Source organism: Scomber japonicus, chromosome 12 (assembly GCF_027409825.1).
Source record: "Scomber japonicus isolate fScoJap1 chromosome 12, fScoJap1.pri, whole genome shotgun sequence".
Taxonomy (NCBI): domain Eukaryota; kingdom Metazoa; phylum Chordata; class Actinopteri; order Scombriformes; family Scombridae; genus Scomber; species Scomber japonicus.
This window is the reverse complement of record NC_070589.1, coordinates 10,666,578-10,954,935: the sequence shown is the minus strand read 5'-3', so window position 1 is coordinate 10,954,935 and position 288,358 is coordinate 10,666,578. Positions and strand designations below refer to the sequence as shown.

The window sequence follows — 288,358 nt, the reverse complement described above, 5'->3', positions numbered from 1 at the left end:
AATCCCCCGGACGATACTCCCGAACTGCAATAGAAGGGACTTTTGGCTAGGCATGGGATGATAACCGTGTTCAAGGTATACCGCGATATGAAAAAGCCACGATAACCGAAACCGCCAAATTTTCTGTCATACCGTTCCTAAGGTATGAGCTGTTTATTGTCAGGTCAAAGACAGGAAGTGCTGGTCAGAAATCCCTCAGGTGGTGCAGCTGTAGAGTATCACGACCCCTCACACTGTCATTACAGATTCAGATTAAATGAACACGTCTGTCTTTATTTTTCTTCCTTTTAGGAACATTTTAGAGCTGTAATCACAATACCGCCATACCGTGAAACCGTGATATTTTTGCTTATGGTTATCATACCGTCCGAATCTCATACCGGCCCATGCCTACTTTTGGCACAGTAAAACATTAATCAATTCTGTGTACTGCAGGCATTTTCCAACACTGCAGATGAAATCGTGATTTGTAAAAGTTCTCCAAAGGTGAACTGGGTACAGAGGATGATGAAAGTACAGCGTGTCCTAGTTTTTCTGGAAAGGTGAAAAGAGGCATTCAACAAGTACCTCAACATTTACTTATGACGTGTACCATTGTGGAAACATTGACACTATCTAGGCCTCAGTGATTCAGAAGCTGCAGGCTGGATGCAGATCAGTGGAGAGGAGGGTTAACCATCCTTTACTATTAACGTGGTGAAATATTCAAATGCTGTGATTCTAAAAGCAAATGATACTGATTGTACACATCAAAGTCTGTTTACAGGTCTTGGGGGTCCAGCCTACTACTGCATATGTTATTAAAACCAAAATGTATATAAAAGCTTCTATATGTCACCAGAAGGAGCTGCACATACTGATACATTATTGATAAATCACCTCGTGTGATGTCACTTGAGTCAGCATCAGTTTGAACATGAAAGAAAATCTGGAGATGAAGTTAACAGACCTTTGAGGAAACTCTTCATCTCTGTGAACACCTGAATGTCGCATAACTTTAATTGTGGCATTGTGGATCATTTAGATTTTGACAAGGAAGAGGAGTACTTAGAATAAAAAAGACCAACTGACTCTTTCAGAACAATTTCCAGGAGGCCAACAATTCACACATAACAACTTGGCTTGGTGGTCAGATAAAGTTAAATAAATGAGGCAGATAAAGTCTTAATTATCTTAGGTCATACCAATCTTAAAATTAATGGGTCCAGTCTGAGTCATAGATCACATAATGAATTAAATGGATTTTTAATTGTGTTTACTGCTATGCTGGTGATGAAGGTGGAACAGAAAGTGGAGACTGTAATGAGAGTGGCACACTGCAATCTCAGGTGTTCTCTGTGCTGTCTGATAATGCTCTATGAGGACGAATGAAGCAGCACTGATTGACGCATCAACTACAAGAAGTATTAGGTCTGGGCTCTGTTGTGTTATGAAGCGGAGGGTGAAATTTGAATACGCAATATGCAGTTTAGTAGAGTGTAAAAAACATTCATTGGTTCCAGATCTTAAAGGGGTCAATGCTGACCAGTGCAAAAGCATAGAAAGGTTTTCCTTTGTTGGATAAGCAGCCCCAGACTTTCCCCACAGCGGGGCAACAAAGTTTTACATCAGCAATATTCGGCTTTGCTCATGCTCATTCTTGCAATTCAATGCAATTGAGGAGATCAAACATGTGTGCCAACAGAAGACACAAACACATCTATCTACAAATTAAAGCTGGTCACCCTTAGTGCAACAAATCTACAGTGAAGCGTTAAGTTTGCTTGATGTGTTAAAAGAGGAACATGAACACTTCTGAGGTTTATTAGCGCATAAGCTTTTAAGTTTGAAGCCATTAATACATTTAAATGTAAACATGACTAGCTAATATCAAGTGTATGTGCGGTCTGCTGAATGCTTAATTCTCTAAAGGGCATCTTGAGAAGCTATACACAAGTGTTATCAAGCCATGCAGATAGTTTTATTTGAGATATCCTTCAGATATTTCTGTCAATACTCCAATATAGAAGAGGTGATTCAGATTTTATTTGTGGAAAAAATAACTCCAAATTCCAGAAATAATACTGACATTACTCTAGATAATCCACAGAATATGCTGTCAAGGAATAGGGAATATTTTTCAGTAGAAATTAGTTCCATTGAAAACTGTTCACAGTGAAGTCTGTGGGTTATTTTTATTACAGAAACAGCTAGGGACACTGTTTATTGATTAGATGAGGCTTTAACTTTTTTAAAGATCAACTGAAATAACATTTAATTGCAATTTAAGGAAAGCTAATGTGGGTTGTGTGTTGTGTAGCAGGACACTATCAGGCTCAGTGTGACGTTATCACTTTATGTAAGATTTAATTAGCTCTATTTAAGTATTTTGTTAACAGAAATAAGGTAAGAGGTAAGAGGACAATGGAACTGTATTGAATGAAGTGCCATCATGAAATCAAAGTACTTAAAATATAAATTGATCCTTTTTGGTTTCTTATTTAAGATAAAGTCATTTACAGCAGATATGTGTGTTGTTGTAAACAAAAAGGCAGTTTAAATTCAGTTGAATTGTACTGCTCTGAGTCCCTAATGAAATTCCTTTCACATCCAATTTATTGACCTAGTGGAAGATGAAGCTTTATCAAAACCCAGACAGGTAAAAACAAAAATAGATACCTTTTGGTGGTGGAGGTGAGTGAGAATTTTTTATTTTTTGAATGCAATTTGGTGAAACAAACCTTTAAGAAAATAATATTTGGCTTATACTGTATATTACTTCAATACATTCAACATACAGTATGTTTAGTTTATTTCTATTAGAGCTATGTTGATGACTGCTGTCTCAATAGTAGCTGGGTATTGCTTAAAGCATAATGTAACAGTGGATAAATATGAGTAATGTAAAATGGTGTCACCTAGAACATTCCATAATACCACGATTAAAAGACCATTATTAATAATGTTTCTGTCATGTGTTTATGTAAAGCAACTTATTACTGGCCAATATATTATCTGATTTTATTTTAACAATCAAATGTCAATATATGTATCAGCCACACAAATCCTGTATCTTTACTACCATTATTATTTAATTCAATTTCCTTTTTTAATCAAGTTTAATGAGTATACTGTCATGTAGCCACTGTTAAAAGTTGCAAGAGCTGCACCTGAGGAGAAAAAAAACATCACCATCTACATACAGTGAGTATTTTAGCTATTTTAAGGTATGACCCTTCTGAAAAACATTATGTGTTGAGTGTGTAAATGAGGCCAAAGCAGAAGAACCCACACGCTCACTGTGGAGCTGTGCAAGCAGAAAAGCTGCTGAGGTGTTCTAACTAAAAGGCCACGGTCAATGTCATCCTCCATACACAACATTTAAATAGTACTTTCCACTTTTTTTCCCCATCAGGCTCTTGTATCGTTAATTGGCAGCTCTGTATTATCATCATCCATCATCTGTGGAACTACACGTGTGTATTGCTTAAGAGTTGGCCAAGAACCCTAACGTAGGTCAACTCAATTCTGATTTTATCCACCTGTCCGTTTTTGTTTAGGCTACATTTTGTATGTGACATATACAGTAATAGGTTTTTAATCTGATAGGGCAGAGAGTAAAAGTGCACACATGAGCCGAGATAAATTTGCTTGCTGTCACCATCTTGTGGAGAAAGCAGGCGCTGTCCTCTAGATACACTTATAGATAGTCCACAAATGCTCCTTAAAATGACAAACATTCACATTCTGATGCTCATACTCAAAGCTGTCATCCACACCCTCCTATGGATGTATAATGATGTACTTTAATTTAGAAAATTTACACAATGCATAATTCATAAGGAGAGGCTTACAGCACACACACACACACACACACACACACTCCCTAAATCATAACTTTAATCAACATCAAACGCAGCTAAACTGTAAGTAGAAGTACAAGAGGTGTGGTATAATATTTTATTCTCATATTTTATGGAATACAAAGCCCCCCCCCCTCCCTCCCTCAATCCCACCTCCCACCCCTCCCCATAAGAAGTGTGCACATCAGATCCGGTGGAAACTATTCAAAAGGACAAGGAAAAGAAACAGCCGAGAGACAAAAGGAAGTCGCTTTGTGGGTGTAGAAGTGTATGACTGTAGTTTAATGTGATCTCTGTTGTTTATATAAAAAAGTATACCGTCCTGAATGAACCCTTTAAAAGAAGCCGCCAAAATCTGGCAAGAGTCAGTCAATGAAAGGGCTTCGGCCATGACGGATGGACAAAAGACGAAAATGAAACAAATGAGTTTCCTTTTTGAAAAAATGAAAGAAAAAACAAACAAACAAAACATCTGTTCCATTGATCTTTTCTGTTATGAGACTACAAGGACGTAATCAATCATGTGCAACATTCATTTACATCACTGTAAATTCAGTCACTTTGCTATACTTTTACACAATCTCTTTCTACGCTGCACACAGGAATGAAGAATTTCTCCAATTGGACTTGAAGAAAAAAAATTATACAAATTAAAAAAAGAAAAAAAAAATTACATAAGGGATAGAAAACGGCCAGCGGGACTACAAATGAATACAACCTCTTATGTACTAGCAGCCAACCTAGGTCCAATAATGTAGGCTTTTGCACAATGGCTTTGAAACATCTGGAGTGTGTTTGACATAACTTAGCCATAACTTTCCAGTGAATTTGCCACTACTGGAACCATAAAGCAGATTCCCGTCAATGGGGATAAACAACTGAAGCACATTTAAGCTTTTTTTTTTTTTTTTTTTTTCTCTTTAGAAAGGTCCGGCCGCTTAAATCTCATGTCATGACATGTAAAAACCAAATCAGCTCCAAGACACACCAGGATGGCGAAACCACTGACGAGTATAGTGAATAAAAAATAACATTAGTAACATCACTGCCATTGAATCCATAAATCTCAATGCATGACTAAGTGACAAAGTCCATTTCAGAAGTTCAATTATAAGATGTTTGTTTTAGTTTATTTTTTTCCAAGAATGAATTGTAATCTTTTCCTGACCACTACACATCAAAAAACACACCAGAAAAACAAGTTAACCCGATACAATAACACACAATCCAAGGTTCACAGTCCGAAAAGGTGCTGTTTGAAAAGATCCTCAGGTCCTCTGTGTCCTCTGTGTCCACTGGTTAAAGTGTCCGACATGGTGAACCATCAAGTTTCACCTTTCAACAAGAGCAATTCATGTGGTGGGACACTGGAAAAACTATTAAAAAGAAAAAGAAAAAAAAAAGAAAGAAAAAAAAAAAAAAAGAAGCGAGAAGTAAAAGAAGACATGTTGGAGGATGATGGAGCTTTATGTTGTCAGTCACCGTCTTCTAATAGCTTTTTCTCAGTCGCTCTTACAGGGAGAATAAACAGGCTGCAGCAGCTCACTGTCCGTGTCTGTTCCTCTTCTTTTTTTCCTCTTCAACATTTTCATCCATCCATCCATCCATCCTTGTCCTTCCTTCTCTGGTCAGGTCCTCACACCATGTACGAGTTCTGGTTCTTCAGCTTGTCCAGCTCTTTGCTCTGCTGCCTCAGAAACAGGATTCTGTAGTTGAGAGGGGGAACAAAAAAAAAGTGAATGAGTGTGTACGATTATCGGTGTGTGAACAACGTCTATGCAAATGTCGTCATTTGCCTCACCTCTGTTCCCTCAGTGTAGCCTGAATTTCACTCACTCTGACCAGAGAGCGAAGGTTTTTCATCTCTGTGCAGATCTCTGACATGTACAGGCTGCCCATGTTGTGAATGTCCTCGCGCAACCGAGCCGCCTGACAGACAGAGTTGAGGATTTATTGTCAAGTTTGGACAACAGTCTTATTTATTACAACATACGTGCAGCATGATGGAAAACTGAATTATTAGAGGATAAAAAGGGATTGGCTCTGTTGATACAAAACAAACAAATATCATAAACCAGTTAGCCAATCCCAGCATCTGTTGATATTAATACTACAGTCAGCAGTCTTCTTCCTGTGTTTGCTGTGTATCTGAAGGACTCTACCTGTTTCTCAGTGTTCTCTGAAGGCCATCCTTGGATATGTCTGATGAGACTCTCATCAAAATGAGCAGCCAGGGTGGGAGTGAAGGAGCTGGGGGCGTCAGCCTGGGTTTGACTGGTGCTGCCGGAGGGGACGTGGGGGGATGCGCCAGATATGCTCGATCCCGTGCACAGGATCTCCTGGCTGGTAGTAGAGCAGAGAGGGCTGATTAATGTTTACTCGTGCTGGAATACTCATGTTTTGGCAGATGAATGAGGAGTATTATGAATTATTGTGTATGGGGAGTTAATTTGTTGCCGTTAATTATTGTGTCGTAGCACTGCTCATTAGATTTTCATGAAACTTGAATAACAAACCTCTCGCCAGTATATTACAGCTCTTAACTACTGTGATAAGCCGAGGCAGGGTACTATAATTATGTGCCAAAAAAAAACTGCGAACAGCATCACCAGAGTGTGATAAAGTGTTGATGTTATATCTCAAATTTGTGCAGCAACACATTTCTTTCTCTGGTTTGCAGGCACCTCAACTGAGAAATGAAAATGAAAATGAAAAGTTCTACAGGTCTTTGCATGATCATTACTCTGAGTAATACACTCAACTGTTTTCATTTTTTATAGGCATGCCGCTGAACAGAAAAAAATGAATAAATATGATGTGAGAAAATGTGTTTTGTGTCATTTAGGCAAACTCATTTGTGGCTTTTTGTTTGCTTTAGCTCCAAAGAATCAAACACAAACGGAAGGTGCTGATGAATTAAGTCATTTTGGGATTTAAACTTCTACTGTGAAAACTACCTTCTCTGCTGGAGAGTCCTGGGGTCTTCTGGACGCTTCTCTGCAGTCTGAGCCAGGGCGGCTGAGCCTTGCTTACTTGAAGACATACTGCCCTGAAGAGTGAAGAGAAGATGGCAATGGAGAGAGAGAGAAAGAGAGAGAGAGGAAGTGGGGGGTGTGAGTGAAAACATAAAAGATAAGGTGGTGGAGAAGGGGGCAGCCATAACTAAGTAGAGGAGAGACAGCGAGTCACACGTGAACACCTCTATGCTTCATATGAGATTTTTTTCTGTGCTGCTTTAACATGGATGCTCACCCTGGTTTGTGAGGACGCGATGCTGCTGGGGTGTACGCCCAGAAGGGATTTCTGGTTGCTCTGTGGCGTGCCGTTCCGTGGTGAGACGTACGGTCTCGGTGATGATGCGTCTGATGTCAGAGACACAGGGGACTGACTGGAGTGCTGGGCTGCAGAGGTGGGATCAGTACAGAGTGATGGAGGATCAGTGCAATGCTTTCCTTTGATGCAATCATCTAATATATAAATATACTAATCCTCATGAAAAGCAAACACCTGCAGTAGCTTTCTTGCTTCGAGAACACATTGGCAAACATGATCAGTTAGACAACCTGAAAACTTGCCAAAATAAACAGCTGTAGTCATGGAACAGACCCTCAGGTTGAATTCTGGCAAACTAGTCTATTAAAGATGTGTCTGTTCGAGTGAAGTAGCATGACATTAATGTACAAATTAGCTTTTTATAAGCTGATGGGTGCAATGAGTACAAATAAACAAAAGTCTGACTTGTGTCAATTTTACTGGTACATGTTGTTATAGCTGGAGGAGGATAAGGTTCACTGGAGTACACAAAGTACTTTGTTTTTCTACTAAGCTACTGTCACATCTGAAAACACTTCACGCAATACACACAGATAAAAGGAAAACTTCTCTTCCTACTGGCCATTAAAGATCCCATCCAAATGTGCTTTTAATGTAAGTGATGGGGGACAAAGTCCACATGCTTCGCTTTGTGCAAAAATTGAAGCAATTATGTACTAAAAAGACTAATTTTGGAAGATACCCACTTCGTTTGCCTCATTTGGAAAGCTTGGACCACTTACACTGAAAACACATTATGAAGGGATATTTTAACTCCCAGAATGAACAGCAGGAACTATTGCAGCATCCAAAAACTCATTTGAAATGTTTATTTTTGGGCTGCTGTTTAGAGACAGATGTAAAAAAAATAAATAAAAAACCTATCCTTGCATGAAATGTAGAATTTCATTGCCTGAAGGTCAATAAAAACAACAACATATTGGATTTTAGACTGGAGTAAACAAACTGATTTATGGTGACATAAACAGCAGGATGCCTTACAAAAAAAAAAAAAAGGGGGGAATTTTAGTTTGTGATAGCAGATGGTGAGAAGGAGCGAGGAGGTCATACCTTGGTTGGAGTGCTGAGCAGCTGAGAGCAAAGCAGTGACGTTGAAAGCAGGTCCAGCAGTGAGGAGCTTATGAAGCACAGACCGCAAGGAAGCTTGGGTGACAGCAGCTGCCAAGACTGGAGGGAGGAAAGAGGAAATGCATACACACACGCATACACACACACACGCGCGCACACACACACACACACATACACACACAGGTGAGTGACCAAAGACACGCAACAGGTGAGTGCACGACCATGCACAGTTAAGGTAGAAAACACAGTGAAGATAAGGAATCAGTGTTTTTTTTTTGTTTTTTTAAATCTTTTCACCAGCTGTAGTAGCCATTTCTCTCTTCTATTTAACTTTGAAGAAACTCAAAGGTTAGACAAGCATGTGTGTCAGGTTAATACAGAACAGTGAGAAATGTATCATGAATGACAAGAAATGCACACCCTGCTCAGTCGCCTGTTAAACAGAATCAAAACACACACACGCACACACACACGCGCGCACACACACACACACACACACAGGAGGGAAAACACTGACATTTCTGTTGTTAACACAGGACTATATCCAAAGCTGTGTGATACATGCCATTAGGGGGAACAGTTATTGGCCCCACTGTGAAATAGAACCACCCGGCACCGACAAGTTACATTAAAGCCAATTCCTATTAACTCCCATCCTCACCCTCGTTGAGCTTAGCCATGTCCATGCTGCCGTTGTTCATCTGCAGAGTCGCCTGCAGCGCTGGCAGGAGCTGATGCAGGAGGGCTGGGTCCTGGAGCAGGGCAGGCGACTGGGACTGGACAGATTGAGGCAACTGCCCCGTAGAGGAGGAGGAAGCAGAGGAGGAGGAGGGCATGGTGGAGGGGGTGGAGCCTAACGCGCCAGGTGCGGAGTTCAGGCTCTGAGAGGAAGAGGAGGAATGGCCGGAGTTGGATGCTGTGGACTGGTCCCCTGAAGTGGTCTCTGTGGAGATGAGCAGAGCCAGACGACATCAGATTTTTAGCACCATAACAAACATATATATTTTAAAAAAAATCTTATTTGTATCTCAGATTTTACTCAGAAAGTGAACAATAGAGTCAGAGAGGAAGACTGAAAAGTTGAACCACATTGCTGACGTTAGCTTAAGGCATACTTGTGGCTTTGTCCTGCAAGGCCTCTTGTCTGTAGTCCATGTCCCTGGGGAAACTGTTCGCCGCCATCTTGACTGAGTCTTTCTGTCGTTGTTCTCTGGAGGAGATTAACAGAGTTTGAAAGCAACTGTTACAATGTGCAAGACACACACTGCAGTGTTCCCTGAACTAATGACCTTCTGTTAGGACTGGTGCACTGGCGCTCTTAAAATGTACAATTCTGCATCAGGTTAAAATTTCAATATTCTTCTGTTATCTAAGTTGTAATATCATTAAAGTGGGCTTGCCTTTCCAACAGGTCCTTGGGCTTCTCCCACTGGGAGACCTCAGTTCTACAGTTGTAGTAGTACTTTTTCCCAGACGAGCTGATGTGTTCGGTCCAGTCATCTGCTGGGTCCTGGTGCTGAGACAGACAGAGGCAGAGACAAAAACAAAGACCAACGCAGACTTTAAATTCACTGCTCAGGCAATTTTCAATATATCATTTTTGATTTGATATGTAAGTGAGTGGACATCAGTGGCTTTAGAAATAAAAAAAAATACTACAACACAGTTTATAAAAATAAAATAGTCATGTAATGATTTGCAGTTGAACAGTGACAGAACGCAACAGGTCATACTCTGAAAACCACACCCACCAGAGGAGAAAACAACCGGTGCCATGAAATGCAACTGAGGGCTGAAAGACTGATGTCTGTAGCTGGTTGAAAACATTTGATTTGAGCAAGTCAAAGGATTGTTTTGGCACCTAATGTCTACCTGAGAGGAAAAGCGAACGCTGAAACCTGTTATGTTGTAAATGCTGAGATGGAATACATGAATGCTGACATCACGTCTACAGTACAGAGAGCGCAACTGTGTATCAACATAACAGGCAGGCATGACACTTCATAACTGATATGGTGACTACAGTCTGTAAACAGGCAGAGAAATGACACAGACATACAATCACATTCAGGCTCTTTTTACAGTTTGCTATCCTGGGATTTAAACATCTATTGCAAACACTAAATATATGTTTCAATTAAACATTGTGTTTTTACTGTCATGTGTGTTTTCTGTGACTAGCGGAGTGTCCAGTTACATTTGTCATTTTTAATTGAAGTTTTTGAGCTGCAGGCTGTCAGGTCTGTCTCTTCCACTGCACGGCACACAGACCTGTAACCTTATCCACTTCTTACAGGGTCAGCAGCTTAGTTCTGGGTTCTTTACCCTGTAGGTAGTGCATCCCACCATACAGAGGCTCCTTGGCATTATTTACCAGACAGCAGTAACACGCAATATAAAGTTAATGGAGAGCAATGGATTGTTTTCTCTTCTGGGGTTGGCAGGACTTAACTGCACTCTGTCTCTATTAGATAAAACTTAAAAGATTATTGGTATGGTTCTTTAAAGGGGATACATGGTTTTTGGGATTTTCTGTTATTTATATGCTGTTATGATGCTAAACATGGCTTAAATTCCAAAACTTGAGATTAATGTATGTACAAATGCTGTCTGCAAATTAAAACCTCACACTTCAATGCGTTTTATAGCCTCTGTTGTGTTGTCTGTATTTGTCGAAATTCAGATCAATTTTCAGTTCGAACATGTGCGGATGTACTTGAGAAGTTGACATTTCGAGTCAAGAACATGAAAATAATATGGTGAAATCCTGCTACTATAGTTTATTTCATGGTTTGTTGACTGAGCTGCTCAAGCCAGCAGAAGTCAGCTGATCCTCTGCTTCTGGGAGCTAACCTTTCAGAGCAAAATGGGTTCATGAGAAGGAGCTAAAACAACTTGTTTCAGACAGAGGCTGAACTCAGACGGCTGTATATATGGTCAGTATGAGTTAAATAAGGAGTTTTCTCAACTGCAAATCATGGACAGACATTCAAGTAGAGCCCTAACCCTAACCCTGGAACTGTGCATAACACGTCCCTTTAGGGATTATTTTATGATTTCAAATATGCAGGTAGTAAACATCCCTCACTTTCTTTTTCCACCCTTAATAATGGATAAGGGCTTTGTGGTCTGGATGGGAGCTGGTATGTTTAATATTAATGATTTCTACTGACAATTCCCGTCATTCCAACAGTTCCAGGACAGCTAGAGTTTTCTGACCACGTTTTTCCTATTTACCACTGCACAGTATAAAATGGACGCGTTTTGCAAAAGACATCTGGGCCCCGATCACCAATACTTCATTATACCTTCATGATACTGCTATTTCTGGATTTCTCTCTTATGTTTTTAAGTAGAATAGATTATGGACAGTAGTAGGAGATTTTCCTGGCAGCAGGGTCTTAGTAATACCATCAACTGCATTGTTATTATGGTTGAATCTCATCTCTGTCTAATGTAATAAATTCAAGTTGTTTTGAATCCTCTTTTATTTATCCTGGGTTCTCAGTACTTCCAGCACACAGACGTACTATTGATAGTAAGGAGACACAAACAAAGAGTCACACAAGGCTCCTTAATTGAACTTTTTGACAACTGCAGGCCTCTAAAGGATGGATAATAATTTAGCTAAAAGCTAATCAGACTGATCTGGGCTTATGAACGTCAAAGCAGTGCAGAGAAGAATAGACAGGCATAATTAGGAGTAGGTCTTAATCAGCAAAACATAATATTCACTCTGTAATCCTCCTAAACCTGATCTGCAAAGTGTTTGTTCTTCTAGTCTCTTTCTCTTGTCATCACTGTCACGATGGTGCACAAAGGTGAATACATGTGGAAAACATGCCACCTTTGGCTACATACTTATAACTGCTTTGCACAGTAAAAATTAAATCAAACCATGCTGTGTATGCACGTGCAAGATTACATTAGTAAACCTTTTCATTTTGTTAACAGTTAGCTATACCATGTTAAACCAGATGGTCTGTGCTCATTATTTTAGCAAATCAGTGTCAGTGTCTAACCAGTTAAATATTGAGTATCCAGTCTTAGTGTTCAGGATGACTACTGAGAAATACAGCTCTTTTTATCTCATTCACTTGGACAAATCTTTTTAACAAGGAAGTTTAAATCCAATCAGATCATCTCCTCTATAAAGAGAGCCTGTTATATAAATATGAAGCTTCAATCATGCCTTGTTGTTGGTTTACAAAAATGTCTGTATTCAGAGAAATACCTCTCCATAATGCCCTGCATACCATGACCCTAAGTGGTGTGACAGGAAATGCTGAAGGTATATATCATCAGATAGTGCTGGACAATGTCTTACCCTGTCTGTAGGCTTGCTCTGAGACGCATGCGAGTCGGAGCCATGGTGGGAGCTGTTGTTGTGAGAGTTCTCCTGAGGAGAACCGCTGGTCCCTGCAACGAAGCCATTTATCAAGTAGCAGAAAATACACAGTGTTCCAGTCTGCAGAGGACTAAATTCACCCTGACAGCTGCAGCCACCAAATAAGAAACATTTTTTTCACTACATTTTATTGTTTTAGATCAGCGTTATATACATTTGAGCAGCAATAGCAATACTGTGAACTGACAGCCATGAAATGGCCAAATGATCCAAAGCTTCATCTTGTGACAGTTTCTAGGTTCATGTTTTGCTTTTCATCAAACTCTGCACCTACATATTCACGTATTAAAAATTAGAGTGCACACATGACAAAACAAGTCTGCATGGCATGTCAAAAACCAACAGAGAAAGAATGTCAAGGTCAGTTTTAAGAGTTAACACAAATAAAATGTTACAGTTTGAAGCTGAGGTTGAGAGCCGTTAGTTTACCAGCAGCCACAAGCATTTAATGTTTTCTATCTGTGTGAGGTTGCTGCAGCACAGAGATGTAGTCTTTTCCTCATAACAACCCTTAAAAGTGAAACTAAACATTGCATGCATTTACACGACCACCACTTACCATTTTTTCCTCTAACTGTGTGGGAGGTTTTTGCCTTGCCATGTCCTGCGCCGTCTCCATGTCTGCTGACAGGACTTTCGTCTGAGCGTCGCAGCATCTTGTAAGGGGGCGTGGGATCTGACGAGCCATCACGCACCTTGTCGTAACGGTGAAGGCTGCTGGACTGGCTCTTTGGCTGAGATTTATGGGTCTAGAAAGAATAAACATAAACTTACCAAACCTACACTGGTGTAGTTTTCCTCACACGACTTTTACCATAACTAACTTTCCTTGTGGATGTAATAGATTAAGGAGGTCTTGCTGGAGACATCCAATGCCACTTTAGACTGATAAAGTAATCCCAAAACTGCTACCCATAAAAATAAATGGCAGTCAAGAGTGGAGGAGTTGAATTTGACATCCTTAAAACTAGAGGAGCAAAAGATGTTATGATTACAACTAGATAATGAGATAACATTTGGCTGCCAAAAGAAACAACTATACTGTAGTCGTACTTTGGATTCAGTGTTTCTGTAATATATGAGAGAAATGTATGTGTTTGCAAAGTCTTCAAAGTTTCAACTCAAGAATTAAACTATATAGCTAAGGCATAAGGAATCTATTTTGTACCCAGTGATGTGTTGGTCAACTTGTGAACTACCAGAATACAGTAGAATATAATTTTGTAATATTTTGTTTATTTTGGTCAAAACAACTGTGTAACATGAGTTTTTGCATTAAATATACAATTTTGAGCATCGATCCTAGCTCCTTTAGCTTAAACTTTTGGTTCAATGTAGCTTTTGTGAACAATTACACTGGTGTATATATGTATCCCACTTTAACAACAAAGATGGCAAAAAAACTAATAAGTTAATGTATAGAATATCCTGAGTCGTTAATTTGACTTAACTGGAGCTGGGTTAGTGTCACTCACGCCATAGATAAGAAAAAAGCATGAGTGGAGTTGCCCTACCAGCAATATAACTATTTATCTGAGTATTAGAACGTCTTTGACACCTTTATTAGCTACATTAGTGTTGAGTGGTAGTCAGGAAGTCATACCTGATAGGATTGTGAATCCCTTCTGTCGGTGCACCTGTGAACACACAGAGAACAAACGTTATTGAAAGACACTTTGCGCTTGAGCTGCTCATTTCCTTGATTAAGCAACACATTTTTTTTTTTTTATCAAACTCATCTTTAGCCAGTTAGCTGCCGTTAGCTAAGTTAGCTTAATTTGCCAACTTAGCAACAGCTGCTTGCTCTTCTTGTCACTTTTAGTAAATAACTGTTGATATTTAGAGATAAAGAGTAAAATATGTTGAATATAATCGCGGCTTACTGTTATCCTGTCAGTAAGCTAACGCTACGTTAACATTAGTGGGTAAATATCCGGACTCCGTCGTTTATGGCAGGCAGACTGCGAGCTAACAGCGCCGCTAGCTAGCTGTTAGTAACAAACATCAATAACCGACATGACGGTTACAAATCTAAAAATGAGCTACACCAGAAGACTAATGTTTATAACGTGGAGGTTTGTGCTTAATTTACCCATCGCTGACTCTTGTTGGTTTCCTTGCATACATCACCATCAAGGCCGCGGTGATGTGTGTGTGTGTGTGAGGGGGAACCGTGGCCTCCTGTCGGTCTGTCTGCTCTCTCTCTATCACTTCTCACTTCTCTCCGGCCTTCCTGGATTCACTCTTTCTTTCCCAGAAGACACCTACACGCCGCGCAACAAGCACCAGCACTGCATAGTGGCTGGTCTGTCATCAAAACCACCTTCAGTGCATCATCTGGCATGTAGTCACGACGTATGCTTGGCTCGGGCCGATGTAGCTCAGCAGAAGGCAGCTCAGGCAGGAGGAAGCGGAGAGAAGACGGATTGAGAGTTAATGTTTAGCTAGAAGACAACTTCCGCTCTTCCCTTTCAAATTAACAGTGTCATTACAGAAAGTGAAACGCACTGACGCACTAAGATTACTTCAAACATCTCTTCTCAAAGGTATATTAGTTATGTACTTAATGTCATTTTTTAAAAAGTCGTTATTTTTGGAAAGTCACACTTAATTTGCATATTGCTCAAAAGGGAAATGTAGAGTTTCCTTTACTACAAATTTCAGCTTTTATACCAAAAACAATCTCTTTTTGTGACCAATTTATTTTCATTTTCCAAGTGGAGGGTACACATGCAACCAGACAGTACACTAATAATATAATCAATAAAGTAAAAATGTACAAATGATTGAATACATTTGCTGATATTGTCTGCAGCCACAAACCACCAAAAGCATTAAACAATCCCCACAACCATCCTATAGGTCCTCACCAATATACATCATCACTCCCCTCCAAAAACAAACAAACAATTTATGAACTTTGTCATAATAATATTGAATCAGAAATGTGCTAAATGTATTAATAAGTCCATTGGAAATTACTTAAAATGTGTTGAAATGATGATGAGTATTACCAAAAGAGTTAACAAGAACAATATTTTCACCTTCAAAATGACTGACAGACAATTAGGACACATGGCAGACATAAACTCAATAAATAGGTCCTTACATTAAAGGTTACATTTTGTGGAACAGATTTGACAGAAATGGAGAATAATCTTCATAAGTATGCTTTGATTTGTGTATAATTAGTGTATAATCACCTGGAAATAAACAATAATGTGTGTCTGAAATGTTTTGGGGTTTTGTTCAACCCCCGCAAAAAAAAGGAGAATTTACCTCCAGACACAAGAACACACTGCTGTCACACTAACACAGTGTGACGATTTCTGAACTATAACTTTCTGAGTGTGTGTTAGTTTCCTGAACTATAACTTCACCCACAGACATTTGCATTCAGTATCTTCCTCTCAGTTCCTGTTTTTCACACACACACACACACACACACACACACACACACACACACACACACACACACACACACACACACACACACACACACACACACACACACAAATACTTGAAGTCAGACCTTTATTTTGAAGACCGATTCCTTATTTCCGGTATTGGCTGTCTCTGAATCACGTGACGCAGTTAAAAACGAAGCGATCTGGTGCTGTGGACTCCTCCTCTGAGTTCACATCTCGTTGGCTGGACATTTTCTGGGACACACCCACGATCTTGTCTGGCCTGTTCTCTTCATATAAACATCAGTGGCACTGTGCACTGTGCCATCCACCTATACTGGATGTTGTGTTTCCTCCCCCTGGGGCTTCATTTGGTGTGTGCTGAATGAGACATAATAAGACATTCATATCATTTTATCAGCAAAACAGTTCTTCATTAACTTCTGCATACAGGCATCACCTAATATCTAACCTACTGTGATTGTTGAGCCTGATCCACTTCCCTAAGTAAATATCTTGATTTTATGCCTTTAAACCCCCAAAGAGTAGACCCATATAGCTTAAAAAGACAAAGTGTCAAATGGGTAATGAAAGAGGTAAAAATAAATAAATAAATAAAAAAGCAGACAGATGAACTGCTGAACTCTGATTCCATTAAATTAGTATGAATGTTTGTCTAAAGTGCAGTCATATGTGAGAGTGAGCTATAGGCCAACACCATATCTAGTGCCCTGTGATTGCTGTATTGATTGCCTGCTGGCTTGATTTAGGTCAGACCTGACACATATTGACTGACTAAGAGGCAGTCTCTTTACAGTCTGGCCAGTTGAACACCGGGCACGCTCTCTCTCTACGAGTGGATGTTCAAAATGCAGCTCATGCTCCACTGTGGTTATTGAAGGAATTTGGCCTGCCTCATCTGGGCCTGATGGCACGGACAGTCTCTGGTGAGTGTGATTTTGCGTTGTTTTGCTGAGCTGTTATTTCCACTACCTAAACATTACAACCCCGAATTCAGTTTAATAGCCAATACTTGTTCATTACCATCTATGAGGTTTTCATTTATTAGCAGGACTTGGAACATGAAAACAATTCAAACCAAAGTCTGGATATTGTCAGGTCTGGATACTGGGCTACACTGGTCTATAGCCCTACTGTGGATTCTGCCATCAAACCAGTGTATTAAAAAAAAAAAAAAAAAAAAAACCCCAACAGATTCTCATTGAAATGTATAAACTGTGAATCTTTGTTTAATAGAATTCTACATTTGTAAAAGCAAATCAAACTAATTATAAGCAGTGCACAGTATAGCCATTTATTATCACTAGCATGTGTTATGTATTGACTTTTTGTTAGTTTTCTCTAGCATCATTATTAGGAATGTAAATCAACAAAACCTGCATTAACCAAAAATAATCCATTCATTTGATAAGAAGGAAAAATCAGTAATAGTGAATATTATACAAAACACTTGCTGATTTAATCATTTACAGTATAGGGCATTATGGATAGTGGAACAGTGCAGTGCAATAATGTTGAAATGTTTCATACCAGCATTAGGGGGCAGTAATATCTAAGAAGAGTCCACTTTTACATACAGTAGGCTACAATGAGCAAAACAAACATATTACTCTCCTGTCTCTAATCATTTCTAATCCTCTGGCTCTCACTCTCACTTCTGGAAAATAAAGAGAATATCTCAAAGTAAATAATAAAGAAAATAATAAACTGTATTGGGGTGTCATAATTTGTTTTTCTTTTCTCAGAGTGAGAAGGATGCTGGGCCGAACAGAACACAGAGGTACGTCTAAAGGGTAGCAGGCTGTAGGTGTGCATCAGAAGAAATTTGTAGGCAATTTGAGAACATTTGGGATTTCCTATTCTTTTCACCTCCTTTTTCCTTGGCTGTCTTAATGTATAAAGTACATACTTAACTTGAACATAAAGCAATAAGCACAGTAACAGTGAATCTTTTATGGAGGTCCTATGGGATTTTTTTGTTATTTTATCACACCTTCCATTCAACGATTCGACCTTTCTCTTTTGGTTCTTGACCTCACCTCGTAACTTTCAAAACACACTCTGTAAATGAATAACAGGTGTAGGACTGCTCATTGATGTGTGTGTGTGCGTGTGTGTACGTATATTCATATGTGCATGGTCCTCCCCCTCCTCCTCTCTCAGGCGTGTGCAGGCTGTTGTCATCAGTGATGTCTGGAACAGAGTCTCATACAGACAGAGAGGAAGACTACAGGTTCCTCCACAGCATGTTGATGGAGAAGAAGCTTCACCTGCTCTTTAAGGTGAAGTTTATGCTGCAGTGATTCGTGCTTACCTACTACTAAGTATTCAAATCCTTTACTTAAATAAGTAATAGTACCATAGTATGAAAATACTACATTACAACTAAAATCCTTTAAAGTGTTAATTAAGTCAAAGTACAGCAGTACTGTCTGCAAAAATGTACTGAAAGATTCAAAGGTTAAAGTACAACACTGCTATATAGTATTATACAGGCAGTGTTATTATGTTATTATTATTATATTATAATTAGTATTATTACTAATTATACTGTATATTTCAATAGGCTGATGGTTGTTATGATGTGTGCAGCTGTTCAAGAAAACATTTTTACTATTTTACTGTGAGATTTATAATAAGTTTATATAAGCTTTATAAGATGATGATACATGATACTACTACTACTACTACTACTACTACTACTACCACTACTACTACTACCACTACTACTACTGCTACTTCCCACTGCCAACAACTGTAAAATAACTGTGGAATTCCTTCAGGAGTGAAGCAGAAGTTTAAAGCTGCAGAAAATGTAAATACTCCATGTAGAAGTACCTCAACATTTCACTGAAGTAGTACAATAGAAGAGTAAATGTACTTAGTTACTTTACACCTTTGTTAAAAACAAAGAAGCAGGTCACATACAGCACTGGTTTGCTACAACAAGTGTTACCTTTTGCTTATTTTCATCATTTTACAGGCTGGGTTCTACTTCACAGATCAGATAAATGGTAAATGGTTACAAACTAAACCTAATTATAAACTTGCTTTAAACCTGCTTCTCCTTGTAGTAATATTATTAGTAACTAAATATTCGAACAAAAAAGTACTAGTATGAAACTTCAACCAAACTTTATTTGTATAGAACCTTTTATACAGGTTGGTGCAATTCAAAGGGCTTTACTGATCACTGACAAGCTGATAATAAGACAGTACAAATATCAACAGTAAAACAATTTTAAGACTGATGCATACAGTAGATAAAACAATTAGCAGTAGCAATAGCAGTAATGGTAGTATTTTGATTAGTAGTAACAGTGGAAATTGCAGTACATGCTTTTTTACTGCAGAGAAAACCTTCAGTGTGACACTTTGACTGACCTGACAGATCCACGAGCGGCTGAAGCGGTTTGAGAAGCGAAGCCCATACCCTGTCCAAGAGCATGCGGCGAGTCTGGCCTCAGATGTAAGTGACTCTCTCCAAACATCTTTTGCAGATAGACACGCTGCCGAGAGGATGACAGTTTGACAGCATAGGGAACAGGGAAGATTTTTCATCGTTCAAATTGTTTCCTCCGTCATACGGAACGACTTTCCTGTCACCCAGAGGCATGAGAGGAACGCACTTTTTTTTTCTTATGTGTGCTGAATAATGAAATGTTATCTCAAAACTCTGTCATTTCTGATATTATCACTGGAAAAGTTGTGTTTTATAGCAGATATCATTTTGTGTCTGTGTGCCAGGAGTTAGGTCAGTGAGGACAGTGCAGAGCAAGAGGCTGCTAAAATCATTTTGTGTGTAGTCTAATGTTTCAGGTTGGAGAAGTACAATTAATTTTGGATTCAAGATGAAGTGACAGAAAGCACCCCCACTGCGACTGTGACCCAAAATGGCATGACCAGTCTCTATTCCCTTAAGATGTGCATCACATTTCATATACCAGTCCTCTTCATTCCTGTTACCAAGCAATCATTCCTTTATTTCTCACTACCTCCTTTGCAACATTTTGATCATCTCCCATCTTCATTTCCCAATTTCCCCCCTCTTGTTCCTGGATGGAGGAACAAAGTTAAACAAAGATGTTCTTTTTCCCCTTTTCTTTAGTGTATGCTTCCATGCCCAAACTACACTCCCCTTCCATTATCACCATTCTTCCTCTCTGTGTATCCTTTCCGTTTTCTCTTTTTTTGCTTTCCTTTATCTTCCTCCTATACCCTACGTATTGTAATCCCTGCCATGTTTCCATTCTGACTATCTACTCCTATCCTCTCCCCCACACTCCTCTTTTCACTCCCTTTGCCTCAGATTCGGTTCGACAGCCACTCTCCTCCTGGCTTAAATCATCAGGACCTACTGAATGGGCCAAACCATGGGTCTGTTTCCCCTCAGAGAGGCTTCTGTTTGCTCACAGTGGAAACTAATGACCTTCATGCATTGTGTCTCTGGAGTGTGCCTCGACATCTTGAAGCAGTAGAAGTCATTACAGTAATATGCTTGACAAGACAGCGACTGCACACAGTCAGTCGCCGCCCCTCCACTTGCTGCTGACGGTCAAGGCTGCTCTGTTTTAGCTGTCACCACAGCTGTCATGTAGCCTTGAACATTCAGGAGCATTTTTTTTCTGCCGGTGACTAAAGACACAAAATCTAAATAGAAACACGGATAAATAGTTAACGTCAAGCAGAGAGAAGCAATGTCTCAATGAGGTGAACAGGGCCATATGAAAGTGTAGGCCATAAGAAATAATGACAGTACTGATGATGTGTCACTGCATAAGACTGGATTGCACTAATTTTTTTTTGTCTCTACTTATTTCTCTGTCTCTCTGGGTTATGCGCAGTGTGGACCAAAACAAACCTCCCTCAAACCATGATATAAATGTATACCTCTAATTATAAAAATATATCCTGCCTTTCCTCTTTTTCTCTGCTTCCAGTTGGCTGAAGACCTGATATACCACGGCTGGAGAGATGAAGTCAAAGAACTGGTTACGCTCTTTTCCAAACCCCACTTTAAGGTGAGGAGTATTTTCTTCCATGGTCATGTGTTCCTCTAACCTCACACATGTGTGTTGACCTAAAACGTCCCCAGCCAATTGTTTCGTCCTATCAAAGCACATACAGTGTTATTAAAGGAATCCTTCAAAATTTTAGGAAAATTCAGTTTGTTGGCGTTCTTGCAGAGACTTAGATGAGAAGATTGATACTGCTCTTATTATTGTCTGTTAAATATGAAGCTGAAGCCAGGAGACAGTTAGCTTAGCATTAAGTTTGAAAATGGGGGAAGCAGCTAGCTAGCTTGCTCTTTCTAAAGGTTAAAAAGTCTGCCTACCAGCATCTAGAGGTCTCATTATCTAATTAGTTATATATGCTTAGTTACATCTTGCTAGCTGTTTCCTTCTATTTTAAGTTGTCATGCTACACTAACTAGCTGTTTTCTGGCTATACAGTAGCCTTCTAGTTAATGAAATATATCATGTTAATTAGTGAGCTTTACAGGTGCTGGACCATTAGAGAGAGCAAGGCTAGATGTCTCCTGGCTACATATTTAACAGACAAATATAAGAGTGATGTTAATATTCTTATTTAACTCTCAGCAAGAAAGTGAATAAGCCAATGTTCTAAAATATTGAACTATTCCTTTAAGTGGACTCGTCTATGCAGCATTACCACGCACACACACACGCACGTAAACAAGCCCAAAACTGTGCACGAGGGCAGTTTTCTATCACTGAAGCAAATCCTGTAATTGACATTCACATGGCCCATTTGTGAGGCAAGTATGTAATCCAGTCGGAAGATGTTGTTTTGCTTCCTTTTACTCCAGTGCCCCAGTCTAAAAGGACCATTAACAATAAAAGAAACCCATTTTTTGAGAGTAAATGTTATAACTGAACATGTAATTACATGTTCAGTTATTTTTCTTGACACTACGAACACTAAAAGTGAAATCTTAGAGCCTAGTTTCCATTCAGTCATGCTTCATCTGAGCTATTCAGATCCTGTTCAATGGACTGAACACAGGAGCTTACACACACACACATCAAAAGGCTTATAGCATTTTGTTTCCTACAATTGCCTCTTATATGGGTCACAGAACCTGACAAATTAATCCAACTGTAAATGTTATTTAAATTGTTTTCACCTCATCATTCTTCCCACTGAGAGGTGCTGACATCTATTAACCACACTGGCACTGAAGCTAATCAACTCCCTAGTTATGTTTATTAGTGTTCACTCATGTAGAGGCCCAGACTACTCACATGCATGTTTCCTTCTTTTAGATCTGCTGACAGACATATTTCAAATACACACACACACACACACACACACACACACACACACACACACACACACACACGTATGGTTTTCCAGTGAGCTGCAGAAATCGTGGCTTTACTTAATGAGGAGCTGAAGCCAGCCGAGAACTAACAGGTTTGTTTTAACAGTCTTAATGACCTGTTTGTTCTTGGCCCAAGAGCAGGAGCTCACACATACTTATGAGAGACACTGGGCTTAATATTCTGTAAATGAATGTTTGTTTTTTAAAACCTGTCTCTGAAACCAGCCAGAGACACATTGCTCACGCGTTGGCAGCTTCTAAGCAGAGCAACTGTTGATGGACGTGGGGATAACAAGTAGACTAACGGACTGATGGATTGGCTGATTGTTAAAATTAAGTTGATGAGCAGATGTTTCCCTGTCTTCCATTCTTTCTTGCTACAGTAAAGTCATTTCTATGGAACTGTATTCTGCACATGCTCACAGAGAGATTACAGTTTATCCAGAATGTTGTTTTTCTACAAACAAACCTGGGGTTTTTCACACTGCCAAAGTTAACAAAAAATGAACTTAAACGAACTGTCTGGGGATTGATAGTGAGTGAGTCATAGATCAATTTGCAGTCTTGCTTTGGAAAAGGAGGGGTTTTTTTGTCTGAGACATGTGATGTTTGAGCAGAGCCAGTGGCCTGCAGGCAGAGGCACTTCTAGTGATGTGGGGGGTTGCTTTTAGGTGGCCTACAGGCTGGCAGTTCATTCCGCACTAAATCAAATTTGGCATGTTGGCATGGGCAAAGGTGCAGGTCTGTAACCAAAAAGAAAGTGCTGTATTTGGCTTCTTTTGCTGTAGTGGGTGCAGGCAGACCAGCCAAACTTGTTGGAATTTTTGCAGAATCTCATTCAGGATCCAGTCACCTTTAATTAGTCAGCAAGAATGTGTTGCATTTTTGTATGAGTACCTACAGCCATTTTCTAACCTCATAATTACAAGTAACCTTCTCTAACCAGCTGGTCTAAACCTGTGTTGGTAAAACTTTGGTGGCTGGCTCAAAACGGACATCAATCTAGAATGGATGCCATGTATTAAATAAAACAGACTTTTGCAATGATTACACTGGCATTTGTGTTGAATTTGACAGCCAAGATGACAATCTTCATTTTATTTGGAGAATACTGCCTCAGCCAGTGCCATTTTTTTTCTTACGACGTGAGTTGAAATAGAGGATAATGGCCCTAGTGCTACAACTATTCACAGTATTCTTAAATTCAAAATGTTATACCTGAATAAAGATTAGAAACTTGACTGTGTTTCTGCTTCTCTTACAGAGTCTTTTGTTTGTCCATGATGCCGTGGCTCAGAGAGACTTTGAGCCTACTCTGCCACCAATACCTGATGGCATACTGGAGGAGGAGGAGGACTCGGTCAAGATTGTCAGTCTCGTCAAAACCAAAGAGCCCCTGGTAGGTAAATATGTCCTCATGTTTCCAAGGTCAGGTTAAAAATTAGATTAATCTCCTATTTGGCTAAAAGGAATGGTTCAACATTTTGGAAAATACATTTTGTTCTTGCCAAGAGTTAGATGAGAAGATCAAAACCACTCTCACATTTTTATGATAAATATGGAGCTTTAGCCAGCAAGTGGTCTAACTTAGCTTAGCTTAGCTTAGTGTAATGACTGCAAACAGGGAGAAACAGCTAGCGTGGCTCAGCCCAGGTGCTGTTAGGTGGATTCTATACCTTTGGACAGAGGCAGGCTAGTTTCCTTGTGTCCATCTTTAATGCTAAGCTAAGCTTACTTCCTGCTCGGTCTAGCTGCATTTTTAGTACACAAAGAGTGATATTAATCTTCTCATCTAACTCCTGGCAAGAAAGGAAGTTCATACATATCATAGCATGTTCTTACTTAAAAACACTGCAAGACTGCATTAAACGCACATTTTAATGTCTTGAATGCTTTCCATTGTCAGCAAATGTTTGTCACATACGATTTCCCAGGTATAGACTTGTTTGCCCTGAAAATAAACATGAAAAATGTATTTTTTACAACCCATCTAAAACTGAGTACAACTGTACTTTAGTAGCCTTCATGTCAGCCTGTTTCTAATTTGGTCTACCCGTAATGCACACAAAACAAACAAGTACAAGTATTTAAGTTAAGACAACCGTGTAACAGGGTAACTGTGCTTAGAAATGTGTAATTTGTCCAGCAATAATATCTGATACGCACAGGCACTTCAGCAATAGACATACCCAAGAGACTCAAAGCTGAATTTTTCTCTGGCGACTGAATTTATGTCATGTTGTCAAATGGTGAGACCGATGAAGCCATGCATGCCAAGGTGTAGCAGAGCGAAAGCCCTTGGAATGATAGGAAACATAAGAAAAGGCTCCTACAGCAGCCTGGATCATCTCTGCCTCTGGACTGCTGTTTGCTTTCTTTAACCAGGAATTTACACAGTCAATTCTTCCATATCTTTGTTGCCATATATCTACTGTGACACACAGCATAGTTGCAGCATTGTTGTGTGTGTGTGTGTGTGTGTGTGTATTTACACATGTGTATATTTATATGCGCTGCAAAGAAATGTCTTTAAAGCAATTTTGAGCTTACTTTGGATTGAGGTCATTTCTTTGCTGTTTCTGATGTAAATCAACTTGTTTCAAGGCTGGTCTTTAATCATAGCTAATTTACTTTGTTCCAAGCCATTGTCACTTGTTTCTGGAAATTTCCTGGATCAAGTGGAACTGGAATGAAAACTGATGAAACTTCAAAGAGCATATACCTCCGCCAAGGCTGCAAAATTCTCTAAATTTGTTATTTTAATAATGAATATAAATCTGAATTTTTTGATCTGCATTTGGATCAGGAACTCAGAGAAATACATATAGTGATGTGCAACTATGGATCTCAAGTGCCAGTATTTTTTCCAGTCACATAGTTCCTGTAGTTCATTAGAAAATATCAGAAATAATAAAAAGTGCCCTCACTTGCAAGGTTAAAAATTCCTTTAAAAGATTCCTGGATCCACATCAAAAGCTAAGCATTTGTTTTTTAGCCTATGGCCTTTCTTTCAACTAAATTTTATTGAAACCTGTTGACAGGTTGTTGATATTTTGATACTCTGCTAACTAAAAGACAAACAAACCCTAACCCAAAAACATAGCCCCTACAGCAGATACAATAATCACAACCAAATGAGTTTTTTTTTTTAAAGAAACCTATGATTTAAGGGCAAATATGAAAATACTTTATATAATGACAGACTTTTTTTTGCAGTGTGTATGCTCATGTGTTAGTGGTAGAGCTTCTAAAGAGAATGTGCTTAGAACCAATAATAGAGAACATACTTTTGTATTGATCCCAAAACTAGATTGGAAGGGGACTGACCTTTTTCTGACATGGTCTCTTTGATCGAACCAGCGTGTTCCAGTTTTCCAGACAACAGGGTTACACCCGAGCGTGAGCTGATTGTAGTCAACTACATAAGATGCTCTTTCCATTGCGATTTGCTCCACATCAATACCATCTGTTGAAAATATTGCAGATTTGGATAACCTTTCCCAGCACTTTGTGTGTTACATGAAGGCAGCCGTCGAAATGGTCTTGTCTCGATACAAATAACCTTCAATGGGATGAAGTGACTCTGAATAAGAAGCTTGTCTGGGCTGTAATAAAATCAACATGTTATTTTCACTCTCCACTGCTTGACCTCATCACCATTGCGGATCTGCTCATCTGTTTGTCCATCACTCATTCACTCTCTAATCACCGTCACTCTCTAATCACCGTCACTCAAGGGGGCAACAATTAAGAGGGATAAATCCACGGGGGCTATTGTGGTGGCAAGGATCATCAGAGGAGGTGCAGCTGACAAGAGTGGTGAGCTAACAAAGTCTCTGCTGTTACAGTTGTGTCAAATCTACATTTTCTTATTCTTTACTGTAGTATAATTATAAATGTACATAATAAACATACGTGATCAAGTAAAGCGCATGTGGTACGTATTTTCATGTGTGTAATACTTTCAAAGGTCTGATCCATGAAGGAGATGAGCTGAAAGAGGTGAATGGTGTGTCGCTAGAGAACAGGAAGCCTAAAGAAATCCTTCCTCTTCTGGTTAGTCTCACCTCTACTGTCACGTTATTTGCTTCAGTGTCTCCTCATTTATTGTTTCTATTTGCCTCTCACCTCTTTTTAAATTATTTTATTTTATTTAGTCAGTAACTGGCAGGAAACAGGGAGAGAAAAAAATGCCTGCAGTATAGGTCCCTTGTCAGATTCAAACCAGGGACACTGCCAATACATGGCATACGTTCTGACCACTCAACCACCAGGGCACTCCAGATGTATATATATATATACATATACTGCAGTGCTCATGTTCATGGTAGAGTCAAAAATGTTACCCAATGCATAGTGTGTAGTTTTTGGAAAACAATAGAGGTCTCATAGAGGCACAAAGAAATAAGCTTAATCAGACTTATGCCACTCTGATAATACTTAACATAAAGGCATAGGTCCCTGGCCAGATTTGAACCAGGCACACTGCAATTATGTGGCATGCGCTCTAACCACTCAACCACCAGGTGCACAGTTTAGTATTTTGTACATGTTAATTAGTTAGCTTTATAAGTGTTGTTAGGTGTATTTTTTAACCTTTGGACAATGTCAGGCTACCTGTTTCCCCCTGTTTGTAGTCTCAGTGCTAAGCTAGGCTAACATCTCCTGGCTATAACTTCATATTTAGCATGCATATGTGAGAATGTTAACACAAAAGCAAACAAATATTACTTCAAAATGTTAAACTATTCCTTTAATGTGACTGTTACTGTGCAGGCTCATTCTCAGGGTGAAATTACGTTCAAAATCATCCCTGCTGCCTCCAAGGAAGAAATGCCATCCAATAAGAAGAAGGTACACGAAATATTAATCACATATTTTCCCGTGCGGTGTGTCTTTTAAGCTAGCATGCAATCTGGCTGTATTGGAAAAGCTGCCCACCTGGTTTCAGTAAAAAGAAATGAAATCAGTGGTATCTTGTGTGTTTGGTTATATTTTGTGTTTTTGCCACAGCGCTGTCACTACAGCAGTGTGGTTGTCAAGAAGTAAATTCAAATCAGACAGTCAAGGATAAAACACTCAATAACCTCATTAGTTTTAAGCTTTTTTAACATCATATGAGCAGTTCATTTATCATTTCACACACATCACAGTAGTATAGAGAGTTTTATTAAACATAAACCATGAGACCTTATTGTTCCACAGTCCTCTGTGTTCATATCACCACCACCACGTATGAATGGAGTTGATGTCCAATCTGGAAACTTTTAGAGAAGGGAGCATTTGCAATGGATTAAGACTAATTATTTTCTGTGATCATGGTCATTCCTCAAAAATGACACCAACATATGTGAAAAAGCAACAGACAAAGATGTTGTGTCCATTTCCAGGATACAGAAGAAGCGTCACTAGGAAAAGAGAAGCATGAATGCTAACATTGGCAGGAAATTGATCTCACAATGTCTGTTTTTCTTTGTCAAAACCAGTTTGTCCTTTTGATGGCAAAAATGCAATAATTTCTTTTCCCAGCTGTTTGTACGGACTCTTTTTGACTATGACCCGAGTGAGGATCCCACTGTCCCTTGCAAGGATGCAGCAGTAGCCTTTAAAAGGGGTGACGTCCTCCAGATTGTCAGCAAAGAAGATGACACCTGGTGGCAGGCCCGTCACCTCGGGGATGGTAAAACCCGGGCAGGGCTTATCCCTTCTCAACAGCTCCATGAGAGGTGATCTTTTTATGCTTTTTAGTCACTCACATGAACAACAAAATCATATAATATATAATTCATTTAACTTCTTACAGGAGAGTTGCACTACAGCGTCCAAAAGCCCTGTTCAAGCCTCGGCGAGTCAAACCGCCAACAGGTGATCAGTCAACATTTCTCCATAAAATCACCACACCTGAAAAGAATAAAAAGCTTTTTAACACTTTCCAATAAACATATTAGAGGTCCTTCATTGTTAAGCATGGAGGTCAGAGGTCATGTCTAAATTTCATGGTTATGTTCAGGGGTTTGGGTGAATCCCTCTCTGTTGTCCTCCTGTTGTACTCACCATTGTCATTTTCTCCACATGCACCGCAGTTGAAGGGGAAGGTACTGTCAGTTTGAATTTACTTTTGAAAACTTACCCTCAGCATAATTGACCAGATATAATACATGTGTATATTATAGGTTTCGGTTTGAGGTTTTTAAAGATTTAAAGAGTTGTACTATCCAAAGATAACAGTCATATAATGCTCACCGCTCCGTTTTTCCAAAATGGAGAGAATTCTGTTAAATGAAGCCATGTTGTAACCGAGCAGGTTTAAGGTATCCAGTGACTGTACTGTGCTTTACTTTTTCACCAGCAACAATTTTTAAGGTAGTTATTAATATTTGTAAATGGCAGATATAATTTCTAATTAAAACTATTAGAATTTCCAAAGAAAAACATGAAGACATTAGGGTTTGAACATATGCTAGTACTTTGAGGCAGACATTTCAGAGTAACACACATGTCAGCTTCTTGTGGTTTTTGTCCATGATTTCCTCACTCTTTCCTCGTCTTTCTTCCTGTTTTTCCAGTCACGGAGGACGTAGACTATGGAGCTATAACAGGGATCCACATTGGTGAGATGTTTGACTTGTCTACTCAAATCGTGTTGATACTGGAAAAGGGACCAGTATGATACAAGACAATACAATTTGGCAAGGACCATTACAAGCAATGAAAATAGATGGAGAAAAAAAGCAAAAAAAATTTAGGGAACCTGGTTATATTTACCAACCAGTTCATATGATGAAGCAGTTTCGTGCTTTAGAGATTTAGGGGAAAGGACGGAAACAGCAAATGTGGTTTTAGCCTTCCCATTTACCCCATTTGTCTTGATCTCATGGATTGGATATGATGTGTGTGTGTGTGTGTGTGTGTGTGTGTGTGTGTGTGTGTGCGTGTGTGTGTGTTTTCATGTGTGCATATGAGCAGTGCAGGATGTTCATATGGGGGTGTGCACTTATGGCTGATTGTAAAAAGGCCCTCACGTCAGTACAAAGGCAAGGTAATTACAGATGTTGCATTATATCAGTTTTAAGAGTCATGTGCATTTAATAATGTGAATTTCATCTTATCTCAGGCCAAGTTGCACCTGAGGACATGGTTCAGACTCTGTGTTTCCTCTTTGTCTGGCATGTAAACCCTTACTGATGCTGCACAACTGATGCTGAATGACTAGATGCAGAATGACTAGATGCAGAATAATCAGAGAAGAGAGACAGTGAAGGAGAAGATTCATAGTGCAGTATTATAGATACACAAGTAAAGGCATGGTGAGGAAGGGAAAAAGCTTGAATTTAAATAGTTTGCTAGTAGTCATTTCGTGAAATGTGTTATTAGCTTTCTTTCCGAGAGTTAGACAAGAAAGTTGATACCACTCTTATAGTCTGGTAAATATGAAGCTACAGCCAGGAAATATTTACCTTAGTTCAGCATAAAGACTGGGATCAGGGAGGAACAGTTAATCTGTCTCTGTCAAGGATAAAAAATCTGCCTGAACAGCACCTCAAAAACAAATTAACACGCAAGTGTTATGCTAAGCTAAGCTAAGCATCTCCTGGTTGTGACTTCATATTTATCAGACAGATATAAGAGTGATATCAATTTGGTCATCTAATTCTATCTATAACTGAATTCTTCGGTACCTCTTAATGTAGTAGTTTGATTGATACCACTCTCATATCTATACAGTAACCAGCTGATACTGCTGCTAGTTATCCTAGCTTAGAATATAAGTACGTTCCAGCACTTCTAAAGCTAATTATCACATTATATCCTGTCTGTTAAATCTACCTAAAAATCAGAGTGTAAAAAAAGTGTAAAAAATGACAGTTTACTTGGTTATGTGTCAGGCTGTTTCTTGACAGATTTCCTTTAGTTTCAGCTGATTGCCTGGATCCTGGCCATGAAATTGTCTGGCACACACCCCCTCCTAAAAAGGCCACATTTTTACATTATGGTTGATGAAGGGATAAAACAAACACGACTGGATAGATAATTATTGAACTTGAGAGTCGCTGGTAGGCAGATATTGTTACCTTCAGACGGAGCCAGGCCAACTGTTTACCAATGCTTCCAGATCTTATGCTATGCTAAGAGGCTGCTGGCTCCATATTTAGCATCCAGACACAAGGGAGATATCAATCTTCTAATTCATGGCAAGAAAGCAGATAAGCCTATTTCCCCAAACTAGCTACCCTAAATATTCTAAGTGAATCTATAGAGGACTACAGTGCTTCATACTGAGTGTTTATGTCCACTATTTTATGCGACAATTGTGGCTCATATCATGTAATCTTGGTATGAAGGGTTCAGGCCGACCTCACAACATGTGTTGCATGTCTTCACTCTTCTCGCAGCTCTTATCTCCTGTCTCTTACTTCATATTTTCCAGTAAAGCAGAAATATCTTGTAGCATTTCCAAAAATGTTCTATGGTTTTACAACTAAGAGCATTTTCAGTAACAGATGAGGATTTTAGTATTACTGAAGAATGAAAATTATTAGATATATTTCCTTGAATGTTATTTCGCTGTAGGGAAATATGATTTCTCTTTTGCTGTATGGCTTTGGTTTTATTCGGTATTGTTCATTTTTTGAGTGAAATTATCAGTAAAAATTTCTTGTAAACAAAAAGTTTGAAATCTCTGCTCACAGTAACATGTCGCCTAGAGTGAAGCCCAGAGAGGAAACGGACAGATATACTTACAAAGTGAAATTACAGCTAACGTCAAAGAAAGCCTGGCATCATCACTTAGCAGCAGTTAACATCATGAAAGAGAGCAAGTATGCCAAGCCAGGCCAAACCACAGTCGCATGGCAGACGCTGGTTGTCAGACACTGGCTGTTAGACAGCCTACAAGCCACGCGTTACAGACTATTTTGGGGTGCTTGATCCGAGAGCTGTCATCCCCTACTGTGATTAGTGTGTTTCAAAGTGTTGAATCAGGATGATGCTTGACACCAGATTTTGGGTGGTTTCTTAAACTGCTACTGCTAGTTTCATATCCACTGTAGCTATCTTTCCTGTCATGGCCCTCATTGTTATCGGATCATGTCTGTAGCTTTTTAACAGTGTAACAGTGTAAATCATTTTAATCATTTTTTATATTAACAATGAATCAAATGACTTGGCTCTCAGTTCTGCTAAGCACTACCTAGCTTTTTAGCGTCTTTTGGCTCAATTTGTTTGTTTTATGGTCCACAGCTTTATAACAACCTCATTTGCAGACATGCAGACAACAATTTTGAGTGAAACACCACTTCACGCTACTTGTCCAGCAGCGAACATAATGCAGACAAACTTAGCAACTAGTTGATAAACATGCTGGAGCATTTAGTTGCTTGAGAGATATTTCACTTAGGAGTTGATGGAGGCCAGTAACAAAGCTGAAAGGGGATTGAATATTGGACTTATGTTTTCCAAGTTGCTAGAACCACAACTCCCAATGAATGCTAATGGTCCATGTTAGCTTGATGTGTAAATAGACATTTACTAACATGTTCACCGTATGAATTCAAGTGTAACTGTCATAACAAGGATATCCTCCTCCTACTAGATTTTCAGTTTTCATCTGACAAGTAGGTTGGTATACTTAGTAATAGAAAGCCACTTGCCGTTCACACACACACACACACACACTGATACACTCACAAAGCCTAATGCCCCGTGTACCTCTGTCCCAGCTGGTTTACGAAGGAGTTTTCGATTGGGCAGAAAGAGTAGTATGGCCAGAGAGGTGGCTCGGTCCAGGAGGTGGAGCTCAGGGTTTCATGGATCACTTTGTCCACCTACCTACATAGAGGTCATCCCGTACTGCAAAGACCCCAAGGAAAGACACCGTCTGGTCATCCTGGTTGGTATGTATGAACTAAACATGTAGCTGCATAAAGAGCATGTCTCTATCCGGTGTGGAAAGTTTTGTTTAAAGCACAATGTCAGTTACTCAATGAGCAACTAGTGTGATATACAGTATGCATTACATGAATGTAACATTTATATATATAAAACCTATACCAGGGTAGTTACTTTAGGGATTTGTACAGTATTGCATGTTGTGGTTAAATGTGTTCTGCTTTATATTATCTCACTGCCTTTTTTTGTCCTGTACAAAAAATCAAAATAACATGATCCCATTCACTAAAAGGACAATATTATTGAAGCTTTTGTTGATCAAAAGAAAAAGTAAGGCATTGATGAAGATTTATGTTCCCACTTATGAGTGCAAGAACGATCCTTTCCCAGACCCACATAAACACTGTCAGAAAACTCCAAGTTAGAATATATTGAGTTCTCCTAAGTTACGTATGGGCCCACCCCAGATTCAATTCCCTGCCAATCCTGCAGGCCTGCTCTATGTATTTTTGAGCTGTATCTCTCCTCAGGGAATTTTACATTGAGCCCTGCTGAAGGTCTTTTTAATGTCATAAAACGATACAACTATAGGTCATCTGTGACTGAGGGGAATAGAAGAAAGCAGAGAAGAGGAGAGATGGACGGTGAGGAAAAGAAAATTGAAAGTCGAAGAGAGGCACAATGCACTGAAGAGGTGCAAAAACAAAACCAGATAGAGACTGCATAAATGATAGATGAATGGAGAGAATGGGATGAGTGGATTGTGAATAAGATCCCTTATAATGTCAGCCAAGTGCTCCATCATCAAACTAGAACAGTTAAGACAGCTTGGATTTAGATTTAGACCTCTTTAATTGAGTTGGAGCTTACCCCGACTCTGGATTACGTTTTACTGTCTGCTGTGAAGGCTCTTCATTGACCGGAGGTCATCATTAAGAATATATAGCTTATTGGCAATGAGAGTTATAGACAGGAAAACCAAAACCTGGATAGCTAAAACAGGACCAGCTGGCTAATGTTCAACCAGGTTGGAAATGTATCTTTTTTTGTTTGCATTGCATATGCACTTTGAATGAGACAATAGACCATTCTGCCCCAGGAAAGTTGGTGAAAATGAGTGCCAGCCACTTTAAGCCCTACAGATCGTGTAACTCTTGAAAGAAAAAAAAAAGGGCAGAAGAAAGTATCCACTGTGCCTGATGATGCACTTCTTCAGCTCTGTGGAGCAGCTGCAAAAGACATTAGCATTGTAAGAGTGGAGAGTCTATAAACTTGATATTTTGTAATGTGTCGAGCTCATGCAACGCTGTGATGGAAAAGGCAGGTATGTCAGGAATCCTACTTTCAGACAGCGCTCCATTAGAGGCTGATGCAATCTGGGGCTGGAGAAACCTGCATTAGAAGAAAATCCCAGATGCTACAGTATGTGTGTGTGTGTGTTTCATCCTGTGCATCCTACACTATAGTGACACTGATACTGTGTGGCTTTGCAGATGTCACATTTAGATGTGATGCTATGTATTTTCCAGAGGGTATAGGAGCATTAAACATTCGATAGAGAGGTACAGACAGAGAAAAAGAGCAAGGTTGGTTGGAGAATAATTTTCAGACTGAAATCAGTATGAAATCAGAGCTCTGTCTGACTTACTCTCTTACTCCCCTATTCCTTTTCTGATGATAAAGACAGATGTGTCACCAGATCACTGAGCTTATTTGATGTTGGACTTGTCGTCAGGAAAACATTAGTACACAGTGATATTGGGAATGAATACCCGCATACAGAACACAGTGTTTTGATCTTTGTCTTGAGGGCCCAGCGGTGTTGGCGTTAATGAACTGAAGAGGAGGCTCCTGATCTCCGACCCTGACCACTATGGCGTCACTGTACCACGTAAGACAGACATCTACACGTTTCATAACTGTCACCTTCACCTCCTGCACATTAAATGGTTTCTCATCTTCATAAAGCTGTCGTCAACCTCCCATGCTGTTCTCTTTCAGACACCACACGTGAGAAGAGAAGGCAAGAGAAAGAAGGGGTGGATTATCATTTTGTATCAATTCTCATGTTTGAAGAGGCAATTCTCAATCACAGGTATAAATGCAAATGGAGCCTTTGGGGTTTCTTTTGCAATAGCCCTACATGTGTTTTATTCATTTATTTACTTTTTAATGAGTGATATCCGACATTTCTACCATTTTATTCTGTCTGTCGGGCTTTCCTGTCTTTGTCTGTCATGTTTATTTCTGTCTCTAGGTTTACAGAATATGGGATATTCAGAGGTCACTACTACGGGACAAGTCTGGACTCTATTTACAAAGTGATGGCAGAGGGCAAAGTGTGCCTTCTGGACGTGCACCCTAGTGTGAGTAATATGCTATTAGGAAAATATAGAGGTTCAAACGATGTTGGATGGCTTTTAAAGCAAAGGAGACAGTGACAATAAGAAAAATCACAATCAGACACCAAAATCACCAATATGTCAAGTCAAGTTTTATGCAGGCTTTAGAATAAATTATGTTTATTGTTAGTATACCGTAAAACATTAAAGCCCCATTTAGTTATTTTCACTTACTTCTTCTCTTTACCTCAAAGAGCTCTGATGGAATGGTGCTCTCAATTGGACAGACAAGTGGACTGCCAGATTTAGAGAAAACTTGGAATCGTTGGAGTGGATGGTTGCATATCATTCATTATTGAAGCACCCACCCACAGCAGCCTTCCTGGAGCATCTCAGGTGTTACCAGCTTGCTAAAAGAGACCCTACAGTAACTGTGATTGTTGTTCCTGATAATCTGAATGACTACACACCTCTTGTGTAGGTGGTGAAGGTTTGATTGGTGAAGGTTTAAGGATGGACTTGACGCCAAGGCATCTAGTCCAGAGAAAAGGGCATGAGTGAGGGAAAACAAGAACAACATAGATATACAAATATGATTGGAACAAAGAGTACATGATTTCTAAGCACATCAAAGCTCAACTAATAAAATAAAGGATTTCTATGCTGTACTGAGTTGGCAAAGGATTACCTGTCTCTCACTAAACAATGCAAACCATCTGTCCATGACTACAGAGATGAGTGGCTCATCACCAATGATCTCTTTTCTTCGCTTTAAGAATGTCCCAATCATTAATTCATCCAGGAGCTGTAAATCTGGATCTCTCTTCAGCACTTCTTGACTGGCTTGTTGTTTCCTTCGTCCCATTTTCTTTTATTTACAAGAACTTCAGGGCATCCAACTGCCATCATCCTCTGATGGTAATTGCCTATCTTGGAAAAGGATGTTTTGCAAAAAGATCTTTGGCACACTTTTAATACTGTTTTTTACTTGTTTAGGTTTTTGGATGTGACATCAACTAGTCTGTCCTGTATTTGACTCTTTACACCCTTTGAGAGGACCATCATTTGCTACCCTCTGCTCAAACAAAGGCATCAGGCATTTGTGCAATCACCACTGCTTGGGGAACCAAAGCTTACAGTATGTAATGTCGAGTCAGAACTTGGTTCAGAAAACAAAAAAGACCTTCAGTGTGGCTTGTTCCAGTAGATCCTTCATGTCACTTAAACTGTAGAGTCCATTCATAAGGTCTGGATCTTCAAACTGTAAAATGAAGCCCTCACGGAGGCCCAGAGTGTCGCACAGTACTATACATAGCTCATCAACTGATGGGGGGACATTCAGTAGGGTGACACACCTTATTTACTCAGGTAAGACAAATTCTTACCTGAGTAATTCGGAGAAGCATCATTGCAGAGGCACCAACAGCTGAAACACAGTGAACAAACAAGAAAACCCTTTATATTAACAGGAAAAAATCTAAAAGAAGTGGTAAGTGAAAAGTTTAAACAGCAGAAGCTAGATGCATGAAATAGTACAATAAAAGAGAGAAAGTGTATGTGATTGCATTTGTCAAGCAGTCACTATCCTGTTTATGTGGTCCAAAGATTCAGGTTATGTTTAAATGTATGACACTACCCTCCCTAATCGAACATTACGTTAATCCTGTAACATGAATGTCCCTGGAATGATGAGCAGCTTTCCTTCAACAAGTTACTCCAGTACTTCAGTCTGTCCAACTGAGAGCACCATTCCTTCAGAATATTTTGCCGTAGTTAAACTTATTCCATGTAGCCTCTCTAATAGCACCCACACAGACACAACTGATACTCACCCAGTATCAGTGTCAGTAGTGCCTGGTTTGAAAGTAGTTGGTATCTCCAAATAATATGCCAATATCAGTTGACACCTTGTGGCTGAGGTGTACAGATGTTGCCAGCATTAAGAACAACTTTTTTAAAGAAAGACTGCTTTGCTTAAAATCATCAGAACTCAATTAGTTGACCTGCTGTCTTGATCAGCACAGGATAACGTTCAAGATAATGATGTTTAGGGGTGTAATTAGGAAGGAATTATTTCTACTAAAGGCAACTGTCTGTGGTCAGAGATTTTGGCTTTTAGGTAGCACAAGGATTCGATTGCGAACGAGGGGCTGGATAACAGCTTCACAATGTCTTTCAATTCAAGGAACGCAGACCAAGTTTTTTCATTCTCTGGAATACTGTGGCCAATCAGCAATGGAAGAAATCTCAGATGTGCCCAGTTCTCATGTCCACTGCCACCAATTGTTCCATTTTTTGACAAGTTTGTCTGTACTGCCTGAGGTCTGTTGAAAAGGAAATGATGCTATTCTATCATTAAGGTCATTCAATGTGAAACACTTTTTAACAATCACATCTGAAAGACGTGCATAGTTCCACAGGTGGAAGTCCTTCCAAAACAGCATGCAATACATCAGGTGGAAACCCTTTTGCAGAATGAAAGTGGGCAAGCCTGCTTAAAAAACAGTATTTTTTCAAACTATCAACACATGAGAGATCAGTTGTCTTAAGCACATTAACAGCTTCGTCAAACTGGTGTTCCCAAAGTAAAAGTCTCACTTCTGACGTCATGCTGCTGAATATCTATACGGACAGCCAAACATTATCTGCAAAATTTCTTTAAAAGTCTTATGGGTAAGACACGATATATACCACTCACTTTTTGTCTCTTTTATGAAGTCCCCAACTGATTACAAAGTGATCACGAATATGCCAAGAGCTCTGCCTTCAGTGAGAAGTTTGTTTCCCTTATTCACCATCTTGAAATGAACTGTTATGACCATCCCATTTATTGGATCTTTGTAATGTTTGAACAATCTCACTTTTTTCCAAAAACATACTTAATAAAAATCTAAAATAAGGACTTAAATGAATAGTTTTGTTCTTGTGCATTTAGCACACACAATTGAAGTTCTTTCTATAAAATGACGATTTTACATTCAGTGCCCAAAGGCGTCTCCGTTGAAAGAAATCTGGCTTCAAAGACTGTACTTCATCAGACAATGATGTTACAATACAGGCGTACGCCTCACAGTTATTTTCCTTCAAAACTTTCGCTACAGTTTTCTTAATATTTTGATAAGAAAATTCTCCAAAGTCAAATAACTCATCAATTATTTCCTGCACTGCTGAATTTGAAAGATGTCATATGGTTCGCATGCAAAGAAATAACGACCCCAACTGATGTTAAATAGCCTCTCCATTTCAAGAGCAGGTCCAGGCTCAGGTACACAATCTTGTGTACAAAAAACTCTTGTCTTAAACTATTTAGGGTGGAAAACTTTAGTGACTTCTTTGAGCAGTGAATGTTGACAGTACATTCGTCTTGAAACAGCAACTTGCTAATTGACATTTAACTTTCCCTGTTCCTCTATGAGTCTTTAGATGAGTAAAATATTAAGGTTAATGTTGCTTAGTGACAACTTTGTCACCGTCTTTTACATGTCCTACTAAATGGTTTTTAAGTTCAGCTTGGATTTAAAATGTATTCAAACAGTCCTCATAAATACGGCCTGAACACCAATGATCTGATGATGTCCATGATGCTCTTTATAATTTTACAAATTTATCTCCAACATTTTAAAATGAATTCTTTCAAAATATGACAACACAAACAGTGTTTCAAAAATGCCAAATAATACTTAGTTCATCTTCCACATTCTGCTGCACATAATTGTATGATGTGATAGTAAAATTGTTTTTTTTCTTACTGTACACAAAGTTACAGATACTTATTATATTATTAAAGAAAATTTCTGTTTGCACAACATGCCAAATTTTCAGGCCTCTACCCACCAATACAAAACCTGTAACCATCTTAGTTAAAATGGTATAAACAACAGAACACTGACTTCCCAAGTGCTGGTGGGTGTTGTATGTGAACAAGAGATTTATTCTTCTCCAGCGGCCGTAAACATAACACATTGCCACACTCATAAATGTGGTATATTCATAGCCTAACAAGATATTTGGAGCTGACAAATAGTATTGTTGACACAATAATAACACAATAGGCAGCGTGGCTACAACTATGGCACTTCCCCACATACCAGAGGAGCCTTTCATAGGCAAGGCAAAGCAAGGCAGTTTTATTTATATAGTGCATTTCATACACAATGGCAACTCAACAGAAAAACATGTAATTTGAGAAACATTAAAACAAACAATTAAACCCCCACCCCCCACACTAATAATAAAAACAAAGTACAGAAAAATAGAAAGAGAGAAATAAAATACTATAATAGATCATTAAATATAAGATTGCAGGGAAGAGATATAAACCAAGCAACTACACCAACTCACACAGCAACTCCCTCAAAGGGGCGTAGTGTACTTCTAGTGACTGTAAATTCCCTAATGGACTCCCTGTCTTCCCAGAAAAGACACAGAGAGCCTGATAGTAGCTGCTCATGTCTGATAAGCCCTCATGTGTCCCCACAACACAGGGGGTCCCTCACATACTGTTCCATCAACTCCACTGTAGCATTTTTTTGCATATGCAAGGTTAAGGTTAGGGTTAGGGTTAGGGTTAGGGTGGGTTCCAGCAGAATGTGAAGGTGGACTCACTCATTAGAGATTAATTGGACCAGTAAGCCAACATTCCTAAATCTTTGTGGCCAGACTACAAGGGTCATGTTTAGACCAAACTTTGTACCATAAATAGCTCCTTCATCTTACATCTAATCTCTTCATTTTGATTCTTTTTCACTACAGAAAATAAAGCATGTCTACACATCTGAATTCAAACCATACGTGGTGTTTGTGAAGCCCCCACGTATCGAGGAGCTACGTCTGACCAGGCGAAGAGCTAAATTCATCTCTCAGGAGGACACAAACCCAGTCAGGATCTTTTCAGTAAGAGGGACTACAACTTAAAAAATTCAAAGCACATGTGTGAAGTCAGGTGCATGTGTGTCTTGTAACATACAGAGCAGTGTGAGGTCAAACACCCTGGCCTCAATACACCCACCCAATCCGACAGCTGTGCACATACACACACACATATCTAACCTCGCGTACTCATGCACACACCTTGCCTTGCTCGTGTTTGACCCTTTGGTTTGCATTTAAGAGACAGAGGGAGTTACAAGGCTGCTTGGTGGGTGGTTTCTTGTCTCATAACTAACGCAGGTAAATACACTTTCTCCTCAGGTTGATGAGCTACGTCTGTGTGTGTATAAGTCATGAATTAAAAGATGAGGGAAAGTAAACTCAAGCTCTAAAAACGAAAGTGCATGTTTGATTGTACATGTGTTTTAGTCTGGACAAAAAGATGCTAGGTCACTTTCATAATGTCCATCTGGCTTCTCATTCAGTGTTTGACCCTGGCTGCCTATGTGGCCCTTATTAAACCCATGAGGTCACACACCTGTGTCACAGCCTGGCTTGAGGTTGCCCACTGCCAAGCACCACAACCCACAGAGAGTTCAGGCATATCTTATAGGGCTGCGCTTTCGACTTGTACTACAGCTGGAATGAAAAGGCTTCTTATACTTTACTCTGGGCATGTAACGATGTTCTGTGCTTTGGTCAGTATAGTTGAACGGTCCTCTGGATCTGTTCCATATCCTGTTAATGTATGTGCAGAACTTTTAGGAGGATGTTTTTGTCACTTTTTGGCCAGGCTGTACAATCATAAATCAAACCATGTGTAGAGGTAAATAAAGTGGCTGACAACTAGATCTATCATCCTATTAATGCATTTGATTTACTTGAGGGTTTTCTTTTCCCAGGATGAGGATTTTGAAGAGATGCTTGACTCGGCTGAAACCATGGAGAGCCACTACGGTCACCTTTTTGACAAGGTGATTGTGAATGGAGATATTGCGATGGCGTTCAGAGAGCTCAAGGAAGACCTCAAGCGTATAGAAGAGGCAGATGTCCAGTGGATTCCTGCAGATTGGGTTTGCTCCTCACCAAAAAAAGTGCGGAGAAGTTGCAGTCATTTGAGCGGCTGGATTTGAACTTTGACCTCTTATTTAGACACTAAGGTGACTAGTGTAGTGAAGTTTCCCCTGGTCAAAGAACATGTTTGTGTTGTGGATGAGGATTACATGAGTGTGTTTATTATAAGGACACAAGTAAAAGAATAAGAAATGGATTAATTGTATGTAAGATGTAAAGTACCATGATCCTTCAATTTTTGTCATATTTTAATTTGATTTCCATTTGTAAACAAATCCTGGGATTACCAAACTTTTCCATAGTGTCCCTTAGTGTGTAGCTAATTAGGCAAACATAGTCCATCCCTCTCTCTTTCCCTCTGTCTGTCTCAGAGCCAGTTTTTCTGTTGGCATTTGGCTAAAACAATGTCGGCTCGCTGGACAAAGGAAAAGAAAAAAAAAGAAACTCTCCAGAGCTTGTGGCTGAGTATAATCCTTCCCTGCCAAATCACAAACATCAGCATGTAATTATTCTGACAGCTGCTGCACTTCAATTAAGTGTAATGTACACCAGAGAAATATTATTAGTAGCAGCCAGGGAGATGTTTTGCCAACAACATGCTGCACAAAATAGGGACACAAGATAACATTTAATTAAATCCTTCGGATGAGGCAATGTGAAAACCTGTCTTATGATTGTAAATTGCATAACTGTGTACATATTGTGTATTTATGCTTAACCCAGTGTGTATGTTTTAACAATTAATGGAGCAGATATGGTAGAATATAGGCTTTGTGTATTTTTAAGCATCATACACCAAAACCTAACTCTATTTTGGATCATTAATGTAGGACTCCTTTTTATTTATTTATATAAAAGCAATATGTTGCTTTTGTATTATTTTAAAATAATTGGCAGCAGCTCATCATTAGTGACACGCCATTAATAAATACTCTCATTTGCGCATCATTGCTGCCTGTCGGCTGTACATTGTACTGTTCTCCTTTACGCAAACTGCCTAATCTGATACTTTTGGATGGCTGCATTCCTCTAAATTTGTGGTGTTTCCTTCCTCTTTTTGGATGCTGAGCTCAATTGGGTGTGAAGGAGTGTTAATGTGTCTATCATGTTGTGTTTGGGAGGAAGAGGGAGCAGTATGATATGGCGAGACGGTAATGGCTTTCTAGGGACTCGGGCCTTCGCAGACGTACGGGGAGAAAGTTACGACCGCACATAAAAGCTTACAGTAAAAGCATGGTGGGGCTTGACATGGTGGATTAGGCTGCAGGGATAAAGAGCATCCATAAAGTCTCAGGTATTTATCTTACTTTGGCAATGTCAAACACAATTCAGTACACTAGGAAAATGGTCGCACAGATGGAGGCGTGGAGATGCACTCACTGGTGTGTCTACATGTCTGGTCACCAAAATGTACAAACCAGACTGTCAGGACAACAGTCACACTTGTGCCAGGACTGAAAGCCTGAGCCCAGCCAAGCATGGCAGTATAATTTCATCACACCACTGAGAATCTGCAGGCACCCTCTGAGATCATAACAATGCCATTAAAGACACCAGAGCGATCCAATGAAAACCCACCGTTTTATGTTCACTACAGCCCCCGCTTCAAACATTACACAGAAGTATGATGTCAATTGGTTTCGGATAATTTGGCTCAATCATGTAACTGTCTTTTTGAAGTATGTAAAAATAAATACGACCGATGTTACACTATATCTTTGTCTTTGCTTAAGATATCAATAACTTTTAAACAACCAGCACAGTAAAGCACACGCTAAAAGTATATGGGAGTAAATTAAACCAACTGAAATCATGAAGGGGAAAGGTTTTCATGCAGAGTACTGTAAATTCGAATATAGTCATCTACTAGCAACAATGTAGTGAGGGTGACACATTAAAATGGGTAACCTTTGAATGAAGAAATGAGACAATCGTCCTATAAATAAGAAACCTAAGCTAACTCCTTAGCAAAAAAAATACAGCTTTGCTCAGTTTGGTACACATTTTGTTGCTAGGGTTAGGGTTATGACCACCTGTGACTGCTTATGGTGCCTAATAGCAGCAAACTTTAGATAGATACTGCTGTGTAAATGACATTTTTGACACAAGTCTCTTATTTTATCACTCTCTAGGCTACTTGTTTGACTGTAAAATTACACGTTAGCTTGTTTCGCTGTATTCCTTACCAGAAAACATGTTTGTGGTTCCTGCTTGTTGTCCCGTTCCACTTTCTCTTAGTCAGGTCATCTAAAGGTGATGATTTTAAAGGAACAAAACAAGCTCTGAATATAAAATAACATTGACATATTATCACGTAATGGAGTTGTTATGGTGAACATGTTAGCAGAGATTAATTTTAGCATTCAGCTGAAGTCATGTGTTTGACCTGATAAATGTATGTCCAATTGCATTTGATCTTTAACTCTGTTTTCATCTTTAAACTTCCTGCTAAATGCTCCATTTTGTTCACCAGCTAGTTGCTAACTTTGTCTGTTTGCCGGCTAGGTATAGGATAAAATCTGTGTCATAGCAGTTAAACCAAATCTACCAAGAATCAAACAAAAGAAAATCTGGATGAAAGTGAATAAAAGTAAATTGAAAGGAAAAACAAAACTATGCAAGAGTACTTTTGATTACAATATTCTCCATTTTTCTTTTACTGATGGGGAATTCTCTCTCATGGTCACAGGTTCCATTTCACTGCTTTATTTTTCAGTTCTGACACAAAACTCTCTTGTGGGCAGGTGTCACAGGGCCTCCAATCAGCCAATTACTTTTGGAGAGCCAGGTCTCCGGTAAGTCATACTTCTTGTTGCACTTCCAGACCATTGACCTGTCCCTCCAAAAGTAATTGACTGATTGGGGTCGCAGTTCTGTAACACCTGAACACATGAGAGATTTGTGTCAGAACTAAACTAGAAAAGTTCAGCAGCAAAACTTAAAATTAAGCACTGAAACAGCAGTGAAAAACAATTTTGTTCAATTATTATGACACAAATTTAAATGTAATCCCTTAGATAGGTAGCATACATTAGGTTTACCCATGCTTCTTTTCATATTGCAGAAATCTGATCCAGTGTTTGATTCAAATTTGATCCATTGTTGATGAAGAAATATAAATTAGTGCAGCTTTAAAGCAACTGACTCAAGACAGTCCTGGTCATTTTCCTGTGATTTCCACTTGTGGCCACTGTTCAGCAAAAGTGTTGGCATTTAATAGCATGAAACACCCACTGATGAATACTAACAATAATTGTTTTTTTCTTTTGGATATTTAATATAAATATATTCTCTTAACACATTTTGCTTGATGTTTGGTCCTCTGCCTGATGCTTGGTGAAAACACACACGTGTGCCAAACTATCCAAACACAAAGAGATATATGTCCTTCCACGGTGGTTTTTACAGGTCTCCTGGCTGTTGAACGTAGGCGTGTTCCCAGCTAATATCAACAGTTGAGCCGGTGAACATATCACAGAGGGACAGAAGTAAATGGTGTGTGATAGCATGTAGCATTCTCCTACCGCTGCTGAGGAATGTGAGCGAGGAATTTACTGCACCTAACGGGGATGCTTCTGGTCCATGTGTTTTTCAGCTTTTAAACCATTGAAACTGAGCCTCCCACTGATACCGCTGAATTATGAACAGGGATGAGAGTTATAAAGTCCTTTAATATGTTCAACGGTTGAACAAGTGCTGCTCAGACTTTGGTCATAACCATCAAAAGTTTCAACTGTAGGCAGGAAGGGCAAAAGCATATTTTATCACACTTGTTTGCTCAGGGATTATCACATTATGGTTTGCATGGCAAAGTCATTACTATATATCCAAACAGTCTTACATAAGAATGTTTAGATGTGAAGAGGAAAAACATACGTGGTTGACAGTCAAAGTTGAACCATTGAGTTGATTACTGGTCCCAGTGCCCACATGTTATCATGTAGTTACCCTAATGGCCACCTTAAGCTTCTGTCAAAACCTGCCCCCCCCCCGTTTCTAAATGTGACAACAAAACAGACACACTGACACATATGTGCTTCTTTTATTAGATTATCACTGCTCACACTGCAGACAGTGTAAAAGATGCACAATTCTGACACCCATGCACATGGCCACACACTTACATACTCAAAAATCTGACCCACAGATGCAACACTGGCTGAAGATTATATAGGCAAAGATAGATTTCATTTTCCAGTGCTTGCAGTGTTGACTCCATTATGGCCCAATTTGTACTGAAATCCACGATCTGCTGCCTAACACGAGGCATAGCTTGGTGGTTTTGCTAGTTATTAGGAACCTTGTAATTACACCCATAAATTTCCAGAATCCCCTGGTAAAACATGTATTATTATTTGCTGACGCGATTTTTGGTAAAACCACAAGCTCCACGAGATTCGTGTGCCTCATGTAGAAAATATGAGAGCATGTCAAACTGCTTAACACAGGCTGCAGTCACACCAGACAAAATCTCACTAGTAAATCTAATGACCACATTTGCTGGTATTCTTACATGTGCAATAGTTTGCATATCGTGGGGTGGTACCACTGCTTCTGCTGCTGCTCAGCAAGCTTTTCCTCACACAGCTCTCCAAGGAAATGATTGGACGGCAGGAGAGCCAATAGGCAGCAGAGCAGCAGGTTATTTGAACTCTCCACAGTCAGCTCAACTAAACCAGACAACATCGTCTGACTTTTCAAACATTATTCTCTCATAAGTAACTGCGAGACTGTCATCATCTGTCTGCTCGGCCACTCCGGCTGCTTGTCTGGGCTCAGAGAAAAAACCAAGGGAAACTTTTTCAGCTCTTTTTCATTACTTTTACATCAAGCGTATCCAGGATGGGAACCTACTGCATCCACTTACATCTGGAAGTCTGCTGATGCACCTGTTGATTGTGGAAAAATCTGCACGTTTAAGAATGAACAAAGTTGCTGTGATGACGTCTGACACTCTGCTTCATTTGGAGGACAGCAGGAGAGCAGAGGAGAGGAGCAGATTGAACTGTGTTGACATAGCTCAAACTGGTTTAACAGACGGGAAGAACACAGACCTTCTCCGATGCCAGGAGACCACTGAAAGCAGCTCTTCCATAAAGTACAGAAGATATGGGTACGCCCCTTTTGTCTGTGTCAGAAATATACAGTTTAATCTCTTAATGATGTTGTTTTTTGTGTTACAATTATTAAATGCAGTTTTATTACTGTTACTATTGATATTACAAGACATCATGTCGTGGTAAAATGTTATTGATCTCTCTTTTAATAAAAAAAAGGTTATTTATAGTTCTTTAAGAATGGAAGATATGATTAAGAGTTACCATAATAGATCAGTTGCATGACGTTGTGCTATCACTAAAATGTATGATTGGAGAAAGCTCTGCAAGTAGAAAAGCTTCAAGATGTTTGGTTTATCAATATCATCAGACCAAACAAAGTTAATGAAGTGGCCTTGGTGAATCTATTAGGTGATTCTTGACTTCTCCAGGTCTCGTTTGGGTGGGGTCAAAGTTCGCCACAAGAGACAGGTGCTGCAGGACATGGCACGACCCCTGAAACATTGGCTTTACAAACACCGGGACAACCCGTACCCCACCAAGACTGAGAAGGTCTTGCTGGCTTTGGGCTCCCATATGACACTGGTACAGGTGAGGCGAGCACATGAAATTAATAGAGGGGTGCAATAAAAGTGCTTAGCATGTTCAGGGCTGTGTTGATATTATGTTTTGTCACTTAACATTAATTCAATGCTGTAATTATGCAATCTGTGCAGGTTTCAAACTGGTTTGCAAATGCCCGACGGAGGCTGAAGAACACAGTGAGACAGCCAGACCTGAGCTGGGCCCTGAGGATCAAACTCTACAATAAATACATCCAGGGAAATGCTGAGAGGCTGAGTGTGTGCAGTGATGACACTGACTCAGATGGTAAGGGCTTTATAAGTAAGTTATTAGTTTATTATTTAGGTGGAATCGTCTTTTAACAAAAGTCAGACGACTGAGTTTAGATGTTTAACTTTGATCACTGAAACAACAATCATGATTTGTAACATCTTATATTTCCATATGTTTCTAATTGAATTAGTGCAATTAGAAATAAGTCACACTGTTGTTTGCATATTTGTTACTTACATTTGTGTCTGTTTGCTGCAGATGAATGTCCTTTACAAACACCTATCAGCCAATCAGACTTTGGCAGGTCATCTTCCCACAAGGGTGTGCTTGAGAAACAGGGCATGGCTGACTCCGCCAACAGTGACGACAGTGTGTCGCCTCCGTCCAAGTACAAGAGCAGTTTACTGAATCGGTATCTGAACGACACCCTGCGGCACATGATGGCGACGAAGGCCGATGGTGTCACCGCAGCCCGCAAGAGGAGGAGCCACTCTGAGTCATTCAGCTCCAACGAATGTGATCGAGATGTTGTCTCCCCGGCATCATCCTATGAAACAGAGACCAACTTTGTCTACCATATGGGTGAGAGATGTCAGTTTTTGTCTATGTGTGGGTCATCAATAATCATACATTAGGACTAAAGATTTCCTACTTTAATGGGAAAATTGTCATTTAAGCTCAAAATCTGCACTTAATATAAGTGAATAGAATCATGGAAAACTTAATAATGCAAACATTGTGTGCGACATCATATCAACCCCAAATTTTGCATAAATCACGACCAATTAAGCAATCAAATACAATATAGAGGGTAGATTGGAAGGAAAAGAAAAAATAGCACCCCCTGTCCACAGAAATCATTAAAACATCCTCCTTGTTAATTGCAGATTTATGCTAAATGTGAGGTAAAATGTCAGTTTAACAACCCTGCTTCCCCTCAGTTCATTTTTAACACACCACTGTGTACAGTAAAATAGGAACAGAACGAACAGAAACTTCCACATGGCTCCTCAGAGCTCCCTGACATTAATAAATCTGTGGCATTCCACCGAAAGTCAGAAGCTCTGCAAGATTCAATTATAAAGTTTTAGCGAAACTGGGAGGGAGTTTGACACCTGGTTGCCCTTTCAGACCTATAGGGAGCGCAGCACACTGACAAGCCTCAAATCCGCTAAGGCACAGGAGCCAAAGCCTTTACAAACATTACTAATAAAGATTCATGCAGACGCTGAAATCCCTCATTTTAAAATTGGATGGAGTTCGTGCTGGCTGCTGCCGCACACCGCAAATATCATTTCCATATACTAGAATGTGCCATTTGTTCCGCTTCAGCTTCTTGCCATGGTGGAAATGTCCAGTCCAGTCTCAAGGACAATTACAGAATGTCTGAGACTTTATTCCTCCCAGGGTGAGAAGTGGAGACCTCAGCCAAAACATAGAAACGAAGCAGTCTGTCAGTAAAGTACCGAAGACATCTCGTAGAGTGGCTGTCACAGCCGCCACTCAGCTGTGAGACCACGCAGAGCGAGATCACTAACATGCGTTTGGCTTTTCTCATCATCAGTGTTTGAGGCTCTAGATTTGCTGCCTTGACTCATGTGTGCTTTGGCAGCATGTTCCCCACAAGTGTTACTTTCCTACTCAAAATCAATAGAAATTTACATTACAGGACTACAGTTGTGAAAAGATTTTTGAAACCAGTTCTTCTCTTTAGCACTTCTCAAACGTTTCACTCTAAAATTAAACATGGCACACTTTATGTTCCTTTTAAATTATTTTAGGTTTTCCTGGAAAACAATAAAGCCTAGTTCCATCCATCCATTTTCCTTATGGCTTATCATGGTCACAGGGGAGCTGGAGCCAGTCTCAGCTGACATTGGGCGAGTAGATCCTGGACAGGTTGCCAGTCAATCACAGGGCTAACACTTAGTACAGACACATTCACATTCACATCTATGGACAATTTAGAGTCACAGATTAATGTAATCTGTATGTTTTTGATCTGTGGAAGGAAGCTGGAGTACCTGGAGAGAACCCACACAGGCACAGGGAGAAAATGCAAAGTCCAATAAAGTCTAGTTCCAGTTTAAATAAGGTTATTTAATGGATTTTGTTCTAGTCTGTGAGTCTTAATCTGTATTCAGGAAACTGCAGTTGTAACTTCAAATATTGGAGGATAGTTCACGATCTTAACAGACTGGTACTTTGGAAATGGTACAAGATCTATTAAACAAATATGGTATAATTTTGAAAACATAATTAGTGGTTATATGAATTATATAAAAGTAATATAAGACCTCTCTTTACCTCATTCATTATTAATGTCTGTACTGCAAATGTAAGCTACTGACAGCTGCTTTGCTTAGCTTAGCTTAGCACGTAGATTTGAAACAGAGGAAACAGCTAGCATGGCTCTGACCAAAAGTAACAAAATTAGATTGCCAGCACTTAAAAAGTTCACTAATTAATCTGTATAAAAACTGAAGCATTTACCGAGTTTCATTTTTTACAGCGAGAATGCATATAAGCCAAGCTAGCTGTTTCCCCTCTATTTTTAGACTTTATGCCAAGCTAGGCTAACTGGCTGCTGGCAGTACCTTTCATATTCATTGCATTCTTACTTCAAATCGTATTTCTTTTGGAGTAATTTGGGGTTTCTTTCACACAATATGTGGGTATCGCTGTTGAAATGTTTGTAGAAACTTTTAATGCATCCTGCTGGTCATATTAAGGGTGTTTGCAACCCCTTACGGCTCCTCTGTGGAGGTGAAGTGGAAAGTCAGGCTGCCAGATTCATGACAGGCCCTAACACTATTAACAGGTTTATACTCCACCCATGAGACGACTAATACAGTTGCTAAAATCAAGTGATGGACTAATAAGCGATGCCACTACAGCATCTTACAAGGGCACTTAGAAAATACCAGTCTGAATCCCACCATCAATACACATAATGTGATGTTGCTAAATTTACTGTACAAAGATGTAAAATGTGAATGTTTACACCATAAGATGTGGTAGGTTATGTGACTCAAGTTCAAAATATCCCTTACCAGGACAGGAGAGTCATAAATGTGACTAGAAATGTGTTTTATTGGACACAGAGCACCAAAAAACAAATCTGGACAAACACCACACTGTGTTTTCCTCCCATTTTGCTTCAATGAAAACATGCATGCTGAGAGGGGAGTCTCTTTTTTGTAAATACATATCCTCATTGAGGAAATTAAAGTTTTACATTATTTTCTCAGTACATGGTTGTTTTCCAGAAATACACCTGTGAGACTGACTGAAAGTCATTGACGTTAGGACATGAGGGGATTCAAACCCATATTGTGGGAGACCACCAAAGACATAAATCAGCTCATGAAGACATTATTTCCTTGTGAGAGGGTTACATAGAGGATTTGTGGTGGTAATAGAGTATTAAATCCTATAATATACAGTTAGTCTAAGTTTCATATGGAAGGAATAGTCCTACATTTTGGGAAATTATTTGCTTCTAAGAGTGAGAAATATAAGAATTTGGCTCACATGGCTGTCTATTGAATAAAGCTAGAGCCAGGTTAGCTTAGCTTAGCCTAAAGAATAGAAACAGGGGGAAACAGCTAGCATGGCACCTCTAATAGCTCACTGATAAAAACATTAAATCCCACTTGTTTCATTTGTGAAAAAAAACAAAGTATAAAAACTCCATGATATGGCTATTTTTTTGACATTTTATTAAAGTCCCCCTCCACTGAACAAATATGTTTTTCTTCTTGTTCCTTAACTTGGATGTTTGAACTTCATGTGCAGAATGATGTATGTGTAGGGTTTGACACTAGACGTCTGTTTTCACATTCATCTGCAGATGGAGGACAGTTTATCTGCTCACCAAAAATCTGATTTTGAGCAAGATTTGCGACATCACAACAAGTTTGGAGCCAATCCTTGTCTGGTAGTATGTAACTGACAGAAGAGTGATGTGGAAACTTTAAAACTATTTGCATGTTCATAGTTTCTGGAATTGATAATAAGGGAGAAAGAATAGATGTCGTTTCAAGGATTTTAAAGTGCCAATTATACTTTTTTTTATGGGAAAACCATATCAGACACACATTATTATTCCAAGCAAAGTATTTTTGTATGTCTTAATACACGTCTGGAGGGGATCTTTAAGTTACTCTAACATGAAATTATAACTATACTGCAGCACTGTTACACAATGTAATATCACAAAAGCAGCAAGCTACTTCATTACTTGTAAAATTTTGTTGTAATTGAACCCTGCTGTAAAATTGAGACTCACCAGAGGTTAAACAATGTTTTTTTTCTTGGTAATAAATACAAAAGAGGCACAGAAGTACTTTCTTGGCAAAACATGTAATGGCTAAAGAGAGAAATGCTTGGGGACGTTCAGTAGCAAAAAAACATAAAATAGCAAAATGATTTACGATCAACAAGTAGTTGCTCTTGGCTCCGGCCTGGCTAAAGAAATCAGACACGGGGATGTTTCGGGCTGTTAGCGTTGAAAGACTGTGTTTCATAGTGGGCCTCTAATTTCCCTGTCTATTGCTCTCTGAAGAAAAATTGGTTTTGACCAGCCTTTATCTGCTCCAATGAAAAGAGGCAATATTCCAAAGCTGAAGTGGAAAATATGTTCTACACATATCGCATGCTTATGCACAGGACACAAACACAAATTGTGTAAGCAATATAAAATGACTCAAATTTGTTATGCTCCCGCTTTTGATTTAGTCAAAGATCGTTTTTATTCAGAGCATTGTGAAAGAATGACTAATCCTCCCTTCTTCACACCTATAACAGGGTTCTCAAGTGTTCATTCAGAAGAACAACTCCTGTCTGTCAGTATTTAAAATAAAGATTTTGATATGAAGGGGCAGTTTTGGAAAATGAATGACAAACAAAGTGGACTAGATTTACAGGTGCTAGAAGAACTTTGGAAACCAGCAAACACAGTGTCTGTCCTCATGACACAATGCAGATATCAGATTTTTTTTTCCATCTGAAAAGCTCAAGAGAAACACTGCTTTTCATTTGTTTTGGCCAGAGTAGCTGAGCACAGGCAGACTGGTGCGCTCCACACAGTGAAACCTTTCTGGCTCTGCTAAAAAACAACTAGAGAAATACAAGGGACGGATAAGAATGAACTGAATACAAAAACGTACTAACATTTGTGTACAAAAATACACAAATTGCATTTGGGAACATGTACTGTACACATGAAGAAACACACACTAAACCAATGCAAACACAGGCAAGCACTCACACACATGCTACGAATTAAAAGCATTCATTCGTTAATACCGTGTATCGCCAACATACAGTCATGTAGCGTAATCCACTGATTGTCATGTGGATATTCTGTTTGCTATTTCACCGCTATCAAGTAAAGTGATTCATGGCATATTAAGGTAAATTCTTTTTCCTCTCTTGCAGACACAGTGGAGTATACTTCAACTAAATTTGACAGGTAATTATTATTATTCATTGCTCATTCTGTAAGAACATCAGCTGTTTGCACTTTTCAACTTTCATCAGATTGAAAAGTAATACTTCTTATAGTCTCTCTTGGCAATTGTTGAAATTGAACCCCCGCCTCCTTGTCTTTCCTTGTCTATTCTGGCTTAATATCAAGGATATATCCAAGCAAATGAACAGTTTCTGCAGTGGATTTCAAAAACTGCTGATTCTTAGGTTAATTTAGGCAAGAGGTGTGATAATATTCAATCAGACTTTATATACAGGTTTTTTTTCTCTTTAATATATTCACAGTGGCCAGCAGAAGGACAGAGGCCAGCAGAGACGAGAAGATCAAGGCTGGAGGGAGATCCACGCTGCCGTGGCTCTAACTGACCTGGCCCAGGGGCAGAGCTGCACAGCAGACCAGAGCAGCGTGACAGTGTCCGGCACTGCCACAGGGCTGTGCTGCACCAGAGAGCCCTTCTCTGTTACGAGGACCAATATCATAGACAGGATGTGCATCACAGGGCCCAACTCTGCTCTGAGGCAGAGCTGCACCGCTGGGCCCACTCTCACCAGCCGCATCATCCAGAAGTCCTCTCATATCTCTGAGGTCCAGACTGTCAAAGTCGTCCTGGCAAACAGCGTGTAGGCATTTAAAGTGAGCATCTGGTCCAAGCACTTCATTCCATATAGGAATACCAGATGCTTCAGTAGCCAACGTCTTACAATATCTGTACAGCCTCTGAGACCATTATTTTGCAATGCTGATAAACTTTGACATTTTCAATTATTTTTACATTGTAAAATGGAAAAACTAACCTAATACAATTGAATGTTTTCTCTATGTTCCTAATGTCTTCCTATTTCCCTCTGTTGCAGTAAGTTATATTAACTTCAATGAGACTGGATTATCGTCCAATGCTTGAGTTTGACAGCAGCTATTTGAATAAACCCAATGTGAAATCTGTTGACCCGTCTTTTTGCTTTACAGTAAATCGTCGCTTTGCAGTGGCTGAAATGGCATAGTTGTGTTTTACTGAACTGTACTTAGTGGCAGTTTTCATGTGTGCAGTTGTAGGTCATTATATCTTTTCAAATTGTGTTTTAAAAGCTCGTAATGTTGGCAGGAGGGTGGCATACGGAACTCAGTAGGGAGATCAGGTTTCATGCGGAGCACTGAGGTTAAAGCTCCTGTGACAAGCATCAATCCAGTCGAAGACAAATTTGCAGTGATAGTTGGACATGACCATATTGGTTGAAATACACGTCAGTAACTCAGCAGATGTCCATGAAATGTGATGGACAAGGCTGAAAACTCTTATGGGACACGTTGCAGTTTTCTGATACAAACTTAAAGCTGCTATAAACAACATTTTTACAACACTAATGGATCAAATGACCATGTGTAAATGGAAAAGGGTTACTCATATCGACCCACAGATAATTAACCCGACTTTGTGGTTCTTTTCAGCTCTACTGAGCAACTTATCTTACTTATAGCACATTATTTTGGTTTTGCAGCCCACAACTTTTCTGTTTTAGTTTGTTCTTCTTGTTCTCATTTTGACCATGACAGACAGCTGTTCTCTGAATTAAAGCTCCAAGTACAGCGCGAACAGCAGAGTCAAAGTTAACAACTAGCAAGTGGACATAGTGTAGCATTTAGCAGCTAAAGAGCTAAATATTTCCTTCAGGGGATGATGGAGCGCTAAGGGGAGCTAAAAGGAAACCAAATATTGACCTTCCATTCATCAGGTGGACAGAAACAAGACTGACTTCTAATGAATGCTAATGTTGCTCTGTGTCTAATGTTGGTTGAGTCAATAGAGAACTGCTCGCTAACAGGTTTGCTACATCAACTTAAAAGATGTCAGTGTTGTGTTTAGAACTCGCTGCTTCCAAGTGTCCAAAAAATGTGTTATAGTGCAGGTTTAACTTTTTTTCCAAGATGTTCTGTGATAAAATAAGAAGGAATAAACTGGTCTTTTGTGTAATTATAATAGAATATAATCATTACGTAACTGTTTTTGACATTAAAACACAACATATACACTAAATGAGATTTTCTGACCTCATAAATCGAAGGTCAACTGCCAAAAGACTTCTAGTATCGGAAATATAGAGAGCACAATAAGCCTCAGGAGAATGTCTGGTACTCTGCCTTTAAAGAGAGACTTGTGGCGAGCATCCTGTTCCATCTGAGGACATCCTGACACCAAACATAAGCTTGTAATCACACGCTGCCCTATGCGACTATTTCACAAAACACGATTAACAGGGTTTTTCCAATCGTGTCCTGGTTTTCAATCTGTGTTTTTGACATTTAGTGCAAAGAATTTCTTGAGTCTTGCTTGTGCAACAGGCTAGTCATCAACAAAGTATTATGGAAAGAGCACCTCATTCCCATTTCCATTGTAAATCTGCTTTTGATTAGGTGGACTTCTACACAACATGGAAACTAAATTGCAGCTCTCAAATGGCAATTAAACAATAGTTGGTGTTGAGTGACGGCATCTTAAGGTTGTCCTTTATTTCAGTTTGAAACAATACAAACGTTACTGTATAATAACTCGAGCTAATGTCATTCAATGTTAAGGCAGATATCAATTTAACATATTGCTGAATATGATTCCAACAGCAAAAGCAACAGGAAAAAGGTAAAAGAGTCAGTTGACAAAAACAAAGTTCAAGCAAACAGCAATGATACAATTAATCCACACTATACTGAGAAAGCTCTTAGGAATGTTCACATACTATAATGTGAGTAATGCCTTTAATATTGGTAAGTCAGTGGGACATTATATGGACCACACAACACCACACAGAAACAGCAAATTAAATGGGGGGTGGGGGGGACAAGTTCACAGGACCAATCTCCAAGTAAAAGGAGAAGCAGATAGGCAAGAACAGCGAGCTCAAGTAAGTAAAAGAACATATTTTATTGCAAGAGCTCTTAGAACTGTAAACCTCACACTTGCAGCTTTTGGAAATGATGGTCCAGATCACACATGCAAACACAAAGACAGGTTTGGTTACAGAAAATTCGACAAGACAGAGATGATTAATTGTCTTGCATATTTCTCTGTAAAGAGGAAGGGGGTGGGGGAGCAGGAAATAAATTTCCTTTTCAAAGCATCTATTCATTCTGAAGAATAGAATTTAATGGAAAACAGCATCAAATGAACAATAATCGAGTTAACAGTAAAAATGAGCTGGTGTCAGTACTGGGGTCCATTGTGAAGCATCTTCTTTGGGAGCATTCACAGTGTTCTGGAGTATAATGACAACCTAAATGAGGGCCAACACACGCTCCACATGACAAGTCTCTTCCTGTCCTATCCTCAATCCAACTGATGTGGTATGCATTTAATAAAGCTTGCAAATATGTAGTAGAACATTTTGTGTTGTAACTTTGCAGTTCAAGCGCACAAAGCAGAAGCTGGAAGGACAGGATTGAGGGGACTTCCGTATTGATTACAATTAATTATTTTGAATCAAATTTGACAAGCTATGTACTGTAATCTACAAATTGGTTCATGTTATAGGCACTACACTATTAACTCAATGCCTTAATATACAACAGAATCACTGCTGCCATAAAGATAAATTCAAACCAGACGTGTACTCCTATGTTGTGCACTTGATACGGTTAATTTAATTTAAAACACTATACTTCTTTAGACAAGAGGCTATTTTAGCATGATCCTTTCGTTCATGTTGAATACAGAAAGTAGTGACGTGACAGCTGATGGTTGAAAAGGAAATGTGCAAACAGCAAAGTCCATTTGACCAACAATGAACTTTTTTCTTTTTTTTTTTTTTTTTTAAAGTACTCATCCACTTCCCCCGCTTGCTTTCGTTGTCTCTTTTCCTTTCCGTTTCTGGTCCGTAGTCATTCTTATCAGGTTGGTGCATTTTTGGTTTTGTCCACTTTCAGGGTATGGAACAGTATCCTCCACATGCCCTGCCACCGCCCTGCTCCTGCTCCCCCAGACGGACTTTCTGTCCCTGGTTTTCACTTTCCCAAAGCCCCGGAGTCTGGAGGATCTTCTCTACGAGCTCCTCAAAGGCACACTGGACGCCATCTTTAGTCTTTGCACTGGCCTCTGCACAAAGGAAGGAGGGTTATGAAGATTTATGAAGATTAGTTTAAAAAAAAAAAATCTGGTAGAGCACTTTCAAATGTTACAAAAAAAGAAACACAGAACTGCACATCAACAACACATCATCTTTTTTGTTTAAAACATAGTAACAGTAATGATAGAGATTTTAAAAATATCTAAGTGTTGACAAACATGACTTACAAAGTATGAAATGACTTCATTTAGGAAGCAACAGACATCCAGTGGGATGAAGACATCCTCACAGCGGATTAAATCCATGACATCTTCTTGCCCTGCCCTTTTCAAAACCCCTTAATTTAGCCATTCTAAAATGGAAACTCCACAGAAATGTTAACCTAATTTCCCATAGAGGGCCAGATTGGAGATGGGAATCAGGAACATGTGTAGACATGGATTCAATAAATGAAAGCCGGCTAGATTTTAATCATAATGCAGTTCTGCTGGAGTGGCCGCATCTTTCAGCACTGCGCTGACAGTAGAGACTCAAAAAATGCCAGAGCAGTATCAACAACATAGCAAACCCAAACTGAACGCACGACTTGCTGAAGTGACGTCTTGACATGTTCCAACTTCACAATTACAGTTCAGACTTTTAAGTGCAGCATTACGGTAAGTTTTAATGGCACCAAGTTACATTCTGTGGCTCTATTAGTTTAAATGACCATGTCTGACCACGTCTGATTTCAGTCTAACATGGATACTTACCAATAAAAAGCATAGAGTGTTTCCTTGCAAATTTCAGGCCTTCATTTCTGTCCACTTCATGGTCATCCTGAAAATCAAAACATGTAATTATTGCTAAGTGGAGGACACATGGTAAGGGATTTAAATGTTTTAACAAAATGTGTTACAAGTGTTAAATGCCAAGCAACAACCATAACTAGTGAGCACACTAACAAAACACGCATGAGTATATTTTGTGCTTTTTGATTTTCTTCTATTATTAGCTCAAATGAATGCGATGAATTACCTGCACATTGAGCCTTATACTGCATATGCTGTCCATTAGTACCAGCAATCTAAGGTCTGTCAATGAGGTGAGCTGATGACAAAGTGCATTCTAATCAGACTCACCCTATCGATCTTGTTCCCAACCAGCATTTTCACAATGTCGTTGCGTGTTGTGTAGGTTTCCAGTTCATTCAGCCAGTTTTCAAGCTTCGTAAAAGTTTCACGCTTTGTGACATCATATACTGTTAAAAAAAAAAAGACAAACAGAAAAAAGAAAAAAAGAAGGCATTAGAGGGAATCAATATAATGTTACTATAGTAACATCTTCCAATCTTTCCACATTGAAAGAAACACTACCACTGTTATCTTGTAGTTGTTCATTTTCACTTTGGATATTTAGCTTAGAATCAATTTCTAAGTTAACACATTTACAAGCAATCATTAAGCAAAATTAAGTAAAATGACAAATTAGAGAGGTATGGAGGGATCTATTGATCTCTTGAGGTTTTGTATCATGAAATGATCAGGATTTACCAAGTATGACTCCCTGTGCACCACGGTAATAGCTGGGTGTCAGGGTGCGAAATCTTTCTTGTCCAGCTGTGTCCTGTAAAGAAAAACACTGAGGTCAACATCAGAAAATGTCAGTAAACAAGTCAAGTCCCAGACTCTCACTTTGACATGTGTTTCCGATATGTCACAAGGTCTCAGGGCTATTCCACTGTGAAATTGGCAACAGCCTAAAGGCTCTTTGCAGAGTTTCAGGGCCTTTAGTTCTTTTGCAATCCTTAAGACTTTGCTTGGAGGGAATTATCCACATTTCTTAGTGTTGCTATGTTTAAAAACAGGGAGAACAAGTGAAGTCCTTAAAACAGAGTGCTGAAACATAAACACAAATAAAAGCGTTAAACATCTAATTTACATGTAGTTGTGTTGTTATTCTTTTTATTAAAATGTGATGTTATTGGTTTGCTCTCATCCAATTCAACTGAATGACATAACTAATAATAAATGTATGCAATTATTCTATTGGTTTGATAAAGGAACACCCTGTTGTGTTCAACTATATAGACAATATGAGCTTTACACTTGCCTCAGGCCATATAACATGTGACTTCACTAAGTGCTGATGATAGGACCGAGCCACTTTGAGCCGTCATGAAAGACTCATCTGTGTGAATTTCTCACTATGATTTTGTCTGTACAATGTCGCCATCTCGTGGATACTACCCTGTACTTCACCATGTTTTTATTAACACCACAAATAAACTGCAGACAAAAGCAAACTGATGTCTTACCCATATGGCGAGCTTTGCTTTGTTTCCATCTATCGCCAGTGTCTTTACTTTGAAGTCCACACCTGGTCAGTAGTAAGAGATAGAGAGGGAAAGAGAAATTATCTTTTATACATGATCAGCTTCCAAAGACGTGTTTATGTGTGTATGCACATGTATGTTCATGTATGTGTGAGTTGAACCTATGGTCGCTGACTGCTCTGGATCAAAAGTGTCCTCTGTGAACCTCAGGAGGAGACTGTTGGAGGAAGTAAAGATAACAGGCAAATGAGCAGGACGATAGGCTTTTGTTAGTACACTAAAGGCTCATTAAACATTTGCCTCTGTCAATTATAGGAGGAGCTCAGGATGAAGACAACAGGTTTAATGTAGAACATGACTGAAGATGACAAGTATCCCATCTAATAGCAATCAAAAACAGCTGTAAAAAGTTTGAAAACTGTAGCTATATAACGTTGGCGTTAGAAAGTCACCTTTATGTATACTTGTCAACACCAAGTATTTGACTAAATAAGTGAAGAAAAGAGCACACTAATAATTAGCTTGTGCAGCAGCTGCAGAGCAGTGGAGTTACTTACATAACAAGAAGAATGTCAACATTCACAACAGGCTAACTTAGCTAAGCTTGCTGCAGAGCCACATACCTGGACTTCCCGACTCCACTTTCGCCAATTATCAACAGTTTCAGAGTCGTCAGCACGTCTTCATCCATATTCCTGTAGAAGATTGTTTGACTACCACTTGGCGACGCGTTTAAAGACAAAATCCACTAGTTTTTAGGACAGCAGGCAGCTAGCGGCTCCAGTGACAGCCTGCTGTTCACGCAACTTCCGCCCAATCCGCGACGTGTGACGTCACGATACATACACTACTTAAAAATGAAAAGGTTGTTAGGCGTTGCGAGGTTGCCGGTAAAAATTTCCAAATTGTATCAATAAGCTCTGTTGAAACTGATAACTTTTCTCCTCACAAGTAAATGGAACAATGAATGTGTTAAAAGCAGGGTTGGGAAGGTTACTTTGGAATGTAATAGGTTACAGATGACTACTTTCCCTATTTACATGTAATAAGTAATGTAACTGTTTCAATTACTCAATCAAAGTAATGTAACGTATTACAGTTGATTAGCAATGTTCTAATGAATGTTTTCAACTCTTATTGTAAGTGTACTACCCATTAAACCCACTAAAATCTAAGTTCAGGTTTCATGGATACTGACATGATTAATAAGGGAGATCATTCACATTGTTTTCACAGAAATAAAAGCAGCAATAGCCTATCTATTCAGTAAACTGAGGTAAAAAACCAGATGTAAACACCTTTGTAGTCATCAACATTTTTATAAGTAACTGTAATTTAATTACTTTTTCTCAATAACTGTAACAGATTACAGTAACATTTATTTTATAACCACGTAACACTGTTACATGTAAGTAGTTACTCCCCAGCACTGGTTAAAAGTCAATGGTTCTCAAAGTTTTTCACATCAAGGACCCCTAAACAGACACAAATCAGACCAGAGATTAGGATACAGAAGGTGTATGAAATCCAAGACTATAATCCATCCAAAAGTAACACATTTTCATTGTGTTTATTTTGGATAAAATTACAGTGAAAATAAATTATTCCTCTTTTTGCTGGGAACCCCCTGAAACCCCTTTCATTTCCCTGGGGGTCCCAGCCCCCACATTGAGAACCACTGCTAAAAGGAACAATTTACTTCATTTACAACATTGGGTTGACAGAAGCATCATAATACTACTTAATAAAATACTTATTTTATTCTAATGGTCAGTTATTTAACTTTGAACTTTCTTGAGGAGAAAACATTCCATATCAACTTCAAATAAGTTACAGTCCATACCAGTGCTATATTAGTAAAAAAACAACAATGAGGTTCCTAGATTTGTACACTCTTTATATAAAAGGTAACATATGCACTGACAGACATGTTAGAGAGTATCTCGTCAATACTAGAAAGTAACACCACATGGGAAGTCTTTTTTTACAGATATTAACTTAGTACAGAGACTTTAAACAGATCTTCATGTTTTCTGCAGTTTGCTAGTTTACCTTTTTGGTAGAAGTGGAGAGGTGTAGCATAGAAAATGACTGTCAGCCAACAGACAGGAAACCTTTGATTTGTCTAAATAAACATCCACATTATACAGTATAATGTGTCTTTGTTCTGTTTCTTTGCTACTCTGCATTGATCTTTAAGAGACCTAATCATTTATGTCACCTCAACCATGAAAAGAATCACCTCGGGGTGAAGCAATGGGAAACCAGTTATAGTACCAAGTATTGAGAAGCAATCGGTGAGCCATACTACACCTACTTTTCTTCAATGGACTCTTTGACTGAACTGGTACACAAACCTATTTTGCCATTGTTCTTTACAGAGCAGCCCAACCCCGTTATTATGCAAATCTCAGCTTGTGAAGGAGCTGAAAAGAGTCTGCAGCACAATAAATACAGCTAGCTGTGAATACACACTGCTCTCTCAGGAGTTTCTGTACTAAATGTGAGCAAGAATTTTTGAAGGAGCAAAATCACATTTTTGCAGCTATGATGAGATACCATACAAACTGCATAGAGAGACCTTTACGCCTCTGTTTTGAGATGATGGGCGCCTTTATTGGATCTCATCCCTGGTTGTTCCTGACTGCCCCACTTATTCTGTCAACATGTTTGGGGAGCGGGTTTTATTTTCTCAAGGACAGGATGTCCAACAATATTGAAGAGCAGTTCACACCAGTTGATGGACAAGCCAAGATGGAGAGGAAATACATCCAAGAAACATTTCCAGGAAATGATTCCATGTTTTCCAGTTTGAGGATGAACACAGATGGGAATTATGCAACACTTATAGCTACAAGTGACAGGAATATTCTGACAGTGGAGTCACTTCAGGACATCTTAGATTTGGACCTTAAAATTAGGAGAATGGTAGTGCAGTTTGACAACCAGTCATTTGAATATGTAGATGTTTGTGCAGAAGTGATGGGCTCCTGCACTTCTAATGACATTCTAGATATTATTGAATACAACGCCAATAATATAGACATTGTCAATTTGACTTTTCCGTGGTATCACTATGACCTTAGGAGTATTCCCTTATATTTAAGTTTGGGGAGTGTCAAATTGAATAAAGAGGTTGTTGAAAGTGCTAAAGCCATACAGCTCCATTACTACTTACGAGAGGACAACAAAACAAAAATAGACTTATGGTTGGAAAGTGTCATAAATTTGGTCTCAAATGAATCATCATCTTCCATTCAGGTAAGCAGAATTTGAACCTACACCAGATTTTGTAACATGCTCAGGATTTCAGAAAGTGGTATTTGTTAAATGTATTTAAATTATCTCTACTTTAGGTGTCATACTCCACTTCCATGTCGATGCAGTGGGAATTTGAGAAATCTCCATCTTCAGTCATCAGTTTATTTTCCATCACCTACGCCATTGCTATTGCATTTTCAATTATTTCATGCTGGAGGTCTGTAAAATCAGTTGAACATGTATTGTGATGAATTTGGATTGATTTATCAAATATAAGCAAATATTTTGTACAGTGGATCTAAAAGACTTTTAAAAATCTCTGATGTTTTTTTAGGTTGGATAATGTGAGGACGAAGGTGTGGGTGGCGTCCTGTGGGGTGCTCTCAACAGGTCTAGCAGTCCTGAGTGGTTTTGGTGCGATGTTGTTGCTTGGCCAACCTTTTGTCATGACAGTTGCCTCCTGTCCTTTCATGATATTAGGTATGTGGTTATGAACATCCAGGTCTACGAGGACGTCCCACTGTCCAAGATTAGAAAGTTAGAAAGAAAATTAAACAAAAAATGTTGTATCTTTTAAATCTAAAGGTATTGGACTTGATGACATGTTCATCATGATCTCCTGCTGGCAGAGGACCCGAGTCCTGGATAGTGTTCCCGAAAGGCTGGCTGACACCTACAGGGATGCTGCCATCTCCATTTCCATCACCACCCTGACTGATGCTCTAGCTTTCTTCCTCGGCGCCATCTCGCCCTTTGGCTCAGTCCAGTCCTTCTGCCTCTACGCTGGGATCTCTGTTTGCTTCTGCTATTTGTACAGCATCACTTTCCTGGGGGCTTGCATGGCTTTGAACGGACGGAGGGAAGCTGAGAACAAGCACTGGTTCACATGTGCCAAAATCCTGGAAGATTCACCACCCACGGATTCAAAAAGCTCCAGTATGTGTTGTGCTGGAGGGAGCTATGATCGAGTCACTGAAAAGGAGGAAACGGAGCCCATGAGTCAAATCTTTGAGCGGTTCTATGGCCCATTTCTCACCCACAAACTGATTAAAGCATGTGTGTTTGTAATCTATGCTAGTTATCTGGCTGTTAGTGTATATGGTTGTTTTACCTTGAAGGAGGGACTCGATAGAAAAAATCTGGCTCTGGATGATTCCTACATCAGTACTTACTACAACACTCAAAGGCAACACTTTTCTGAATATAGCTCTAATGTGATGGTGGCAGTGACGCAGCCCTTCCCCTACTGGGATGAGGATGAGCAGAAGCATCTCTTATCATGCATGTCAAATTTCGAAAACTTGAATTATGTAAATTACACTTTTGGTTGGTTGCCGTCCTTTCAGCAGTATGCAAATGCAACCAATCGTAGCATATATTCGCAAGAGGCTTTCCAAACCCATCTGCCCCATTTTTTGGAACTTAACTCCATGTTCAGGCAGGACATCAGCTGGAGCGCGGACAATCAGATTCAGGCCTCTCGCTTCTTTATTCAGACACTGAACAAAACTCAGATGAAAGACATGATGAGAGGACTCAGGGAAACAGCAGAGGAGTGTCCAGTTGAGCTTCTGGTGTATCACCCTGCTTTTATCTACTTTGACCAGTATACTGTGATCATGGACAACACCATTCGAACCATTCTGATGGCTGTGATTGTTATGCTAGTTGTCTCACTCATCCTGATACCCAGCCCCCTTTGTTCAGTATGGGTGGCTTTTGCAATTTGTTCAGTCACTGTTGGCGTGACAGGGTTCATGTCTCTGTGGGGTGTTCACCTGGACTCCATTTCTATGATCAACCTGGTCATGTGCATTGGTTTCTCTGTGGACTTCTCAGCACATATTTCTTACTCGTTTGTCTCTAGCCCCAAGAGTGATGTCAACGGGAAAGCCATGGATGCCCTGGCCCATTTAGGATATCCAATGGTGCAAGGAGCATTGTCCACTGTTTTAGGAGTGGTGGTGCTGTCCATGTCGGGGAGTTATATATTTAGGACTTTCTTCAAGATTGTGTTCCTTGTGATTACTTTCGGGCTGCTTCATGGCTTGGTGTTTATTCCAGTATTTTTGACTATATTTGCAGCCTGTTGGAAGTGGTGTTAAATAAGAAATGGTCAAATGTACCCATAAAATGTTTGTACTTCTTTTGCATTTTATTTTTGTGTGTTTAGAGTTACACTATTAGAGAGAACAGTTCAAAATCTTATCTAGTTTGATATGTTAGATGTGTAAATCTTTTGCCATCTGTCTGTTTGAAACAAATGTTACATTTTGTACAAGTATGTAAAAAATAAACCTGCTGTATGTCCCCAACCATTGACCCACACACCAAATATCACAACTTTTTATTTGGGCTTCTTTTTTATTAATTTCAGTTGCACCAATATTCATCAACCATCGCCATCACATTGTTAAGAGATTCTGTCAATCAACAGAAGACAGCCATTCATTTTGCACACAGCATAAAAGCTCTTCTATACATCTATATACAATGTTCCCATTACACTCCAATCATATATACAGCTAGACAAGTAAAAGGCTGAGAAACGAATGAAACCAAAAAGATTGAAGTATAACTTAAAACCTGGCCGCAATCTTGACAACCAGGTTGTCAAGATTTCACGAAGAAAGAAACCAATGTTCTAAAATGCTAAAATATGGTTATATACACTTACGCTGTTGGAACTATTTGTTTCAAAATGTAGATATTCAACATTTAAAGATGGATAATTTTCCTTCAATGTACGAGGAAGACAAGTCAGAAAATAGGATATCACTTTACAAATGGAATTAATAGTCAGTTACAGCTTAAACTCCATGTGTTTGACACACTTCCTAACACCCAGAGCGGTGCCAGTTAATACTGAACACTGGCATCTTTCTTCTGCTGCCATGTGCAAGAATTTGTTTACAATACAGAGCGGTATGGAGCATAAGATGCGGGTGAGAAAATCTCTGTGTTGAGGTACAAAAGAGATGGTGATGGATAATAACAGAAAAAAATGGCCTTATAGTTTGTCTGAATAATCTTAAGATTATTATCTATTTTGATAGATTAGGCCAACATTATGACTTTAAAAATCATGTAGCTTGCAATGCTCTATCACTACATAAACACAGCTTGTTGCATGCTGGTTGAGGCTGAGCAGCAGTTTTCTGTTACATCTGTACACGCAGCATTAAAATACAGAACATAAAGAACGCACAAGTGTATTTTTGATTTTACACTTGCCAAAAAGTGCTGAGATATTGTAGTTCAACTTTACACGCTTACATTTCCTCCAAAAGGCCACCTTTAAAATAAGCAATAGGGCTCAGACAAATATGGGAATATGCAGAGGGGTACAGCATGACAGGAGAATGTATATGCATGATATTTTCAGTGATTAAAGAATCACAGCAAAAACACTGCAACATGACAAGTCTAGGTGGCAGCTTGAGACACACATAAGCTGAAGGTGAGTATAGCCTATCTGATTTGAGGATATAGTAGACAAATAGCATATAAACACAAACACTAGAGGCCAACAAACAGTTGCTCTTTGGGTTGATGGTACATGCCACTCAGAATTTCCTATCGACGGGATAAAAAACGGAATATTTAGACTTGGCTTAACAGAATGTCTAAATTTCTACAAATTTGTTGACAATTAAGAGAAATAAGAATCCTATCCAGCGACTGATTTTAAATTTCAACTGACATTCACATATTATCTCCTCCTACCAACTGATAAAGTGACCTGAGCAACATTCACAACATTATCTTTATCTGGAATCAGACATCTATCAAACACATTCCTATGCTGGAAAGCATGAAATCGTCCCTACATATCTGGGAATATATATGAGTTTACACAAAGGTGACAGCATGAAGATACGACATCCTCCCCCACGAGCACTCGGCAAAATACTTTGTCTCTGATTCACAGCTCATGGGCCCTAGCCTATCTCTGTAACCCCTGAGCTCTTAAAATCTTCCTCATTGACCCCCCTAATTACCGTCACCCTGGCTGGTTTCATCTGCTCTCCAGGTTCTTGCCCTCCAAGACCAGCTGGATCTCTTTGGCATCCAGAGTCTCATACATGAGCAGTGCGTCTGCAAGGCTCTTGTGCTCCTTGGCATGAGACTTCAGGAGGGCTTTGGCACGCTCATAAGAGTCCTTGAGACAGAAAGAGAGACGTCAAACAGGAAAGGTATGACTGGGTGGTTGAACTAGTTTTTATGTTCAGTTGTTTCTAAATATAGAAAAGCACACACACCTTCAATAACAACCTGACTTCATGCTCCACAGCTGCTTGCGTCTCTGGGCTCTGCTGCGTCAGGTCAGCGTAGGTCATCACACCCAACTGAGAGAGAGGCAGTGAAGCAGGATCATAAATATACATAAAAATATGGCAAAACTGTAGATTATCAAGGATGTGCTGTACAAATATTATGACCAGACCTTTTCACACATTCCAAATCTGGTCACCATCATCTTAGCGATCTTGGTGGCACTATCAAAGTCGTTTGATGCTCCTGGAGGACAAGAATTGACATGTTTATAACCATACAGGTACAGTATATGTTGCCTTTTTAAAATTCGGACAATGTTCCCTTTCCTTTAGGAGCTCTATCTAACCTGTTGTGATGTATTCACGACCGAATATGATCTCCTCTGCAACACGGCCGCCCATACTGACGTCCATCTGGGCCAGCAGCTGAGAGCGAGTCTCACTCCAGCGATCATTCTCCGGGAGCATGGACACCTGTTCAGAGGACATAGTGAAAAAGGGAGAAAAAGAGAGAGAGAGTTAAAAACGTAATATAAAATATATATTCAGAGTTAAGCTATTTACTTTATTAATTCTTGATTTCCTTACATGTCCCAGACTCGGCCCCCTGGGCATGATAGTGGCTTTGTTGATTGGCATGGCGTCTTTGGTGTAGTAAGCTACAATGGCATGACCTGATTCATGGTATGCTGTGATAAGCTTGTTCTTCTTGTCTATTTCAGCACTCCTCCTCTCAGGGCCTTGAGGAAAAGAGAAGAGACAGAAAATAAAACCATTATGGTTATATTATTAGTTTAATAAGAGTAGTCCTAGTATCTGATTAAGCCTTTGCTATGACAGATGCAGAATAGGGATTTGTAGAGACACGCAGCATATTGTAACAATGGAAGAGAAACAAGTAAATAGCATGTCTTAAACCAACTTGCAAAGTTATGTCGCTGCTCACCCATTAGGATTTTGTCTTTAGCAAACTCCAGCTCCTTCATGGAGACCATGTCTTTACCATCGACTGCCGCCTTCAGGGCAGCCTGGTTTACCAGATTTTCCAGGTCAGCGCCGGAGAATCCCACCGTGCCCCGGGCAATGATATTGGCCTCAATAGCTGCAGAGATAAATACACATCATCCATAAAGGATTCCCGGTAAGTTTAGTATTCAGATTGGGTTTCAGTAAAAAAAACATTCATAAAATATTTCGCCATGTCATCTTATTAAAAAATACTGTTAAAAATACTGTACCAACAATACAGTCTGTGCTGTGCTAAGCAGTTGTATTTGCTGTTTCATAGTGGCTGAAATATCATATTAAAAAAAACAAACATATTGCAGCAAATCTAGGATTGCTTATTTCACACCTGGATCCACTTTAATCTTCTTCAGGTACCAGTTGAGGATCTCCGTGCGTCCTTTCACGTCTGGTTTGGGGACAGTCACCTGCATGTCAAAACGTCCCGGGCGGATCAGTGCACTGAAAGGAAAAATCAGCTGGTTAGCGAGTTACCAACACTGTGTCATACAACTCAGAAGCAGTGCATCAACAGCCCCGGAGCTACAGTGTATACTTTATGACTGACAAGGAGTGCCGACATTTTCATAAAGTAGCAAGAAGAAATTCAGAGGTAAACGTACTTATCCAAAGCCTCTGGGAAGTTGGTGGCTCCGATGATGATCACGCCTTCATTTGGTTTAAATCTGCAAAATATTAACACAGTGTACATGCAGGTCAGTGTCTGCAGTAATTCTCTTGATTTTTGCAAAAAGAAACTTCACCACACTTTAAATTAATCTATGTCACAAAGCAGTTATTTTTGTGTTGACCAGAGCTGCACTTAATCGTGTTAGGCGTCTTTTTTGGCTAATGCAACTGAATTATCTATAGTTGTATAAACTAATTGAAGGCAATGCTTCAAATCAGTGAGCAGGATTTCTTTATGATAGAACTGGATTTGCAGGATTTTTGCATCAATGTGAATAATTTGTCTGATTCCCTACTTTACTAGATTAACCAGCCTTCTGTTGGATACAAATGCAACACTGCTTTTTGACCACAAATATATTTACAATTAAATCTGAATTAAACTAACCCAACATGATAGACAGTTAAACTGTTCAAAATGTGATTACCCATCCATCTCAGCAAGTAGTTGATTGATGGTCTGTCTAGAGTAAGGGTGCATGGGAGACTCAATCCTTTTTCCACCAACACTGTCCAGTTCATCAATAAAGATCACGCAGGGAGCATTACCTTTAGCCTCCCCTGAGAATAAAAAAAGGCAGTAAGATGAGATCAAGGGTCATTTCCTGGAAGTGAAACAATCAGACAATCCTTGAGGTAGGAGAAGTAAACTTTACATAGCTTTTAAAAGAAGAAAAAAAGGGAGGGAGAGAATAATTCAAATGTCAAAAGACCTACTAAAAAGGTTCCTAATGCGGCTGGCTCCCACTCCAACAAACATCTCATCAAACTCTGACCCGGAGGCGTAGTAGAATGGCACATCTGCCTCTCCTGCCACCGCCCTAGCTAGTAGGGTCTTACCAGTCCCTGGAGGGCCAACCAGTAGAACGCCTAGGGTAAAGACAGGTAAGAACAAAAACGATAAGACAGAATGAGAGAAAGATTTAAAAAATAAATCTTTGATTGGAATATTGCCACAAACTCATCTTTTATAACTAATCTTTAGAGTATAGCACATGTGTGATAGCTCTACCTTTTGGCAGCTTTCCTCCAAGGGCTGTGAACTTCTGTGGGTTTTTCAGGAACTCCACCACTTCCTGCAGCTCATTCTTAGCTTCCTCTACACCTTTCACGTGCTCAAATGTCACGTTTTTCATCTGGACAGGATCCACTGCAGAGTCCAGGCCTGATGTGGTTCGGAACCGCACTGTCCAAAATGGTTAGATTAAAGTTCGAAAATCACACTGCATGACATGGTTAATGAACACAAAACATGCATTCTCTATTATTAATAGTTATTTAACGACTACATCTATGGCATGAATTAGTAATTCAACTCCATAAGTTAGAATTCATTATTCTTGCCTGCAAGGAACTTCAAAACCTTCACTCATGACAAGCTTAGTTATTTTTCTTTTCAGGGTTAATACATGTTGTAAGGATTAGTTTGCCACGTAAATGCTGAGCTTGGTTATTATTAATAGTAATGTTTTAATCTATTAATATATCAACATATATGCAGATTTCACGTCAACCATTAAATCAAAAAACAGGTCTAGAGGGGAAAAGGAGCCTTTACCCGATATGAAGGGGGTCTTTGAGATACCATAGAGCCCAACAAGGAGCAGCACAAGCAAGATGAGACGAGTCCTTCTCAAAGAGTCTGAACAGATGGATACAGGACAGGAAAACTATGCATCAGTACTATTAAATGCTTCATATTGGAACCTCGGTTTACGGGCTATGTATGGTCAAATGTTTGTTCATGCAGAGTGTAATACAACTGTCATGTACATTAAAGCTTTCAGCATTTCAACCTCCAGAAGAAGAAACACAGGTAGGTCAAGTGGCATGAGTTGCATCGTCCGTCTTCAAGAGAGGAGAAAATCTCTATTAAAACTTGCCTTGCGTGCGTTGTGTCAGGGCTTGAGCTTTCAGGAAACCTTCAGCGAAGCCCCTCTTAAAAGAGTCCTGCTGCCCATCAGGTATGTTTTTGTTTTTCAATATGCTGTCTAGATTTTCCACTTCAATCCCCTTGTCACGTGTCAGGAAACCCTGCAGGACGAGGCATGATTTATCAGCAGTATTCGTAGAGCCAAAACACTTGACCATATTTTTATTCTCCAGGTGATCACGCGTGCAGGCCTGAAAACACAAGCTGCACCTGCTCTGTTTTTATACTGAAGTGTACAAGAAGAGCTGGAAGCATTCTTATATGTTGCTAGGCAACTGGAAAGTCTGCTGCTGTCAATAATTTAGTTAACATAGCAGCTGATAGTATTGACTAACTCACTATGAAAAACCACGCCATCCATTTCACTCATGAAAAAGCCTGTTGGTGACATCGGCTAGGCAGCAACACTGACTGTCAATTACTTTTGCTCATTGTTCTTGTTTGCATCAGATCTAATGGAACAAATGTACACCTTTGTTTGCATATGACTAACTTGATGAGTCAGATGGCTTGTTACACAGAACCATATGAGAAGTCATCCTTGACGACTGTTTGGAAAAGGGCAGGCACTTTCAAGAAATATTTGACAGGTGATTGGATGAACAATCTATCTATCACTGTCTTAGTAAAAAGCGCCTGAGTCAAGTCAAAATGTTAGGGCCCACACAGTGACACTTTAAAACTGTGTCCTTTATTAAAAGATGGATGACAGTTTACCTTCATGAAAGATGGTGTAAACCCTTCAGATTCTACTGGGCGGTCAAAGGATGACTGTAGTCTTCTGGTTTTGTTCCTTAAAGTCTTAAAGCCTCTGCTCTGGACCCAGACTTGAAATATAGAGTAAGATAGATGTAAGATAGAGTAGATGATGTTTAAGTAAACTTCAAAACAGAAAATATATGATTTTGAATTAGCAAAAGTAACATTAAATTGATCATTTTGATCATTACTGGAACATCTGTCATTCCTTCAGGAGTACTGTTTCTGTATCACATTCAAATTACAGACACAATTGTATTTGCTCCTTCATTAGTAACAACAAAGTAGAAAGCTTTAGATCAGTGAAAAACTATTGCACTGCTTACACATGTGTCTAACTCATGGTTACCTGAATAGTGAGGCTCTGTGCTGAAAGACTGAAGGGGAAAGGGGTGCTGCCTGGAAAAAACTGGGGCTGACATGGAACCACATGAGAACCCTGGGAACAGAGGAAAAAATATGTTTAGTGCACATGCATAAGAAATGAATATACTGTTTACTGTGACCTCTTACAGAAAAAAGGGGAAATGAAAACAGACTTTCATCAGACTTTCGTCTAGTAGCTTATTAGAGTGACCACAAAAGAATAAAAGAAAAAAAAAAAAGAAAAAATACACCACACACTGGTTAGTGAAAGTTTACCGCTTCGGCTAACCAGCTTCCTGACTGAAACCTTGCATTCCGATGCACAACACTGTGTTTAAAAGGAGCAGAGGTCACGCTCATCTACTTAACTGGGAACAAGGTAACGGATGGGAGGCTTATTCATAACAAATATACACATTCCTACCATGCTTGTTGTGGAAAAAGGAGGATGTAGAGAGATGAGAAGTCCTCCAGGCTGTTTGACCACCGATACCATATGGAAGTGATGCCTCCTGTGGGCTGAAACGTGGTAACACATGGCTCACCAAGTCATCCAGCTGCTGTGCTCCCAGGTCTGATAAGCCAAGCTCCCGCAGATTCAGCATCGGCTGCAAGCACACGCATTATAAATGTGTGTGTAAGAAATGTGCGTCATGCAGGGCTTGAAAGTGTGAGGTATCATCACATCTACCTCTGAGCAGTGTAGTTCTGGGTCTGAGGCATGCTCCTTGTGTATTCTTGATTTGCTGGTGGCACTGCTGCTGCTCCCCACTGAACTCTTCAGAGAGTGGAGGACGTTGAGGAGGTGACTTAGGGGTACAGTCACCTGTGATCACATGTAAGCCAACAGTGAGGAAAGTGGCATGTTATGCACGTTTAGGAAAGATCATACATGTTACCATTATCAACTGAGATGTTGGTTGTGTTGATGTGGCAACCAGGTGAAGCATTTTTTTTACCAACTTACATGAACTGCATCAAGTTTATGGTCTAGTTCTAAATACAGAAGTGATTATCGATTATTAGTAGAAAAGTCAATTACACTGCTGTTTATATGCCAGCCGTCAGCAGTCAAACATGTCGCTCACTGACGCAGTTTCTGGCAGCTAAGGACACCCTGAACTCAACAGACCACTGCGGTTCACCAAGTTGGCTCCTCTCAACGTCCTGCTCGACATTTATTTCAGTTCACGACATACATACTAATACAGTGTCCACTGACTGCAATAGGAAAGGTCGACAGCAGTATGAGTGATAAGAGCTGAGTTTAACTTAGCAGGCTAGTACGTTCAACTTCACCGGGCTGAGACCAAAACAACAACAATGCTAATGTTAGCTCGGCCTAACGTCACTGGGTTTTCCTACCTGTGGTTGTACGGTCATTGTCAGGGAAAACATGTTCAATCCTCACAGGTACAAGACGCTCGTTAAGCTACGCAAGTTGTACCTATGTCCCCAAGAGGTAAACGTCTTTGTTGCTTTCACTTTAACTTTCTGTAGGCATGCATAGCAAGTCCGACAGCTGAGAACAAACCGGATGTGACCTCTATCATGTTGTAACACATTTTATTGTCGTGTCTGGATGGTTACCCTAGATTTGTGAAACTCGCGAGATTTGCGGGCGCTGTTTCTTAATTGCGCTCGTTTGTCAAAATATTTGGGTTTTTATGATGTGACAGCGCTGTGGTTAAGGGTTGGTTAAGTTTAGGCACAAAAAACATTGGGGCAGGGTTACAGAAGAATCATGGTTTGGGTTAAAATGACCAATCTCGCGAGATCTTCTCGCGGGTCTGGGGATACCATTTAGACACAATCAAGTTTTGTATTACTGGCGAGGTTGAATTCCGTTTTTTAGTTGTAGTTATCCTAAAATGATATTATATTCTAAATTAGTCTGAATTATCAAAAATATGATATTGGCTTTTATTTGTTATTTGTTTTACATATATTTCATGCACAGTAGTTCATAAGCAGTCAACACCACTTTTACACATGCAGCCACTTATGAGCATCAAAATCTGAAATTCACAAAAGTTGAATTAGTTTGTCCCAAGTATGAGTTTATTTCATGTTTAACAACACCAAATTATATAACATATACTTATTTGCTGATGCTTTATAATTGTATATTTGAAAGCACTACACTCTTTTCACTCCTTAGTCAGTGCAGCTAACAATGAATAAATATATATATAATGCTATATGGATTGTCTGCACTAAAGTGCAATATGTGATACAATTGCACTGAAGCTATAAAATACATATATACACATGTCACCATATTTGTCACCTTAAATGTCCGTTTAGTCTAAAAATAAATGTCAGACAATATAAAGGGCTGATGTCCTTTGTTCTCAGAAAAAATACTGAGTAACATTTGATACAAAAAGAACCTTAAATAAACAGTTAAATGCACAATTAAATAATTGTCGATGACGATAAGAAAAAATCTGCACCAGTTAAGTTCACAGCTATGGTATTATCATGAATGTATGACTATTAAAAGTTGACTGTTACCGTATGAGATATTGAGTTTCCAGTGATCCAAACTGAGACATGTCAAAAAGCAGATCACCACCTAATGCTAGATTCACTGTAACAAAGCAAACGTCCCTGTATTAATATTACACACACCTTCCCTTTCTAAAACACCTAAAAACACTTCTTGAAGTCAGTTTCTGCTAGTTTCTCATTCAATTTCCTCTGTGGTGCTTCATCTGTGAGTCAAACAGATGTGCAGCTAATTCACCCAGCGTTCACTGATTGATGCCAGCAGTTTTCAACTGATTCAGGTGATTTTCCTGTGAGGAAAAGAATTAAAACTGAGTTTTAGTTGTCTGTCTGTGGATAGTGTAACCATAAAGCAGTGATGATAGACCTGGAAACATTTGATCAGTATTCTGCTCACCGTCTCTTCCGCTGTAAGTAAAGCTGGACAAGCCAATGGGCGATTAGAGGCCATAGTGCTGTCAATGTCACTGTGATTGGAGAGTGGTCGAAAGGCCACCAAGACGGTCTCAGAAACTATAAAAACAGAGAACTGGTGTAAAGGCAGTGCTTGTTTCCAAACTAGATACTTTTCAATCTTAGGCAAACATGGAAAATATTTTTTAGAGGCACCTTTCGTGTTAAAGGTAGTGAGTCCTCCTGCCTCGGTGAAGATGACCCTGACTTGATTGAAATAAGAAAAAAATGTGACACAACATATTTTACCCCGAAATTCACACTGTAGTAAAAATGGTTTGTAATCAAGAATGTGACAGAGCGTCCAGAGTTTTTTTTACCTGTGACACGGTGAGCACCTCCAGAGTGTGCAGCCTGTGCAGCACGTTGGTCATGTCATGCTGCAGCCTGAGCAGAGCCGTTGCTATTTGCTCGTTGATGTTTCCCCTGGAAACACGGTCAGGATGTCTGTGCTGCGATACGCAACAGCAAGCAGCATCGACACTGACACACAACTGAGAATTGCAGGCGGTTTTTGGTGACTGCGACCCTGAAACAGGAGGCAGAAAGTGACAGATGAAAGCTACAACACACAACTGTGTTTGTGTGCCAACCTGTGATGCCTTTAAATGCCTAGGAAGGTAACCTAAAAGCATATTTTTAGAGAGAAGTACATTAGAGATGCAATGTCAGTATAAGTCAAAAAAGTTGACTGCTGTAGCCTTACCTCTCTCTCTTCTTGACAAAGAGCTGTTGTGAATGGTTGTACTACTCCTTTCTTTAAGGTAGGAATCTCCTGTGAGTACTTGATCCTCGCCTTCATTCAGAGTGGTGTTGCTCTCAAACCACAGATCATTTTGCCTCACTGAGGCAGCTCCTGATCCAGGTGACTGGACTTTTGATGTTGACAGCTAAAAATGAGAGTCAAGTGCAGTTTGAATAGCTATTAATAAACCAGAACACCTTCAATTCATGTTGGACTGTAATGTAGCTCTTCACAACTTTGTTTCTATTCTATTGACAAATGAACAGTTTGGGAGACAGACATTTTGGGAAATACACATAATTGCTTTCATATTGAGAGTTAGGTGAGAAGATTGATACAACTCAAATATTAACCCATAAAAGAAATGAAGCTACAGCCTATAGCATAAAGACTGGAGGAAAGTAATTGCCATGTTATCTGTACAAAAACCCTATTGTAAAAAAACAGGTTATGGTTTTACAGGAGGTTATGTGTAGAAATATTTATTGACCAGCAAATTCCTTAAGCCTCGTCCTGTAGTGAGCTTGCTGTTTTTGGAGAGAAGCAGCAACCTGTTTCCTGGCTGTAGCTTCATATTTAACATACAGACACTGAGAGAGATATTGACATTTTCGCCCAACCCTCAAGCAAGAAAGCATATGTGTTTATTTCACAAGTTGTGGAGACTAATGCTTTAATGTGGAGCACATTTAAGAGGAAGGATATCACACCTCTTCCATGGCTAGATGCTCCATTGAATCACAGAATTCCTCATTATCTGAGTCTGTAGATCGGACATTTTTCTCAGGAGCAGCATTACTATGATCTGTAGGGTGCAGAACACAGCACACCAATGATGAAAAAACATGTACTGTTATTTACTGTACATCTACTGAGTAAAATAATATGTGTCATATTTTTTATATTAAAAAAGGCAATGTTTATTAAATTTTGTATTTCACATTTAATTATCCTTATTTAAGCAGATTCAATAAAGTTGGTTGGACTATAACCCTTAAACAGACCTTACTAGTTATGTCATTTGCACCTCAAGTAAGGAAGGAATGAAGGAAAGAAGGAAGGAAGGAAAGGACGGAAGGAAGGAAGGAAAGGAGGAAGGAAGGGAAGCAAGGGAGGAAGAAGGAAGGAAAGGAAGGAGGGAGGAAGGAAGGAAGGTAGGAAGGAAAGGAGGGAAGAAGGAAGGAAAGGAGGGAGGAAGGGAAGGAAGAAGGAAGGAAAGGAAGGAGGGAGGAAGGAAGGAAGGTAGGAAGGAAAGGAGGGAAGAAGGAAGGAAAGGAGGGAGGAAGGGAAGGAAGGGAGGAAGAAGGAAGGGAGGAAGGAAAGGAGGGAGGAAGGAAGGAAGGAAGGAAGGACAGATGAAGGAAGGAAGAAAGGACAGAAGGAGGGAACATTTTACCCTGACAGCTGAACTTTGATCTGAGGAAGGAAGGAAGGAAGGAAGGAAGGAAAGACAGATGAAGGAAGGAAGGAAGGAAGGAAGGACAGATCAAGGAAGGAAGGAAGGACAGAGGAAGGACCCGGGAGGAAGGTTAAAGAGTCTATATCTCCTGGTGCACGCTGTCTGTTTTAGGGATAAAGAAGCCTAAGGTATGACTTACATACATATATCTTTAAATATTTTGACATTAGTGGTGAATTGTTACTGTTTACTGCTTTTTTAATTATTCATGGGAATTATCTTACATTCATCCTTATATGTATATATATATATCAAAGATTTTGCAGAATAATAATCAACATAGACCGTCTGAGGTACGTGTCATTAGATCTGGTCCTTTTTCTATACACAGCTATACAATCATATGAGTAATTTGTGCACGCATGTATTTTCTTACCACTCAGGTGTCCGTTAAAGTGCATGTACATATTATTCTGTGCCCTGGACTCTATGGAACAGGCCAGCTCCTCATCCTCCACCTCACTGTTGAGGGAGCTGTGGGTCCCATTGGTGATGGAGGACATGCTGGGCTCCACGCTGCTGCTGGACCCCCTGGTGTCAGACCTCCACCTTTTGCTGCCCCCTGCCAGCAGCCTTGAGCCAGGCATCCACTCTGATACAAGGAGAGAGACAGGAGACATAGCTTGACAGAGAATACTAAGAATGAGAGAACTTTTTTATGTACTTAAAAAAAAATGTATTTAGCTATTTTTCACCCTGGGTGAACCTATGCAAATGACTCTCTTTTATCTCACTAAAATAGCATTCTAAATATCACACATTTACATGAATATATTCAGAGGAAAAACACTTCATGTTCAGTCACTTCACAAGAAAACTATGTATGTTTCACACACTTCAAATGAACAGAGAACTCAAGGATGTTAAATTTGAATGGAAATGTAAGTAATGTGAGCTGCCTGGTCTTCGGTGATAATTGTTCCTACTCCCTTTTAAACTAATAATAGACAGATCAAATAAAATAAAGTAGTGCATAAACAAAATTAATGTCTAGAAATGAGGATCGACATACAGCATATATTCTGATATGTGCCTCATATATGACCGCATAGCACACGTCGTTCTGTTCACACTTACAGTTGCAAGCACTTACAGCAAAGAGGGAGTTTTCTTTTTTTACATTATGCAGAAAATACTTGGTGCTCTGTTGGTGTGTGTCCGTCTACAACGCAGCAAACTTCACAGCACAAAACAACTACAACTACAGATCGATACCTTCTTCCGTCTCCATGTCTTCATCTTCTGCATTGTCTTCTTCGTCGCCATTCTCCTCCTCCTCCTCCTCCTCCTCCTCCTCCTCATCACTTTGCTTCCAATTACTACTTTCCTCTATTCTCTCTATTTCACTATTTTCTTTGCTTCCTTCTGCTTCCTCACTAGAGACAATCATGCCATGAACACAGTCTGTTTCCTGATGGTTTTGTATATCATCCCATAGATCCCCGTAGCCTGAACAAGCAAGGAAAACAATTAACTCTTGATCAGATTACATGTTGTACAGCGTTAATCTGCACGAAGCAGTGACACACACTCCACTAGAGGCACACACTACATCTACATCACAAAAACACAAATAACTATGCAAGCCAACAAACCAACACACTGACTAACTACAGAACAAAGTCTTACAGAAAAATACATGACAGATTACACCCAGAAACTCTCATTCAACTACGTCCTAACAATTACTGCAGTGCATTTGAGTTACGCTGAATTCAGCCAAGGACGATGTCTTTGACAGTCAAATGAAAGGCCAAGGAAAGCAATTTAATTAGGTCATAAAAAAAAATAAAAAAAGTGCACAGCCTACACTCTGGGACCACAAGCAGCAATCTTTCAGCTCTAAGTCTACTGCAAACACAAAAGACTTGCCTTCCATTACCGGTTTCTGAAATGGCTTGACCAGCTCATCTAGTGATAAAAAGACACATAAGAAAGGCTCACTCTGTGAAAAAATGTAATCTCTCAAAGAGAATTAACAGCAGGATTACATCCCACTTGAGCAGCAGTGCCCTCAATGGATTGCTTTGTAGTTTTTTCCTTTGATGTGCCTTCAAATATGGACTTATTATGGCAGATTTCTGATAATGAAAAATACCTGCATGGTTCGCAAAAGGTCTGGTGAAGGGTCTCCGGTCCACCTCATTTTCTTCTGCATCTTCTCCTCCTACATCAGCGTAGAAGTTGCCGAGTTTAAGCACCAGGTCAGACACTTCATCTGAGATCGGCATGGTCTCCAAAAACTAATGACACACATAAATCATAGAGATGATGTTAAAAAGGAGATTAGGAGCATAGGAATAATTTGAAATTGTTAGAATAAAACTTGTTAGAATAAAACTATGTATAATAGGTGTGGTGGGACTGTCAAGAAGTCACAGGAAGATTACATGTAAATAGATGTTGTAAATGCTGTCTAATTTATCTGTAGAGTCAGTCAGTTAAGGTTGATTATATACAGCTGCTCACTGGAGGGCATGAATGCCACTTAAGTGCTACGAGGCGGAAAATTATTTGCAAAAGCAATGTCTGCTGTTAATTAAAAGGTACGTCATTGCTAAACAAATATGCAAACAACAAAAAAGAGACTGTTTTATTGTTAAGAATTCTTAAAAGTTTTAAAGATAAGCTGCATCAGATTCAAATGAACTGTCTTTCTATTCGGTGTATTTAGAGAGGTGGAGATCAGAAAGCTATTAGAAAACCTGCATTTAAAAACATTTTGATGTGTGTGTTTATTATTCATTATGCTGATTCTGTTCAGCTTTAGTTTCCCCTGAAAGGACTTACCAGCTGGATGTCCTCAATATAATTCCTCATGGCTTCCTCCTTTGTCATATCTCCTAAAGAGCTCCATGCATCCCTGGAAACACAAAAGAATGGGTCAACATTAAACACTGAGAAGAAAGCAAGCATTGAATAACTGAAAATGTCCATATTAATTATGATATGGATTTAACATGTATGTTTTCTTTCAGGTTAGTGTGAAACAGTAGTAGCAGGAACAGTCTCTGGTGTGGCCATTAACCACAACTACTCTACTACCATTTAACAGTGAACTATAACACTTACTGTACATGTGAATTAAGACAACATATAATAATTAATCACCATTTAGCTTTTCCAGCTGAGTCCCAGAAGCCGGATGGTCTAGGCATGTCGCACGGCCCAAAGGTGGCCTGCTTATAGTAACTGTAGAACATGAGCATCATGTCATCAGACGGTTGGAAAGGACCTGAGAAATGAAGGAAGGAGCGCAGATGGAGTCATTACAGAGATGGGGCATCATAAAGGTAATTGCTAAAGTTATAAGCCACTCTTTTCAAACTTCAGGCCAACTTGAAACTGTATTAAAAGCATTGAGATGCTATTGCACTTGACTCAGTTAATCAGCTCTTAAAAGCTCTGTAATGTAGGTCAGTCACCTGGAGTATTAACACACCAACAAGCAGAGACTCAACACCACATAACCAAACACCTCCAATCAGCCCAACAGTTCCATCACTTTCATTCTTTTCCATATACACTAGAATAATCACCGTCTTCAGGCAAATTCCGGATCACTTTAACTGCAGCAGCAAATTTAGCCTCCAGGCTGTGTTCGTCCTCCTCCTGCGCCATGCTGAGTCCCAACAAGGATGACAGGATGGAGTCCTCACATCTTGAACAAGAATATTAAGTCATTATTGGAGAGAAAAAAAGAGGCAGTTCAGAAAGTGTCCAGCAAGGGACAGGTCAACACTATTTATACATCACTGCAGCTTCTTATCTTATCTATGGACGCACACAGTTTTCTGTTTAATCGAGGAGATTTTAGGATCATTTATAGAGCCCGTATAGGTTTAGATTGAACTGTTTGTATTCTAAATATAAAATGTTTATCTGTATGGTTGATTTGTTAGACACTCACCATACAATTCACATTCGCCGGTGCAATAATCATCATTAGCCGGGTGTCTGTCTGCAATATGCAGCAGAAAACCAATCTCGACTCCGGTCAAGGATGAGCCAAACAGTCAACATTGGAGACTAAAACATATGTGGGAAATGTAGTTTTTATTGACACAAGCCTCGTAAATAATGGTTGAGGGCTCAACGCTTACTCCTTCAATACCCACAAACCCCTCTAAGAGGGGCTTTAAACCGCGGTGATGTATGGGAGACGTAGTACTCGCTCTGGTTTTGCCTTCAGAGCAAAATACCACCTTTGAGTGCTGGCTTTAAGCATATTACCTTTGTGGAAAAATGTTGTGATATAGTCTGAAAACAGCGACTTTAGAATGTCATTGTACATTATTTATTTATTTATTTAAAAAAAAATCAGTGTTATTCTTTCAGTTGGTTCTCATTTGGCATTAGCTGAAAAAGCACTGTTGTAGGATTGCTCTGGTTTGTATCATTTTAAATTGATTTATGTGGGATATTATACTATGTTACTTTTATTACGGCTTAATAAATAAATACATTTATGGGTTTGATGAGTAATTGAAACTATTAAATCAAGTATTTCATCTGGTCAATAATAATAATAATAAAAATAATAAAAATAATAATAATATTTAAAAATAATAACAAAATAATTAAAAAAATAATAATAATAAAAAATAATTTTAATAATACGGTATTATTAATACGGGCGTAAACGCCATCGCAGTGAAACGCTATTGGTCAGCGGCTCTTCTCCCTGGCTCTCTCAGCCAATCAGTGCCCTCCGTTTATAACGTAGCTGCGGTCTGTGGGCCGTTGTGAATCGGAGGCCAGCGGCCCCACAATGCCAGGCGGGGGAGCCCCTTTCTCAGCAGCACAGCACAGCATCACCGCCTCGCCTCACTGAGAAAGGAACAGAGAGGAGAGAAATGCAAAGGGATGTAAGATGGCAGAGCTACAAATGCTATTAGAGGAGGAAATCCCTGCCGGTAAAAGAGCTCTGGTGGAAAGCTACCAGAACCTGTCCCGGGTTGCGGAATACTGTGAAAACAATTATGTTCAGGTAAGAGAAAGCTCGCCGCCGATAAATGTGCGGATTTTTGCCCCCTCTGTTATCTCCGTCGTGTCTGCGGTGCTGGAGCAGAAGTGAGTGAAACCACAGGCACAGGAAATGCTGGTCGTAAGGAAAGGGATCCTCAAACCGCTAACCGGAGTGGCCTTTTTTCTTCCGATATAATGGTCCAGAGGCGACTGTATGTCGTTATTGTGTGTTACGGTACTAGTCGGCCCGGTATACCGGAGCCGTGTTCACATTTACAGGCTACACTCGATGTATTGAAGGCTGCTGCTGGAGGTTTTTAGAGGGTGTGTCGTTGTTATGACCAAGTGGTTTGTCACTGACTGCATTCACTTTGATAGGCACCCTCGACCTTCATTGAAAAAAACCCCGTTAATTATCCTTTTATTAAAATAAATGTTTTACTTGATAATAACCAAACAGGCGTCACGTTTAGGCCACATAACGGTGTTATAACGGGACATTTCGCAAACAGCCATTTCACTCACGAAAATGTTAAGCTAGCAAAATTGTAAGTGCTAGTAACATGTTATGAGTGTTATTAGCTAGCCAAAGAAATAGAAAAAAACACCATTAAGTGCTTAGCTGACTAAACTCGTTACAGCCGTAGCCTGCTGAGGGCAGACATCGTCCATCATCAGTAGAACTGCTATAATGATTTTATTCATTATTTGTCTTTCCCATCAGTATATTAAATAAGCCTCCAAGCATGGCTGTAAAATTACATATCAGTGTATATCATTAAACAGGCTGAGTCCTTAAAGAGGGGGGAAAAGACACAAGTCATGCAAGAGTCTATGTATGTTATGTCTATGGAAAGCATGTCTATGGTGCTGGTATCATGTGTCCTACTACAGGACTGAAAACCTGTCCAGGGGATCATTTGCTTGTAATCAAATGCATGGTTGAGGTTAATGATAGGCGTGCCTGCTTGGTTTTGCATACCCAGACTAAATGTTGAACCAGCGTCAGGAAAAGTATGAATATATAGTCTAAATCAGTGCTTCCCAAATTCATGATTGCCATTTCTTTGCCTACAAAATATTGTAAAATGTTTGTTTCTTTCTAGCAGCACCAGATTTCTCAGGTGGAGTCAATCATTAAATTAGAATCGAACATATATACAATATTAAAACATATTTGAGGATCTCTGCCCCGAAGACTTCCTTTGAATAAACCCCTTCACCCTGTTACTCTCCCACATTTGGGAGCGCTTTCAGTCAACTTGGGTGAGAGTGTGAGCTGATGTCGGAGACCATCGCCGGGCTGAATGCTGTGGCGTGAACAGCAGTGTCTGTTGACAGGACCAGCACATGCCAGAAACCCCTGCTTGTGCTCCAGCGTGGTCATTTTTTCACTGTGGTCGCTGAGAAAGCCCACAGCTTTGCCGTAATAACACGTCAGATCGCTTTGCCCTGCTTGTCATCAGAAATGCTATGTGGGTTACACGGCTCAGACGCACTTTTAAATTCTGGCACTGCTGTGTTTTTTCACCTCATTATGATGCAGAAAGTAACATTTTATAAAAAGTCTCTGGTGGTAAATGTATGTAGCAGAAGGATAATAGACTGTGTTGCTTTGGCGTAGAGAAAAGGTGGCCGATTAATCGACTTCTAGATGTTCAGTTGAAGATGGTTCATGTTTCAGTAATCTGGGTTATTGTGTGGACCATAAATAATGTTTTTTGTAGTCTGTAGTAGTTATACAGTAGTTTACATATCGTTAGGAGTACTAGGTTGACTCACAAGTTGGCTGAAATCATATAAATGAATCCTAACAAGAATTATACTTCCTTCACCCTGAGTCAACTCTTCATATATGTTTGCTGATTGATGATGCTCACAAATCTGGAATCTAGAAATCACTTTTTAAAAAAAATCACATTTGAGGTGGAAAAAAAACCCCATGTCAGAAGGTCACAGCTAAAGGAAATGGAAAAGACTGTGCGTGAGTGTGTGTGTGTGAGAGGTGTTTGCAGACAGACTCAGAATTCTAAAATGTTGTTTAGGTGTTAAAAAGAAAAAACCTCAACATGTTGTAGAAATGTTGTTGCTCCTCACCTGAAAAATTAAGGATGAAAAAATGAGCAATACAAGCAAAATAGTTGTGTATTTGAAGTGAAGAAGAAGGAAAAGTGCTGACCAACAGTGACTTTTGGTCACAGCTCCTTCTGTCAGCATCCATCCTCTTTTACCACATAATATTTGCAGTACATTTCCTGTATCTGTACCCCAGCATGTCACATGAATAATAACTCTACTCCTTCATTCATCTTATTGTGTGAATCACACGCTGTGACTAATGTCCAGAATGCACATTGAATCAGACCATTCATTGTAGGTTTGTCTGGTTTTAAAACAGTTTGGGGGTTTTTTTTAGGGGAAATGATTCATTTTTGAGTTAGCTGTTAGCAGCATCATTTTTATTTCTACTTCATTTGTACACCACTGTAGGCTGTCTCAATCCACTTCTATAAACTGATGCGTGATGCTTTTCATCTCCTTTACTCTATAACAGCATGCATGTAGAATATTATACCACCAGGATATTCACGTCTGCTGTATGAAGATGCATGTATGTTGCTTCCTCTGAATAATGATTTTTTTCAAAGACATTAAAAACATGAGCTGGAATCCTGCATGCGTATAAACACACTTGAGAGACAACAGCCGGGAATGAAAAGTAACACGAGCGTGGTGCAAGGCAGTTTTATTTCATGCTTTATGATCGTGTGCAGTAAAACCGGACACGGACTATGTTTCTGTACTCTCAATAAAGTGCTGAACCCAGCCTTTTGCTTCTAGTTGTGTTACCATGTTTTAGGCTATTTTGTCACAGCATTTAAATGAATTATTGATTTTACGTATTCACACTATCAGCTAAAATAGCACAAATTGCACAAAACACCATACTGGCAACACATGGCTCTGATATGTAGATCCAGTGTGTGATGTTGGAGAAAGACTGAAGCGTTTATTCTTAGATGAGATGTTTGAAACGAGCCATTTGAACATTTGACAAACTCCCATCGAAACCAGAGCCCAGCTTTAGTATCTCTCTTAAGGCTCCTGCATATAAAAATAGCAACTCTTTTTTTTTTTTTTTTTTAAATATGTAAAAATGAACACTGTGCTATTTTTGGGAACACATGGGCTTCAAATTAGTCCTGTCATCTCCTTGGTTGTGTAGGATCAGCTGATATTGGCATACACACAGATCTGAGGCCTTCACATTTACTTTCCAAAAATGTGTCATCTTAATATTAATGATATTTTGAAAAACTTTTATGTTCTCCTTCTCCAGTTTGTTCCATTATGTCGAAACGGCCAAATGCCTATCAACCAAATAGAGTGCTTTTTAACCAATAGATATCAGTGTCACATATTTCTCCAAACATTGAAGAAATTAATTTTGGATTCCATGATTTCAAAATCCCCCTTCAGCTCACATGACCCCCCCCCCACCCCCCACTCCATCTCTCTGACTCATAGCTGTTTCATTCATGACTCACCAAGTTCACGATAGTCCAGCATCAGACCTGGTGTTCATTATATGATATGACACCCATAAATTACTTTCTTTTAGTGCACTGTCTAAGTTCAGTCAGATGTTAAACAATGGAAAAAAAAGCCTTTTCTAAACTCACTGTTACATGACACAGAATATCTGAAAGCAGGAGAGAGAGTGAGTAATGTGGCAGAGAGATGTAGGCCACTATCACTAGGGTTTTTCTATAAAAGATGTTTTAATTAGTTTGAAGTTTTAACCTCTGTGTAAATCCCTGCTAACACCACCCTTCCTCTCCATCACACTGTGCTAAGCCAAACCCAACAGTGTTTACATGTTGGGTTACTAAGCATCATTGAGTGTGACTGATGAGAATAGTAACATTCCAGTAATCTGTGTATAATACTACAATAAGATAGTATTTCAGCTGAGGTATGAGGGCCTGCTGCAGCCTCTGTTATAGTGCTGCTAGCCTTTGTGTTTTACAAACCGACAGTCAAAGGTCGACCATGTGACACATCCCCCAGCAGGTCCCACCAGACACGGGCAACAGATGATGGGGGCCGCAGGTGGCTCACAAGGCTGCAGGTGGGCAGGTGGTCATGTTGTGTAGTGGGGTCACGGTGAAAGGCTGCTCATCTCCTGATAAGATGGGAAACTACTACCAGCTAAAATGCTAGGTAAAGTTCAAATATGTATGAGAATAAAGCATCTATCTATCTATCTATCTATCTATCTATCTATATCTATCTATCTACAAGATTTCATACAGACTGGTCAATTTCAACATTTATCTGTTAAAAAAAGTTAGAAAAGTCACAAAATAACCAAACAGCAATAGATCAAATACTCAAATATGTTCATCTTCTATCTTGCAGAGAGTTGAGAAGATAATATCTGCCAGTTATGCATGTATGATGTTATTTTTTAATCATATTTTTATATATTTTTTAATTTTTAGCAGGAAAATGTAGAACATAAGCAGCTGTGGGTCTGACTCAGCCTAGAAACTGATCTGCAGCTGGTTTCCTGTGGTCCCACAGCGAGGACAAAAGCAATACAGATATAAAACAATACAGGCAGATAATAAAAGTTAGACAAAGAATATTCGTCATATATATGGGCTGGAAAATAGCTATTCTTTAAAAGAATGAATAGTCAATAAAAGTAACAAGAATAACGTAATTTTAGATGTATACAGACAAGTTACACAGAATTCAAAAAGAACAATAAGGTTATTGATTATTGAGACACTAATGGTAACAGTTTGGATCCAGAATTTTTTTGTGTGTGTGTAAAATTATAAATGTCCGATTTTTCTCCTCATTTGAACAGCTTGAGGTATTTTGGTAGATCAACTGAAAGGCGTGAGGCAGGGTGTGGTGGTCAATTTTGTACACCCTTAATGAGGAAGTGATGACAAGTAAAATATTTTTTTTACTGAAAATAATAAGTTGCCATTCTTCTTCCAGTTTTCTAAAAAAACACTGTCAGTCCTCTTTCCAAACTATAAATATGTCCATTCAGTCCACTTGCTATTTAAAGGCATCCAGAAACAGATGGTTTGTGCAGCCTGGTGGCGATTTGGGATCCTGTGAAATGTCTTGGCATTTCTGCTCACTGGGCTCAGCTCCCATCATGCACCTGTCCCATTTTGTCTATCTGAGTTATTCGGAAGTCATTGTTGTCCAGTTCCAGGCCGCTTCACATTCAATAGAGTCGTCTCCCCTGAGCATCGTAAACGCTTGTTCACAGCTTGTTGGATCTTAACAGGACTTTACAGTTTAAAAAAAACAGCAGATTCTGTCAAATAGTGTCTCTAGTAGAAAACTGCCCTCTCACTTCTCGCTCATAAAACTGATAGGACGTAACAATGAGAATGCATCATTTCCTCTTGAGTGTTTTTTGGAGCTTTACCTTACTTCCCTCTGCCAACTTCTCCATTTCTTCCACCCACTTGTCCCTCCACTGATTTTTCTGACTTCTGTTCTCCTTTCCTCCCTCTCTCTCTCTCTCTCTCTCTCTCTCTCTCTCTCTCTCTCTCTCTCTCTCTCTCTCTCTCTCTCTCTGCCAGGCTCAAGACAAGAAGAAGGCCCTGGAAGAGACCAAGGCCTACACCACCCAGTCTCTGGCCAGCGTGGCCTACCAGATCAATGCCTTAGCCAACAATGTGCTGCAGCTGCTGGACATCCAGGCCTCGCAACTACGACGCATGGAGTCCTCCATCAACCACATCTCCCAGGTACACAGCACCACAGGCTGAGAAAAACAGCCACCACTACAAAAGCACTTCAGAAAATGTGAAATAAGAATCATCAGAAGAGTCTGAAGCTTCACAGAAATCCGTGAACCACGAGTTTCCAAAATGTTGCTTCTCAAATCAGCAAAAACAAGTCTAAATTTGGATTTTATGATTATTCAAAATGGCACAATATGTACTTTAAATTCTTCAATAATGGCTCAACCACAAGATGAGTGAGTTAACCAGGCCTTTATTTGCAGTTTTCTGATCATCTTTCTACTTAACAAGCACACTCTAAACTTCCTCCATGTTTACATATTGTCTTAATAAATCCAGCATCATGTATTTTTTTCCACAGCACTCATTCTATGAGTTCAACAACATGATCATGTCATACTCACCACTCTTGTCACTCTGAGCCTCTCATATCTAACTATAATACCGATTACATATGCCCATATGCTTCCTGTGTGAAGTTTGTTGTCTATCTACATCTAACATTTCCTGCATAGACGTTACATACATATTTATATCTTACTGTGGCTGAAGGGCACAATCCCTCTGGTTCCTTGTTAGCTTTTAATTTTAAACATCTGCAGTAAGTGTTGAGTTTCACTGACAGCAGCTGAACAGTAATAAAAAAATAAACTGCTGACAAGAAGTGATTTGAATAAACAAGTGAATAAAAAACAGGATTTCTGTTAAAAAAAGACATACTCATGTAGAGTTGGTCTCTACAGGTGATGTCACCCAACTATTATTTGTGAATTTATAGTACTCATGTTTGGTTGTGCAAGTTAACAGATTGTGTCATATCTTCTGTATCCTGTGAGGGGAAGATGTGATTTGTTTATTACATGTATTTAAATACATTAAAACCAGTGCTTGATATTATCTTCTTTCATCACACCAAACTACTGCTATAAAGACAGATATAACAGGGGGCCACACTGGATCATACTGGAGCTGCCAAAACCTCCACAACCCCTCTCCTGTCCCTCTTGCTTCATCAGCAGTCCTCTGTCTCTGTGCTTCACGCGGCCACCCCTGCCCCGTCAGCCAGTGAATGCCCCCCCCCCGTCCCCTCCCTGTGTGCTTCATTAAGCCCGTCGGCGATGAAGTGAAATCCTGACGCCAGCATTCTCGCCTGGTTAGCGTTTTTCGGCTCCCGCTTCACTCCGCAGGCCGCTGGATGGAGCAGAGCGAGGTGCTCTCTAATGACAAGCAAAGGAAAGTCTTTTAGATATCAATCATCACAGATAATCAGCGGCTGGTGCTTTATGCCCCCCCCCCTCCTCCCTCTCCCCCCTTGATATTTCTGCTGCAGGCATAATAGCACTACAGGGCGTTGTAACTATATTGATTGACATTGATTGAGCCTGTATGGCTTAACTGCTGCTGGGACTGACAGCATTTTCCTTTAAAATAGCCCCAGTCTTTCCATCAGGATCAAAATAAAACTTGGTCACATTTTTGACTCATTACAGGAAAAACACAGGTGGAAAGTGGCTTCCAGACGCAGCCTTACTACCAAATACAAGCTCATCACACTGCTAAACATAGTGGGATAGTAATAAGAAGTTTTTTTATCATCGGTTCAATCTTGAAACACTCTTTCTTCAACTCACCGAGCTGTCTGTTCTCTGCTAGTGTCGAGGTACGTACAGGAAACTCTATACTCAGATACACCACCACCAGTGAAATCACCTCCTGTATCGTTTCCCAAATGCGTTTCACTTGCAATTGTTTCTGTGGTTGCCATGGTCACGCTGCGAGTCAAGCCAGCAAGTTTGAAAAGTTTAACCATCATAAATTCCGACGGCAGTGACAAAGAGTGGCAGTCACCCCACCTCTTGTTGCCACTGGCAACCGTTCGCTGTCTGAAAAGCACAGTTAGAATCACATCAAGATATGATGGTGCTATTAATATCAGAAAGGTGGTGGTGCTAGTTTTGCATATTGTATGCTTTTGTATGAGAATGAATACTCTTATTATTATATTACTCTTATTTATAGCTCCATTACTTATATTTTTTGTGGTAAGCCCTGATAAGATAAAAGAGACAGAGACATCTTTCTTGGTTTCAGGAGTTCAGGTTGTTCAGACAGGTATCTCTCCAGGTCTGTCATTTAATATTCTATTTGTGATGTGTCCAAGAAATTAAATTTTAACTTGTCTGGTTGTGCCAAGTATTTTTCTGGCTTTGGTCGCGCAAATCGCTTTGACGTGAAAAAAGTTAGACTGGGAAAGGAAAGAGGAGGCAGCCAAACGTTCCCCCTGCCAAATCCAAGTCTCATCTGTGGATTTAAAAGCCCCTCTGCAGAGGAGGCTGTCACAAAATGATACGAGCAAGGCTGCTAACTAAATGCAAATCAGCAGCTTATTTAATCAAAGCAGAGCTGTGGCAGCACATGTCCTCGTGTGTGTGTGTGTGTGTGTGTGTGTGTGTGTGTGGGTGTGTGCGTATCAGTAAACGTGAATGGTTGTGCCTAAAACTATGACTGTGCATTCAGTGCCGGCGTCTCAAGCCAAATCAGTAAACAAAATGGAAGCACCTCATTTTGATTCTTTTTGCAATTCAAAAACATAAAGGCACTTCCCATGAGTCTCTCCACCCCTCTTTTTCCATTTCCTCGAGTCCTGCCGTCTGCCAGTTTGCTTTCTGATTCTTCTCTTTCCTTTTTTTCCCCCTACAAAATTTGTCATTCATCAGCTCGATGACCCACTTGTGCCTCTCTCAGCTCCATTTCAATTGGTCAAATCCTCTCAAGTGCAGGATCAACCTAGAATTAGTTCAGAGTATAAATTCAAAATATGATAATGACACAGAAAGGGACACTTGTGAGGTTTTATTCACCCACCCCGACAATATTACACCCACAGCAGAAAGGTCTCAAATTGTAGACTGGCTATGAAGCTACACATGAGATCATTGATGTATGATATCACACGTTTCCTGACACGCCTTGGACTTCTTTATATTTTGGTCCTGCCAGTAATACTTCAACACCAGCAGCTATTCTGAGAAACTGAATAGGAACCACAGCTCAAGAAACATCCTTAACGCTTGACATTTGATAACATCTACAGATGCGACCATGTGCAGCACCTTCTCTTTTTTTTCATTTGCTGCACTGCAGTTGTAAAATATCTCCATCCTCTAGAGGACTAGCTAAATGTTTGACAGCATGCATTTCAGACAACTTGTTTCACTGTAGCACAGAGAATAATCATTTGCTGAAGCGCAGATTTATTAGGACGCGACTATAGATCCAGCGGTGAGCGTCACAGCTGCACCATCTGTTCCCACAAACAGGCTGCAGAGGGTGAGCAGACAGCCAGATGTTTATTAGAGTAAAGAGATTACAAAAGAAAATGAGATTGAGAGAGAGAGCAGGAAGGGCAGACAGAGGTCTGTTGTCAGCGATTAGGTAACAGTTATTATGTCTAGATGTTTCATGAAGATAGCTTCACTTAGATAACTCTGTTTGAAGTCATCTGAGTGTAGAGGAAATGCTGAAATGATACCGACAGGATTCAGTTGTCACCTACAGATGTAACAGTGCACCATGAATCTAGAGACTATTTCATTCCATCACCACTCTCCTTCCTTCTTAATTTCTTCTGTTTCTTTCCTTCCTCTTCTCTCTCTCTCTCTCTCTCTCTCTCTCTCTCTCTCTCTCTCTCTCTCTCTCTCTCTCTCTCTCTCTCTCTCTTTCTCAGTCTCTCTGTCTCTTGTTTTTCTCTCGCTTTCACTAATCTTTGCTCCACCTCTACCCGCTTCTGTCACCAGCAGGAAACAGGCTTTTTTCTTACTTCCCAGCTGAACCTGGGCGTGTCCCCCTCAGTTTCCTTTCCTAAAAAAAAAAAGAGCGTTACATGTCCTCTATACACAGTGTATCTCACACACAGCTCACACACTTTATGTCAGACACAGCGAGTTTTGCACAATACCTGTGAGCCTTTCGATCGCTCATTCACATTCTTCGCCTACAGCTCCCTGAGAGTGGCGTCCGTAGCGGCGGAGCTGTCAGGCTGACTGGATGAGATGTCTGAGTGAGTGATTGATGGGTGACCTCGTCTCAGACACACATCTACTTAGAAAACACACACACAGAGACACACACATACTGTATATATCTAAACATTTAAAAAAAGTATATATATAGTCTCTTTTTTTAATTGAATGTATAAAGGCAAAGAAAGGTACAGGCTGCACAGTAGGATTCATATCTACCTCACAGCAGCTTTAACAACACACACACTAACAGTACCTTCGTCAGCACTCTCCTCCCCAGTATGACCTCATATTCTGGCGATGAAGCCGGTCGTCCTCCCTCATTCCTCACTGCATTTCCCTCTCCACTCATCCCCTCATCACTCCTTCCAGTTTCATCTATCATTCATAAACTGAAGGCCAATCCATGCAGGCGCCCGCTGAGAGTGGTAATGACTGTAATCGCAGTGGAGATGGAGGTCACCAGTATTTTCATTCTGTCCCGGTGATGAGGTTTAAGGAGCGCTTCTGTCAAATGGGCCCCAGGGTGTAGGCCAATGAAGCAGAGTAGTGGGTCAGTAGGAGCTCAGAGGATGGACCTAGAATGTCCAAGTAGTAGGAAGCTAAGAGACATGAAAACCACACTTTCTTAGTTTACATATTTAAAGGGGCAATTTACCCATTTTATACATCAAACTAAGTTTAGTTATCATTTTAAAAGAAAGTTTGTGTTACAAACTGGAGGTATAAATAAAATTGGCATTTACCAGGCATTAAAAGCTCTAAGAAAAAGTGCTATTGAGTTGCATTTTGGGAAATGGAGGAGCCAGTGTTTATGGAGCTTGGGCCATACAAGGGCCTAAAAGCTGGGACTTTGACCACTCATTTCTAAATCTGTCTTTTACAGATCCCCAATTGTCATTTAAGTACAATAGTAAATCACTGGAGTGCCACTCTCAGTGTTTATTTAGCGGGTTTCTATTTCCAGTTGATATCAAACAATTTAGGCTGAATAGGAGAAGCGGCCAACTTGTGGGTGAATTAATGAAATGTATTTTTGTAACTCTAGAGTGAAGCATGTGTTAAATATAGATTTGATGTGTGCAGACCAACAAATGTTCTTTTTTCTGTAAATCTGGCACTCAAGTCAGAGGGTCTCAAATAATAGTGTTCTCTTTGAACTAATGTAGTAAGACCAGTCTTAAATATACAGTATACAGAGAAACAAAAAAAATCCATAGTCTGCTTTTTTTCTTTACTTTCATAGTAAAAGCCCTTCATGGTACTAAATGGATTGTATCCCACTGAGCTGGTGGAAGACTTTTAATGTGAAACAGATGAAGGAAGTGTTGAATTTACATTAACAAAAAACAATTAAGAGGAAAACAGGAGCAGACCAGAAGAAAAGGAGGCGTACTTATGTGTATAAAACATGCAGAACTGTTTCTGTAAATGGAACTGTATCCTCTCCTAATGGAAATGATTTACAGTAAATCCACTCACATCCCACTTTGTTTCTCTCCTGCAGACTGTGGACATTCATAAGGAGAAGGTGGCACGTCGAGAGATCGGCATCCTGACCACAAATAAGAACACTTCTCGCACCCACAAGATCATCGCCCCGGGCAACATGGAGCGGCCAGTGCGCTATATTCGAAAGCCAATCGACTACACGCTGCTAGATGATGTGGGACATGGTGTCAAAGTAAGACTGATTTTGGTCATCATGACAAAAAAACACAAAACAAAACAAACACAAAAAAATCTTTTAAAGGACCAGTGTGTAAGATGTATGGGGCTATATTGGCAGATTAATATAATATCCATCAGTATGTTTTAATTAGTGCATAGTCACGTGAAAATTGTGTTTTCGTCAGCTAAGACAGCGGGTCCTCTTCCATGGAGGCTGCCCATGGATATATTATAAGAGCTGTATGCCGGACCAAAAATGGCACCCATTCGGTCCTATAAGAATTGCTCGGCTGATACATATGCCAAAAAATGTTTCTATCTTCCAGTTTGCTTCTGCGTTATGGGGCACACTAAATATGCCCAGTAGTATTTCCACCGCTAGACCACCCCCGAGAAAATGTACTCATATAAAACTTCCATGGATAAAAAATTTGTAATAGAAAGAATCATGTCAACAGTTTTACGGACGTCTCTTTTACAATAATGGTCTCAATAGGAACAAACCTTTTTGGCCCGCCTGGGGATTTTTCGCTGCAATACCACGAGTGACCACTGGGGGAAATCGTCTGTTAGGCTGATCAGCGGTATCCTATACACCTCTTATAATGCATTCATAGGGCTGCAATGTTGTACCACCATGTTTCTACAGTAGCCCAAAAGGGACAAACCAAACACTGACTAGAGAGCCACTGTGCACTCTCCTACACACTTGCAATCTACTAACTGACCATAAGAATCCTACACACTGGTCCTTTAAACAGACTTAAAAGTCAACAAGTTTCTACATATTTATTCACTCAGCATTCTTGTTAATGTGCTGGTTTTCAAAAAGCAATTCCACACTTCCTCCAGCTTCATCACAAGCAGGCCGGTGTCATTAGTGTGATATATATCGTCTTCATTTCCAGCGTTGATCAATTTTGCGGGACAGGAAAACACATACTTAGTCGAGTTCACACCTGGCACTTTGATGCCTGCTTACATAATTCTCTCAGACGCATCCACTCACACCGCGAGTCAATCAATACGCTGGCCTTTTAGTTAATTAAGTTTGGAAACTCACAGAAATGTAAGCGACTCTCATAAGATGCTAAGTTGGTAGCAGACTTTGACAAAACTGAAAAAAGCTTTTGAGTGTCAGAGTTTTTTGTTCATGCTCAGTCACAAGCTGGAAGTTAATGGAAGTGTGTTTTTGTGTTTGTGGCGTCCGGATTAAGCGAGAAACAGACATCTTGGCCGAGTGTTACTCCACGCCGTCACATTCTCTTTTGATTCCCGGGAACGTTTTCTTTTCAACCCTTTTCCGCCTCATTATTCGATTTTTTTATTTTTTTATCCCCTCTCCCTATGATCCATCCGCTCTCTCCTCTCTCCCCCTCTGCTTTTTTCCCGATTTTTTAACAAAACATATACGTGCATATGTGTGTGCATTGATTGCTGGTGTTGTAAATTTCCGCATAGCATTTTTTCTGTCATCCTCTTCATCCCTCTCTCTCTCTCTCTCTGTGCCTCTGCTCTGCCTGTCAAGACAGTGGCCGTTTGCTGACTTTCAAACAACACAATTCAAATTCAAAAGCTGCTCTTTCCCTCCTCTTGAGAGCTGCTTCACACTGAGTTTCTGGCAACGGCCTGCTATGCTAATGAAGCATCATTCATGGGTGCTGCAAATGATGGATCTCCTGCAGAAATCAGCGCAGATGCAAAAGAAGAATTTCAACCCTTTTTTTTCTCCTTTTCAGATATACTTCCATTAAAAAATAAAAAAACCCCAGCTGTACACGCTGCCAAAACATGACTCAGATATGTGTAAAAAGGCCTGTTTTAGGAGTCTACATTTGTTCTAATCAAGTTTAGTTTTTTGGGGTTTTTTTATACCAAGTTTAGATGATTTAAAGAAGGAAGAAAACCTCTTGAGAATTGAAGTATCCCTTGCTACTGGATATTTGAGCTGTTCATTTCAAATTCTCTGTGATGTCTCTGTCTGGCTTTTGTGTGTGTGTGTGTGTGTGTGTGTGTGTGTAGCTGCATGTGTGTGTTCATGGATGTGCGTTTGTCTGGCTTGGTGCAGACAGAAATACATATCACATTGCATTACCCCCCCCCCCCCCCCAGATCCTTCTCTCTCTGTCTCTCTGTCTCTCTATCTCTCTCTCTCTCTCTCTCTATCTCTCTCTCTCTCTCTCTCTCTATCTATCTCTCTCTCTCTCTCTCTCTCTCTCTCTCTCTCTCTCACACATGTCTGTGAATAATTCAGTAGGATTGATATGATTTCATACTCTGCACCAGCCACTAGATAAAAAAAAAAAAACAATATTCTGAGAGTAGTATATTATATTTGTTGTTGTGTACATGCTCTTGTTGTGGGTGTGGGTGTGTTCATCCTGTTTAAGAATCAACACCTCATTAGCACTGCCAGTTTCGTCTCGGATTCCCTCGAGCGTTTGAGGCATGATCATCACCCCTCTGCCTTCCATCTAAATTATCTGGGGAGCTCACCGATGGATGGATGGGAAGCGCAGACTTGAGCATGGAAAGACCCATTCACACATTTACGGATGACTGTGCTCTCCCTTTTACTGGCATTACTGGCAGTTACCGGGGCGACATAGTTGCAGCCACGCCAACAGTCCTGAACCTCACCTCTCTCTGCCGTTATTTACGGCCCCGCTGTGCTTTACTACCCAAGCGCAACACTCAAGAGCGTCAGAGCAGCCACATGTAACTCATGTATTGCTCATTATTTGTAGGCTAATGCTAAAGTGATCCCAAGTCTGATTACAGCCTGTAACACACGTCTAGACACTGACGCACACAGAATAGGCTCATAAACACACAAATCAACAAGGCTGAGGAGATGCTTCACTCTGTGTTTTTTTTTGAGCAACGGTACAGTGGCAGTTTAAGCTTTCCTGCTCTTTTGTTTTTTCAAAGCAGCATGTAGAAACTGGAACAAAAGGAAGTTACTTCTTCCTTTCCGTTATGTGTATGGTGGGTTTTTATCTCTGGCAGATAGGTGTGTGTGAGTATAATCAGAAATGACTAACATTACACAGATGATGGATGCTGGTTAGAATTTATTGCAACAGATAATATGCCAAATGTTGTGATAAATATTCAACTTAAATGTGACTCAGAATGAGTCAGGAGATGTGATTAGTACTGAATCAGTTAGTTAGCAAATGATTAATCCTTTAAATTCATGAGGCAAAAATGCCAAAAGTTTGCTGCTTTTCTCTGTTTTATATCTTTGTAAATGAAAGGACTTGTTTGGTTTTGGATTGGTGGTCAAAACAAGCAATTCTCAGCCAGTGAGATCATTTTTTCCTTTTTATTTATATTACAAAATCTATTAATGTCATTGAAAAATATAATTTTATATTGGTACATACTGAAAATGGAATGGCATTTGGGCTTGTATTTATTTAATAATTTCATAATATAAACACATTCAGGTTATTTATTATTCTGTATTACTGCATCATCAGAACAAAATGTTTCTGTTTGTGATAAACATCATTCATTGAATGGACTTGAAGCTGATTTTTAGCCCCTTGCATTATATTCTTATATTATATATATATCTTATATTGCTGTCTTATTTGTGTCTTCTCCCTTAGTTTTTTCTTTTTTTTCAGTTTATACCTATTGTATCTTAACAACTTAAATACAGCATACAGTAATGGAGAACAGTAGTATGGTTCTTTCATAAAGCTTAGACTTCACACTGACTATCACTAAAATAACTCATATCAAACTTCCACTTTTAAAACCATTAACCAACTCTGTCTTCTTTCTTTGCCTGCTTGCACTCAGTGGCTTAAAGCCAAGGTAAGAGATGGTTGTCTTTTTCTTCTTTTTGTCATGTATTGACCAAACTCCACGCAGTCAAGGGGATCCATACAAGAATTTTAGATTTTGATGATGTGGGATTAAGTTATCTGATTTATAACAGTGCAACAAAACATAATCATTATATATCTTTTCATTTGAATATTTTCATCTGTTCAATTCAAACACTCACCAGCTGTCATTAATCTAACTTATCTGTTGTGGATTTATAACTAATGTGAAATGATCCCATGCATGTACTATAAATTCAGCTCAATGTTTATAATATGTTACAGTAAAGAAAAGTGGTAATAGATTTGACATGTTCACCCATTAATAAGTGACATCCCATTTTTACATGCACATTCACAATTTCTCAATCTCAGCCAATCAATTGTTACCTTTAAGTCTTACTGCCAGTGTTTCTCTAAGAACTTTTATGTATGTAAAGCTTAATTGAAACTACTCTAAGTTCTGCTTAATTATTATCAGGCTGAGTGTTCCCTCAGCTTTAATATTCATTTGCAAGGGGAAACATTGCTGTCAGCTATTCAATTCAAACTCTTTTCCCTCCTTTTAACTTTTTCTTTGTTCCTCCAGCAACATGGGAACAATGCAGCAGGGCGAGGAGGGACGCTTTCCAGGACCAACCCGCCTACACAGAAACCCCCAAGCCCCCCAATGGCTGGTCGTGGTACACTGGGGTAAGAACTCATACAGTAGTTTAACATGTATTGTTTGTTAAAGTCACGGTACTCCTGATTTAGTCAGTAGGTTAGTCAGCATACCGATTGAGGGACTGATTTAGACTTGAGATAATTGATTAATTCCTCAAAGGTTTACAACTCCAGGACCACCTGACCATGGTTACATTAACTCTTAAAGCCTGATCAACGGCTTTTGGGTTCATTTTTTCTTCTGTACTTCCTCTCTTTTCATGACGATAACAGTTATGAATTCTGTTATCTCTCTTTCCCTATCTGTATCTTTGTCCAGGCGCAACACTCCCTACAAGACACTGGAGCCAGTGAAACCCCCGGTGGTGCCCAATGACTACATGACGAGCCCGGCTCGACTGGGCAGCCAGCAGAGCCCTGCACGCACAGCTTCGCTCAACCAGAGGCCCCGGACACACAGGTAGCACACATCCTGTTAACTGTGCACTCAGATTGGTGGCCAGTGTTCATGTGTGAAAGAGCTGTGAATCTGTTGCTGCAGTCACAGACATTATGACAGAATGACGTATGAGAGAGTAATGATAGGATGTCAAACTTAATTAAGATTGTCTCACACATCCTTATTCTCTCTCTCTCTCTCTCTCTCTCTCTCTCTGCAGTGGCAGCAGTGGTGGAAGTGGCGGCAGGGAGAACAGTGGAAGCAGTGGAGTGGGTATCCCTATAGCAGTTCCCACCCCCTCCCCTCCCAGTATGGGGCAAGGTGAGTTCCCAGCAGCTGCAACCCCTCATTATTGCTCATCAGGTGTCCACAGATAAGCAGTAACTACTGGGTTTGTTTTGTATTTTCTGTACCCTCCCTGTGTGTCATTCTGTGGCTCTTATAGACCGTTTTCACTGGAGACATTTTGACTTTGTGTGGTGTAGTGTTTCCCAGTAAGCCACGACAGTGAGCCAGTATGCACATTATCAGGAGCTTGAAGCTGGGACGGATACATGGAAGGCAGTTGTGGTTGTGCGTTTCCTGTCATGATATGAGCAATAGTCTGCATTCTTGTCCTGAACATTAACTGCCACACACACAATCAAAATCCATCAAATTCAGCACAGAAATGGTTAAAATGTTGGTCGATATCACATAAATAAAGCCATGACGTCCTATAAAAAAGCATGTGATGTGATTGTATATGTAGATGATACAGCTTTCTATATTGAAGATAATTATGTAAATTCTAGAAAAATTGGCAACATTTAGATTTATTAGGCCTATATTTTTACCTCATCTTTTATATTAACCCATAGAGCAGTACTACAGGTACATAATAATATTACAATGTAATGTGTTTTTTTTGCATAGAGGGTAAAGAGCAGTATGCACACATATTAATGTTTTTACTGTGATGTTTTATTCTAATGTGTACATATGATTTGTGTTGTATGTGCGATTTATGTTATGAAATGAATATGTACTTTAAAGGGAACTGATGGTAATGCTGCCGTCCTCTCCCCTCCCCCTCTCCCACAGTGGCGACATCTTCAGCCTCAGTGCCCCAGGGTCCCGGATTGGGTCCCATCCCCATGTCCCAATTCGGCACCATCTCCCGCCAAATCTCCCGTCACAACTCCTCCACCACCTCCTCTGCTTCCATGGTGTCGGCCACCGGCACCTACCGCCGCGCCCCTTCAGTCTCCTCCCAGCAGCCCCACATCAACGGGGGCCCAGCCTACCCGCAGAACTCAGGTAGCTCAGCTTTAATGTCTGTATTTAATAGTTTATAGGTGTTATATTTTGATTTGTGGGGTGATAAAACAACAGTAAGATTTTGAAAATATCAAATGTAAGAATTTTTGAGTTTTATTTCAATGTTCCAACATCTTATTAATATTTTATGATCTCAAATGTCAATCTAGCTGGTGTTTTAAAATGTCCTGAGAAGTCTTATGTAATCTGGCGAAACAGATACATCCAGCCGTGATCAAATTGAATGTGACATGTGACAGCGTTTGTTATATTAGCGTACTGTCCGTTCTTGGCAGTTGTTTTATTCTCCGTAATAAATAATTATGCTAATCCGCTTTAAAAAGCCCATTGGGTTTAAAAGGTATGCATGTACTAACCCTTCCAGAAGCTAACGAAATAAAAGATGATTGATAATTAGTGAAATCAGGCTTGTTGAAACCTTGTCACCCCAGCACTGCTTGTGTCATTATCATTTCTAATTGAGTTACCGCATTATTCCTTTAGTCATCTGGGAGCTTCTTTTTCAGGAGAGGCAGGTAGGCAGGAGGCACTTTCAGATTTGGGGGCAGACAAAAACAAACAGCCGCTAGACGAGGGGGGACGGGGGGGCCAGGACATACGCACGTGCATATTTTCTGTCAGAGGAGCAGAATTTATTTTGGCAGGCATCACTCTGAGCCATTCTCCTCTAATGGCTTCACTCTCAAAGGACAAGCATCATCGTTGGCACAGAACAGAGAAGGAGGAGGCTGTCTTGTCTTGTCTGGGAGGAGAGAGACAATGATGCAGAGCTGCATCAACCAGGGACTTTAACTGCTACATCAAATGATCCCTGTGATGTGTACTGGTTGAAATTTAATTACAGTGAAAGATATGCGTGCATTTCTGGTGACTGTAATAGAAGTTTTTTTTTGCAGTACAGGAGCTAGTTCCAGTACATACAGAAGCTTGCGGCTCTCTCCTCAAGCTCAGAGGGTGCAGCTGTAGAGGGATGCGGCTCCGCGGTGAGAGCAGCGCGGAAAAATAAGACATTACTACCCAGCGAGATTACAGACGGCCCTCCATTACATGTGATTTATGAGTCAGACCTGGCGTGCATGTGTGTGACATCATGTCTTTGAGTGAGGACAGCTGTGTTTCTCTTTGTTTGTCTGTCCATTTATCTTTTTTTAAATTTTTATAACAAAGCCTCTTTTTAAGGGCAGAAGATAGAGATGATATGGATACAAAGCCTTTCAGCAAAAGGTGTGACTGAACTCATATGTCACTTTTGGTCCACACACACCACTCTTATGAACATGTAATTGCGCTACCAGTTGAATCACATGTGGATGCTACATCTCTACCTGATCTATGTTATGTCTTTCTATCATCTTGCCTCTGTCATTTTTTGGGCGGTTTGTGTAGCTCTTTGTACCTCTTTCACTGTAGCAGAAACCCTCTGCTGTCTACAGCTTTTGCTTTTGACTTAAAACAGATGCTGATGAGGTAGATTCTCAAGCTGAGATGAGATGAATGCCTCTTTAGCGCAGCTTGGGGAAAAAAAGCAGCACAAAAGAACGCTGATTGGAAATGTGTAAATGAGTCGCTCAGCAATGCTTCCTGCACTGTTTTCGCTTGCTCACAAGCTTTTTATTTTATTTTTTTTCTCTCCTCCTTCTCTGTCTCAATTCTGCCGTTTCACTCTCGTCTATGATGTTTTCTCTTGTCATTGTCTCCCTGACTGTCACCCACCACCTCCCATCGCTCTCTGTCTCTGCTGCTTCCTCTGCTTATCTGGGTGTTGCCGCTCCAGTGTCTGTGGCTCCTCCGCCTCCTCCTCCAATGGTCCAGCTGACCCCACAGATCCCTCTGACCGGCTTTGTGGCCAGAATGCAGGAGAGCAGTAAGTATTCAACACATACATAGACATGCACATGCACATAGGTATGCTAATATTTCCAAAAATGCTATATACTAAAAACTATATACTTTTCATTCATTCACATCCATCTACTCTAAGAAACATTCACTCACGCCCATTTGCAGGAAAAAACACATATGAGGGCATCTCCATATATATATATACATACATTATATACATGTGTAGTGGAGGCAGTGTAAGTGGAGACATCTCTCTTCATTCATCTTAATAATCTGAAAGCGTCTCAGCATCCACACACTGCTTCACATTCACACTCAGCTCTGCGGCTTGCTGCACTCAGCACACCTTTTCTTGCACCGCGTGTGCTGCTGAGGGCGCCCGTGTCCCTCAGATGTCTGTCTGTTGCCATGGCGATGGATAAAACGTGCGTCCTGTACTCCCTGTCCACCGAAGAGAGAAAATGTGACCTGATGCTGTGTCCTGATTCTCCATCCGCCTGTCTGGAGAAATGCGACTATGTAGCCATCTAACTGTCTGCATGTGTCTGTCAAAGTAAAGGCAAGCAGCCAAAACACTGAAGTGAAGGACACGACTGGGTATGAGTCATCCAATTCCAATACTGAACAAATTATTCTTAACATACTGTAGCTTCATCCTGCCATAATAGTTTGCTGACCATCTGTATGCTGCTCTGAAGCAGACACTAAAATAATTAATAATTTGTACCATTTTCATATGAATAAATGTCTGCTACACCCAGGTCATTAAATCTTTAACATTTGCTCTTTAGCCAGCGTCTGGAAGGTCTTTCTCTTTACTAGTCCACTGGCATGCAGGAAGTGCCGCATTTAAGCGAGAGTGATTATTATGTAAATAGAAGAAGAACTGGGTACTTAGTATGAGGAGCAATAACCACCCTGACTGAGCAGACAAAGAAAAGAGTGCCACAGTCCAAAAGAGGTCACAGTACCTGAAACACAGCGGGATGTTTATGTACAGTAACAGAGAGCTTGATCTCTTTAGATGACCAGGTTTATACCCAAACACATGCTGTAACATTCTTTTAATAGAAAGCATTTAAGTTTGTCTGTCAGCGTCAACTGCTTTTCATTACTGTCACAGAGGCTTTTTTAGGCAGTGGTTGATATTAAGTCTGATATGATCCTTGCCAATGATGTGTTTACAGTCTGACTAAAAGTAATATATGCAGTGTTTATTAAATTCCAAGTGATGTGTCAGTCACCCGATATTATTGGTTAATATTGGCCTATCAAAGATATATCAGCATATGTGTTGTCTCATATGCAACAATATTTTTTCTTTTATTAAGATATATAACAGCATTGCATTTATATTTGATTTTTTTTCTTAACTCAGGCTAATATATATGTATATGTATATATATATTTACAAATCCCCAGTGAAGTTCGCTGTTTTAGTGCACTTTATTTTATACGATAAAGTTTATTACCCTCATTACATAGCTTTGTTGCACTTTGTCAAGTGTTTGATCATATTTGAGAGATTACAAAAAAATGTGTGTCCTTGTATATACTCTGTATATATGACATTACTGGCTGATATATTGATATCAGAGTTTTTTTACTCCCTAATATCAGTATCGGCATTGGTCCCCAAAATCTAGTATCAGTCGGTTCCTAGTGTTTAAACAGACCTTTAAAATGGGTAATGGATAGGACTAATAAAGTCTGAGAGAAGCATTTTCAGTTCTTAATGAGAAAAGGATTTATAGTCAGTTGTTGGACCAGTGGAAAGAGGTGTGTAAGCTGGTTGGAATTAAGGGGACACATTGAATTTAGTCCTGTGGTGCATTATCACCAGTTGTTTAATTCAACAGCAGCAGTCTTATGAATAAGTTAGGTAAGAGGTGGAGAGGGTTTTTTGTTGTTTTTTTTCAATTACTTGACTTGTGGTTGAAAGGCTGCAGGGAACTGAGTGAAAGACTGAAGACTGTGAAGGTTCAGTGTCAGGGCCGAGTAAGGCTTTTAAAATCACACTTCATGTAACGCTGAGCCGCGTATATTAGCACCTCGCACTGGTGTGAACATGCACAGAGAAACGATGAGTCCTTACCTGCAGCACCATCAGCCATCAGACACACTATCACCCAGACTGAATGCAGATATTCATCCAGGTCATTCTCAGTTCATTCTCGGCAGGTCTTTCAAAACAGACTCAAGGGAATATTTAAGTGTTTGTCCTTTTTAAAAAGAGCGTGTGCTAATATTTCAAATACAGAACGTAAAAACAGAAATCCACAGAACCAGCAAATAGTTATTTATTACTTATTAATTTTCCCTTTGAGGGGCAATAACTATAAAAAACATATCATATTGTCTTTTGTACAAGTAGTTTAAAATGATTTGTTCTTACTCCAGCTCTCTATGGGATGATAAAGAAACTGAACAGTACAAGTAATACTCTTTGGTTCTAGCATCTATAATAATACTGTCATGGCTACAGTACCATTGAGGAGAATAAAACCATGTGATAAAAACTCACACATGGTGGGTATTTTATAGACTGTATCGAATATTTTAGAGACCACATTTGTAAATGCTACTAACAGTAAATACATGAATGCATTATTTCCACACAGTATTGTTCCTGGCAGTGTGATAAGGCTTTAAAATATGTGTTCAAGACCTCAGTATTTCTAAAATCTTTGATGGAACCTGAATATTAGAGTAGTAGTAGTAGTAGATTCTGCCTCACATTTGAGTAGAAACCCCCCCAGAGCTGCCCTCTAGTGGATATTGAAATCTCTGCACATTTACTGTGAAATAGTCTGCAGAGATCTTCATGGTAAAAAGGTTCCTATTGGTTTAGAGATGATGGTTGTTGTAATGCAAGAAAATAATTAGATAATACATTGGCTAGTTTAAAGTCTAGAAAAGAGCTTTAATGACTTCCTACTGAAATAGAATAAGATTTCATGTTTTTCAGCCCCATCATCTGTCCACAGTACATAGTAACATTTCCTCATGGTTGAAATAATTCTCAAATATTGTTACAGATTGCTGCCTCATTCTGGACCCAGACCTAATTCATCCAAAAATAAATAGATAAATAAAATTCATACGAACCTGCAATCTGTAATCTTTGTGCTGCTCTTTTTCTCATTTCTTCCTTCTCTCCATCCTCCTTCAGTAACAGACAGCCCAGCTCCGCCTCCTCCGCCACCCCCAGAGGACATGGGCGTTTTTGAGGAGCCCTCCCCACCACCTCCTCCCCCACCCGTGGACTACGAGGAAGAGGAGGCCGCTGTGGTCCACTACAGTGATCCTTACGCTGACGGAGACCCTCAGTGGGCCCCCAAGGTTTACTTAGAGAAAGGTTAGTGCCTGAGAAAACTGCTCTACCCTAACCCTAACCCTAACCAATAAAAAAAAAAACTAAGGTTCATTTTCTTTCTGTTTATTTTCTATCTTGTTCTAGTTGTGGCCATCTACGACTACTCCAAGGATAAAGAGGATGAGCTGTCCTTCATGGAGGGAGCCATCATCTACATAATCAAGAAAAACGATGACGGTTGGTTCGAAGGCGTCTGCAACGGCGTCACCGGACTCTTCCCAGGAAACTACGTCGAGTCGATCATGCACTATGCTGACTAAAAAGAAAAAAAAAAGAAAAAAACCCCAACAAAAACACACACGTACACACAGACACACACAAAGTGGCAGTGCAGTTTTAAAACAGAGGTGAAACAGTGAAGATGTACAGATGTATGCAGTCCGGCGATAGCAGTTCACACAGCTCCCATTTTGAATGAAGTGCCATGGTGAAGTCTTTGGAATTTACAAATGGTTTTCTTTTTTTTTTTTGGCGGAGCTTGTGCTTGCACGGTTTTGTTCTGCTCCTAAAAAGAATTTAAGAAAAAAAAAAAAAAAAAAAAAGGTGTCGCACAAAGAAGGAGGGCGCCGAAGCTTTTGGAAGAGTGGGGTCTGTTAGTTTACACTGTGGATAAAAAAAGGGAGGGGATAAAAGCTTTTTTTTTTTTTACTGTAACGGTCACATTTTGCCTCACAAGAAATAAATCACTGAAAGAAGAGGGAAAAAAAGAGTAGTTTCAAACAATACCAAGTAACTTAAATGTAGTGTTAATTTGTGTACGTGCAAAATCAAACCCATTTAACACATTTCCAGTATTTCCAGTATGCAGTTGATTCAGGAAAGTGAAGTATTGCTGTGATTTTTTTAATTGAATAGATGAGGCAGTGTAGTGCTCCTTCCCTCTTCTTTTGCACTGTAGTCCAGCAGACCGGCCACATTTAAAAGCTTTTCCCTCTTTTCAAAAAACATCCATCTTACCTTATCCAAAAAAAAAAAAGAAACTAAAAAGGACAAAGAAACATCAACAAGTGCATTAGGACACGACTGAATGTTCAATGCCGTCGATGTCCAAATCACAAGATGTTTAGGAGGAGGAGGTGGAGGAGGTGGAGGAGGGAGGGAGGGGACAAAAGAAGCAACCTCGAGTTGTGTATGTACTATGCTACCGTATGTGTCGGTGGGGATGGATGGTGTTTTAAAAAAAGGGTGAACTGAGTGTATAGGATGCATTACAAAAAAAAAAAAGAAAAGAAAAAACAGTTTTTCTTCTTTCTGTTCTCTAACTTGTATATAAACTGTAACGTGAGAAGCTGCCAGTACAGTACGTTTGTCAGTTAGTGTGTTTTTTCACCTGTGAGTTACCATCGGTGTCAGTGGAGGTGGTGCCAAGATTGGATGTTTGTTTTTTTTTTAGTTTATTTTTACTTGAATATTAATTTTATCCATCACTCACAGTGCCATTATAGCTTGATCTGGGCAAAGTGGGCGTGTATGATCATTTATTTTTCTATGTTAAGTCACAGCGATATCATTTTCATGCTGTCCAGCTACTGTAGCAGAGCCGCGTCTGTGAAGCAAAGGAAGGACTAACTCATGTGTCTCCATGTTGTTGTTTTTTTAAAAATTGTCCATTGTGTTGAAATAGCTGCACTGATTAGTTATCAACAACTGTGATGACTTTATGATTTTCTGTCTTTGCTCAGATTGCGACGCCAGAGTCGCATCAACTTAACCTTTACACTTCTTCTTTCATTCGGTTGCTGGTGAGGTGCTTTACATCGGTGCTTAATAACCATTATCACCAACCCAAACAACCTCAACTCAAGACTGCTCTGCGTAGAAATGTAACAGAGGATTTTAGTCTCCGTGTTTTGAGGGGTGAACATTCATCAGTTTTGATTGTAATCTTCTTCAATCACTTCAGCATCTTAGTGAATGTAGGCGACTCAGCAGTAATGTAGTACAGCTAGACTCAGCCTGCGACATGTGTTTTATTTTGGTCTAGAAGCTGTGCCGCGCATGAAAGACACCTGCAGTGAAGGAATGAGCTGAAGTCCTGAAGGGTCTTAAAAGCAGCACTCGATATGAAATTTGATTTTTTTTTTTTTTTTTTTTTCAACTCTACTACAACTATATGATGCCTGCTCTTACAAAGTGATTGTCGGTGCAAGTAAAACTCACTGTCAAATATCATCGAAGCTAATGTTTAACTCAGAATCTATGTTTGTAACAAGCCGCATAAACAAACATAATCATGTGTACTGAAATGCATTCAAGTGGAACATTTTCTCTGAAACGGAACAAAAGTAGTATGGCTTTCTTTGGTTGTTAAGCGAGGGAAATCCTTCATGTTTCCCACACAGACAGAAAAAAAAGACATAATGCCAACTGAGTCAGATGATCAGTATTCATTCATCCACTGTGCATGAACGTACAGGAACATCATCACCACTACATCCCATTCTTGATTGTATTTTTTGTGAGGAAACAACTTTTTCTACCTAATGTATTTCTAGCTTTGCATTCAACTTGTTTTTACATCTTGTGTCTGAAGCTGCTGAGGAAGGTTTGCTAGCAGTTTGTATGTAAAGGATTTATTTATACTTTTTCATAGAGAAATCATGAGACAACCACTGACGTGCAGAACTTTGTAATGTTTACCACTTTACGTCTAGCATTTCAGGGCATCACAGGTCAAGGCGCCTTTCTTTGATGTGTGTTTTTTCTTATGATGAAACGTGGAAGAAAAGAAGAAAAAAAAAATATCCGTAACTTAAATGTTCATGGGAACAGAATCCAATATTTGTCTTCTCTCAGTTTGTACATAGGATGTGTTCATTGAAATTTATGTACAGTCTTTTTGTAATAAACAGCTCATTGAAACAATGAAGAAAAAAATGTGTGTTTCCTGTGTCATAAAGCTGTTGAAGATGATTTATGTTGGTCTGGAACAAAATTCAAATAAATATGATACATTTGAGAACACGGGTATGCGTGTCAAACATGAGCCTGTCCAGGAGGAGGAGGAGGAGGGATGAAGTCAGGTGGTGCCTCATGTGGATAGTCTTCAACAGCTGTGATCTTTGGTTGAAATGGACCAGCAGGTTGTGGGATGGTCTGAGGGACTTGACCGTTTTTGTCTGTAGAGACAGTGAAATGAAACTCAAATCTAGAAATGTACAGCATGTTTTAATGTTTAAATATACAGTGTTTCAGGCAGGTCAATTCCTACTCTTTAAATTAGTTGAATTCTTTTCTTGTATTTACATAAACCTTTTTACACCTCCTATAAATGAGTGAGGACTGACCAGCAGATGCGGTGTAGAATATATAATATGTAATATACTGACTGAGCTTTGAAATATAATAATTCTGATTAATGTGATTAAACATAGAAAAGAGACATTTAATGATCCTGTATACATTTTGCCAGTAAGCTTTTTAGGGAAATGTTCCAGTCTTCGATCAACCTGATTTTTATGAATCATACACCAAACAATATCCCAACATAACTGTAAGTTAAATGTGATGTCTTCTCCTAATGTGACCTAGGATATCCAAAAATAGAAAAATGTTTATGCTTTAAAAACATTTTTGTAGAGGCTGTTTGACCCATTATCTGCTAAACATTCAAAAATCAACATTCAAAACATATTGTTGCATTCTTCACATTTAATATAATTAATATAATTCACTGACATTTTTTGGTGCCCTCTTTTATGTACCATAGGATCATTATATAGTGATTGTAAATGTTTTCCCCCATATATAAACCAAAAAACAAACTCTCTGAGAGCTTCATTAATCACTATCTGTGACTGATGAGATGTTTATGAGTGATTTGTGATTCAGGTGTCTGGTATACAGATCAATTATGAGGAAATACTGAGGTGGCTCAGAATGAACAGTATAAAGTATGTAAGACTTAAAACAATTTCTTGAATGTTTTACATATACCTTCCCTGCTCTTAACATGCAGCCTTACCTTTACGGCCGGTGTGTTGGAGGGCTTGCAGAGTGGAGGCTCTCCTCACTGCAGTCTGGTAGTTCTGATACAGGACAGTCCCATACTGAACACACAGACACAACACACACATGTTTAACTCTCTGCTGTCATAAAATATCTTCATATTGATTTTTCATTAACAGCAGCCCTATATTTATAACTAACTTCACTATGCTACTGGTAGTGTTGGATCTGACCTTTGCTATTCTGATAGAGTTGACCCAAAGCAACAGTGTGTGTTCATCGTCACAGCACAGGAACTTGACGTAGTGCGACTCCTTCTGGATACAGGGATGCTGGGTGAAGAGAGAGAGAGAGAGAGAGAGAGAGAGAGAGAGAGAGAGAGAGAGAGAGAGAGAGAGAGAGAGAGTTAAATACTGTAAATACTGTAAATACTCTATGTCTGCTTTCAGTTTGTATACTTGTAGTCTGCACAACAGCCAGCAGAGGGCAGACAAAATCCTGCTCGGCCTGCACTGTGAATAATGGAGCTTGGAAAAACATTGGTACTGACAAAACAGAAATAATATCCATGGGGAAAAATCATGATGAAAAACAGGAAGGAATGAAAGCAAGATTTGTTTCCACTGTGAATGTGTCTGTTTATTATTAATACATTAGTAGTGTTTACTATTAATTAAAGACAGTCAACACAGAAACAGGTTTTTTGCTTGTCCAGGTTACTAACAAAGCAAGCTGCCAAAAGAGAAAATAAAATAAAACTGTGCACCCACAGGTCAATGTGCACCCCCTCCCCCCCCCCCCATTTGTTATTTTTTCTTCATTCATCTTACTTCCTCACAACTTCACTTATGACTCATCTCATTTCCCACAACATCAACAGCACGTTGTCTTATCATATGACAACTTGATCTGTGCAGTATCTGTGCAGAAGTGTGATGTGTGCTCTTGTGTGTGTGGAAAGTTGCTGCCTTCTAAAAACAAAACTTTTGTGTCATGTTCCAATGACTTTAGAGGACATTACATTGACTTCATTACATGGAGGCTAGCATTGACCTTACATTAACCAAGTCCTCACCCGAAAATTGAATGATTTACATTACATTGTGATGTTGTGTAAAATGATATACTCATAACTCATGTCCCCGCAACATGAGTAATACCTGAAACACACACACGCACGTATGCACACACACGCGCACACACGCGCACGCACACACGCACACACACACACACGCACACACGCACACACACACACACACACACACACACACACACACACACACACACACACACACACACACACACACACGTTTGTCTTAACATCCTTGTGAGGGTTAGGGTTAGGGTTTAGGGTTAGTGTTAGGACTCTCATTGAAATCCCCAGCCCCTTACCCTAACCATAACCATCACACATTAAATGAACTAAACTCAACCTTTACCCTAAACTGAAACTAAACCCAATTCTAATATTGACCTTAAAACCAGGTCTTAACCCTGGACTGGCCAAAATGTCCTCACAACACAGAAGGTGTTTTCACACTTTACACACACACACGCACACACACACGCACACACACACACACACACACACACACACACACACACACACACACACACACACACACACACACACACACACACACACACACACACACTCATTCTGTGTTTAATTTTCTTCTGGCCTCAATTAAAAGGCCTGTTACATGATAAACTGCTACCACAAGGCCCAGGTCACTGACTGATTGAGAACACTTAATGTTTTTTGGCTATTCTTACGGCATTTTTGACTAAATGAGTTTCAGTTTGATTTTAATTAGATAGTAATATTAGTAAAAATAGAAACATGTGTTCACTTCCTATTGATACACAGAGAAGAGAGATATTTCCGCTCATGCTGCTGCCCAGGAACAAACAGTATTCTTTCAATAATAACTTCTAGTTTAGCAAACCACACGAGAAACACTCAACTGACTGCTATCCACTTGCTTTGTGCTTTAAGGATTTATGATATATTTATCCGCTTTCAGTGATTATAATTGCTGAGCTCACCTTTAGTATGAAGCAGAAGTTGGTGGGAGCTCTGTATCTCTGTTTGTAGTTGTTGGCGGTGTAGATGTTGACTTTCTCAAAATGGACAAAGCAGGCTAGATCTTTACAAGTCTGAGAAAAACAGAAAATAATCAGACTGACATGTAGGAATGTGGAACATATCAATATATACTTGTTGGGACTTGGAGCTTGTTATGAGTATGTGTGTGCATGAGAAGACAAAATGCATTTAATTTGTATATCATATTGCATGGTAGGAATTCAAAATGACAATTCAAAGGAAACGATTGAGTGACTGCCCATTTCTCTTTATTCAGCATTCAAAGGAAGTCCGCATTTGATTTCCATCTCAACACATCATGTCCACACATTGAATGGAAATCAGTCAAGCCTAACTGTTGTTCACTTGAAACAATTGGATTTTCTTCCACCTCCACTTCCTGGAACACTCTTTTGATGTTCTTTTGATAGTTTCTTATGTTTCATCTTTCAGGTGTCTTGCTTACTCTGCCCACTTGATGACCACAGCGTCATCATTCTCTCTTCTACAGGTAGCTTTTGTGTCTCTGTTAGTCTTGGTATTGCCGTCACATGTGGATGCACAGCATTTGAGGCTGCAAGAAAGCTTAGATTTATTTTTTCCTCTTCCTAATGAACTATCCTCTCCAGATCTTCCTGCTCTTCATCCATGTGTCCTTGACCTCAGATGATTCCTGCAGCTCTCTTATGTTTGAGATTTTCACATCTGTCTTGCACAGTTTCCCTCCCTCATATATTTCCTCCATTATTCTGAGTTAGCCTGGCCGTTGTTTTTCTGATCTTTCTCAGTGATAGGACGACATGTTTCTCTTTAACAGCAGTGAGGCCTCAGTTCACACTGTCCATCTTCATTTCTCTTCCTCTTGCCATTCTGCCTCTGCTGTGCTCCAGCACTCAGATGTAAGCCATCATGTACTTCTCTTGTCTCTTTGTTTAAGGAGTGCTGCTTGTCTTCTCCAGTGTTTTCTTTTAATTTCTACATTTTCTCATCACCTAGACAGTTGTTAGACTGGGCCTGATATCATTTGTCAATATTGCAGATGTATTTTATCCTTAATGTAAAGTCCTTAGTGTTCATTTGTTTAATCTTACCAGGAAATATATCATCAGCTATCCATATCAAAAGTCTAAATTATTTTCTGGTTTTCATACTGCTATTAAATGCTTCCTTGCCAAACGTTTATATCATTTAGTGTTTGGTAAAATTCAGGTTGTACTTTTAAACATAGTGCAGCTGCTGCTTGACACAAATCCTCTGTAAGACAGTGAGTAATATGCACAAAAAGTCTTATACACTTGGTGCCAAACTATCACCTCATGAAACCTTAAAAAAGAATTTGCTGCATTTACTGTCATGACTTCTTTGCCTTTGGTCTGTAGGTTTCCCACAGAGTCTGCTAAATGTTTTTCATCCTCCTCCTGTTGTATACATAGCAACAAGCAAAACAGGTAGTGTTGACAATGCATGGTTTCTTGTCTATGTTTGGCCTAAATTCAGTATCTGCTGGCCTTGGCAATGAGGTAAGATGTTGAATGTTCTCATAGTTTGATTTGTCATACCCTGGTCTTTCCTTTGGGTACGAAGTAGATGCCTGAGGCTCTGAGAACGAAGTAGCGAGACTTCCAAACCTTCTTTCCATCTTCCTTTAGATACAGCATTCCCTCAAGATCAGGGACAATCAGAGTAGAACCTCCAAAATGTTCCTGCGGAGTCAGAGGAGAGATATAACATGCACACAAAAAAAAGAGTGGTGAAAAGAAAATAACCAGTCATAAAACAAGGCATAACTTTTCAAGCTGTTCTGAGCTTTGAGATAACACACAGCAACTTTGACATGTAGTGACATCATTGTGGGGAGGTGTGTGTAACCCACCTTGATTAAGAGTTTTTTGTCTTGATCAGTTATCTTATTCAAACATTCCTTTGTCTTCTTCCACATGTAGAATAACTTTAGGATGAGAAAGATGCGGTTCAAGTTAACTATCTGAGCGTTGAACCATACAATCAAGCTATGGTGTGAAGAAAATGCCAGCTCCTGCTCACCTCAGGGTCTGTGAACATCAGATATCTCTCAGGTCTTGACTCAAAATAGATTTTGTTCTCACTGTGGCGAGTCCACGCAGATAGCGGCTCCACTAAAGACTCGTGGTCCTCGAAGCTTCTTTCTGAAATAGATGAGATGCAACAACAACACACTGAACTCCCTGAGCTCCTTGGAAAGTGTGTATTGATCTTCAGATTTGAATCTTTATACTATACTGTATGTGCACACGCTGATGATTGCCTGCATATGATTTGACTGTACATGTATGACTGTGTGTGTGTGTGTGTGTGTGTGTGTGTGTTCAACCCACCAATCTGCAGCTCAGGGTTTGTTTCATGCAGGCTCCAGCCAATGCTACAGTCACAGTGCGTCTTCTCAAACAGCATGTCCAAAAGCTCTCTGACCTTCTGTCTCTCATCCACCATCAGAGTCTTGAAGCTGCCATCAGTCATCAGCACTTTTATTATCAACTAGCACACACACACACACACACACACACACACACACACACACACACACACACACACACACACCTCAGTTAGCCTCTTTAATCTATCTGTACTGGTTTGAAAGTCCGTCTATGAACTCTGTCTATGTTTTAATCAAACCTGCTGACTTTACCTTTTTCACATTGGCTTCTTTCAGCTTCTTCAAAGCCAACTTTATTTTGTCCGCCTTTGTCTGGGCTTCACTCTGGAGGAATACCATGAGGAGATGATCAGTTATTGATGAAATTATGATTTCATTCTTATAATCACTGAGAGATTCTAGGTTACCGTCTGCTGTGCTCCAGACGATCCAACAGTGTTTGACGGTGGTTGGAAGGCAGCTACTGTATCAGATCCCTGAGTCATGTCGGGTGTCGTAATCGGGTCATCAGTGAGGCTGTCGGTATGTTGATCAGTGTTAAGTCTCATTTCTAATATGGTTGATTTTGATCCCAGGTCAGCCACCAGAGCATCCAGGTCATAGTCCTCCAGTTCATGAAGGGACTCTGTAAGGAGATGAGAGGGCAAAAGGTGGTCTGAAGGTTAGAAAAAGTAAAGGTTAAGGTCACAGGTTCAAACCCCAGCCTGCTTTTCTTCATTAACACTACTGAGATGTCACTGAGCAAAGCTTTTAACTCCCAGCTGTTCCAATAAAGCGGCTCAGTGGCCAGCAGATCAGCCTGCAGTTGTACAGCAGCTCTCACTACAACTTCCCTGAAAACTGAAGATTTAAAAAAAAAAGGTCATCCTGTTATTAAGAAACTCAAATCAGAGACAGTTTTACATTAGTTTCAAATGTTTGTGGTTACAGAGGAAATTCTGTTCATTCAAGCATATACTGAAGTTTTTCATTGAACAGGCAGAAAAGGCCAAAACATCTACACTGTGAAAAAAAAAGTTAAGAAAAGTCAAAATTTTAAGGCAAGATGTTTTTTATTCTTGGACTTTGAATTTATCCTGTGTAGAATTTATTATTTAACACATTTACAACTTTGGATTTTCACATCTGCAATTTGTGATTTTTGGTTTTTGACAGACTTTAACTATGTTTTTTGTTATAAGCTTCAAGTCTGATCCCTCATGATCTACATCATCAAATCCTTTCAGCTGTTGCAAGTGCTTGCAGCCACACTAATAGACATGGCATCTGCAGTATATCATATTGGTGTCACAGATCTGGCTGGGCTTCCACTTTTTCTCTCTGTGTACTTCTCTGTATTTTCCCTGTTTCCCCTGTGTCTCCTCCTCCCCTGTCTGTTTGTGTGTATATGTGTGTGTGTGTGTGTGTGTGTGTGTGTGTGTGTGTGTGTGTGTGTGTGTGTGTGTGTGTGTGTGTGTGTGTGTGTGTGTGTGTGTTGTGGGCACGGCTTCAATGACCTGGCGCCTGGTTCAACTCCACACCTGTCTGCAATCAGCTCATCTACTCACAGCTCAAGTACTCTGGCTCTCCTCTCCTCTCAGCTCAGCGGTTGTTCCTCTCTCCTAGCTGCTCAGTGTTCTTAGTACATGTAGGTTTTTTTTTTTACTTGTGATCTCCTCGTGCAACTTACTAACCTGGACTTTTCCTGTGTCCGGGTCTCCGGTGCCAGCTCGTCTACCAAAGCAAGCCCACTCTTCAACCACTCCACACCATATTCACCTAGCCACCAACCAGACCCCACCATACAACCCCTCTACAGCCTGCCTGCTCTTTGTCATCTCTCTGTATTTCCATGTGTGCTTTTGGGGCCAAAACAACCATACAGCTTAATGTTATGAATGAAAGGGATATTAGTGAACAAGTGAAGTAACATGATTGTAAATTCTGACAGTGACCTGACTTGAAAGTTAAAGAAGTTTAATATAACTGATTATGAGATTTTACAGTGTAGAGGATAGAAAATGGGTTTTTGTGCTCTCTCTGATTAAAGAACACACGTCAACAGCTGAAGCGTTAAAGTTTTTAGGATGAGCATCGTTCACTGACACAACTTTTTTTTAATCTAATGCCATTTATTTTGTTTAATCTATTTAATTTTTGCCATCTTGGCAGAAAATGCTAACAGCAAGGATGTTATTGCCAGACCGCCACTTTAGTCCAGATTGAAATATCTCAACAACTATTGGATGGATTGGCACAGATTTATCTACAGACATTAATGGTGCCCAGAAGATGATGTTCCCTGTATTGCCACCATTAGGATGACTTTTTGTGTGTGTGTGTATCTTAATTATTAGAGGAATTGCCACAAAATTGGATGCAGGTATCCATGATTCCCAGTTACCTTAAGGACCCTCTGACTTTTTCTGTGGCACCACCATGATGTCGACATTTGTGTTTCAGAGTTAAATTTGTAGTCTATTGGACGAGTTGCCATGTAATTTGGTGCAGACGTTCCCAGTCTACGTGTTCTTTGATGAACCCTTTACTTTTCATCTTTCGCCACAATCACGCCCACTACTTTAGTTTGTCTAGCTAACAGTTTGGTTTTCTTTACAATAAGTAATAAGTTACAGCCTCACAGAGCTGTTGGTGTGGATGTCAGCTGTTATTGTGTGTTTTACCACCACCATCCACTGTTTCTCCCTCTCCCAGGGTCAAACTAAATATCTCCAGTCCTATCCCTCCCAGTTTTTTAGAGGTTGGAATGACCTTCTGGCAAACGAAAAGACAAAAGTCACTCCCCATCTCACAACAGATGCTGGAATCTTAATTCTTGAAAGTGCACTTTGAAATGTATCTGTGTAACACTGCTCATCTGGAAATTAACCCCCCCACCTCCTCCTCTGTTCTTACAGCCGCGAGTTGATTTAGAGTATTATTGTCTGAATGAACACTCACCATTCAGGTCTGTGAAGCCGATGGAGAAGGTGCTTTCTCCATGTGATGCAGGAAGTCCATCTGCCGTGTCGTCTGCAGTGAGTAGACTCTGCAGAGAGGAGATGTAATGCAAATCATTAAACAAACATCTTGCACCTTCAACACCCCACTGTCTTTGCCAGCAGCCACAATTAACAGTCGTATATCAAGATGACTGTAACTTCAAAAAGGAACTTCATTGCAGAAGTTGTGTTTTTGACAGAAGCTGCAGTGTGTAGTTGCTTGTAATCAAAGAGCGGCGCTTGAACTGCTCTGAACTGTTGTTTAATTATGTTCCGTGAGCCTGTTATTTATCAGTGTTTCCCTCTCTGCTTCCAAGCTGTACCATTAAAAGAGAACATGTTGCATTCAGATTGTGCATAGACAATTAATCAGATGTCGGTCCATTAAAAACATACATACATTAGAAATTGATTTGTCAAAACTGCAATGTTGTTTATTACAATACTTTCTCCGGAACCAAGGAAAAGGCACCAGATCTGTGCTTCTATGGAAGAATTGGAATGTTGGGAAATGACTAATATCTTAAATGCAGTATTTTAATGATTAACATTAAGTCTCCACAGGCTCAATTAGACTCTATAAATACGCGGGGCAGACTGCCAGACTGTATACAAAATGATGCCTCCCAGCATGCAGTTCAACCCTGATGGCTATGGCTGAAAACACATGTTGACATGCTGGAGCTGGTGCTTAAATGACACCTCCGAGCTCCTTCAGTCTGGGATTAAAAACATTCCTTTTTGTCTTCTGGCTCCAAGGCGGTAAAGCAGCGAATGAACCTAATCAAGTCAATAAGAGGAATTACTTCAAATCCTTTTGTTTTTCAGAGGTTCTGCAAGGATGAATGCTTTAATCAGAATGCTTTTCTTTGCAGACTCTGGTAATAGTCTGTGGAGTGGTGCGTTGTCACTGTGATGGCTTTCCAAGAGGATGGAGGCCAAAGTAACATATAGAGCCTTTTTCTGGTATGGCTGATGTAATGCTGGAGACTGATCCTATTCTTGAGGCTGCATTTATTTCAGCTTACATGGACAATAATGACTCGCGCCTCAGACTGGGGGTTGCATCAGTTTAGAAATGTGTAATGTTTTTCTTGGAGAGCCGAGGTTATATGATGAAGCAGCTTAAGGGAATCTGTAGCGATCACCCGCAGACCAATCCAGATGTGATGACTTCACACTGCAGTATCGCTTTACACTTCTTTCTCTTATTTAACATTCTAAATCAAAGGCTGCCAATGTCTAATCAGATAATGTCCAGATTATGGAGGTAACCAATGAGGGATTAGCCTGATTCACTTCTTGTAACCTGTTCCTACTTCAAAAGCACTGATGGCAACATTCAGCGAGAGCCCAACTCATCTGGTCATGTTTTGAGAAAGAATGTGACCAAGATATTTGGTATCACAGTGTTGTTTTTCTCACTTGAATAGGAAATATACCTATTATGGGATATGCTATCCATTATCCAAGGTACTGAAAAGAAATCAAACACAACTCACCTGAGAGAGATTATCAATCTCTCCCAGCAGGTGACTGAACATGGAATCGATGTCGTCCATCTGAAAATAGAGGAAGACAATTAGATTTAGTAGTAGTACATGGTAGATAATGGAAACTATAGTAGGAGCACCAGGAACTGAAAAATGGGCAATTTCAGTTCAGTTTGAATTCAGTTTCAACTTGGTTTCACACCAGTTTGTCATACAGCAAGAGGAAATTTGCAAAACTACAGACATTCTTGTGGGTGGAAATTGAGAAACTCTTTGACCCATGCATACCCATGCACATATACAGTTTGGATATGACTGTCAAAGATGTAAAAACAGATAAACAATACACAAAGCTTTTGCTTCATCATTCCACAGAAATAACCACAAATATCTGTCTCCAAATGTTCAAAGTCATGAGTTTGCACACACTGCTGTATCATTGGCATGACTCTACTAAATGACAGAGCACCGTGTGTGGTATGGTATATACCCTGTTCCCTGGAGAGTGTCTTAGAAAGAAGACTTCTGACTTTAAATTGAAGTGCTGAGAATCAAAGAATAATCTCTGAATGATGAGTGATCGCTCAAATCAAATGTAGCATATTCTTTACCCGTAATCGATCCTTTCTGAGTAAAAATGAAGGCTTTATATCGAGATCAAAGTTTTTCATCAGTGAAACTGTGCATCTGGGCTTGTGCATATGGAGGCGGAATTTTGCCAGCTTTAGGGTCAAAAATACATCTCGCATGTGGATCAGCTTAAAAAGCAGAAGAATGAGCTCTCAGCTTCCTGCCGGCACTGTGAGACTCCTGCTATGTGTGGTTATCAATAACAATAAAGCCACAGCAGCTTGAACAGCAACAGCACATATAAACAACAAATCCACAGGCAGGATTAATAAAACACATTCCATATATTTTCTTTTTTGTATGTTACCACCATATTTATATTAAGATACACAACAAGACAATTACATTTTTACTAGGGCTCCAATTATTGTACATGATTGATTCACCTGTTGATGTTTTTCTCAGTTATAATCCATTTTGGTTCATAAAATGTCAGAAAAAGGTAAAAAATATGAATCACGCCAACCCCCACCCCCTAGAAATATTCACATTTGAACACTGGAAATGGAGAATTTTTTCTTTGCAAAAAAAAAAAAAAAAAGACTCAAAATCATTAAATGATTATCTAAATAATCTTCTCCTCCTTACAGAGTCTCTTAATTTAATAGTTGGTAACTAATCAATTAATTAATATTGTTGCAGCTCTGACTTTCACCATTACCAATCTTCTTCTGCAGTAATGCTCATCTTCATCCAGGTAAAACCTTCTGTATCCCTGTGGGTGTCTATATGACACATGTTTGAATGTCATGCTAACTGTATCTGTTTTATTGACTGTACTAACAAGCTCTCACCTTTCAGTTGAAGAAATTAGATTTGACGTTTTTATTATTCCCTGTGCCTACAGTAATTACATTTTTACTGCTGTTACGTTTCATAGCATGTAGGCTATGTATGGTTCTCAATGCTGTAATTATCAATCAAGTTCCATTTCAAATATCTTGACTTTTACTTTGGCCTGTGCATGCTGGGAAAGGCTCCGGGCTTCTGTGACCTTTAAGTAGTTAAGTAGTTTCCTAGTATGCATTAGCATGTAGTATGTTTCCTTTTTTTCTTGTTAATGTATTCTTCTTAGTCTATTTTGTTTGTCTCACTTATTCTTAGCTTCATATAAGCTGAGGCAATTTCTCAGCTGAGATCACGTTTATCTTTTCTCTCTGTATCTTGATCAAACTAGAGCACAGCAGACATCTGTTAGGTTGTGTTTAACTTTACATGTAAATGTTTTAAAGCTTGAAGCTGAAAAGTGCATATTCTCTCTTGTATACATTAAATCTTTACGTGGTGTTTGAAGGGTTTATAAATTTGGTGTCTCCGTCTTGCGCTTTACTGCCCTGTACCACTTGTTCTTCTTCATACAAAGATGCATACATATACACACGCATGCAGACTAATGTGCATATGCACAAACAGAGCGACATACACACCCTGCCTGTGCTGTTCAAGCTCATTCTCTGTTTAGGCCGAACAGTAAACAGACCATCCATTAAACTGTAATGAGGTAAAAGGGGAAGAGGGGAGAGGTTGGCAGAGGACTAAGAATTGTTTCCATATGAAAGTGAAATTTTTGGATAATGCAAGTTAACTTTACCTTTGTGGTCTCTCAGGACTTCTGCCTTACATATGTGAAAGTCAAACATAAGTTCTCTTCATTTTGTGTCAGAAAACGCACACATACGCTGAATATCTATTTTCACTATTAATTAACTGGTGTCTGTTGTATATGTGTCAGTGATTTTGCTGTGGTGGGCATGTGCTCATCAGAGTATGCATTACAAAACCACATTTGTTTCTGAATTCCACGCTCTCATCAGGCATGTCAGAGTGTTGCTGCCGTCTCCCACTGTGGTCTCACACATCACCATAACCAGGAACCGCCAGGAGACAGACAGGCAGGCAGGCAGGCAGGCAGGCAAACAGGCTGACGAGCCAAAACTTGAGTACGAAAAAGTGATGTATTGAGACTTATATGCATGAAAGGAATCAGAAAGCATTGCCTGCTGACAGTAAACCAACATGTTTTCACTCTTCTTGTGGGCAAGAGCTTCTTACTGGTTTTCTAATTAGTTGCACAACCCTCCATTGGCCGCTGCCAGAGGACATGTGTTTGTCCTAAACAAAGCTGATGTGACTGCTCAAATATTTAACTCTTAAAGAGATGAGCACAATGCTGAAATGTGGTTTCACATGACTTAGACATTAGCATTGTATATTTGTATTATAATGATATTTACCATTTAGTTTCTCTAAATACACAGCAGCAGAATTTCAATGAGTTCTTACCTTCTTTGTCTCTTTCACACCTTGAAGCTTCATGAAGAGTGTGTAAAGGCTAAAGGGTCACACAATAAGAAACCACATGAACACATGACTTGCTGTCACTGCCTCTGCACATATTAGTTTCCTGTGAAATCAGGAAGTAGATATGACTTCTTCTATGGCAACGCAGAGTGAGGTTGATGTTTCTAATTATGTAATGTATCAGCATTGCTCTCACCACAGCTACTGACCACACTTGCCTTCACGCTACATTTTCTCAAAGCACCTACACTATATTGTCAGATTTGATCTATTCTCAGGACCTTGTGGGCATGTGCAGATCAAAGTTGACTGAAGCTCTTTGACATTTAGTTAGTTTCCATGCACCTTTTATTTTTCTGGGGTTCGGTCACACCAGTGGGTTCCTAACTTGCTTCCAACCAAACCATTGCAACTAAAAACACCTGTGTGACTATTAAGGGCCTTTAGATGAATGACTTTTTGCAGTAGTGTGTAGTTTAAGGGATTTACAGTTTGATATTCAGAACTGTCATTACATTATAGCTACAAATCCCAGTAATGCTCAAAATGTTAAACAGAAGATTCAACATGTAGGTGTGACAGCTTTGAAAGTGGCACCTTCAGTGATGCTGAGCTGAGTAACGAAAGTAAAGTAATGACTAACTTAACTTTAGTTGTTCGCAGCTAATTAGTATTGTCAGTAGTGTTACTTAAGTTGCAAAGAAACAAGATCGGCTTGAAAATAATGATGCCATTCAGGGAAATCAAAAGTCACAGCTTCAGAGAAGTTGGAAACATTTGTATTTACATTAACAGGAAATAGAGTGACTCTGTTCATATAAACATAGTTACAGGTCTTTCTTCTCAGCAGACATTTTGACAGTTCATTGTAGGAAATTTGCATATGTTTATATATATATATACATTAGTGATGACTATGATTGTACAGCTCTACTATTTGCTCACTCACATAATTTACTATGACATTCAAATAGAACTGAACCATCTAATGTAATTTGCTTTTCATGCTATATAATTGAATTTAAAGGACATAAAATTAAAAAAGAAAAGCACTGACATGAGAATGGGGTGAAGTGTGCATACAGGGGACACCAATATAGTTGGTTTGAGGTGGTGAGAGATGTGCAAAGATAAAGTGATTATGAATAGTGCAGACAAATACAGAAATGTGTGAGACAGTGCAGAAACACTACTGTGGTGGGGTTACCAGATATAAGTTTTAAAGGTCTTAGGTGTTGGGGAGGTGTCGCCAAGCAGTTTGGGCATCAACCCTTTCTCCACTGCCCTCTCTACCAAGTCCACAAGATGCCCACAGAGTTACGACTTCCTGATCAGTGCAGTTGATATCCACATTCAGAGTCATGTGTGGGCTCTCTAGTCTGTGAAAATAAGTAGCTGTGTCTAAGTTCAGTCCTGCTACCACCTGCTGTGTATTATGTGCATGTGTGTGTGTGTGTATGTGTGCACATTGCTGTTTTAGCCCCTCAGCAGTCCTTTAAAAAGACACAAATTTACCTTGTAAATGTGACTGTTTGAATACTTTTATAACAAACTGCTGCTGAGAGTTGGAGGACTCTCAGACAGTGTTTGTGTTTGTTTGTTTGTTTGTTTGTTTGAGTGTGTGTGTGTATGTGTGTGTGTGACAGCGAGATATCCATTACCATGAAAATGAGAAGATGGGGAAACATTGAAGTGTTTCTAATGTGGTTTAAATCTTTAATCAAAGCCATGTGGGGTCATGGAAAGGAAATGAAAGTAGCAATAAACTGTAACAAAGTTTACGTTTAACAGGAGAGGCACTTTTGGTTCCTACTTTACAATATCACAGAGTTGTGTTTTTAGAAGTCCTACTGCTGCACCCTAATCCAGGGAACACATCAAAGCATTGACACTGTAAAAAGCAGAGGCTTTCAAAGATTTTAATCACAGGGCTTGTTAAAAAAAACCCACACACCTAATCCTGTCATCAAAATGAATGGCAAAAGAAAAAGAAAGAAAGCACTCTTTGAATAGGAAAACTGTCACACGTGAAATGCCCCATAAACTAAATCTCTAAAATTCCACTGGAGCATTTGGGACTTGTCATGAAGATCAGAATGCATAAAAGCTGCTCATGAATGCCCAACCTGATTGTGAGAATAAAAATAACACAAGATATAGTGCAAATATGTGCCACATGCATAGCTTCAATAGAAATGGAGTGACTCGGCAGAGTGGTATGTCCGGGAAAGCTATGGGTTAATTTAAGACTAGGAGCAAAACCTGTTGCCAATTAGGAGCAGTGAGCGCCACATGTGGGCTAGACGGAGCTATCTCCAGAAGGGGCAAAGGGGGCAGAAACCGCGGTGCGCGCGATGGAGACAAACTAAATTTCTGTTCAATCAGTCCTTCAAGATCAATTGGAAGTTAAGTGTATGGACAATTACTAATCTGACGGATTTTTTCTTTCTTAAAGGGAGAATCCATAAAGATACACGTTACTGAAGGATTAATGTGCAAAAAGGCAAATAGTAATTTTTACCTTTCAGCTTTGCAACATGGCACGTATGTCTGCCATATTTTTATTCTGTCTTTCATTTATACTCAGCGCAAGAGAGAGCATATCTGAAATCTGCCGGGGGCCACGCTGCTTTCCCGGCCAGGACTGGAGCAGACCATGTGTCGGAGCGCACTGCCAGGGGCGCACGGAGAGAGCAACGGCGTCCCGACGGCAGTTTCACCACTCTGCACAATCCGGACAAGGACAAGTCCATCAGAGTTATCAACAGGATGGTCATTTCATTCAGCAAGCCCACAGCGCGCCGTTAGCACCGTATACCATCATCCAACCTCAGCAGGGCTTTACGCAACAATCGGGTGCGGATGGCACCCGGAGGACGAACCCAAGAACCATCACTGCGGAGGTGTTTCATCCTGGCTGCGCTGGTGGGACTTGTCCGACCACAGTCTCTCATCGCCCGACGAATGATGACAGCGCACCACGAGAGTGCAAAGGGATTGGATGTAAATTGCCCCTCCGGATGCGCCAGAAGGCTCATGGAGGAGACGACGGGAAAGGGAACTCTTCTCCGGTTCATGTAACAGACAGAGCGGCACAATTTCTGGATGAATTTCCAGACTTTGGGTCGGAACGTGGTGCATGGATACAGTTGACATGTGACATGAAACCAGGTTAGTATCAGACTGTGGATGATTAGCAGTAAAATAGAAAGAGATAATCAGTTTCACAACTCCTCAGGGAATGATAATCACTTAAATTGCTGTTTAATGGTTTGCTTTCTTTGCTGCAGGGAACAATGAGGTTCCGTCAGAGGATGCTCTTGTGCTGCAGCTACAGCTGTCCAAGAGCCAGGACAAGCTCGTTGAGGCCCTCAGGGGCCAGCAGGACGAGGTCAAAGAGCTGCAAAGGCTCCTCACTGAGCAGCAGGGGACGCTGGTCAGCCAGCAGAGAGAAATACTGGAGCAACAGAAGAGTATGCATGAGCAGATGGAGCAGGTAAGGCTGCTGTGATGATGGAGATGTTAATGTCATTGAGCAGTGATTAGAAACACAAACGTTTATTCAGTTGTGTTAAAATATCTGACTTACAGAAGTTTTACTTATTTATGATAATCCTGAACTTTGATCTCCCTGTGGAAGGTTAGTTATACAGAACAGACAAGAGTTATTATTTAGAGTTTACTTTTTAGATTCATATAATGAACAACATCATCATCATCATCATCATCATCATTATCATCATCATAACAACAGTTTTAACTCATATATTATTTCCAGAGGTGGAAAGAGTACTGAAATATTTGACTCAAGTAAAAGTACCACTACTTTGATGAAATTTTACTTGAGTACAAGTAAAAGTACTGGTCTAAAAATATACTCAAGTAAAAGTAAAAAGTAGCTTGTTAAAAAAATACTTTGAGTAAAAGTTACTTAGTTACTTTTATAACGGGGGGGGGGGGCTGTAGGACAAAGTGATGGCTCATAAATCTCTAACTAGTTGTTTTAATTAAAGATAAAGGTATACATTTACAAATTCAGCTTCAATGACAAAATATGTCGACACACAACATTTAAAACATTTATGGAGATATGTGTCATTTTAGTGAAGACCATCCCATAAAACATTTTCAAATCACACAACCATTAAATTGAAGGTGGCATAATTGTGGATTCTGTAAACCCAGAGCGATTTTAGACTTTTTGGGGGGATTTTCTAACACCCCTAAATTTGATCTCAGTACCCCTAAAATAAATGATAAACCCTCCATAGTCTCTAAATATTGTGTGGGAAACACTGAATGGAATATTGGGGGTTTTTAAAACACTTGCAGGGCATTGAATGTCAAATTCTCATTAGGAGCTGAGCCCCTCTAAAGGTCTGATCCTAGTCCTACAATCAATCACCCTGTTGTAAACCAACAGTCATACTGCAAATCTATGAATCACTACGGGTCAAAGTCACAAGAGCAATAACTTTTCTTTAAATTACCCAAAGAAGACCAAACGTTTAAGTACCCATGTTTAAAAGGCTGTGCCCCTGCGCAGCATTCGCTTAATTCTCTCATTTCCGACGCTGTCCTTTTCACGTGAACGCATCATGCTCAATGCCTCGTCCTACACGAAGAGTGAGACAGATGACAGCACAACGTCTAATGGACATTTCTTTTAGAGTTTGTTGTGTTGTGTTAGAGTTTATATGTCGCTATGAGAGCTAGCTGCCAGGTGTAACAGCCTGCATGAATGTTACGTTATTGTATCATGCTGGTTAATGATGCTGTTCGATTCCCTTTGCTTTAAAAAAAACATTCAGCCATTCAACATTTTTTACTCAGTAACGGATGTGATTTAAAATGTAGCGAAGTACAATACTTCACACAAAACATACTTAAGTAAAAGTAAAAGTACAGATTTTTAAAACTACTTTAAAAAGTACAAGTACACAAAAAAGCTACTCAATTACAGTAACGCGAGTAAATGTAATTCGTTACTTTCCACCTCTGATTATTTCTCTATTGCAGGTGAAGGCTCAGTACAACATACTGATGGAAAGCATCAAACAAACATCTTTCCCAAACCTCCAGGGGGAGCTGGACAGTCACATGGAGGCACTGAATGGGCAGGTCAGAGCTCACCAAGCACAGCAGGCCCTCTCTTTGCACAAAGTGGACATGGAAGCCAGCATCATGGAGGTAAATCAACAGTGTAAAAGAGTTTTACTCCAAAACAGAATACCACACTGTGTATAAAAAAAGAATCAACTGACTGTCGACATGATACCAGACGATTTTAGACTTTGTAAGTAAAGGCACTGGAGCTTAAAGTTATTTGTAACTAAAGGATTGCATAAGACTTTCATAATACACATCGTTTGCAAGAACCTGTTTTTTTCCCAAATAGCAGGATATCTTACTTTTAAATAAACTCAAAATATATGGACACAAATCATCGCACTTCATTAGTGCAATATTTTCTGAACTAATTGAACTAATGACTATTTTCATCAAAATGTAAGAAAATATAATCTAATCTAATATTAACTTTGTGTACTTCAACTAATATATTGAATGGATTTTCAAGTGAAGCTATGTGTATTAGTATACACAAAGTCTTCTTTATATGATTTTATGAATCTGATGCACCGTCCTGACTGATTTTTAGCATGGCACTGAAATCTTTGATGCCATCAGGTGGGGCGGTCCCTGCTGTCCTGTGGGACCTGCGGCCCTGAGGAGTACTGTGGCTTCAGCAGTGGTCGTCCGCACTGTGAGAAATGCACCATCTGTCCCGCTGGCTTCTTCCTGGTTGCCCAGTGTACAGTCCATGCAGACAGAATCTGCCAGGTTAGCATCACTTCCAGTGTGAGAGGGCGTTTTCTTACAACAGAGACCAGAGACAGCTAAACTTGTAGCTCGAAACAGGGAACAGAAACACACAAAACTTGAACTTGAAGTATGGGAGAGATAGCAAAGCTTGTTGTATTGGTGGTCCATGAGCTATAGCAAAAGTATAATTAAGTTGGATTTACCATGATTGACAGAAAACAAATAAACAAAAAGGATGTAGAAAAAATGACAATAAAAAATCTGGTTTAAATTTGACCCTCTTTAGAATGCAGTACACCATTTCTGTTAACATACAGGGTTAAATTTGATTCAAAATGCAAGTTTGTTTGTCATTACAGGACAGAGATGAATGCCTTGAAATAACTGATCTTTGTGGAGATGAACAAAAGTGTCTCAACACTCCAGGTAACATGAATTACTGACAACTTTTGTCAAAATACCTGCAAATGATACTGAATTTAAGTATATATTTTCCCTCGTCCTTACATATTAAACAACTGAATGAACTGAATGAACAACTTTCATATTTTCAGACAGCAATTTCAATGGCACTACCTAGACACTGACATGTGTTTTCAACTAACGTCTTGTTTTTTTTGTCTATCCTATGGTATCACCAGGTGGATTCAGGTGTCAGGGCATGACAGAGCGAGAGGCCAACTCAGGAATGTGCGGCCACGGTTACTTCTATAACTCGGATATGGATGAGTGTCAGGCCTGTAATGAGTGTGACGGAGAACCTGTGGCCTCACCATGTACTTTCACCACAGACACCATCTGCTCCAGCCCTGCTGTCGCCGACAGCGCCCTTTCTCTGTCCTGGGCTGGAGATGTGAGTCTGTCTGGTACAAAAGGCCACATTGTGGTTCATGCCTTCCCCAGCGTGAAGCTTCATATCCAAGGAAGAGGCGATGCAGGCCTGCTGTCTGCTGAGGATGGACACTTGGTGCTCAGGCAGCATGGCCTGGTCTGGCTGGATGAAAACCTCTCGGTGAACCATGGCTGCCGCAGCTTCATCCAGGTGAGTTTGCATATGAACAACACTGATGGATCTGAGAGTCGTGAACTCAGTGGTGTCAGGGTTGAGCAGCAGGAGGTGAGGTCACTCCAGAGTGCCACTATCAGTGGGGTAGCAGAGGTTGCCCCTGGTCACATTATCTCGCTGTTACTTCGAAGCGCCAGCCACCACTGTAACCAAACCAGTGAAGGTCTACAGCTCTACAACCCCTTAGCAGCTCCACTTACTCTCTTTTGGCTCTCCCATGACACTGGGGCTGTTGCCATGACAGCACAGGCAATGGTGTCCGCCCACTATCATACAAACTATCGCCCGGTCTTCCGCACCACCTCTACCTCTGACCCATACGTAGTGGGGCTGACTCATGATGGCCGTGGGATTCGTTTTGCAGAAAGTGGCACTGTGCGCTTCGTATTTCAGCAGGCGCTGTACTCCATGGGTCAGGCATGTGTAAGTGAGGGCTTCCAAATGTTGGCGTACCACAACCGAAATGGAACTGGCATGGAACTGTGCCGTACCTTCAAACCAGGGGTCCACTACCGTGACACATCCATATCTCTGTCTGGAGTGGCTAATGTTGGCCCTGGAGACGCACTGGCCTTTGAGATCCTCTCTCCTGCTCAGTGCAATGTTCGTTTCTTTGGTGATGAAACAGGGATCAGTATCCTCAGCTTGGTTTGGATCCCTGCTGCTATCTCTTCCTCTCTCTCTGCCTCGGTGGCTCACACCAGCCTTCCCTCAGGAGCCGTCAGAAACAAGCCTCTGTTCTTCCGCCAGACAAGCCCTCAGGTGTCCCAGATGGGGCTTCCGGGGAAGGGATCCACAGATCAGAGACGAGATTTTGTCTTCAGGGAGAGTGGCACAGCCAGTGTAGCTCTGGACCTCAAACTCATTCACTCCTGCAACCTGATCAAGGTGACTATGCTCAGGCGAAGTAATTCGGAGAAGTCTGGGTCAGGTAGAGAGGCAGAGGGAGCGCGTCCTGTTCCTCTGGCCCAGCAGGTGGGTGGCCAGATGCCTGAAGGCAGCCAGTGGGCCAGTGTGAGCCTACGGGCGTCCTTCCAGGTGCATAATGGCACAGCAGTGTTCTTCACACTTGACTGTGTACGTGGGCGGGTCAATCAAGTCAGCCACCACTCAGGAAGTGGAGTGTCAATCCTCTGGGTGGCAGCATAACAAAAGAAAGACAAAACTTTGCTATGTTGTTTCTTCATGTGGGTTGCAGTTCAGTAAACATGATGTTTAAGTCATTTATAGGACAGACTAGTTTCAATGGTTTGATTTGATATTCTGGAAAATACATTTATTCACTTTTTTGCTGAGAGTTATAGGAGAAGATCAATACCACTCTAATATTTGTCTGTTAAATATTAAGCTGGAGTCAGGAGATGGTTAGCTTAGTTTAGCACAAAGACAGCTAACATTTATGTGTTTTTCACGTTACACAAACATAAATATGTTAACTTCTGCGGTTCAGAAATGATGGCACAGTAGGTGCATGTTTGTAGTTTGGATGGAGTCAATAGCTGCATCCTTCTAGTCTTTGTGTTATGCTAAGCTAACCAGCTGCTGACTCCAGCTTCATATTGAAAGGACAGATACAAGCTATCGATTTATTCCACTAATTATTCTTTTAAGCTGCTTGATTTTGTAGTGACTACAGCTAATAAGATTTTAATTCTCTTTTTTTAACTTTTAAAAAGTATTTTATGTTTTTGTTTAAAAAAAAGTAGTATTATGCACCAATCATCATATTTATATTAAGTCAAGTGTTAGCATTGTGTAATAGTTTCAACAGATGTACAAAAGATGGCTTCAAAAACCAGCAGTCACATGATAATAATGTTTCAATTAAGCTTGTGCTTGAGTTTTCTGTGTATTTTGTGCTCAGAAATCCCACATGTTGTATTTTGTCTGTCTTTTATTTATGTAATTCAGTTACTCTGTTGACGCCAAAGGACTTTCAGATCATTACCACTGTGACTACAGCATTATCTGCTGTTACCAAAAGCAGCTTGGTGGTGCTGCTTTCAGTCAGCCAAGAGTGTGTTTCTTTTTAAAGAGCATGTGTTTCATGTTAGTCGCCATTTTCTAATGTGAATATCTACTGCATGCCTTGTTTAATGACCACTTTCTGCATATTAGGGACATAAAAACAGTTATGTGTTTAACTATGGCCCTGTTGACGTCAAACCATCCTGGAGGGATGATATTCTAAATATTAACACCCGAAGACATAGTTACTGTTTACCCAAATTAAACTGTAATAAAGTGTATATTTGATGTTTTATAGTCAACTCAATAAAAATACATTTGTTTTGCCAGATGCTTTGCTGCTTCTATGTCTAAAGGCTAAGCTCAGTGTTACAATGAGTGCAGTAATTAATCATTTAATCTACTAAAACACTGCTTCTAGTAATATGTGTGCTTTATCTATCCATGGCTAGTCCTCAATTCCAAGACAATTCATACAAAGTTACACTTGAATTAAAACAGCAAAACATTTCACAAAGGACATCATGTCACAATGTTAGCTGTCCCAACAGAGTTGTAGTGTTGTGCTGAGCATGTTTGATCCCATTGATATATTTGCATATGTGTAAAACTGAAAGCCTTTAGAGACTGATGAACTTGCATGTACTAACCCTTTCATGAGCTTTTTCCAGTTAGCATCAGTCAGAGATGTGGTGACTGAATCAAACACGTTTGCTCTTGGCAGAAGCTGCCAGGTGTTTCCCATTACACATGAAAGAACAGAGGTCCTTTATCATGATTTTAAACAGTTGAAATTATATTAGCCGGGTAGTTAACCTCCTAATGGCCTTCCTCCGCACTTCCACCAACAATGTTCTCATTCCCAGAGTGCTGCACTGCTTTGGCGTGAGATCAAAAAGTATATTATGATCCTGGGCATATGTTCTATCAAAACCAGTAGACCAGTTGATGTTGTTATTTCAGTGTTTGAAGTCATGACCTCCAGGTTAGTGTGTACTATAGATAATTAAATAAATCATGACTGAATCTGAAATAAATCATGGGATTAGTGCCACTAATATGCAGGTTTGTGTGTTGAGGGTACAGGTATGGAGTCTCAGGGATGAAAAGAGTGCTGACAGGATGATTTCCCACTTCAATGGTCTAATTCTTTTTTGTTCAAGGTACCATGAATAAACCATGTGCAGCACAGTTCATGAGCCAATCATAAATACTGTGCATGACCTTTTTCAAAAACCAAGACGAGACCAAAGACATCCAGACCTGAGTCAACAAACGGACCAGAAACAAAGCATATCTTGAGACAAATTGAAACCACTCCAGGACTGATGGATGACTGAGCAGGTGAGTTATGGTGTTCTGAGGATGATAAATGTTTACGGAAAAAGGTCAGAGCCCTCAGTATAGAAAGTGGGGCAGCGTCTGGCAGGAGTAGTAGGCCTAGCACATTAGCACTTTGGCTAATAGAATACAGATGTAAGCGAGGACAAACCCATGAGTGTTTTGAGTATATATGGGAGTGTCTTTGGGGAGTGCATGTTTGTATGCCTCTGCACTGGAATAAGACCTATAAATATGTCCTTGTTTGGACATATTAGCACTTTGAGTTTTGCTTTTTATAATTGTGTAATAAATGTATTATTATTATTATTATTATTATTATTGCATGGCATGGTTTTAGGCATTTTGACCCTCAACTGTGATCTATTCAAATCTTCTAATCAGAAAAATCTTTCATACATTTTATTAATTCATTAGTTATCGATACACCATAAAATGTGCCAAAAGTTGAGTGAGCATTCCAATGGAAGTTCATGTTTAATCTGTGATCCATCAAAAGGCCCTCCAGTGGGTTCAGGCTGTGCCATCATGATATAGCATCATATCTCTAACCCTAACCTAATGTACCTTTAAGCTGCCTTTCAGTCCAACTCTCACCCAAGACAGAAGATACTTGGCAGCTCACCTCAGCTCTCTATCTACATTGTACTGTATTAACTTACGGTAAACTGCTATGGCTGACTCCATTGGTTTGATAGACAGTGTCATCATCCTCGCTATATCGAGTTTCTTTTGTAACTTATAAATAGTAACGTAAGAAAACTTGTGTCTTTGAATTGTACCCTAAAATTAATCAAAAAATGATGCAAAAGGGCTGATTTCCTTCCAAAAATGGCTACCTATTGAGACAAATGTCTTATTGAGACAGGAGTCTTATACAACATACTTTCATCCATCTACACCATAGACTGCATATAGTATACAGTGTAATTTAACATAATAATATACAGTATTTATACAGAATGTGGTCTGCAAAACCATCACACTGAATGAAATCTGATCCACATCTAAGGCATGTGTGGTACAAACAGATCACAGAGAGGACACACTGCCAGAGTTTGGTGGACTGGCCTCCATATGGTGCACAGACTGTACATACACAGGTAGCAAAAATGTGCAGAAAGTAGGTGTGGTCCAAACTTTGACCTTGATATTAAACATCACAGCAGCAGAAATATACAGAGGGATGAATGGGGAAAAAGAAGAAATGGGAAAGAAACTAACAGAACATGGGAAAGAAAGTGAGAAATCTGCTACTCCTGTGTTGATGCATCTGGAAGCAGTTCTCACTTGTTTTGAACTTTTCTTTTCTTCTATCTCACCAGAGGCATCCCACAGTTTCTGTGCTCAGTAGTAAGTCAAAATGTTTTGGAGTACTCATAAAAACCAACTATTGTACAGGGTAGGATCAAGGGCACTGGACTCAATTCAGGAGTGTGGGGGCCAAAAAGTGTGTGTGTGTATGCTTGTGTTTGGAGTTTTACAGAGAAGTCAACAAACCGATTAATTGACTATTAAAATCACTAGTTGACACTGCATCATTGTAGACGTATTGTTAATCTGTCTAAGCAGTGCAGTAAAAAGGCAGTGGCAATGCATTTATAGCAGATATGCAGCTGGGGGCGCTGTCCTGTGGGTTGTTGTTGACAAGTCATAGTCGTGTCATGTGTGCCTTTAGACTGTGCAGTGTAGGGTGCCCAGCTACAATTGCAATTTGAAGACAATATAATGTTATACCTTAATGAAAACTACCTAAAGCAGTGAAAAACTCTCTAACACTGCACTTCAAGAGGAAATGTAATGATGGGTTGGGGGGGTGGAGGGGTATTTATATGTAAGTATATAATTATGTATTATATAATCAATTTCAATTTCTTTAATTCCATGAAATTTAATTTGTTTCTTGAATAGCACAATACTCCTAGTGATGCAATACTGCCCTCTACAGTGTTTAAAGAGAATACAACATTGCCTTTTGGTGCAGTTAAAATTTATTATCACACACACTTTTTTAAAATATCAATACATTAATTATAACTTCTTTTTTATAGTTTAGTGTATAATTTACTATATGACAATACAACAGTATGTGATAGCAGTTTATGTAATCTTGGATTTAAATAAATTAGTTTAAATACAAACATAGACAATGTGGCCATGAAAAGTGATTTCACTTCAGGTGTTACAGAGCAAAAACCATGTCTTATTCAAAATCGTTATCATCATCTAATCATCTTAAATGCACAGTGGCTGAAGTTTTACATTGATTGTAAATGTAGTAAATGTAGTAACTGAGTGACAACAGGAAAAAGTCAGTTTTGTTGTGTAAATGTGAGAACAAGGAGGCTTGTTAGCTGTGATGAAAAATCAAACTACAAACAGTTAAAAATCCCACATAGCATTTTGGGATGTGACTACAAATATCACCATGTTAGGCCTTTAACATCAGGGTAAAAATATCTCCAGGTGTAATTAATCATCTGGTGCATTCAGATATTAGAGATCAAATGTGATAATTCGGCACTTGAGTGTTGAGTGTTGCAGCAGAAAGGAAATTGCATCACTATTATCTTCAGAAAGGCATCTTAGAGGCAAAAAGAAGTGACGATGACGAGGATGATGAATCAAAAAGATGCTAAAAGTGGCAAATGAGGGTACATACATTTTAAGTTATGTTTATAGTTTTGGGATCAGCTTGAAATGGTGGATTACATATATTTAGAAAATACAAAGACACAGTAAAGCTGCTGATTGTGAATAAAGAACTGGACTAAGACTAACTATGTGGATTAATACATTAGCATGATGCTCAGTTGCACAAGCTCCATATCCACAATGCTGCCATATTATTAAACAGATAATATGTGTTTGTGAAGACAATAAATGTTTACAAACACTGTATAACAATGAGTTGATTTTTGGTCAATGCTGCAGAGAGGTATCTGTAAAAGTGAGAGAGATAAGTGATTTAGAATATAAGAAAGGTCGTAAGTCCACACTGTGAATGAGTGAAATTGATGTACAGAGTAAACAGACAAGGACAGAGAAGGAGGGATGAGCAGGTAAAGAGGAGAGACAGGATGAAACCATTAAATGAGGCCAGTAGGAGGACAGTGAGAAGTTTTAGTGCAGGATCTCAATGAGGAGGCGTTTGAAGTCTCCACCACACTCAGAATCCAGGGCATCTTTCAGGGTAACATCGTACTTCTCCAGGTACATGTCCTTCACTGTGTCCAGGTCGATCTGTCGGTTAACACATACAATTGCAGTCACAATGCAATTCTGTGACTGTATTTAGATATTCATCAGACTACACATCAGATTACTTTCTAAACAAGTGCATGATGCCTGTGCGATATATAAGCATGCAAAAGAAAAGATTATTCTTAAGCATCTTTATAAAATACACACTTTTTGGCATGCAGTCAAATGTGACCATCATGCTGCTTGTAAAGTTATTGGCTGTGCAGTCATACAAACACACACACACACACCCACACTTGCCTCAGAGCGACCAACGATGATGCGAATGAGTGTTTCCTCATCAGTGCCTGCTCCCTTCATAGCAGCGTTAAGGCGTCGGGCAAAGTAGAGCTGGGGGTTCTTAGCACACCTTACTGTAAATGATACATACAAAGACATCAGGTATTATGAAATGTGTAAATTAAAATTGATTTGATATTTTATTGGCTTGTGTACAATCCTTTCCCAACCTACCCAGAGTGATGTAGCAGTCCTTGAGAGTTCCTGTGGCCTCAGAGTCAATAGTGTCCAAAATGTCTGTTCCTGAAAGCTGCAAGACAATCAGTTCACAAAAGAACTTACTCTAGTATTACAACTCAGGGGAAAAAAGAAAGAAAAGCTGTGTTGGTTTTATTTTTTTTGCTTTTTGAGTGCATTACTTACCGACTCGTAGAACTTAAAGGTGGCCTGAAGCTGCATGTAGTTCCTGTGTGTGAGGATAAAGGTGAAGGTTGATTCATCTGTGCCAAACCTGCCTTCTCCCGCCTGATGGTTACAAAAAGACAAAATAAAAGGAACACATTTGTAAGTATCGACATAGTAACAGTCAGGCGCATATGATGAGAAGAGCAACTACAGTTTTACATTAAAGGGTAATTCCATTTTATTACAATCTGATCTTATTTTGAGACTTCGTAGTCATCAAGTGAAACCTGTATGGACTGATTTTTGGCCACTTGGGGCAGCAGAAACATATTGTAAACACAATATTAACATATATTATTTACACTGTTAACCTGGTGATGGATTCATCATTATGAGCAATCCATATCACATTACACAAAGTTATTTGTTAATGTAAAAATATTGCTTATAGCACCTTTAATTGCTAAGCTCTAACCATGTAAGCAATACGATACTATCAAAACGTATTATTACAGACAAAACTATTACAATTTGCTTCAAGTTGTAACAAAGTGTAAATATTCTTTAAAGGTTAATTAAGTATCATTATGATATGGTAAAAAGGTCAAAAGTGTTTCCAGTAAATTGTATTTAGTATTCACCTTAATTGTGAATTACCCACAGATCCCACAATCCCGTACTGTAATACAAGTCACAGGGCAGCATAATAAATCTATATTTGAGATGGGAACTTACCAGTCATCCTGGGCTCACACACCTACACACTTAATCCTCGAATCACATTACCTTGCAAACACCAGTATGATTTAAGGGCAAACTACAAAAAAGAGCTCTAATGGGAAGTTATTACTGCAGCCCAGACCTCTTCTAAGAACATACCTCAAACAAAGATGTAGCATCCTGTTCGGCTAAACCCTCATCCACCTCAAAGCCCTCGTCTCTGCTCGCCTGCAGATAAAAAGGGATATAGGAGAAGAAGGGGATAGAGGGGAGAGATATGAGGGGACAGAAAAGTTAAGAGGATGGATAAAGGAGGTGATCCGTGAAGAGAGAGGATGAGGGAAAAGATTTAGCAAGTGGAAGAAAGGTCAAAGATATAGATTACAAAAATAATCTCAGGGATAACATTAATGGGATAACAATCATCTGCTACACATTAATAGGACATATTTGAGGTCATTAGAACATGAGTCACAGTGTGTTTGTCTTTTCTTTCTAAGGGAAGGAAAAGCGAGGGGAAACAGGCGAGGGTGGGAACGCTGAACGGGATGGCGATGGCATAGAGGCCAGAGCATGCCAAACAGTGATGTGATGTGTGAAGAATGTGTCAGTGGGCGAATTAAAGCATGCGGAACAATTCTGTCAGCAGTATCAAAGGAAGAAAAGTGTTGTTCTTATTGTCTTAAAGGCTTACATCCAGTTACAAGAGTTACACTTGAATTGTATCGAATTGTGCTTCAAAAGTGTGGCAACTCTGGGATGCTGCTTTGAGTACTGAAAGTCATCATCCACATAAAATACTGTGTGTATTTTTCATGGTTAATAAACTTCAAATATTCAGTGTTTACCTGCAGCAGTGAGATCAACAGGTTCCTCACGTCTCCACTGGTGTCACCCTCAATGTCTGCCTCCAGGTCACGCTCATGCACTGTAAGCCACAAGTAGCCACTACTTTACTTTTAAAGTCTCCTTAAATCTTTTACATCATTAACAGATGGCCAGCAAGTGAGGAAAGCAAGACTCACTTTACCATGATTCATTCCCAAAAGTGAAACACCCAAAACATTGGGACAAATATAAAAATGTTGTCGTTCCATGAGCTGGTCAACTGACCACACTTTCCAATATGAGAAAGTTAAATTATAGACATCAAATTATAGCTGCTTGAGTATGACTCAGCGGAGAGGAAAACCTACCCTGGACATATGCCTCCTTGTAGCTCAGGATGTCCTGTAGGGAGACAGAAAATGAGATTGATAAAGCTGCTCTAATCATTATTTTAATTAGTAATTGATTAAATGGCCAAGTATAATATGAAATGTGTCACTTATTCCCACAGAGAATTGTCACCTGAGTCTACAGTCCTCACCAGCTCTTTGGAGCATTTTAGCATCTTTCAGCTCTTTGTTTTGGTTTTACAGTCCAAAATAGCACAAATAGCTCTTAAAAACATGCTACACCTTCCCAGCAAGAGAAGAGCTAACGAGAAAAATGCTCCTTTGAAAGTGAAAGTAATAAATACCACTTGTTAAGTAACCTGAAAACTAAATGTGATACCAGTTAATGTTAAGTCATAGTTGATCATACTTTACAAAGGATTTATAAATTGTAACTATTTGTATTGTAATTGTAACTGGTAAAACATGTATTTATGCTTCATATCCTGTTAATCATTAATAGAGCTGGAACCTATTGTACACTGATCAACCACAACATTAAAACCACCTGCCCCCTTGTGCCACCAAAACAGCACTGACCCGCTGAGGCATGGACTCCCTGAAGGTGTCCTCTGGAATTTGACACCAAGACCATCAATCGGATTGAGATCTGGAGAATCTGGATCTCAGGCCAACACCTTACACTCTTTTTCATGTTACTCAAACCTTTCCTGAATAATTTTTGCAGTGTGGAGCGTTATCTAGCTGAAAGAGGCCACTGCCAACAAGGAATACCTTTGCCATTAGCGGGTGTACTTTATCTGCATCAATGTCTTACTAAGTAAATTGTTCTTATCGACATAGATGCCAGGACCCAGAACATTACCCAGAGCATGTAGGCACTCTCAATAGTGGACAGGGGTCAACATGAGCACTATGACCAGTCTGCAGCTATGCAGCCTCATACACAATGCACAGTGTGTTCTGACATCTGATAGTCAGCATTGTCTTTTTCATCAGTTTATGCTACAGTAGCTCTTCTGTGGGATTGGACACGATGGGCTAGGCTTTGCTACCCACCCACATTATTGAGCCTTGGGCATCCATGACCCTCCTGCCGGTTTACTGATTGTCCTTCCTTGAACCACTTTTGGTAAATGTTGTCTACCTAATATAGGGAACATCCAACAAGACTTGCCCTTTTGGAGATGACCTAGTTGTCTAGCCATCGAAACTTGGCCCTCAATTTGGTCAAAGTGGTTCAAGTCACTATGCTAGCCCATTTTTCCTGTTTCCAACACCCATCGTGTCCCCTTATTGTTATGATATAATCAATGTTATTCACTCTACCTGTCAGTGGTTTTAATATTGTGTGGTGTAAACTATACTTTGTTCTAAAGCAGTATTAAATGGACGCCACTTCTTGATCTTTAATTTGATAGATCAACATGCAGTGAGAGAATCTGCAGTAAATATAGTATGTACTGTAACTGATCTACTGAAGTTAAAGAAAGAGTGAAAATAAATGGGGACCCATATTGCAAGCACATAATCACCGCAGGGGATGAGGGGGAAATATGAAACAGGAATATGCCCCCCCCCCCATATTTATAATTGACATGATATCAGATCCCCCAAAAGCTGAAAGAAAGCTGATTTGTTACCTCACTATTCAGTGTTGAACCGACTCCAAAACACTGATGTTTATCATTCACAGAAGAAAACCTCCTGTGTCTTGTATTATTATCAACAGCAACAGTGAATAACAGCTGTGAGCTTGGTGCCAAAGCTTTGAAGTCTGTCCTGTAGGGTTGAGGACCTTTTTCTGGGACTCATTCATTTAAACGGTCAGTTCACCCCTTTTCCTCCATACCTGAAGTAGTATCTCTCCATTCAAAACATTTTAGGTCTGTTTGTCCAAGATTTCGTCCGCACTGCACAAAAAATGTATGATCTATTGACAAACCTGGTTGGTAGCTGTGCACAGAATCTCGACCAGCACAGCTTCGTCTGTGCCTGCCCCCTTCATGGCCTTCCTCAGCTCCTTGGCAAAGTAAATACGAGGAGGGTCCAACATGGCCATGGTGGCATTCTCAAAACTGCCGCTCAACTCCTTCTTCAGGACTTCCTCCAACTCCTGAACAAACAAGACGTGAAAAGATGCACCGTTCTTCAGTACGTGTGTGTGTGTGTGTGTATGTGTGTGTGTGTGTGCTTGTCTGAGTGAGTGTTAAAGAGAGAAGAAGGCAGGTACTTACATCGTCATACTTTTCAAAGTAAGCCTGTTTGATCTCCACGCGTTGAGCAGCAGAGCGATTGGCCAGGATCTGAATGATGGCCTCCTCATCTGTTCCTGGAGAGTATACAGTAGTGTATATATGAAGAGGTGACCTCAGAATCAGTCAAATAAAAATGCTTATTACTCAAACTGGAAAGTCACTGTTATGAAAATGCCTGTCAATCACACATATTTCTGATAACACTATGGTGTTTTTAATGCAATTGTATTTTCAGTCTTATGTGGAATCATAGAGTAAGATAGAGAGTAATACTATAATAGTAATAGGTACTGTTTCCACCTCTGTTACTATCAATCAATCATAACTAAACATAAAAATGATTAAGGAGGGAGTACCACTAATGCTGTAATACTGATAGCATACAGGTGGTGTATAGCACCTTCTACTGGACAGATGCCATCTGCTGCACATTTATTGTACAATGTTTTCAATAATATGTGTCATCAGTCTGTAATATTTCAGCTTCTTGAGCATAATCCTGATCAAGATTTTTGTTGTATTTGGGCAAATACATTTTCTCATCATATACATATCTATATTCTTTATTTAGGGAAGATATACAAGATGTATTGAATAACAGCATTAATTGCCAACATTCACTGGAAATACAGAAATCAGACAGAGACTTTAAAGAATGAATGTGAAGAATGAATAAAGAAAAATAATACGATACACAATTACTGATAAAAGAATGAGAGAAAACATCACCTATACTTACCTAAACCTTTACATGCTTTTCTTATAGCCTTGATATCAGCTGTAACATCAAAGTCCTCATATGGGACTATGGTGGGCTGCAGATTAAAAATGAACAGGATTAAGCTAAAACTGCTAAAACTATCAAATGAACCACTCTCAAACGTGTTTACACATACTTTTCAATGCAAAGCTACAGTTATAATGTACTCCATAGAAACAGATTAAAGAACTAAATTGAAGGGGAAAAAAAGTAATGTGGTTTATTTACTCCCAGGTCATTTACTCCAGCAGGAAAAGGGTGCAGTCTGTCTGAGTGTGTGTTTGCTGAGTCATGGGGCAGTAGCAGCAGTAACAGCAGCAGCAGCCTCCTCTCCTCTCCCACCCTCTGTTTAATACAATGCGGCCTTATTGATCAGCGTTTCTGAGAAATTCCACATTGCTGCTGCTCCCTCCTCAGCACACTCCCTTTGCTCAAGTTAACTGCGCAAGTTCTGCTTCAAACTAACTGTTTGGAGACAATTTAGGTTTTTTTTTTGTTTGTTTTTTGCAATAATTTTAAAGGTTGGTAACACTCCCCTTCATTGTGACTTACCTTATCTCTGATGATGTTTGCATATGTGTGTATGTGTGTGTGGACATGTTCCTATTTCTTCATTGCATACTCCACCTTACAACGCAGTTAAAAACTCTGTGCAAAGAGTGCATCATTACAGTTTAAGACAGTAAGCTGTTGAGGTTCCAATCTGCTTTTTGTGATCAATATCAGGGTTCAAACAGGGTTAAAAATCTACTCCCCCCCCCAACAGCCATATGGTTAGTAAATGTTCAAATTTTAGTCACTCAATAGTTTACCATTTTTTACTTGTGAATGAAGCAAATCTACCATCTATTTTATTATCTTACCATCATTATATTGTTACTCTTGGCGTACAGAATTGATGTCCTTCTCACTTTTTTATTATGATCAGTAGTAATATCATCATTATTATCATTATTATTGTATTATAATTATTACCAATATTTTGTTGGAGGCCTTGTTAATGTATCAATTCAAAGTTTAAATTCTGTCTCCTATAGACCACACCTACCCATGCTGTACCTTCCTGTGACCTCTATATAGGAGTTACTGCAATACGTATGAGAAAGAAAAACCTTCCTCCGTGTCCTGATCTACACAGAGATAGTCTCATGCGTACTAAGTCAGCTACCTAACCTCAACAATCTCTCTTAAGTCAATATGGTTAATATCTTGGCCACAGAAGTTGCAGTAGGCTACATCAAGTTTTTTTTCTTACCTGAACGTTGCCCATGATAGTCCAGACCGGTCTTTCCTGTTATAGGGAGATGTGAAAGCTGTGCGCTGTGTGTTTGGATGTTGATGCTGTGGTTGATGTGATGCGTGGCAAGCCCCGGATCAGCTGCTCCTGCGGGGACTCAGCCCTGTCCGGTGCTGCAGGGTGACGTCATCGTGGCTTATTTATTTAGCAGGATGGAGCTGAATGTGGGTGGAGGTGGTGGGTGGAATAATAGGTTACTAGTAGAATAACTAATTCTGCCGTGTAATTAAAACTATATGTTTGCTGCGCCACAAAAATGGGAAAATAAATGGTGCAGTGGACAGTACCGAACTTAACTTACAATGTTGAGGTACTTTCCTTAATACTTCCATTTTATTCTACTACTTCTCTTCTACTCCTCCACATTTCAGAGGAAAATATTGTACTTTTTACAATTCACTTTTTAAGATGAAAATCTTAAAGGACCAGCTCATGAAATATGATGCCATAAATTATAAAAATGATTCAACCTTGAAACAGACTGGTGATTATGCTTGAACAGTGGTTCACTAGATAGATTATAAACTGGGACATGTTGCATGGACACCTTGGATTAGTTTGCCGAAATCCTTGCATTGTATGATTGTTTCTTTTTTTTCATTTTCCAAAAAAAAAGATTATAGTTTAATAATCATGATGACCAGTGCAAACTGTTCCTGATGTACAAACATAGACTGTCTGTTTATTATGGTACAAACCTACATTAAGAACATATTGTCAGAAGAAAACTAGTTCACTACAATGTGGAGCTTTATGTGAAGCAGAATATAACTATGCATTAGCTGCATTAACTGAAGAGAAAAGTCTCTGTTTGCATTGTGATTTAGGTGAAACTGAAGATGAAATCCATTTGATGTTTTATTGCTCATTATATGATGATTGAAGGGCTACACAATTTTAATAAAATGTCATTCATTTTTGATTAGTTTTTCTGGATGAATGATTATAAGTAACTTGAGCTGTGTTTCATTAAAGGGACCTTTTGTGTGGCTGATTTTATTTATACAGCCTGGTACAGAAGAGAGAGCTCTTTGTTTGCAGTGTAATGTAAGACGTTTTGTTCTATATTTGACAAATATTTCACCCCTGCAACCGTATGTTGGTGTCTAGAAATACCCTATGGGCTAGACGCATTACACAATAACTAACTATGATGCATTATTATGTATTAAAATACCCATAAAGTAGTCACACTGAGCCCCAACTCATCTGGCTAAAACGTTAAAATGCTGCTTGCACTTTAATGCATCTAATACAATAATCCAATGCAACACTCTGACAGGTTGTTTCACCTTAGTAGAGTAAAAGAATACTTTTGCTCATGCTTTAAGTATCTTACAGCTACTTTCAGGATTATTGCAGCAATGGAATATATTTAAAACGTGGCAGCAGAGAATGTGTAAGCTTGAGCACAGCTGCTTCTGCAAAAGTGCATACCTGAAATACAGCCTTAGTCTATGCAGGTTAAAACACAAAATACATCCCAGTTATAGGTACAGAAGATCATTAGTTCATTAAGACCCTAGTGGATGATCAAGACATTAATAGCCTAGACTTGAAGAGGCCATTCACAATTCTGCATATTCACCACTTGGTGGCAGTGTTGTACAGCCTACAAAAAAGGCTCTCCAATGAAAGAGTTTACATATACAATTAATTCAGCTGATTTGAAAGTGCAGCTGATGAAGATATATACAGATCATTATTTTGAAACTCAAACTAACATTACTGTACATAACAAAAGAATCTGCAGTCCTAAAGCTAAAACTGAGAGTCAAATCAGTGACAATGGGGTTTTATAGAAATATTTAATTCAGAATTGAGAACAGGGTATTTACCGTATGTACATGCAACACAATATGAATGTACAATATATAAATACTCCCATGTGGATGCTACAACAGTTTGTAACCTTTTGGAGTAACACTTTACAGTATAACAAGCAAAAAGTACATTTAGTGGGGAAGTTACAACGTTCCATTTAAAACCATCTGGTAGAAAAATGCCTGTGAAAGTTTTACCAGGGATAAATAAAGTGAAGTAGTGGGACGTGTATATTTATCAGGCCTCTTGCTTTATGGATGCTGTTTCCTGAATAATGCAAAACAGATTATCACACAGTTTAAACTGGAAGTTCTTTCTTGGTAAATACATGACAACATCTGACATCTTTATTTGGAAAAATCTGTTGTGCAGCATACATTTGTCAAGTCCTCTTTAAATATTTCATAGTAGGCTATATTCATAGTTTTTTTTATTCCTTCAGGTGAATTTTAGCGTTCCACAAACCCTATATTTTCACTGTCATGCACACACAACCATAAAGAAGCTGAGCTGACGTCTGTGTGAATGGCTGTTTTTGTTGGAGATGATGTTCAAACAGTAAATTACTCATTTCCCATTAGAGAGAAGGTGGCAAAAGAAAGCTTTGGTCATGCATAGTTTGTGGTTTAAGCAATTGAAGATGTGCAAAAATTTGAAAGAAGTTGCATTCAAGCAGATGTAAAATGGGCAACTTAGTGATAGAAAAATGCATTTTTCACATCATCCACCCAACTCAGCCTTGTGTTTGGTCCTTAAGTCGCTCTTGAAAGACATTTTTCTAAACATGTGGAGTGTTTGGGGTTTTTAAAGAAGGGATTTTCATAGCAAAAACAGATTAAATGTGCCACTTCAAGAGGAGTAAACAGTAAACAAATGTAAACAGAAGGAAGAGTCTCATGGATATTTTAGTACTGCTCAACTGTAACTGTGAGCCATTTGAAACATCCGTGTACATTATTGATATAAATGCACAACATTTCAAAAGCAACATGTGGTACATCAGAAGACAAATATCATAGGCAACAACATCAATAGTTCCACTGTCATATTTGAGTACAAGTTAACCAATAAACATTTAGTTATTGGATGCTTGGTAGTTTGCAACATGCAATGGCTTTTGCAAAATGTATACACACTGCACTGTATATGGAGGACTTTAACTGAAACATACAAGTTTTCTTCATTTAAAAGTGAAGCTGGACAACAATCCTTTGTCATTCCCCGTGTTTCTCTAATCAAACACATCATCTTCATTCCATGAATTATGTATTTGGCCTAAAGGAGCATTCACAGCTGTGTCTGGGGCTTTGGTCCTGCTTTACAGAGCTCATATCCCATTCTTTTCCTTAGCTCTTTTTTTCTCCTTCTGCCTCTTTGTGCATCATCAGTATCTGATATTGTCACACTGGCTAACTGTATAACATAGATTATCAGTTTCATCAGCTCGACAGGGAAAACATATGTGAATATTCAATAAGCTGATTATGTGAAGCATTCACTGTGTCTGTGGACAAACGATTGTCTGATCTGCTGTTAAATACAGGTATGATTTGTTTTCAAATTACCTTGATTTACATGTGATAAAAACAGACATTGTACCTCTGACAAATGTGCAAGCAAAAGTGCAGATTAAAAATTACTTTAAAGTGACTTCAAGGTTGCATTCACTGCAATGTAACAACGAGAACTTAGTTTTTTTTAGCAAATACTCATGTTTGGGTCGCATCAATGGATGGCAGAATAAATGTTTTTCCTTGCAAAATCTCTTACACCAAGGTGACCCAGAGTGAGCTTTCTTATCAATGTCACTTCTTTATCTTTTGGTTCTCTTCATAGAGACATTTCATCCCTTTGTCCTCTGTGGATACAAAAAAATACAATCGTCGCACCAGTCTTCACCAGTCATCACGCCCTCTCCTCGGAGTCTGGCTCTTGAAAGTCCCAGGGACAAACATCAACCATTTGTGCACCGCTGATGACTGGAGGTTTGTGACTAGAACTCAAAGAGCTCTCTTTCTTCCTGTCTGGTGAAGGTTTAGTCTGACCAAAGCTGGTGTGTGAGGGCTCGGCCTCCCGGGAGAAAACCTCCGACCTCTTGACCTCCATCACCTCTGGGTCTCTGCTGGAGCTCCTCCGCCGCTCAGAAACCGACCCGCCGCACTCCGACGACTGACTAATGCGTCTCCTCTCTGATGGCGGTTTGCTGGAGGAGCTCCGCCTTTCTCTGCTTTTCTCCCTTGCTTTCTCCCTCTCCACCTTGTGGTTGGATGAGCAGGAGCCTTTCCGTTTCTTCTTGTGTGTGGTGGGGCTGTTGCAGGTCTTCTCCTGCTTAGGCGAGGGTGGGCTGGCGTAATCCCACGGGCAGATCTCTACCATCAGGGAGGGAGGCTGCAAAAGGCTGCCTGTGGACTTGGAGTGGTCTGAGTGGAGTGCCTTGGGTTTTCCATCAGTGGGTGTGACGCTCTTTTTACGCCTGATCCTGTCTGGGGAGATGGAATCTGAGTCTCCTCCCAGCATGGGTTGCTCATCGAACTCCCAGGGGCACACGTCCGGTTTGAGAGGCAGGGGTGACCTGGGTGGGCGAGATTTACGTGTTTCCCTGCCCTCATCTCCTCCTTTGTCTTTGGAGCGGCGTCTGTTGGAAGGAGACTGCCCTGCTTTCTGCCTCTGCTGGGACCGGCTACCTTTGGTGTTTCCAGAGCTACTGCCTCTCCGGCCTGCAGTGGTTTCTCCAGGAGCGATGGAAACGTGCTTCTGGGTCTTTGCCTCAGAGGGGGTCTGAGGTTCTTCCAGATCCCAGGGACAAACCTCGGACACATCGTAGAGGTTCCTCCCTGTCTCGGAGCAAATGGATGGCTGGCTGCCACTCACCTGTCACAATCAAGCAATAAAATAACTGCTGATAAAACAATCTCAACTCAATGCCCACTTACTTGTTTTGGAGCTTTCAACTGTACCACAGATAGTAGTTACCATAGTACCATAGTTGTCAGTGATTGATATAATGGGACGATTTCTCATCTTCCCATAATATCAATCACTCTATGTATTATCAAATGATAAGAGTGATAAATAGGGCTGTAACTAACAATTGTTTTCATTATTGAATATTTTGGGATATAACTGATTCATCAACTAATCTTTTAGTCTATAAACAAATGAGAAATGACAAATGTCAAGTCAGAATGAACAATGACAAATAACAAATGCTAAAGCTGATGCCTTTAAATGGCTTGCTTTGCCTGGCCAACTGTCTAAAACCAAGAGACATTCAGATAGCAAAATAAATAGCTTTTTAAAGGGCTTTCAACTACACTTAACAGTCTCTATCACCAGATGGAGTTTGATTAGCTGTCGTTGAGATGGCTCAGTTGTCATCACAATACCCACACAATAAGTATAGAACTTTGACCACGTTATGATAAATGTCTGTAATATGGGGGGTAGTCATAAACCCTGTCTGTGTTCAAAGATATTTTAACTTGGCAGTGTTTCCTTAAAGCTGCTATGAACAATATTTTTATATTAAAAATGGATCAAGTGACTATGTGTGTGAAGGAGTTGCTCATAGTTACGAGCCCACAGAAGATGATCATCCGCCTATGCAGTTCTTCCCTGTTCTACTGAATATTTTAGCTTCTTTTAGCATATGGGTTTTAAACTCTGGGCAGGTGTTCTAACAGCACAGCCACATACTGTGTCCCACTGGGATGCCTGTGGTAGTTACCAATGATTAAGCATAGTCCTGGTCCTGGGCTTAAATATGAATGGGATTCTCATCAGCCATTTCTTTTACCCATTGGTCCAGACTGACTCCCAGATATACTGTCTCACTATCCTCCTTCTCATTAACAAGATGTTCTGTTGAGCTGCAGTTTAAAACACCCAAACTACTATTTTCAAGATAAACAATACATTCTTACTCAGGAGCAAAGGTGAGTAAATCCTGACATTTAAACAGTTGGAAACACAGAATGTTTGGACATTTTTTAATCAACTATGAAACTTGTGATTCATTTAATGTCAATGGAGTAACTGATGCTTTAACTATCATATCTTCCTCTTCCCCCATTTCAGAAAAGGAATCAATTAGAATTTGGGTTGTAGATTTGAAAAAAAAAAGGTACCTGTTGTTTCATGATCCCCATCTTCATAGGTGTCTTGGAATACTCCACTGACTGGCTGATGATCATCTTGGGATAATGCTCAGGTGTTTCATCCACACCTGACAGCATCCTCCCCTCCTGTCCTTTCAGACCCTTCTTACTGGCATCCTCCACGCTTTGTGTCTTGTTGGTGAGCCCCGGCATCTTTTCCTTGGCACTGGCAATTACGCTTAGAGACTTCTGCATGATGGAGGTCCGCAGGTGGACAGGTTTCTTTTCATGTGTTAAATTGTGAGCGCTGGCTGATTTCCAGAAGAGTGGAACAGACTCAGTGGACTCAGCTGGTTCCAGTCTCGGAGGGGTCGCAGCTGGTTCCAGCTGTTTCTTGGAATGTTTTCGGCTAATGAGGGAACCCAGAAGAGATCCTTCCCCACCTCCTCCAACAGGAGTCATTTTGTCTCCTGCTGTCGAGCCAGTTTGGCTTCCAGTTTCATCTTGGTCACAAACATGGTCATAGCTGTGGGACTTCTTCAAGCCCATGACTTTGTTCTTCAGGGAGTCATCCCGAGATTTGCCTGGGGGGAGATTAAAATAATACACTGGCATGAAAGTGGGATAGGTTGACTTACTTAAAATGACACAAACTACATTTGTATGATTACACACAAGGCCAGTCTCCATTTACAGTATGTGGAGCTGACAGCACATTGTATTTTTCTGTTGTTCTTGTTTGTAGTTATAATTACATGTTTTCGAGGAAGACATTTTGACACGTTACAGAAGGTGTAAATAATAATTTTTACACAAGATGGCTTAATCTAGTTTAATTGCTTCAGTTTCATAGTCCTGGTGTTTTTGCATGCTGGTTTACTGTCATGGCCTACTGAGAAATTGAAATAGACATGATCATCATTAATATTTTTAGTAACACCTGTGTTTTTCCGATGTGACAAGTTAAAATGTCTGCTTTGAAAAAGATTGATATATACTCACTACATGCATTTTCTGTAGAGATCTGGCTTCTATTTGTTAATATTCTAAATGGTTAATTCATACTAAAGACATGACTAACATAGGTTTTCTCCATCCAATAAACCAGTCATAAAAGTTTGTTATATTTTGAATGAGGAATGTACTGCTTGATTGCAGATAAGCAAGGCAACATTAAACTGAATTTTTATGGACTTTAAAAATACAAATGCCACAAAAAATACAGAAATCCTGCAAGCTTTACAGTAACTTATCTAAAAATCTGGTCATATACAGCATTTCAAATTGGAAGCCCAGAGATAAGTTATTTTAATTTTTATGCTGTGTTATCACCCTAACTAGTTTTAAGGCACCATGATTTTACCATGATGGCTCGGCTCAAATGGGTTTCTCCTTAAGGTACTGCGGTTGCTGCCATGTTCACTGCCGTCTTCACGACTACACTGGCGGTGGATATGCATGGTTTCTGGGATCTCTGTAATTCGTTTCATCAGGGAGCGACCCAAGCCTTTCTTGGAGTTGCGCTTCTTTTGGAGGTGAGGGTTATTGGCTAGCATCTTCTTGCGTTTGTAGACTTCCAGCTGGGCATACAGCTTTTTCAGTTCATCCTAAAATAAAAAGAAGCTTAAAAATCATGGACAACAACAACTTCCAGGTTTGAATAACAGACATACTATGCACTTCTTTGAGTTGCTCAAAAATGAATTCTTGATTTTTTTGACATCTGGTAGCTGGAGCAAGGATTACTAAACTGTGTCTACCATAACAAAAATACTTTCCTATTTAGAACATGAACATTTTGCTATTAAAAAAATATCCCTGCTGTTTTCATTCACAACAGATCTGATCACTGTTTTTCAAGGATCTATCTCAAGTTTGACACCTTCTTTAAGTACTTCCTTAGGGAGGAAGCAAGAGCAATCCATAATTGAATAAACCACCACGGGCAGGTTGAAGATTGTGCTATTCTAAATGCTACTTCACCCGTATATCCTCAGGGTCCAAGCTGTGCTCGCTCCAGGCCGAAGTAATGCTGTTGTTGAGGTAAGAGCCAGATCTTCCCATGTCCAGCTCCTCCTCATAGGCCTCGGTGGCGATATCATCCCTGGCCTGAGTCCCTTTGGACAGAAACTAAAACAGATGGAGAGCAACGTTAAAGAATGCCATCAATGATCCTGTGGGAAGGGGGAGAAAAAGATGTCGAGTCTGAAATGTAGTGTCTCAACTAACATCATCTCTGGCCTATAGATTTATTGTATGACGAAATGAATATGTTACTCAAGGGGGTTATTTGAGGTGGGGGTTGGTGAATAATAATTTCCTGCAGCAAAATAATTAATGATGTAGATCTTGGGAAATGAAAAAAAAATTGCTTTCCTGCCTGTAATTGAAATCGTTTAACTGAGAGAAAGGATCCCATCCTGATAATATATATTGCAGAGTTAGGAAGAATTCAAATTGTAGAAGATTCATATTGCTTCATGAATTATTTTCCTTAATATAGCATGGAATGTCTCAATTAATGATTTAACAGTTTTAACAGGCTTCAAACTGAAGGATAAACCCTAATTTCAAATAACCTTTTCTACATTCAGACTGATTGTTGGAGCGAACAAGTTCAGACCTACAAACACCCAACATTATCTACTGTAGCCTATATGATCAAGTGTCCATGCAATTCAAAACACAGAATAGTGTAACACAGGCCAATATGGCCCAGCAGCAGTGCATTTCTGAGGATCAGAACACTGGCATGGAACACATAAGAAGAGCAGATGAGCAGATATTAATAATCTTCCTCTTATATGGAATAAGTTTTTATATCTTTACATATCAAATATGACTGCAAGGCATCTGAACCAAGAATGTAAAATGAAACATTGAGAATATGTAAATTTAAATATATTCTGGGTGAAGCTTCTTGTTGCTAGCTGTCCATAGAAATGGCGATAACATTCAGTAAACATTCATTAGTATATGTTAATAGAAATATACGATGGAGATTATCTGGTGAAATATTCCTTTTGGGCAATTTATGTGCAACTTTAAACTTTTCCCACTCTTTGTGATTGATGTGTTTTTAATGTTTTCATTGTGTACTTCTTGTTTTGATGTTTATCACCCTGGGCTTCTTGGATGATTAATCACACCACAGACATGCATACAATATGGGTGTTTTTTGAACATTTTCAGTTGACTAAGCTCTGACTGGGATAGAAATGATGTGTCCATTTAAATACATCTGTGCTTTGGAGTCAGTGTGAAGGAGTTACTCACAGTTAAAAGTTGAATACTCACATACAAATACAGGCTGCTCACTTCCATTTAAATGTTCCTTGATCGTTGTTTTATTTTTAAATTGAAGAAATTGAACTGTGGAAATTGTGTATTATGCAATTCTGGTTTGCAGGCACTAATCTCCTCCTCACTTGAATTCCTGAGCGCAGTAATAAAAAGTTGAGGTTGCATTTTTACAATAACACAATAAATGAAAGTGAATGATCTGCAAAGAGCAGTTTCATTTTGGCTTGATTTTCACGGCCAAATTATTTAGCTTTGCTTCACTGACAAATATGGGAACAAAAGGAGACCAAATATTTAGCCCAGATTCAGGAACAGACGCTGTGTGAGATTAACATCCTCCCACTGTGCTTAATTATCCCAGTGTAATCAACTGACTTGCACTTCTGAGGTGCCTAATTAAGAACGAATGAAAGAACGGAGAGCGCTGATGGTGTATTGCATTTCTCACGCAGCGGGAGAATTAAATGTTTTCCATCAGACTTGAGAGACTGCACATAAAGACACTCGTGGGAGTGCTTAGCTAAATTACAATAACCACTGTCGCAGTTTGAATGAGTTTAAGGCAATGATAGCAAATGTGCCTGTGTGAATGTCTGTGTCCCACATCGCTTATATCAAATGAACTAAAGATTAATAATGAACAGTTGCATAAACATATGTAATGCAGCAGTAGATTTTAATGTACCCTTCATTGCAGTACAGGAATTTCCAAAAATGCTCTTGCAGGGATAGACAAGCATGACTTCTGCACTGATTTCATCCATGCTGCACTTTGGGAGCTGCTTCTGTCATGATAAGTTTCCCAAGTCAGGAACTTTATTATTAATAAATATGGATATATATATATACATATTTGGAATAGCCCTAATATTTTCTTCTGTAAAGGTAAACCATAGAATGTAACTGTTAACTATCAGACCATTTAACTGTAGGTACTGAGTATTACCTTTGGGACAAGCAGCAGGCCCAGACTCACAGTCACAGTCAGATGAGTGTGAACGAAGAACAACATGAGCATCCAGTCAGGGTGCAGCCCGGGCACCAGAGAGAACCTGCAGGAGAACATTAACCACAGAGAATCTGTCCGGTGACCTTATCAAAATTTAGATTTAAAAGCCAGCCGAACTGCATCGCTTCTTGTGTCTGTGAAACACGCTGAGACACACCTGCAAACACAGACACTAAAAAGAGCCTTTATTGGTTCTCTGGACGAGGGAAGTAGAATAAAATGTACCACAGCCCAGAGGCAATCTCAGCTTCTAAAAACTGTAAACATAAACGCATGAAAGCAATGCTGTGTGAGGATTATAAAGGCAGCAGTTTATTGCATCCAGTTGCCTCCGTTTGAGGAGGAAAGATTTGTTCAACTTGGCTTTGAGTGTAGCACTTTTATTTTGTGTTGAGGCGAGACAGTGTTTGAATGTTAGATACAGCTGCAGGTAGCTGCCAGAATAAAGAAACCCTGACAAGAAACAAAAACAGGCTTTTCTCATCCCAACCCTTCCTGTATATTTCTCTGTGATTGTCCCCTGTCTTGTCGACTGTGTTTATGTTAGGTGAATCAACATGTGGAACTTGGAACTACCATCCATACAATTTTGTGATGTCTTCTCTTTTCTACCAGGTAGCCAAACTGGGAAAGAAAAAAAAACATCATGTAGTTTTAGTGCTGTAAATTGGATCCTTTACCATGGACATTTGAGACATTGGACCAGAATCTGTATGAATTATTTTTTTCTTTTGTTTTTAAACTCAATGTCAGGCTGACAGCTGTGTGAGATCCTCTGGCCATGGGTGTTGGTATATGGAGGATACCAGGCATGATAATCTGGCAATACACAACTTCCAGCTATACAGCATGTCACAGCAGTAGTGGAGTCGATGATGAATGGTTATGAATTTGAAGTTAGTTAGTGTTTATAATTTAAATGTGTCAAATATCATGTAATTAAAAGAATATCTTTATTTAGGCTGTGTATCAGTAACAGCTGCATGGGAGATACCAATGGTCAGAAATGTGGCAGACAGAGAGAGTCAAGTTTAAATTGGTTAAATGGAGATGCTGGCAGAATTGGCATCTATGTATAGTTGCAGTCATCATTTGAGCCACATACCAAGCCACAATATCTGAACAAAGTGGCTCATTTGAACGCACTTCAAGGCAACGTCTTGCAAATGAGCTGTTGTTTCACATTATGCAAAGACCTGCTGCCTTCAGTCGTATAACTAAGATACGGCACAAACGAACCGTAGCATGGTTTGTTTCTAACTGAAACAACCAGACCGAGACCTTGTTAAAGAGAATGTCTCAGCCCAGGGGGAACACACACTACTACATACTGCAGTTGTACCCTTACATACGAACTGAACTAATGAAATAGCAAGGAACAAAATGGCAAGAGCAGGCCTAATGAGACTGAATGCAGAGCGGGTGTGAGAAAACAAGAAAAAGCACAAAAGAAAATGGGCCTTATTCATAAAAACAGTATGTACAAAAGAATCTGGGCTTAAATGAGTTTGTACTCTGTGAACAAATTTAGAACTTCCTCAGACCATGCGTACGCACAAATAATGGCAGGGCTGCAGTGCTCTATGCCTTAATGCAGCATTTAATGATGGTTAGTTAAAATGTCTTATTACAAATTGTATACTTTTGTGGAATGATTCACTTTGCCTTATGGGTTTATCTTAATTTTTCTGAAGCAAATGACACACACGCACACACACACACACACACACACACACACACACACACACACACACACACACACACACACACACACACACAACTCATGACTTTATTTATTTGTGAGGACATCCAGTAACTGCTGCTCTGAGCTGAGGACACATTCATGAGCCAAATGACAGTCCACAATATAACCATGCACACTTCAGATATAAACCATCAGTCATTAAAATGTCTTGATAACTTAAATAAGTTCACAAGTCAAACTGAACAAACACAGCAAATAAACATATTAAGCATATTAAGGCTGCATGTAACATAAATTGGACTGAAAGACAACTGCTGTGAGTTTCAGTTCATAATTGCACTTGGTTACTATGAGAGTCAATGCAGCAAGCAACAGTATCTCAAGTGGTCCTTAAATATAATCTGCAACATCTCTTATCTGTCCTCATCCCACTCAGTCCAGTTTTAAACAGGCAAGTCTCCCTTTTAAATGTAAAATGCTTTTTTTCCTCCAAACATTTCAACATCATTTTGTGGTTTTACTATTTTAAACTTTTAAATTATGATTATTTATACCACCTTTAGCTGCTGATCATTAATTTTGTACTGTATAGCAAGTAGTCAGATTGCTTTAAAAGGTGCTACATGTATTTTTAAAAAGTTCACAGAGCTGAATAGACTAAATGTTTTCTGCCGCCATCAGCAAAACTCTACCAGCGGCTCCTTCTAAGCACCTGATATCATCATTCCCCTGATTGTAGCTGTCTTTAAATCACAGTCAGTATTGTATTCACAAGCACAAGCACAGGTAATTGCTCCAATTATTGCTGGAGAATGTCAGATGTACTCAGAAGCCTCAATGGTCTCTAACAAGTTGCCGCATTTTGGCATCAATTTTCTACAGCTAACACTATGGTAATAGTTCCTGGGTACGGAGTGTTATTTCCTTATTGCTTATGCCTAAACCGAGAAAAAGGCTGTTATTCCTTTCAAATTTTGCTTTTGTGACATGGACAATGATATTTTGAAATAACAAAACATTTAGAAGCGAGTAGTTTTTCAAGATTTACAATTATAATGTCAACCACTTTCAGAAGCCAGCCTTCAAATATACTCTCCCATTATCTCATCTGGTGATTTATCTGATGTTTTTTCTCACTTCATCTGAATGAAAATGTGCAAATTCACTCATTTTCCTATTAGAAAGAGGTCAGTTTCAAAAGATCATTGTTCTGCTCACAAAAGCAATGTTTGGAGGAAATAATAACCATTTTCTCTTTTTTTTTTAGGAATAAACAATTAGAAAATAACACAAACTACCCAGGAACAAAAAAACAAGTAGTATTTGTTACATGGTTTAAAGCCAGACACCATGACAGATCAATCACTGCAATTATTTAGGTAGTATCAAGCTGAGTGTAAAGTCTGTGAAAAGGTTCCTCTGGGCAGTGGAACACCAAATCCTTCAGGTGTGTGTGTGTGTGTGTGTGTGTGTGTGTGTGTGTGTGTGTGTGTGTGTGAGAGAGAGAGAGAGCGAGGAATGTGCATGTGTGTGATGTTTCACGCACCAAGGTGGCTCAGAGGTCATTGGCCCTTTGTCATCACTCTCAGTAATATACACATTCACATTCATAATTCATATTAGACATCAAAAAGCATAGTGTGTGTGTGTGTGTGTGTGTGTGTGTGTGTGTGTGTGTGTGTGTGTGTGTGTGTGTGTGTGTGTATCAACCTCACCCCACCACACACACTCCACATCCTGAATAAGTCCAGCCTTATCTCTGGACCGCAGCAGCAGACTGACTCTGTCAGTTCACCAGAAAAACACTAATGTTTCATTCCCCAGCAAGCACGAACAGCTTGATTTATAACAGTTTCACACCACTGATGAAGGTGTACCCACTGGACTTTTCAGTTTCTCAACAGATTAAAAGAATGTGATCTTTTCCTTTTGGTCTCACTGAGCACAATAGACTGCTGCCTAAATGAAAGAATATTCAATCATGGACAGTTTTATCAAAGAAAGTGTGACAAATGGATTTTCCCCCCTGAAGGCTTCTGCAGACTATATAAAAACCACCTGTCTCTTTTTATTCACACTGAAAAAAGAATGATAAAGTGTTCTTTGGTTTAGGAGTTTTGTCAAAGTTTGGGTATTACTACTTTAACCATTCCTTAAATACTACCATTAAAAAAAATCTAATTAAATTGTCCTCCTGTCTCCAAATATAAGCACAGCCAGTAAGGCTTAATAAAGCAAGAGCAAAAATGCATAGTTGTGTGTGACTCAGAATTAGGCAAGCTGGCAGTTCAAAACAATGATTCAATCACTTATAGTAATTTAAATCAAGTTTCAAGTGCCTGCAAGCTGAGATTCATGCTGCACAAACATGAATGGAAACCAGTGGCTGTCTGAAAGGAGAAAAATATATTCATCAACTCTCTGGTCTGCTTTGCATAATACAAACAAACAAATTGGGCTCATAATACTCTGTAGCCCAAACTACTGAACTAATGAGTTATTGTTTTCAAAAAAAGACACATGGACTGGTAATGTGGTAGCTGATTCAAATGACCACATTTAAAGTTGCATTATTGATTTGATTTTCTGGCCACTTTAAGACAGTGTAACAAACAACAGTATGTAACTTCATGAAGTTGCTATGAAGAATGTGTTAGCAAACTATATTGCCTGTTTACCTGTTAAGCAGCACTGAACATTAGTATTTAACTGGAGGAGTGTTGCCTGGCAGATGTGTAAATGAAATATTCACTCCCTTTAGTTCTGGTTTGGTCTCCATTAACTCCTGTAGAGAGACGTCTGTTCTTTAGCAGCTAAATGCTCAATTATGCTCACCAGCTATTTGACTGTCATTTGGTAACTGTTGGGCAGGTATTAAGAGTAAGGGTTTTTTAAAGCTTTTTTGCTGAAAACTATGAGAGTGATTAAAGCTGAGAGTGAACCAAAACAGACTGAAAGACTGAAATGCTCCATAGAGCTAATGGGAACAGCTGCATGGTAATTACAAGTGTTACATTACACATAATCATTTGATTCACTGTTAATGCAAATGTATTGATTGTAGCAGCTTTAAATCTGGGAGGGAGGGGGGGTGGGGCAATTGTTTGCTGTTTTGGACCCTAAGAAATAACTCTTAAGGAGCTACTGTAAATGCTCCATGATGTTCACCAGCTAGTTGCTTTGTTTGTTAGCTGCTAAATGCTAAGCATATAGTGTACAGTGTTTTTCTCAAAGCATTTGGGCTTGAATAAGTTGTCTGTTGAAGCTGAAACAATGTTGATAAGAGCAGTAAGAGTGATCCAAAAACAGTACAGTTGTGTGCTATCAAACCAAAGAAATGATATGCTAATAAATACATATGATAAAAAGATCCAGAGCTATGGGAAACTACACCACTGGGTGACAATTGTTTGTTGGTCCATCACTACAAATGACCCCTGTAGCATTATAGTCATCTGATCCACTGACAGCCCCAAAGAAAACATTTTCAACCCAAAGTTTGAGTAACATTCAGCTGGTACTTGAAGGTAAATATGGGGCAATTACTCAATTAATTACAATTAAAATACATTTAAAACACTCCAAAAGATTGTCAAATGTGTAAATGAATTTAAGTAGAGCAGTTACTTTTCACTTCTGTGAGAGACTGATAGGAAGACAGACAGAGGTAGACAGTCAGATACAGGGCACAGAGAGTTTATTTTGGGGTCTGGCACAGTAAATCTCTGCTGTGTGTCTGTTTGAGGAAGACATTTTTTATTCACCTCCTTTCAACTGGCTTACCCGCTCTGCTGACACTGTTCATTTCCTTGATGAAGGGGGCGGGTGAACTCTGCCTTTCATCTGACATGATCAGCACTTGTAATGCCTGGGCTAACAGGCACATTTCTCCAAGATTATGATTAAACAACAGCTTCTGCTGCAATAAGGGGTAAAGTCGACTAAACCCCTCCTTCGCTATTGTTTGAGCTATCCTCATTACTCTCAGAGAGATATTCACTGAGTTCAAGTGACATAATTATTCTACAGTCTAAGCTCTGTTTTATCTTTTATGTCCCCTTCTCCAAATCTTCCCTTTTTCTTTCTCTCTCTCTCAGTCAGCGTACAAGAGGACATCATTTATCTCTCCACTTCTGACCACAATATCTCTATCTGACTTCCTGTTCATGCCCACTCATGCCTGTTCCACCCTGTTTTTGGCCACTTACCTGATGATGTGGAAGATGGCTGATAGAAGGAGCTCATTGTAGATGGCCACAGCCATGTAACGTGGCTCATGGAAAGCTGAGGGTACGGTGCGGATGGCATAGCACAGGTACACGCCCCACAGCAGGAACAGGAACTCCGCTGGGTACCAAAAGAAACAAACAAGGTTGTGAAGAGGGTTACAAGAAACCTTATATAAAGTATTTATTGTCTGAATACTTTATTGTCCTAATTATTTTATCAGGACTGCACCATGCAGAAAGTCTGTTATCATAAATTGCCACTCGTGTGGTTGGAAAGTAATTGTAAAGCTTAAAAATATTCAAATTCACAACATTTTGGGAAATTCACTTTTTGAAAATTGATACCGCTCTTATGTCTCTGTTATGAAGCTGGAGCTGAGCCTGGGAGGTGATTAGCTTAGCATAAGAACTAGAAGCAGGGAGACACCGCTATCCTGACTCTGTCCAAAATTTAAAATTTGCATTAAGTTTTGAAAGTCAGTTGGTAGGTGTACTTCTGAAGTTCAGACAGAGTCAGGCTATTTGAAAATCTAGACAGCAAATTAAATGTGATGCAAATTAGATCCAAGCCACATTTGGAGTTGGTTTGAACTTTGATTTCTACAGGTGCGTTTTAGTCTGGAAGCTCTGGACGCTCAACTCAGATTTAAAGTGTCTTTTGCTGCTACAAGCAGAGCAATATGGAGGACAACAAGGAGAGTAGTCCATGGACAGACACTGAAATAAATTGTCTGCTGGCACATTGGGGAATTAATGGTCTCCATTTCTCATGCTCCCTGGTGATGTTGGTGACACGTCAGCGTTGTTACCACAGCAACCCATGCAGATAGGTTGGTGATGTCTGGACACACAATCTGATCTGATCACTTGCAAATAACAGTGCAGACAGTTGTCTTAAAGATGTGTTTATATTATGTGACTACACTAGAGCATGATCACAGTTAAAAAAAACCCTCCTTATTTATATCATACTGGTACTTTATACAACCCCTCAGCGCTAAAAGCTGTGGATGACCATCACACCTCCAACAGGTAAGTAACTTATTTTACTTTGCCCTGCTGTATAATGGAAAAACACTCACAGTGGGACTAACTCCCAAAAAATGAAAATAATGCCATAATGTTAGTGGAGTGGAGCAATGGACTTGAGTGCTGTGTGTGGAGCAGATGACCTTATAAAGGAATCTGTCAAGAGCCGACATCAGCTCGGTTTGAAAGTAGAAAAAAAACAATAGAAACTGAACGTTCAGAGCAGTCTGAAGCCACAGGGATTACATGTACATATGTTTACCTCATTATTTGATACTTTGTCCACCTGTATAGAAACATCTTACATTGTAACATTATATATATATATGAGTGAAAATAAGGAAAAGCACAATAGGTCCCCTTTAAAGACCTGACTTGAGAAACAGATCTGATATTCCTGCAGTCTTGTTCAAAGCCTAAGACACTGTTCCTCAGCATTGTTCTGACACCTCATGCAGAATGATGTTTCATATTTAGAAAGTTTCCTAATTTAGCATGATTTATACGTTCGCAATGTTTGCCCCCAGTGAAAGCCTCGACAGAGTGTTGACACCTCTCTGCTTGCACCTCTCACCAAGATCACATACTGTAGCGATTTACAGCAAGAATCAGCTGCCTTCACAATTATCAACCTATTTCAAAATATACAGTACATGTGCACAGCTACACCTATATAATTTAAATCACCATTATCGTCTAAATTGTCACAGTAATACAATTTTAAAGTACATCAGCTGCAAAAGTCAATAGTAATTATTTTGGAATGGGATGAAGGGGATTCGTTTGGGGTTGCTGAATTTTGGAGGCATGAAATTATGCCTTTAAGCAGTTTAATATATCTTGCATTACTGCTTTCAAAAAGATTATGTTTCTATTACTGCCTGTGAAAAAATCAATATGTTCCCAAATAAAATATATATTTTCAATTATTCTTGAGATATGCACAAAACGAAGTAAATACTTACATATTTAAAAACCTGATGCACTTTATAAGAGCTTGTTGTTTTGTTTGCAAACAGAAAATAGTGCCAAGAACTTTGCTGTGGACTGTGTTGGCAAAAGAGTCCATAAAGACTTTACAGTGATTACATTCCATTAATATTCATGAATAGGCCTAGACTATAAATCATCACTAATTACATGGTACTTAGCCTCTGAATCAGGATGCATAGAGAGCTGCTTGCAAGAGGGAAAGGATAACAATTGCAGCTAATGCAGATTAATTGCGGATCCAAATTAATTGCTTATTGTTGACATTATCAATACTGTTTTGCATCAGTGCGGTTTTGCTGCTTTCAGTACAAAATAGGATGATTTATTTATTTTTAGACAGACATGTGTTCTCTTGTCAGCATTATGACAAAACAGGCAGAAACACGGAAAAGCAAAATTAATCTTCACGAGCATGACATGCACCACGTCTGGAGCATTGTTGAAATCCTCCAAAGCAGCTTCACAGGGTGCTTCCTGTCCTTCAACACACCGCCGTGTTCTCACCGGCTGTCAGAGCAAACAGTGGGGCTTCCTTATTTCCCATTGCGTCCAAAGCGCACACACAAACTCACACAACACACACAAATGCAAAAAAAGAGCAATGGCTATGTTGTTTCATTACGTTTAAAGAGCTGTGTTTGTGGGAAGCTGTCACACACACACACACACACACACACACACACACACACACACACACACTCTCTCTCTGAAGATGTTGCCTTCCTCTGTCCCGTCTCCAGAGTGTCCTTAAGCTGTCCTCCCTTCTTCTTCTCTCCCTCTCAAGTTCTCCCCCTCCTCAGCTGGTGGTGGAAACTCTCTCTGCATCATTGCCCACATCCCATACAAGCTTCACAGGCTCCACTCTTCTTTTTTTCCCTGCCACTTCCGCCTCTCTCCCTCTCTCTCTCTCTCAGTCAGCCTGTCTATCAGTTCTCAGAGGCAGACCAAGCATCTCTCAGGGATCCATCCTTTCCCTCTTTCCAAACAGGATTAGTCTCCCCTCTGCTGTCAGACTAGCTTCAGTGAGGTGCCCATCACTGCCTCCTGCTTCAATAATCTGTCATTAGGAAGGCGACTGTTACGCGCGCACACAAGGCCATCTGGACCGTGAGGGAGAGTGCGTGCAATAACTCAGCAATGCAGTCACTATTCATACTTGTTAACATAACAATGTCATACATTCTGGTCATTTAAGGGACAGTATGAAAATTATTAGGACAGGAAGAAAAGTGGGGCAGATTGTTTTGGGAGTGCTGAGAGGGGTCTTTATTTGTATTCATGTTTTGCTTTAGAATTCTATTTTATTTGACCTTTTGAGGGAAGATAAAAATTGGGTTCACCACCCTTCCTCACGCCAATCATTTTCCCACAGCCCCTAACGGGTGCTACAAAAGGTCAAAACTGGTAACTTGATGGTGGACTCACTAAAAAAACTAATAATTCTGTTTCACTGACATTTCATATGTAGCTTTAGGTATATAATTTATTATATGGATGCAAGTGACTCAAAAGAAAACTCAAAGTGGTGTGAGTAGAATATAAAAGGCTGGGGTGAAATATAAAAGAGCAGAACCGAGTGAGACAGTCAAGGTGAAGTTGCAGCAGCAACAATATAACGCATACACATTTAAATGTAAATTAATAAAGCAGTTCATTTCACTTTACTTTATTGTGGTGCATTATCTATTATTGAGTTTAGCTTTCTTTCCCAAAGTTTTATTCCACTCTATACAATATTACAGCATTTAATCCTATGATAGATTATTGAATAGTTAAAACTAGACACGCTCAACTTCTGCAAAGTCCTTGGAGACATGCTTGTGGTAAAAGGCTGTATAAATAAATGAGGGACTTGGTGATACCTCCTCTACTTTCCTGCCGGTGGCAGTCCAAGTCATTGTTAGAGAGGGGTACTCCATCTTGTTTATTAGAGCATGCCATTGTTAGCGTAGCACAAAGCATCATTCATTAAACTATCAGTGAGCAAACCCATCAGGGAAAGGTGAATAAAACAATGGATGCCATCATCAAAATTCTCAACTGCATCCATTTAATCTCATCTTCACCGCAGAAGTTTTTTCAAAATTCTGCACTGAAGGCAGGGCGCCGGATAAACAGGACCCATTACGGCACAATAATGTCTTTTGGCAAGCAAGCGGCGTGTATTGGATCATTTTACTCCTTGCTTAAAGAGATAGCTCTATTTATCTCCAACAAGAAACCCATCAAAGCAGAAGAGCTTATCATATTTGTACAAGACCAAGATTCCCTGGACTGTATCTGTTTATTTCTTGTCTGACATCATTTGTCACTTGAGCAACAATAGATGCATTGTGTTTTAGACTAGCTGAAAAATAAAGCACAGGAGAGGACAGTGCTGCAGGACAATGTTTCTGCCTTACTCTGTCCATCAGCAGAGAACCACAGCAGGCTGTTTGCCTTTTGACCACACTGGCACTGTAGCCTCAGGACTTTAAACCACTCACACTTGGGCCAACTTGCTGTCTTTATTCCCTTCAAACCTATGTTCAGTAATGTTGCTATGGAGCAGAGATGGCACCAATTCCAATAAGAAGCCTGCAAAATACATGTGTATACTGTATGTGCTTTCTACGTTTTTATGTAATTTTGTGTAATTTACTTTAGGGGGAAAGAGCTTTAAATATGCAGCACATTAAAAAATGTTAATACAGTGAGTATTAAATAATAAATAAGTGATTATGCATGCCCCAAAAGGAGAGTTAGTGAAAGAGCTCCATGTGTTTAATGAGCCGAGTAAGCTCATACACATGATACTTTTCTTTACTCCACATGATTGCACATATAAAACTAAATAAAGAGAAATTTAAAAAAAAGTAGACACCAACGCTTGTTGCCCAGTAACAGAACAACCCAATACTATAAACAAAAATGATGCATAATAAATTAACAAGCAAATGCACAGTATAAGATAGAAGCACTTGAAGGGGTTTTCAGGAACGCACAGGAGAGAGAAAAGAGTGCATCACGGTACTGGAAAACTAATACAATTTTAGCATTTACAACCAAAATAAAGTCACTATTTAATGTCATTTTTGCACTCAGGTGCCCATATGAACATTTAACCACGTCCTGTTTACCATTAGAGAATCCTTTCATAATGCACTTACAATGTAAGTGATGGGGGCCAAAATGCACAGTCCTCCTTCTGTGCAAAAATATATTTAACAGTTTATCTGAGGCTAATATAAAGCTTCAGCTGTCCAAGTTCATCAAATCAGGTAGATATCTTTCAACAGTCCCTCTTTTTGTTACTATACTTCCACCTCAACATAACAGGAAAACACTGTCTGAGGAAACATTAAGAGGGAATTTGATGCTAAAAAAAGACTATAAATGTGGCAGATATCCACTTGAGATGACTAACTCAGATTGCACTTCACTTACATTGAGGAAAATCTCATTTCAACCTCTGACAGTGTTCTTATTGGCACCTGTGTGTTGTTTTAAGACTGACTGAGCCTATCCTTTAATGTTAAAAATGCAATTACTATTTATTCTCACTTCTATAAGGCAGAGAGACTCAAAATAGATATAGCAGAGGCAGAGATATAATGACTTTTATAATGCGATGTGATAGTTTCATTTGTGTGATCCTTCTGCTTTGGAAATGCCTACGCCTTTCATACTCCTGCCCTGTTTGTAACACAGGCTTTCTGTTGGGAATTTGAAGTCTCTGAGCACAAGCAGAGATGACATCATCAAGGTTATTTTTTTCAGACTTTGGAAAGCTCCTTCCACAGACATTATACAACTGTTTTCACAGGCTGAGTAGTGCTTCTCGTGACAAGTCAACTGATCTTGATGTGTAAAATTGTGGAGTGGCCCTTTAAGCAGCCTAGACCCAACTCATGAGCTTGAAAGCTCCTTACAGTAAACTGGTAAGTGGCACCAAAAGGTGTCACAACACATTGGCTAAATGTAAATACACATACTCACCAACAGCCATCATATAGTCCCATCGGTCCAGCAAACACATGCTGAACTGCAGGCCCTCTGGAGTGAGGCCTGCTGATATCAGAGCCCGACTCAGCTCGGGGTTCTGGCACACAGCGGAGGTCCAGGCCACCAGGAACCACAGCACCACCAGCAGAATCACCAGCAGCAGCCGCAGGACCCGCCAGCTGGTCATATAAGGTGTCCTTTGGGCCGTGCGGGACAGGAACACCTTTAACACCCTGGAGGGAGAGAGAAGGAGGATCACAGTTGCTAGATATTACAGACTTCTGGCTGAAGCAGCATAGATGAATAAGCACATCTCACGCCCCCGGCTGTTGCTCTTATTAACATGCCCACTTGAATTAAAAGAAACACGGAGGGAAGGCACTGTAATGTCAGCCCATTCATGCTCTTTAAGGATGTTTGGTTTAATTCATGGTGTAATATTGCTTGTCCTGCAGGGAGAAGTAAAAGGACGGCAGAAGAAGCGAGGAAATACAAGGACAGATTTTTTTTGTTTGTTTTTAATAAACAGAAGAATTTAATGAGTCGGGTGTCAGCTTTTCATTATTCAGCTAGAGGTGGTTGAAGAAAGGTGATTGTTAAGTAACATATTAGACACACTGCACGCAGAGGCAGTTTATTTATAAGCCGCAGAGTATTTGCTCTCGTTGCTGCATGCACAACTCAACACCGCCTCTGTAAAGGGAATAAATAATGCAACACATCAGCCAGAATAGTTTTAAAGTGATCTGATGCCAGGGAAGCTATACAGGGACAAGGATTACATGTTATTATATAAAATACAACATCTAAACTAGACATACAGTCACTTCTCTGTTTACTATTTTCTCTGCGATGTGCTCTTCTGCTCTCTCCTGACCAGACTGTGACAAATCTCCCTCATATCTGGTATATTCAGTGGTCGTCCCCCCCTGGGGCACACTTCACACCCGAGCGAGCTAGGAAAAAATCAAATTGGTAATTTTGCCAGGGGAACACTCTGGCCAGCCTTTGACCCCCTTCTCCCTTCTCGGAAACACTTGCTGAGAGCTGAAGAGCAGGAAGTGTGTGTGTGTGTGTGTGTGTGTGTGTGTGTGTGTGTGTGTGTGTGTGTGTGTGTGTGTGTGTGTGCCTGAATAGAGACTTCAGTAGGCAGATGCAGATAGGCCGGACCTGATGTGAAATTCAAATGGGCTTATTGGCAAGTGTGTGGCATATGTGTGTGTGTGCAGACTGAATTATTGAAAATGAGGAAGGCTAAGTCATATGGCAAGTTAATACCAGAGACAGGAGAGGAGAGGAGAGGAGAGGAGAGGAGAGGAGAGGAGAGGAGAGGAGAGGAGAGGAGAGGAGAGGAGTGAATTCTATCTTTATGTTTTTTGCTTTTACTTCATTCTATACCAGAAAAATACAGAAATAATCTTAAAAGCATGGAAACCAGGTTAAAATACTGCTTCTATCACTTCTAGCACTCATGTGATGATTACCACACTATTGCTCCCAATACTGGGTTTACTGTACCTGTACAGCTTCAGGATGACGGTGCCGTACATGACAGCAAAACCCAGGAGACGAACCCACCTCAGGAGAATACAGCGAAACACACTGGGATTGAAGTACAGGATCATCACCTACAGAGTGATACAACAGTGTTAGTGTTCACTGACAAGCACACACACACACAACCACGCATTGATCTTTGTTTCCTTTGCGACTTGCACTCTTGTCATATTCCCCTCATATTCAAACAGAAAGAATCTGAATAAAAATGAGGTGAGTCTCGAGCATGCAAGAGTCAGAGCCGGAGGCAGATTTGGCCTTGCAGATATCTCACGCCTCCACAGCTCCTGCTAACATGCCTTAGCTGTATGTTGTTCATATGTCAGCTGCCAAAACACATTAGATATGAGAGTTTGAAGGGTTGGTGCCCATCTCGGTGGTGATGTTTAACAATGTCATTTTCCATGTGGGAGAGTGCACGACTACATCTGAGTAGGTTTATTTGCATGCTGATTTGTATTCATATTTATGAGTGTTTCTGTGTTTCTGAGTACTGTTCAGGTTGTCACTTTTAGTCTCTCTGCATTTGATTTGCAATAAAACAGAGTATTTGCAAGTGGCTCAGATCATTTTCTTGGTTGGGTGTGAGGTTTATTTGCACCTATTACTGTTGAAGACAAGCCTGTGACGCACGCTGAAGACTCACATGCTGAGCAGCGAAGATGAGAGTTTCCATTTGCACTTGTATTACAATGCATTTCAAATCATTAGTGTGCATCTCAGCAGGACTCCACACGTCAAATCTCTAGCGACCTGACTGAAGCAGAGTTCCACATTTTGCTCTGAAGACACAATGCAGTGCTTATTTCCACTGAAGCAAAGTAAAAACCTGCTCTGCTCACCGTTATGGATATAGATCCTCCATACCGTTTAATCATCTCTCCTTCCCGCATCAGCCTCGTCTTGCAATGTAAATAGGCTCTGCATTCATTTACACACAACATACACAGGAGCTCTCATTTTAAACCTGACACTTACAGGGTGTTGAAAGCCTCAATTAAGCATGACTATTCCACATGTAAGTCATCTGATGTTATAATAATATAAATCTGTTGGAGGAACAATCAACTCGAGCTGAAAGCCAATGAAAGGAGGTGGGTCTTCAGCAGCGACTTCAAATTTCTACAGTCTGAGCAATTCTTATAGGTATACCAGCTGATTTAAAAGCTTAAAAAACAGCACTAAACTCTTAAAATAAATGCTGTAAGCAACAGGAAGCCAGTGGCAAATACCAGTGTTATATGATCATGCTTTCTTTTACCAGTTAGAAGACGAGCGGCTGCATTTTGTACTCACTGACGTTGATTCTATACCCACATACAAAGAATTACAATAGTCTTGGCAAGAGGTTATAAAAGCATCAATAACTCTTTGAAAATCTATGGCAGAGAGATTGGCCTTTACCTTGGGTAAAAGTGTTAACTGAAAAAGAGTTTGTTTGAGAACTGTTAAGAAGAGCTTGGCAATCATAAATGAGCAAAGCAGAGACATCTTGGCACGCAGTAAAGCAGCAGCCAACAATGAGCTGAGCAGGCATGACAGATAGCTTGCGGTACACACTGGTGCCATCTTAGCATGTCAAATGTTTGTGAATTCTTTTTGATAAATAAAATATTGATGTTATATGGACTACAGTTTAAATTTGTAATGGGATATCTATTGCTATACAGTGGCAGTCAAACACACCTTCCCATTCCCACTTGACTGGTACTGTATGTATGGTAAAGTATGTCTATGAGTTAGAGCAGGGAATCCATGTATAGACTTCTGTAACGTCACTAAAAAACCTAAAATACAATTTTAAGTAGTCACGCATTGAATCTTTTATTCAAAACCACACAGAAAAAGAAACATGACTTAAACCTGCATTTTTGTATTTATGGCCACTTGGGGGCAGCACAAGCAAGATGTAAACACAATACAGATACTTTATGACCTTTTAAGTTGATATAATTGGTTAGTTAACACTTGCTTATTAAGCAGATACAGAGCTAGCGTTCATTTAATGTCCACCTTACACCTTGAATGGAAGTTCAATATTTTCTCATCTTTCTAACAATGAGTTCACCAGCAAGTTAATAACATGGTGTATTTGGTGCTGGGGAGGTATAGTGTACAGTATGTTTTTCATGTTTTTTCACTAAGAACAGCTACCTGTTGCCCCTAGAAACAAGACTGGAGAGAGCTACGAAGGTGAACCAAAACTGTGAATTTGGTAGCCTGTAAAAACAAAAACAATAAGCTGAAGGATGTATATTTTAAAAAACAAAACAAAACAAAAACTAACTCCTCTGTCAGTTTGTCAAGTGACCCCTTTCAAATTAAACATATAATTTTAGCCATTGTTAATATAAAAATATTGATTAGAGCAAATTGCAGTTAAGAGGACAAATATTCAGTGTAAAAACTCATCATATCCACACTTGATGAGGTTATTACAAATGCATCGAGATCCATTCGGAATGTCATTGTGATTTCTGTACCTATGATCTTTATAGTTCCTTTATGTGTGAAATCTTTACAGCAAATATATATTGGAGGACCTATGCTTAGTTTTTTTACGTTTCAGAATTATGTGCCCCAACTGTGTAGAATAAACAATTCTAGATATTGAATGTATGTGCAGATCTACCTACAGTATGAAGTGACATCTTAATGATTTCATTCTTTAATATAGAGCACAGTAAAAATAGTCTTTTTGTGGACAGGTATTCATATAAATGTATTGTAGTTCATGTACTTGGATCTTTGTATTATATTGGATGTTTGCTTTATATTATCTGTCAACTGGAGGACACCAATCTTTATAGTTATTACACTGCCTCAAACAGACACATGCCTGAGTATAACTACCGTAGTGCTCGTACAAAGTTTCATTCAAGCAACAGCAGCTATCCAGAGTACTTAAACTAGAGCAACAATTGTACCTGTAACCTATTTTCTTTTTCTTCTCTGCTTCTCCACAGAAGCAGAACATTGTGGCAAAGTTTACCCAGCGAGAACAATGGATGTAAGATTTGTGAAAAGAAAATAGAAAGTAATGGGTACTGTATGTGCTACAGCTTTTCAGGAATTTACAAGTGCCTCAAGATAACTCATTGTGATGATATATTGGATAAATGTTGCATTAGCAGTGAACTTATCTACTGCTTGTTTCTTGGTTTTTATCATCACAATTTTAAACCATATAATCTCATTTCAAAACTGGCAAGATGGATTCCACATACTCAAAATGTGACTCAGTGTGCTATTACAGTGTCATAAAAATACAATTTTCAGCCTTCAATCTGTCCATTCTCAGTTCAGCTGTGGAATACAGACATTTTTCTCACCTCCTGATTATGAATGTGACACACAGAGTCAAAGCACTGTTTCAGTCCTTCCATACACAATCCCCATCAAGACCTTGCAGTGCCAGAGTCTGTCATTGGTATGCTGGTCGTGAGAGAGCAGGGAGCCAAGTCCATTTTATACCCAAGAACAGGAATTATAGCTGTTCCTTTTTAACACTCCACTATCGGCTGTGAGTCACTGTTGCAGCTCAGGATCTGATAAATTGGTTGGCATATGGAAGACAGACAAGTACTATTGGAGGAAGTTTAATACATACCTAATAAGATTTTTCAAACATAGACCATTTTCCAAAATCATTTAATATGATTCATAACTTTAATATCAATACTATCTGGGGGGGAAAAAGGTGTACTCTAAAAGAATAGTTCAATGTTTTGAGCAATATGTTTATTTTCCTTCTGTGGGATAGTTAAATGAAAGGATTTCAGTCTTGTCAGTGGTGTGTGTTGGTATGGAGCCTAAACTAGAAGGGGATTAGCCTAGATTAGCATAGCTATCTTAGCACTTGAAACTGGAGGAAACAGCAAGCTCTAAAGCACCCAAACCTGCTTTGTCTAATTCAAGCACTAAACACACAAACATATTCATGTGCTTTGTTTGCACACACACATGAATATATTGCCACACTGAAGTTTCCAGGATTAGTACCATCATGTTCATGCAGTGACCTAAACCTGTGCACCATGAATATCTGTAAAAAAAAAAAAAAAAAAAAAAAAAAAATCCTTATAGCACATACTGCGCCCTAAAAGCAAAAGTTAGCATTTATACATGTCAGCTTTTCTGTTGATTAAACAAATAGCTTTTGCCCTGTTTGAATATTTATGCTAAGGTATATCACTTCAGCTCTAAACCTGAATTAATTAATTGTTGTGTCCACTTATAGGGAAAGAATTAATAAACCTCAAACACAATGTAACATCATCACAGGTTGATATAGCAAATGTGTTAAGCTGAGAGTAGTCTATGCTTCTCCAAAGATGCAAGTTAACATCTCTGCAGACCTGTACAGAGAACAGTGTCATGGGTTACTGTAGGTCATGGCGGTTCGCCAGCTTTAGCAAACAATGGCTTATGTACACATGAAGCAGATACAGTAATATCAGCATTCATTTGGAGTCATGTCAAAACCAAATGTAGTCACTCTTCTTTTAGCTAACCTTTTCTCTGTGGATTTGGCACTGTGAGTGACTCCTTTGATATTACACCCCTTTTTTTTTCTTTCTTTTTTTTCTTTACTGTTTTTTGTTCAAATTTGGCAATAAAAATGACAACTGAGTTGATCCAAAACTATTTGTATTTATAAGCAGGCATAACAATATGAGATGCCTAATTTACACAATTGCAACATTCTATCACTGTGCTCTTGTAAAGTATAGGGCTTGAATTAAAATGTCTGCAATCCATAATGCCAAATCAAATAATAGCAACAACGATGACAACCTATTACGTTTATTTCTTTCGATGAGAAAGAAATAAACGTAAAAGGAAGAAATCAAGACAGATGGAGAGCAAAAGACAAACCGAATGTAAAAACCCTTTACAAGATTAATAATTCACTTGCTACTTCTTTTTCTTTTCTTTGCAAGCTCTGTTTCAGTGTCTCGTTTACTCATCTTGTCAGTGTATGTCTGTCTTCCTCATGCTATCCTGTGGTTAGGATTAGCATCCTACCTGGCACCCTCATCTTTTGAGAAAATATCAAACCCTCCAGCTCTCTGGTCTACATGGACCAAAACAATAAATCACCTCTGCAAATGGTAAAAATAGGCCACACTGTTTCTTACACCCACATGCACAGATGCACAAATTCAAATCCATGCACAAATGCACACAATCACAGGAAAATGTGATGCTATAAAACCTTTTAAATGCACTTTTAACCCATCTTCCATTCTGCCACTGCACAAACATAAACAGAGATAAACAGACACAAACAGTGTCACGCCCTTTCTGCAGTGCTACCCGTATGGACTACAAAGTCGCAGGGGACTGCACAATAAAAAGCCACATTTTTATATCGCCCAGAAGAGAAGGTGGCTCTCCTGGCCATGCCGACCATGCCTCCTCCATCAATTAATCAGCAGATGTATTTTTAAAACAAGTTGTGCTAGAACTTGATGGACTGTTAAAAAATGCATTGAGCACCAGTGCGGAGCAGCTGCGCCAAGCTTAGCTGAGGAAGCTTGTGGTGGCAGCAAAAAAAGAAACAGCAGCAGCAACAAACGTTAAGATTGCCAGAGAGGAGACAGACACAAAGGTGAGGTGGAGACAGAACATGCAGAGGAGGTAATGAGAGGAAAACATGAGGCATGGAGGGACAGGGAGAAAATGGAGACAGTCAGAAAAGGTAGAGAGAGGTGCTAAGAAATGCAGAAAACCGAATGGAGAAACAGCAGAGCAATGGGATGAAGAAACTCATGAGTGTATCCAAGTGTGTGTGAATATAAGACAGTGGCAGAGTATTTTTGGGCAGCTATTTTTGGTACTTGAGTTATCCTTGGGGTGAATGGGGAACAGAGTGGATGGATGGATGCAAAATCAAATCCATTTTGAGCATCCGAGCAGAAATATACGCAAGGTGTGGTCACATAAGGATAGACGTATAATACCTGCAGGCCTTTATCTGCTGAAACTAAACAACTGAGCGTTTCATTCTAATGCAAATATCTTTCTTCTGGTAACACTCCAGTAACTTCAGAAGAAGAACAAAAATCTTTATCCCAAGAGTCAGCCGGGTCCTCTGAAGCTCTTTTTCTCAACAGATTTGTCTTTTTTTTTCTTCTGCTTAAAAATGGCAAACATCCAGCCACCAGGCTTTATGTTTGAGGAGAGCACTGGCTCACAGTTGGCAGTCTGTGCAAGTATTTGAAGGGAGCGAATTCCCCAGTTACATCAGATCTCCCTGTTACATGGCGCTCAGGTTCCTTCCATCTGTTTCACTGCTAAAGATGGGCTTCTGACGCGGCACTCCAGGTGCACTGTGGGCTGTGTGCACAAGTGTAAATACACACATATACAATGCACACTGGCACCCACCCACATGGACCTGCTCACACATACAGACAACACAAAGGCTGGCAAAGGCACACACACACATGATAAGACACACTCTGCACATGCACACCAACTGTGATGTCCAAACTCTTTGTCGTTTTCCAGATAATTATCAGAAGTACAGTATTATGACAGCATCTAGCAGCAACTGAAGAAGTAATAGACAGGGTTTGTTGTATTATTTAGATAGCAGGAAAATATATTCTGTTATGAACATCAGCAATCCTTTTAAAATAAAAATACTGACCTAATTATCTCATAATATTTCAATTATCTATATCAGAATGTACAAGCCTCTCCTTCATGTCAAAGTTCATAAGATTTTCTGTGATCAAAACCCATTTTTGATGATGATTTTTGATTCATTTCTGCAATGGCAATTCAATGTATTTACATTCAATAATTACTCACATACTGGATTCAAATTGCCACCAGATGCATGAGGGATCCTTTCCAACAGGCATATCAGAGCTGTATAACGTTGCTGCTAATGCCAACACTTCTTACTGCGGCTGCTTCATGTTTAAATCACTTAACTGGCAAAACATGGGAGGTTTCTATTGTGAAGCAATCACAGGAAATAAAACACATTTGTCACCCAGGTTATTAAAAATGTTAAATAAGACAAGTATTGTTTTGACAGTGGATCAGTTTAAGCTATGACAAGCTGTCACACCAAGAGTTACAGGCAACAGGCTGTTTGTTGGAAACCAACTCCATCATGAAATCAGATTACACTTAGAAAAAGAATATTATTGACCAACTTCTTTATTAAAACATGTGTTTGTTTGGCAGCACTGTAAACAGAAAACACTTACAGCTTTTCTGTTGTACTTTTGACAATGTAACTGCTCAAATTTGGTGTGCTGGGACTTGTACTATTACATAAATTACGTTCACTGTTAACACCATAAGCCACAGGTGTACCTAAAGCTAACCCAACCAAGTTGTTTGGTTTTAAAGCTTAAAGTTTTTTTCCATAATTTTAAATATTGATGAATGAAGAAATGATCGTACATTCAGCTGATCTGCTTTCAGGACTGTGTAGGTGTGATAAGATTTGATTGACAGTGATCTGGCAATATACACATACACAGACAGCTGTCATCAGATTAAAATGTTGCTAAATCCTGATTGGTGCAAAAACTGACATCAGCGAAATTTCAGACTGATATCCGCCCACTTCAAACCAGTAGAAGAACAAAGACAGAGAAATGTCTGAAATGAAATAACCAAAACCGTCAGTATAGGAAAAGGCAGTAAATATTGTGTCCTTTTAGGACCCTATCGTCCAATCAGGTTTACTTGCGAAGGAGTAACAGACTGACTAAGGTAACTGTGGTGGCTGTTTAAGATCAGAAGAAGAAGAAGAAGACTTACTGGGAAGTAGAGCAGTAAAGCCCCAAACAAGATGGTTTCCAGCAGAATGAGACCAGATGTGCGGATGCTCTGTTAATAAGGAAAGACAAAAATCAATCAGTCAATCAGTCAATCTATCTATCTATCTATCTATCTATCTATCTATCTATCTATCTATCTATCTATCTATCTATCTATCTATCTATCTATCTATCTATCTATCTATCTATTTATCTATCTATCTATCTATCTATCTATCTATTTATCTATCTATCTATCTGTGCATTAAACAAAAGTAAGAGTGTCTATAGCTCTTTTCTGGGTTGGATTTAATTACCCACATTACATCCTAGAAGTTTTTCATGTATTTTATGTAAATTTAAAGGGCTCCAGGGACATTACTTGTGAACTGAAAAATGGGAACGATTCTGAGGCAACAACACACATGTCTATAAATAGCACACAGCAAAAGATTCACCTTAACTTTGCCTGAGTATTGGTTGGAATTATCCTACACCGTGAGGATCTCATATATATTTCCCTTTATTCTAATAGCTGACCTATATTATGTAACGACTCAGCTGTAAAACTGTGTGGATTCAAATGGAGGGAGCAGCTGTGATGGATAGGTCCAATATAACCCCTTAAACTATAAATACATAATATGAATCAAGTTAAAGTCAATGTACAGTAAGAAATGAAACAAGGGATAATAACATTAACTCAGTTGTCCTTTTGGCCAAAATCAATGATGATGTCCCTGTAATGCATGTGGCCTGAAATTATATGAATGTTGAAACAAAGACATGCAGCAAAAACACTGATGCTTGCAATGTAAAATCTGCTGCACCTCTGTGTTACATATCAATCCTGTCACAGTGTTAAGCCCTTTAGCTCTTCATTAAAACCTGTGTGAAACAGAACAGCTAATAAGGGACAGTTAGCTAAATGTGACATCAATTACTATGTAAACCAATTCCTGGCAGCCTTATCTGCCTTTCGACTGGGATTCATCACCCTGATTTCTAGTCCCTATTATGGGTCAATCAATGTAAGCTCCAAAAAAAGCTACAGTACTGTAGGTCCTACAAATCCCATAATGCATTTGATATCTTATAAGTGTTAGAAAATTCTGGAATATAATATAAAGTTTTCCTCCACATGATCTCACCATAAGGTCCATTTAGTAGCTGCTCTGGAGGTTTCAGGCTTATCAAATGATCTTCAGGAAATGGAGGTTGAACATCTACAAATCCATGCTAACTCCATCACTTTATCACTTGATCTACTGGTGAAGATCATGTGATCCAAACATAAACTACTATGTGGATTTCAGGGTGAAGCTGTTTTCACAAATGAACTTTGAACCTCCACACCTCTAGTTTGTAATGGCTTTCTGAAGAGAAAGAACAAACCATGATGATCCAGATGAAACCACTAGGATTGTTTTCCCAACACAGAAGATATTTAACTGTGTTCTAAGGTTCAGTCGTACTACACATGACAAAGTTTTTAGTTTGTAAAATCAGGGGGCTTCCTCTTTAAATCAACATTATCTCCTTTGTATCCAACACAGTAACTTCTGATTTAACCCCACCTTTTTTCTCCTGAAGTGGTAGACCACCACCATGCTGGCCAGGTCCAGCACCATGCACAGACCCTGGAAGGAGGCCACAGCGAGTCGCAGAGCGCCATCTTCCTGGATTAGGCAGGGTGTTTCATCCCGGCAGTAGGGGCAGCCCTCACGGCATGGCAGGCACTTGCTGGAAATGTCAGATGTCTCATCTCTATGAGAGCTGTGCTCCTTACCTGAGGATATGAAGACACTTTAATTGACAATTGGATGTCTAAACATAGAGTACATTCACACGTGTTCCTAAAGAGGTCATGTATAATGTATGAGCCAATCACAATTCAGAAGACAGGTCTGATTTACTGTAGTGATTTCAAGGATTATCAGTGTAATTAAGTTGCATTTAGCTGTCACACACTGACTTCTTATTAAATGCTCAGTTAATCAATTTGAAGACGTAGACATCATCAATCCAATAAATCACAAAGCCTTGGGGGGTGATAATTACAAGAATGCAGCCTTTAATTAAGCAGATGAGGGAATAATGAAGAGAAGGGGATAAAATATTGTGACAGTGCTCCCTTCATCAATTGGGTCTGCATAATTGTTGTTATACCAGCATGTAGTACACTTGGATACAGTTTATCCAATCTGTTCCCTTGATTACTTTTTCCCAGCATCTCGTTTTAGAGGGGTCACATTAAGCATGACTGGATATGTTCTGTTAAAATCTGAATTTGGTTAGTTTCATGTAAAGAAAGAGATGATGCCAAAAACGCAATTTCTTCCTTCTTTCTGCAACATGTCCTCTGTGGCTGGATTTAGAGTTAATCTGTAGTCTATTGTAAATCCTCAACCACACACCACACTATGCAGCTCTTCTAGGAAATAATGCTTGATAAGCATGTAATTCATCTGTAAGTCCTATAGCTCATACAGTTATGCAAACACTGAGCTAAAGTTGCACAGTACTTCTTTAGACCACCATTGCAAGAGAATATGAGTAAAGGAGCTGAATTTGAATTGACCAGTCAACTTATTTCAATGCTGATAATGTCAGTTTATCAATTTATTATGGAGTCACTGAAGAAATTACATTTCATCCTTTCATAAACCTATTTTCCAGTTAAGTGTGGTTCATTTTTGAGGGGGTTGTTGCTGAGAGTTATGAGAACGATTGGTACCACTCTCATGCCTGTGGTAATGAGATGGAGCAGGAGGTGATTAGCTTAGCTTAGCATTAGCACTGGAAGCAGGGGTGCACAGCTAGCAGCTGTTCATTAATAGTTAACAGAACACAACTTGCTGTAAAACCTCAACATTTCAGCATGTGTTTGAAACGAAGAAGATATACATGTACATTTGTGAGTATTGGTACAGTAGGTGTATTTTTGAACTCTGGATACTTCTCCTGGCTAGCTGTTTCTTCCTGTTTTTAGTCATACTAATCTAAGCTAATCATGTCCTGACTCCAGCTCAACTTAAAATAGAATCTGCAAAAAAAGTAAAAACTATTATTTAAGGGTTTAGAGAGGAAGGGGAGGAGGAGACATTTGTGAGAAAAACAACAGACAATTTTAATGTAAATGAAAATGTAGATGACTACTCAAAATCCAAAATCCATTATAATACAGCCTACTTTTACTAGGATAAAAATTCAGAAAATACAACACTAAAAAGTTAATGTGAGATAATACTTCCTTAATAATTAGGTAAGAGTTGGTTTTGTTCCCCTTTAACTAGTGAAACTATTCATCAGGAATGTTTTAAATGCCAGTGGGCAGATTCATGGATGTATATATGAGCTGATCTTCATATATATTTAGAAAAATGCTATCAGATCAGATCACCTCATCAATAAAATGTAGACTTTGCCTTTATAATCAGATGTCATGTCTCTTGAGGTTCAACTGCACATTTACAAATATTTCAATTGTTATTGCAGGCTATGTTTTTCTCCCTCCATCCTTTCTCCCCTTTGATATCCGTCCTTTTGGCCTGTTGCTAGGGAACAATATAAAATCAGTTTCCAGTCTGGTCTGTTTTCAGGAGAAACTGACAGGTTCCAGGAGGGGAAATCAGGGTCGCCAGCCAATGATGAGACCAAATCTGAGCCACAGTGATTTTTAATGACGGGTCTGCATGGGATTTGGAAGATGAGTCTCTCCACAGACAGAGCCGTTTGACTACTGGCCTCATCACGCTGCATTACAATAAAGCTACAGCTTAACATATCATCCCCCTTGGGTTGCTGTATTGTTGGAGTCAAGGATGAAAACCACCGCAGTTGCCTGATTATTTCACTCATCAGAGCCAAGCTTTCTGCCTGAGGACACTGCAGTGCTCTAACTCAAGGTGTCAGAATACAGGCATTCAAATACAAAGTAGGAAGGTTAAGTTAAAGGGATAGTTTGCATTTTTTGAAGTGGGGTTGTATGAGGTACTTATCCATTGTCAATTTATTTTTGCAGCCTAAAAAGGGCCCACCTAAGATAAAAAATAAAAAAACAATATTAGTATACGTGACGGCTCCAGTGTCTCTCTTTCTGGCCCTTTCTGTTGTATGTTACAGGTCCTTGGATGGGTGGAGTCGAGCTGCCACTGATCAATAACTAGGGACACCTGGCCAATGTTCCTGCTTTACTTAAGCCTGCCAGCCCAAGCTCCACGCTCTCTCTGATCGGCACCGACCAGGCCTCTTTTTCTTCTGTGTTGCAGTTTGATTTTGTTTATACTTTGACAACATGTACCACACATTAGCCATTACATCCACATACATGCACACACTGATGGCCATAGTCCAGTGTAAGTCTGTTGTCTAACTTTAATAAATTTCATTTTGTATGCATCTCCTTCTTTTGTTATGGCCTGCGAGCCAGTCATGACAGTATAAGTGCAAAGGTATAAATTTGGTTTAGGGGGCACAATAAAATAGGCAGTCTAGGGGTCCTACTCCAGAATAAAAATTACAATTTAATCCAATTTCCTGCATTTCCACATGCACTTGGTAATACGGTAACCTATGACAACAGTTTTTCTTTTATTATACACTTCTGTTAGAATTTAAAAATATTAACATTAAAGCATATCTAACCACTGTGTTGCATGTTGTAAAAGTACTTTCAATAGTAGGCAACCATCCAAGAGTCGGGAGAATTTTAATGAAATTTTCATATAGAATACTGTACTTTGATAAATGTGCTAGATGGCTCTACCCTTGCAATACATAAAAGTCCTGCTCCTGCATTTCCTATTCATTTGAATGAGAAAGTGTGTCCAAACTTTTCACTGGTACTGTACTGTAGCTATTGTGTGCATATTTTACACCCTTGTACAGGTTTCTCTTTCGAAAGCTGACAAAATTCGGCAGTGACAGTAGTTAGCTGACAAAATCCAGTTGGAAGTGGTAAATCTACCCACCTTTGCAGACATAGCAACAGTAACTAAGGCTGGCGGACATCGGTAGAGAGTCAATTAAAGTGTGACTAAACCTGTATTCAAGTTTATCTCACTAAGTGTCTATGCTTTTCATAATCCAACAGGTCTGTGAACCAGGTGCCACCTGTGGCTCCCGCTGCAGCTCAGCACATAGTAGACATTTCCACAATAAGAACAGTCAAAAGCCTTTGACTGAAGCTTTCAGTTCCATAACCTCACAAGCCCCAGGATATCCATTCAAAGCCATAACACGAATTTCAAACAAAATATGTGACTGTCAACTGAAAAAGAGTTTTTATTTCATAAATCTTGAAAGCGTGCGTTTCAAAGATTTAAAGTTTCGATCTGACAGCTAGCTGCAACATGTATTTTTATATCACAGAGGGATGTGTAACCTACTTTTAAAGCCATTGAGCGCCACTCGGCTCGGATGGTAAAATCCTCTCTTGCATTGGCATTTGTACTTGTCCAACACAAATCCGTGGCCCACGATGGGAGTGCACTGAGGGAAGAAAGAACAGAGGCAAACAGAGGATTAAGAAATAATGATTGTTCACCTATTTTGGTCATAATCAACAAGAATATTACAGTTGCATGGGAGCTAAAGTGAGAAGCTCCAGTGGAAGAGTAATGATGATATGGGAAGACAAACAACAACAACAGGATGCAGAGGGGCAATTGACAAGTGGTGACTCAGCCAACGCAGCCCTGTTTGTGCTTCGTCAATCCAGAGCCAAGTGGGAGTAAAGTGATAAATCCGTTATGGTATTTAGGATTTTAGAATCAGAATAAAAGAAAAGAGGATTCAGCAATAAGAAAATCTGTCAGAAATATAAAACAGATAATTAGGTTTCCTTGTGCAGTGTTAAACATTTGAAAGGATTCAGCAAAAGACCACCATTTGAATACGCCATAGACCACTATGATAATACCAGACGGTGTCCCATTTCTTTTATTGCATTTATATTGTATTTCATATGTGCTTTTTAATTTTTGCTCATTTTGTTTGTTTTGTTTTATTTAATCTGTATTAACTTTTATGTACACACACATAACATAACATCTGTACAGTACTGAAACTATTAGTTGGGTAAATGAGTAGTCAACTGACAGACAATCAACAAGATTATGTTGTTTTACATGATAGTAAAGTGAATATCAAAACAATTTAAAGACAGCACCATGCACTCTTGGAAACAGTGAATTCCAGATGTTTCATACACCAAATGAATACCTGATGAGTCAATAATATTTAATTTCAGGCCCACATCCGAGTGCTTTATATTTCATTGGACAAACAAAGCAAAACATATTATCAAGGAATAAAATTGCACCTGAACAGTCATCAAGTAGACATGATGTCAAACAGTGATTGTGTTGATTATCTTCTTCACACATTCATTGATATTTTTAGCATTTCTGGCTCCACAATATTTTCAACGTGCCTTTTCAGTAAATATCTGTGAGCTTCCAAATATTTGCATTTGGTAGGAAAATATTATAAAGATATGGATGATTTACAGCATCTAACAATACACCAGTAAAGAATAGTTTAACATTTATAATGCAGAAGACTGCATATAAATGACAGTGTTTTACAGACCCTTCATCACTAAAATGAAGATTTAGAGAATCTGCATATCATCAGGGGTTCCCAGCAGTAAAAACACACATCAGAAATAGAATAAAATACCATACAGTTGATTTTTCACTGTCTAATAATAACTGCTCTCCTTTCTAGGCCTACTGCTGTGTTTGGTCTCACTTAATGAACTTGTTTCAATCATGTTATCAAGTCTTCTACATCATCTACATGCTCTTCTGCAGTGGGAAGCAGCAGACACTCCAGTTAGAAACCTGCCTGATGTCAAGGGAAATCACAGGGCTTTGCCAAGTAACACGGAAACTAATTAATATCTAAATTAGGAATTAAGGGTTGTTTGCAGAATTTAAGAGTGCCTACATAACTCCAGCTTGCATTGATAATTATGGGAGCTACTTGGGCTTACAGACCATCTGGAGCAGCGATACACTCAGCGACACACACACACACAGGCATCAATATGGATATACTATACATTTAGATATACATATTTGCACTGAAGTAAAGCTACAATACATTTGACATGAACTTCCATGAATAGTGCATTACATTGCATCCTTAGAGTAGAAACTGTATATTTCCTCTGGGATTGCTGATGTGGAGAACTGTATTTATACTTTATGGGTATGAATCAGTGATAAATTATTTTTGATCTTTTTGATTAAAAAAACAGAGCCCATGTTGAAGCAGTAGTGTAACAGTTTTAGAAATGCGCTTATGCATACTGAGAGTTTCTTATGTTTGAGCATTAAGCTAGGAGCTACAGAGGCTTAGCTTAGCGTGAAGAGTGGAAATGAGGGTTTACTCTGTATAAAGTTCAAAAATATGCCTTCCACCACTTCTATAGCTTTGTAATAAACACATTGTATGTATTTTTGTGAGCACAACCTGTCATAGATATGCACATATAACATGTTAAATGTTAAATTCGAGGCGCTACGTATTGGTGCAGTTTAGGAAGCTGCTTCCCCTGCTACGCTAAACTAACTGCCTCAAGTAATGCTGCATTCACACAGTGTCGACCCCTCACTGTTATGCATGTAATCAAATTATTTATATAACCTTAATTAGCTACTGTGTTCTGTATTTGCAGCAGTCTGTTATCAAGTGAAACCAGAGATAAACAAACTATGTAAAGGTCATTTACATTTACTGATACAGATGGTTTTGCAATCCTTTTGACAACGATTTGATGGAAGTTCTGCAGATGTTTTCACTAAGTAGCTGTCAGAAATGTCTGACTTTAAGGCTTTTTCTGTCTCAGCTGCTCATAATAACTGTCTGCATGATTTGACATGAATGCCAGATTAGCACACAGACATAAGAGTGCTTTAATCTAACTCTCATTAAGGAAATGTTGTGTTTTTTAATGTGTTAAACTTTTCCTTAAAGGCACAATATATAGCTTTTTTGGAGATTTGCACCAAATTTCTGTTTCTACCTGTAGCAGGATGTACTACACCACAGATATAAGAATTTGAAGTTAATTCCCTGCAGAGCCGTATTTTTGATTAATGTTTAACACATAGGCCTACAGTATAGTAAAAGGGACAGCAGTTGCAAATTATTTGAGTTTAGTATTTCAGAGGTACCTGTCTTGAACATGGTATTTTTGATAATATTCATTTTAATTTTTTTGTGCACGGCTTCTGCATGCTAAAGCCTTCCACTGAACTGAACAGATCAGGTATTTCAGAGCTGACAAACAGGCCCAAATCACTAAACTGAGAAAGAGCAGCAGAGAGCAGCTTAAGGGTATAAATATCAGAACTAAAGTGCAAATGGTTGACAGAATAAACAGATATATTGAATCATTGCTCCAGTGTTGCACCAGTGAAGAAATGTTTCCACTACTCTGAAGAAAGAACAGGAGTTTCACACCTTGGAAAATTTACCTCTTGTTTTTTTCTGAGGTATTGACTGACTGAGGTTTGCAGGTGCTGCTCTGAAACGTGAACTGTGTCAGATGGGGATCCTTAAAGCTATTCTGGGCTTTGCAGTAAAAAATTGAACACAGAAAAAACTGAAGGAAAAAAATTGTTGCGGTTATGAGAGCCCTGCTTCAGTTGGAAACAAATGTCATAAATTACATTTCCAAAATATTTTTTTCAGTGTTTCAGTCTTCTTTCACTTTAGAGTAATTCAACTGCCTCTTTTCGTGTTTATTCCCTTGCTTAACATGGTATTTAATCAGGAAATATTATGGTTAATAGCAATTACTTGAACTTCATAAAAATTATTAAGGTGTTGTACATCCACATACTGTACAGGCACTGCACTGTTGTACTGTGCAGTATATTTGTAAGAAAACTAAGCTTCTTGAACAGCAGTTATTTTAAAATAAAAAATCTTGTGATGTAAAATACACCAAGCACCAGCCTTAATTAAACCATTTATAGCTGAGATGTGAAGACACCTGCATGATAGACCACAAGGGATAGCCATGCGACCACCCTTCCCCCTCCCCTTAAGCACCTGGAACTTAATTTAGTGTCACCTCCTGAGGGATGCTGATGTTTAGCTCCTGGAACTTATTTCCAAAGTGGGAGGAGGACAGTGGAAACAAAATGAGAGCCCAGAGAGGCACAAGGTACAGGTGGAAGTTCAGTTACAGGTCGGTATGGATCCTGTAGTGGAAAAAGCTTGTAAGCCTGTACAGTTATATGATTTGGTCAACATGCTAACAAGCTCACGATGACATGCTAACATGCTGATGTTTAGAGGGTATACTGTTTATTTTATATTTATGCTTGTTATGTTGGGTATGGTAACTATTTTCTCCATAAGAAGTCATACATAGAAAAGCTAAACATTATTGTCGTGTGTGGAGTTTTATGATGGCAGTTTCTAATTTCAATTACATTTCAAAAGTATTACTAGAAGCATGTGTTGCTGCCAGAACAACCAACATGCACCTTTGAATAACAAAACCTTTCATAGATGTTATCAAAACATAATTTCTATGCATGCTTTCAAAACTGTTTTGCATACTGACCATGATTGAAATCCTGGCAACTGGAAGCCATCACTCATCTACAGTATCACTGAAAATGCAAATCTGTGTGTGCGTGTGTGTGTTGATTTGTGTTTTCTCTCTAAGAAGGAAAGCATACCTGTATAATGAAAGTGTACCAAACACAGGAAGGTTTGAGCTAAGGCCTGATCATTTTTTATTCCTCCAAACCAGAATGAAATTGGGTCTCGGCCAAGATGTTTGTACCTGTCAGACTGGTGGAGCAGGTGGCGAGCCGAGGACTCATTCCCCCTGAGAGCTCCCAAAACAGTTGGGAGTCCAACTTTGAAACTTTCAACATCTGTCAAGCAGAAGAAGAGGGAAAGAGAGAGACAGAGAGGTAGGTAGGTAGGTAGGTAGGTAGGCAGGTAGGCAGGTAGAGATAGATAGATAGATAGATAGATAGATAGATAGATAGATAGATAGATAGATAGATAGATAGATAGATAGACACACACACACACACACACACACACACACTACTGACACAAAAATACACCAGCATTTGTTAAGAACTTATTTTCTGCTTACTCCAAGGGAAGTGGAGATTCATTATGATAAGAAATACCCAGGGACACTGGGGTGGGCAAGGATGAAATATGATGCTTATTTTAGGCCTTTGTTGTGCTATGTGCATCAGAATTGTTGCATTTATTAAACCTGTCTGTGCTTACACAGCAGAAACAGCTTTTGGTACTCACAGTAAATAACTGTTAATTAATAAATACTTGCACGTGTTTGATTTGAATCCTATTAATTCCAACCTTGTGTGAGAGGGGTAATTAACAAGCTGATTCTGACAACGATGCACATGTAAAGTGTGTTCACAAACAGAAACACAACCATTTTTTTACCTTTAGCAACCCTCTGTCAGAACTAGTACAGATCTCGTGAGTATAATACTGAAAACATGCATGTCACGCAGGAGATTTATACGATGCATCAAACTAACATTCATGTCACACAGCATCCCTTTACTGCCTCTCACGCACACTGCTCCATATGTTCTCTACCACCAGCGCAAAATCACACACACTAAGTAGCAACACACAACATGCACATTTTGACAGCGCCAAAGCCAGCCTTATTTTTCCTCAGCCACTGTGAAAGTGCTATAAAACGGTCATTTGACGTGTCTCAGTTTGATGAATCACCTTCATCAAAGGCTGAAAGTGAGAAGGTATTTTATAATTGGACCTTACTTTGGATTCAGTTGGGGGCTTTTAATTCCACTTTTCTTTCAAACACATGGCTGACAGGGTTCAAGGTTACATTGTCAATCACAGAGAGTGCAAAAGACTTATCTTTTAAGAAGGGCAGGCTGGGGAGAGGATGCATAATTATTATAAAGCCAATACCTGATCCTTGCTGTTCCTCAGAACTTGAAAAATGTATCAGTGCCATTTTGTGATGGTTTGTGCATTACAATAGTGGCCTCATAGTGTTATTTACCCAACCCTAAGCATTTTGGAAAAACCTTATGTGCCCTATTTTCCTTTTAAACATGGCGCATTAGTCTAGTTGTCATTAAATTTCACTTTTCATTTCGCCTGGTACTGGAGTCACTTGAGCCATTTTCTGTTTGGAAAAGGGGGTTATTTTGTTTTGTCCAAATCAGTCAGTCCCCAGTTACATGTCCATCCCATTGATAACATTTTCCATCAACAAAGAATTAGTTGTAGTGGTTGCTAAGAGCAGCAGATTTAATATTTTTAAGATTTAAGAATGATTGTTTCTGTAAGTCCACTTAGAAGAACAACAGCTGCGCCAGTCTAATCCAAGCTTGTCACCTTTTTTGGGGCCTTATTCTGTTGCTATTTTTCATAATTGTAGCTAAGTGATGTAGTTAGATATGGGTCCCCGTATTTTTAGGTATGCCACCCAAAAAGCTCTAATTGGTTGGCTGTTTCTCCAACCATGGTGAACAACCATCAGTGACCACAACACCAAACAAACACGTTCTCATCCGAGGTTGTCAAATACCAACACTTTGTCACTCCCCTCTGGCATCTAATGCAGATGCACAAGGCAACACAGTTATTTTTGGGCACATAAAACACTTGGTAAGGGTTCGGGAAAGATCGTGGTTTGGCTTAAAATAGTGAATTAAAACTTAATCGCAGCAACACTAAGACAAAAACTGCCCCGAGTCGTGGTTAGAAATGTGACACTTGCAGTTGGAAGCAGGAGGCGAGCAGTGGTCTCCTACGGTAAAGTTCACTTTTTGCTACTAATTGGCTGAATCCAAATGTCCGCCAGACCTCACCACATTTGCAGATTTTGCAGGCACGGAGTCTGTGAGTTCTGAGGGCTGACCAAATCCACAATTAATCAACCCCACAAACGACCTCAAGCAGTCAGTTTAGGGTGCAGACTTCAACAGACTTTGCTTAGGAAATTACCCACAATCCTGCAGCAAAAGGCTATACAGTGATGATGTGACAGTAAATAATAAGACTAATTATTAGCATGAATAAAAAAATCTATCCATTTCAACATTTATTTTCAGCATAGACACCTTTATTTAGCAGTAGACAGACAGAAAACATGGGAGAGAGGGGGGGGGGGGGTGACATGCAGCAAAGGACCTGCGGCCAGGACTCGAACCGGGGTCGGCTGCGTACGTGGCATGCGCTCTAATCACTTGACCACCTGCACACCATGCATTTCAACTTTTGTTGTATAAATTAATTAATGTGGAAACATTTAACGTACACAGAATGATGCCTATAAACATTAATACCTTGGATTTGTTTATAACAATCTGCCAAACTAGATCAGCAAAGGTTTTTTTTTTGTCCATCTACAATGTGAAAGTCCTCAGGATTTAATGTGAATATAATATTAGCAGTGTCTCTCACCGGTGAGGGTAAATGTCACTGAAAATTCTCAGCAGATTTGTTGAATGTGAAGCAGAACTGCAGAACTGCACATAGGAAAACCGATAGGAGCCATTCAGAAAGACACTTGGAAATGAGCTACAAGGTCAACAATTTCAATTTATTTCTATGGAAATACCCTTCGCAGCCCAGCGCCCTTGCAGACTTTTTGGATGTCTTTGAAAACTGTACAAACGACTTAAGTGTGTGAGGGCTCAGTCTGCAAATCCAGACATTTGGATTCCGCCATTATCTAGATATCCATCCAACCCAATATCCTCCTAAGAAGGAAAATGTCACCTTCTATACACGTCATCGTTCAAATAATGATGTGAATGGGTTTACATTGGAGTAGTTGAAAGCCTGCTGTATCTCATTCAGACGCTACACACTGCCATGTGTGTCGGTATCGGACACCAAGGGGCATGACGACATAGCACTGGCATTTGATGCCCTGGAAATGAGGACAAAGCAGACCAAACCTATGTTGGATCGCTAAACAAATCATGAATATCTGGAACCGAGCTTTAGGTGAAAGCTGCATTTCAACAGCATTGAAATTTTGTTTGCTTTTTTATGCTGGCTTGGCACCACCACAAAAAGGCAAGCTGTGCTACATCTTTGAGTATACAACATCGGCTAGTCAGCCATTTCGCCTGAGAAACTTAACACTCATACTCACTCATAAAATATTATGAGGCTGTGCTGCATTCTGGTCTTATGAAGCTGCTGTCAATTCTCTCTATCTAACTGATGCAAAGTGGTGAGTCTAGAGAACAAAGCTGTTACGCTTTCATTCCAAGGGACTAACTAAAATCTAAATTTTGCTATTATTGTTTAAATTATTCTGCAATTAAAGTCCACTCCAAGAATTATGTACAGAAATATCTCAGTTTTGGATCTCAAGAAAAATAATTACTACAAATCAGGCCCAACAGCTGCTCTAAAGTGAGTCCATTAGAATCCATTTCCCCTTAAAAAGTTGGGGAATTGATGTTGAGATTTCAACTATATAAATACTTATATTTAATGTTATCATGTCAAGTGTAAAACATACCTGCAATGCAACAAATTACAATGCTTACACAGATTCAAGTATCCTGACACCTGAAATTAATTATGTGTAACTTTCTCCTAGAAGCCCCTGTTAAGACTGTCATGTTTGGACTGCAGCCTGTTGTATACCTGTCTCAGTTTTCTCACCGTGCAATTTGATAAAAAGCTGTGAACATGACACCAAGATGGGAGTTGGCAAGAGTGAAAAAGAGGGAGAGAAAAAGAGAGAGGGAACACTCAGTGTCCCTCAGAGATCTATAAATACACTGAAAGCATTAAACCCTAAAAGCATTACAATCACTCGGTCCCTTGGGTAAGGAATCTGCCTGCTGCTGTTTCACAAGACTACTAACCACTGAAACATTGGCTGTCTGAGGAGAGGAGACCTTGGACTTAAGCCTGTCTGGTATTTGGCCATCAATTTAAGAGGCAAAAACTGAGATATATAGCTGGTTATTGATTGGTGGCTTGTCGTGGTTACACTGCTGTGACTAGAGATAAAGTCGCCAAGAGGGGTGTGAGTGTTGCTGTTGGTGTATGTGAGCCCTTTCCCTGGTGAAGGGATTGTAAATTCAGAAAGGCTTTTCCATGATTTATATTCATGTTAGTTAAAGGGGCAAAATGTGCAAAATGTTACCACTGTGTTGCTGCTCACCCTTAGGAAATTCATCAAGAGTGTAATGCACGTCTCACTTGGCATTTTAAGACTTATGAGATGAACCCTCAGTTTTCCCACAAAGACATCTGGGTGGGTGGTCCCCAGCTCTCTACCCGGACTCAACTGGGAGGCCTCAGTCAATTAAGATCCAACTGCTGCTGCAGACTTGACAGGCTCTTACATTTTGCTGTGGCAGCCGCTGAGCTGCAGGCAACAGATTAGAGAGTGAATGGTGTTTCTCTGTGGAGGATGAATCCTCCCTGACTGTCCCTCTCTGCTGTCACTCCTTATCCCTCTCTGCCTTTCTGTCTGGCCCTCTCCTCCATTCTATATGCATACTTTTCCTTGTTCTTGCTCCTTTCATACTTCATGCATGCGTCATCAGCCTAATTAAATATCAAAGAAGCATGCTGGACTCACCAGAATATATTGCAGAGTTTGTACAGGCTAAACATTATTTATGTTTTTTTTACGTGTACTATTAACAGCTATTCTTCTGTATCATAAATGTATGGTATATTCCAGAAAGCAGCTATATAAGACGTGCCGATTTTAAAAAGAATCGTCAAAAATTGAAGCAGCAGAAACTGAGATTCCCCACATTTTGGTTAAGCTTATAAGATCTTACACTTCCCATAATGCAACATGATAGCACCCTATTCATTAGATCCTCTCTGCCTGGTAAACAGAAATTCCTTTGAAACTCTGAAGCACCAGTTTGTAACACAGGCTTAATATTAAAAATTGAAAGTGCCCAAATCCAAGATGAGATGATGACATCATCAGGGTCTGTATGAGACTGTCAAACCTTAATCACAGCGTTATCACATCTGAAAATGTATTTATTTTTTAACAGTGATTTGTAACGGTTTTGGAAGGCACTGACAAATGATGATGTCCTGCCAATAAATTATGCTTGTATGTGTCATTCTGGAGTGCTTGGTCCGAGGATGTATTTCATCCTTTCATTTGATGGACTTGTTTTCTATTATTGATAATTTTAAGGTAATTATGTGACTAAAACTTCTAACACCTCTCACTACAACTGTATCCAAAATGTGTGTCATTACAGAAGTACCTGAATTATAACATACACCATTTGCAGTGAAACACATGTTTTGCATTGGAAAAGGTTAGAATTGAAAACAGTCATGGATGTATTTAGGATCATTCAAGATGGTAACAGGCTTTGACGATACAGTATGTTATTGTACACTGATGTGAATTCACACCATGTTCCCTGTGTGTACTGTATGTTCTCTACAGCTCCCTGCAGAGGAAGCGTTTATGAATAGAGTTGAATCTACAGCTACAGAGCTTCTTACATTTTCACAGCGGTGCACTCGCTTCATTACATTGAGGGTTTACTTACCTTGGATTGAACTCTTCTTTAAAAATGCAGCTTTGAATAGAAACACTAATGGTCTCTTTGATGATGAAAAACACACACACACATACACACACACACACACACACACATGAATTGCCAACTGGTGTACAGATGCACTAAGTCTTGAAACACTTCAGCCCAGCTTTAGCTGTAGAGCTTCAAACTCCCTGAGGAGAGACGGAAAGCCTCTGGCAGAACAAAACTGAAAGTGGAGAGTGAGATAGGAAAAGACAGAGCAAAACAGGTTATTTTCTATCTCCTCTGCTCCTCAAGTCAACTGTTTTTTTTTTACCTGCTAGAGATAAGGCAGGTAAAATCGAGTCTTGTGAGTGTCTGCTTTCCTGACAAATAAAGAATGACATACCTTAGAAGAATCCCCTATCCAATACCTAAATATCTTTACTGCATGGTCTATTCACTGCTGCATTGAGCTGGGAATCCCTTCCCTTACATACCATATTTATCCTGACTGACTTCTGATGCTTAAGTCCTCTATTTTCTCTGCAATGTGCAAAGACAGATAAGGATTGGGGAAGGCAAAGTAAAGTACATATATTTGTATTGATGCCCCTTTTTTCACCCCATAGAGCACAGGACTGCAGAGCCAGTTATGTTTCTTGCATGCATTACATGTGTCCAGGTGATTAATTTTTCAGATGAGAAAGACTCACACATTACTATAACCAGCAGTTGAGCTGCAGACAGAAATAATTGTATTACTCATTCTAACAGAGATGCTTTTTCTTTGCTGGAATAGTGTTTTCCAAGTTTGCAGACAGGTAACTTGCAAATTAGATGTGCTGATAATATTTTTACATGGGAAGATGCTGCAATGATAACAGCCGAGGTCACCAATTTATGCCAAGGAGGATGTCTCTGCAGCATGTAAAGCAGTAGAGGAAGTACAGGAGTATTTCTCAATTATGACTTGGCCAGTTCAAATTATTGTTTAATGAAACAGGGAATGACATGTTGATGGAGGAATCATTTTTGGCTTGTCTTTCTGCGTTAGTTGGCTTTAAGAAAATGGTTAGTTGACTTGAAGAAAATGGAGACAAAGAGATAGGAGTAAGGAGGATACAAAAGGCAAAATGGAAACTGGAGAGATGAGAGGAGAGTTATAGCCAGATAAAGAGGATAGAGAGATTTTTGAGGGAGTGTGACTAGTCATTGAAACAGAGAGTGTGGTAATAGAAGGAGAGGAAGTGTGGCTGATTACGAAGAGAAAGTGAGAGGAGAGACAGAGGGGGTAACCCTCCTTGGCTGTCACAGCAGTTTACACTCATTAGCAGAGCTCTGCCTTTGAAGCTCTTTATCTCCAGCGGCACGTTTTATAGGATGGGCAGAGGGAGAAAAAACACACATGCAGACAGGCATATGCAAACATACTGCGCACACACAGCAACATACTAAAATTTTAAAAGCACACACACACACACACACACACACACACACACACACACACACACACACAAAACAGAACACATAAACCTACTCAGATGCATCGAGCCACAAATCACCCACACTAATCATTCTCAAGTCCTTGTCCAATTATATAAGCAGTGGCTCCTTATGTAAGATGCTTCCCCTACGACTGACTATCTATAATGCATGAAGTCTTGTATTTGGTTCATGGTGACACATCCTACCTTCCTCCACTGCCTTGCTGTATCTGGGCAGACCAGAAAAAACAGCACCAAGAAGAAGACCAAGCTCAAGAAGCTTAGCAGAGTAAGCTCAACTACATGTTTTAAATTAGAGTACAGTCTAGACCTGCCCTATGTGAAAAGTGCCCTGAGATAACTTCTGTTGGAAGTTAGCGCTATATATATAAAACTGAATTGAATTGAACTGAACTATATAATGCAAATTTAAACCACAACTCAACTTGAAGTTTTGTGTCATTTTTTTTTTCCTTCTCTGGCTAAAATTCACCAAAATTAACTGAAGAACGTAAAATTGCACCACAGGTAATTATCACCCAACTCTGCAAGTGTTCTCAGCATTAATCATTTTAGCTTTTTATTATGCTACATTTATGTATTCACCAGCAGAATGGAAAACCTCCCTCTAAGTTGTTGAGCTATTGCTAGCCTTGTAGTCACATTAGCTTGCCTAAACTAGCTACTTTTGTTATTTCATGTATTTATGGAGACACATAAAACCAAATACAGAGTGTATATCTAACAAATTCATGTTAATATTAGATATTATTTCACTGTAACTGCCAGTGAAGCTGCTTTGCAACCATTTTGCCCCAGGTTTTGTAACACTTCTATGCACCAACTGGAAGATATCCTGTCAGAAATTCCCAATAACTCTCAGTTGGAATAAAGTACAACTAACATGCTGACATATCAATTATCCCCACTCAGCTATTTTGTTTTTTCAGTTAGCAAACTCTCTCAACCTAGAAGGAAGAAAGCTCAAATAAGCTAACTGTATGCTACCTGCACCAAATAATGGACACACACAGTGAATAACTGATGCTAGCCGGTGAGCATAGTGCAACTATTAGCAAGCAAAAGAGATAGATATGTAGGAGTTATGGAGACTGAAACAAGAGCTAAAAGAGCAATAGATATTGGACTTAGTGTGCATTTGTTATGTGAGGAACAAACAACTCTAAAATGTTGCTACAATCAATTATTTGCTAACATGTTTGCTGTAAGGCGATAATGTCAGTGCTATGTCTTTAGCTTGTTGTGCTGCCCCCAAGTGGCAAAAAAATCAATTCACACAGTTTTAAGTGCCAAAAAATGTGATCACTTTCCAATAAACAACTTGAATATAGCAACTATTTCATTGCCATTCAAACTGTGTCAAATGTAAATGCTTAATCTTAATGAGACACACATTTCGAGAAATAAATAACCAGGCATCACAAAGGTTTCTCTGAGCTGCTTCTCTAATGAAGAGAGAACATGTTTCTGAAAACAAACTATTGCCCATTACACTGAGTAAACAGAAGAGGACTGCAGACTGCTAACATAAAATTGTTCATCTACAAACTGACTGAGCTATTATATCACAGTAATAATGAGAAGGGAACTGTTGTGGTAACTCTACACACTCTGGAGAACGCATGATGCACCGTCACATTACTAGAGACTTTCTCGTTATTATCTTTCTCTGTGAGACAGAGCCTCAGGGTTTGTTTGTACTCAATGGGGAAAGCAATGAGCCTCACATCGACTTTCCACAGCCCATTTCCCCAAAAATGTATTTAGCAAGATTTAGAAATAAAGTCTTTTTAATGGGGACATTGGGACAAAAATCAATTTCTTTCTACGTGGTCTGTGATGATAAACTAAAAACTCTTTATTTTCTTCTTTAATAAAGCTCTACCATAATGTTTTATTGTGTATGTGGTGCATTGAGGCACTTTTTTATTTTTTCTGGAAAGATGTTCACTGCACTGTTTCAGACAGTAAAACTGAGGTAAAGTCCCAAAAGAACAAAACAAAATGTATGTAATGGATTGGCTAAGCAACAGCAAAAATCAATTGATCAGGCAAACTGCGGAAAATGAAATGAAAACAGTGAAGCATTTGGAAAGTAGCACAAAATGACAAAAGCACAAGAAAGAAGAGACACAATATTAAACATTCCAACATTTCTAAGTGCTGAAAACAAAACTTTATACAGCACTGTGGTTGTAAGTTGAAGGCAAACTAACTGGGGATATTCAATGATTATCTGTTATATTTGGAATAATCCACAAATATTGCTATCTAGAGGGAAAACATTAGAATAATCCATAAAATATTGCTAACTAGAGAGCAAACAACTTGCACAGTGTGATGACAAGATCCTGGTGGAATTTTCCATTTATACCCAATAAACCAAAGTAAATAAAGGTATGTAAAGAAATGCACTGGGGGTTCAAGAGCAACTGTGTTATTTTAAAGAAGAATTTCTTTATTTACTGTACACATACTAAGTAGTATTTTAGCAGCCTTACACACTTTTTAATCATATTTGGAATAGATTCACATCCCTTATTAAGATTATGACTCTCTGACTCATATTTAGCCCCTTAGCCTTGTATAACTGTGATTTGATTCTAACCTCTCTTAATGTTAATATAATTGACAGTCTGGAGATATTACAGAAGCTGGAGCACCGTTAGTAGACTGTCAAATTCAAATTCTTGTACTGTAGGTCGAAGGTCACAGCCTTGCTGAACTTTCAGTTTTTCTTTTTCACTTTGCATTTAAGGAGTCTGTTAAATGGACTCTAAACACGGACGGCTGGTGTAATATGTCTACATTGATCCTGCAAGAAAAAGTCTGTGCCTGTTTTGATTACATCTCTAAATGAAATTATCTTCTGAGAGACAAAATTTATGGCACTGTTATAAATCCATAGAGTTGATCAATACATGTCCCCACTGAAAAAACATTTGTGATGAATAGATAAACTTTTATTTCAGTGCTGTTTTTCTTTATTTCAACTTCCCACATTCCTACATTTGAAACAACACTGCTGATTCAAGATGGCACTGAATCATTAACTGCCGCTTGGCCAAATATGGTGTGTGAAGGGAAATCATCCGAGGAGGAGAGTAACGAGTGCAGAGCTCTGTAATGATCCTCTGAAAATGCTCTCTGGTAATGTTTCATGTTTCTAATTCAATTTCAACTACAGCATACAAAGTTTGAAAACGAAAGTTTGCACAAATGTAGCTCATGTGAACACAAATGTATACACTGGCACACACACACACACACACAGTACACTTGGGATAATTCAGAGCCATCAACATGGTCTGAAACGGACAGGCTGGAACGGCCTTGCTGACTAAAAGTCTGTCTCTGGCTTCCACTGTGATGATGATAGAAACACCAGCTGTACACACACAGCCAAAACAGATCTGAACAGATGAACTACATCACTATCAGTCAGATTTCACCAGACAGCAGAGAATTGCTTATAAAAATGGAAGAATACAGAGGAAGCAGCACAATAGATCAAGGCGAAACACAGAGACCTCCTGTAACTCCTCTGTACTGTTTCCCCCATGACAGAATGTGAAGAGGGGGGAGGAACACAGACAAAGAGCATGGTCAATTATTCACCACATCTTGCTGCAATCCATTACACTACATTTATTATATATCATATGGCCAGCGACATGCCATGCAAGCCTGAGCAGCTACTCTCACCCCCCGCTGGAGTCAGAAAGGCTTCCCGCAATTCATCTAATAAAACTAACGCATTGGCACTGACACGAGCGAAGGAGCAAATGCACAGACGAGCCCACACACTGACACATTCAAACAGCACACACACACAAATACACCATTATTTCCTTGCTCTGTCTCCCCGGAAAGTGACAAAACATGATGTATGGTTGCTACCAGTTCCATCACAGTGGTCACAGGTTAAAAAAAAAGGACAAAGAAGATGCTTAGACACACACGTATCACCATCACTGCTCCTCATCATCACAGATAAGCACCCTGCAGAACAATCACTGATGGGTACAGACACTACAATCCTGTCTGGTTTTGTCATCTCAAACAATTTACAATTCAATGATGACAATTTTCTTTGTGTGACTCTTCAGGCAGGCTTTTGTGGTCTGTGGGTCCACCGCTTTGGTCCAGGCTGCAATATTAAATTCATTTTTTAATGGATGAATCCTAGTGACTTTTGTGATCAGCGGATCCTTCCTCTAGCACCACCAGCAGGTCAAATCTTTCACTTATCTAGTGAAATATCTCAACATATATTCAATGGGTCATCACAAATCAATGAACAGAAATAAATTGTCTTAGGATATGAATGCTAATGTTCTCCTGACTTTTCCTTTCGCATCACCAGGAGTCCACATTTATCTAATGTCTCAACAACTATTCAATGGATTGCCGTAAGATTTTGTCATGTGCCACCCTTAGGATGAATTGTATATATGATATGGGAACAAATACTTAAAAAAAAGGATTTGTAGTTGCATCAGAAAAACCTCCCCACAGGGTCCACATTTAAAAAATGGTTTGATCTTATGTTGCAACTCAGTCCGGCTGTTTGTCTTTCTTGTGATGTTCCGATCAGTTTTCCACAGGCCACGTGTTCTTACAAAAGTAACAGGATTAAAGTACACAAAAAAGTACAGATGATGCTGATCTTGGGGTTTTCAGAGAATAGTCTGTTATTTCTGATAGTTGTTAGAATCCAGATAATAAAGTTTGTAGTGTGGAGCTGCAACGGCCAGCATGCAACATGAGTTCATTTAGTGACCACTTAGCAGGAGACTGTTAAACTGGATGAAAGGTAGATTTACTTCGATGTGTATGTGTCTTAATGAGAAGCATTAACTACAGCTAACTCTGTGAGTGTGATAATGACCAGAAGAGCCTCACTACTTTACACAATGTTGTCAAATTTACCAACTCCAAGCAAAATTGTATTTAAAATTTCAAATGATAATGTTTGTTTTTTTGTAACACAGAGTTGTATCTAATATAAAGCACAACAGTGGGACATGTTCATTGCATTTTCCATTAATTTGATTACTTTAGAAGATTTTAAATATGATTGTTATATGGGGATACAAACATTTCCAGAAAAACATCTCTGTTAATACTGTTATTTCAAACATGAAGCTCAGCCCTAATGTGCATTCGTTTTGCTGTGGAAAGGCTATTGAATTGAATATGTCAAGGTCTTAAAAGGTCTTAAAAAGCATTACATTTGATGTCAAAAAGTGTGCAGCAACCCTGCTGTCAGGTAATCATACCCTTTAAAATGTCATTTGCATCTAATATCATTTGAACCACCATGTACTGATTGGCAGTCCTTCCTTATCATAAGGTTTTGTCAGCAGCATGCCACCCATTTCACTTCAGAGGCACCAAATATCCCTTTGGTGGACACCTATCGCTGTCCATGTTTATCAGGGTAACAGTTTAATCTTGGAGGTTTGAGTCGGGCAAATTTCAGATATTTTCCAAAAACTACAGTTAATTACATAGAGAAATGAGTGCATGTGTAGTGACTGTCTCTAATGTGTATGAACCACTAACCTTATGGAGTGTAGAGAGAAACCAACATCCGCAACACACTGTTACCTTTGCCTTTTTATTAGTGGAAATGGTGGCACAGCTGTGTGAACTGTTAAAGAGGATGCAACAGATTGTCTTGTCCCATAATGTAACTTAACAGAGGTGTGTGGCATTGTTTAACCTGCTGTTTTTCTGAATTTGAACCTGAAGTCTTGTTTGAATACTAAAACAATCTGATGGGATACAGAGTACGCTTTAATTCTTCCAACTGGATTTATATTCAATTTAACGTTGACATCCTTGATCCAAATTCATGGGACTGCTTCACCTTCCTCTTTATCTTGCTTTATCTTGCATCATCTTGTCATCCTTTCAGAATCAAAATCTTTTTGTATGATCTGTGTGCTTTCGTTAAAATTTAAAGCTCAGTAAGATTTTGACATTTCTGTTCTGATGGGGATCTGTCTAAACTACTATAACAGAAAGGATGCAGAAGGAAAAATTCTTAAAAAGCAGAGATAGTAGTTATTGAGTTTCAGGCCGTGGGTCTATACTGTATCTGTTGGAGTTGGCTGTATAATACCTCCATGTGCTGCATTTTTAAAATAAGACATGAGGCGACCAAATCTTCTATATTCGATCTACAAAGTCAAAACCTTCGATGACACAGCATACTGTAGTATATTTAATATTAAGCATATTTAAGTGTGTTCATTGTTACTAAATCAATACAACTACTTTTTCCTTTCTTAGCATTATCTAATAATGTAAACCCCAATTATCAAACCATATGTTTCTGTATTATTTAATATCACTGAAAGATATTCACTTCAAATAGGACATATTCCTTAAGTTGAGTGGCATTATTAAATGACAAGTAGCATTATGGAAAAGCTGCTTAGACTGAAGTAAATGATGGGCAAAGAAATGACTCATTTGTCTTTTTTTCGTATGTAATTCCCGTGCTCAGGGTGTGAGGTCGGGACTGGCTTACATCGCTGTCTCTGTCTCTCTCCTCTGCTCTGCTCTCTGTCTCTGTGTCATGATGTACTAAGAGGAGCAGGTCTGTGCGTCTGCTTGATTGTGCGCAGGGCTGAGCTACACACACGCAGAGCAGAGAGACCACAGTGGACAGGATGAAGCTCTGCATTCACACAAAATCTGACAAGGCAGGGGTGTTTGTTTGTGCTTAAGAATGTAACCGCTGTGAAAAAGATTTATATGATTGAAGGCTTTGGTCTCTCCAGCTCCACTCGCTCTCGTCATTCAATCTCTGCTTAGTACACCTTTAAAGAGTGAGCAGGTCAAGGACACTTGGTTGCTTGTCAGTGGAAACAAGGGACAACAGTCAACAGTCTGTCCTATAAGAAAGGCTCTTGTCAGATGCCTCCACCCAACCTTACTGTTGGATCTTTGGTGGGGGCGGGGAGAGGCTCTTTTGTTTTTGCCTGCACTTTTTTGCCATTATTGCAGTCTTTGATTTCATTTTTAAGGAAGGAGTGAATAGACTAAAGCCGGTATGAATGAACAAATGACTGAACAAATGACTGAACCAAACAGTTCAATACATGCCAACATGAGTTTTCTTCAGGTTATTTCTGATGATTTGATGACTGTGATGACTGATGATGACAACTACACAGGTGCAGAGGAGCATACTCACCTCCATACTGGTGAGGTTACAGCGGTGAGTCCCAGCAAACCATCCACTGTTGGAACACTGGTCGATGTCAACATCCTGCAGATTGACATCCACACGGACGACCCCCCTGCCAGAGAGAAAGGGAGGAAAGAGGTGAGGAAGAGGCAGAACGAAGGCAGATGAGGTATAGCAGGTTTGTGCAAGTGGGGCAAAGTAGAAAAAAGAAAAGAGAGGGAAAAGGTGAAAATGTTGAATGGTGGGTTAACCAAATCAGTATGAAGGAAAGAGTGAAAAAAAGCAAAGGCAGAGAATAGAATTAAAAAGCACAGGAAACGTCATGCTCCGGGGAAGTAAGGTCAAGGGTGGGAGAAGCACGGCAATGATGATAAAGAGGAATGAATGAAATGGAAAATAAATCATCAGTGAAGAAGGTGAGCGACAAAAATAAGGAAGGAGGGAGGAAGATAAAGAGAACAAAAAGCAGAAGTCAGGCTGGATTTTAATAAATACTTTCAAAACAAGGTTATCCTACTTCTTGCCAGACATTACAGAAATTTCACTTAGTATAAAGATTATATTGTTTTGGTCAAAAAAGGACACGCAATATCAACGTGCCTCAGGCTTTTTCGCTTTTTTAATAAGGCAAAAGCCTCCTCCTGTTAAAAACAAGTTTATTTTTATTTTATCCTCTTCATTCTTAAACACTAAACAGTTTTACTATCTTTTTTTTTTACAAAAGATAAAGTCCTCACTGTGTTGGTGGTTATGGACATTATTGGGGAGATGGACGTGTCATGTACACCAGCTAACCGGCTCTCTACTGGCCTTGAGTGGTCAGCCTCATCATTTGCCTCACCAGTTACACTCTACATAGGTCTAGACTAGATATTAGTCTATCCAGTTTTTCTATCAGTCTTACATTATTTAAACAATGTATTGACAACAATTCCTAAGATCAACACCAAGAATTTGTAAGTCACTTTAAAAAGTATCTTTTTTATCTTAAAATTGTAGTTTTAGCCTTTTGGGTGGCAATGTTGGTCAATCCTCTGACTTTTCCTATAGTGCAACATGAGATTGATATTTTTAGAAATCTCAACAACTATGAAATGGATTGTCATAAAGTTGGTTCATGCCTATCAATAATTAGGTCACATTTTTTTTTTATCAGTCTCATACTTGCAAAATGTCATTCTCATCACTGTCAGTTGTACTTTGTTTAGCGCTAATTAGCTAATGTTAGCATGCTAATATGCTAAATTAAGATGGCGAATTTGAGACAGCTGATGTAGCTAGCTGTCATTGTACATTACTTTTTGGCTTAACATTCTGTATACATTTTAATAACTTGATTTGGATGATTTAGACATTTAACACATAGTGCAAAAACAAAACTTTGAATTAATCAAATTCATTTGATGTGTTGTCCAGCCTCACTTTGGCTAAACATAGCTACTCCTTAATGGGATCAATTTATTGTTGGCTCTGATATTTTTAAGATTTGCTGGCATTAAGGAAGTTTACAATATCTCCAGACATATCCTTATAGCTATTAATTTAGGAATTAAGTTTTTTAAATGTATGTGTAGTTCAGGTATTAGCTTTTCCTATTTTTATGCTTCCGTTTATATCAGTATAAAGTTTTATTACAGATGTAGTGTGTTTTCTGCAGTGTGTATCACAGACATGAGGTGTTTTCCAACTAAAGGTGAGAAAATCCTTCTCTGTATGTGAAACCAAACATCTCTGCAGGAAGTTGGTGCAGTTTGGACTTCAATACATGGAGACTGCTGGCCTCTGCAGCAGTGAGCCATCAGAGATTCACACTGTGAAGGGAATAAGGTTAAATACTGTTCAGGGGTGTGACTGCAATACCGAATGAGAGGACTGCCTGGGACTTCAGCTAGAGGAGGCAAGTTTATAGTTTATTTCAGTGATCCTGCTGTGGTCTGGACATTAGAAGACTCTATCTCACTTACACACAAACATATTTGTCTTTATATCAATTTCCCAGTCCCAGTCCCTTACCTAACCTTAGCCATCTCAACTAAATGCTTAAACCCAACCCTTACCCTAAACTGAAACTAAACCCAATTCTAATCTTAGCCTTAAAACTAAGTCCTCACAACGAAGAACTGTCCTCACAATGCTGGTTTTTAACTGAAATTATTTCTCTAAAAGACAACAAGGCACACACACATAGAGCCCTACGTTTACTTTGATTAATTCCTTCCACCAAGCCAGAAATTCACATGCACTCTCTCTCTCTTGTCCACGCTCACCCACTCTCCTTTGTGGTTTTATGGATGAGCCTGACATCAGTTACCTCCATCTGCCTGCTAGGAAGTGGAACAAACAACCATGGAGAGAGGCTTTGGCCGCAACCTCTCCTCAAGAACAGGACCAGACAGAAAGATAGAAAAGCGAATGTGTTGATACCTGTGAGTGAAATAATGTGAGTGTGTGGACTGCCTGCATGTGTGTGCTACTGTCAGTGTTTACAGGTCAGAGCTTGGTAGAAACTAGAAGCATTATAAATAGCTGAGAAATGTTATAGATGTTGGACCTAAGAACCATCTGTGGACACTTGAAGGTAACACTAGGCAAACATTTTGAGCATTTTAAAGCAAAACTACAGCCAGATCAGACACTTGATAGTTTGATGGTGTTAATTATTATTTTTTAAGATCATGGTTAAAACATAATTGTGTTTTACATTTGTCACATAAAATATAAAAAAAGCAATTTACTTCTTTACTGTGGCTTTGAATGGTACTTGATACAGAATTAAACTTCAGTGAATAATTACGATCTGATTGAACTATGATTCAAAAGAAGAACAATAATGTTGTTCTGATAATTAGGGTTACATTTCCCATAAAGCCTCCTTTGCTTCCTAGCAGTGGATATTGTCGTGACTTATTGTGCCTCCTCTTTCAAGCATCCATGAAAGTCAATTTCTGCTAAGAAAGGAAAAAAGTACATGAAAAGTTATACATTGTTAAAAAGAATAAGACTGATTGTTAGTCAAAATTATTGAGTTGACTTAGTATCTCATAATTCAGTTATTTTTTCATCATGCATAACTTTTAATCTTTTTCTCATTTTCTTGGCATGAATGGACTTCCATCCATGTAACAGTTTCCAGCTGATTTTGTTTTCTTTCTGTGGCTCTACTAAACAGGATCTTGCAAATTTGTCATTAGTCATAAGTCCTTCACTTTTTCTCACTTGGAGCACCACCAACTAAACTCCAGACATTATTAGCTTCATCTGCTCTAGACAATATTTTCTAGCTGTTTTTTGTTCGTATAAAACCAGTGGTGCCTTATTCTCTAGTGATGGTGTCATGTACAGTATGTGTTAATGTGGTGTCTCAGCATTACTGTGGTGATGATTTACACATCCAAATTGTTACACACATATATATACGACTTTAAAAGTAGCTGCAAACCTGATAAGCATAAATAATCATAATGACCTTTAAGAGGAGCACTGAATGTAAACTAAACAGTGCCCTGCTGTGCTTCAAGGTGCTCCTCCTCCCTTCTTCCCAACCTCACGACTCCACTTCAAATTTGCAACCATAATTTACATTTTAATTAGGTTTACAGAAACTAATGGCCTCTCTTTGACTGAATTTTAAAGTTGGCCTGGAAGGACAGTAGGAGGGGCAGGGAGGAAGATGAGAAAGAAGTTGCTTTGAGGAAGAAGGAGGAAATGATGGTGGAACTGACTCCATCATCTACACTAGCTTATGCTTTTCTGTCCCAAACCAACCAACTTGTTATTTTTAGAAATGTCATCACAGGTATGAGATGAGTGGAAGAAACAGCAGAAAAGTTGGAGACTGCGACTCACATTACAAAAAAGTGGGTTGAGGAGGAAAACAGCATGCACCTGGTTGTGTGTTGACAGTCAATCTTTATACTCAATTAAACAGTGCATCTTCCTACATGACACCTTCTGATCTGTTTCCTCCTTACCTCACTTCTCCGTTTGCTCCCTCTGCTGACATTATCACTGTTGCTGCTGACACATTTCAAACTTGAAAATAGTAGTTTAACAAAACAATCTGATTTCAATTGTGGAGTTAGCTCAGCTGTAGCATTTTTATAACTTCAGGTTTTAACCCACCTGTTGCCCTCAGGTCAAATTTGTCCCATTTTAAAAATGACTTAATATCATAACTATGTATTTCTTTTCACATGGATGGGCCATTCTTTGTGAGTATAATCATCACTACTTTCATTGAATTGGGTGATGTGCACTTTATGCTCTATAAACAGTCAAACCCGGTCAACTTTCATGCAAGAGGACAACAGGTGATTATGTACTGTCATTCAAATATTTGAAATGGTTTAAAAACTATATAGTGACTAAACTTTGACATGTACCAGTCTTTGATAATCCATCAACATATTTTCCTCTGATCTTAAATTTTGTTAAAATAAGTCATAATTTCTACCTTTTGAAGGCTAAAATGAGGTATGATTTCATTTCAATGAGGCCTATTGACCGTAATTTCCAAAAATAAGTGTAACACCTGTGGTAATAATTTGGAATGAAGTTGGCTAAAAAGGTGTAACACAGAATTGGGTGATAATTTATACCTTATGCTTTATAAATACTCAAACCACTCAAAATTGGCCCCGGAGGACAAAAGTTGCAGGATCAACAAGAAGACAACAGGAAGGTTAAAAGTAAGCATGAAAACTCAAAGCAAAAACTAGTATTTGGAGTGTGATGTATAATTTTGACAAACTACTCGTTTCAAGGTTAACTTGCAGCATGCACTAAAAGTCCTGCAGGGGTTATGGATGAAATCTCAACAGTTGAGCATCTCCATTACAACTGAGCCAACTCAGCCACTAATGAAATGCATGCGATATGGCTGAAAGCTCTGGGAATAGATAGAGTGGAACGACATTTCAATGTACATCAGAAAAGCTGGCTCAGACAAAAAATACAAAAAGTATTTGAAAGGCACTTTTCTGGCAATATCCACTATTTCCACCATCAAAACATCAGCCAATAACAATATTTCTCATGCTCCAAACACAGTGTGTCCTCTGGATAAATGCAAATTGACAAATGGAATTGAGAAATGGTTGGGAATGAATGGGAATGAGTCAACATATCCTTTTCTTTGTCTAAATTTCACAAATCACTGTCACTTGTTGCCTGAGCTTGAATAGTTGACAGATGAGTTGTGAACTGATTCATTTTCATTATCAGACACCTATGAGGTGACTGACACAAACAGAGCTGCCATTTCTCTCAACTAAAACATCATCATGGTATATGGATAGTTTTATATACTGTAGAATACCTGCAGCATTTATATAACATGCCAGATATTAGATAAGTCATTTTTTGGAGATGATTAGAACATTCCAGAAACAAACTGTCACTATACTGCATAAGAGACACACTTTTACACTTTTTTAAAATTAAAATTAATTGTGTGTGGGAGAGCACTATGCAAGCTGTGGTAACTCTGCAGTCATCTTGTCATACCCGGATGCCATGCAGCAGAATCTGTACACTTCCCAAAAATGTCCACATCAGTTTCTGGTCACGTCATGAGCACCATGAGTGACTGTCCCTGGAGCAGGTAGTGATGCAGCACTTTGCTCAGGGACACATCGTCAAGAGTGAGACGCTTGCCAATTTGAGACCCAATTCGCAAGCATGACACAGTGCTGCCTATAAACCACTGAGAAATGTTCATTTGTTGCTCCAAATCAAATGTCATCCCCATTCACACCATTGCAGTTGAGACAGCTAACATTTTGCTGGAGGTGTAAGAGGTTGTGTATGTGTTGTTGATGCTGTGATTGAATTTTGGCTCCAAAAGTTAATAATAACTCTATATAGCACACAAGGACAAAGTAACCAATATCAAAAACCAACTCTCTGTTTTTCAGGTTTTCTTGAGGATTTATAAGCTATCTGATATCGTAATTGACGTCTTGTTGTGTAATACAGCTCAACCGATGTAAGGATTAAGTGCACCTGAAATTTGGAGTGGCTTCATATTGCAGTTGTTCATCTTTCATTGTTTATTCATGATTTAATTGATCTTTTTGACACCCTTGAACTGAAGCCTTGAAATATGATATACTTGGGTTTTTTTTATGCACCTAACTACTATACACACGCACACACACACACACACACACACACACACATACACACACACACACACACACACACAAAGCCAGCATGTATAGATCCCTTCACACTTTGTATTGCCTACAGTGCTCATTAGATTTTATAGGCTGCAGAAAAGATGCACAGCTGTGCTTTGACAGGCAAGCATATTAAATGAAAAAGGTTTACCTGTCTCTGTGAAGCTTTTACACCATCTGTTTCTTGCATCAAGGCTCGAGTTAAGCAAGATCCATATTTACATTAAGCTTCATTGTACATTATTGTCAATCAAATGTGGGCTCCTTAAGTGTGGCTGACTGGTAATGACTCTAAAGTGGTTTTAATGTCTGCAATTCATTGGTTGATTGACTTTGCCTCTCGTAGGAAAGTTTTTTGTAATTTGTATTCCTAACAATGGAATATCATACTTTTAGTAGGTACATATCATAAATCAGGCTTATGTGCAACAGTATAAAACCTATTTATGTTGTGAGCACCACAAAAGCTCTCAAAAAGCAAACACTGATCTCTCAAACAGCATATTTTGCTTCTATGTCTTATTTTTCCTCTCTGTGCCTCTCTTTCACACATCACTCCTCTCACCTGAACTCAGGGGCAGAGTTGCTCTTCAGTCCATAGAAGCCAGCAGACAAGGTGAGCAGCCAATAGGGCACAAACGCCCCATGTTCACACTCCAGGTAGGGCGCCGACCACTTGATCTGGTTTTTGTCCAGAATGTAACTTTCAGTCTTGGTGCCCAGTGCGTCCGGGACTCTTCTGTGCACGTGTGGTCTCCTCCCGTCCCTGAACTCATTAAACCACTCGGACTCCGGGGTCCTGCTGTTCAGGTGACGGTGCGCAGAGCTGGACAGGTCCCTCAGCACCACCTCCTCCTTCTCGGTTCTCGTCGCCTGGAGAAAGACGTGGGGGCCCGGCGTCGGCGCGTCCATGTGGAAGGTCACCACAGCCCTGTGGATTTTGGGGTCCCCCTCGAGGATGCTCTGAACCAGCGCGTGGTACCAGTGGATGTCCCTCCGTAGGGTTTGCTCCCTAGACCTGTTGGCCTGCATGATCATATTCAGGAAGTTTGTGGCGTGCGCTACAGTGTCCAGGATGCTGTGGAGGGAATAATGGGATGCGACGTGCAGGCCGCCCCGCAGACTGCTCAGCTCGTACCTCCGGGAGCAGTTGACCTGCCTCAACGCCGAAGAGTCGCCGGTGTGCAGGAAAGCCGTGACCACCCTCGGCAGGTCCTCCTCAATTTTGTGCGCTACCACCGTGCGCTCGGTGGATGGTACGGAGTAATAGGTCGGGTGATGGTGTAGCTCCTTGTTGATGTTTTGGGTGCTGAAGACCTGAGGATTCTTCTCGTCTTTGTCATTATCCGACCACTCAACGTATCCGTAGTTTGATCCCAAAACGAGCCCCGTTTGCAGGAGCAGCGGGACGACCAGCAGAGCCATCATTCCTTTTCACAGGCGCAGAGAAGAAACCGTGGGCACTTGGCAAAGTGTGGCGAGCATAACCAAAGCCGCTCTCTTTCTTCTGCTGCTTTACAGGATTAGAGACACTTTGAGGTGCACTCACCAGAGGATGTCCTGAATTTCATACTGAAGATCACACTGAAAACGATGAAGGCATCCGAGCATCTTTTTGTACGCGCCAGGGAGAAGACAGACTTTCCCTCTCTTCCTCCGTTTTTACAATATCAAACAGCCACGCAGACACAACCCCAAAGCCCCCTAACTCTCTCTCTCACACACACAATAAAAAAACCAACAGTGATTCCTTATCAATCCGCTATCCAGTCATATGAACCGACGTTATTACCGAACACTCAGCTCTCTTGTTACTCCTCCTTGGAGAAATCCATGTGAGAAGAGTAGGATGACGAAGAACGGGGCAAATTGTTCTTGAAGTTCCGTCCCTCCCAATAAAATCCTAATAGGCCACCTGAAGTGTCGCCCACTACTGTGTGTGGATGTTTCGTGCTGCCTGTCTGGCAAAGGTGGGCGGAGCATGGGAACGACAGGAGCTGTCCGGTGCTGAAAGTAGCGCCTGTAGGAAGATAAGCGAGGCAGGTGGTGTTGGTGGTGGTGATGAAGAGCTGTCAGTGATGAGGATGAAGGAGCATCCTGGCAATGAGATTGAATCTAAAATTAGAACAGAATAGCAAAAGACCAACAAGAGACAATAGCAGCGTCTGTGTGTGTGTGTGTATGTGACACTACATACGTTTCGGTGTATACTTGTGGATAAAATGTATTGACACGTTACCCACATGCTATTGTTTGTCATCTCCCTCCAAAATATCCACTCAGAAATATCTTTTTGTTCCTTCAGTTAGATGTTTGAACTTCACTGTGCAGAATGATTTATGTGGAGAGTTTGACACTAGAAGGCTGTTTCACATTCATCTGTGTCCACCTTAAATCTGGAATCAAAGTCTTGTACTTACAGAATGATTTATGACCTCACAAGTAGTTTGAAGTAGAAATGCACCAAGACAGATACTGATATGAGATGTGAGTCCAATACTGACTCAAATAGCTGAATCAGGAATTGGTGACAATGAGCCGATCTTTTGAGTGAGTATCTTTTTTTAATAAACAACAATTCAGTAAATTTTGTTTTACAAAGTTAGGAAAGACATGTTCAAGTCAAGCCTGATGTTGCCTTATACATAAAAGAATGATGTTGGTCTCTTCCACACAGTGAGACATGCAGCTTATTAATTAGATATTGGAACGATACTCGGTATCAGTCTATACCCGAAGCCCACATATCACTATTGGTATTGAGGCTGACAAAGTAGACATCTGAACTTCATTTGTCTTGGTAACAGAATGCAACTTATGAAAGTGTGATCTAGAAACCCAAAACCTTCCTTACACAAACACTGAGAATTGACTTTTTCAGTCAAATATATGAAACATATTGTGCCAGGCAATTACACTTTTTAAACATTGCAGATTTCAGGTATTTCAATGAGGGAAAGGAATAGAAATAATTTTAAGAATTTGTAATGAGGTCTTTTTTGCGAAAAAACCATGTCATAAACACAGTATCATTCATACAGAGTGCATGTGACAAGATAGTCGGCTCAGAATCCTCAGACTGGAGGGATGAATCTGGGTGGGATAAGTGAAAAGCAGCTCTTGATCTTCCCTCATTACCACCATTGAGGTGCCTTTGAGCAAGGCCCATTGCCCTAAACTGCTCCAGTGGAGCTGCCCAGTAACCAGCAGATCAGATTGTAGTGCTACTGGACAGCTTCCAGGTTTGAATGTGGTAACTGTGTGAAAGTGGTCAGGACATTCCAGCAAAAGAGAAGCTTCCTCTCAATGAAACTTCCCCGGATAACTGTGGTTAAAAGAGTATTTTTATATTTATGTCTTCATTTTTTAAGCCTGAGGAGCATCTTGTTGTCAAACTGTTGTCACAGTTGTCAAAATTAAAGCTGCAGAGGATGAGATATATTTAAACTGAGATATATTGTGCCTGCCATCACTTCATAGTCAAGGACACTCTGACATGTGAAAAAAGGAGCCTTAGAGCAAACCACCAGCCCTGCAATTTATGGACAACCAGCTCTTCCTCCTGGGCCACGGTAGCTTTCTATGGTTACTTGAAATACACAGAAAACATAATACAATTGTGTTTCACAGGTTAAGCATCACTGACCATGATGAGTGAACTTGATGTGAAAAATTTGGGAATTGCACCTTTAATATGCTGCTATAACAGCCTGGTGGAGTGGGCACTGATAAGCGGTGCGATGGCTAAGGTGTTTGATGGGGTTTCTTCACACCAGAAGTGGAAATCAGTTTTTTTATGACTTCACTTTGCATACAGGGATATGGTCATGTTGAAAAGAGGGAAAAACCATTCCAAAACTGTTAGAAGTGCCATTTTCTTTACTTTAAATTATAATTGTATAATGTAGTATCAAACATTTCCTTAATTGTAACTAAGAAGCCAAGTCCAACAATGAAAACCATCTCTATACCAAAAGTACTCAAAGTTACTGCCTATGTACAGAGAGTAGAACAAATTAGAAAAGAAGAATGCGTATGGAGAAGAGAACAACAAAAGACACACATGTAGTAAATAATACTATTAGACCCAAATGGACATAGGAAACACTGATGTCTGTTGGTAAGTATCTCATTTCAAAACCATGGTCTGATATTTCTGCTTTCAGAAGTTTCACTATGCAAAGTTTCTCATGTTCACATCACACATGTATAAGCTGCTGGACTATGATTGACCATTTGTGATGTCAAAGGATCCTGTTCGTATGCACATGTCTCGAAATCAAGCAAACTTCCCCCCTTCGGTAGCTGGATCTGAAAACAGGCTTCCAGTGTCAAATCCTGCACATGCTTCATTCTGCACAGTGAAGCATCCAACTCAAGTAACAGTAAGTAAAGTAGAGGATGACTTTAAATAGCCCTGTGAAGCCTGGCCCAAACATTAAAAACAAGCCCCCACACATAAAACTATGTAGACAGGGGTGTCCACATACTTCTGGCCATATAGTGCATATAGTGTAAATGTTGCATGCAAAGACACAGTTAAACCGACTAAATGAAAACTGGGAATTAGATTTGTGTACATGTAGACAAGACAGATTCAGAGAGATGGACTTTCAGGTGCCTCTCTTACTCTTTTAAAAAACAAAACATGAAAAACATGTAAGCAAGGTTTGTGTTGTTCTGCGTGACCACGTCTGTCTTGGTCTACTCTGACACTCTCCAGGGCTTGTCAGAAGTCAGCCCCAGACTGTAAATGGGCGTTGCAGAATTCAGCTCGCCCGGGGTGAGTCGCAGGCCGTTGCCATGGCAGTGGAAGGTGACGACTGCAGAGATCTCCCCATGCTGCCCGCTGTTCACTGCAGCCAGTAATGAAGAAGGTAACCTGTCTGGCCCTACAGCATCTGCAACTAGACCTGTATAACTCTCACATACATTCACACACACACACACACACACACACACACACACACACACACACACAACTTATCCACCTCGTATTTGGACCTCCCATTGCATGTCTGCAGCCTCCAGGCTCCATCAAAAAAAGGTGTGTGTGTGTACGTGTGAGAGGGTGAAATAGGCGGAGGAAAAGAGAAAGCAGCAGAGAGGAAGCATCAGAGGGAAAGAGACGAGAGACTGTACGAAGTGACTGCTCCTGCCCCCTCTGTTTCATCTTCTTTTACAAGCTGCACTGCCTCCCCTGGCCTGATGAATATTTGATAGTCATTTGCTGCTTCATCTGCATGCTTTACAACTTGGGTCCGTAAGGCCGCAACAGCGATAAAGGCTGCTGCACCAGCCGTTCTTTCACCCACACTCTCTGTTCCCCCAGAGGTTCCTTTCGATTTCCTCAGAAGAGACCAAAAGAAGGATAAAAAAAAGGGTATTTCCTCTGGTGTTCTTTTTTTTCTCACATACAGGGGTCTGCTGTGCTACCATGCAGTGACCTGCATTTGAATTACAAAAAAGTAAAGTTGGGAGGTGCTTTTATTTGAGAGGGTGACCAGGGCTCAGTTGATGTTTTACTTCAGAAAAGTTTACAATGTTGTGCTTTGAATGGAAAATTAAACACTAACTTGAAATGCACTAGAAAATAAATCCCACTTTATACATTTCTATATTAATATATTTATGCCTCATCCCAAAAACAAACAAATCATTGAAAACTTTGAGAGGCTTAAAAAAACTAATTATTTTTAGTTGTCAGCCTTCTATATTGTAATCATATAGGCTTAAAACACATATTGGTGTGCTTCTGATATTAAAGGCTTTCGACAACAGCTCCCTATTTGTACCAATATAGAAGCTGTGAACAACATCAAAGCTCTATAAGGGTGAGAAATATTTTTTTTTACACCTCATGCTGTACAGCTGCTATAAGTAGAAAGAATGTTAGAGTTCAAAACTTGGTTTGTGCTGAGTTTGATGGGATAGTTTACATAGTATACTGTTTTGTAGACAGTGTTGTGTTAGTGTGGTAATATGTAATTCAAGCTCTGTTGCTCACAAGAACAAATTCTGAGTCAAATCGATCATTTTTGTGGTGGTGTAGATTAGAAACGAGCCACTATGATTCAAACAAGGGAAAAAGAAGTAATGATCCCCTCATCCCTTTAACTTATGCACCTTCCTTACCCCAACACAATCCATCACACCGTTAATGGCCAGTGGCATGACTGCTACATCGATTGCCGCTGCCTTATGAAGATGATACAGGCTGGTGAAAATGGCTCATTTCTCAAGATAAAGTCAAGCAGAGGAAGGACAGTTTGTCAACCAAACCTAAGATGCTGGTACAACAATTTCATCCACAAGTATTAATACAAGGATCCCAGTGAATGGTGTGTGTATGTGTGTGTGTGTGTGTGTGTGTGTGTGTGTGTGTGTGTGTGTAGTGCTGCAGTATTTTGCAAATTCTTGGCAATACAAATTGTGGTTCTTTAGCTAAGGATGTGTTTCACCATTAATCAAAGTAAAATGTAAAGGGGTTACATCCTGGAAAGGTTGCCAATTGGTCACTGGGAAAACACAAATAGACAGATACACTGAAATTCACTTTCTGTGTCTCATTTTGCTGTTATTGTGTCCTTCCTCCTGCTGCAGCATGAAAACCTCACGCTGCCTCAATACACTGACTAAATGTGTATAATGTGAGTTCTAATATGCTTATGCTTGTGTCTGATAGTGTAACAGGAGGCGAGATTTTAATTAATTCATACAATTAATCCAATTATAGCACTATCATATCGTCTCTGTTTGACAAACAATACAGCACAGGTGGATTTTAATTAAAGAACAGATGCTTCCAAAGGCAGTTTGACGCTTTTGTGATTTCAAAGTCTCATAAAACATTAGGAATATGTGCACTGTGATGGTGAACAGTATGTACAGTATAAAGTAGCTGGCAGAGGAGTTTCAGAGGTGTTTTAATTCAGCCTTTACAGACTCTAGTTGTTGTGCATTTAATGGAATATATGGCAGTTATGAGCTACATACTACGTGCTTCTTAATCATGCAAAGCTCTTAAATTGCCTTATCACATACAACCACTACTTTAGGCATCTGTGAATGTGTGTGTGTGTGTGTGTGTGTGTGTGTGTGTGTGTGTGTGTGTGTGTATAAGGGTGTTGTGACTCTGTCAAGGTGAGAAATGATAATTTCATCTATAAGAGCCCCACACCTACACTTAGCCTGGAGGAGTGGTGTATCTGTGTAGTTAGTGTGTGTGTGTGCGCAAGCGCGTGTACATGTGTGTGTGTGTGTGTGCTTGGAGCCTTCATGACTTATCTTGTATGCAAGCAATGCAAGCGTCAACAGACAGGTGTGAAATCAGCTTGTCAGTAAAGAGAAAAGTCTTCAGCAAATAGGAAATAGCTAAGAAATACAGTATATTCATCCATTAAATTGTACATGCTGCCCACACACACACACACACACACACACACACACACACACACACACACACACACACACACACAGTCTGTATAAACAGGTTTACTTTCCCCTTCAATTTTTCATTAGCATGTTTGCACAACTGACACATACAGCATGTGAATGTCTCTGTACCATCAAACACATCAAATATTCAGTCTTTGCTGCTCTCTACAGGTTGTTTGTGGTTCCAGTCAGGTTTGCTTAGTGTGGTTTTATTGAAAAATCGGGGAGCTGCTTTAAAAACAATGAACACTGAAATAACAGCACCTTTTGAAACTTTACTGGGTTTCATTAGATGCAATATCTCACACAAAAAAATACATAAGCAGTCACTCACCTATTCAAAATCAATGGACCAATGTCACCTAATGACAATTCTTCAAGGCTTGATACTGTGATTTCCAACTTTGTGGAAAAGTCGACCTTATTTGCTGTTATTAAGGGTTAGGGTTTCTAAAATCGTTCTAAAAAAGTTTTCTTCCAGTGCCCCTAATGTGAACATTACCAATATAATTATATTACCACAGATGTTTTGACAATATAGACTGCAGACTGAATGATACACCTTCCAGGCTACACTGGGGGAGAGGGGGTGGGGGGTCTGTACGCTCGGGGCTGATACAGATATTTCCGACAACACAGAAAGGCAACACGAGCCTTTCATGACGACGGAGGAAGTGAATGTATGAGGTGGTTAGCTTTTTGCCCTGAACGACAGCTAAGTCACAACTTACACCGTAGTCAGTAAGGTATTGTTGTAAACATTTAAAGTTTGGCAGCCTGTCTGTCCATGTTCAAGTTGCTTATTTTGCTCGAGGTAGTGGTCTGACTAATCTCATCGTTAACGTTAAACCAACACCTGCAGTTGAAAGTAGCGGACGTTATTGCTAGTCTGGTAACGCTAACAGTTGCTAGTTGCTAATGTTAGCTAGGAAATGTTTTAAATGTCATTATTTGTTTACTGAGACGTTAAACCCGAAAACAGTAGAATGACACAGATGCATATTGGTCGTTTTCTCTCTTAATTATCATCCAGAAGAATGTCATAGAAGCTAATATTATTTAGGAAAGTTACCTAACATCACATGCATGCTTTGAATTGTGTTTGTTACGTTCAGCGGTTACATATACAGTCTATGGTTACATCAGTTTAAGTTATGTAAAACTACCTACTGTAATATATTACAGTCAGCTACGAAGTGAGGGGTGCCTGCCATATGCTCTGATTTAATGGTAGCTAATTAGATATTCTCATCTTATCTTTACTTAGAGTGATGATAGTTTTTAAAAAATAACATAATATAATGATAGTATGATTGATAATAAATCCCCAGCAAAGCCACCGAGGCTTAAAGTGCTCTTTGATGACTCATTCTTGAATTGTAGGTTAACACAATGTGTGCTTATTGCCTTTTCAGAGAGAGTATCTTCAAGGATTGCCACATGGATTCACCCCGGCAGTCTAAGAAGGGTAACCCGGGTAACAGAGAGCCAAAGCGTAGCCAGAATCAGTCTGGCACCCCTCCTCAGAAAGATGCCTATGCCAGACTTCTCAGTCAGCACCGCAGCACCAAGTTCAGTATGTATCTGGAACAATATGCAAAGGAGTCATCATTTCCAAGGGAAGGACCTGGTCCGAGCACAATGCTCAAGGCTCAGAGTGACAAGCTGAATATACCACAGCGAAAAAGGGACCAAGTGCCTAATGATTTCTCTGATTCAAGTGACTTTTCCCCCTCGTCCATGAAAAATAAAGGAGAGGACAGCTCACTGTCTTTGTACATGGAGAAACTAAGCAGTCGCAATGCGCAGCAGGACTGTGAAAGGAAGCTTGGTGTGGCTGACAGGCAGAGGCGGGGACAGAGAAGGGACACCACCACCAGCCAAGACGGAGACATCGAGTCAGGTGAGGAGCTCAGTTCTTTAAAACCAAATGACTCGAAGAAACACCAGAAGCAGCAGAAGAAAAACAAAGACGCCAACAGAGATGTCGCTTCTAAGGAAACAGACCCAGTCATTGTACAGTCCCCCCAGTCCCCAAACAAAGCCAGTACAAATAAACAGGAACAAGAGAAGATGAAGAAGTCAAAGAAAAAGTCTCCACCCAAGCATCCTGATGAGGAGAAGGGCAGAGATGGGATGTTAAAATATGGGGTTGATGCTCACGTGTCAAGGCCCAAGTCCCCTCATGGTAAAGACAAACTGCAACAATCCAGAGGTAATTTCGGTGTTAGTTTATGTTTCTGGTTCACTATGATCATGCATTTTCATACTTCTGGACATATGTTAAATCACTGACTAAAATTGTTTTCAGTTTCAAGTACAAATTCTCCTGCTGAAAAGAGTAGGAACAAAGGAGGCAGAGGATCAAAGAAGCAAGTGTTTGAATCCTACATGACCTTGGAGGAGGTTTCTCATGGCCTTAAAAGAGGAGAACTCATTCAGGTACAAGCCTTGAGTTACTAGTCCTGAGACAGTTGCAAAATCAGAACTGAGTATGGATGAAATTACACAAGGTGGTCAAATGATGTGGTCATACAAGTTGTATTGATGTTGCGTGCTAATTTGATTAAGTACAAACTGAAATAATGAAGGTTAGCAACTCAGCTTTAAAGCCATTTAGTTCCTGAGCAAAACACATGGTTCTGTAGCAGTTCTTGTTAAATCAGTAGAGGCCTGAGATGTGTGAATTTCTAAAGTCTGTGAATTTTCTCTTCAGGGACAGTTACGAATCAACCCCAAGAAGTATCATGAAGCTTTCATTCCATCTCCTGTAAGTCAGTGTAACTTGCTTTCAAGCATTTTTGTCCTGAGATCTGTAAACCTGCTGACATCCATCTTGAAATGTTTACATTGAAGCCACACCGGTAACAAGCGATCCCTTTTGCGTTTGCAGGACGACGCTCGGGATATATTTCTGGATGGGATTGTAGCTCGCAACAGATCACTGAATGGAGACATAGTAGTGGTGCAAGTCCTACCTCGGGAACAGTGGAAGGTAAACTGCTACCCACCTTTTTGAAGATCCACGTGTTTAACCTAGGCAGCAGCTTTTAAAAGTTTTATATATATATATATATATATATATATATATATATATATATATATATATATATATATATATATATATATATATATATATATATGTATATATATATATATATATATATATATATATATATATATATATATATATGTATATATATATATATATATATATATATATATATATATATATATATATATATATATATGTATATATATATATATATATATATATATATATGTGTATATATATATATATATATATATATATATATATATATATATATATATATATATATATATATATATATATATATATATATATATATATATATATTGTATCAGTAGGAAATATGTTTTTTTTTGGTCTGTCTAGGTTGTGAGGTCTGATACTGACTGTGAGGGTGCCAGTGAGCCAGACACCCAGAAAGACAATATGGTGAGAAAAGCACAGAAGAAGACAGAGCACCCTCCGAGGCCTGATGTGACTGTGGAAGACCGGTGTAGTGACCAGGACGAGCTCATCAGAAGAGTTCAGAATGTCAACCTCACTCACACAGGTAATCTGATGAAGTAGTGACCACAGCAGCCATTTCAAATCGTAACTAATATAGGAAACATGACAATAAATTATAATATGTTGCTCCTGGTATTGGGTATTGTTTAATATACTTGATGTTGTAGTGTTAATTTACTGTTTTGTAGCGTGTGTCAGTGTACAGAAGGTCTCCAAGAAGTGAAGTAGTGAAAATAAATAAAGTAAGTTTTTCCTCTCATCTGGTGGCACTAGGAGAACCTCTGGAAGAGCCATCAACTCCACCGTCCAATGGGGAAATAATCCAAAAGACCGCTAAAGTGAGCTTCCTACCCACATGATGTTGTGTATTTTCTTCGTCAGCCCTCCTGCTGCATTTTTCCACTATTCCCAGTTTAAAATAACACTAATGTAGGGTTTTCCTGCTCAATGTGAGACCACAGTGGGGGAAGGACAAAAAGATGCCACATGCCACATTAACTCTGGAGTTAAATTTTCTACCACATCCATTAAACACCTGATCCCCTCATCCTAACAAAGTCCTTTAAGTCGGTAGTGAAAAAAGATTTCAAATCATCACTATACCCCCCACCCCCATTTTCTCCCTCTGTCTACTAGGTGGTGTACATTGTTGAGAAGAAACACTCCAGAGCTGTGACTGGCTTTCTGAAATTTCTACCTGACAAGCCTTTCGCCATGTTCTCCCCTGTGGACCACCGCGTGCCACGGATTAACATTCCCCTGAGTGACTGCCCTGAAGACTTTACCTCCCGCCCAGGCGACTACACCAGCACCTTGTTCATCTGCCGCATCACCAACTGGGCAGCCGACAGCAACTTTGCAGAAGGGTGAGCGTTATCCAAACATGATACAGGGAACTATTTCAACAGTTTCACCATTCTCAAATTGGCTTGACAACAATCCTCCTCTAAACATTTCCATCAGTCAACTGGCTAAAACACTGGGTCAGGCTGGGGAAATCGAGCCAGAGACAGAGGGCATCCTGATAGAATACGACGTGGACTTTTCTGAGTTCCCAGAGGAGGTGTTGGACTGCTTGCCGAAGGTCCTGCCCTGGACCATCCCAGCTGAGGAGTTGAGCAAGAGGAGAGACCTGAGGTGGGACTTGTAGGATTATTCATGCTTATGCATCTTTTTTTCCTGACAGATATGCAGTTCATGTATAATCTTGAGGTGCTGTCAGCATGACATCATCTCTGGGGAGTGATATGAATTGTGTAGTCCCAGAGTGATAACATAGGACACTCATGACTATCTGATGCCTAAAGGTATTTTGAGTGTTCATCAGCCTTTTGATTATTGAATTATGTATGCTATATGAAGACTTATTTTAGGTCACATCTAACTCACAAAGTGTTGTGGTATTTTCAGGAAGGAGTGTATCTTCACAATCGACCCTGCTACTGCCAGAGATCTGGACGATGCCCTGTCCTGTAAACTGCTTCCAGATGGTAAGCTGCTCTCTGACTCCTGGCTAGAGAAGATAATGAATTCTGAATATAAACGCTTGATTAACGATTGATTGATTAGGATACGTCTTTTTTGTGTGTGTTAATTTCAGTTTTTGAAGGTGGGAGGTTAGACTGTCTTTAAGGGCTGAATGATTTTGAAAAATATATCTAATTTCAAGTGAGTTTTTTTGAGCAATACGGCAACTGAGATATGATTTGCGGTATTAGAGAGAATGATAATTTTTTAAGTTATTTTAATTTTCATTTAAATACATTAAAATGATTATGTTGTGATTTAAGTTTGAAAAATGTTCCCCCTCGGGGGTCTTGTGTTTTCATAATTGCTGAACAACAATATTTAAATGAAAAGGGTATTTTGACACATTTCTCCTTTTAATAAATTGCCTATGATTTAAGGATTGTAGTAGGCCATATTGCAGTTTTGATTAAAAATTCAATTAATTGCTTTATTTACTGTATATTTTTAATGCAGGTAACTTTGAGTTGGGAGTCCACATCGCTGATGTGAGTTTTTTTGTGGAGGAGGGCAACGCTCTGGATAGCATTGCCAGCCAGCGAGCAACAAGTGTGTACATGGTTCAGAAAGTGAGTGCTCTTCCACCAGTTTTGTCAATAACTGGCTCCTTCACATGATATCATTTGTGAAACTACTAATTGATTTGTTACATTATTCTACTTTTTAGGCAGTAGTCTGAGCTAATTTTCTGTGTGTTCTCTGTTGTAGCTTCATAATTTCAAATGTTCTTGCATTTTTAAGGTGTTTGTATTTTGTCACTGTCAAGGTGATTCCCATGTTGCCACGGCTGCTGTGTGAGGAGCTGTGCAGTCTGAACCCAATGGCCGACAGACTCACCTTCTCAGTCATTTGGAAAATCACACCAGAGGGAAAGGTACGTTCATACACCTGGAGCACCTGTTACAGCTGCACTCAAATAATAATGTATGTTCAAAGGTTAAGTAGAGTGAAGGGTCTGATGGGTAATTAATTGACCTGATTTTCCTCTTGATGCTCTTGTTGCCATAGTGATGTTATTCAGTGGGATTTTAGATGTATTTCTCTCCTCTTGATCCTCTTCACTGGTTCCACTTCACCTTCCAACCCCCAGATTCTGAGCGAGTGGTTCGGCCGCTCCGTGATTCGCTCCTGCGTGAAGTTGAGTTACGACCATGCTCAGAGCATGATTGAGGCCCCTGAGAAGATGTTCTCTGCTGAAGAGCTACCACCTGTGGACCCGAAGTACCCCATCGATGAGATTCACCAGGCCGTGCTCAATCTGCACTCCATTGCCAAGAACCTCAGGTCTCAGCGCTTCTCTGGAGGAGCTCTCAGACTAGACCAGGTTAGTCCTCATTCCTTTGCCTTGTTTGACTCTTTTATGCTTTCTATCCTACATTTTTCTTTTCTAAATCAAGCACAAAGGCTTGTGACAGCAAGATGTACATACACTCTTAATCTAACTTATGAAAGGTTTCAGTCACAGTCATAATTTTTGGGTTAGGAAAATGCATAAGTCTGCCCATATATAAGTCTGGAGAAATGAAAAAAACATTTGAATCTCACATACACTAGAGTAAAAGGGATAAATTCACATCTGTGACTGTTGGTGGATGCTAAACATGACACAGGAAACACTGTTTGTGAACATTTTTTAGAGATTTGGAAGATCAGTCTGGGTCTAAAGTTTCAACTTTCCAATCAGATTATTGTTGATTTAAAAAAAAAAAAAAAAAAAGAGTTAGAATGTTAGATTAGCTATCGGCCGTTAGAGATAGATACATAGATAACTGAAGCTGGCTAACCATCATATTTTAGCAACAAATGGAAACACGACCTGGAACTTTCTTTACATTTGCTGTTTTCTTTATTTCAGTTGAAACTGTCTTTCACCCTGGACAAAGAGACCATGATGCCTCAAGGCTGCTACGTGTATCAGTACAGAGACAGTAACAAGTTAGTATCAAACGTCAGATGTATTTCTGTGTCTATCCCATCTATTTCTCTTCCAAAATGCATATTTTGCACACTGTATAATTAATTCCTTGTCTTCTAGGTTGGTTGAGGAGTTCATGCTACTGGCTAACATCGCCACAGCCAACCACATTTACCGCAAATTCCCTGAGCTGGCCCTTCTCAGACGCCACCCTCCACCCAAGACCAAGATGGTGGATGAGCTGCAGGAACTGTGTGAACAGTTGGGCATTGACATCGATCTGTCCTCTGCAGGAGCGTTGCATGTCAGTACTCGTATTACAGATGTAGCACAGTGTTTAATCTCTCTTGTCTTTTAGCACACTAGTTCCGAATCAGTATAGTTTAAGGTGCCAAGTTTGAGTAAGCTCTTCTAAACTTAGAGATTTTCCTCAAGTAATCAATCAAAAATTGCAGCATTACACGTTTTCTCATTTCTTTTTTATTTGACACAGTTTTAGAAAGATTAAGCATTTCCTTTCATAAAAGGAAATATGGAAATGTGGCGCTGATAACCAGATTTTAATTAACTTGATTGTTGTAAAAGTGGGTATTTCCGTCTCTCTTAATCATCACAAAGGTTCCAAACTTCAAGTAATTATTGAAGATTTTCAGTCTGTTGATTTTACTGAATGTGATATAAAAGAAAAACACAGTAAGTGAGAAGTAAGTAAGTGACATTTCTTTTTTCTCTCCCCAAACATGCAGAAGAGTCTCAATACCACTATTGGTAATGATGAGTACTCCACTGCCAGAAAAGAAGTCCTCACCCACATGTGCTCCAGACCCATGCAGGTAAGAGCTCACTATGTTTCTCTCTTGAAGCCTTTGAGGAATGAGTAGAACTACAAAATGAAATATGACTAATAGTTTTTGCCATGAAAGGAAATTATGAGAAATGCAAAATGGATTGTTTACAGAATATATAATACTTTAGCATGACACTTTTTCAATATAATGAAATAATGAAATAATGATGGGAATGAAATGGTTACTTTTATACATAGGATCAGCTTGTGTATTTAATGTGTATTCTTGGTATTTCCTAGATGGCGCTATACTTCTGCACAGGTGTACTAAAGGATGCGCAGTTATTTAAACACTATGCTCTCAACGTTCCTCTCTACACTCACTTTACATCACCCATCAGACGCTACGCTGACATCATTGTGCACCGGCTGCTGGCCTATTCACTGAGTATGTACCTTCACAACAAAAACCCTCTCACTGACACAAAAACTAACGCATACATTTGAACAAATAACAGATGGTCTTTTGTTTTGAACACTGCTTAGCTGTTTTTCAGGATGTGTCAGTTTGATGTGAAAAGGACTGCACACAAAAAAAAAACAAAGCATCCCCAGATCTCACACTGTTAATGAGTTGTTTGTCTTTTACTAATGTGTCTGCACTTCCTGCCTCTGTCTGATTCTGTTGGGTGTCTGCGTCAGTGTAATTATTTGTGAATGATATATTTTTTTCACTCTTTGTCCATTAAATGTTTGTTTGCAGATTGTGGATCTAAGTTAGGGCTGTCAACGCAACAAGTCCAAAAACAGGCATCACACTGTAATGACAAGAAGACTGTGTCCAAAAGAGTCCAGGAGCTCAGCAGTGACCTGTTCTTCGGAGTGTTTGTCAAGGTGGGTGCTACGTTTCATTGCTGTCCTGTTAAAACCATCCATTATCCAACAGATAAACCATTATCTCCAATATATGAAGACAAGCAGTCCTGTTATCGGCTTTGTGATAATGCATTTTTTTCAGATTACCCGATAGTGTATACAGGGTTAATAAGTAAGTCATAGTATTCTGAAGTCAAAAAGGGACACATTTTCATTTTCACTGGATGACTTCATTGTCTGTTAAAGCTGTAAACAAATAGATATTTCTTTTTTGATGCAGTGATCATGAGTGAATCAAATAAGCAGGTACAAATATTAAAAAGAAATATCAGGACAACTGAATAAAATACAAAAATAAAGTACAAAAGCAAATTAGATGTAAGGCAATATTTAACATTTTCACTGACTTGAACACTGATTTAGTCTTTTCACTATTATTACACAAAAAATGTATTTTACCTCCATAGTGGAATAATGTAAGCTAACTTCAGCTGGTCATGAAGTCAGAGCTTATTAAGTACATGTTGTCAGTATCCAGCACTGCTATAATTTCTTGGTCTGTGCTCAATAGGACTGTGGCCCTCTGGACTCTGAAGCCATGGTGATGGGGGTGCTGGATCAGTCCTTTGATGTGCTGGTTCTCCGATACGGAGTACAGAAACGCATCTACTGCAAGGTCAGCTGCAATACTTTCTATGCAGAGAACAGTTTCTGTCTTCACACACACATCTGTGCACCACACAGTATAATTATATAAGGGTTTAGCTTTCATCTGCAGTACACTCAATGTTTCCAAATATGTCTTTACATACATTATGTAATATAGTTTTATTTAATGTTGAATGTCAGTGTAATTATCAGTACATTACCCTTGATATTTCCTCTTATAATCTTAAAAAGTCTTATTGTCCTTTAATTGTTTTATTGCTTACTTATGCACACATATTTGGACAGAGTTTTTTACTGTATAGATGACTTTGCATTCGGTTTTGAAAAAGCTTCATCAAAAGAGAGAAAGGCCACAGAACAAAAAAACAGTCCAACAAGTGAACATCACAGTAGCAGCTCAAGTGACCCCTTCATTTGAAACCATTTGCTTTCACCTTCAGTCTATCGTGGGCCTGGACTCATTCCGCCACCATAAGGTAGGGAAGAAATCCGAGCTGACTCTAATCTGGACAGCAGAGAACCCAGAAACAGGCCCAACAGAGCAGGTGAGAACCACTGAACCCAATGAAAGTGCTTTTTTTATTGTCTGTCCTGTCAGTAGGTAGTGAAAATGTACTGAATATAAATAATTTAAAAAAGGTTAAAGTTTCATAGCTTTTATGTCATTCTTCACTAAGTGATTAAGAATTTGAAATTTATTAGAGGAAACTTGATCACTGGTAGTAATGTATGACAATAATATGTGCTAGTTATGAGCAACAGAGAATGTCAACCTACTCTTAATTTTAGTTCATAATTATCTCAGATGTTGTGGTCCTTATGGAGCCTTTTCCAATGCATTATTGTTGATTTGAGATCAATCTCAAAATGAATAGCAGCATATAGGTTCAATAAACAGGAGAAAACAAGATTACTGACTTGTTCTTTGAAGGATCACATCGTCTATCTGTAGTTATCTTGAATCTTTGACTCAACAGTTTGACAAAAGGTTGTTCATTTGTTGATTCCTCCACAGGTCATTACCATCTTCACATTAGTGGAGGTGCAGCTCAAAGCGGATAGTGCGCCCATGAAATACAGTGCAATGCTCAAGAGACCTGAAGAGAATGGATCATAAGCAATGACATGTGCTCCTGAGCGCACACAAGCTTGTATGGAAGATTGGAATTGCACATTTTCTTTTTAGATTGATAAAACTAAACACTGGGCTGTGCCATATGACCATAATCTCTTATCCTTTACGTTCATTTGATAGGTAGTTCACTTAAAGTAAAATATAACCAGTAAACAAAACATTCCTCAAAGTTTAAATGATATTACATGAAAATAACCAAAGTGCCATAAACAAAATCGATATTTGGCACATTTGGTCTTTGCAGATGTAAGTTGCAATACCAGCCGTTACTCCTTCCGTCTTCATGATTCTTTGCTGTTTGGTGTGTTGCGGGTAAAAAACATTTGCAATGTCTGAGTCTGGGATTTGTTTTGAGCACTTGACTACTTGGCTAGTAAAAAAAGTCCATGTCAGACATTTCATACCCAAACCACATCCAACAGAAGTAGAACCCTTCATTTTGTCTTGGCTGGTCAGAGTCCTCCTACTGTTTGGAATAGCCCCGTCCTGTGTCACAGCCACTCTCAATTTCTCACAAAGCGTCATCCAAATTGACAATTGAGTATTGTTGTATGGTGTTATTTGCAACACAACAAAATAAACAATAGAGCAGTATTTAAGATGATACATGTTTTTCTAAAGTTGTACGATAGATATTGTCATATCGCACAGCCCTCACTAGACTTTTAAATTGTTACATAGTTTAGAAGTAGTATTATTGTGGTAAGCATGGAAATCACTCATCAGGTCGGAGACAGATTTCAATTAAAATTCCCACTGATTTGTAGGCCCAGCCCAATGGTCGTTCACGTTTTAGACCATTTACTGCAAATCACATAAACACACCTGCTAATCTATCACCTTTACAAGGTCTCTGCAAGTTTGCTTTCTTGTAAAATGGCTGATAAAAGTGGGTGGTGATCTAAAACACATGATTTATAGTAAGTGGTTTGAAACATCTAAATATTGATCTGTACATTTAAAGGTGTTTAAGAGTAGCCCTAACCCAACCTAGCTTGTAATTCCACTTTGTACCTAAAGATAGTGAGATAGTGAGTCACTGTGGTGTCCAGTCTGCCCTCAGTCTGACATGGGTGGAGACTGTTTACAGTGAATCTTTGCTATGGTGGCAGTTGACAGGTGTTATTTGAATAAACTGACCATATTTTGAATCTAAATGGTAACCTGTTTGCCTGGAGGGAAAAACTAATAAAGTGACATAATAACGGTCCTAAATCAAACATAACAACAGCTTTTAGCCTGGCTCAAAATCTCCACTAGCGCTACTTCTTCATCCTCCTGTGTTAAGCTGAGGGCAGGCAGGACACTTCGGTGACTCACTATCGCCTCTTAAGGTACAAAGTGGTATTACAAGCCAGGATGTGCCAATGCTATTCTTACATAGGGCACAACAATGAACTCACTAATGGGCAGACTTTTGGGCAATTTTTATGTAGTTCAGTGTGGATTTCAAATTGAATTTTGGCCCAGATCTGACAAAGTGAAAGAACCAAAGCAGCAATGGGTTTTATTTTGCTGTTGATTTATTGACCTATTTAGGTCAGTTTTGATGTGATATAATTGTTGTACACAGTCTAATGTGTGAAAACTGAATTTGTAACTGTTTTCAGTTAAATATCTGATTATAGATTGAAAGGCTTATACTTGTGTTTGCAAGGCAATACTACTGGATTTTACTTTATTTGGCCATCTTTGGCTTGCTATTGTTGAAATAGAATTAGTTTTGACCACAGGAAAGCTACAGAGGTCAAACCATGAAAATGTAGCTAGTAGTACTAGTAGTCTTTCATTTTAGTCGTGTGCCAACGCTGGAGAGAGGTCTGGCTGAAGCCATTAACTTTCTGCTATATGGGGAAAATAACTTCTCTGCCTTGTTTGTATTTCTTTACAATTTTCTTTTGCGGCGACCGTGTTTTTGCATAATACCATCACCTTACTTTGGTGGAAAATTTGCTTAAAATAGCTAAATCCCCGCAAAAAAAAATGCCACATAAAACAGTAAAAGACTTTTACTGCTTTAAAGAAAAGGCAACTTCTTGGTGCCCTAGAAGTGAAGCCTGCTGATACTTCACCTCTGGAGGAGCTCACTGGACTCATTAAAACCAGATGATTTAATAGCTGTATGTAGCTCTAGCAGAATGTTATCAAACAACTATTTACATCGTATGCAGATATGCCTTGTACGATCCAAATCTTTGTCAAAACTTGCCATCTCCAGCACGTCGTTTGCTAGCTCGTACTATTGTTGTTTCACATAGCAACAGTAACATGCTGACAGCCGAAGGGGAGGAGAATTTGAACTGAAGTAGTTGACCTATGGCAGGCTTAGTCTACATCCTGTGAGTCAGACTACAAAAAACTTTTATTACATCAGATTTACAGACTTATAGCATAATTTGCTTAGAAATAAACAGTAACCACATGTCAACCACTACTTTTTATAGTGTAGTATGTATGTATTTATAGTGTTTTAGTCAGTGTGCCTGATGTGTTGGACCTTCATCTCACAGTCATGAAGTACAGCTCACAGGACTTGTCATTTGATTAAATTCCCGTCAGGATCTAATTGAACTAATCTATAGTTTTGGTCTAAACTGAGGTACATTTTCTGTAATTGTGTAAATCAGACCAAAGCTGAATAATTTATTAACTCCATGTTGTTTTTAGTACAAGAAATGGGAATAACTTGAATGTGTTGCTGCTAAAATTAGTTGGTGGCCTTTTATTTTTTTCTGTTCCTTTTTTTCTCGTCTTTCATTAGACTTGGTTTGTGCACACATACATATGTTATGGACCTCAATATCAACTGTGAATTTCAGCCTTAATGTAATCTAGTTAACAAAAGACTAAATTTAGTTGAACATTTTTTAAAAGACCTCCCCATTGCTTTAACCAAGTCAGTGTGCCTCTTCAGTTCTCATTCACCACGACTTCATGAACAGTGCCATGTGATGATATACAGTTAGCTGCTATGTCTTCTTATTTTGGATATCAAATCCATTTTTTTGGGATGATTTTTAGAAGAAAAAATGTTTTATTTTTTTAAAGACCACCAGCTAATGCTTTTAAGTTGTTTTATTTTTCATGGACTGACAGTTTGACATGAGCTTTAAATGTACATTAAAACACAGTGGATACCATCGCTACTAAATAACTGTACTGACTTATTATGTGATTAGATTAAAGAAAAAGAAAACGGACATCTCAGATTTAAGAACCTGTACATCTTGTTAAATGAAAAGAAATACAGAAATATGACCCCTGTGTTTCTTTTGCACTGTTTGATTGTCACATGTAACTTTGGTTCTGGTCAGCATTCAAAGTGCATTTGTTCTCTGCTACTACCATACTGAGCAATATACAGCTGTTTTTTGTCTCTGAATAAATAAAAACATACATTGAAATCCATTGAAATACTGTCTCTTTTTCCCCCCCTGAGCACTGGTTTTGGTGGTGATGATGACAGGGTTGAAGATGAGGAAGGGAACAGAAGCTCTGTTTAAACAGGAGTTACTGAGTAATTGCTGGTTACGGCTTCTTGTTAACAACAAATTAATTAAATTGCAGCACTGCCCTCCTCTGTTTAGTTTATACAACAAATAAACAGATAATCTCTGTGCTCTTTATCACCAGGGAGTGTATTAATCAATCATAAACCCACCCAGCATATTACAGATAGGTGGAGCGTTATGTCACAGTTTATACTTTACTGTTTATTTAACCTCAACTTTATACACTATAGGTACTGTAAAACCACACCCTTTAATAATGGAAATGCAATTTTTGAAATATACATCTCCGGTCGAGATTTTTTACTTAGATCTCACATCAGGGTCGACTGAAATAACTCATCTCCAGTCAGCTCAGACGTGGTAGATTTGTTTAACAGTAAAGATTGTATAGCTAGATGTGTTTTCAAGTTGCCATATGTACATTTAGTAGCACAAATCCTGCGTGTCACAGTGGTAGATATGTTATAGCTGAACAGGTGGAGGCAAATGCCAGTTCTTGTGCTTTCTAAGATCAGACTGAGGGCTTTATTTAATAAATTGGAATGATATTGGCCCTGTAGCTGTATCAAGGCTGCATTAGTACCTCCAGGGGTCCCAGGGTACTGAAACTCCTGTCCTCCAAACAACTTTGATTTTATTCTGGTTGGATAACACTACTGTCGAGAGGAAACCTTGTTACTCCATATTTTGTTTTGGACATACTAGGTGTCCCACAACCATAATTATCAACATTAAGAGAATGGGGCAAGCCTTGTGTTGTATTTCTGTAGAGCCTGACAATCCATCATCGAGGGCCCCTTTTTGCCCCTGGGCTCTTTAACAGATTGCCTATATTGTAGATCCGACCATTAGCTGTATTCACAATCCCAGAATGTGTTGGGCCTGTTAAACTGTTCATTTCCTGTTCATTAGAGGCTTTAACTTACACCCTGAATTTTGATGGCTGAAGTTGGCACTTTTATTTAAAAGCAAGCAAGTTAAACTATGAACAAATGAAAGTATATATGAATAAAACATTTTTAAGTAGATAAATAAAAGTATGAATGTACATAAATTAAAATTCTGATAAATTAATATGCAAATGTAACATAAATATATATGAGTAAATTAAGATTTATATATTTAATGTCTCATTTAATTTGTGATATATTTACAACTAAGCATTTCATTACACAATTATTTATTTTAGCATTTAATTACATAATTATTTATGTATTCTATTTAGTTTCAGTCCTTAAAAACCTCTATACAGCCTTGGCTTTGGGACATCATTACTCAGCAGCACGTGTAAATGCAGTGATGATATATTGTTTACAAGAGTTTCTATTTTGTGACTAACTGCTGTTATATATATAGTCATGGACAGGGTTTTCCTTATCAGAGGTTTCTTCCTGACGCCAGGAGCAACTAACAGTAATCCCACACCTTATGACGCAAACCTTTTACAGTACCTACTCACACTCGCCTATTAACAGATGATTCCAGCGAGGGTTCAAAGTACAAGATATGACCTGATACAGATAACTCACAGCTTAAGCTCAATGAAAATCATTACCCCCAACAGTGAAAGACCCGATTGAACCACTACCACACAATCCCTACAGTATACTAAACAGGTCTGGTTTAAATGATAACTGCCTCACTCCCTGACACCCCTTAAATTCACAGACGATTAGTTTAATCTCTCACTTGCATCTTTATTGCAGTGACAGTCCGTGAGAAGCTCAGCAGAGACTGCAGTCTGATTGAGCCAGTCATGGTTCAAAGGCTGCACATAAATTCATTACAACACACACTGACTCTGGAATATACAACAAGGTCATTTATTTCAACTTTTGTTTGATATCAACATGCAAATGTCTTCCTATGCTCTAAAATAGTCTCTAAATCTTACGTGAACCTGACTGGAATTAATTAGATTGATAAGGACGGGACTGTATTGCAAATGTCTCTCAAGTCTACTGTGTATACCAGTGAACCTGTAAGACTTCATTTTTAGATTAAAAACTTCCCATTAGATCATTGAAGACACCTCCCTGATGACAAGAGTTATTCACTTCTACGTAAGTGATTCGTTTGTTCCTCTTCCTTCTTCTCCAGGCGGTACAAAGTCAAATGCCATAAAATGATTATCTCAGTGGTAAGAGAGGTGTTCCCTCCTCACTCATTTTGAGACGGATTAAGAGAGGTGTGCAGCAGTTCCACAGCTACCTGACAGAGTGAGGAATTCATGAGGACTATTGATAAAAGGTTTGTTGGGTAGATGTCTTAATTGTACTTTATATGTGTGTGTACATTACATTACATGTCATGTTAATTTGATAGTTATATAAACCTTAACCAGTGGAACTGAACATAACAGTAGGCCGTGTTAAAGGTTATTCATTAGGGTGAGCGGATGTCTGTTCTGACTCAATTTTACTCTTAAAGGCAAAAAATAAATGAATAAATAAAAAAAGTTGCTTACTGTACAATGCTGGTGAGCTGAACGTATAGCTGAACATAACTTGATGTAGTCGCTCACTTTTTCCATTTCTTAAACCGACGTCTTCTTTTAAAGCACTTCTCATCATGTGGATTTCTTTGTTTAGGGAATAGGAGCAAATTTGGTGATGCTGAGAAAGGTAAGACTGGAAAAAAGTCCTTCATTAATGACTGTGGAATTATGAGTTTGGATTTCATTCATCAGATTATTTTTAGAAAGTACATTTGCTCCCGGATGTAGTGTCACAATTCCCTGAAGTCATTCATTGCAGTAAACTCATAAAGATTGTCCCTTCCCGTAAATAGTGCGATTAATGTTGAAAATAAAAAACCTGACAGAAGAAAGATTATTATATTAATAGTTCTCTCTGTTCTCAGGGAGAGTGGGTGTGGTTGGACTCGGGCATCGGGGTGCCCATCGGAGCCCGGGTCAAAGTAACATCATCTGGTCACCGGTTACTGGTGGACGATGAGGGGAAGGTAAACACCTTTTCTGGCTAGCTGAAGAGTTTAATTCTATTGTTCACATCAAGCATCATAAAAACTTTTTCAGCATCGAAAAGATCTAAAAGTTTAGTTTTATTTCCTACGTCAATAGTTTGATTTCCTTCTTCGACGTTTTCCAGGAACAGAAACTATCCAAGGAGCAGGAAGCCTCCCTCAAGATCATGCACCCTACGTCAGTGGAGGGGGTGGATGACATGATCAAACTGGGAGACATGAACGAGGCCGGCCTCCTCCGAAATCTGCTGCTCCGACACAAAAAGGGAATCATCTATGTAAGGCCCATGTGTAACATACAAACTGGGTTGTTTGATTCAAAATGAACATATTCTCCCCTCCTACCCCAAATGGTGGTCAAACATGCAGAAAGCTGACAGTGTGTTTTCAATGTGGTTTATTTCAATCAACCAGAACATCAGTTTGACAAAAACAAATTGTGGAAAAAAATAGATTAAACATTAAACACTAAACATTGTTTATTATTTAAACATTATTTCATGAAAAAGTATATTGTACCGTATCGTATGGTATCTTATGCAACATTTTTTCTGATTCTTGTAGACCTACACAGGCTCAGTGCTGGTGGCAGTGAACCCATACCAGGATTATCCTTTATACTCACCAGAGACGGTGAGGCTGTGCACAGTTAACCACTTTCAGCAGGATTCAAGCTGAATCTGTTTCTCAAAAATCACAGAGAGGTGTTTCATGTGTTTATCCTGTTGTTGTGCAGGTCAAGTTGTACCATGGTCGAAAGCTCGGGGAACTCCCTCCACACATCTTTGCCATCTCCGAAGCCTGCTACTTTAACATGAAGCGCCATCTCAGGAACCAGTGCTGCATCATCAGGTCAGAATGATCAACTCACCGAAGAAGATATAATGGTTATCTTGGATAAATGAAATTGTGTTGAGCATCACATTTTAGTCACTTTTTTCATTTATTTCGCTTTCTCTCAGTGGGGAGTCAGGAGCAGGGAAGACCGAGAGCACCAAGCTGATCTTGCAGTACTTTGCAGCAGTCAGCGGTGTGCTTTCTGAACACCATGTTGAAAAGCAGATCCTAGAGTCTAACCCAATACTAGAAGGTACTGTAAACACCCCAAGACATCTGCTCATGCTCAGAAACAAGTCTACACACACACAGGATGTGAAAAACTTTGTACAGAGAACTTTGTCAAAAAGTGGCCCTTTGGAGACACACATACACAGAATAAGTGGTTGAAAGTAGAAAAAAACTAAACAAAAGTGTTCAAATGTCACTGTTTTGTCCCATACAGCCTTTGGAAATGCTAAAACAGTCCGCAATGACAATTCCAGTCGCTTTGGGAAATATTTGGAGATCTTCTTCACAAAGGACGGAGTGATTGAAGGTGCTCGTGTGGAGCAATATCTTCTTGAGAAGTCTCGTGTCTGCCATCAGGTGAAAGAACTCTGTCCAAACAAAACTAAAGCTTCTTATCTCTCCACAGGGCAGGGCTGCCCTCCCGACCTATAAAAGCAAAGTGCACTATCTATCGCACAGCTCCTTAAATAAACACAATCTCTGTTAATACAGACAAAGAATCTGGGCCCTCCATGTTTGCATATCATTGTACTTAGAATTAAAAGTACAGAAGCTGTGTGAAACATTAATAGTTTATTGCCAACCACTTGACAGAAGTCATCTTTTTGAATACTTTGCTTAACATGTTAGGTTTAACTTTGTGCAACACTAAAAGTGTTATCTCTTGCTCCATAACCCCAGGCACCAGAAGAACGAAACTACCACATCTTTTACTGCATGCTGGCAGGAATTTCAGCTGAAGAGAAGAAAACTCTGCGCCTCAAAGATTCCAAAGACTACAAGTTCCTCACGAAGGTATTAAACTGCAGCCCATTCAGAAAGCTATACAGTAATGTGTGAGACAGTAAATTCATTCGAGATGCTGAGATGTTGTGCTCTTAAAGTATACGTACAGTAAGTAAACCTTTCCTCTCTTGTGTTATAGGGTGACTGTATCAGGTGTGATGGTAGAGAAGATGCCAAAGATTACCGCCATATTCTTTCTGCTATGAAAATCCTGACATTCTCAGATAGCCAATGTCAGGAAATCCTCAAGCTGCTGGCAGCCATTTTACACCTGGGAAACGTCTGCTTTGAGGGTGAGTGTTTGCAGTCTGAGAATACCTACAGTACAGTTTATATTTATTTGTTTAAAGTTAGTTTTTTTGTATAAAGTTTTTGTAACTGCTAACTACAACCGTTGAATGAATCCAGTGGAGCAAAACATACAATATGTTCCATAAAAAGTATAAAATATCGTAAAATGGTAAACCTCAAGTAAAGTACAAATACCTCTGAGCTGTGAACAGTTGTTACATTATGATCCTGTGTTCCCACCAGCCAAGACAGAAAACAACTTGGAAACCAGTGATGTCAGCAAGTCAGAACACTTCCCCACCGCTGCATCACTACTGGACGTGAGTATTATGATAGCTGACACATGGATGCCTCTAATTGTGTCGTGTAAAGTAGAGAGTGAGGGATCTTTGTGTGTGTCTTCCAACAGGTAAAGAAGTCGTCTCTGGCAACTAGTTTGACCCATCGTTCCTTCATGACCAACAAAGAGCGGGTGGTAAAACCTCTCAGCTGTGAACAGGCGGCCGACTGTAGAGACGCCCTCGTCAAGGTAATGAAACGGAGCCGGTAAAAGTTCAATTCAGACATTCCTCACTTTGTTTGGACTCATTACTTGTGTTCTAAAGAGGTGTTTTCCATCTCTCAGGCGATCTACAACAAGCTGTTCATTTGGATCGTTGAAAAAGTCAACCACGTCATCTATAAGAAACTGGCCAAGAGCCCCAAATCCTCCTTTCTGTCCATCGGCCTGCTCGACATATTTGGCTTTGAGAACTTCCTCACAAACAGGTCAGGAGATTTCTTTGTACATCCTTTATGGTATAAATACATGACTACTTAACAGTCGCTCCCACAACTGAACATACGTCACCCTTTCATTTTACAGTTTTGAGCAGCTGTGCATAAATTTTGCCAATGAAAAGCTGCAGCAGTTCTTCGTTGGCCACATCTTCAAGCTGGAGCAGAAGGAATACACGAAAGAGGACATTGAGTGGAGTAACCTCAAGTTTAGTGACAACCAGGACATCCTGGATGTTCTGGCTGGGAAACCCTGTAACCTGCTGGCTCTGATTGACGAGGAGAGCAATTTCCCAAAGGTGGTGATCTACTGTGGGACATTCTGATTTGATTCATGTACTGTCATTGTTGCTTGTTTTTAAATCAAATGATGGTCTTGGTATGTGACAGGGCACAGATGTGACTTTGCTGAGCAAGATGAATAAGCAACACAAGGGAAACAAGATCTATGTCGCCTCCAAGAGTGAACACGACATAGACTTTGGGATTCACCACTTTGCGGGCGTGGTTCACTACGACTCCACAGGTACGCCAACAAACTGCAATGACAGCTAAAGACCAAATGTTTTGCTTTGAGGTACTCAGTGGTTTTGTTCTTTCTGTGAAGGGTTCCTGGAGAAGAACAGAGATGCTGTCAGCAGCGACATCATCAAAATGGTCGAGATGTCCAAGAGTAAGCTGCTCCGTCAGATATTCGAGAATGAGCTTTCGACAAATTCAGTGAAGGTGGCTAACAACAAGAAGATCATCATGACGCCAAAGAGCTCTCTACGGGTATGACAATGAACTTGATCTCTAATCAAGCTGCAATAAATACACCTTTAACATGTAAATTAGTTTTTAAGATATAGGACTTGCTTTGATGGACATTTATTCTGGCTCCACTTAGAAACACAGCACACATGCATTGATAATGAGACTGGTGTCAGAGTCACCAGTGTATTACTGACTTGGTATCGTGAGTTTAGTCCTCTCTCTGTCGTCCACACAGGTCCAGACTGACAAACGGAAACAAGTGCAGACGCTGAGTGGTCAGTTCCGTCAGTCTCTGGACTCCCTCATGAAGACTCTGTCCTTCTGCCAGCCCTACTTCATCCGCTGCTTCAAACCCAACAACGACAAGCAGTCTCAGGTGAATAACATGAGCGCAACAGGAATCCACAACCACCTGCAGCATAGACACATTGTTTGCTTTGTTTAGCCTGTTTAAGCAGACACATACTTTAAACAGATGTGATAAGAGTCAAGGCGAAGTTGTGTTTGTGTTTCTCTAAAATGATGACATTTCCCATAATCAGATTTTGCTCAACTAGTGTGTGATTCTGCATTTGCTGCCTCCTTCCATCTGCCCTGGCTCTGGATAAACAATAATCTCTTCCTCTTTTGTGCCATAAAGCAATGAAACCAATTTCCTGGAAAATATGACCTGCTGACACACCACAGTTAACTTTGGCCACTCCTTTTATTCGGTGTCTTTGATCTACCCTCAATATAATTTATGACTTTTTAAAATTAGCTGGGATATGATTCCAGTCTCAAATGACAATGTTAATAAAAGTATATAGCTGTTGCTGAAGAAAAAGGACTTGAGCCTGAGAACATGTTACTCAGGCTCACATACTATACATTTTTTGGGATGCCCATAACAATTTCCATCTGCTCTGCTGCAGGTCTTTGACAGAGAGCTGTGTATGCGTCAGCTGAGGTACTCTGGCATGATGGACACCATCCGCATCCGAAATCTGGGATATCCCATTCGCCACACCTTTGCCGAATTCTTGAAGCGCTACAGGGTGCTCCTGAAGACGACTGTCTGTGACCCCAAAACTGTTAGTTACTGCTGACAATAATACTTTACATCCTTACCATTCATTTCATAAAATCATTTGTCATATCTGTATATCCTAAAATGTAAATGTTGCTCAATAGGATGTCATTACTATGGCTGGATGGGTGGATTATTTGTTTTTTTCTTTACCAAAAACATTTTTATTTTTAGTTTTAGTTTTTAGCACATACCCAAACAAAATGCTTTTATTGCTTCTCCAGGAGAGTCCTGCTGCCTGTTGTGAAGCCATCTGCAATGCAGTGATTGAAGGAGAGAACGAGTGGAAAATAGGCAGGACCAAGATTTTCCTGAAGGTGCGGAAAACTCAAAGTTCAAACTTCTGCTTTTTAACACAAGATGTATAGAAACAGAAGACCATTACTGCAGGTTAATATTAACCAGTACTTACTGTAGTAGCACTGGTGAACTAGCAATCAGTCAACATCATTCTGAAGGAATATTGTGCTGTTAAGTGTTGTGATGTAATCTTGGAACACTATAGTATCTGATTGAAAATATTTCCTGGACAAAACAAGAGACAGAAAATGTGTCTTTGTCACTCTATTTCAGGATGCCCATGATGCCCTCCTGGAACGACTGAGGGAACAAGAACTCAGCAGGGTAGCTGTTGTGATCCAGAGGGTCATGCTGGGATACAAAGACAGGTACTGTTACAGAAGAGTGAAAGGGAAATCACACAGAGATTACTCAGAATTAGGTGAGGGGTCAAGTGACATAACAGGTAGATGTTTTTCTACACTGTAGCTACAGATAGTGGTATTTTATTGGCATATGTGTTGCAAGATCATGTAAGGTTATAGAAAAGGACATAAATAGAAGGTGTTTACCAAGTGGTTGAGGCGATATGTTGAATTTTTCTTGCTTTTCTGCTTTTTGTAGAAAGTCTTTTCTGAGGAAACGGAGTGCAGCTGTGGTGATGCAAAAGAACTGGAGAGCTTACAGGGAGAAGCAAATCCGAATAAAGGTCTGATGCTTGAAAATTGTTTCATTTAGGCGTTGTGGCTAATATAATCCTCTGACCTTGACAGGCACTGCTCAAAGAAGACTTATCTCAGGTCCAGTGACCTTTGATTCTAACGTCCTTTGTTTCCACTCTCACTCCAACTAGCTCCTGCGCGGCTTTCATAGGCTGGTCTCAAAGATCCGTGGTCGGAAGCTCCAGTTACAGTACAAAAGACAGCAAGAAGCAGCTCTTACCATACAGACCCAGGCATGTACTTACATACTGTAATTTGACATATGATGTGGCACACAATGTCCCGTCTATGAAGCACAGTAAATGTATAATGTGTGCTTTATATACGTTAACATATTAGAATATATCTGAATATTTGAAGTTCATTTAAAGATATTTTTGTTATTTTAAAATGTCATGTTTGTGTTTCACATGCATTTTAAAGATATTACAATAATTGAATTATTGTACTAGTATTTTTATATATTAAATGTATTTTAAATACAATTTTAATATTTTTTGTTAGAGAGAAGTAAAAAAAACTATAAAATAAGCTTTGTTAAGTAAATTTGAATGAACTCAATGTTATTGTATTACATAAATAACTGCTGATGAACTGTAGGTACGAGGCTACAAGGCGAGGACGGACTGGAAGAAAAAGAGAGAGGCGGTCATACTGCTGCAGGCTCACACCAGAGGTCACCTGGCCAGAAAAGAAACTGACAAGATGAAGAATGACGTATGTGCTCAAAGTCTTGAAGCTTGAAACTTACGCAGAGTTTTATACAGAATATAAATATTGTTTCATCTTCTTTTCTTCAACTTCATTGCAGGCCCTCCTTATACGTCAGGAGCAAGAGAACCAAAAGCAAATTGCCCGGGATCTTCAGCAGCGACTGGAAGCTATTGCCAAGTCACAGGAAGCAAAGGAGAAGCCTAAGCCAAAAACTGACCTGAAAATGGTGAAAAATACTTTTGGCATCATGGCCGCAGATGAAATTGATGTAAGGGAATAATTCTGTCATTTGACAACATATACCTTTTGGCTTTCATATTTGTAATCTACCAAATCTTTTGCATGTTGTACATAATTATCATACTGGTTGGCAATCTCAATATACATTTATTTTGACTGTCAAGATGAGGCAGGAAACACCAGAGCCAATGGAGGAAATATCTCGTGAGAATATCTATGATATCTCTGACCCGGAGTCAGATATCAGCACCCCAAGCCCAAAACTGGCCCCAGCCCCAAAACCAGCTCCAGCACCAGCCCCAAAAGCGGCTCCGGCCCCCGCCCTGGCCCCATCCCCAAAAGCGACTCCAACCCCGGCCCCGGCAAGCCCAACCCCATCACAGGAGGAAGAGGAGGATGATGAGTTTGATGACGGTAGCGAGGAGTTTTCATTCAATAGGTTCGCCATCCTTCACTTCCAGGGCAACGCTTCCCACACACACATCACCCAAAGACTCAAGGAGCCTCTTCTGAACCACGACGATGAGGGCGACATAGTGGTGAGTGAGATGATATTCATATTATCGCCTCCAAAGAGTTCTGTTTTGCTGAAGCTCATGAGCATTTCCCCCTCTCATTCTGATCCAGGCAAGTCTGTCTTGCTGGTGGATTATCCTGCGGTACATGGAGGACATACCAGAGCCAAAATCAATAGACTCTGTATCTCTAGCATCCAGCACTGTCAGCTCCCGCAATACGACTAGTCGGGGCAGGAGGCTGAGCAACCTGGTGGGACTCGACCAGGTAACATTCACTGCCACACATAATTCATGACTGAAGGAGTTGTATTTAACCACTAGAAAAGGGTTAAATAAATATTTTTCTGCTATATTCATATAGAAAGCGTTATAGTGATTTTAATCAGCATTGTGGTCATTTGTACAGCTTTTTCTTTTTGCCACTGTATAATATAGAAAATAAACTTGACCGTCAAATATCAATTGTTAGCCTTCCGTCTTATTATAATAAATTCTCTCAATAGAAAATACTGAGGAAGAACAAGAAGAAGGCTGGAGGCACAAACAGAAGAGCTTCTGCTATTCCTGAGGAGGTTGGTCCAAATGCTCTTCATGAGCTCATGAATTGTGTGTCGATTCATGATGCATCCTGTTTGCTAACTTTCTTCTTTATTGTTTTCATCTCAACCAGTTAGAGAACTTAACAGAGGACGAGGACATTCTGATCGGCGAGGGTCCAACACTGGACCGTATACTTTCATCCAAGGACAAACTGCACATTATCATTGGATACGGTCTATCCAGACGAGGGATGAGGTGAAAATGAGATATACAGATATAATGCCTGCATACAGAGGAGAAACATTGTACAAAGCCTACATTTGTTTTAGAAATGTAAAATATATGTTTAAGATGAGACTTACTGTTACTAGAAGAACACTAGTGAAAATCCTGACAAGAGTGAAAGTTTAAATTGCATACACACACATAAAATAAAGCCATTATTTCAGTGGCAGCCTTAAAATAGTAATATTATTTCAATGTTGGTCTTTTATAAATTCCTTAATTCATACGTAAACTCTTCTCAATCTCAGTATTTGTTTTTTTTAATGCCGTATCCGTCTTGTTAATATGGCCTCTTACTGTTTTTTTGCCTTTCTCTGCCTGCTTAGGGATGAGATTTACTGTCAGATCTGCAAGCAGCTGGGGAATAACAGCAACAGGAAAAGCCGCATGCTAGGCTGGGAACTTCTCTCCATCTGTCTTGGGATCTTCCCCCCAACAGACCTCTTCATGAAGGTCGGTTGGTGGCAAGTTATTCAGTACAAGACTCTTGCAATGACTAGTTTTCTTGTTTGCTGCATGTTGAAGAGGTTTTTTTAGTGGTAGCCATCTGCTGATAACTCTTCGAGATGTCTCTGTCACTGTTGGGTTTTATTAGAAGTAATGGTTAATGGATAACACAGTTACTTATTCATGTATTTCAGAGCAACCATATTTTTCAGTTTCTGCCAGTTATAGATGGCTGCAAGCAGGCACTTGGAGAAACTCTGCTGTGGCATTCATTTTAGTATCTTGAAATATATAAATAAATGATCCTTCTCTGATCCACAGTATTTGGAGAAGTTTGTCCGCAAAGGCCCTAATGGCTACGGAGAATATTGCTCTAAACGCCTGCGTCGTATCGTATCCAACGGAGAGAGAAATGAGCTGCCCTCTTGGAAAGAGATACAGGTAGAATGCAATTTTTGTCTAATTCAGTTTTTTTTAAATGTCTGTCATTTCTCTGCTTGTCATTGATAGTCTGTTCTTGGCAATTTTTACTGTTTATTGTTGGGAATAATTGTGTCATCATTACAAATCAGCTTTGCAGTGGTTGTGACAACTGAAGAACATCTAACACATCATTTAGCTATGAGAATGAGTTTCCTGATTTTAATACAGTCTCATCCTCCGCTTCTCCACTGACAGGTTGCCAAGACAAAGTTGCCCATAGACGTGTCTTTGACTCTGATGGATGATCAGACTATTACTCTGCCCCTGGACTCTGCCTCCACCTCTGCGGAAGTCTGCCAAGCTGTGGCCGACAAAATTAATCTTCGAGACACATACGGATTCTCCCTCTACATCAGCCTTCATGAGAAGGTAGGCTTTTCTTCCATTGGTAAAGTAGGGTGATTTTCCAAATGGTGGAATGTTTTAAGTTTAAGTATAATGCAATCTCACATCACCTTTCCTCCCATATAATGTTGTCATAATAATGCTGAATGTCGTTTAATCACTGCTTCGACTCCAGATGTGGTCTCTGGGCAGCAATGAGAAGCACGTTTTCGATGCGGTGTCTCAGTGCGAGCAGGAGATGAGGAGGCAGGGCAAGCAGGAGAAGAACGCCCCGTGGAAGCTCTCCATCCGCAAAGAAAAGTTCACACCCTGGCATGACTGCTCAGTGGACCCAATCGGCACAGATCTAATCTACAGCCAGGTCATCAAGGGAATCAAGCAGGGAGAGTACACCTGTGATAAGGTGAGGCTCTGTAGTCAAACAACATTGTTTACTTGTAAGCTCACCACCATCATAACCTAACTTTAAGTTTTTAGATGGAATCTCCTTTAAAATATATATAAATGTATATAAGATATATCTTACTGTTTTACCAACTTTTTATATGGTGAAGTAGCAGCGCTTAAAAAAGCCTATCAGGACTCAACAACCTTTATTGCTGTTTACACAGGCACAAGGTACATGCACCTTGGACTGACGACACACAAGAACAACAAATTATATTAACTATCCATTTAAGGCCAGCAAAACTGCCCACCAGTCTGAGTAGTGGCTAATGAATGAGTTTTGCTAGCATTTTTATATATCGACAATAGAACTACAAGGAAGGTATATGCAATGTGAAAGGAGTCACCCACCCACAGATAATTATTGTCCACCTGCAGTTCCCCTCAGCTCTGCTCTGAGCATTTTAGCTTCTTTCAGTGCCACTTAAAAAAACAACCTCTAAAAAACAATTATAGACTACCTGACCAGCACCAAATGGAAGAGCCACAGTTAGTGACTAGGTGGTGAACATAGTGGAGTTGGTGGAGATCAAGCAGAACACTGGGAAGTGAATATTGAACTTACATGACTTCAAAAGAACACTAATGCTGCTCCCTCTCTGCTGGACATGATAAATAAGCAACTGTTTCCTAATATGGTGATGATATGTGAGTGTTGTGTGTACAGCTTGTTTTCACTGCCCTCAAGTGGCCAAAGTAAGGTTTAAAGAAAAAAACAAGCCTAGAAAGAATTTCTTTGTGATTAGCTCAAAACAAAGTGAAAAGGTTCTCAATCTTATTCTGGATTCTTATTCTTATAACCTTTATAAGTTAGATACACACTGTTTCCAAGGTTAAACTATCATTAGACAGCATGAATAAATACCAGCTCTACTTAGAACCTTAAGGAAACCAGAATTAGGAGCAACTACTTCCTTGTAGTAGATATCAATGTTCCTATTACAGCATGTTAGATCATATCAGAGTATCCCAAAACAATAAAACATATCTTGCCTCTTCTCAGGATGATGACTACGTCCAGCTGGCAGCAAAGCACTATTACGTCACGTTTGGTGCCGAATTCAAGAGAGACAACGTCCAGAAGGTGGTGGAAGAGTGCATCACCACAACACTTATCGAGAAAAAATCTATGGGGAAATGGATCCAACTCATCAGCAATGAACATTTACAGGTGCAGTGCCATGCTGTCAACCAAAGAGACAAAACAAGCTATTATATATCTTTTATGAACATGGCTTGAGACTGTTTTCTTTTGTCTGTCTTTCAATCCTTAATCAGGTGTGATTAAAAAACACACACACATGTACAGCATGCAAAATGATATAATCTCTTACAGATGTGTTAAATTCCAGTGTACATATTTGATGGTGCATATTTCATATTTTAACACTGTCTGAGTGTGTTTACGCTGAGCTTTTTATTTGTGCATCACATGAGCACCTGTGAAAAAAATTGAGTGACCTCAGGATAATTTCTGCTTCCTTGATCATACAGGGTCCTTATGTGAGTGGGGCAATAAGTAAAGGGACCATAAAAGGAGAAGTGGTGGAAATGGCCCAAAAGAAATGGTCCCTCGACTTCTCCAGATTTTATGAAGTTACAATGACGTCAGGTAAGTCAGCACACAGCCTATTTTTTCAGTATTTTACAAGACAATATACATTTATTTCAATATCTGGGGTCTTAAAATGCTTTAGATTTATGTTTATTAACTAACCCTTTTTTTCCAACAATGGAAAAAGGCAATCTAATGCAGTTAGTAAAATATGTATTGGTGTCAAATGATATTCAAAGAAAAAAAAGACTGCAAAACCATGTACAATCCTACTTTTGAAACATTTGCATTCCCATATTTGTCCACAGGACCTCCTTTGCCAAAAAGCAGGTTTATTGTGGCTGTAAACTCAAGTGGCATCTTCTTCATGGATGGAAGAGACCGGAGACTCGTTGAGCTTTCTTACATAGAGGTAAAGGAAGTCCGAAAAGTCAGGTATGGATAACTTCTTAATCTTTTCATTCATTCTTTTGCAAATATCTTTGTTATTGTGTTTCGAAACTTATCATACAAATAAAACTCTGACCTTTATAACCCATCTAGTGACAGTCATTCCACTGTCCATTCCGTGAATTTGGCCACACTCCGCGGACAGTTTGTCCTGATGTGTGGGGAAGCAGATGACATGATTGATAATATAGAGAAAAACCTAGCTGGGCTGAGAGAGCGCTCACTGTTTGCACTGGTGCAGCAGGACAATAAAACAGGTAGGAGTCTATAGCACCAACAGCACAATACAACAGTTTCACATGAAATCAATGTAGTGTATATATTTAAATGAATGCAAACAGGAAAATAACTACAAAAATGCATGTGTCTCTGTCGCTCCTCCTAAAGATGACTCCACGTTCACACCTTGTAAACGAGGGGACCTGTTGGTGGTACATAAAGATAGAGACTATTCTCGTGAGACCTGGATCAAAGCAACTAACCAGCGGACCATGAACAACGGTGCTGTCTATAAAGACACAATACAGTTTCTGCCAACTCTCACCAGACCCACCGACGATATACTGGTACAATGACCTTACATATCACACTTTACCCAAGAAAGTAAAATGTATGACAAAAGATGTTGGAGGCAGGATGACGTATGATGTGTATGTTCTGTATACTATCTGCAAAATGAATAAAATAATCAGTATATCAGAGAGGACGTGGATGTGTAGAATTTTCAGTATAAATGAATACATGAGCAACTACAAGAAAATATTACATAGTAAGGTTTCAGCTGTCCATGAGAACGATGTGTTGTGTAACTGATAAATTGCTTCTGACCCAAACAGGATCTGCTCAGTCCAGGTCACAAGAAAACTGCAACCACACAACTCACCACACATAGAGACGAATCTGTGGCTCCCATCTCTTTGAAAGAGTTTGCACTTGAGAACTTCAGGTAATAATCATTTGTGTTCTTTAGTATTTAATATTCATCCCCAATAGGTCTGACTCTAGATTTGGTTGGTAGTGTGATGCTGAGCTTGTTTAAATGACATTACCCAGCATTTTTGAACTGTGCTGTATAATCTACATGAACATGTATTTGTCATTGTATCATTACGAGCTTGTTTTAAATGTTTTATCTGCTCACACTGTGTTTTCCCCACCCGCCTCAGGCCTCCAGGTAAAGATGTGGGACGGCAGGGCGCGGCCAGAGGAGCCGGCAGGGAGAAACTGTGGGCTAGTTCCAAAGAACCTCTCAAACAGCCCCTGATGAAGAACCTGTTACGTCACTCAGACCTCAGCTCCCTGGCCTGCAACGCCTTCACTGATATCCTTGAAATCTTTGCTCACCTGTCGCAAATCACAAGTGTAACATGTAGATGAATTTAGAGAAAAGTGACATATACAGAGAGAGAATTAGGTTAAACTCGCAATGTTCCACATAATATGTCTGTGATCTGTCTGAAATACATTAAGAGACCCTGTGTCATACAGACAACAACCTAGTTGTCATACTGTCAATTAGAGTCCTTAACTTTTGATTGCTACCTATCCTGAAGTATATGGGCGATTACCCCATCAAACATGCTCGCAGTCCCGTCGAGTTGACTGACCAGATCTTCGGTCCAGCCACCCAACATGAAGCTCTGCAGGATGAGATCTACTGCCAGATTATGAGACAGATGAGCAGCAACAATAACAGGTAGCTCCCTCTGGTTGTGTTTGTTAGCTTGTGTGTAGTTTTGTATTTTAAACAACTCACAAACACACACAAAGAAACATCAAGTGCCAACATCTCTAAAGCCCCCTTTGTCTTGCTCTCACTCACTCTCAGGTTGAGCATGGAGCGCGGGTGGCAGCTGCTGTGGCTATGTACAGGCTTGTTCCTGCCCAGTCCGAGTTTGATGTCACACACTCAACGATTCCTGGAGACGCGGCCCAGAGACACGCTGTCTGCTGGCTGCCTGCAAAGGCTGAAGGGGATGAGCAGGTCAGGCTGGAGATAGAAATCACAGATCACATGTAACGAGATGACAGCCTGATGTAGGGTTGGTCACTGGCAGTTATATGAATTTAAGAAAATCGTGACTGTTAATGTTTTTCTTTAGTCCTCTCTAACAGTAAACTAAAAAACAGGGAGACTCATATACCCAACTTGAAAACTATTTTTCTCTAGGTAATAATGGTGCTATTGAACTGACAATAACAATAATCAATGTAAATGTATCAGTGTTTATATTGTTGAAACATTCTTGCTATCTGCAGTAATCAATGTAACTTTAGTCTAAGTAAGTAACAGTGTGTCTTCTCAGTATACTCCATATAACTTGTTAAGAATACTACTTCAAAACATTAGTTTGGCTTAATAACACTGTATGTCTGTGTATATATACATATATGTACGTGTGTGTGTATACAATCAATTGATTTGAGTGCTTTGTATCTTCAGCAAGGAGCCCAGGAAGCTTCCTCCCCATCTGGCAGAAGTGGATGCCATCCAACAGAACAGCACTCAGATCTTCCATAAAATCCACTTCCCAAATGACACAAATGATGTAAGACACAACACTCTCCTTTCAACTCTGAGATGAGATCTCCATTAGTGCTCACACTCTCAGCACTGGTTTAACTCAGTTGATACTGACATCAGTACTCACTGTCATTGCTTCTTGGAAGTTTATTTTTACTCTAATTCAACTCTAGTTCTGCCTGTTATTTGTTATTATATTGTATCCTTCAAACAGTAAAAAACCTAAACTCATAAAGATAGAAACATAATTCCTTCAATATTTTTTAACATGAAGTTCTAAATTAAGTTTGATATGTTATACAGTACATTTGGATATTATTTGTTGTGCAGATATTAGAGGTGACATCGACAACCACAATCAACGACCTGTGCCGCGATATTGCCACCCATCTCAACCTGAACTCAACCGACGGATACGGGCTCTACTTGAAAACACCAAACAAGGTGGGCTTGGCTGACATTCACACAATCTTTCACTTTAGTCTGTAATTACTGGAATATCTGAGGGCGTAAGAATGACAATCATTTTTAAATATACATTTTATTTTTTATTCTCAGGTCCAGAGTTTGGAAGACGACAAATATTTCTTTGACAGTTTAAGGGAGACGTCCGACACTCAGAAGAAAGGAAAAAAAGCCAAAGAAGGTAATGTGTCATACTGACGTTTACAGTTTTTATTTTCTGCTGCTTCTCTGTGTTTATGATTTTGATTTTGCTTTGCAGGCACCACAGCCAACATGCCTTACCTGGTGATCTTTAAGAGGAAGCTCTGGTTCAATGTGAGCCCAGGAAAAGATCTGAATGCAGACCTCATGTTCCATTTCCCACAGGTATCCAACCAATCCAACACACAACTTTATTCTGCTGGTGGTTTTTATTTATTTTCAACATGCAGAATCGTCATGATACAGATTGTCTGTTTTGCGTCCACATAGGAGCTGCCTAAGTACCTGCGGGGATACCACGATTGCTCCAAAGAGGAAATGATCGACCTGGGTGGGCTGCTCTTCAGAGTCGAAGTGGATTCAGACAGGTCGCAGTTTGTCATGATCCCCAGAATACTGAATAAACTGGTTCCTGCTGACCAGATAAAAATCATGTCCCCAGAGGAGTGGAAGAAGGTAAAGGAAGATTAAAAGACATCAACAATTAAAGAAGAGAAGCAAGGCAGAAATTGATTTCATGTTTCTCATCTTTAAAGACATGAAAGGATGATTAGGAGTGGGAATCAGGACATATTGTCTATTTCCATATTCATCTTTTTCTTATTTTTCTTCTACTCACAGAACATCATCGCCTCTTACAACAAGCAGAGTGGCATGACAGTGCAGGAGGCCAAAATTGCCTTCTTGCAAGGCATCTCGGGCTGGACAACCTTCGGCTGTGCCTTCTTTGAAGTTAAAGTAAGCTATCAGGGTGGAATAAAGGCAAAGTCAGCAGAAAATGATTAAAGGAAAATAATCACGTGTATTTCCATTTGACTTTGCAGCAAACATGTGAAAATAGCTACCCAAACAGACTTTGGGTTGCCATCAGCAAGCAAGGTGTGAGCTTCATAGACCCAGAGACAAAGGTATGCACAATCATTTGCCTCAAGGTATAGATAATAATATGTTTCTTCCTAATTAATGTCAGTGCACGCATAGTCTTCTCATGTGGTCATAGATTTTGACTGTCACATTTAAACTATTCTGTCCAAGCTGTTTAACAATTATATTAAACTTTTTTTGTTCTTTAGCTCTAACAAATCATTGCATTTTAACATAATTTAATCCTCATGTGACTTTTAGGAGATGCTTATCATGCACCCATACGGCCGGCTCACAGAGTACTGCAGTGGAGACGACTTCTTCGAGATGACCATCGGCACCCTGGTTAGAGGCTACACCTTTGTCTGTGAAACCAAAAAGGTGAGTGGCTGGAACTGCAGAAAAACTCAATACACACTATTGTGTAATATATCTGTTCATATGTGTTTATTAACCCACTTTAAGTGATGATTTTGAAATGAATGATTTTCTGACAAAGACACGCATTCTGTCATTTTTCAGGGTTTCACAATTGAGGACCTTCTTAGATCATACGTCAAACTGTATGAGAGTCAGCGGCAGGCTTATAAACCAAGAAACTACATGTTCACCTCTCTTCAAGGGAGAAAGGACAGTATTGACCTGATGTGATTCATTTGTACTTATGATCAATGTCTTTAGATTAGTTTAGTTGTGTGAAAATGTAACCATAATGCTTAATAAGAAGATATTCAATGTTTAAGTATTGTTGCTTTTCATTGTCTTAATCTAAATAACACTAAAGTTGAACATATTCAACCCCAAGACAGGAACTGACACTTTATACCATTGCCTAATTATTGTGGCAATATGGTACACTAAGCCCTTGTTTATTCCTTAATTATGTTTATATATTTTAATTTATGTTTTCACAATATATATACATTTTTAAAAAATCTAAATGATCTATTTCAACCCCCATGCCCTTTGAGGCATTCAAGGCACTTTCTTTAATTAGGCTCACATCCAATAAACAAAACTGAAAAAGAGCCAGGTGGACATTCAGCACATTCAGCAAATATTGCACATGTTACAGCAGGAACTACACAGAAACTACACAGGTGTAATTAATAACACAATGTATAACCGTATTTGGTTTAGCTGTGCCAGCTCCAGGCACTGGTACATGCTTATTGGTTTACAGGGACACCAAAATGTAATAGAAATGTAATTTATGTGATATGTTACACCTGTACTTTGCATGCTATGAAAACTCAAACTGTCTGTCTGGAGTGTGTGTTGATAGTGAATATGAAAATAGTGAAACATTGAGGGTTTTACATTTGAGTGATGAGGAAATCTTCTCTCTCCTTTTAGTCAGATTTTCCTATGAAATACGGTCGATGTAATTCTTCAATTGTGTTTCACTCATTTGAGAAAGAGTTAAACTGATAACAAAAAGATGTGCAGTTGTAAATATTACTAGAGAGATTGGGGTCAATCATGTAATTACACTACAATATTTGATGAGCTGTAAATTGTTCTTTTCAGGTACAGATGATATCTTTTTTAATTATTATCTTAACTTAGTAACAATCAGCCATCAAATGGTAATTAACCTTTGTAGAAAAGGCCACTGCCAACATATCATTACTGGTTTACTGAACAATCCAAGCTAGAATTAATTAATATTGCAGTCAGAATGTGTGAATCTCACACTTTTAACTGATTCAAATATGTGCAAAAGGAAAGATATGTGAATGGATAACAAATACAATCTTGAGTTTATATTCTACATTTAACTTGTACTTCAATGTCCAATGGTCATTGTTTTTGAAAAATCTATTACTGGCAACATCCTAATGACCCGTCATTCATTATTAACAACTGTACACATAATAAAAATATTCTGGTATGGTGCCCGCAAGGGAGATCCAATTTCCCAATTTCTTTCACACATTTTTGGGGGTTAGGATATATTTTTATTTAAAATCCAGAACTGCAGACTTGAGAGCCTTTTTGGAAATGATTTCTAACTACTGCAACATAGAGTTTAAAAGAATTCAATAAAAAGTTGGAAGTATTACATCTCTGAAGTTTGATGTGTTGGTGTGGAATGCTGATTTACTCTTAGAAAAAAATAAAACTGTGTTCAGGCAGTTGTGAAAAGTCACATCTTCATCATGACAGCTACTTCCTTACTAGTGAATTTGTTATATTTTCAAACTTGTATAATGATTTGAATTGTCATTATTGTTATAAGGCACAGTTGTGTGTCTTGTACACAAGCTGCAGGCAGTTTTCAAAATGTCAGCCAACACTCCCAGTTTTCTACCAGACATTTGACGCTCCTGGAATGTCCCAACTGCTGCTTGAATATCAGTCGCCCGTCACCCCTTTCCTCATAACTCAACTCTAATTTCATACCTGAAATTACATCATAAACTATGTGCAAGTGTGTGTGGTGTGTAGTAGTGTAATGTAGTAAACTGCTTATACAACCCTCCTCATTGCCTGTCAAGACTATTGCTCTGTTACCATGGAAACCATGTGACCAAAAAATCAGGTTACCATGGGCAGGTGCATATGAGGTGCAGTATGATCGTCTGTTTCCTGATGCAATCTGACTGCAAGGGGACTGGGGTTTGACAGACAAAATACCCTTTTACAGTGTGCTTACTATTACTTTGAAAGCTTCATCTGAACCCATAAGATTACATTAGAATTTATTTTTCAAATATAGGACGTTCAATATCTTTTCTGTATTGGGAAATACATTTGCTGACCATCAGTTCACAGTCAATGAATGTATTGTCATCTGAAATAAATGTTTTTTCCTGTTATTGAAAATAACAGGGAAAGGAAGATAAGAATGAGATGTAGGCCAAACAGTCACAGAGTCTGTGTATGTTTGTGCATGCTGCCCTACAAGAAGGCAAATGCATTTTGATGCACTGCACCAAATTTGGAACAAAAGACCTTATAGCCCAGACCACATCACTATCCTCCCACCTGCACACCCCTCCCTGCAACTCATATTTCAAGACTGAAAAACAGCATATCAAGACCACAGCCCTACCTAACTCACAGACACCCCCACACACACACACACACACGCGCTGTCACAACAACAAAACACATAGGCCTTCTGTTCACTACAGGACATGCATACTGTATACAGATGCATGGTCAAGTATGTCTGTGTTTTGTGTGTGTGTGTGTGTGTGTGTGTGTGTGTGTGTGTGTGTGTGTGTGTGTATATATATATATATGCATGAGGTGTGTGTGTGTGTCAGATATAGATAGATAGATAGATAGATAGATAGAAGGAAAAAGAAGAATTAGAGCGTAGGGGTGTGACTTAGAAGTTTATAAAGAAATATAAACAATTCAAAATTTTAAATACAAATGTGTAAAAAGCATAAAAAACATAGATAACATGTACACTTACTGTATAGTTAGCAGTAGGTGAGCAGAATGTGCAACAGAGAACAGCATATTAGTTGTTTATGTTTCACGCTACAAATTTACATATTATATATATTTACATTCATATATATTTACATATACACATATATGTTATATATAATACATGTACATATTTACATATATATGTATATATGTGTGTGTGTTTGCGTGTGTGTATATATATGTATGTATGTGTGTATATAAGTGTGTGTGTGTGTGCGTGTGTGTGTGTGTGTATGTGTGTTTCTATTTTCCTTCGCTCTCTTCTACCAGACAGGAACTTTCGGCCATCTTTTCGGGGTGTTTGTTGTTTTCACCCAAACACGGGGCTGTTCTCAGGTCAACGCTGAGTGGAGCCTTCCAGTGTACACACGGCTAGTTCGGAGCAGAGTAAAATGATCCCAGATCAGTGTCTATGTCGGTGTCATGCCATCCCCCTCCTCGCGCTGCTAGGTGCGCGCCAGCCTCGCGATAGCCTCGCCTCCTAGAATCAAAGCTCCGCTCGCGAGCTGGATGCTGACAGGCGCGCGGTGCGGTCATCATGCAAAGGTTAACGTTACATCGGATCCGTTTCAGCGAGTATGTAACGAAGAAGCTGCTCCTCCGCAGGACACGCACGGCTCGCACAATGCGAGACGTCTAGCGACACCAAACCGTACTAAGTCGGCCGGGTTTGGCTACAAGCAGGTGTGAAACGATGGACGCGAGTTTGGGATTTTCCGCGAACGGCAGTGTGTACGCTGGCTCCTCTCGGCGGTAAAGTGGCTTCATGAGTGTCCAAAGTAACAGTGGAAGTGGTGGTGGAAGTTTGGAGGCGACGCCATCTTGGTCGCAGCTCTCCTCGTCCCCAACGATTTCTCAACAACATATAACGGCGACCGCAAAGAGCAAGGAAGGTATACGAGCTCCCCAAGTGCACGACCGACTCTTATTCTCCTTTTAAAAGTGTGTGTTAGCGACAGAGGCGGATGTTTCTGTCCGTGTCGAGCTATAGCGATTGTTGGAAGTAAAAAATGGATGTCAAGTTCACTGATGCCGTGAATTGGAAGCCAAACGTCAGCTGTCAGTTCAGTTGATGGCCAGTCGAAGTAGCAGCGAGCTATCATGTTTGCACAAAGGCATTGCTAGCTCGGTGTTTTTGTTTCTGGCACCGTCAGCTTTCAGGATGTCTTGTTCCTCGCAGCTGTCGACGCGTTAACAGTGTTTTAGTGACAGTTTATAACACTCGCCTCCTATCCACAGCATCTAGTTGGGATATTAAAACAGCGGAGCTCTACATGCATCCGTCAATGCATTGCAATGCATGCTGCTATGAACTTGAGAATAGGCCCTGTTTTTTACTTTTTCCGGCTAGTTTGGATGCATCCTTGTTCCTTAATGTTTTCGAAATGCTGAGACAAATGTTGTTTACTCTGGTATAACCGAGTTGCGTGATATTACGTGACTAAACAGTGATCTTAAGCGACATCCATTACTTATAGGACATGATATGTTGAAAATATATTTAGACAGCGATGGTGTTACTAGTAGTAGTAGTAGTAGTATACCTTTGTAATAAATACTGTGTTGAGGATAGCATTTCATATTTTTGCCTTGATACTAATAACACTAACATACTAAGAGGTAAATATTGCTGTAATATCAAGCTTTAGTTGTATAGATTAATTAACCCAAATCAGTCTCTTCTCTGTCCTTAGGTAACCTCACTCTCAGGCCTTGTTGTGTGCTCTCTGGTTCATAGCACAAGGGTTTCATAATGTCCATTATGCCTTTTAGGGCTTGCCCCTGTGCCAGAAGCTGTAAAGATGACAGCCAGGAAATGTCCAATAAGGAAACAAACACATGCAGCAGTAGTCTGCAGGGAGCAGAGGATCCTGTGTGTCTCTCCCCCTGGAAACTGGTTGTCATAGAAGAAGGCCCAGTCTGGCTGCATTTTATATACAGACTACTGCTAGTGTATGCTAAAGTCATTTGATGCACATTGTGTGGTTCAGATGTACAGCTGTAGGGTTTTTTTGTTGTTATTGTTTTTTTAACCACTCAGACATTTGCAAAACTGGCTATACTGAGGATATCTGAAACTAGCTGTAAAACTAAAAAGCTGAGTCCAGTTTGAACAACGTAAGGAAACATGGGTGCACATGTGCCACATTTGAATTAGACGAGACGGCTGCTTGAAAGGGCCCCAATCTTTTTCTCGTTGACTGTGCAGCACGTCAGAAAGATATGATTTTAGGGAGGAAACTTCCAGAGTCCTTATCTAAGCTGGTATTGTGCTGTAACCAAAAGGCTTCAGATGTATTGAGAATCCCTAAAGGTCAGAGACTAGTTTAGCACTTTGCAATGAGGCCACTGTGGCGGTCTCATTAGCGAGATAATACACGGGCCGGTTGAAGATTTTTGCGTGTCGACAAACTTGTGGTCTCACTCCATCTGCCTCGACTCCTGCCCCCTTCCCCCTTTCCCCCTCCCCTCTCCCTGCCGGCTGTCCAGAGGTAGAATGACCTTCCCTACTTTAGTTAGAACAGCAGCGTCACTCCAGCATCTCCCATCATAGAATGAAAGTGCATCTTTGAAAGAGCTACCTACTGCCCAGCTGAATCGAATCCATTTTTCTATTTTTATCCTCTAATCACTCTAATTTTCTCTAATCCTCCCACAGATACTGTCCTCTGCTCCTTCCTCCGACTGCTCATTTTTATTCCTTTAACAGTCACAGGGATGTGTTTAGGGCACGCTCGCTCTGATTCCTTGCATTTGCCGCTGTCCGGTCGCCTGTAATGAAACATTTAACCTTACTCTGCTTGATGTCCTTGCGCCAGGCCCCATGGAGGAGCTGCACAGCCTGGACCCCAGGAGACAGGAGCTGCTGGAGGCCAGGTTCACAGGAGCTGTCAGCGGCAACACGGGAGGCAGCACCGGGAGCACCAGCGGAGGTGCTAAGGTAACGGCCATCACAGAAAGTCTCATTTTTGAGCTGCGTCACACACACACACGGCCACACACACACGGACACAAAGAAAGTTGATCATATTTCAAGCAAATAGACCCCCAGGAACCAAGGACCCTCATGAGCTAAAAGGCCCTTATGTGCAAATCCTGCATTTTCCACTGCATCTTAAGATTCGACTGATAAAAAGCAACATTTTAAGATTACGATGGAGGTCTGTTGCATTGTTTTAAGTGTCAACAGCATTCCACTGAACTATTCTAAATCTGTGAGTGACTAACTACAGGGATTAACTATGTCATAAAAGTACTACGTCACGGTGAAAAATCAGGTGACGTTCCTGTTTTCCTTTAAAAAAGGAGCAGGTTTCCTGGAAAAGCTCTTTCAGTGGAAAAGGGCCAACTGACACACCTATTAACTGAAGATCTGGATTCCTATCAGACGTGGCAGTCAGAGAGGCGCGCCTTTGTTTTCGCTGTTTACATTTCGTGAGGTCACTGAATTAGGAGAGTGTAACACACCTGGGACTGTTTTTTTTTTTTTCTATCATTTTCACTCACTTTCTTTTTGTTTGAATTCTCACCGCGTGCAGGGTCTGGCCAACGAGTCCTCCAACCACAGCTACGGAAGTCTCGGCTCATCCAGCGACAAGGAGTCAGAGGTAAAACACCCACAGGGCATGCTTTTTGTTCATCACTGCTAGTTATGACAGTGTTATATGATGAATTATCCACTGAATTGTAGAGTCAGTTATTTCCGCGAAGATTGAACAAGAAATGAAGCATCACACAGTTTATCACATGCTCAATGAAACCCAGTTAGACACAGCCGCATGTTGTTTTCCCGTGTTCGTCCCACTCGTCTTCCAGTCTCCCACTACCTCCACCTCTCCCCTGTCTTTTCTTCCTAGAACTCTGATTTGAAAAGAGGGAGCTCCCCTGCCTACTCAGTATGTACTCTTTTCTTCCTGCTGCTCTTTTTTTCCTGCCGAACACCTCTACTGGAGCTAGCTTTGTTAGGTAAAACACATGGGATTTATGTGTTCTTTTCTCTCTCTCTCTCTCTCTTTCTCTCTCTTCTATTCCGTATCGATTTACAGACCCCAGAGAAGAAGCACTCCGAATCGTCCAGAGGGAGAAAAAGGAAAGCCGACACCTATTCAGAAAGTAGTCAAGGTACGACTGACACCTGCACAAAAACCTGCTGCGTCATCTGTACGTTCCCAACATGTTGCTTTAAGTGTTTGTTTAATATTCCGCGCAGGGAAGACCTCCACACGTGGGCCCAAGATCAGCGACTACTTTGATGTGAGTATCGCAGCCACTTTTGATACATCGCTCTTCTTGTCATTTTCAAACCAGAATCTTAACGTCCATCTGTTTTTTTTTTTTCTGCCTCTGCCAAAAGTTCCAGGGCGGAAATGGTTCCAGTCCAGTTCGAGGCCTCCCGTCGGCTCGCCGCTCCCCACAGAACTCGCACTCTGCCCCGGGATCAATCGTAAGTGTTTTTGGCAAACGGTGCAAACGTCTTACACAGGGGGGATTTTCTGATGAATTATTCGCGCATGTGAGTCTCTTGTTTGTTATTACAAGAAGTTTTAACAATACCTCTGTGTCCGTAGATCCGGCAGAACAGCTCCTCTCCCACCAGTCTGTGTTTCGGGGATCACAATCCCAAAGCCTCATCCAGCAAATGCGTCCAGGTAATATGAAACACCATTCCTCTTGCACACTCAATTCTTGCAGCATACATTGTGTATTTATTTATTTAAAAAAACCCACTACTGACTGGTACCGGTTTATCTGACTCTCTTAAGACGGAGCTAACAGGCCTGAAACTTGCTGCTCTGGAGAGCAACAAGAGTCTAGACCTGGAGAAGAAAGAGGGACGAATAGATGACCTTCTCAGGGTAGGATCAATGTCTATAAACACTGAGTGCATGCTAGGACTATTGGTTAATTTACTCCAGAATGTCATTTCATGTTTTATTTTTATTACATGCATCTTCCTCGCTGTCTCTCCTTAACAGGCTAACTGTGACCTGCGGAGACAGATCGATGAACAGCAAAAACTCCTGGAGAAGTACAAGGAGAGGCTCAACAAGTGCATCACTATGAGCAAGAAACTACTTATAGAGAAGGTATCTGTCTTTGTGTGCATGCCTATCAGCTTGTGTCCTTAAGTAGAATCTACTACAGATGATTAGAAGCTCGTTTGTCACAAAGAAGTGGCTCCTTATGTGCAATATGGGTATTCCTTCACTATCTAAGACCAGTATTCCTTGGTGTTTTAGCTCTGCTCCAGTGGGGGGGGGGGGGGGGGGGGGGGGCTTTTGTTTTGGTTAGTAGATCTTTGAATCACCATTTTGTGCTAAGGCCCTAAAGAGCTGCACAGAGGTGGGTTGGTGGTGTTTAGTGTACAAGCAATTCTTTCACGTTTTAATGTCTATAGAATTTAAATTTGTAATGAATAAATAAACGTATGCAAGAGGACACTTCAAGGTAGAGATGACGGCTCACAGGAACATTGGGAAAGATTTAAGAGAAACACTCTGTTCTCTCGTCCGCTGCCACTGAGTCACCTTCAACACACTGCTCGTCATTTCTAATCGTGTGTGTGTGTGTGTGTGTGTGTGTGTGTGTGTGTCTGTGTGAACGTGTACAGAGCACTCAAGAGAAGCAGTCGTGCCGAGAGAAGAGCATGCAGGACCGACTCCGGCTCGGTCACTTCACCACCGTCAGACACGGAGCGTCCTACACGGAGCAGTGGACCGACGGATACGCATTCCAGAACTTGATCAAGTGAGAGACGGCGTCAATTTTGACAGGACTAAACATGTGAAAAGCTTGTTTTATTTGTCAGCATTACCCATATTAACCACCTACTCCCCACCCCTTACCCTCTACCCCCTCCCACTCTGTTTGCCTTCCTACACGCAGGCAACAAGAGGGCATCAACCAGCAGAGGGAGGAGATAGAGCGACAGAGGAAGCTGCTCGCCAAGAGGAAGCCTCCAAACCCTGCGTCTCCCTCCCTCTCCGTGGCCTCCACCTCTGAACCCAAGCAGAGGAAAACCAAGGTGGTCAACGGCAACGACTCGGACCCCTTCCTCAAGCCCTCACTGCCCCAGCTGTGAGTACACTGCAATAAATACATCTCATCAGTGGAACTACTTAACTACTATTACTGCTTTGCTCGCTGTAGTTTTGATCACATGTACAGACAGTAAAAGTGTCAAAGTCTTAAAGATACTGTGTGATCAATGTTTGCTCGTCATCATCTTTGATCGGTGTCTTTGAGTAGTGTTGGCATGGAGTCTGATTCTCTCTTAACTCAGAGAACCTAGTTAAATCTAACCAGATGTTTGTAGTCTAAAATGAATGTTACCGAACAAATGTGTGTTTTAGTTTTTTTTTGTTGTTGTGAGATTTTGACTTGTCGATTGTTTTGTCAGACTGACCCTTGCCGAGTACCACGAGCAGGAAGAAATCTTCAAGCTCCGCCTCGGACATCTGAAGAAGGTCAGTATCAAAAAAAACCAAAACAAAACACGAACCAGTAAACAAAGCAGCCATGATTAAAACGTTACGACCAAAACATTTCAACTAAAAATGTAAAACCAAACACCCAACACGTAACTGAAACTACGCAGACTAGTTCATATATTAGTCTTGAAACGGACACCGGAGTCTTAAACAAGAAACATAATTGATACGTAACATTCTTCTCTGTCACGTGTAACGTTGTGCAGGAGGAAGCTGAGATCCAAGCAGAGCTGGAGCGGTTGGAGCGGGTGAGGAACCTCCATATTAGAGAGCTGAAGAGGATAAACAACGAGGACAGCTCAGCGTAAGTCCACTCAACACACTTTAAGCTGCAGAGGAATCTTTGCCCACTTAATTGTTCAGACTGTGAAAAGAAATCAGGACTATGAATCATGATTGTTAGTTCACACAGAAAAATGCAGATAAAATACACAGCAGCTAAATGAAAATTGATCACGTGAAAGATGTAAATGTATGAATCCAGAAGGAGAATAAAATCAGAAAGTTGTGAGATCATAGGTCTGGTCTGCATGCCACCTGATTTGCTGACTAATAAGTTTTTTATTCCTCGTCATAAAGGTTTAAAGATCATCCTACTCTGAATGAGAGGTACCTGCTGCTGCACTTGCTGGGCAGGGGCGGCTTCAGTGAAGTTTATAAGGTAATGTGTGTGTGTGTGTGTGTGTGTGTGTGTGTGTGTGTGTGTGTGTGTGTGTGTGTGTGGCTGCACTGGTTTTTTTCCCCATGTCATTTCAAATGACAAAACTAACAAAAAAAAACCCTGATGCTGCTTTTAAAACAATTGAAGATATTTTTGAATTGCTCATCTTGCCAACCCTCATTCATCACCATCATTTCTGTGTTGTCACCTACAGGCTTTTGACCTGTTTGAGCAGCGGTATGCAGCTGTTAAAATCCACCAGCTCAACAAGAACTGGAGAGAGGAGAAGAAGGAGAATTACCACAAGTAGGTCCTCTATACACACACACAGACATCTTTGGATACATGCAGATAAAGTGTTTCTCCTTGTATCACACACACACGCACACCGTGTTGACATTTATTTCCTTCCAGGCATGCATGCAGGGAGTACCGGATACACAAGCAGCTGGACCATCCCAGAATAGTCAAACTGTACGACTACTTCTCCCTGGATACAGACACGTGAGTCACCTCTGACCTCTGCCAGCTGCAGCCCTGCTGGGCCCACACATCCTGAGGTTGTTTATCACACAGCAGCATCTTTAAAACAGCAGATTCAAAGCTTTTTGTAAAAAAAAAAAAAAAAAAAAAGGCCCTGCCCAGTGAAGTTTGTAATCTCCCACAAGGCTGTACGTCAGAGGGTAGCAAAAGTAAGAGCAAACAGAGGGGGGGGGTTATCAGATTTGGGAAGGTGTAAATAATGAGAGCAACTCCCAGAAAAATGTGCGACTCAGCAGCAACATGCCCTGACATTGGAAGTTACATTTAAAGGTTGAGCTTGTGGGGTTAGCCTTCAGAGACTCCTCCAGCTCTTAAACATTTTGCCATGTGAGAAGTTAATCTTTCCTTTTTTGGAGATCAGTAAACTGCTGTTGTAATAGTCCTTTTCTCCTCTAACTGTAACTATGTAATACTTCTCTCCGTTGCTCCAGGTTCTGCACCGTGCTGGAGTTCTGCGAAGGCAACGACCTGGACTTCTACCTGAAGCAAAACAAGCTGATGTCAGAGAAGGAGGCTCGCTCCATTGTCATGCAGATTGTCAGCGCCCTGCGCTACCTCAACGAGATCAAACCTCCCATCATCCACTACGACCTCAAGCCCGGTGGGTCAAATGTTGGAACTTATCCACTTTTAAAGGGATGAACAGAAGAGTCAGATTTCACTGCTTGGTTTGCAATGTTTGACACTGAAGCTGTTTTTGGGTTTTTTTTTGGTCAGTCTGGGTTGTAATGTGGATTTGAGCTCTGTGCAGTTTGAGATGCTGCTGTTCCTGTTCCTGTGCCAATCACTCTGACAAACACTCTCTGTCCTGTTCACAGGAAACATCTTATTAGTGGATGGTACTGCGTGCGGAGAAATCAAAATCACTGACTTCGGCCTGTCAAAGATCATGGATGATGATAACTACGGGGTGGATGGTATGGACCTCACATCACAGGGAGCAGGCACCTACTGGTAAGACACACACACACACACACACGCACACACACTGACTGAGTCAAGTAGTCTGATCTACAAATATGTGAATGAACTCTATTATATTGTGTGACATGGATTGTATTCTCTGTGTGTGTGTGTGTGTGTGTTGCAGGTACCTCCCTCCAGAGTGTTTTGTGGTGGGGAAGGAGCCGCCTAAGATTTCCAACAAGGTGGACGTCTGGTCTGTGGGAGTGATCTTCTTCCAGTGCCTCTACGGACGCAAGGTAACAACGTCAACACCACCCGCTACACTTAGGAAAGAGCAATAGAAGTGAACAGTTTGTGTGTGTCGGGTCAGTAATATCACAAGGCATTGCTTTGAATTGGGGTTTTTTTGGAGAGGGGGGTGCGGGTGCGAGTTTGCAGCGTGTGAAAGATTTTTGTCTTGAATTCAGTGGTTTTGATGTAACAGACGTCAGAGCAGTGGGTGGTGATTTCAACGGGTTTTTGTTCTTCCAGCCGTTTGGTCACAACCAGTCACAGCAGGACATCCTCCAGGAAAACACCATCCTCAAAGCTACAGAGGTCCAGTTCCCTGCTAAACCACAGGCCAGCACAGAGGCCAAGGTAACACACACACACACACACACACACACACACACACACACACACATTCATACAAATGATGAAATAGTGTGCCATTTTTATTATATACACAACTAAAAATGTTTGCTCATTGTTAGAATTCTCAGACTGCACAACACTGACTCTGTTTACCTTAAACAGAGTAATGTCATAATAGCTTGCTGCCATATAGGGATGGGAAACACAATGATAATAAATATATCGTATCAGTATAATGATTTTGGATATTGTAATATAGTGTTGTTTTTTCCTGGTTTTAAAGGCTGCATTAAAGTAAAGTGATGTAATGCTCGAGCTGTAGCCAGTTGCCTTTACCCACTTAGTCATTATATCCACATTACTGATGATTAGTTATCCAAAATCTCATACCATATTATTTTATGAAAGCATCAGTAGTCATGACGACAACATTGTCACAGGATTGATATCGAGGGATTTAGTAACATTCCTGCTTAGTAATATAAAGCAGAAGAACGTCTGATAGTTAACAAATGAATAAAATTGCCTGGTGAGAGGAAGCTTGATAGTTGAAACGTGGTGTGTTGAAATTTAGTTAGAATTTTATTTTTTTTAAAAAGGGTATTTTCGTACACACTATAATTTAAGTATCAGTGTCTAAGTTTCCTAACAGTTTGGCAGTTACATGTTGACACACGCTCACAAGAACAGCTATGTCTTTGCCACCAGAAAATCAAAAAGACAAAGGTGCTTCTTCTGTCTTCTACCTTTTTTAAAGAAACTATAAAGAGTGTAATGAGAGGTGAACATCAGTGTTTTAAATGTTCTCCTCCACTCCGCAGGCGTTCATCCGGCGCTGTCTGGCCTACCGTAAGGAGGACCGGTTCGACGTTCACCAACTGTGCTCGGACAGCTACCTCCTCCCTCACATGAGACGCTCAAACTCCTCCGGCTCCCTGCAGCCCTCCGCCTCATCTCTCCCCACCTACTGACTGGCTCTCACGTGACTGACGGGACCCTCTGGCCAATCCCCGAAGCGGGGATTGTGAGAATTTTTTGAGGATGACAGACCGTGGATCTCTCTCTCTCTCCAATTTTATTTTTTTGGTTAAACAAGCCCGAGCTGTTCCCAAATGGATAAAATGACGAGAGAAGAGGAAGAAATGAGGGTGCTGGAGTCGCATATGTCGTACCCCTGAACTCAACTGTGTGAGATAGGGGGAAAGAAAGAAACTGAAAAACAGAAGAGAAGTTTAAAGAGAGAGAGAGAGAGAGAGAGGAAGAGAGAGAGAGAGGAAGAAAGAAGGGGAGTAGAAAGGCAGTGGCATTGTTTGGAGCAAGAACAGACACTGATGAAGCTAGAGAATTTGTTTATGGATTTTAATAATTCACCCCACAGGAGACATTTAAACAGCTGTAGGAGCTCCTATCCAAACCCACCTCTACACCATGATACACCTCACAAGACGGCCGTGTAACCGCTTCAACAAGAAAGACACTGGTGGTCTTGTTGCTTAGAGGAGAGGGGTGAGGGGTGGAACAGATGGGTGGAGGTACGAGTTCAACTTACTCAAGTCGACTCCGCATTTTTTTATGAGGCACAAAACGATGGTTGCATCTCATTAAATTCACCCACGAGGGAGGGAAAGGGTGGGGGGGGGGGTGTTATCGACTTAAAAGCAACAACCTAACCTGGACGGGACTTGACTAAAAAAAAAGAATAAATAAATAAATTCCAGATGGAAATATCTGGGTTTGATTTGCACTTCGGATCCAGATCGCGCTCATCTGGTCTTGGATTTGGCATGAAGTAACACAGCGCGGGTCAGTTCTGGACTTCCGCGTAGTCAGATCCTCCGTTCAAACTTTTGTTGGTGTTGAAAAAGCAATTCAGGTCTACTGCCAGGTTTACAGAAAGATCTGCAAACCTGTCATAATCCTTTCTTTTTTGTTTGTTTGTTTCTTTTCTTCTTTTTTTTTTTTTTTTTTTTTTTTTTGCTGTTCAGATAAAACTGAGTCGAAATGTTTCAAAAATGGCAAAGTATTACAGGACCATGTTGTCGTTAGATGTCCTCGTCTGCCTGCCTGCCTGCCTGCCTGTCTGCCTGTCTGCCTGCCTGGAGGAGAGCCGGACTGAACCGAGCAATCGGATCAGCTGTCTCTGTACTTGCAAAGACCCTGCGGTTACAGGACTGTTTCCAGGGAGGGGGGTAGGTGTGTGTATGTGTGTGTTTGGGAGGGGGGTGGGGGTGGGGGCGGAGTTAAGTGTACATTTCACACGCAGGAGCAGACGTTACCCACTAGCAAAATCTATAATAACGAAGCACCCCCAACCCCCCGAACCCCCAACCCCCTCCCCACCTCGCCTCCCCAGTGTCTCACTCTGCTCTGTTTATTTGTGTTTCCTCCTGAAAGCTGTTCTCAGTTTGCTGCTATAAATGTTGCTTTTAGTTTGTGTGTAACGTGTGAATGGTTTTCGCCTCACGTCTGTGCATACTTGAACACTCTCCAGAGCCTCTTTTTTTTTTTTTTTTTTTTTTTTCCCTGAAACGGACACCCGCTGTGCTGTTGGAAGGGTGGATGCCACACGTTCTTCTGCCACAAAAAGCATCAATGTCCATGTGGGGGTTTTTGTTTACTTTCATGTAGAAGTCTAACAGACATCATATGGAGCAAAGTCCCTGTATGCTGTGTAGTGATACTGGAAATTGTGTGTGTGTGTATGTATGTATGTATGTATGTGTGTGTGTGTGTGTGTGTGTTTTTGGGGGGTGGGATGGGGATGGGGATGGGGACGGGGGGGGGTTCACACCTGTTCATGCCTGTACAGAGTGGGCACGCTCCAGGTTGGCTGTGTTGCAGCATGATTTACTGCAGCTAGAAATTCAAGCGGATATATCACAATGTTGTCGTCTTGTAAATAAAAACACTTAACATGTATGTTGTCGTGAACCTTTTAAAAGCAACCTGGACTCCGATAAAAGGAGAGCGGGTTGAGTGTCACCTGCTTTTTAAAAAAAAAAAAAAAAAAGGTCTCAATTTTCTCAGTGCGAGCTGTTGAATGAACAAAAGAAAAAACCCCACGGATACACTTTGAGAAACATGACAGGTGAATTAAACTGCAGGCGGTACCTGCTACCCGGCTTGTTGCTCCCAAATGAAAGCAAGTGATTAAGTGCAATGAAACAGCTGAAATCCGTGTCCAGTATGATAAATTGTAATTTTATCCACTTGTGTGCAGTAAGGCGTAAAACAAACCTACCCCCCCACCCCAACATGTCTAGTTTATTTCCTTCTCTCTTCTACTTGACAAAACAGTAGAAAACAGGTGCAACCATGAAGCACATACCATGTGATTAAAGACATCCATGTATAGACAGATGTAAGTACAGCCATTAGTAAGCTACATGTTAAACTACATAAGCGGTGGGGTGGGGGGGGTACAACATTCATATGCAATAAAAACATTTTTGCCTTTACAAGTCTTAATTCCTGCAGTGTGAGCCATATTTCCTGTGTAGGGTTATGTAAGCTCACTCAAAAAAGTGTTTGGCACAATATGAAGCAAGGAGAAAGGTGATATCCATGTGAAGACTGCACTATTTCAATATTGTGGCTCCACTTATCACAATATTTAACAGTGTTACAGAGCTGGAGTTGCTCAATTTTGACAAAAATGAGTTGGCATGAGCACAATTAACAGGTTTTTAATTACAATATGAGATAAAGTAAAATAACCCAACTCCCACACACTACCAGCACTAATGAATTGAATAGCTACTTTTCAGAGAAACACCTCGATAAAGGTGGATTAAGAAATAACACTCTTAAGGTGAGTTACCAATAACACCCAAAACAATTCAAAGCTGTGGGTGATGTTTAAACGCTCATTGTTCACTGTCAGCAAGACTCATTTAGTTGAGGACTTTTAGGGACTGTAGGAAAATGATTAGGGTGATCAAAAAAAGGAGTCAAATATGTTTTCTTTTTTTGCCTAAAGAAGTGGAGTCTGATGTTTTTGAGAGAACAAAGGAAGATCTTAACTTTTTTTTTTCCATCTCAGATAAATATATTTAATTCATTCATTCTCGAACTACAAGATCATCTGATTCACTTGTATTTCCAATATTTGGAAAGCAGGGTGAGGTGAGGAAACATGCAGGTCTAAAGCCCCTCAGTGACCTCTGAGTTGGGAGCTGCTTTTGGTTAAAGGGGAAGGGGGGAACAGATGGAAGGTTCATTAAACAAGATGCATCATTTAGTTGTTTATTATTACCACAGCAAAGCTCATTTTATTTGTGTTGTGCTTTTTGGTGCATACAGGAAAATTGATGGTCCATTAACACTTAAATGGAAGTTTTAAATTATGCACTTTAACATTTTAATTATACTGATTTGGACATTTTTGCCTTTTATTTGAAAGTTGATGGCATAGAGGCCAACAGGAAACTGAGGGGAAAGACATGTAGCAAAGGTTCCTTGCCGGGAAGCAGGGACGCTGTGATTATGCAGCGTGCATAGTAACCACTTGACTACCAAATGTGCTCCCTTTCATATTATTTTAAAATATAAGGGGTGGGTGGTGTTGTTTTCTGCTGAGTCACAGTGTGAGCCTAAAGAAAAATATTGCACCCCAGTCATTTTCATATAATTCCTTACTTGTTGCTCATCATCACAAATATCACTATGCACCTGTTTGAGACTTATCATATATGACTTCAAATATGAGACTAAAATGTCACTGTCTTGTCAGCTGTAGTGAAAGCACTGTGGTTACTCAAGTATGAAACTTTTAAAAAGCATTTTAATTTTCCAATCTGATAAACACATGAAGTCAAGCTTTAAGTTGAGCCATGTCTTTATTACACTCTCACTCCTCTCATGACAACTTCATCTTTTTGCTTAATGTTTGTGTAAAAAGTCAAATAAGACAAGTAACACTGTATACTGTACATAAAGACACACAGAGGAATCATGTAAAATTCATTTGGCTTTATTGCTCGCACTGTGCATACTGGAAATGTTTTCGGTAAGTTCTTACAGCGACATCTTGTGGCTGTACGACGTCGCTGCGACTCTGCCTACCAGTTCGCTTCGGGCCATGCCAGAGGGAGACGTACTGTGTATTTAATAAACCTGCACCCATGTTTTCCCCCCTACCTACTAAATCACCCAACAGCAAGCACACACCCCGCTAAGTATCTCATGTAACTGTATACCTCCGTCCCTTCTGGCATGGCGTTTGGGTTGTTACCGGCTGTGTGTGGTGGAGACAGACGGGTACTGTAGAGTTCAGGATATAATGTGAAGACATACAAAAAGGGACAGACAAAAAACTAATCATTTCAAAACACAAAAAGGTGGTGCAAAATAATGCAGATTCATTTACTGGGTGGGGGACACATACAGTAAATTCAACAAAGAAAATTAATACATGTCAATCAAATGTATCTATTGGTCAGGGGTCAACTAACTAATAAAAGGTTATACACGAGGGCTGGATGATACAACCCAGAATCTATATAATGATAAATTCATATTTACCTTAATTACAATGAATCCAATACAGCAGTGCATGATACTTATATTACTGTGTTAGTCCACCTCTGTTACCTTTGTCCTGATTTATTCCAGTGTTACCAGTTAAAAGACTTCTAGACTGGACTGTGAGCTGATTGGTTAAACATCTACTTGTCGTCATTTATAGTTGTAGCTTTTCTTACTTTATTTGAACAGGATTCACGATGTGGGTAATTTAGTAAATTCGGTGTATCGTCCAGCCCCATAAACATACACTGTTTATATATAAAAAAAAGTTATGTGAAACAGAGAGGATTGCCACATCGGAAAAGGTGAAAATCCTAAGATAGTAGGATAGTTCTTTGCCTTGTTGCACCTGTGGAGGTGCGAAGCGTACTACAAAACCGAAGAGTAGACCTCGTCCTCCTCATACAGTAGCTAAGGCGAGCTGCCACCAGCTCCTCTGTAATATATCGATCTGGTAATAAAGACATGTTGGTAAGATCACTCCACATCCGTCCTCCGTTCTTCATATCCATTCATCCTTCATTGCTTCAAACAAGCCCCCCCTCCCCTCACCCATACCTGGAACATGTGGACCTTGCTGTCTGAACTGGTGCAGCTGTCTGCCTGTCCCTCTTGGCCAAATAAATAGGAAAAAAAACAAAGAGAAAGACAGACGGGGTTAGAAAGAGAGAAACCGGGTGTGTGTTTTGGTTTGATGGCAAGCGGGTTGTTCTTTCCCAAGTTTACGACGACGATAGTGTTGTTTCCGTGGGGGCTTGTGCTTCCGAGACGGCTTCCGTGGGGGCTGCGGTGTCTGCGGCGGGCTCGGTCACGGGCGCCGCCGTGACTGTGACCGAGGCTAGGGGGGCGGTGGAGGTGGGCAGGATGGGGGCCACTCCCTGGGGCAGGAGTGGAGGCAGCTGAGAGGGAAGCATTGTGGGCAGAGGGGGCAATGGGGCCAGACCTGGCAGGTTGAGGGGAGGGAGAGATGCCAGAGATGGCACTCCTAGAGGGAGAGAGAGAGAGAGAGGACAAGAATGAGAAATAATAGAGATGTGTTGAGTGGCGTGTATACTCCATCATAAACCAAGGTCTTCAACCAATTTGGACCTAATGAGGGTGCTGAAACATAATAACATAATAACAAATCACCAAACTTACTGTGATTCATCCAGAGAGGAACATAAATGTGCCAAATTTCAAATAGCAATTCATTCAATTATCTTTTAGATATTTGAGTCTGGACAGAAAACATGGACCAACCAACATTTATCTCACATTTCACATTTAACTGTGAGGGAGCTGTTGGTATTGTGATATAATGGAAGGTGATCTGTGATCCATAATAATCGCCCCCCCCCACATGGTTCAGCAAGGAACTGCAATTTAATTTGCAACATTTAACGTCTCATTGGAAGCAAAGCAAACAAACTGCTGTAGCTACAAGTCAGCGTGTTGCTAACAGGGATTTTGAAGAGCAACAACCAAACCAGCATCTAATGAGTCCAAAGTGTCATTTGCAGGTAGTTAGCAGGCCAGGTAGCTAAACAGCATGTTAACCTGACGTTGGCACCACACTGTTCCCTGGTGAATGTTTGTTTTGTGGCTCTTTCAAAAAGCTTAGCTGCAGGACAAGACGTGTGCTCATGTTATTATTGATGATAACACAGAGGCTATCATTCACTACCATGTTTAAAAGAAGGTCAGGGAAGGTCTCGTTTTTAAGTAGCATAACAATGCATTCGCTCATTGGCAATAAAAAACTAATATATATATGTGACAGATGCAGAAAAGAATAATATTTGTTTACCTGGCATTCCTGCTGTAACTGGTAAGGTGCTGGTGCCTGCTAGTGACATGGCACTGAGGTCTGGGAGTGGCAGGTTGAGGTTGGGGAGGTTCGGTAATGGAGGTAAGCCAGCTGGGAGGGGCATCAGACCTGTGAGCAAACATAAGATGTCTCATTATGAAAGCACTGGGTGCTGCTTTACAACAGCGAAGCCACTTTAGAAAAAAAGAAAAAGAGTGCTTGGTAAATTTGAGAAAAGGTCATGTTTTTCAAAAAGGAAATGTTACATGGTTGAAAATTCTGTGTGAAGAGTCATGAGAAAGCTGAGTGGAACAAAGGCTGTGACAGAATTCCTGCTTATATAAATAATGTTTACTGATAGTCACTAAGGAAAGCAAAGCGTGTGTATTATGTACACAACGTATCCTAACAGCTGAGGCACACCATTGTGTTTTCTTTCTGCCTGAGTAGAAACACGCCCTCAGACATCTGCACAGACAGAGCAGTAATGCCTCTCCTTTTTTTTCTTTTTTAAAAAAAAAAGTATGTTATTGTAAATTCACTGATGCAGCAGGAGTACAGATAGATGACGTGTGCTTTGAACGTTCTGAGAAATCACCCACCTGGTAGCGTGGTGGCGGGGTTGAAGGTGGTGGTGGCAGGATTCAGTGGAGTGAGCGGACTGAGGGAGGGGCTGGAGGTGGAGGGGAGCAGAGGGACTGTGGGCATACCTGAAAAGGACGCAGGCAGGAAAGACACATTAGATAAGAACATATGGAGCACATACAGTTTCTTGTGACCAACAGCAGCACAGTCATATCAAGAGCAGTACTGTAATATAGGTGAAATACCTGTCTGCAGCTCACTGGGCATGGTGGGTGGGGCTGTGCTGATTGACAGGCCAGACAGTGAATCTTCAAGGCCGGAGGGGACAACAGGTGCAGTAGGAGGAGGGGTCACTGCTGAAAGCTGGACCTGAAGGCGTTAAAGAAAAGAACATGAGGGAAAGTAGGGGAAAGAGCTGCTATCAAAGATAAGGTCACATACATCCACATGTGCAGTGAACACTAGTGAGACACACAACTTCAGTCTCTTCAATGTAACGCACTCATTCAGTCTCTTTGAGCATTTGAGCATTATTGGTAATAGTTCAGACTTTAGTAAAAAGCATGAATAGTGTTCATGGCCTGACCTCAGTGAATCCATCCTTCAACGGACTGACGGGCTCGCTGGGAGAGTTTCCAGGGAAGCTGATCTTCTTGCCCTCCTCAAAAGGCCGGGTGGGGATCCGGTGGAGGTATCCGTAGCCAATCCCACATCCAAGGCTAGAATATTTACGGAGAAAAATAATGATGAGAATCCAAACAATGACCTCAAAGATTTGATTTGATTTGATTTGATTTGATTCAGACATGTTTAAATTAGCCTAGCTCCAGATCTCTGAATCACCACCCACATTTTTCAGCTATTCAAAAACAGGTTTGGTGTTATTCTAACTTGAAAGTGGTTTCGCCTGATTGGAATATATCAGGCCGGATAAGGAAAGGGGATTTTCTTTACCTGTGTCAGAGCTAGAAAAATAGCTACATCTGTGAGGAATAGTGACAGAAAAATGGTCCAACCCCCCCCCCCCCAATATTTGGCATATTTCTTGTGTTGTTTAACTGATCAGATGTCTGGTCTATAAAATATTTTAAAAATAAATAAAAATAGCACATCACAGCACCCAGAAACTAAGATGATTTGAAAAATATGTCTTGTCGACCTACAGCCCAAAATCCAAAAATATGTAGTTTATAGTGATATAAAAACAGAGATACGCAGCAAATCCTTAAACTGGAGAAGCTGGAACCAGCAAATGTTTGGCATATTTGACAATTTATTGAATTTAATGACTATGAAAATAGTTGTTGATTGCCTGTTGATAGACTAAACCATTCATCTACTATCAGTTACTAATCTAGTGTGATAGCCAGGTCAATCTGAGATGAAATCCATACATCAACTCTGAAAATTCTACTCAATTCATTTTATACCTGTGAGTTTAAGGAAGGATGCGAGTGTGTGGAAGTATTACCTGCCCTCTCCTCCCCAGGCAGTGTTAGGTGTGATGACCACCTCTCTGCAGTTGTCTGTGTCTGTGTTGTACACATACAGCTTCAGGCCCTTCCCCTCGTGGCTCTCTATCAGAGAGAACAGGTCCTCTGACTGCAGATGAAGTCACAAAATCACCGTCAGTATCAAGTTGAGAATGTACAGGAGCTGCATGGATTTAAAGTGCTGATCAACTACCTCATTCATAACAGTGTCAGCTCCGATGATGTAGTCAGTGTGCGGCCGCAAGCCGGCAAGGGCTGCCGGGGAATTAGGCTCTACTTCCTGTTACAGAGAGAGGTGGAGAATACAGTGAGTGAACTGACTACTAAAACAGAGCCAAATACAGTGCAGATGAGACTTCTGGGCGACCTACCAAAACATGCCAAACATTCTCATTGGCTCCCTCGAAGCTACAAAAACGAATCGAGACACCAAGCAAGCCCTGACCCCCCCACAGGTTGCTGGGTGTGACCGTGGACTCCCGCAGCTCCAGGGTCTTTGAGGAGTAGACCAGCATCTTGACCGGTTTCTCCACACTGGCTTTCAGCAGGTCTTTCAAGGTGTCGTTGTCCTTGTTCTGTGGAAAATGGGGATGAAAATCAAAGAGAGGAAAATACACACTCCCTCATTACATTTATTGGCTCCCGATTCACAAACTGTCACGTCACTCACCAGTCTGGTGTTATTGATGGAGACGATGAAGTCAAAGAAAGGCTCCAGTCCTGCTCGGTGTCCAGGTGAGTTCTCTTGAACCTGCATGAAAATGAGACACAACTTGAGCTGCTGCTGCTAAGACTGTGCATCACACTGTTGCTTGCTGCAGTTCACTACATTTCTTGCACGGAGTAACAACATGCCTGAACCTGACCTGAACTGACCAACACAAAGGAGAGCAAAGACTTCAATGGCTTTCAGATGAACAACTTTCGTCCTATCAACATCTCAGAAGATGATTTGTTATGATTTACTAGTAACACAGTAGCAAGCCCAACATATGCATGAACTTGTACATTTACTTACATGCAGTCAAACCGGTTATAGTTTGCATTATGGGAGAAATCAATAAAATTATATCTGTATAGCCAATTTCATACAAATTAGTGAGGTTTAAAGTGCTTCCCAGATGACTGACAAGCCAATAATAAAGACAGAACAAGTGTAGATCTTAAAAACAACAACAATGAAACATATTTCACAGCTACAATAACAGAATAGCAGTAAAACAGAGTGGAATAAAACTAGATAAAATAGATCTCACTCTTTACGTTGCACAACTGCACTGATACCTAGAGCTTCTAGCTACTGCCGTTTAATGTGTTGAAGCTTACAATATGACAGCAGGTGTTTCCAGTGGACTGTTAGCTTGTTAACCTTGCAGATATTTCGCATAACTAGTGAAGAGGTGCTCTGTGCGTGGACTTGTCCGATAATGAATGCATTAATATGCAGCTGTCATTCAGTGCAGCTACTTTAGCTTTAGCTCGCTCCAGCACTGGCGCTCAGTTTCCGGAGGGAACATTTATTTATTTCATTAGCATAATGTACAACGAGAAACGACAAGTGACACTTCCACACCTCCAAAGCAGACAGCGTTTTGTTTTGTTTTGTTTCGGCGTTATCCCACAGAGGCCCCACTTGTCATCCCCGGCCTCTGGTCCACACACAGAGCCGGAGACCCTCCGCCCCAGACCCGGTGCTAAGCTAACAGCTAACAGCGGCTGAAGGAGCTAAACACTCACCCGGAGGACGTGGTAGCCCTCAGAGCCTCCTCCCGGTATCTCCACACTCTGCGCACCTCCCATGGTTTTCGGTGTTTTTAAGGCTTTTGGGGTTTGTACGGTTGCTTGTGTTCCAGCAGAGGTGAGATACCTGAACACTTGTACACACCGGGTACACGTCGTCAAATGACTAGCTGCCTGATGCGCATGCGCCGTTACGTGGCAGGAAATTTGCGTTTCAATGACCAGTCAGTGTTTTAATAATTCAAACAGGTCTACTTCTTTAAACACATTTTTAAGAATAAATCATTTTAAAAAACAGATAGATACAATTTTTAAAGGGATGCCTTTAGTATTTTTTTAATGATATAATAATTCTGAAAGAGTTCTTGTGGATACTGTCCTGCTTTCAGTTCAATTAAAAATCAATTCAAATTTAAACCATCTCAAACAAAGGCAGTTCACAGTGCTTTACATAATAAACTAAATACAAAATACAAAAACATACTTGCACATATACTCCATAGGCTTAGACACATTGCCGACACACACACACAAATACATACAATATAAAGCAAGCTCATTTAAGATCATGGTTGACTGAATAGGAAGGTCTTTAATGTTGGAGGAAGACGAGAAGGCAAATTCTTTTGATGTATAACTGCTGAATGTCATCTCACCACACTTTGAAAAAGCTCTAAGCACATGATCTGGATTCCAGGCACCCACAGACCAACTGCCTCCGGTGTTTAGCACCTACAACCAAAATCTCAGTGTTCTCCCTGTTGAGCTTAAGGACGTTAACAACCAACCAGTGGTTCATTTCTTTCAAGCAGTCCACGAGGGAGTTTATGGGCTGGAAGTCATCAGAGTACCTCTTTCACCTTTGATCCAACTGAATGTATAAATCACCACAATGTGCATTATTACATTATCACAATAATAATAAAGTAGGTATACATTGTATATTAACATATAAAATATAGGTTAATATAACTTATGAAAATGACAAATAGAGAATAGGACAAATAAAATTGATTGCAAATACATAAAGATTGTATTTATACATACTGTGAACTACAGCCTACATATGTTTATTCATACAATTACGCAGTTTTCACCATCACCGCAAAATCATCAATTTACAAAAGTTAAGGAACAGAAAATATTTCAGGGTTTCATCAACAAGAGCAAAACTGAAATAAATACAGCATACAGAAAAGTCACCCATGTTTATGCTTATTCATCTTAAATTTAGAGAGACTCAGATAACCCGGACATGACCAGTCACTTTGTTTAGTTTCACAGTTTTAGCAGTTCTTACCTGTCATCGAGTCAAGTCTTTTGTTTTTGCCTATATCCTTTTAATAAGAAAGCTTCCCTTTTTTAACGCTGACTCATCTGCATTAATTCTCAATGCTTTTGTAAAGTGCATAGTAACAATTTTCATGCTCTGTTGGTTTGGTAGCACCACTTTCTCTCACTAGTTTAAGACAGAAAGTAACATTCTGTACATTTAATCTACAAAATCAGTATTGTCTCTCACCTTAAAACCTCCACAGCTTCAGAAGCAGCAGGAAAAAGAACTCACATTTTCTTTCAAATGTTCAGAGTTGAACTTTCTCACACTTACACATTTAGCTACATACTAGATTAGTCAGTAGCTACACACACACATATACCAGAATAGCTCAATAAAATGATTAACTGATAATGCAAATGTGCATTCCTTTTTTATGTAAGACTAAATCTGAGATTAGAATACTGTTGTTATAATCTTTAAACGCTGGCTGCTCAGTGGCCAGGTTCTGCAGGATTTTCAATATCTGGTGGGTTTATTTATCTATGATAAGTACGTAAGTTGCAGCCCCTCTGAAAAGGAGGTCATCTTTTATCCCTCAAGCTTCTTTTCTAGTGTTGTATTGAATAGCAGCATATAATACAGACCTTTCACTCTCAGGCATATATGGGTCAGAGGGCAATGCTTTTGAAAAATCCATCTGATCTTTACCATGTGTGTTTTAAAATTTCAACATACAATATGTTATCTATACTCTGTTAACATAGTGCTTAGAGTCACATATGTGCCATATTTGTTGTTAAAGTACGTATCGTATCAGTTTTTACACCTTGCAGCCCTGCAGTAACAGTCTTGTAACTGCCTCAGTGATGATCATTGGACATTGGATCATTATCTTTTTAGCACCTATTAGCAGCTCTTGGATGGAAACACTTTCCTCATGGCTAATGAGCAATTACAATCAATAGTGTTTATATACCATAATGTCATCTCTATGCACTGAAGAATACAAAGACAGGACTCTTTAATTATGGCTTTACAAATGCTTACTTCTGTAATGTGAAGCTGATCTGTTTTGCAGGTGCAATACTGTACATATTTTTTAGGTATCAGTGTAGCATTTTCATATCAATTATGAGTATATGTCATATAAAACAAATGAGACCTTTACAAAAACAATTGCTTGCCTTTATTCTAATGTTCTTAGCATATACTTTACTCCACATTAGTACCACATGCACTCCTTTTACTTTCTGTCACACAGATAATGTAACTTCATGTCTCGTTCCCCCTGCAAGATGAACATGTTGTTGTTGATTTTGTTCCTGAATATGTAGCTTCCAACTACTGATTTAATTTTATACCTTAAAACTATTTTTGATTCTGCCAGAAGAATGATGCCCACTCTGTGTCTCCTTTTAAGAACCCTGCTGATTTAATGTTTGATATCAATGCATAATCAAAAATGTAGATTCCCTTATTTGTAATCATAATCATTAACAGGGTTATTATTATGTACCGCCTTATTTCAAGCTTTTCTTTTCACAAATGCATGTTATCCTATGGAGGATTGTGCAGGCAGATAGTCACCACCAGAGGGCGTTGGCAGTACATCTTCAGTGTTGATCACACTGAGGAACTTTAGTTCAATCCACAATCACCCCTCTCTAAAATTGTTATGCCCTCCATGCATTATGAAATGCTGGAACCAATGCCTTTGTTTCATGAGTGGTGCAGTGAAGCTGAATCATATTATACTCCAGGGTGGATAAATGCAAGAGAGCAAAGGGAGGGGAAATTATGAAAAAAGAAGAGGAAAGCGAGGGATGAGCAAATGCCAGGAAAGAAGAGAACAAATATAAAGGGAAGGAGAGAGGAAAGAGGTGAGGAGATGAGCTCAGGAGAGGGGAGCATAAATGAGAGTAGGGGAGCTGATCAGGGAGTTTCACGCTGGAGAACAGCCAATCCGACACGCAGCTGGAGGCCAAACAAAGCCTTCTCTAGGATGATTAGACAGAGGCAATAAAGTGTGTTTTTGTGTGTGTAGCTACAGAGTGTTATGCAGCATAGACGGGAATATCAACTGCAACAGAGAGAGAGAGAGTTGTTTCAATAAGTCAGACTCAGTTTTCGCTTTAATAGACTTTATTAAAGATATTTTTAGTGATGTATGATTGTGTTAAAGTGCCTACTGAAAACCTCCTGGGAAACATTCCCTTACAGCTGGCTTCATCAAAATCCAGACTGGTCACTTACAGGAGTCATTGGCCACATACAGTACACAGATGACCTTAAATATGATTTATGCAATTGTGCCATTCACATAGTGGTCCCTAGTTACCATAAATACTTTATTTATAACATAACTCTTATATAATACTGCCATAATACACATCCATTTACAATGGAAGAAAGAAAGGTGAACATTGTGCAAAGACAAAAAAAGGAACTCTTTATACAAGATATTCCATTGAGCTCCCATCACACTGAGAATACAGGTAATATGTATTACAATTAATATACTATATTACAGTGAATGTATTAGGATTCAGACAAATACAACAATCCTTTCTTCCCAGTCTCTAGAGGAGAGTACATTCTCACATCCTTGTGCTTCTCTCTAAATGAAAAGACCGGCATGACTGCCAGAGGAGTGTATAGACTTCATTCTTAATCTCATCAGAAGGCCAGTCAGTCACCTCAAAACATTCAGTCAAAGAGACTCACAATCACAGAAAGAAACACACCATAGAAATTGCATTGCATTCAAGGGAAATAGGTAACATTTTACAAACACCTATAATTTTCTAAGAAGTTATATATGAAGGACAATGGATTGCTCTGTTCCCGATTCTCTTTCTTTGGCTGACAAAATCACTATAAATAAACTTTACTCAAGTTCCTGTGATTACATTTATAAATGTATTACCATGTAATACACATAAAGATACATTTACAATAAAATACCTGAATCTGCAAACAGTGGTAATGCAATAAATATTTGTTTTTATGTAATTAAATATTAGTATTTGAACAATATTATTAACACATATGGGTATCACATGATTGCATGAAACAGACAACGAGCCAGCGTTTTACGAGTTCAAAGTTGTCACAGACTTGGGATAGCTGTAGACATTTTAAATCTTAAATCTTAAAATTTCAACAAGGGAAAATATAGCAGACTGTAAATCAGTTGCTTATCTAAATCATCTCAGCTTTACCCACTTGGTATCTATGGTGTGCACATTAGGTCATAATAAGCTTATTTTTAACACAGTGCTAGCCTAAAATACATGACAGGATACACTCAGTGTGCCACATGCACACCTGCACACCTGCACACACACACCTGCACACACACACACACACAAACACAGACACACATTGCTTCAGGGGATTGGGGACACTGATTTAGGACAAATAGGTCGGTGCACTGAGATTAAATACACTGTATGTACAGCTGAAAGCACCAATGATTCAATCTTGTGTAGCAAACATATGATACAGAGGAGTAACTTCATGATACTTTGTTATATTTTGATCTGTGCTTTTCTCCCTTTCAGTGTTTAATCACGTTCTCGCGCACACACACACACACACATTCAGGCACAGACAGGCAGACACTGAGAGACAAACTACGTCAGACAAGAAACTAGATTACACACACACGTTACGAGATTCCACAGCACACACATACATTAGAGTGTGGTTGTTGTACCTGGAGACTTCAGATACTTATTAAATATTTTGTCTAGAGGAGGAACAATGTGGGACAGAACAAGTAAGAAAACTTGAAGTCACTCTCATTGCTAGTTTCTCTTCGGTTGGGGGAACAGTCAGAATGCTGCAGACGAAGGTAAACCAGATAGACAACGTGTCCTTTCATGACTCTGTCTGCAGCACTGTGAATGTTTCACCTCACTGGCATTTGCCTTAGAAATATAACAAATAAAAGAGTATAGGTGCAACTCTGGAGAGCAGCGATGGCTGAGAGGTCTACAGGTCGTTACCCAGCCTCTCAATCTCATCAATGAGGAAGTCGATGTCAGACTGGGTGGCTGCAGGGTTGGAGACGACCATGCGGAAGAAGTTGACTTTGTTACCCTGAGGCTGGTAGCCCACCATGGTGGTGCCTGACTCCATCATCATGGCCTTGATCTTTGGCGCCACCTGGTGGAGCGAAGAAATGACAGATCAGAGCTTTGCACTTCAGAATGGGAAAATGAATAATTCTCATAGGTGGAATTAATAAAAAAAAAGGAAGGATAAATATGAAAGCTGATAGGTGGAAATGTCTGAAATTGATAGACAGATAGGTGTCTTACCCTGTGCAGTTTTTCTCTCCGCTCATCACCATCTGGCATGCCTCTCAGGCTGGGTGGGATGTACCAGAAGCAAACGTTGGTGTGCTGGGGCTGCAGAGCAAAACAAACACAGTTAACACACACACACACACACACGTGCACAAAATGAAAGGAAAGAAAGATGGAGGCAAGGAAAGCGAGCAAAGTAAATATTGTGATAGATAATTTAAACTAAAAGTCTGTAAAATTAGAATTAAATGTTTGTTGTGCTTGTCACTTTCCATCATGCCAAAAAGATTTTTTTTAAATACTATCAACATTGATAGAGTAGAAAATTAGAGAGGCTCACCACTCCATTAAACACCATCTCGTATCCCTCCCTGTTCTTGATCTTGTTGTACAGGTACTGGGACAGATCCAAGCACTTGTCAATGTGCTGCTCAAACCCGATGGTGCCCTGCAGGGGTGAAAAGAGTTGGTGCTGTGTTTAGAATACGAAGTCATCGAGGTTGAAGCTACAGCATTTGTTGTGATAAAAATATAACATTTCCTATATGCTTGAGCAACTTAAAGAACGGCAGGTATGTGCATATCTGTCTGCATGTGCTTTACCTTGGCCTTCCACATGAGCCAGAACTTAAAGATGTCGACGTGACGGCCACACTGGATGGCTTTGTCCCCAGTGTCGTAGGTGACATCGTACTGTTTGTCTGGTTGGAAGAGGTAGCCGGCACACATGGAGTTACATCCTGCCATGATTCCCTACAGACACAAACACACAGTAGGGTTACACTGTTAAAATACACAATAGTAATATGTAGAACTTTCCCAGACCACTAGTGCTATGAAACGTTGCATGAATATGAACATGTAATATATATATATATTGATAGATTTGACTTTACCTATCAGTCAGTTTCAGAAAGTGTGTACTGTACCTTCTCTCTGACCAGGATTGCAGAGCACTGTAGAGGCACACCCATCATCTTGTGAGGGTTCCATGTGACTGAGTTGGCCCTGCAAAGTTTAACATTTGTGTTTAGATGTAGGCGTCATTTCCTTCAAATAACACAGAGCCGTCCATCTGTTCTCATGTATTTACCTCTCGATGCCATTAAGCTTATGGCGATGCTTCCTGGACATCAGCAGTCCACCACCCCATGCTCCCTGAGGAGACGAAACAGCACCGTCACAGAGAGGTACACAGGCAAGGACACGGCATCACTACAGCTACTACTGATACTACTAGCGTCATACTACGTGAACCACTCACATCAACGTGAAGCCACAAGTTGTACTTCTCACAGATGTCGGCAATCTCATTGATGGGGTCGAATGCACCGTAGACAGTTGAGCCTCCTGTGGCGTTCACAAACAACGGCACGTAACCCTGCAGAATCAACACATAAGTCTCAGAGATACTGAAAACAAAGACAAAACAAAGAAAAAGGAAAATGTTGAAGAAAAGACAATTACCTTCTGTTTAGTTTCAATGATCTTGGCCTCCAGATCTGCAGGAATTACTCTCCCCCTGAAAAAGTGTAAAGCAAGAAATCATGTCTCACACATATAGTAGCAGACATAATATATTATCCACATACAGTATTTTAACATTAACCATATTAATCATGGCTTTACATTCCTACAATGAATCTCCTACCTCTCATCTGTGCTTAGCAGAACCACATTTTCAGAACCAAAGCCCAGAGCAGCTCCAGCCTTCTTTATGGAGTAGTGGCTCTGCAGGGACATATATTAGGCAAATGATTAGTCTTTTATAGAAATGAATAATAAATAAATAATAAATTCAAGAAGAATGGAGCTTTTGTCAGATAGTTGCTACTTGGGCTTTGTAGAGCTGTCATATTGTCAGCTGTACAAGTCTTTATAGTAAATGTAAGGACTCCATCTAGAGCCAATAAAGCATACCACCTGTGTTATTAGATTATCTAAAATGGTGTGAATTGGAGAACGAGGTTGCGCTTCAACAATGGAATTCTCAATGAAGTGCTAAACCCAAAATCCAGTGAGCATGTTTCAAAAATATGAAAAGGTAGCACATCTCAATTTCTCTTGATAAGGAGGACAAAATACTACCATGTCTGTTTATTTGGCTCACATCACGATAGAAAAAACTAATCTACCACATCTAAAATATTGTGTAAGTGCACGTGTTCATGGTCACGTACATGTTCGGATGTGAAAAGGACGAGGCGGGGAGCAGCAGACATGCCCTTGGTCTTAACCTCAGGGAAATACTTGTAACGTGCAATCATCACACTGTACATGTTGGAGATAGCGCCGCCTGTTGAGTAGAAACACACACATCAGCAACCTGGACTGCGGCATGCAGACAAATGTAGCGTTATTAGTTATGAGACAATAATTTGCTACTATCCAATACAAGATAACACACACTTTACATGTATAATTGGATACTTCTTATCATAAACTAACCTGGTGAAAAGAGACCATCTCCCTCTCCGTCAGGCCAGCCAATCATCTCTCTCATTTTCTTCAGGGTCAGCTGCTCCATCAACACAAACACTGGAGCGATCTCATAGGTGAACCTGTCAATCATATTGAAAAGATTATAAATACAGTACATCAGCACATCATACAACATTTGAGTCATGAACAATTTCTTTGTGAAAACAAAGAAGAAGAGAAAAGAGTTTGATGGCACACACACCCACACAACATCTAACACACACACACACACACACACACACACACACACACATAGACCAATTGGTTTTTTCATTAGCTCTACTATAATTCCAACCACAGAGCACAAACTGGAGCTTGTGCTGACAGGGCTAATTAAAAAGTGTCTGATAGGAGTCAGGCAGCAAACATTCATATTCAAATGCCTTCTAAAATCACTCAGTGGTTTAATTAAAGCACACAAAGCTGTGATGGCTATCTGTCAATCCTGCCAATCTCAGTGGCTGGGCTGAATGGGGCTGATTTGATGGCTGAGAGCACTTGAATGTGTGTTTTGAGGAAGATAACATATGTATGTTGATCACGAAAATTCCGAAATTGAAGAGGACACTGAGGGAAATGAATTTCATACCCTTTCATTAAAAGAAATAAAAAGGGAAAGACAAAAAATAAAAGCAATGTTCACAACACAAGAAGAATCGTCAGAGAGTTGAGACAGTAAACATCTTTTATAACATGTCAGCTGTGTGTCAGACCCCTCCGTTACCTAACAACAAGAAGAAAACTCCTGAAGAGGCTGAAGTAGGTTAAATGTGTCGCAGAAAGCTGAACGCTTTTGCTCTCTTTGCTAACTGAAAGGCCATCTCAGCGCCTCCCACAAGCACACACCCTGAGGACTGATCCCTGTGTACCCTGCTTCTAATGAGGCCAGTTACACAACTCTCCTCTACTTCTATCACCCACCACCACCATTACTATCTAAAACATCGCCTCTCCTCTCTTCGATTACTCTTTGTTTTCCTCACAAGTAGGCCTCTAAACAAGGACTGAAGCCTTTCATAGTTTGGGTAAGGAGGAGGACAGATAAAGGCAGTGAGGAGAGGAGGCTGTAGGAAAACAATGCATGGGAGGAACTCTGACAGGGGACAACAAAGAGAAAGGAGGGGATGATTTGGAAGAAGAGGGAGGGAAGCACACAGAAAAGAGAAAGGATAACAAAGCAAAATAGAAGTGCTTGAAAATATAAGCAATAAAGAATAGGAAGGGAAGCCGTAATAGAGGACAAAAAGAAGTGGAATGAAAAACAAAGGGATGAAAAAAAAACAGAGGACAAAGACATATTTCTGGTGCAATCATCCCTGGTGAGATATCACCCATGGATTGGATTTGATTGGAACATTAGCTCGTAGTCGATACACCAGCCCCAGATTATGACTGCTGGGTTTCAGCCGGGGCAGCGTTATGAACAGCCACAACAAAGGATGGCATTACAAAGAAGACAAAATGTCTCATTTTATAACCTCTCACTGGTCTAATTTCACAAATATAGCGTCTCTCTGAAATATTGGAATTAAGGTGCACACAGAAATCTAATATCATGGATGTCTCACTTTCATTTCCTCTTAAATATATTCCAACCACAGCAGACAAGGGACAAAACTAGTGCACCTTTTAAAATTCTACCTCCCTCGGTGAGTCATTTCAAGCTGTAATGACAATAATGATGATCATTATCACAATCAGAGCCAATCATTGGTCTTTTCAGGGTGAAAATTACCCCTCAGTCACCTGCCTGTCTCCAGGGACGGCCCCTAAATGCCCTTATTATCGTCATCAAGGGCACTCAATGTGTGTTTGAATGTGTGTGTGTGAGTCTCTATGCGACTAACCCTCTGACCCCCCAACCACATTCTCCTCTCAGCGCCTCAAAGCACCACTGAGTCAGTCTGTATCCACAGGGACAATAGAGCCAGAATGAGTGCTCCACAGGGAGCTGCAGCAGCCAGTTTCCACAGTGTGACAGGGTTTTCTGTGCAGCCGGAGGACATTGTGTGTCAGTGTGGGGCCCAGCTGGCCTATCTGCTAAGACCAGCTCACAATGAGCCTGCAGTCAATGGACTGGAAAGCCTAGCTGCTGTATCTGGGACAGCCAGAGCTGGTGTGTATGTGAGGACTGGTGTGTGTCTGTGTCATTACGAAAGTGTGCACGATTGTGTGTGTGAGTGTGTGAATTCAATGGCTGTGCGTCGTGGGGCATTCTTCCAACCAGCAGATGAGATGGGAAAGTTTTTTAAAGAGGGGGTGGGTTCCTGAGCTAATGTTTTGAGAAATTGTATATGTGAAGTGTCTCAATTTCCCTCCTGCTTTTGGTGTATTATCCTTACATTGATCTTTCATTTAGGAGCCAGCCATGGAAAAAAGATAGAGGTCACAATAGTTAGAGAACAGTGAATGCTCAGTTTGTGATTATGGAGTGGAGTGCATTGTCTTCTACCTGTTATTACAGCAGCTACGTGTTGGTTTGGACTATAAAAGAAAGATGTCAACATGTCTCTGCATTAATGTCACCGAGGCAAACTTTTGCAGAATTGTTGTGCTTGGTAATTTTAGGGGCTGCTTTTGTATTTGTGTTCAAATGCTGTTGTGATTGTCAATTTTCTAGTCTTCTTTTTGCAACTCTGTCATTATGTTGTTTTTTCGTTGTCAGGTCCTGATTTTTCTCAACAATTGATCAGTTAGCAAGTAATCATAGACACAATTCCTGAAGTCAAAATGCCAAATACCTTCTTCATTGTGACGATTTACTTTTTTGTGTTATATGTGATTGAAATGGAATCAATTTGATTATGTCACCTTAGGCTTTAGGTAACTTCGATTGGCAGTTTTCTCTAGTTTCTGACATTTTACAAACCAAAATATGAATCGGGGAAAATTATTATCATTTTAATTGATTATGAAAACAATTAGTAGTTGCTGCCCCACATAATAGCACCTTGCATTTTCTGTTTATTAGTGCTGCGTACACCTTAAAGCCAATCTTAACACTATAAAGCTGTGAATTGGCCTTATAATATATTTTGTAAATGTCCATAGTACTGAAATTTGAGAAATTCACATTCAGCAATGAATTACAGCTTATTTACTGTCTCTCTCTGTGTGTGTGTGTGTGTGTGTGTGTGTGTGTGTGTGTGTGTGTGTGTGTGTGTGTGTGTGTGTGTGTGTGTGTGTGTGTGTGTGTGTGTGTGTGATGTTGATGTTGATGTTGATGTGGTTCGTGCCCTTTATCAGACAGGACCACCATGTAACTGTGACCTGAGATCAATATGCAATCTAACCACCCCTGGGGCTGGGCTGACTGCGATATACAGTACAGAGGGGTAGCAGCCCACAATCTGTCAATACACAGTTTCAACAGGACAAACCAAACACTTTATATAACTTCCCTCAGAGGCCACTTTGAGCAGTGTTGAGGGGAGTTCCATAAGAACGCCCACCATGCCTGCATATGATAATGCCTAGGGGTTATATTCAGTGGCCTACAAACAAGAAGTCTATATTGTCCTGTTATGACATGAAGAGGTGTTTCCCCCTGTAAAGGTAACTGTGTCATGTCAACAAACATTGCAGTGTATAACTTACATGTTGGTGTTAGCAGTGGAGGTGAGCCACTCTCCAGCCAGACCGATGATGTCCAGACCAGAAGACAGCTGGTTAAAGAAGCGTGGGTGACCTGAAAGAGAGAAACATACACACTAAATGGCATCCCTGTGGCTTTGCTGCTTCTAGGACAGGAATCGTGCATCATAACAGAAAGCAATAAGGTCAGCCACTAGTATGTCTGAATTGTCCTGAGCACATAAGAAGCTTTATGAAGGCACACGGTGGGTGCCGTGCATTTTGAGTTAAAGCTGACTGTGTATTTCTGATTGTTAAAGTAATGCATGAATAAATGAATATATTATGAGACACTGTTCTTCATTTCTGTGTTCATATTCATTCAGATTTCATATTGTATCCCGTTGGTCTATCATGAATCCTCAGGGATCTGACATAGCACTGCTCACTGTGCTATAATTACATTGGTAACAAGGCCATATGACAGCCATTTAGACACTAAGGTGCTTGCACACACAGTCACCGTCAATGGAGCCTAAATGCAGTCTTGGTTATAAACACTATGATGAGGTGGCAGTATATGGCTCATATGTTAATCAATTCTAAAATAAGATATCAAATCTGAATTTTCAATAATAATAATAATACTAATGAATTAAAAACACATTAGTTATTGTGGTTATATTAAACATACTGGCAGTGCTACTTCACAGAAAGATCACAGAAGGCAAAGAGTGCTGCATGTTTCAGCACCGCGGACAGCTCCTCCAAACAGACCTCATAATTCATCTATATTCTTTTTTTTTTTTTTAAAGCACAAACATCATCCGTATATCCATATGAAAAGTGGTGTTGAGTAATAGACACAGTGGGAAACTGTGTGATATATATAAACCCACGGGACAGTTTGAGCGTTGGCGTTTTTAACAGCTTCAAACAGCCCGTGTTAGTATCCCCTCAGGCGACACTTGCTTTAATAAGTCGAGGGGAGAGAAAAGGAGCATGTCGACGGAATTACCAAGGGGACAATAAATAAGGCAGTCATCGTGACAGGCTGTACACTATATGACAAAACACCCTCTTTAATGGTTTGTACCGAATCCACCTCTATGTAGGCTTGTACAAATTGTTAGTATTCATTTACATCGAAGTGACTAAATGGACATGGAATACACAAAAAATACAGTAAAACATGAAGGCTTATTATATGAAGAGTGTTAGAGATATTATGATATGTGGAGACACGTTTAGGCTACATCTATATTTATAAATCTATACATCTATACTTTTGAATCCATAATTAAGTAGTCTGTTTTTTAGGTGCGTAAATGGTTCGTTACATTTTATTCACACACGTTTTAATGTCATTTTGGTATTTAATATGAATTATTCAAAAGACCTAGATCAAGCTTTTCAATCATAGTCCCAACTCATCCTAGTGTCCTGGCCTACCTGTCCGGACGCCATATTTGAGCGTGTCCCTGCAGTCCACCAGGATCTGCTCCAGAGACTCGGGCTGGTCAGACAGCTCCAGGTTGAAGCCCTCCATGCCCTCCAGCAGCTGGTGAGGGTGGTGGAAATCCAGCACCTTGGTGGAGCGATCAAAGGTCTTCTTGACGTAGTTAGTGAGGATGTCGACCACCTCCAGCAAAAACTGCATGGTCGGTTCTTCTCCATTTTTGGCTGGCAGCAAGTCTAAAGAAAAAAATGGAGTTGTAAGGGTGTAAATAGTAGGCTTCTAATATACGCCTCCTTCTCCAAGCTAAAACGAAATTATTTTTAATTATATTCACATAAACCAAATTTCTCAAGGGGGATTAAGGTCATAAGTGTACCTCCTCTTTTCATGGGAAAATGTTGCAACCCTAACCCTTAATGTTTGACACTACCATCCCCCAAACCTTCCTTCTTTGATACAACATTGACCTTATTAAGGCTACTTTAGCTGACGTACTATTAAAACAGTTGGGAAAACGAAAAGGAGTCGAGTAGTATTTTTTTTCTGTGGGGCCTTTAACAATTTAATCCCAATAAAGACGCCAACATTTAAAATGACGCAATGAACTAATGTGACCATAAACTCTACTATATCTTGTTTATAGTGTGAGTAAATACCAAGAGTCTGCTTTGCTTTTTTTTTCTTTTCTTTTTTGTGTGTGACGTAGTTGGGTTTAGGTCTCACCTCTGGCGAACAGGTTGGAGAAGTCGGTCTCGGTGCGGCGGAAGCGCGCGTCCCTGTCGCTGTTGTCGCACGAGAGCAGGTTCTTCTGGCCCGCGAGCCTCCCCTTCTCCTCCAGACTGTTGTTCTTCTGCAGGAACCCTAGGGTGTTACACGGCGGAGGGCAGGAGTTATCACCAAACATCTCCATCCCGCACACACACACAGAGGAAAAAGAACGACCAAAACAAAACAAAACAAAATAATTAAAATAAATGAATGATTAAAAAAGAAAGAGAGAAAATAGATGTCCAAATAATCAACGTCTATGTAGTTATGTGGTAAAGCAGCGTTTCAAAAAGTATATCTCTGCTCTCTAAAATCAGTTCCAAACACACTAAATCCTTCAATCCTTCAATCAGAAATGCCTTTCTGGTGGAGGCCAAGCTTATATAGGCCCTACATACCCGCAAGGAAGAGGAACCACCAGTGTGTGTGTGTGTGTGTGTGTGTGTGTGTGTGTGTGTGTGTGTGTGTGTGTGTGTGTGTGTGTGTGTGTGCGTGTGTGTGTGTGCGTGTGTGTGTGTGAGAGAGTGTGTGTGTGCGTGCGTGCGTATGTGTGTGACATCACAACCCACACCCTGGGTCGCTCATCAGGAGCACCCTCCTGTCCTCCCAGACTGCCCGGCTCAGCGAGCAGGAGAGGACAGCCCGCGGTGATGACCCATACAGCCAATAAATACACACACCCCTGTTAATGACGGGTTAATAACGACTGCACGGAGCCCTCCAGCAGTCTCCTTCTCTAGTACAGGCCTGTGTGTTTTGAACTCCACGATTCCAACGTTATCAGAGGCCCATAATGTGTGGGCCTAATTGTGCGCAAAGCACCTAATTGAGAAAGGTGGAAAAGCCACACAGCCTTGTTATCTGAAACATATATATTACACTATCTTATATTTTTTAATAGAAAAAAATGTGTTGCTCCTTAAATTACATATTCAAAATCAATATTCGAGATCATTTAACTTCCATAGCATTCATATAGAAATATATCAAGCTCCAAGTCCATTAAAATGTCATTTAAACCAATATAAATCCACTGGTCAATTTCTCATTCACAGAATATCAAACTCATTCGATCCTTTGGTCTTAATTGATTTTTGCTATAACAAACAGGCCAATAACTTCCATTTTGAATTGATTATATCTACATGACCTTTATTTATCTCTGCACAGCTGCAAGACAAACTTATCCTCACATTTCTGTCCCCGAAAGACACAAAATCTTTCAAATGATGGAGAAATAAACACGCCTTCACTGCAACGTCATATCCGCTTTTCTCTACTCTAGGTTATAGAAGCAATTACTGAAACTGACAGTAAGGCTGCACTAATTGAAAAACAAATAAATAACTAAAGAAATGTAATTGGAGAAACAAAAACTTTCTTTTTTTCACAGGTTCTTTCTAGGAGACAGTCTGTGCTATATAACCTGATTTTCAGGCACGTCTGGATGATTTTTCCTCTCTTCTTGGAGAAATGGAAACGACACGGGGGGGTTCAGGGGCGGGCAAGGGGGCTCTCATCATCAGACCTACAGGCTAATGTCCACTGACCTTTAGAAGATGGAAACACACTGTGACAGTCGTGGATGGCCCTGCTCTAACAGCCTTTACAGTGGCCTATTTCAGAAGGCCTCGAAATGGGTAAGAGAGAGAAAAAAATAATAACTGCGCCTCTGTAAGGTATCACTTCAATGGAATACAGAGGCACAAATTGCGCACCACAGGGATATTATAGACATGTTAAGATTTGGCTTTTCTTAAATGGCAAGAAATGGTGGGAGTGACGTGTATGTAACGATTTATGCGCCCTCCCAAAAAAAAACTTACCACAAATCTTCATCCCCAGTTTCCGTGTGCATCCGTGCATCCACGCATATTCGTAGGCTAAAACAGAATTGAACGTTTGAGTTTGTGGAGTACAGGCCGCGGACACAACGAGGATGGGCGGATGATGGATAGAAGCTGGTGGAGCACAGTGAGCACAGTGGAAGCGTGATGCGCACGGCTCCTGGCCGGGTGTGTGATTCTCAGATTGGAGGGTGGGTGTATAAGTAAAGGGTGTTGTTGTCGAGAATTTACCCACATTTCTATTTACAACAACACCCACTGTTCATAAGGGGGTGAGCCTTATAACATATCCGATTTAAGTTCAATCAATTGGGTTCAACAGTGGCCCGTGCGGCACATCCACGCCGGCTCACACACCCAGCCAAGGGGCGGACTGGAATTAACACCCGTGAAATGAGCTCACGGAGGAGGGCAGAAATTAATTGAGTGAAACACAGTATGTGACTGGAGCGAGCTGGTAATGTCTGTGGCCGAGGAGTCTATAGCAGGCTTGATGCAGAAACTTATAATATCTCATACATACAGTCATCACACACACACACACACACACACACACACACACACACGAGCTTAGACATGCGTGAGCAGAGATGAAGTGGAAGCCACGGGGAATATAAATGCAACGGAGAGGCGGTCGGCGTACACCTGATGGAAAACTTTCAAAACAAAAAAACAAGTATTTAAATTTACTGAAGCAGTTTCATTCCGAGAGGAACAGCTCGAGGTGTTGAGGCCAAGGCATACAAACACACCCACACACAAATAAGCGCGCGCACACGCACGCAAGCGCGCACACACAGACACTACGAGCCGCCGGGCGTGAGATGGAGCGTGGCAGAGAGATAATGGCAACATATCCAGCAAGAGTACACGAGCAAGTCAGACAAAACAAACATCTTCTTTTTAATGGGCTTTTTCCCCCTGTACAAATTCACATTTCAAACAAGTCTGAGAATCTTTTGGGAAAAGGAAATGTTTATTGACATCCAAGGGCCACAAATAAAAGATTGAAAATATTGCATTTGACATAGAGATACAGAGAAAATGTGCAACTGAATTGTACATTGGCCCTCAGGAACTGCTGCCTTTTCCTATTGCATTTAACTGAAGACAAAAAGCAGTAATTATTGCCCTGCGTTGCACTGCAGATGGCTGCTCAAGTGCAAGCTTAATGGCGTCGATGCACGCGACAAAGGCTTAAAAATGATTCAGTAGAGTCAACCGCCTTTAAAAGAAAATACCATCAAACTATTTCTCCAAGAGCATTGAATCTAGGCCTAACACATCCTGGAAAAGAATTAACATTATGAGAGAAATAAATCATTATAAATAAAATGAGTACAAGTTCTTTGCGAAATTTGGCAAAATCATTAAAAAATATATATATATATATATATCAAGATTAAAACCAAGACAATGGACGCGCTGCATGGTGCAAGAGGGGAAAACAGGAGGAAATATTCAAATCAGGAATATATTTTCGATTAGAAAATTTCATATTTATTCAAAAAGGAATGTTGTCAGTAAAATGCTCATATACATATCAGTGGCTTAATGGCGCATTATTTCTGCGCCAGGTCCACTGCTCGGTGCGCACTGCTGATCCTCCAGACAGCGACAGGCAGCTGTGATGGCTCTGTTTTTAACCGGAATGATTAACGACGGAGCCCACACAGCAAATGGCCCGGGCGAGACTCGCTTTTATCAGACAGGGAAGGAGGGGAGAGAGAGACAGAGAGGCAGACAGAGAGGTGTGCCGGGGTTGAAATCGTGCAGGCAATACATCGCACTGCAGAAGTGTCTCTGAGCAAGGCACCGAGTCCCTATCAGCTCCAGTGAGCTGCTCTGTAAGCGCTGCAGGAGAGCCTTAACGAGAATTTACCCTCGGGGATCAACATAGGACCTTGGTATTATTAAAAGAGGGAGAAGTGGGAGAACCTACTTGCGGACGGAGGTCTTAAATTGGCTGAGTTGGGGTCCTGGTCCCCGCCGCTGGCTCTCGGTTCAGACGTGGCCATCAGTCCTCTGTTATCTGATCTTCAAGTGGGAAATAATTCAACTGCAAACAAAACGGTCCAGGGTTAGGAGGAGGCTATAAGTCACCTCAGCTCAGCAAATACCATTTAATATATATATTTGAAATAAATCTGATCAGTTTAATTGTTAGGCCTAGATGAGATCAGAAAATGATGTTTTGCACTGTGAGTCGCCAGGAATGATTTATTCCCGGAGGACAGCTGGGTGGGCGATGGATCAAGCAGCGCAAAAAATTGGAGCGAATTGCACATGAAGCAAAGAGCGCACATCGGGATAATGTTTGGTGAGATAACGTGTATAGGTGCATTCATTTTGGAAATGGTCTGCAATATTTCTTATAGTCAATTAGCTATTAAGCATGACTGAATCTGCCATCCAGAGCACAGAGCCAGTTTAAGGTTATACATTTTTAAAAGTTGATATGTTGATAGTTTATATGAAATCAATTTCTGCTTTATTGGAGCAAAAAAAAAATGTTTCTTCTCATATCAGTCTCGGGCAGAGCGGCACCAGACTGCTCAATCCTATGAGCTGTGTATTCATAATAATTATCCACTCACAGCACTCACAAAAACAGCTCATATTTCTCTGGAATAAAAAATTAAGATTAAAAAATATATAATCTCAGTTTGCCAACAATTAAGATTAGACACAAGAGGAATTAAATGAATGAATGTCAGATAAGCATGATAAAAATCACCTTAACATTTGAAGCAAGACTGATTTATTAAACAAATATTGATAATAAGCAACTGTGATGTCCACATAAATAACCCACGTCATTTACCTATTGACTCAACAATCGACATTTCAATTAAGTTGAGCTTTGAACAAGCATATCCCACATCATCATCACTCAATGTCATCCCTGTATAAGAAGCAGACTGGACAACTAATGAATTCATTCTGTCACTCTTCTGCGGCTAATTACTTTCAAACGACACTGTGAATTATAACATAAATGTTTTTTTTAATCCTAAACAAACTTGCGTGTCCGACGTTATGATCTTTGAATAAGACACGCTTTTAACAATCACTTGTCTGTCTGTGAGGATGAAGCCCGTCTATATTTACGCGCGATATCGAGAGCGCAGTGGTAATGAAAGGAGGAGGCATCTTACCGGCTTACGGGTGCACAGGTTGTCGAGTCCAGAGAAACTATAACCAGATGTTGAAATGACCACCCAAAGGCGCGACAAGAAACAGTCCAGTGGCTGCGACGGCGGAATACCAACAGAGCGCACTAATAAAAATCCAATCCAGCGGCGCGCAAGTGACCCTTTTCTCCCTCAAGAATATTTTTATGCGTTATTTATATCTCAGGATTCGGCTGCCCATTGGTCTCTTCACGCAAGCATGAGTCACAGCCTTGCCTCCCTGTGACGACTAATGATGCTTCTCTGAGTGCGACTGACAGCCACAATCCACTTTAAGAAGCCTAAAAAAGCAAAAGGAAAAACACCAGTGTACCCACCCCTCTGTGTGTGTGTGTGTGTGTGTGTGTGTGTGTGTGTGTCTCCAGGTGTGGGTGGGTGTCATAGGATGGAGGATGGAGATTTGAATGTGAAATGTGCTCTTGAGTGGATTACATATAAATTGACCTTGGGATGAAAAACACAGTTGGTTTATGGGTTTTCTAACAACCAGTTACACATCCAGAATATTTAGTACATGTCTTTATCTTGAGGACACACGTTGTATTGATTGATTCTGTTTGAATGGACCTGCGGAAGATCTGGAAGGTGCTTTTCATTGTCTTCATCACCCCACAGTCAAACCATTTCTTATGAAAAGCATCAAATGATTTATGATCCATTCATCCAGTCATCCATCCAGGTACTGACTAATACTCACCTTTATGAGATCCAAACACGACATGCATTATAATTTTTTGCTGGTGACTTGCACCCTTTTTATAACCTTGACATGGACAATAACACTGAGACATCACAGTGAATCCATCCTGGTGGGCGTTGACTCCGTGTCCTTACTGTCATCCTCACGTGTAAGTCCTGCTTCACTGAATCAGCAGAGAACGCCATTGTGCTCATTCAGCCACTGCAAAATATTACAGCTTTTATCAGACGTTGTTCATATGTTCTCTTCTCACATGTGAGTTCAGGTTGTGGGAGTAGTAAATACATCATTTTCCTCAATCAGCTTCAGCCCTGGACCCCCTTAGGGGTGCATCCTCGACTCCCTGAGGGGTGCGTCCTCAGCCCCCTGCAGTACTCTGTCAACTGTCAACAGCCTGGTAAAGTTTGCTTACGACACAGTGGTGGTGGGCCTGACCAGCAATAACGATGAGAGACCCTACCTGGGAGAGGTGGAGAACCTGACCTCATGGTGTCAGGCTGACAACCTCTCCTTTGAATGCTGAAAAACTAAGGATCTTGGAGGTTGTGGACCTTGGAGGGGTGCAGACCAGAGACCGCAGCACCCTGGCCGTCAGCATGGCTCCAGTAGAGAGGGTGAGGAGCTCCTTCCATGGCCATTACCTCTACTTCCGGCATCACCTAAGGTTCAGGTCCTTCAGGTTCAGGTCCTTCAGGTTCAGGTACTCCCCGCAGGTTCTTAGGACATTTTACACAGGCACCATCGAAACCCTCTTGGTTGGGAGCACTACAATGTAGTTTGGCAAAGGCGCTGAGCAGGATGGCAGAGACAGTCCAGGACATTTACTCACAGCAGTGTAGACCCAGGGCAGGAAGCATGAGGACCCCAGTCACCCAAACCACAGCCTGTTCCCAGTGCTACAGTCAGGCAAAGATACTTCAGCCTCAGGACCAACACCAAGAGAATCAGGAGGAGTGTTTCCCTTGTGGGCTGGACATAACAAGTGAAACAGGGCACTGCTGTGGGACTGTACCCTTCAATCATTTCAAACACCTGTTAGACAAACACACTAGAGACATATTTATTATGTGTTGTCTATGTTAAGTTTATCCTGCAGGTTTTTATGTTGTATATGTAGCCTCATCTTACATGTTTGGTTACTTTAATTTTGTGTGTTTATATTCTGTGTCTGTTTTCATTTCTGTTCAAAATGTGAATGGACCAGTGTGTAGGATTTAGTGGAATCTAGCTGAGGTTGCAACCTATTAAATACCCTTCCCCTTCCCCTCCCAAGTGTGTAGGTAAACCTCCAGTGGCCGTTAAATTTGTGAAAAGCGCAAAAGGCCCTTTCTAAAGCCTTTGTTTGGTTTGACCATTCTAGGCTACTGTAGAAACATGGCAGGAAACCTGACCTGCTCCTTATTCAGATATAAAGCCCTCATTCTAGGTAATGAAAGCACAATGATTTTTATTTTCAGGTAATTCAACACTAATTAAAACACACTTATGAATATTATATCCCATTGCTGCCAAGGTCATCACACTAGATGCCACTAAATTCTACATACTGCACCTTTAAACTGTGCACCGTTATATGTATCTTGCCAATGGCCTGATAATGTGTCACTTGTCAGAATTCACTTGTAGAGACGACTCATAAAGATAAGCACTGCATCCTGCGAATAGTATTCCACCAGGATGAATTAGTTGAAGCTGTGTGTGTGTGTGTGTGTGTGTGTGTGTTTCTGGGGTCTTTAACAGGCTGATGCCTTGTGCACATATAGATAAGAAGTACAGCATGTAATATTTTTACTTAACAGGAAAACATGCTCAAAAATGCATCCTGTCTGCCACAGTCTTCCTCTTCTGTCAGAATGAGAGTTTATCAATTGTCTTGTTTTGTCTATAAATAACAAGTATAAGAAAATAGTAGTACAAAATTCTCATCACATTGTCCTCTAGCATAAAGTTACATCTTCAAATTGTTTGTTTTGTCTGACCAACAGTCCAAAACCTGAAGCTATTCAACTTGAAATGATATAAAACAGAAAAAAGCAGCAAATGCTCACATTTGAGGAGCTGGAACCAGAGAATATTTAACATTTTTGTTTGAAAAATGACTCAAGTGCTTAATCTATTATCAACTAGTTGCAGGTTAAGTTTCTGTCGATCAACTAAACAAATGATCAACTAAATGTTGCAGCTCTAGTCTAGTACAGCAACTCATTCATTGAATGCATTTGTTCAAAACAAGTTGATTTCAAACAGTAACTTTATTTGTAACTGCTGAAGTGCGTTGCTTTTTATTGTATCCATTCTATAGTTATCTTTTACAAGTGTACAGGTGACATATTTGAGTCAGCAGAGGTTCAGTTTTTTGATCTTAATAACTTTGTATTCCCAAGTTATGTGTTTTCAGGAATCAAGGCCATTGCCTATGTTCACAATCAATTGTTTATTTGGATGTGAATGATGACAAAAATACACAATTGTCGAAGAAATGCATGAAGATCGCTACTGTACAAAATTAACTTTGTGGATTTAAATACATATTTTCCAATGGAAACAAAATTCTCTGTTAATAATATCAAACATGACTGCGGTCATATAGATATAATATATTCAGGGGGAATCATGAGAAGGAGGACACAGCTTGTGTCTGTTAACTTGCTTTTCTTCTTCTTTATCATCATCATCATCATCATCATCATCATCTGATGGTGATGACGAGGATGATGATGAGCAGCTTGAGCTCGGCGATGATTCCTTATCACTTTCAGAGTCATTGGAGTGGTCATCATTATCATCATCCTTATCCTCATTGTTGCTCTGCTCCGTCTCTTTCTCTAATGAAACAAGGAATTACATG

At 39.8% G+C, this 288,358-nt stretch overlaps 16 protein-coding genes across 19 annotated transcripts; 7 read left to right on the top strand and 9 right to left on the bottom strand.

The window, feature by feature from the left end:
- Positions 1 to 4,025: 4,025 nt before the first annotated feature.
- LOC128369363 (WW domain-containing adapter protein with coiled-coil-like) lies at positions 4,026 to 15,084 on the bottom strand. 2 transcript variants are annotated; one of them, XM_053330391.1, is made up of 13 exons: positions 14,744 to 15,084; positions 14,255 to 14,288; positions 13,211 to 13,400; positions 12,571 to 12,662; positions 9,644 to 9,759; positions 9,359 to 9,453; positions 8,905 to 9,186; positions 8,226 to 8,342; positions 7,095 to 7,243; positions 6,800 to 6,891; positions 6,005 to 6,185; positions 5,644 to 5,771; positions 4,026 to 5,548 (listed from the first exon to the last, which is right to left on the bottom strand). In XM_053330391.1, exons 1-13 carry the CDS (start codon positions 14,782 to 14,784, stop codon positions 5,479 to 5,481), a joined length of 1,587 nt encoding a protein of 528 aa, XP_053186366.1. In that variant the 5' UTR covers positions 14,785 to 15,084; the 3' UTR covers positions 4,026 to 5,478. The 2 variants fall into 2 exon arrangements, with proteins under 2 accessions (XP_053186366.1, XP_053186367.1); XM_053330392.1 differs by having other exon boundaries at positions 9,644 to 9,753.
- A 2,750-nt stretch (positions 15,085 to 17,834) lies between these two features.
- Positions 17,835 to 40,657, top strand: LOC128369585 (MAGUK p55 subfamily member 7-like). The gene is made up of 17 exons (XM_053330662.1): positions 17,835 to 17,859; positions 18,243 to 18,361; positions 19,471 to 19,548; positions 21,020 to 21,100; positions 23,690 to 23,824; positions 26,163 to 26,244; positions 26,396 to 26,481; positions 27,202 to 27,279; positions 27,955 to 28,151; positions 28,229 to 28,306; positions 28,981 to 29,036; positions 32,145 to 32,318; positions 34,124 to 34,204; positions 34,315 to 34,408; positions 34,571 to 34,679; positions 39,408 to 39,548; positions 40,427 to 40,657. The coding sequence occupies exons 1-17, from the start codon at positions 17,835 to 17,837 to the stop codon at positions 40,655 to 40,657; spliced, it is 1,845 nt and encodes a 614-aa protein (XP_053186637.1).
- A 4,881-nt stretch (positions 40,658 to 45,538) lies between these two features.
- Positions 45,539 to 52,681, top strand: LOC128369584 (homeobox protein Mohawk-like). Its single transcript, XM_053330661.1, has 6 exons — positions 45,539 to 45,711; positions 46,087 to 46,246; positions 46,372 to 46,525; positions 46,751 to 47,074; positions 51,935 to 51,968; positions 52,271 to 52,681. The coding sequence occupies exons 1-6, from the start codon at positions 45,539 to 45,541 to the stop codon at positions 52,608 to 52,610; spliced, it is 1,185 nt and encodes a 394-aa protein (XP_053186636.1). The 3' UTR covers positions 52,611 to 52,681.
- Positions 52,682 to 55,756: 3,075 nt separating this feature from the next.
- LOC128369383 (ras-related protein Rab-18-like) lies at positions 55,757 to 59,159 on the bottom strand. Its single transcript, XM_053330415.1, has 7 exons — positions 58,976 to 59,159; positions 58,514 to 58,569; positions 58,335 to 58,396; positions 57,571 to 57,643; positions 57,160 to 57,278; positions 56,791 to 56,857; positions 55,757 to 56,067 (listed from the first exon to the last, which is right to left on the bottom strand). The coding sequence occupies exons 1-7, from the start codon at positions 59,041 to 59,043 to the stop codon at positions 55,895 to 55,897; spliced, it is 618 nt and encodes a 205-aa protein (XP_053186390.1). The 5' UTR covers positions 59,044 to 59,159; the 3' UTR covers positions 55,757 to 55,894.
- Positions 59,160 to 60,899: 1,740 nt separating this feature from the next.
- Positions 60,900 to 63,718, top strand: LOC128369356 (patched domain-containing protein 3). Its single transcript, XM_053330382.1, has 4 exons — positions 60,900 to 61,613; positions 61,709 to 61,830; positions 61,948 to 62,093; positions 62,199 to 63,718. Exons 1-4 carry the CDS (start codon positions 60,900 to 60,902, stop codon positions 63,716 to 63,718), a joined length of 2,502 nt encoding a protein of 833 aa, XP_053186357.1.
- Positions 63,719 to 63,957: 239 nt separating this feature from the next.
- Positions 63,958 to 72,174, bottom strand: yme1l1b (YME1-like 1b). Its single transcript, XM_053330386.1, has 18 exons — positions 72,009 to 72,174; positions 71,335 to 71,469; positions 71,068 to 71,251; positions 70,627 to 70,716; positions 70,236 to 70,345; positions 69,469 to 69,619; positions 69,144 to 69,227; positions 68,598 to 68,771; positions 68,303 to 68,455; positions 68,014 to 68,146; positions 67,519 to 67,581; positions 67,245 to 67,357; positions 66,837 to 66,992; positions 66,479 to 66,630; positions 66,238 to 66,364; positions 66,061 to 66,134; positions 65,876 to 65,962; positions 63,958 to 65,775 (listed from the first exon to the last, which is right to left on the bottom strand). Exons 1-18 carry the CDS (start codon positions 72,039 to 72,041, stop codon positions 65,632 to 65,634), a joined length of 2,163 nt encoding a protein of 720 aa, XP_053186361.1. The 5' UTR covers positions 72,042 to 72,174; the 3' UTR covers positions 63,958 to 65,631.
- A 1,225-nt stretch (positions 72,175 to 73,399) lies between these two features.
- LOC128369583 (acyl-CoA-binding domain-containing protein 5A-like) lies at positions 73,400 to 79,432 on the bottom strand. The gene is made up of 12 exons (XM_053330660.1): positions 79,351 to 79,432; positions 78,923 to 79,046; positions 78,602 to 78,674; positions 77,910 to 78,054; positions 77,684 to 77,722; positions 77,027 to 77,260; positions 76,188 to 76,403; positions 75,063 to 75,157; positions 74,314 to 74,497; positions 73,928 to 74,136; positions 73,552 to 73,728; positions 73,400 to 73,444 (listed from the first exon to the last, which is right to left on the bottom strand). Exons 1-12 carry the CDS (start codon positions 79,430 to 79,432, stop codon positions 73,400 to 73,402), a joined length of 1,623 nt encoding a protein of 540 aa, XP_053186635.1.
- Positions 79,433 to 80,594: 1,162 nt separating this feature from the next.
- LOC128369366 (abl interactor 1-like) lies at positions 80,595 to 104,677 on the top strand. The gene is made up of 9 exons (XM_053330394.1): positions 80,595 to 80,801; positions 86,398 to 86,565; positions 92,092 to 92,268; positions 96,684 to 96,787; positions 97,080 to 97,220; positions 97,420 to 97,520; positions 98,283 to 98,498; positions 103,534 to 103,719; positions 103,822 to 104,677. The coding sequence occupies exons 1-9, from the start codon at positions 80,685 to 80,687 to the stop codon at positions 103,995 to 103,997; spliced, it is 1,386 nt and encodes a 461-aa protein (XP_053186369.1). The 5' UTR covers positions 80,595 to 80,684; the 3' UTR covers positions 103,998 to 104,677.
- Positions 104,678 to 104,874: 197 nt separating this feature from the next.
- LOC128369582 (amyloid beta A4 precursor protein-binding family B member 1-interacting protein-like) lies at positions 104,875 to 122,547 on the bottom strand. Its single transcript, XM_053330659.1, has 15 exons — positions 122,423 to 122,547; positions 122,249 to 122,317; positions 119,576 to 119,624; positions 116,672 to 116,731; positions 115,129 to 115,216; positions 112,596 to 112,813; positions 112,441 to 112,512; positions 112,130 to 112,289; positions 111,819 to 111,940; positions 111,649 to 111,723; positions 111,335 to 111,478; positions 109,736 to 109,846; positions 107,920 to 108,018; positions 107,702 to 107,786; positions 104,875 to 106,856 (listed from the first exon to the last, which is right to left on the bottom strand). Exons 1-15 carry the CDS (start codon positions 122,545 to 122,547, stop codon positions 106,714 to 106,716), a joined length of 1,620 nt encoding a protein of 539 aa, XP_053186634.1. The 3' UTR covers positions 104,875 to 106,713.
- Positions 122,548 to 132,005: 9,458 nt separating this feature from the next.
- anxa13l (annexin A13, like) lies at positions 132,006 to 139,935 on the bottom strand. The gene is made up of 11 exons (XM_053330410.1): positions 139,851 to 139,935; positions 138,575 to 138,650; positions 137,815 to 137,909; positions 137,523 to 137,693; positions 135,596 to 135,629; positions 135,248 to 135,327; positions 134,559 to 134,627; positions 133,698 to 133,799; positions 133,509 to 133,584; positions 133,296 to 133,408; positions 132,006 to 133,034 (listed from the first exon to the last, which is right to left on the bottom strand). Exons 1-11 carry the CDS (start codon positions 139,863 to 139,865, stop codon positions 132,915 to 132,917), a joined length of 951 nt encoding a protein of 316 aa, XP_053186385.1. The 5' UTR covers positions 139,866 to 139,935; the 3' UTR covers positions 132,006 to 132,914.
- A 3,686-nt stretch (positions 139,936 to 143,621) lies between these two features.
- On the bottom strand, positions 143,622 to 203,309 carry LOC128369353 (probable G-protein coupled receptor 158). The gene is made up of 13 exons (XM_053330379.1): positions 202,414 to 203,309; positions 195,676 to 195,781; positions 176,803 to 176,905; positions 172,990 to 173,201; positions 171,414 to 171,482; positions 163,584 to 163,693; positions 162,060 to 162,298; positions 156,039 to 156,177; positions 150,063 to 150,168; positions 147,797 to 147,943; positions 147,177 to 147,420; positions 145,844 to 146,397; positions 143,622 to 144,587 (listed from the first exon to the last, which is right to left on the bottom strand). The coding sequence occupies exons 1-13, from the start codon at positions 203,274 to 203,276 to the stop codon at positions 143,622 to 143,624; spliced, it is 3,858 nt and encodes a 1,285-aa protein (XP_053186354.1). The 5' UTR covers positions 203,277 to 203,309.
- A 6,660-nt stretch (positions 203,310 to 209,969) lies between these two features.
- On the top strand, positions 209,970 to 223,152 carry dis3l2 (DIS3 like 3'-5' exoribonuclease 2). Of its 2 annotated transcripts, none has more exons than XM_053330376.1 (21): positions 209,970 to 210,031; positions 210,701 to 211,500; positions 211,597 to 211,727; positions 212,002 to 212,055; positions 212,179 to 212,280; positions 212,704 to 212,887; positions 213,118 to 213,182; positions 213,481 to 213,710; positions 213,808 to 213,981; positions 214,255 to 214,334; positions 214,828 to 214,940; positions 215,138 to 215,245; positions 215,462 to 215,695; positions 216,227 to 216,306; positions 216,407 to 216,590; positions 217,033 to 217,119; positions 217,374 to 217,521; positions 217,837 to 217,967; positions 218,521 to 218,625; positions 219,059 to 219,163; positions 219,634 to 223,152. In XM_053330376.1, the coding sequence occupies exons 2-21, from the start codon at positions 210,726 to 210,728 to the stop codon at positions 219,733 to 219,735; spliced, it is 3,192 nt and encodes a 1,063-aa protein (XP_053186351.1). In that variant the 5' UTR covers positions 209,970 to 210,031; positions 210,701 to 210,725; the 3' UTR covers positions 219,736 to 223,152. The 2 variants fall into 2 exon arrangements, with proteins under 2 accessions (XP_053186351.1, XP_053186353.1); XM_053330378.1 differs by having other exon boundaries at positions 209,974 to 210,026.
- Positions 223,153 to 225,877: 2,725 nt separating this feature from the next.
- On the top strand, positions 225,878 to 242,727 carry LOC128369581 (unconventional myosin-VIIb-like). Its single transcript, XM_053330658.1, has 49 exons — positions 225,878 to 225,889; positions 226,128 to 226,229; positions 226,376 to 226,528; positions 226,815 to 226,883; positions 226,987 to 227,102; positions 227,213 to 227,340; positions 227,533 to 227,675; positions 228,000 to 228,113; positions 228,244 to 228,397; positions 228,639 to 228,715; positions 228,805 to 228,924; positions 229,021 to 229,163; positions 229,261 to 229,471; positions 229,563 to 229,698; positions 229,780 to 229,946; positions 230,164 to 230,304; positions 230,843 to 231,001; positions 231,222 to 231,314; positions 231,571 to 231,665; positions 231,901 to 231,985; positions 232,130 to 232,231; positions 232,599 to 232,715; positions 232,810 to 232,980; positions 233,117 to 233,491; positions 233,580 to 233,735; positions 233,974 to 234,042; positions 234,141 to 234,265; positions 234,622 to 234,748; positions 235,064 to 235,183; positions 235,421 to 235,594; positions 235,746 to 235,973; positions 237,021 to 237,188; positions 237,512 to 237,629; positions 237,881 to 238,007; positions 238,116 to 238,279; positions 238,410 to 238,588; positions 238,859 to 238,968; positions 239,189 to 239,343; positions 239,565 to 239,718; positions 239,851 to 240,006; positions 240,466 to 240,571; positions 240,877 to 240,990; positions 241,105 to 241,192; positions 241,271 to 241,377; positions 241,483 to 241,668; positions 241,834 to 241,950; positions 242,037 to 242,120; positions 242,338 to 242,457; positions 242,599 to 242,727. The coding sequence occupies exons 1-49, from the start codon at positions 225,878 to 225,880 to the stop codon at positions 242,725 to 242,727; spliced, it is 6,564 nt and encodes a 2,187-aa protein (XP_053186633.1).
- Positions 242,728 to 245,929: 3,202 nt separating this feature from the next.
- Positions 245,930 to 256,000, top strand: LOC128369357 (serine/threonine-protein kinase tousled-like 1-B). Of its 2 annotated transcripts, XM_053330383.1 has the most exons (22): positions 245,930 to 246,419; positions 248,346 to 248,467; positions 249,066 to 249,134; positions 249,384 to 249,422; positions 249,573 to 249,648; positions 249,737 to 249,780; positions 249,881 to 249,970; positions 250,095 to 250,175; positions 250,290 to 250,382; positions 250,503 to 250,613; positions 251,138 to 251,274; positions 251,413 to 251,604; positions 251,927 to 251,993; positions 252,224 to 252,321; positions 252,597 to 252,678; positions 252,893 to 252,984; positions 253,093 to 253,182; positions 253,653 to 253,822; positions 254,040 to 254,175; positions 254,312 to 254,423; positions 254,659 to 254,766; positions 255,585 to 256,000. In XM_053330383.1, exons 1-22 carry the CDS (start codon positions 246,293 to 246,295, stop codon positions 255,732 to 255,734), a joined length of 2,286 nt encoding a protein of 761 aa, XP_053186358.1. In that variant the 5' UTR covers positions 245,930 to 246,292; the 3' UTR covers positions 255,735 to 256,000. The 2 variants fall into 2 exon arrangements, with proteins under 2 accessions (XP_053186358.1, XP_053186359.1); XM_053330384.1 differs by lacking the exon at positions 249,384 to 249,422 and having other exon boundaries at positions 245,931 to 246,419.
- Positions 256,001 to 259,719: 3,719 nt separating this feature from the next.
- On the bottom strand, positions 259,720 to 266,048 carry LOC128369368 (Golgi reassembly-stacking protein 2-like). The gene is made up of 10 exons (XM_053330398.1): positions 265,894 to 266,048; positions 264,827 to 264,907; positions 264,528 to 264,731; positions 264,350 to 264,436; positions 264,135 to 264,265; positions 263,250 to 263,382; positions 262,909 to 263,032; positions 262,681 to 262,788; positions 262,079 to 262,207; positions 259,720 to 261,274 (listed from the first exon to the last, which is right to left on the bottom strand). Exons 1-10 carry the CDS (start codon positions 265,954 to 265,956, stop codon positions 261,012 to 261,014), a joined length of 1,323 nt encoding a protein of 440 aa, XP_053186373.1. The 5' UTR covers positions 265,957 to 266,048; the 3' UTR covers positions 259,720 to 261,011.
- Positions 266,049 to 271,171: 5,123 nt separating this feature from the next.
- On the bottom strand, positions 271,172 to 283,634 carry LOC128369362 (glutamate decarboxylase 1-like). The gene is made up of 16 exons (XM_053330390.1): positions 283,559 to 283,634; positions 281,596 to 281,652; positions 279,725 to 279,862; positions 278,995 to 279,237; positions 277,567 to 277,657; positions 273,937 to 274,049; positions 273,669 to 273,784; positions 273,140 to 273,219; positions 272,956 to 273,010; positions 272,753 to 272,869; positions 272,582 to 272,646; positions 272,418 to 272,496; positions 272,092 to 272,241; positions 271,829 to 271,936; positions 271,501 to 271,590; positions 271,172 to 271,345 (listed from the first exon to the last, which is right to left on the bottom strand). The coding sequence occupies exons 1-16, from the start codon at positions 283,632 to 283,634 to the stop codon at positions 271,172 to 271,174; spliced, it is 1,752 nt and encodes a 583-aa protein (XP_053186365.1).
- Between the last annotated feature and the right edge of the window lie 4,724 nt (positions 283,635 to 288,358).

Coding starts and splice junctions, on each gene's coding strand:
- LOC128369363 (XM_053330391.1), bottom strand. CDS start 14,784: ATGGTGATGTATGCAAGGAAACCAACAAGAGTCAGCGATGG. Junction 6,892..7,094: donor TCGCGTCCTCACAAACCAGG/GTGAGCATCCAT, acceptor TTCACTCTTCAG/GGCAGTATGTCTTCAAGTAA. Junction 6,186..6,799: donor AGGACTCTCCAGCAGAGAAG/GTAGTTTTCACA, acceptor CTCTACTACCAG/CCAGGAGATCCTGTGCACGG.
- LOC128369585 (XM_053330662.1), top strand. CDS start 17,835: ATGCTGGGCCGAACAGAACACAGAG. Junction 28,307..28,980: donor ACAGGTGATCAGTCAACATT/TCTCCATAAAAT, acceptor CGTCTTTCTTCC/TGTTTTTCCAGTCACGGAGG. Junction 34,205..34,314: donor CTATGGCGTCACTGTACCAC/GTAAGACAGACA, acceptor GTTCTCTTTCAG/ACACCACACGTGAGAAGAGA.
- LOC128369584 (XM_053330661.1), top strand. CDS start 45,539: ATGACGTCTGACACTCTGCTTCATTTGGAGGACAGCAGGAGAGCAGAG. Junction 45,712..46,086: donor ATAAAGTACAGAAGATATGG/GTACGCCCCTTT, acceptor TGACTTCTCCAG/GTCTCGTTTGGGTGGGGTCA. Junction 51,969..52,270: donor ACTTCAACTAAATTTGACAG/GTAATTATTATT, acceptor ATATATTCACAG/TGGCCAGCAGAAGGACAGAG.
- LOC128369383 (XM_053330415.1), bottom strand. CDS start 59,043: ATGGATGAAGACGTGCTGACGACTCTGAAACTGTTGATAATTGGCGAA. Junction 58,397..58,513: donor AGAGCAGTCAGCGACCATAG/GTTCAACTCACA, acceptor ACTACTGACCAG/GTGTGGACTTCAAAGTAAAG. Junction 56,858..57,159: donor TTGGGAACAAGATCGATAGG/GTGAGTCTGATT, acceptor TTTGATTTTCAG/GATGACCATGAAGTGGACAG.
- LOC128369356 (XM_053330382.1), top strand. CDS start 60,900: ATGATGAGATACCATACAAACTGCATAGAGAGACCTTTACGCCTCTGT. Junction 61,614..61,708: donor AATCATCATCTTCCATTCAG/GTAAGCAGAATT, acceptor TCTCTACTTTAG/GTGTCATACTCCACTTCCAT. Junction 61,831..61,947: donor TCAATTATTTCATGCTGGAG/GTCTGTAAAATC, acceptor ATGTTTTTTTAG/GTTGGATAATGTGAGGACGA.
- yme1l1b (XM_053330386.1), bottom strand. CDS start 72,041: ATGTTTTCCCTGACAATGACCGTACAACCACAG. Junction 69,620..70,235: donor TTACACCATCTTTCATGAAG/GTAAACTGTCAT, acceptor CTCGTCCTGCAG/GGTTTCCTGACACGTGACAA. Junction 67,358..67,518: donor TTCCCAGAGGCTTTGGATAA/GTACGTTTACCT, acceptor TTTTCCTTTCAG/TGCACTGATCCGCCCGGGAC.
- LOC128369583 (XM_053330660.1), bottom strand. CDS start 79,432: ATGGCGCAGGAGGAGGACGAACACAGCCTGGAGGCTAAATTTGCTGCT. Junction 78,055..78,601: donor ATATTGAGGACATCCAGCTG/GTAAGTCCTTTC, acceptor GTGTGTCATTAG/TTTTTGGAGACCATGCCGAT. Junction 75,158..76,187: donor CTTTAACGGACACCTGAGTG/GTAAGAAAATAC, acceptor TGCACCCTACAG/ATCATAGTAATGCTGCTCCT.
- LOC128369366 (XM_053330394.1), top strand. CDS start 80,685: ATGGCAGAGCTACAAATGCTATTAGAGGAGGAAATCCCTGCCGGTAAA. Junction 80,802..86,397: donor GTGAAAACAATTATGTTCAG/GTAAGAGAAAGC, acceptor TCTCTCTGCCAG/GCTCAAGACAAGAAGAAGGC. Junction 86,566..92,091: donor CCATCAACCACATCTCCCAG/GTACACAGCACC, acceptor TCTCTCCTGCAG/ACTGTGGACATTCATAAGGA.
- LOC128369582 (XM_053330659.1), bottom strand. CDS start 122,547: ATGAGAGACTGTGGTCGGACAAGTCCCACCAGCGCAGCCAGGATGAAA. Junction 119,625..122,248: donor GCAGTGCGCTCCGACACATG/GTCTGCTCCAGT, acceptor GTGACCCTTTAG/CCTTTACACACTCTTCATGA. Junction 111,479..111,648: donor ACAAAAAACTCTTAATCAAG/GTGGGTTACACA, acceptor CTGACTCCGCAG/GAACATTTTGGAGGTTCTAC.
- anxa13l (XM_053330410.1), bottom strand. Junction 137,910..138,574: donor AAAAGCATGTAAAGGTTTAG/GTAAGTATAGGT, acceptor TATACTCTCCAG/GAACAGATGAGGAGGCCATC. Junction 137,694..137,814: donor ACTTTGAAAAGTATGACGAT/GTAAGTACCTGC, acceptor TTGTTTGTTCAG/GAGTTGGAGGAAGTCCTGAA.
- LOC128369353 (XM_053330379.1), bottom strand. CDS start 203,276: ATGATGGCTCTGCTGGTCGTCCCGCTGCTCCTGCAAACGGGGCTCGTT. Junction 195,782..202,413: donor AACTCTGCCCCTGAGTTCAG/GTGAGAGGAGTG, acceptor TCTCTCTGGCAG/GGGGGTCGTCCGTGTGGATG. Junction 156,178..162,059: donor GGACTATATGATGGCTGTTG/GTGAGTATGTGT, acceptor TTTGGTACCCAG/CGGAGTTCCTGTTCCTGCTG.
- dis3l2 (XM_053330376.1), top strand. CDS start 210,726: ATGGATTCACCCCGGCAGTCTAAGAAGGGTAACCCGGGTAACAGAGAG. Junction 216,307..216,406: donor CAGTACAGAGACAGTAACAA/GTTAGTATCAAA, acceptor CTTGTCTTCTAG/GTTGGTTGAGGAGTTCATGC. Junction 216,591..217,032: donor CCTCTGCAGGAGCGTTGCAT/GTCAGTACTCGT, acceptor CCAAACATGCAG/AAGAGTCTCAATACCACTAT.
- LOC128369581 (XM_053330658.1), top strand. Junction 227,341..227,532: donor GTCTAACCCAATACTAGAAG/GTACTGTAAACA, acceptor TGTCCCATACAG/CCTTTGGAAATGCTAAAACA. Junction 242,458..242,598: donor TTGTCTGTGAAACCAAAAAG/GTGAGTGGCTGG, acceptor GTCATTTTTCAG/GGTTTCACAATTGAGGACCT.
- LOC128369357 (XM_053330383.1), top strand. CDS start 246,293: ATGAGTGTCCAAAGTAACAGTGGAAGTGGTGGTGGAAGTTTGGAGGCG. Junction 251,275..251,412: donor GCATTCCAGAACTTGATCAA/GTGAGAGACGGC, acceptor TCCTACACGCAG/GCAACAAGAGGGCATCAACC. Junction 253,183..253,652: donor TTCTCCCTGGATACAGACAC/GTGAGTCACCTC, acceptor CCGTTGCTCCAG/GTTCTGCACCGTGCTGGAGT.
- LOC128369368 (XM_053330398.1), bottom strand. CDS start 265,956: ATGGGAGGTGCGCAGAGTGTGGAGATACCGGGAGGAGGCTCTGAGGGC. Junction 264,908..265,893: donor AGGGCTACCACGTCCTCCGG/GTGAGTGTTTAG, acceptor ATTTTCATGCAG/GTTCAAGAGAACTCACCTGG. Junction 261,275..262,078: donor AGTTACAGCAGGAATGCCAG/GTAAACAAATAT, acceptor CTCTCCCTCTAG/GAGTGCCATCTCTGGCATCT.
- LOC128369362 (XM_053330390.1), bottom strand. CDS start 283,634: ATGGCCACGTCTGAACCGAGAGCCAGCGGCGGGGACCAGGACCCCAAC. Junction 272,870..272,955: donor TCATTGAAACTAAACAGAAG/GTAATTGTCTTT, acceptor TTGATTCTGCAG/GGTTACGTGCCGTTGTTTGT. Junction 272,242..272,417: donor CAATCCTGGTCAGAGAGAAG/GTACAGTACACA, acceptor TTGTGTCTGTAG/GGAATCATGGCAGGATGTAA.